Here is a 238,050-nt window from a genome sequence, read left to right as displayed (position 1 = left end):
GGCCTGCAATAGAATTTTATCCATGTAGTAGGCCCACCATTTGTAAACCAGGTAATTGCATTGGTTTATTAGTCCTGATTTCTGTGACTAATCAATTTGGCTATTTAAGCTCTGAATATCAGCTACCCAACTTTATCATGAGCCTATTTGCAATGTGTTTCACAGCAGGAAATGCAGAAGTATTTTATTTTTCATTATGATCAGCTTGTCAAAAATGTGCAGATACAAACTTGAACCCACTGATCATGACAATGGGGTGAAACTCCTGGACAACAGATGATTGTCCATTCCATATTGTCCATTTTACTTTGACCTGTCCTGCTTTTAGGATATGTTGTTTGTTAACATGACAACTCATTTTTTATTTGATTGAGTGCCATTTAGGTTAGGCTATTTGATCTGAGAAACCTGTATGTTCTTCGTCTCATTACAGTGTCATACATTGTATCTCCAGGCTGTAGGCTACAGAAAAGGCTACATACTGTCTACCATATCCTATATCAGCTACACGATTTATGTTCGCTAATTATTTGGACGGAACGTTGGTGGAGCACCGCAGAGTTGCTTCTCTCCAACAGCATCCTGGAGAGGCACGCTGGGAATGGACAAAGTGGGCACTGCTTAGGGCGACATCAGCGCTCACCTAAAAAGCCCATATGCCACTGGTTGAGAGAAATTGTCGGTGTTTTGGGGCAGAATTAAGTGAGGTTTTATGTGTTGTTGTTGGAGGTGCGGCTTGGCCAGTTTAGCTCAGAAAATGCCGCCTCGTCACTCTGCAGCCATTGTGGCCGCCTAATCCTGCCTAATAAGCGGGCCAGCCGTGCAAATAAGCAATACTTTTTTCTAGATATCAAAATACATGTGTATGAAATGTATTACTTCGTCTGTTAGACCTATAGTACACTTTCCTAACATTCAAATAATAGTAGGCCTATTAGTTGAACCAGATCAGTCAGATTTAGTTTTGAATACGAAATAATGATTGCTCTCTTAAAATATCAGATTGGCTATCTTCAAGTTCGTCATACATGTAATTGTGTGAATATAGATGATATTTTTAGGTCTTCTGAGGCAGAGGACACCCACAGTATGTTCAGTCCATCCCTCCTCCTTTATATCCATCCATCCCCTGCCTGTCACTGATTGACACAAATCCCCTGGAGAGTGAGCTGTGCCCCCTGCCGGTTGCCAGCCCCCCTTTCCTACCTCTCTCTTCCCCAGACCTCCCCTTTCTGAAAGCCCTGGTTGATCTCACAGCCCACACAGACTATTCGCACACACACAAGTACACACTCTCTCTCACACACACAGACACAGACTATTCTCACACACACAAGTACATACTCTCTCTCTCTCTCTCTCTCTCTCTCTCTCTCTCTCTCTCTCTCTCTCTCTCTCTCTCTCTCTCTCTCTCTCTCTCTCTCTCTCTCTCTCTCTCTCTCTCTCTCTCACACACACACACACACACTTTAATACAGCATCCGGAATGGGCAGAAATAGGCTAGAGAATGCAATGCACCGGGGAGTGTGTGGGTGGGTGGAGAAGGCAGACATGAGAAAATGGATGGTGTTTGACAGTAGGAAAAAGTGACTGCATGATATCCATGTTTGCATTGTTGAATAAACAATGACTCGTTTTGTTTAAATAGGGAATAAGTCAGAAAATAGTTAGCCTATTATAATTCTAGTCTTTAAATTATTATTTAATTATTAGTCCTTTATAGACTAATTTGAAGATAATTACTTAAAGATAATACAATTGCAGACCCATATCTTTTTGTTTATATAAAGAGAAACATTATGATTAACGCCACATTCATCCACATTTTCTTGCCATTTAAAGTATCATTAGAAACATTTTTGAGCGAGCGTAAACTTGTTCTTGCAAAGATTGGATTAATCTAGGGGAAACAAGGTTGTGGTTTGTGTACCGTTGGCAAAATGTCCTTTCCTATTAAAGCCGTAGGCAAAGTCATTGGTCATATTCCCCCTTGCATGTGTTGTTACTTTACTTTCATTAATCTGATGACTGTTATTTATCTAATCAGCTAACGATTAATTGAATCACGTAACAATTAACTCATTGGGATTTGGGGAACCACGAGAGCGTTCTTTAAAGAGTTACCATCTCCGGAATTATACTCTAAAGATCTAAAGATTTTGAAAATCCTTGTTTTCTCTTGGTAGACAGGGCCTTCTTACACTTGTAAGGCTCTGATTGTCCAAACGGGGTTCCTCTGTTGTTCTCCTCTGCTGGTCGTCCGGTATCCGGTGACTTGTCGTGTAGTCCTGAACAGAACTACAGAGTTTATTCTACTTACATTCCCTCTGGAAGATGCTTATTTGAAGATAGGCTAGCCAGCCATGTCGATAGTTCCCAGTGGGGTTGTTGAGAGTAGCGTACTACGGTGATTTGAAAAGAGTAGTAGAATGGTCCCACTTAAATTCACTTTCGAAGATACTTTACTTAGGACAGCCTGGCACCTTCAAGCGCTGGGTGGAGGGGAAAGGGGGGGGGGTGAGAGGGAACAGACGTGACAGACGCTCTCTGATCTCACTTAAAGGGGTGGTGACTACTTACCACTCACATCCCTCTCTTAACAAAAGCACTTTCATCATTGTTCATATACTATGCACAACGTAGAGGATGGACATTTTGTAAATGTAGTGTGTTACAGTATTTCCTTTATAACAATTTTAATGACATTACAAAATAACAACCAAACTGACATCAGTGTTATTTTAGGTTACCTCAGACCATTCCCCACGTTCTCTGTTAGAAAGATTGTTCCATTATTCACTTTAGAATGTGTTAGAGTTTCCGCAGGAAAATCTGTGAAACAAAGGCACATCCCTCAGGTGAATGTTCTTTCCTTGATTTACAACAGGGCGTGAGCTGTCAACCCCACCAGTTCCCTTCTCCCCACCTCTGCGGGTGAGAGGGGGTCTGGTTGAAGTTATTTATTTCAAAGCTTATCTGACCAATTTGGATCCTCACAGAACAGTCATGACACATGCATCAACCGATGGTTGCATGCCATGTCATCAACTGTGTCATCGATTGATATATTGCAGTTGTCCCGCTTTCAAAACAACTGGGATCTCGGAATCTCAGACTTCAAACTTCCGTGCTTTCAAAACAACTGGGAACTCTGAAAAAAATTAGCTCAGACTGAGAAAAATCGATTTGAGCGCTCATCTAACTCGGGAACTCTGGCCTCTTTCTAGAGCTCCGACCTTCTGACCTGAAGATCACTGACGTCATGATTTGAGTTCCCAGTTGTTTTGAATGTGGCATTTGCTGATACGTAAAATCCCTATCCTTTAACGCCAAACACAGGAGATGAGAAGCAGGTACAGGGACTGAACCATTTAGTATAGACAGACATACAATGGAACAAGAACAGCATCTGGAGATAAACATGACACGACAAACAATGCTACAACAGGGAACAACCCAGAGGAGCAGACATATATGCAGGGGCAATCAACAAAGTGATGGAGTCCAGGTGAGTCCAGTGAGCGCAGCTGAGCTAATGATGGTAACAGGTGCGTATGATGACGGGTAGCCTGGCACCCTCGAACACCAGGGAGGGGGAGTGGGAGCAGGCGTTACATATCCATACGTTGTGAGAATGGGCATGGGTCAGCAATGCTTGGGCAAAGGAACACGCTGCAAATATCTGTCGGATGATTGGTTGACCTTTCTTGAGTGCGTGAAATCACTCCGAGCCCAAACCAAAACATAAAACATGGTGGACAATTTCTCTCGCCTCGGATTTAAAAACAGTAGTAATCATCAACTTCAATGACAGTTATCTTAAAATTAAAAGATATATCTGATATTCTCGCACCCCAATAACATTGTCGCAGAGGAGGGATTGCAATGTGCACACACTGGCCATGCAATAGCCTACTAGTTAGTTAATAGTTAGCTAATCGTGGACACCAAACGACGACATTAGCCAGACTCGTGAGCTCATGGGCACATGGGGTATAATAACTAACTGGTTAGCAGTGGTGTAAAGTACTTAAGTAAAAATACTTTAAAGTACTACTTAAGTATTTTTTTGTGGAATCTGTACTTTACTATTTATATTGTTGACAACTTTTACTTCATTACAAGAAAATAATGTACTTTTTACTCCATAAATTTTCACTGACACCCAAAAGTACTTGTTCCATTTGAATGCTTAGCAGGACATGAAAATGGTCCAGTTCACACACTTATCAAGAGTACATCCCTACAGAATCTGATCCGGTGGACTCATTAAACACAGATACTGTGTTTGTCTGATTGTTGGAGTGTGCCCCTGGCTATGCGTAAATGAAAAATGAAAAATGACACTTGTGCCGTCTGGTTTGCTTTATATAAGAAATTTGAAATTATTTATAATTGTACTTTTACCTTTAATACTTAAGTATATATTAGCAATTACATTTACTTTTGATACTTAAGTATATTTAAAACCACATACTTTTAGACTTTACTCAAGTAGTATTTTACTGGGTGACTTTCACTTTTACTTTAGTCATTTTCTATTATGGTGTCTTTACTTTTACTCAAGTACGACAATAAGAGTACTTTTTCCACCACTGCTGGTTAGACATGATGACACCATGGGCAACACTAACTGGTGACTAGTTCTCTTTAAGACAAATATGTTCAACTCATAGTCACTCATAGTAACCACCATATTTAGGAGGATAGAAATATTACTGAAATGTAGCTAGCTAGGCAGTAGCCACTACTAGCCAACTAATTGTGGATGACCTATTATTTGATACATTTAGGTTTATTTACTCATATCAAGCAGCAGACAGTTTGTGGAAAGGTACAAATAACAATTTGTGGACTCGTTTAATGAATGATCAGACAGTGAAACTTAAATTTATTGATAGCTAGCTGGTAAAACTTTAATTTATTCCTAATTAATTAAACTGAAGCTAGGTTTCCCAAATCATATTTACTGCCCATGCAGGCGAGCAAGTAAACGGGCATCTGTGTGACGTCACATATCAAGAAGTCTCAACCTATCCTCCCGACGCAACTCATGAATATTAATCAAATCTGTAAAGTGATTGGTTGAGCCTTCTTGGGTGCGTGAAATCACTCTCATTTCTCTCATCCTTATGATATTTTTGCACTTCTTAAAATATATGCTCATTAGGAGTCAATGCATATTATAGGGATCAGCTATGTTTATTTTACTGTAATAAAATGTACAGAAATTTGTGTATGTCCAATATGAAATTATCAGTGATGATGCTAGGGGTGTAAACTCTGTGGAGTTGCTCCTGAGTAGAATGGGACACAACGTACAGGGTTTAGTCGGTGTAGGCCGCCATTGTAAATAATAAATAATAATAATAATTTCTTAACTGACTTGCCTAGTTAAATAAAGATACAAAAAACAATTGATTTGTAGATCAACCAGTCGGCATGTCAAACAAACCCAATATCTGTGGGGCTTCTCATGTCAAAATTATTTAGCTGAGTCTATCTTTAACAATATTGTCAATGTAACATTATTTGCGTTAAGGAACTATTTTCATTTTTGTTGTTTTGTTCGTTTGTTAAACTAAATTCCAAATAAAATGTTACGATTTTCGACAAGTGTATTATTTTTTACCATCGTCATTGGCTGACTTTTATTTTGAAGGGAACTGGCCGAGGTCAGGACACGGCCTTATTCTTGCTTGGTCGTGCTTATTCTTTCTCGCGTCTCACTAGTGGTTTATGTGAGGTGTCTGCTGCCCTCGGAAGTGAAAAATAGTAAGACAAACAGCAAGGACAGCGATAGCCAAGAACAAGATAATTAAAAATATATCATATCTGCATAAGCAGAACGAAAACACTCTCCTAATACAGGATAAGAATAGTTTCATACACAATTCAATAACTACATTTTCTTTCTACGACTAGAATTTCTGTTTGCCATATTTGGTCAATTTGAGGAGCAGCTACAGGGCTGGGGTTAGTTAGCCACTACGAAAGGAAGACTACATTTGATCATCTTCCCTTCCTTTACGGAAGAGAAAAGTGAGTTGTACTGGCTGTCATCTTTCCCAATGTTATTTCCGTCAGTGTAAGCATTAAAATAGCTCAAATAATATTATCAATAATCCGCCGTTAAGATGATTTAAATTGCATTAGCTACAGTAGCTAGTTAGCTAAACACGAGCAACTAATAATGTTAGCTAGCTGTTAGTCTTGAGACAGTTGGTCATTTTGCTCGCGACGTTGGCGAAATAGCTAATTTGCTAGAACCGAAGAGTTCCCACAGTATTCTCTGATATATTCCATTCCAGTCAGTTATGGTTTTAGAAATTAATTATATTTCTAGCTAGTGCAACTACTGACAACCAGAGAGCTTTAGAGTTTGGTTTATCTTTTCAAAATGTCGGCAATGTGAAGCAGCTCTTTGAGTGCTGCGGTCATGTAGCGTGCTATGGAGAATATTGATCAAGGCAAACTACAGTAGAAAACACAATTGATAATACCAATGATGCATGCAGATACTCCATATCCTATTTAATGTCATTTCTTTGTGAGCTTTGCCTTTAGATTATACCCTTTGTTCTAGTGCAAATAAAGTGAAAGTGTTAAGGCTGTTTAAACTCGCTTTCTTTTCACAGGCAATAACCAGATACAAGATGAGGCCAGTCGTGCCCAAGGATTGTAATGATTGATCCTTGATCCAATGCCTTCAAAGTTTCTGCATTGGACAGGCTACTGTGGACAATGGCGCCTGCCATTCCAGTATTATTCAGCCGTCCTTATCTGACACTTCAGCCCTGCTGAAGTGTAGTGTCAGAGAAGGTGCGGTCAGTGAGAATGGGTCAAGGTCCCTACCTGCCGTGAGATTGGATACTTTTTTTTTTTGGCACTTTAATCAAGAGACAGGGCTGAAGATGGAGAAAGGGGTGGCTGAGAGCGAGATGGAGGAAGAGACATGGACTGTAGAGGCAGCTGAGGAGAGCCCTGAAGAGCTGCCCTCATGTGTTCCTACCCTCTTGTCTTCCACCTCCATGCCTGACCAGTGGGAAGTCAGAGGAGATGAGGAAACTCATCAACCAGTTCCCAAAGAGGACATGACAGACTATCTCAAAGCTACCCCTCAGGATATCCCGACTCTAATCAACCAGGACTCAGAAGAAGCAGAGTATTGTGGGATTTCAGAGGCCAAAGAGGATGAAGTCTCTCTGAAACAGGAAGGGGCGGAGCATGTGGTCAGAGAAGGAAATGAGGAGACTGAGGGTGGAGATGAAGACGAGAATGGAGGAGGCCGAAACGAAGTCGGGAGGGAGCCTGGCATGAACGGGGAGTCTGGATGGAAGAGCTCAGGGGCCGGAGGGAGGAAAAGCCGTTTCCGGAACAGCGGAGGAGGAGTGGTGGCAGCCTCCGAGCAGAATACCCAGGCTACATCATCATCCTACCTCCCAAAAGGGTCCCTGTCATCGGGTGGTGGGAGGCACAAGCAGGCCCGGAGGCGCAACCACCACCACCACCAGGGCCGGGGCCGGCGTCAGACAGGCACCCAGCTTACCTTGGCCTTCAGGGAGCTGCTGTCAGAGTCGCTCAGCCCCTGGTGCATCTCCTGTATTCACATGGTAGTGGAGCTCATTGTCTCTGTGACCCACCGCTGCGGGGTGGCCGTGGAAGCCGCAGGGGTAGCCCTGTATGACCTCTGCTCACAGCTGCTCAACAAGGTCACAGACGTGCCGGGAATGAAGGCGGACGCCCGGCGTGTGCTGGAGAGGGTGAGTTGCACTGGAACGGTCCTGGTGGATAAGAGCATCCGGTCGGTGGAGTGGGTCTGGCAGGTCTCCCTGACCTGCTTCGGACTCCTCTGTGCTGTGGTGCTGCTGGGTTCCCAGTGGGTTCGGTTCACGCTCGTCCGGCTGGGCGGGGAGAGGGGCCAGCGGTGGTGGACAGCGGTGCAGGACTCCAAGGTCTGGAGGAGGGTGGCCTCGCTGGTGCAAAGGATCAGCGGCTGGTTCAGGAGGAGGAGAGGCACCACCACCCAGGTGCCCCCTTTCACCCCAGATTCTCCCGGTGGAGCAGTTAGGTACCAGCCTGGGCAGGAGCTGGAGAGACTGCTGGCGCTGGCTCAGGTCCCTGAAGAGGAGCTGGACCCTTTTATAGTGTTGGGGGTGGAGGCCTACGCAACTGAAGCTGAGCTAAAAAGGGCCTACAGACAGTTGGCTGTCCAGGTGAGTCTAAATGAGATGGGCATTACATTTTATGAGTACAGGTGAATGATAAAAATGAGTGGAACTGATCAACTGGCGAGTGTGTAGCCATTATGGTCAAATAATTTAAGGTTTGCCTGTCAGAACACATGCCAAAGCATTTTTGCCCTTAGCTCTGCCTGGCTGCATGTATCTTTGTTGTTTTATATCCACAATATAAAAGTAATCAGAGAATGACTAGAAGTAGCCAACCTGTTGAGCCTTCCTTAGTTGCTCCATCCAGCACATTATCTGCACTGCCCCTTATATCTGTCCATCTTTCTCTTTTCCTTCCTTTCTCAGATCCATCCAGACAAGAACAAGCACCCGCGCGCTGGGGAGGCCTTTAAGGTGCTCAGGGCTGCCTGGGACATCGTCAGTAACCCAGAGACACGGAGGGAATACGAGCTGTGAGTAGAAGACATCCTAACTACTTGATCAGTAGTTAAATCAAATGCCAGAAACTATGATAAAATGACTGCACCTTCAAGAAAAAACATCTGTTAGAACTCAGGCCTCTCACAATAGGTAATGTCTTCATCTGAAATTCCTAACTGGTCCTTAGTAGAGGTCAACCGATTATGATTTTTCAACACCGATTCCGATTATTGGAGGACCAAAAAAGCTGATACCGATTAACCGGACAATTTTTATATATTTATTTATTTGTAATAATGACAATTACAACAATACCGAATGAACACTTATTTGAACTTAATATGTTACATCAATAAAATCAATTTAGCCTGGAGTAAATAATGAAACATGTTCAATTTGGTTTAAATAATGCAAAAACAAAGTGTTGGAGAAGAAAGTAAAAGTGACATGTAAGAAAGATAAAGCTTCAGTTCCTTGCTCAGAACATGAGAACATATGAAAGCTGGTACTTCCTTTTAACATGAGTCTTCAATATTCCCAGGTAAGAAGTTTTAGGTTGTAGTTATTATAGGAATTATAGGACTATTTCCCTCTATACCATTTGTATTTCACTAACCTTTGACTATTGGATGTTCTTATAGGCACTTTAGTATTGCCAGTGTAACAGTATAGCTTCCGTCCCTCTCCTCGCTCCTCCCTAGGCTCGAACCAGCAACACAACGACAACAGCCACCATCGAAGCAGCGTTACCCATGCAGAGCAAGGGGAACAACTTGCTCGCTCAGAGCGAGTGACGTTTGAAACGCTATTAACGCGCTCTAACTAGCCAGCCATTTCACTTCGGTTACACCAGCCTCATCTCGGGAGTTGATAGGCTTGAAGTCATAAACAGCGCAATGCTTGACACACAACGAAGAGCTGCTGGCAAAACGCACGAAAGTGCTGTTTGAATGAATGTTCTTGGGCCTGCTTCTGAACTACCAATGCTCAGTCGGATACTTAGATACGTGTATGCTTGTATGCTCAGTCAGATTATATGTAACGCAGGACACGCTAGATAATATCTAGTAATATCATCAACCATGTATAGTTAACTAGTGATTATGATTGATTGTTTTTTATAAGATAAGTTTAATGCTAGCGAGCAACTTACCTTGCCTTACTGCATTTGCGTAACAGGCAGTCTCCTTGTGGAGTGCAACAAGAGAGGCAGGTTGTTATTGCGTTGGACTAGTTAACTGTAAGGTGCAAGTTTGGTTCCCCGAGCTGACTTGGTGAAAATCTGTCATTCTGTCCCTGAACAAGGCTGTAACCCACTGTTCCTAGGCCGTAATTGAAAATAAGAATGTGTTCTTAACTGACTTGCCTAGTTAAATAAAGGTATAAAAAAAATCGGCAAATCGGCGCCCAAAAATACCGATATCCGATTGTTATGAAAACTTGAAATTGGCCCTAATTAATCGGCCATTCCGATTAATCGGGCGACCTCTAGTCCTTAGCATGGTATAGTCAATCTAAAGGCCTGTGAGATGTTTGGTTTAGTTCCTCAGTAACAGGATACATAGAAAATACGTGCTGTGAGTAGATTACTTAATTAAAATGCAGGAAACCGTGATCGAATGACTGCACTGAAGGCCGATGGGATGTTTGGTGTAGTTGATATGGCGTTGACTTGTTTGCCTGGTCCTCTCAGGAAGCGCATGGCACAGACGGAACTCTCCAAGTCGATGAATGAGTTCCTCACCAAACTGCAGGATGACCTGAAGGAAGCTATGAACACCATGATGTGTACGAAGTGTGAGGGTAAACACAGGTATGTCACTCAGACTGAATTAATATCTGTAATATCTAGAAAAAATATCATACATTTACAACCAACACCCTGCAGACTTTTGTGAAAGTGAGGGATTTGAATAGTAATATAATTTACCTGCACTTCAGTCTTGTCATTTACAGTATTTACCTAAATTAATATGGTGACTACTCACAATCACTCAAATTATATTTATACATTTTGCTTGCTATGAAATCTTTATTACAGAAAGGAAACACAAGCATAGGCCAGACACAAAGAGCATCCCATTCGGCATGGTTTAGTTTATGTTGCTGACTCCTCTCCCCCTTATTACTCCCTGTGTGTGCAGGAGGTTTGAGATGGACCGGGAGCCTGCTGAGGCGCGGTTCTGTGCAGAGTGTAACAGACGCCACAGCGCCGAGGAGGGAGACCTGTGGGCCGAGTCCAGCCTGCTAGGCCTACGCATCACCTACTTCGCCTGCATGGATGGCAAAGTCTACGACATCACAGGTACTGGATTAACTATGGCTGTGTTCACGAACGTCAAAACTGTAATGCATTGTGGGTCAATTTTGAGTAGTTATTTATAATGCAAGGTGATTTGTAGATCAGTAAGTCTGCAATTGCCAACTACAATGCGGTCACTGTCGAACAAGCCAATTCCTTTGACAAGCCGTGTAATTTTATTACATTTATTTAACCAGGTAGGCAAGTTGAGAACATATTCTCATTTACAATTGCGACCTGGCCAAGATAAAGCAAAGCAGTTCGACACATACAACGACACAGAGTTACACATGTAGTAAAACAAACATACAGTCAATAATACAGTAGAAAAATAAGTCTATATACGATGTGAGCAAATGAGGTGAGATAAGGGAGGTAAAGGCCAAAAAAAGGCCATGGTGGCGAAGAAAATACAATATAACAAGTAAAACACTGGAATGGTAGATTTGCAGTGGAAGAATGTGCAAAGTAGAAATAAAAATAATGGGGTGCAAAGGAGCAAAATAAATAAATACAGTAGGGGAAGAGGTAGTTTGGGCTAAATTATAATGACACCCACATGGATAGTTTGGCTCTCATCGATGCTAATGCCATAGCCTTTTGTGTATTGACTTAAAGATGCACTATGCAGAAATAGCTCCGGCATTTCCTGGCTGCAAACATTTGAATAGTTCGGCTAATTTCAGTTTGAGACAAAATAAGCAAGTATAGTGTAGAGAAAGAAAAATTGTACCATCTAAACTGTGACATATACTTTCAATAATAGATGATGAATTTATGTGCCAGAACATTTCTGTGTGAATGTTTATTGGTCGTTAGTGGCCATGTTTTTTGAGTTGCTAGAATGGAGAAACATAATTTGTGAGAGCTTGGTGATTGGTCATTAGGTGTCAGAAGAGTAGCGTCTTAAGTGTTTTTCACAAAATTCAAAATGGCGGAAAATCCATCATGGCAGGCCCTTAAGGGTCCTTGAGGCAAATGTGTTCCTTGTGAGGGGAGGGACCTAAGTACCAAATGTCAGGAGTCTAGGACACTCGGTAAAGGGGTGTGACCTTTAAAAGTTTGCATTTTCAATCGCTTGTTATAGTGCCACCGTGTAGCCATTTGGAATGGCATTGCATGATTGGGTGTGGCGCTTGGCCCTTTACCATCTTGCAAAGTTGCACCCTCCTGGGCCTTACATCTCACAAGAATTTGCATTTTTTTCACCAAATCGCCAGAAGGAGAAAAATAATAAACGGCAACAAATACAATCGGGGTTTCACCCAGCTTCGCTGCTTGAACCTCTAACAAGCCAACTGACAGGCTCAAAAGCTCTACAACTAAATTAAATTCTAAGCTACCAAATAATGTTATGTTTCAAGTTTTTGTCACGTGCACAAGTACAGTGAAATGCCTTTTCTTGCAAGCACGTTCCTGACAATGCAGTTATAAAGACGCCTAAAGTCAGACTGTTTCTCCTCCTAGCCGCTTGCTCCAGTATTGTCACATTGATTATTTTGTCACCTTCTCCGCTCTCACCTTTCAGAGTGGGCCGGCTGCCAGAGGATAGGCATCTCTCCAGACACACACCGCGTGCCCTATCACATCTCCTTCGGCTCCAAGAACAACAGTAGCTCCACGCAGCGCCACAGGTTGGTCCCAGGTTAAGGAGGGTTGCGTTCCAATAATCTAATTTTCCTCATGAAGTCTGCACTCTTTAACTACTTCACATAATTGTAAAAGCATGGTGTAGGCATGGGCTAGAAAAATGGTCCCCAACCTTTTTTTTTTTTTTTTACATTAACATTAACCTAATAAAACAGCTATGTAGAAATTAGGTTTGTGCAGTAGGCCAAATACATTATCACAGCATATTGGATATATTCCTGTCCTGCCAGTATTGTTCTTCTCAGACCATATTATATATCAAAACTCAAGCTTTGATAACAAACTAGATCAGTTGGTGTAGCACTTGCGATACACAGCTGAGCATAAATTGAAATAATTAGCTAATAATTATCCATTTTATTTTACTGGACTGATGGTTGTGCTTTCAAGACAACTGGGAACTCTGGAAAAAAAAAGAGGTCAAAGATGCCCGAGTTTCCGAGGATGACCGTTCAAAACGATTTTTCCCAGTCGGATCTCGTTTTTCCAGAGTTTGCAGTTGTCTTGAACACACTGAAGGCAGCAGTCTGAGATTCCCGAGTTCCCAGTTGTTTTGAACATAGCACTAGTCTAAGTGGAGGGAGGGAGAGTGCAGCAGAGGGACTGCCTCTCATGGTCCCTGCTCTCTCAATTCCTTTCCTCTGGTGAGACTGACAAGAGAGGGGAGGGGACACAGTCTTCCTCCTGATGGTGAAACTCGACTCGCACTGCATCTGCCTCAGGCACAAATTCATGTTGTTCCTATGACCAGAGAAAGTGAAATACTCTTCGATATTAAAATGGATACAACAAGCTGCTAATAATAATAAAAATGCAAGGCTATCGATACACTTGGCTACTCATTCATTGCAGCTGCAGCGCTAGGGGAATTAGAGAGAAGAGCGTTTTGTAATAGTGTTGAATAAAAAGTGTTGACAGTGCTGAATAAAATATATACATTACATTTACATTTAAGTCATTTAGCAGACGCTCTTATCCAGAGCGACTTACTCACTCATAAGAAAAGCAGCTCTTTGCTGTATTCTTTGACAGCCTCTCTCTGGTCATGGTTTGTGGACGCTGTAGGTATGCACAGTGGTTTGAGCTGTCTGATTGGCTAGCACAGTAGGCGTACTTGATTTAGCCACAGATCTCCTGGTCTGCCGGGTAGACAGTTTGTCTTTTCAGATAAATGAAATGGTTAAAAATGGGAACACTTTGCCTACCTGGTGCGCAGGGCTTCTGAATAAAGTGCACCTATCGCCAACAGCGCAACACAAAAAAAACAATACTGAAAAGGAGTTTGCCTTTAATCGTTGGCTTTTCTACAGAAATGTTTGGTGATCAACTAGGAATGCCTTGAAGATCAACTAGTCGATTGCAATCGACTGGTTGGTGACCACTGGGCTGAAGAGTTTCCATATACCAGTCATTTTCTTTCAAATCCATTAAGGGAATAAGTGCATGTTTTGGGAGAAAGGAGAGATTATTGGGACTCAACCAAGGTGTTATGTGATCGACCCCTCTAAATGAGCACATGCAGTGGTCAGTGCTGTGGTCAGTGCAGGTGCAACTATCTCATTATGACTTGCATCAGGGTTAAATATAGGCTAGATTAAAAAGGAATGAAAGGCCACCCAAGGCTCTGATGAAGCCTGTTTGTCCCGTGAATAAAACTCAGATATATGTAGACGGTGAGTGCTCCTATTTCTTTATTTTCCTGGAGTCACTTGTTGAAGTGTCTTGAGGTAAAGAATGTTTTTAGAATGAATGTTACTCTGCTCCCATGCTTTCCAGGACACCTCCAGGCCCAGAGCACCCTCCTCCAGGCCCGGCCAACCCCGCTGACCTGCAGAACTTCTTCAACCGCATCTTCCAAGGGGGACCTCCCCCTGACATGGCTGCCAACGGGGGTTTCTTCCCCTCAGGACCGACCCCCCACCAGCCCTCTGGTGCTGGACCCGGACCTAGTGGACCTTTCTCCCCTCCACCACAGACTGGCTTCTTCATGCCCCCGGGAGGGCTCCGACCGGAGCCCAGTGAGACGTGGGCCGATAGCGGAGGCAAGCCTCCGCCCCGCAGGAGGCGGAAAGTCCGCAAGCCCTTCCAGAGGTGAGAGCGGCCATTGTTATGACGTGTCATCGTAGCAACACGGGGACACTCAACACACGGCCATGTCTGTCGACGAGCCTGGACCTCCCCCTACTGTACATAAATTGAAGGATCAGTCAAACTCAGGAAGATTCACACGGGTCAGGGGCTGCCTCATGTATCAAAAGACTGACAATACAGACGCAATGAGCCAGAGGTTTGAGTCTGGACCATGTAGAAGAAGACGGAACTAACTCAGAGTTGAAGTATATTTGGGGTTAGGAGGTGACCGTCTTTTTGCTTCTCCCCCTCACATTGTTTTTTTTTTTTGTCGTTTTTTTTCTCGTGAAACAGCTGTAGCAATGCCACTGATGTCACACGCCTATTGCTAACAATGCAAACACATTTCCTTAGGTCTTACTTCCCTGCACAATCCTGCATCATTACATGCCATTGGACGCTTATGTTCTTGACACGTTTGTAATTATTTTTTTAAACTAAAAAGGTAATCTATTCTTGCTTCGGGTCTTGGCGAAGACTGTGAATCTGTGTGTGTTCGTGTGAGAGGGGACAGGGCTGGAAGAAGCCAATCCGAATTTATGAATTGCTGGATCGAACGGCTCAAGCTACATCCTGGGAGAAGACGGTCTCCAGAGAGGGCTGGTCTGCCCGTTACTGCTTTGACACACCCATCCTTCCGCCCATTGCCTTCTTTGATCAATTGTTACCTGGTTAGATTATCATTCGAGCAACTGATTTTCTGCCATTTTTATTACTTTTAATGAAGTTAGAGTGAACGTTTGCATAGTTGTGACATTTGTCACTATTGGAAAGTAAGTTGGTGAGTGAAAGTTGTCTCTCTGCCAAATGTAGATATCAACTCTGTCTAGAGTACAGTGAATACTTTAATCTGTCTCTCAACAAATTGAATCCCACGTAGAAGCACTATGATGAGGCGTCAAACTTAAGCAGGTTCACATTAAAAGTAAGACTGTTATATTGTGAGAGTCAAGGACCTAGGTTATTTACTGCTTTCAGTCTCTAAGTATTGGTGTTATTGTCTGGAAGGCATCCTATGGATCAAGAAAAGGCTAGTTTCAGCTCCTAATTGCATCTCGGCACCCTTTAAAGATTGGAGGGAACAAAGTTTCCATTGAGAACACAATGACTGTGCAGTGTAAAAGATTAGTTATCAGAGGCTACTCTTTGACATTTACTTTCCAACTGTTTAAAGGTTGATTGAAAGACAGGGGAGCTGAATGTCAACAGTAACAGTTCTTTTACCACCACATTTTATTTCAAAGAAAAGCTACCACTGCCTTTGCTTTCACCCCACACTCAGACAATATACTCCAGATTGAAGAGGGATAGAGCGAACAGAATTCAGATCTCTAACAATGTCTCTACTCATTATGGCAAATCATTGTTTTTCCTGTGGAGATGGCGTATTGGAAATAAATGTGGTAAAATTGTCTAATTCCTCTTAAATGTTAAGAGGTCTGGGGCAATATGAATCAAGCTTCTCAGAGCTGATCTAGGATCATGCCTGTCCATGAAAAGGCTAAACTGATCCTAGATCAGTGCTGCTATTCTCAGACGCTTAATGAATACGGGCCCTGGTATCAGTTCCATTAGCCTCTTGTTGGTTGTACTTTTGATTTGTGTCATTCTGTGGATGTTAGGAGATTAAGTGGTACCTAGGGTCCCTTGTTGCACATGTTTATTTGCTCTCTTTACAGTGAAAAAAATAATGCAATTGTCCACATAATTGGAGGTATTATAGGAGGTTTAATTTAATCTCAGTTTTAGGCTGAATTGCTTGCGCTGTCAACTATGTTTTAGATACCCTAGTTGACTTGAGAATGTATGGCCTAAGTAGCAGCCTAAAACGGCAAGTCAACTAACGGCTCCTAGCGTGGTAGAGCTGGGGGACCTTCTAATCCCAGATTCATTTAATTTTTCCCCATTATATTTTTAAACAGTATATGCAAAACAAAGATTGCAAAAAAATCTGACAATCGGGGGTTAAATGTGCATTTAAAAAAAAATGTATTGGGGGGGTAGGAAAGTGTGCGTTTATTGCAATTGTGAAACATCACTGTTCAGTTGATTTTAGCTTTTTTCTGGATTTCATAGTAAAGTTGATTTCCTACAGATGGATGAATGGACTTTCATTGTTTTGTGAATTACGTGGATTGAATTGTGTCTTAAAGTTACAACTCACAAGACAGGAGAATGCTGTGTCATTCCAATGGAGCAGAAACCAGGGGACCTGCTAATGGCCCTTCTGGAGCACACTCAATCATTTAGAATTTACACTAGATCCCACCCATTTTTATACAAGTGGTGTGGTCCACAACACAACTTGCTGGTCCTATAGGATGGCTCTGTTTTTCTGATGGAAGACCATAGAGACACCCGGGACAGTGACATTTAGGGCTGGATTCAATCCGTATCACCGAAGTTCAGCGCAATAGCGTGCTTGAAATTGAAAGGTTAATACCGACTGAGCCAACATATGCAGAGTTTACCGTGAATGCAGTCTCTGTTAATGCGGAAACATTGCCTTTAAAATGTAAATTGGTGTACAACTTAGCTCTTCAGTGCTATGGAGTGAATCCAGCTCTTTGTAATGACTACACCTCTGGACTACTGTTTCCCACTAGTCTCTGGGGTGTGTCAATGAAGTGGTGCAGGTGATGGTGGAAAATAATCTCCTCCACAGGTTGACTTCTATTGAACAAACCTGATCCCATAACAGAGCAAAACCCTTGTGAACCTCATGACCTGGTTTACCTGTTTTCTACATTAGCTCCAGAAAGCCACTGGGCATCGCTACGTGACAGTTCTTCCCCATTCCCTCAAAGGAGTTAATCCTTAATTTACAGTAAACCAAAAATGAAACAGGCACTTCATGTCTTTTTCCTCCTCTGACCTGACTTATCCGAAGTCATACAGCTAGCGCTATGGAAACAGTGTAGAACACACCTCTCTTCCATAAAAGGCCTTTTCTGGGCTGCTGCAGATTCCAGAAGCCAGCTTATTTGAGTATTCTCCGCTATCACCTCACACACCATTAGTGCTTCTGTCAAAAGGGAGACACTGGGATATTTACTAAACACCTCCCTGTCCCACAACTTCAACTGGGTCATCAAGAGATACTCTGGTAGGTCCAGCAGAAATCCGTATCAAATTAAAAGGGTTATTACCATTAGCCATATTTTGGTATGACAGACAAAAATTATGTTTTATCTGTGCAGTGTGTGCTACTGTTTCATGAACCATGCCTGTTCCCATTCATACCTGTATCTTTCAATTCTGATTATCTTTCTTTGGGATAAATGGGATACTTAAAACAGCACTCCGGTCTTCCCTGAAGTTTGATTTGCCACCAACACACTTGACAATGAGAGAACCAGTAACTAAAAAGACCTTCCATTTAGGTATATCTTAATATTTTACAAAACACCTTTAAACATACCAAATACTGCAGTTAGTTTAATAACATGTTTATATTCCTTCATATATTTACATTTGCAAATATATAGCTGTTAAAAATAACTTGGACAGCATAGTTGATAGAAAAACACCACTGACCCTCCAAAAATAGAATATTAAGCAGCACAACCTTATAAGCAATGATACTTGTGCCCACCATCATCAGCTACTCTTCCTTTAAAACTTGCCCTTCAGTTCCCCAATAACCCTATGGAGAATTTGACAGTTGAGATAGGCCACCAGGCCTCCCTGGTTGGCCCAGTGGTCTGCCCCAGTGCTCTCTGTGTGGGGTTGGTGGTAGGTCAGTTCCCCTTGGTCCTGGTGCCCCCCCTGACAGTGGCTGGAGCCAGAGGAGTGGAGGCACTCTTTAAGGTCCACCATCCCCCCACCCAGTGCACGGAGCAGGGCATGGGGGCCACAGGAGTCCCACTTGAATGTGCTGCCCTCTGAGAGGACGTAGACGTCAGCCAGGCCCAGGATCACACACAGGATCTTGTATCCGGCCCCCGAGGCGTACATCAGCCTGTCAGGCCCGCACAGAGGGGCCAAGGCCTCTTTCACTGCCTGCTTCTCACTGGAGCTCATCACCACTGAGAGCCCTGGTCCTCCCGCTGCTGTCGTCTTTGCAGGTCTGTCTTTAGGTCTGAGCACTGAGCAGGCTTTAACGCTCCCACACGACACACCCCAGAAATGCTTCCCCTTCCAGCTGCAACAAATATGTACATCACATCAAACATGTTATTGACAAAGGCAGCTTTGTTGGTGAGAACTGAGCATTATTGAGTATGTTATTTCTGTGTCAGACAGGTTTAATTATAATTGAAAATAAAAACGTTCCAATACATAAATTGGTAACAATTAGTTATTTGAATCAACTGAACTGAAATAGCATTGACCATAACCCAGTGGCCTCATAACAATTGAGTAAATTTCACACTAAATATCTGTGTGCAACATTTCTGAAAAGACTAAGTCAAAACATATTGAGATTTATAAACTTGCCGCATGCCATACTTGCACATATTTTCCATTATAAATCAGAATTGTCGTAAACTATGCGCATCGTGAACAAGCATTATAATTCCGCCTGGAAAAAGCACATCATTTAGCTTTTATAGTGACAATAACCCCCTTATTTTCTGTTTTAATTTGTAACTTTTGAAATTAGGCCACAGCAGTTTCTAAAAGATAGAGCCATGGCAAATTAGATCAACTGTTCTCAGGAGTGTTGCTACATCCCCCCCCCCCCCAGTGATTTTGCTGTAGCAAAGGAAAGGAGTGACTATTTCTGAAATAGTTCGCTTCCCGCGAATTCTGAAACATTGTCGATGCCCACTTCAAACATTTGAAATTACAAGGTGAACTGTGAATTCTATTGTTATGTTTTAATTTTAACCGCGCTCCGGATCATATGGAGCACAATATTTGAAATACCTTATTTACTACTGTGAATTAGGTCAGATTAAATGAGAGATGGGACAAATTGTATCCTAATTTGTTGAATAGGCTTCTTTGGGAATTTGAAACCATCACAGTCAGAAAAGGTCAGGAAGATCTCCGCTCTTCTCATTAACGACAAATTATTGAATATTGTTATACTTTTCAGTTTTGGGGGTTTTATGAATAAGCTACCGTAGTCATCATATCCCCCATTTGCCTGCTTGCGATGCAAAACTTTAACCACCAAAAATTGGGTGCTTTCATAGTCTAAAGTTTGCACGAAATTAAGCACATTCTCACATCAAGTAACATTTTTATAAATACCTACTTTTGCGTTAAAACTGGCGAATGCACGTTTTGGGGTATATTTTGTACATACGCAGCGTTTATAAATGATGCCCCTGGTGTCAGAACTGATTGCTGTTCTGGTTCTATAGCAGGGATCTCCAACCTTTTCTAGCATGAGAGTTACTTTTAAAAAAAATGTAACCTGTTGTGAGCTACATTTTTTTAATGCTTTCAAATAGGCACATTCGTCTCTACCATGCAACTCATCCCTGGTTACTCTACCTAATAAAATAATGGTTGATAAACACTATTCGGCATGACAGGCCCCATTAAATTAAATTCAGTTCTCTGTTTTATTTTTCCTGGTTTGGGATTTTTTAAAATGTTTTTAGACTCTCAATATTACAATTATTCATAGAGTATCAACGAAAATGGATGTCCATATCAATGCTTAAATCACATCAGAACACCATTTCTGGAAGATTAAAAATTAACACATTTAGATTTTAGTGTAATTCCCCTTTAATTGCACATCTGGCAAAAGAGGAATGTGTCAATGTAGTAATGTTTCAATGGCCACCCAATTGATACAAACAATTATCATTTATAGTTCTGTCAGGTAGGCCGGGCGCATGCTCGCTGACATGGTCGCCAGCTGTACAGTGTTTCCTCCGACACATTGGTGCGGCTGGCTTCAGGGTTAAGCGAGCAGTGTGTCAAGAAGCAGTGCGGCTTGGCAGGGTTGTGTTTCGGAGGACGCATGGCTCTCAACCCTAGCCTCTCCCGAGCCGTACAGGAATTGCAGCGATGGGACAAGACTGTAACTACCAATTGGATATCATGAAAATGGGGTATAAAAAATAACAATAGTTCTGCCAGGTAAGCCTACTTTGCAGTTAACATCTAATTGAGATGATTTTGGGGGAAAGTCTGTCTACCCACAAAACGGTTATGATTAGCTTTGCTAACTGGCTACATATGGAGTGATTGACAAATGCACATACCATACAGACAGGGCCATATTGCTGGAAATGAATTTGCAGGTATTGTGTTATGTTTGGCTTTTTAAGCAAATAGTGGCTAACCAGAGTTGGCATAACGTCAATGTGGCTTTGATTTGATAGTAGCAGGGAGCTTTATGTTTATGACATTGCGATGGAAGGACGCATGTACTTTTAGAATTGATTGGCGAGCGACTCATTAGGTGGGCTGCGAGCTACTGGTAACTTGTGATCTACCTGTTGGAGACCCCTGTTCTAGAGTCTCACCCTGTTGGGTCTTTGTGGTTGAAGGGCTGGTTGATGACCCCCATGACGGGTTCCCCAGTAGCGCGGAGGTAAACCCCGATCAGGACCAGGGCACACTGCAAACCTGACGGACAGAGACGCCCCTCCACCGCTGCCTCCTCACGACCTTCAATGTATTGGCTGGTGGCATCTGAACGACAACCAAACCGATAGGAACAACATACATACAATGCCATGCTTATAACAGTGTTAAAGGACAAGGACAAATCTCTCCCATGGCGTAGGTGTAGTAATTACACCATACAATACAAGTGGATCTGCTCAGTGCTAGACATTATCCATAATTTCCATTCATGTATGTCTACGGAGATACAACAAATCTTGTTTTTAAATAGTGACTCTAGGTCAGGTGTTACCGATGGGGTCTATCCAGATGCCCAGGTCAGAGGGGCTGAGGGGTATGTGGAGGTCGTCTGTCCCAGTGTCAGTGAGTGTGAGCTTAGCGTCCTGGTGGATGGCACGCGCCAGGAGAGTTGCTGCCGTCTGGTCCCCATCCAGCACTGTGGCCAGCAGGGCTGCGGTCTCCTTCTCCGTCCCACACACTGTGACTATCACACTCTCCCCTGGGATGCACGCATGAATGCACACACAGTCAACATGTCATCAACAGGTCTACTGTTATTAAAAAGTACATGTTGCATTGTATTATGTTGCGCTTATACCAATGTTATAACCCTGTTATTAGTCATGTACCTGCATTGTATTAACATATTGTTACATAGTAATACGTTTTACTGAACTGTGGGTGTTATTACTAACCTAGTCCATTCTCAAACTTGTTAGACTCCTCTCCTTGTATGTGGTCAATCATTTCAGGAAACTAAGGTAAAACAGGATAAAACGAGTAGAGGGTTAATTAAGATTGCCAAAAACATTTGATTATACTAGAGAGGGATATGCCACAAATCCTCCAGAGGCTTGCCTGGAAATATTTCAAACATGAAACAATCCTCATCATGATAACATGAGAAGTGTTTTGGTTCCTGTACCTGAGCTCCAACATCATGGCGGATCATCTCTTGGATCACAACATCAGCCAGTGTCTTGAAGTCCTGGACAAACTTCTTGTTCTTATCCACTCCAGTCTTCTCCTGGACCAGCAGCTGGAAGAGAGGGGCCTCCTGCCTGCACACGCGTGCCACGTTGGCCGCCTTCTCTGCCACACGCAGCAGCAGCTTCAGCAGATCAGCCATACTTGACACCTGACCTGAAAGATATAGAGAGACAGAGAGAGATGGCCAACACCGTTAATACCTGTGCTGGCTAACAGGGCCTTAGATAGTACCTTAGATATGGGGTCAGAGATAGTGGTGGTTTGTTTCCCCCAGAAAATTATGCTGCGAGTGGCTGACCTAAGGGGTTACAAAATGTCCTTGTGACCCTCCAGATAAAAGTGACAATGATTAGCCACAGCCTTGTAGGCCATAGCTTCTCTCAATGGGGAAAGGATATTGAAGATGTCAAAGACAAACTCTGTAGAGGTTGTAAAGAAGCAATTAACTGGGTTACCTGGGGAGGTCTGATCTGATATTGATAGTTAATGAATGTATGTGGCCTGCCTCTGAGTGCATGCCTAATTATAGCCTCTGTAATAATGAAACTAGGACATCTCTACGTAAGTGAGAGCAAAGAAAAATAATGACCCCCATTCAATAGCCTGTTTTATAAAACCATGCACTCTCTATCCACATGCAAATAAGTCCCATAGCCTAAAACTGATATGTCTGTTTGCTCGTTATTATCAAAGTGGAAAATATTGGCACTTATGGAATTTGGGTAAGTTGAGTCAGCTGTGTGGTTGCCCCATTGGACTGGCAATATATTTTTTAAACTGAATACAGCCAAAGTTTTACTCTGGTTATGGTACTGCAAACACGTAATGTTTTAAGACAAAATATTAACATTAAAATATAATATTGTAATTCTGTAAGAGTTAAACTGATTACAGTCTTGTTCAAATATGACAAGAGTTCATGGTCAATAATAGGCAACTGACACAGGGAAAACAATATCTTAATGTCACTTCGATACAGAAGTTACTTTTTCGTAGCAGGATAGGAGAGCATGCAGCAGGTTAGGAAAATTGACGTAGCAGGTTAGGAAACTCAAGTTAAGGTTAGGAAAAGGGTTAGGGGAAATACTTTCCTAACCTGCTATGTAAATAAATCACATTTTATCGAAGTGGCGTGGAAAGAGTGTGTCCCATTGACACAGAGACCAGTGACGCAGAACAGAAAAGCAAGCACGACCAGGCATATAAATGCTTAATAATTTCAATTCAAATATTGCGGTCAATCCATCCAGAATATAGGCTACTCTACGTGCGCATATTTCACGCCTTTGTAGTTGATTACGTTAGTGAAAAAACCTAACCCACTCGCCACTTGAGTAGGCTATTTGAGCAACATGGACCTAGAAATAAAGTTAACGTGTTTATATAAACAAGCTATCAACAGTGAACGCTACTTTATATAAAAACATTGTAATTTATTTGACTCTTACCGGGAAATGTTCCGGCTGATTCGTATTAGGGTATTTTCTCGTCTAACGCCTTTCAAAGCTGAGCTGTCACGGTCCAATCTGCTTAATGTTTCCTGTGTCAATGCAGGCTAAGGATGTTTCTGAATGGGTGTAATGCCGTGTGCTAGTCTACAGTCGGCTACAATAAAACAAATAGGCTACGGGCGACAATTCAATCTCGGGATATAATTTCCCTACTCCAGGAACGTAGTTTCCTGTTCTTGTTTGATTACGTCGGTGCGGATGTTTTTGCGTATCGGAAGGGCGGACGGAGGTGATTTTCCACTGAGCTCGCGAAGGCTTTTCCATCGCAGCCGACGTGGGCGGAGGTTAGAATAATGTAGTACTGTAGCCTGCCTACTAGTGTGTAAAGTCGTATGATCTTGCTGCAATATGTCTACACGTGCTACGTTAGTTTAGCTACAATGTGACAACTTGAACTGCACCAGTTCTAGACCTAGACCCTACGCCCTATTAAGTAGGCCTATGAATTATTTTAAATTAAAAACGATTCTACATCCCTCAATACATTTATCTTTACATAGAAAGGTGAACGGAGAAGACAGCTATGCAACACAGCATTTAAAGTGTTGAATAAAAGCCTATTCTTCTCCACATTGGCACATCAATAATATATACTCAATCCAAGGCAGCTGTGACCTAAACAAATCTAATCATATGTGCATTTGTCATTTGATATGAACACAGCAGTAAGAGAATTCCAGTAAGTGACGCAATTGAAGAGGAAATGGCTTTAGTGGCGCCCTATTGTCTCTATTACCACCAGAAGCATCCATTATCATACTGCATACATCAATCATTACTGTAGTAGGCCTGCATGGAGAATAACAAGCTATTCCCTTTACAGTGCAATATTTTTGACCAGGACCTATATGACCAAAAGCCATACAAGTAGAGCACTATAAAGAGAATGGGGTGTCGTTTGGGACATAACCACTGTCTGGCTGACTGATAGGAGCTTTCATGGGACTGATCAATACAGTTTAGCTGTAGCACTGAGAGACAAGGCTGAAAAACAATTAGACAATGACTTATTCCCTACAGTGCCTTCAGAAAAATATTCACACCGCATGACCTCTTCCACATTTTGTTTTGTTACACAGTGGGATTAAAATGGATTTAATTGTAAATAATTGTCAACGATCTACAGCCAATACTGTGTAATGTTAAAGTGGAAGAAAAATTATAACAGTTGTAAAGCATTTTTTAAAATAAACACTAATACATACTTTGGCAGCGATTACAGCTGTGAGCATTTTTAGGCAAGTCTCTAAGAGCTTTCCACACAACATTTGCTCATTATTCTTTTAAAATTCTTCAAGCTCTGTCAATTTGGTTGTTGATCATTGCTAGACAACAATTTTCAAGTCTTGCCATAGATTTTCAAATAGATTTAAGTCAAAACTGAAACTCTGCCACTCATGAACATTCACTGTCTTCTTGGTAAGCAACTCCAGTGTAGATCTGGCCTTGTGTTTTAGGTTATTGTCCTGCTGAAAGGTGAATTAATCTCCCAGTGTCTGGTGGAAAGCAGTCTGAATCAGGTTTTCCTCTAGGATTATGCCTATGCTTAGCTCTTCCCCATTTATTTTTTATCCTGAAAAACACCCCTGGCCTTAACGATTACAAGCATACCCATAACATGATGCAGCCACCACTATGCTTGAAAATATGGAGAGTTGTACTCAGTAATGTGTTGTATTGGATTTGCCCCGAACATAATACTTTGTATTCAGGACAAAAAGTGAATTGCTTTGCCACTTTGCCACATTTGTTGCAGTTTACTTTAGTGCCTTGTTGCAAAACAGGTTGCAGGTTTTCAAATATTTATTATTCTGCACAGGCTTCCTCCTTTTCAATCTGTCAATTAGGTTAGTATTGTGGAGTAACTACAATGTTGTTGATCCATCTTCAGTTTTCTCCTATCACAGCCATTAAACTCTATAACTGCTTTAAAGTCACCTAAGCGGTTTCCTTCCTCTCTGGCAACTGAGTTAGGAAGGATGCCTGTATCTTTGTAATAACTAGGTGTATTGATACACCATCCAAAGTGTAATGAATGATTTCACCATGCTCAAAAGGATTTTCAATGTCTTATTTTATTTTTTAAATCTACCAATAGGTCCCCTTCTTTGCGAGGCATTGGACGACTTCTGTATTTGAAATTCACTGCTCGACTGAGGGACCTTACATATAATTGTATGTGTGGGTTAGAGAGATGAAGTAGTCATTCAAAAATAAAGTTAAACATTATTATTGCACACAGAATAAGTCCATACAACTTATTATATGACTTGTTAAGCAAATGTATACTCCTGAACTTATTTAGGCTTGCCATAACAAAGGAGTTGAATACTTATTGACTCAAGACATTTCAGCGTTTCATTTGTAATTAATAAAAAAAATGTCTAAAAAACATAATTCCACTTTGACATTATGGAGTATTGTGTGTAGACCTGTGACACAAAATCTCAATGTAATCCATTTTAAATTCAGGCTGTAACACAAAAAAAGTGGAACAAGTCAAGGGCTGTGAATACTTTCTGAAGGAACTGTATATAGTGCACCACTTTTGACCAGAGCCATTTGGACCGAGGTCAAAAAAGTGCACTATAAAGGGAATATGATGTCATTTGGGACGCAATCAAGGAGTGTCTCAGGCTTAGAGCATCAGTTTGTCGTTAGCCTACCAAGCCTCACAATACAGCAAAAGACGGTTGGGTTCTGTCTTCAAATGCAGGTAATATAATAAAGCAAATAATTGACCAGTACTTATTGCATTTGTGTGGAATTGTTTGTGTAGTTAGTTGAGGAAAATCATTTTGGTGTTGTATTGTCCCACGCCTCAAGTGTCTTTCTGTAGTTATCAATGTAATTTTGTATTTTACATCTTGTCAATCTATGGTCAGTTGATCTGAATGAGCTTTTTTTCCCATTTATAAGACGATAAGGCAAACACAATGTAGACCTATTTGAGCATTGAGTTTAGTTAAGGAGCGATGAGCAATATGAAAGCACGTACAATTAAATCATAGCCTATAATACTATACAGTTCTAAATATGCCTCATAAGACTGGCGATGTTACTAATCTTATAGGGAGTGTCTACGAAACTAGTAAAAAAAACTTTCCTATTAATTCCAATTTACTTAAATAATATTGACATATATATATATATATATATTTGTGTATATGGGTACCCTACAGTAATTGTATTAACCAAAACTCTGAACATACAAAGTCATTTAAAGGTCTAATGCAGCTATTTTTTATCTCAATATCAAACCATTTCTGGGTAACAACTAAGCTCCTTACTGTGTTTGTTTTCAATTAAATGGTCAAAGAGAAACAAAAATAGCAAAGAGCAATTCTCAAGCAAGAATTTATCTAGGACTGTCTGGGAGTGGTCTGAGTTGGGAGTGGAAAACTGAAAACTAGCTGTTTGGAATGCTCTTTCGTTTTGGTCTATTAACTAATTTGGTAATATCACCAGGCAGGCCAAAACTCCATCCCACCAAAAACAGGTAGAAATTTCAGGCAGTCTTTTCAAACAGCTCTTACACTAAAAGTGCATTGTCATCATTTTCACAATTTCACTTTTTTATTTCAACCTCTTAGTGTTCACTTCAATCACTGTAGATTAAGGGGTGGAGACAGGTTAAAGAAAGATTTTTAAGCCTTGAGACAATTGATACATGGATTATGCATATGTGCCATTTCAGGGTGAATGGGCAAAACAAAAGATTTAAGTGCCTTTGAATGGGGTATGGTAGTAGGTGCCAAGCGCAACGGTTTGAGTGCGTCAAGAACTGCAACGCTGCTGGGGTTTTCACGTTCAACAGTTTCCTGTGTGTATCAAGAATGGTCAACCACCCAAAGGATATACAGGCAACTTGACACAACTGCAGGAAGCATTGGAGTCAACATGAGGGCTTTCGACACCTTTGTAGAGTCCATGCCCTGACGAATTGAGGCTGTTCTGAGAGCAAAAGGGGGTGCAACTCAATATTAGGAAGGTGTTCCCATAAAACACAGAAAAATCACATTTTTGACTGCACTGGGCCTTTTAAACATAGATTTGAAAGGTGATTTATGCTTGTTGTGTCTGTTCTGTGCCTGGAATGTTCTATATGTAATTATATGGTTCTGTGTTCCTGACAGAGAACTGAGCAGAACATGTCAGAGCTAGAGAGTGCCATGATCGCCATCATCCATGTGTTCCATAAATACTCGGGCCACAAGTGCAAGCTGAAGAAGGCAGAGCTCAAAGATCTTGTCAATAATGAGATGAGTCACTTCATAATTGTGAGGCACTCTCTGTGTGTATCCCAAATGGAACCCTACACTCTTAGGAAAAAATGTGCTATCTTGAACCTAAAATAATTATTTGACTGTCACCATCTAGGTATAGGACAGCCCTTTGAAGAACCCTTTTTGGTTCCAGGGTATAAATTACCCTTTTGGGTTCCATGTAGAACCCTTTCCACTGAGGGTTCTACATGGAACCCAAAATGGTTCTTTCTAACTGGAACCAAAAAAGTTATCATATGGGGACAGCCGAATAACCTTTTTTCTAAGAGTGTATTCCCTATATAGTGCACTACTTTTGACCAGAGCAGTTCAGGCCCTGGACAAGTGTAGTGCACTATAATAGGGAATAGGATGCCATTTGGGACAGCCCATATGTCTATCCTCTGAGTATATTACTACATATGACAACACCCTCTATCATTTCAATTCAGCTGGAGTGTGTCATCATGGTGTTATACCACTGGCCTACATCCAATTAGAAAAATAGGAATCGTTTTTTAGCCTTCTGTAGGAATTAAAAAATGATACAATAATGCATTATATTAAACTGCTGATTGTAATGATTTAGATGAGTATTATATGATTACACTTTACTTAAAGCCTGCAGGTGAATGCTTTATTACTTATTATAAGCATGTATGGGCCCATAGGACATTTTCAATTCAATAACCTGACACAAGTTTTAATCAGACACAGATTACTCTTCACAGTTGACTGTTCTTGTCTCTTAAGAATATCCAAGAGAAAGAGACTCTGGATGAGCTGTTTGCAGACCTGGACCAGAATGGAGACCTGGAGATCGACTTCCAAGAGTTTATCGCTCTGATCGCCATGATGACATCAACGTGCCATGATCTCTTCAGCACGGATCACCGCCGTTAGTGACACAATGTAAAGGGAAAGATTTCAGCGAGTGTCTGTGTGTGACCAGCAAAACACACATGCATACTGTGTAACCCTCACACACAAAGATGATGTAATGATGACAAAGCAACTTTGTTTACATTACATTGATTTTATTATGGTATAATAGTTGTGTTTATAAAAATCAAACAAATCAATGACAACAATACATAGACACTCACATAAAAATCTGTATGGTGAAAATAGTGAAAGAAAACATTGAGTCCACTTGAATTTGGACAGTTGGGTGAGTTTTGAGTCTTGCATTGAGGAGTGATGCATATGAGATGGACCGTTCTATCCCAAAGTGGTCAAAAGGCTATTTGTCTTCCTTTCCCCTTAGATGGCGTTCCATAAATTCCAGGGTCCTCTTCCAGGCGTCCTCTTGGGCAGCAGCGTGGGGTGCCAGGTGCCCTCCCCAGAGAGTGATCACTATATGGAAAAACAACAGGACAGCATGTAAAATAACCTGAAAATACAAATCATAATGTAGTTCTCTCATTTCTGAGATACTGTATGTTAATTATAATGTCTATTACCATTTTGTCAAATACCCTTATTTGGAAACCCTTTAAATTTGAATACATATGTTAGTGCTTGTAAGTGGATATATAAATCAAGAATAAAGGACTGATAAATGTTCTGTGTGATTATCATACAATCATGACTATTTGTAAAAAAAAGTATCACTGAAAACAAGGTCAGAATTGCATGACAAACTAAATATGAAAGAGAGGTGAAGGTGTGTATGGGAGGAGAGGACCACCCACGTTTCTTGGGTTGTGTGGTCCACATGGAGGCTCGGGCGTTGGGTGTGTAGGGCGGCTCAATCAGGTGACCAGCACCGGGGTATGACAGGCGGGTGAACAGGTGGGATCTACCAGCATCTTTAATCTTCTTCTCAATCTGAAAACCAAGGAAATATCGGTTCATTCAACTGGTCACAGCTTTTGACTTCGACATTGAAAAAGTTATTACTCTCAGCAGCTATGACTAGCACACATTTGTGGCCAAATATATTGGCACCCTTGTACTTAAAAAAAAATATTCCCAATTTCTTCTAAAATCAGTTGAAATTTAAAAAAAACATTTGGATGTCACACCTTGTTATTGGATTTTCAACATTGCAGAACCACATTTATTGTTGTAAAGAAAATAAAAACATGGCATGGAGAAAATGATTGGCACCCAGGAGCTAGTGGTTGCTTGGTTGCATAGCCTTTGGCCAAGATAACTGCATGCAAAAAAACTAAATTCTGGGGGAAGTGTTGAATTGAAACAAAATTAGAGCGCTTTGGCCATACAAATCAGCGCTGTGTTTACTGATGACCAAATGAAGCATTCAATGAGAACACCCTCCCTACAATCAAATATGGGTCAGTTTTGATAATGCTGTGGAGTTGCTTTGCTGCCTCTAGTACTGGAGGCCTTGAACGTGCACAAGGCATCATTGAAGGTTGTGGTTCTTCCAGCAGGACAAAGACCCCAAACACACATCAAAAAGCATCCAGGAATGGTTAAGAAGGACTGTTCTGCAGAAGAGTCCAGAAAACAGCAGTTGGTGGAGGGCACCCCTCAAATATGGAAGTTTTATTCTCAAAAATGGCCCCAAATTGTCAGTAGAAAGGTGCACAAAGCTCAATGATGGCTACAAGAAGCATTTGTCTGCAGTTATCTTGGCCAAAGGCTGTGTAACCAAGTACTAGGTCTGGGTTGCCAATAATTAAGCCCATACCATTTTCCTTTATTTTCTCAATTAAAATTGCAAACTAAAGTTTACAAAAATAAAAGTGGTTCTGAAATGTTGAAAATACAATAACAATGTAATGGTGACCCACTTAATTGTTTTTTTAAATGTAAAGTTATTTTAGTAGAAATAAGGACTTATTTAAGAAATGTGTAAGGGTACCAATATATTTGGCCATAACTGTATATACTACCATAGTATGCCATATTGTAGTTTAATGGTAAGGAAATCCCATGAAGTAGGCTTACCTCATCTGCGTTCTCAATAGCTGCACAGCTCAAGTCGTCTTCACCCACAATGCACAGTAGGGGGCAGCACAGGTTTTCAACCTGCACAGATAGATGATATCTTTGTAGATGTACAGGTAGTCTTGTGTAGCAATACCTCCAAATCAAGTTGTTGTCACGGCTCCTTTCCAATTAGGGAAGCCTTGAGGCTAATGTACCGGTAACCCTCTGAATCAAATTCTACATGAATTGCCACAAAAGATGCACAAGTACTCCTCACACCGATTCTCAAAATAAAATATGTTCTGCTTGAAAAAATGTGTTTTTTTTTTACAATTCTGTGCAGCTGGCTGGAGGGGGGTTATTGACCCGATCAATATTTGAGAGGGTCACTCAGGGTCGTACATTTGCTTTGTTCTCAGGTGGAATGTTGTTGGGCGTGGTCACTTCTCTGAAACTGACGTAGCCCTCTTCATCGTAACTCCAGTGCGTCTGATTCCTATAACATAATATAACAGTGGGTGGGATAAGAAAAGAGCAGCATCCCTATTTAAGCAATAACACAATAGATTGAGAATGGCCTAATTTAGTTTCTGTCAAGTCATCTTTTCAGGCATACTCTCATTCTCAAACCTTATTTCTGTTATATGTTTGCATGGTAACTAACCCTTCAAAGCTTCCTGTCATGCCGTCGCTGTCCGAGAATTTGTTGAAACTTCCTATTGGACCATTCACTCCGATCACACACCTGGGCTGAGGGAGAAAAAATGAGTGAATGGGAATACCAGGTATTTCAAACCAGATGCAGTCCTACAAGGAGACTCATATTACTCATCATACTAATAGGCCTTTCATATTTGAATATAGCCTTTAGTCTCTACTCTCTTATTTGCCCAAATGCTGGTCATTCCACCTCAGGCTACATCAGACAAAACAGTTCTTGATCACAACACAAGAGGTATAAACATGATTTCATATTTCCAAGGCTAATAGTTGTTTGATGACTAGTAAACAATCATTCAGATGACCACTTCAGGGGGTTGTATGGCCAGACTTACATTGAAATCAATTTGAGTGGCGATTCGCAGAGCCAGGTAGACCCCGAATGAGAGGCCCATGACCCCCATCCTGTCCCCACACACCTGGGGGTGGTCCTGGAGAAACTGTAACGCAGTCTGTCAATGCCCATGGAGAAAACAAGGAGAAAATAAAGTTTTGCTCAGGTGCCAGAATGTTAGGTACATACAGGGGTGAATCACCTTGGTACTTTGAAACATAGCACTACCACCTTATTACCTTGAAGTAGGCATCTCCCACATTGATAGTGTTGAGTGGACCAGGGATGTCTTTATGGCCAAAGTAGGCAAGGGAGAAACTGGCAAAGCCTCGGGAAGCAAACAAGGCTGAACGGTACTCTATCAGCCCCCCGCCCATACCCCACAGGTCCACCATGGCTGGGAATGGACCTGGACCTATGGAGGCAACAACAGAAAACACCAAATACCCTGAGTATTGGAATAAAGTCTCAGTCATAATACTTTATGTAAAGATACTCTGTAATATATATCGTGCTATAATCAAAGATTCTAAACATGATTTGATATGTACAATTTAACACAAAAAAACCTGGGGGTAAGAACAAGGTCCCCACTACTCCGTTCTGCCGGATCTCTGTTCTCCGGACCCCTGGTGCCATGTACCAGCGTTCCACAGTCACTGCAGCCAGCTCCCGTTCCCCTCTCTGTCGCTGCTCCTTGGATGGAACCGGAACGTGACCCTCTAATAAGGACAACTGTACAGAGTACGGAGTCTCAACGTTTTTCTTCCGCAGCCTGTGGGAAAATACACAGATGAAACTGTCACTATCATGGGCTTTGCATACAAAACAAAGACTGTATCCAACCCCTCCTGGACCATTATATATATATATATATATATATATATATAATGGTCCAGGAGGGGTTGGATACAGTCTTTGTGTGTATATATATATATAAAAAAATGGTATTATCCTTTATTAACTATCCCTTTAAAAAATATATTTTGTGTTGATTGACTTTGTTGATCAAAAGCATGCGTCTCTGAATCATATTCAATGTGTCCATGGCTTTGCATTTGTTAATTATTATCCCTGTTCCCACCTCAGACCCTCTCTCTCTCCAGGTGCAGGCTGCAGGGCCCAGAATAGTCCCATGGGCTCACAGCCCACATAGGAACCCCCTACAGACTCATCCCTGCTCACTGTGAGGAGAAGAGAGTTAGGTGAGGGAGAATGAAGAGAGGGTGAGATAGTCTGAGAGGAGAGTCTGAGAGGAGAGTATGATAGTTCAAATAAAACCATTTGCTATCAAATTCCCAGTCCCTGCATACTGTAGCTCGGTCACGTGACTCACAGTTGACAACACCCCTCCCATCTGTGTTGTAGTGAGAAAATGCTTCCCACAGGTCACCGTCCTCATTATGCATCCGGGCACGCACCGTAATAGGTGAGTGAGGGGGGGAGGTGACGTCCCTCTAGGGTAATCGGCTCATCTATGAGGGCGCGGTTGGGCTTGGCTGTCAAAAAAGGGAGCTGGTCTACATGTCTTCCATCTCACTTCGCCTAAGAAGCACACCGAAACATGGGATCAAACAAGGGATTTTGCACTTCATGTAATTTAGTTACAATTTAAAAGGACAAGATATAAGGAGGTAGACTGTGGCTGCTTCATAGCCCTGGTGAGACACAGGTGTTTCAGTAAATGGAAAATGTGGGAAAGTCAAGGTAAAAGAAAGATAGTCACATAGAACATCTGTCACGCCCTGGCCTTAGTATTCTGTGTTTTCTTTATTATGTTGGTTAGGCCAGGGTGTGACATGGGTGATTTATGTGTCTTGTTTTGTCTAGGGGTTTTGTAGTCTATGGGGTTGTGTTCAGTTGAGTGTTCTAGGTAAGTCTATGGTTGCCTGGAGTGGTTCTCAATCAGAGGCAGGTGTTTATCGTCGTCTCTGATTGGGAACCATATTTCGGCAGCCATATTCTTTAGGTATTTTGTGGGTGATTGTTCCGGTCTCTGTGTTTTGCACCAGTTAGGACTGTTTCGTTTTTTTCCACGGTTTCTTATTTTGTAGTGTTCACGGTTTCATCTTTCATTAAAGAGATTTATATAAATAACCGCGCTGCATTTTGGTCCTGGATGAAAACCGTTACAACATCATCTGTATTGACAAGGACAAAAGTTTTGTCAATGTAATGTGCTTCCAGAGGGATATGACGTCTTTTAAAGTGAATAAACGGAGAAAGAAAACTACGTCAGTATTTTTTTAAACCTTCCTTTTTGGACTTGACGTGTCAATGTACGGCTCATAATACACCATCTGTAATCTTCTCCTGTCGGTGAAAGACACGCAATACTTAGTGAACGCGCATTTTCAAATTCTACATATTGGAATTCGTAACATATCATGCGAATTGGAGGACAGAACACATCATCATGCAAAATGGACGATGGATATTCACAAATTCATACATACATTCCTCTACTTATTTGGACAGAGCTAAAACGTATAATTCGGCTCAATACTCCATTTTGGATTTGTGATCAAATGTTTCCTATGAGGAGACAGTACATCTTGTCCCCCCATTTGAAGGTGTTATAAGTATTTGGACAAATGCACTTATAGTGTATTAGAGTAGTGAAAGGTATTTGGTCGCATATTGCTAGCACGCAATGCCTACATCAAGCTTGAGACTCTACAAACTTGATGTGTGCATTTGTAGTTTGTTTTGGTTGTGTTTCAGATTATGTTGTGCCCAATGATAAATTATGTATTGTGTCATTTTGGAGTCACTTATTGTAAATAAGAATAGAATATACAGGGTTTATGTAACACTTCTAAATGAATGTGGATACTCCCATGATTACGGATAATCCTGTATGAATTGTGAATAATGATGAGTGAGAAAGTTGCGGGTGGTCAAAGATCATACCCCTAAGACATGATAACCTCTCACCATTACTAATAACAGGGGAGGTTAGCATGTCTTGGGGGTATGATCTTTGACCACCTGTAACTTTCTCATCATTCAGGATTATCTGTAATCGCATGATCAAATTGACAGGTGACTCCTGCTCGCTGGAAAAACTTTGGCTTTCTCGCCCGGGGAAGGGAGCTTGTAAAACGATCAAACTGTTAATAATTTAGTCTACCATGTTTCTCATTTTGAGAATAAAAATTTAATATTAGGATATCATTCCACATATTGTACAGAGAGCATACATCACATTTCTATAGTTTCTGGATCATTTGGAACTTGCCAGAAGATGCCGTCGCTACCATTGCGCTTGTTTACACTGAGCTGCACTGAGGTCGGAATGCAATCATGGTTACATTAAGACACCATGGAGCCGACGCGAGATATGGGTCGGAAAACCTACCTCAATGCAGGGATGGGATATGCCACTGTACTCCAAATGTTACCTTTATCCACACTGCTCCATCAAGAAGACTGAAATACTGCTAGTTTTCCCATAAAACTGCCCTTTTCGTCCTCATGATAGATACCAGTAGCCACAGCAGCCATAATGGAATGGCGAGTTCCGTTGAACAACAAAGGAGCTGATATGCTGACACTGCCATTCCAAAATGGCCACGGTGGCTACTGCTTGCTAGCATGAGGGCAAAAAGGGCCGTTTTCCAGGGAAACTAGCAGTATATACATCTTCTCAATGGAGCAGTGTGGATAAAGGTCAAATTTGAGTTTTCCGACCCATATCTTGCTCCGGCACCAGATCTTAATGTAACCACGATTGCGTTCCAACCTCAGTGCAGCTCAGTGTAAACTAGCATAACAGTAGGGTCAGTATCTTCTTCCAGAAGATACCGACCCTACCGTTATGCTAGTGATGGACAATTGATTGGCAGGTGGAATGATTCCCAATGAGGTTGCAAACTAAAAGTGGGAGGTGGGATCAGGTCAGCCCAGTATTGTCCAATGAGGTTGCATGGCGGGCCCAAGTCTGCTCAGTGCACACCAAAGAGCACATGCACATAACAGTTTTGTTTTTACTCTCTTTATGCACACGTTACAGGACTCGAGAACAATGATGTGATATACATGTCCAGGTAACTGCCAAAATAAAGGAATAAAAAGTAATAATAATACAAATAAAGTTGGGGGTTTTGGGTCACCACGAGCCACCAAAGCTGTCAGAACAGCTTCAATGCGCCTTGACATAGATGCTACTAGTGTCTGGAACTCTATTGCAGGGATGCGACACCATTCTTCCATAAGAAATTCCAACATTTGGTGCTGGAAAATATGGTCTCAGACGCTGTTCCAGAATCTCCCATGAGTGTTAAATTGGGTTGAAATCTGATGACTGAGACACACACCCTTTAAACCCCCTATGCTCCTTTGAGACCCCTCTTTCAAAGTCACTGAGATCTCTTCTTCTAGCCATGGTAGCCAAAATAATAGGCAACTGGGCATTTTTACACACACACACACACACACACACACACACACACACACACACACACACACACACACACACACACACACACACACACACACACACACACACACACACACACACACACACACATACATACATACATACATACATACATACATACATACATACATACATACATACATACATACATACATACATACATACATGACCCTAAGTGTAATAGTTGTTCAAATACTTTGTGAATTTCACCAGGTTCAGATATTAATATAGCATGTTGTTTTGTTACTATGCATGCCTGTATCCTGGGAATAGGGGAACGCATATTTACGTTTTGCCCTGCTGAAATCATTTTGATGCACTAGGAGAGGTAGGTACGCTTTTTCTGTCGTCTTCAGAAAAGTTAGATTCCTTTAGGCACAAAGTCATGACACAAAGTGTTTTGTTCATGAATAATGTTGTATATTTAGAGTTTACTCATAACTGTATGGTATTGTTGATGCAATTGTAATTGTACTTTTTAGGATGATATTAAAATTCTGAATTCAACATGTGGTTACTAGCTAGCTAAGGTATTGTATGTGTGAACGATGGCTAGCTTCTCGACTGATCCCAGTCATCTGTTGTAGAAAAGAGGTGACAATTGGCAGAACATATTTGTGCTCTCCAAATGTGAGAGAGAATTCTGATATATTAAAACAACCTGATCTCCGAAGTCCATGTCTTTAGTCTCAATCGATCACACACAACGCAGAGGTACAGCACCGGTTACATAAGCATGATGGGATGTTTGAATGGCTTAATTAACTCAGGAAGCACTTGCTTTCAATATACTTTGTATCCGTCATTTACTCAAGTGTTTCCTTTGTTTCGGCAGTTACATGTATGTGACGTGTGCACAATTTTTGGAAACCTTTTTGGCTCTTGAGCGCTACTTTCAAAACTTCTGGCTTAAAAGTAAACAAAACCTTTGTAGCATCACTTTAATCGATCACTTTCTTACCCACTGCAGGTTGGACACATCCTATCTTCCTGTCGATGTTGACCCATTGAAGCACAAACTTGTCTGAGAGACGACATAGCACCGACACACACATGTGTGCTCGAAGCATGCTAGCCAGTCAGTACTCCCTATGTAGAGAAGAACATGTGCAATGATCAAACATACAGATGAGAATATAAAATATTATTAAGTGTTTGTGAGAGTTTTGGTTGTCTTACCCCGAGTAGCCTAGTATTGAAGTAATGTTTCTCTAGCTCACGGTAGTTATTTTTCTCTAACCGAGACTGAACTTCAACCTCTATCTTGTGCAGCTTGCCAACTTCCCAGCCCAATGTCACTGTTTCGGGAGTGAACTTTTTATTAGAGTACCTGGGGCCTCATTTATAACTGTTGCTTCCATTTCACACTAAATATCTGCATGCACCATTTCGTAAAAGACTGTGCACATACACATATATTGAGATTTATATTTGGAGCACACCATACATAGGCATGTTTCCTGTTATAAATCAGCCCCGTCAAATCAAATGTAATTTGTCACATGAGCCGAATACAACGAGTGTAGACCTTACTGTGAAATGCTTACTTACAAGCCCTTAAACAACAATGCAGTTAAGAAAATAGAGTGAAGTGAATATCTACTAAATAAACTAAAGTAAAAAAATAAAAAAAAAAGTTATAACAATAATGAGGCTATATACAAGGTTTACCGGTACCGAGTCGATGCGTGGGGGTACAGGTTATTCGAGGTAATTTGTACATGTAGGTAGGGGTAAAGTGACTATGCATAGATAATAAACAGCAAGTAGAGTAGCAGCAGTGTAAAAACAAAGGGAGTTGGTGTCAATGTAAATAGTCCGGGTGGCCATTTGATTAATTTTTCAGCAGTCTTATGGCTTGAGGGTAGAAGCTGTTAAGCACCAACCCCTGAAGGGCCCGTGTTGAGGATCAGCGTGGCAGATGTGTTGTTGCCTACCCTTAACACCTGGGGGGTGGCCCATCAGGAAGTCTAGGATCCAGTTGCAGAGGGAGGTGTTTAGTCTGAGGGTCCTTAGCGTAGTGATGAGCTTTGTGGGCACTACGGTGTTGAACGCTGAGCTGTAGTCAATGAACAAGCATTCTCACATAGGTGTTCCTTATTCCCAGGTGAATAAGGGTAGTGTGGAGTGCGATTGAGATTGCGTCGTCTGTGGATCTGTTGGGGCGGTAGGCGAATTGGAGTGGGTCTAGGGTTTCCGGGATGATGGTGTTGATGTGAGCCATGACCAGCCTTTCAAAGCACTTCATGGCTACCGACGTGAGTGCTGTGGGGTGGTAGTCACTTAGGCAGGTTACCTTTGCTTTTTTGGTGCACAGGGACTATGGTGGTATGCTAGAAACGTGTAGGTATTACAGACTCGGTCAGGGAAAGGTTGAACATGTACGTGAAGACACTTGCCAGGTGGTCAGCACATGCTCTGAGTACACGTCCTGGTAATCCGACTGGCCCTGCGGCCTTGTGAATGTTAACCTGTTTAAATGTCTTGCTCACATCGGCTAAGGAGACTGTGATCACACAGTCGTCTGGAACAGCTGGTGCTCTCATGCATGCTTCCTTGTTGCTTACCTCGAAGCGAGCATAAAAGGCATTTATCCTGTCTGGTAGGCTCGCGTCACTGGGAAGCTCGAAGCTGGGTTTACCTTTGTAGTCCATAATAGTTTGCAAGCCCTGCCATATCAGACGAGGGTCAGAGCCGGTGTAGTAGGATTCAATCTTAGTCCTGTATTGACGCTTTGCCTGTTTGATGGTTTGTCTGAGGGCATAGCATCTGGATTAGTGTCTCTCTCCTTGAAAGCGGCAGCTCTTGCCTTTATGACGGTGCAGATGTCGCCTGTAATCCATGGCTTCTGGTTTTGATATGTACGTACGGTCACTGTGGTGATGACGTCATCGATACACTTATTGATGAAGCCAGTGACTGAGGTGGTATACTCTTCAATGCCATTGGATGAATCCCGGCATTTTGAAACTGTGCGCGCGTGGAACGAGCATTATAGCTTCACCTGAAAAATGCCCATCATTATGGTGACAATAACACCCCTATTTGTTGTATACTTTGGAAGTATTAGTATTAGAATTAGGCCGAGGCAGTTTCTAAAGGAAATAGCAATGGCGAACTTGATAAAATGTCTTTGGAGGTTTGATGGCAGAATGTTATACTTTTGTAGTGACATTTGCTGAAGGCCTTGGCTATCTGACAAACAAAATGTTTCAGAAGGACAAAATTTATTTCAAATTGCTGAGGACCTGTAAACAGATCGTTACTCTCTGCTACTGCATGGCAAGCGGTACCGGAGCACCAAGTCTAGGTCCAAGAGGCTTCTAAACAGCTTTTACCCCCAAGCCATAAGACTCCTGAACATCTAGTCATATGGCTAACTTCCGGCGCCGACAGAGATGGCCGCCTCGCTTCGCGTTCCTAGGAAACTATGCAGTTTTTTTTTTTTTTTACGTGTTATTTCTTACATTAGTACCCCAGGTCATCTTAGGTTTCATTACATACAGTCGAGAAGAACTACTGAATATAAGATCAGCGTCAACTCACCATCAGTACGACCAAGAATATGTTTTCCGCGACGCGGATCCTGTGTTCTGCCTTACAAACAGGTCAACGGAATGGATCGCATGCAGCGACCCCCCAAAAAAATGACTTCGTAAAAGAGGGAAACGTAGCGGTCTTCTGGTCAGACTCAGGACACGGGCACATCGCGCACCACTACCTAGCATTCTACTTGCCAATCCAGTCTCTTGACAACAAGGTTGATGAAATCCGAGCAAGGGTAGCATTCCAGAGGGACATCAGAGACTGTAACGTCCTCTGCTTCACCGAAACATGGCTCACTGGGAAGACGCTATCCGGGGCGGTGCAGCCAACGGATTTCTCCACGCATCGCGCCGACAGAAACAAACATCTTTCTGGTAAGATGAGTGGTGGGGGCGTATGCCTCATGACTAACGATACATGGTGTGATGAAAGAAACATACAGGAACTCAAATCCTTCTGTTCACCTGATTTAGAATTCCTCACAATCAAATGTAGACTGCATTGTCTACCAAGAGAATTCTCTTCGATTATAATCACAGGCGTATATATCCCCCCCCAAGCAGACACATCGATGGCTCTGAACGAACTTTATTTAACTCTTTGCAAACTGGAAACCATTTATCCGGAGGCTGCATTCATTGTAGCTGGGGATTTTAACAAAGCTAATCTGAAAACAAGACTCCCTAAATTTTATCAGCATATCGATTGCGCAACCAGGGGTGGTAAAACCTTGGATCATTGTTACATTGTTACATGGATCATCTAACTTCCGCGACGCATATAAGGCCCTGCCCCGCCCCCCCTTTCGGAAAAGCTGACCACGACTCCATTTTGTTGATCCCTGCCTACAGACAGAAACTTAAACAAGAGGCTCCCACGCTGAGGTCTGTCCAACGCTGGTCCGACCAAGCTGACTCCACACTCCAAGACTGCTTCCATCACGTGGACTGGGACATGTTTCGTATTGCATTTACATTTACATTTAAGTCATTTAGCAGACGCTCTTATCCAGAGCGACTTACAAATTGGTGCATTCACCTTATGACATCCAGTGGAGCAGTCACTTTACAATAGTGCATCTAAAACTTAAGGGGGGGGGGGGTGAGAGGGATTACTTATCCTATCCTAGGTATTCCTTAAAGAGGTGGGGTTTCAGGTGTCTCCGGAAGGTGATGATTGACTCCGCTGTCCTGGCGTTGTGAGGGAGTTTGTTCCACCATTGGGGGGCCAGGACAGCGAACAGTTTTGACTGGGCTGAGCGGGAGCTGTACTTCCTCAGTGGTAGGGAGGCGAGCAGGCCAGAGGTGGATGAACGCAGTGCCCTTGTTTGGGTGTAGGGCCTGATCAGAGCCTGGAGGTACTGAGGTGCCGTTCCCCTCACAGCTCCGTAGGCAAGCACCATGGTCTTGTAGCGGATGCGAGCTTCAACTGGAAGCCAGTGGAGAGAGCGGAGGAGCGGGGTGACGTGAGAGAACTTGGGAAGGTTGAACACCAGACGGGCTGCGGCGTTCTGGATGAGTTGAAGGGGTTTAATGGCACAGGCAGGGAGCCCAGCCAACAGCGAGTTGCAGTAATCCAGACGGGAGATGACAAGTGCCTGGATTAGGACCTGCGCCGCTTCCTGTGTGAGGCAGGGTCGTACTCTGCGGATGTTGTAGAGCATGAACCTACAGGAACGGGCCACCGCCTTGATGTTGGTTGAGAACGACAGGGTGTTGTCCAGGATCACGCCAAGGTTCTTGGCGCTCTGGGAGGAGGACACAATGGAGTTGTCAACCGTGATGGCGAGATCATGGAACGGGCAGTCCTTCCCCGGGAGGAAGAGCAGCTCCGTCTTGCCGAGGTTCAGCTTGAGGTGGTGATCCGTCATCCACACTGATATGTCTGCCAGACATGCAGAGATGCGATTCGCCACCTGGTCATCAGAAGGGGGAAAGGAGAAGATTAATTGTGTGTCGTCTGCATAGCAATGATAAGAGAGACCATGTGAGGTTATGACAGAGCCAAGTGACTTGGTGTATAGCGAGAATAGGAGAGGGCCAAGAACAGAGCCCTGGGGGACACCAGTGGTGAGAGCGTGTGGTGAGGAGACAGATCTCGCAGATTCTCGCCACGCCACCTGGTAGGAGCGACCTGTCAGGTAGGACGCAATCCAAGCGTGGGCCGCGCCGGAGATGCCCAACTCGGAGAGGGTGGAGAGGAGGATCTGATGGTTCACAGTATCGAAGGCAGCCGATAGATCTAGAAGGATGAGAGCAGAGGAGAGAGAGTTAGCTTTAGCAGTGCGGAGCGCCTCCGTGATACAGAGGAGAACAGTCTCAGTTGAATGACTAATCTTGAAACCTGACTGATTTGGATCAAGAAGGTCATTCAGAGAGAGATAGCGGGAGAGCTGGCCAAGGACGGCACGTTCAAGAGTTTTGGAGAGAAAAGAAAGAAGGGATACTGGTCTGTAATTGTTGACATCGGAGGGATCGAGTGTAGGTTTTTTCAGAAGGGGTGCAACTCTCGCTCTCTTGAAGACGGAAGGGACGTAGCCAGCGGTCAGGGATGAGTTGATGAGCGAGGTGAGGTAAGGGAGGAGGTCTCCGGAAATGGTCTGGAGAAGAGAGGAGGGGATAGGGTCAAGCGGGCAGGTTGTTGGGCGGCCGGCCGTCACAAGACGCGAGATTTCATCTGGAGAGAGAGGGGAGAAAGAGGTCAGAGCACAGGGTAGGGCAGTGTGAGCAGAACCAGCGGTGTCGTTTGACTTAGCAAACGAGGATCGGATGTCGTCGACCTTCTTTTCAAAATGGTTGACGCAGTCATCTGCAGAGAGGGAGGAGGGGGGAGGGGGAGGAGGATTCAGGAGGGAGGAGAAGGTCTGCAAAGAGCTTCCTAGGGTTAGAGGCAGATGCTTGGAATTTAGCGTGGTAGAAAGTGGCTTTAGCAGCAGAGACAGAGGAGGAAAATGTAGAGAGGAGGGAGTGAAAGGATGCCAGGTCCGCAGGGAGGCGAGTTTTCCTCCATTTCCGCTCGGCTGCCCGGAGCCCTGTTCTGTGAGCTCGCAATGAGTCATCGAGCCACGGAGCGGGGGGGAGGACCGAGCCGGCCTGGAGGATAGGGGATGGCTGGACATAGAGAGTCAAAGGATGCAGAGAGGGAGGAGAGGAGGGTTGAGGAGGCAGAATCAGGAGATAGGTGGGAGAAGGTTTGAGCGGAGGGAAGAGATGATAGGATGGAAGAGGAGAGAGTAGCGGGGGAGAGAGAGCGAAGGTTGGGACGGCGCGATACCATCCGAGTAGGGGCAGTGTGGGAGGTGTTGGATGAGAGCGAGAGGGAAAAGGATACAAGGTAGTGGTCGGAGACTTGGAGGGGAGTTGCAATGAGGTTAGTGGAAGAACAGCATCTAGTAAAGATGAGGTCGAGCGTATTGCCTGCCTTGTGAGTAGGGGGAAGGTGAGAGGGTGAGGTCAAAAGAGGAGAGGAGTGGAAAGAAGGAGGCAGAGAGGAAAGAGTCAAAGGTAGACGTGGGGAGGTTAAAGTCGCCCAGAACTGTGAGAGGTGAGCCGTCCTCAGGAAAGGAGCTTATCAAGGCATCAAGCTCATTGATGAACTCTCCGAGGGAACCTGACAGGGCGATAAATGATAAGGATGTTAAGCTTGAAAGGGCTAGTAACTGTGACAGCATGGAATTCAAAGGAGGCGATAGGCAGATGGGTAAGGGGAGAAAGAGAGAATGACCACTTGGGAGAGATGAGGATCCCGGTGCCACCACCCCGCTGACCAGACGCTCTCGGGGTGTGCGAGAACACGTGGGCGGACGAAGAGAGAGCAGTAGGAGTAGCAGTGTTGTCTGTGGTGATCCATGTTTCCGTCAGTGCCAAGAAGTCGAGGGACTGGAGGGAGGCATAGGCTGAGATGAACTCTGCCTTGTTGACCGCAGATTGGCAGTTCCAGAGGCTACCGGAGACCTGGAACTCCACGTGGGTCGTGCGCGCTGGGACCACCAGAGTAGGGTGGCCGCGGCCACGCGGTGTGGAGCGTTTGTATGGTCTGTGCAGAGAGGAGAGAACAGGGATAAACAGACACATAGTTGACAGGCTACAGAAGAGGCTACGCTAATGCAAAGGAGATTGGAATGACAAGTGGACTACACGTCTCGAATGTTCAGAAAGTTAAGCTACGTAGCAAGAATCTTATTGACTAAAATGATTAAAATGATACAGTACTGCTGAAGTAGGCTAGCTGGCAGTGGGTGCGTTGTTGACACTACACTAATCAAGTCGTTCCGTTGAGTGTAATAGTTTCTACAGTGCTGCTATTCGGGGGCTAGCTGGCTAGCTAGCAGTGTTGATTACGTTACGTTACGTTAAAAGAACGACAATAGCTGGCTAGCTAACCTAGAAAATCGCTCTAGACTACACAATTATCTTTGATACACAGATGGCTATGTAGCTAGCTACGATCAAACAAATCAAACCGTTGTGCTGTAAAGAAATGAAATGAAAAATATGATACTACCTGTGGAGCGAAGCGGAATGCGACCGGGTTGTTGAGTGCGGAAGTTCTATTCAGTAGACGTTGGCTAGCTGTTGGCTAGCTAGCAGTGTCTCCTACGTTAAGGACGACAAATAGCTGGCTAGCTAACCTCAGTAAATTAAGATAATCACTCTAAGACTACACGCTCTAAACTACACAATTATCTTGGATACGAAGACAGCAAAGACAACTATGTAGCTAGCTAACACTACACTAATCAAGTCGTTCAATTGAGTGTAATAGTTTCTACAGTGCTGCTATTCGGTAGACGGTGGACGTTTGCTAGCTGGCTAGCTTCTGGGCAGATAGCAGTGTAGACTACGTTAGGACGACGAAATACGAAGTTGCAATAGAAGTGCTGACTGTTTCACTTTGTTGTCCTCTTTCTTTTCCTTTTTCTTCTGTCCTTCTTTTGTCCTTCTTTTGTCTTCCTTTCTTCTGTTAACTAGATATTTTTTGTTGTTATTCTTTGTAAGCTAGCTAGCTTCTTCCAGGAGAGTCCCTAGCAACTGCTTAGCAACAAGTAAACAATTCTGCTAGCAATTCAGCTAGCTAAGATAACTGTACAATTTTATGAAAAATAGTAAATTTTTCAAAAGCCTGTCTTTTTTGGTTTGTTCCTTGTTTTGTCTTCTATTGAGTCTTGCAGTTTTCTCTTGATTTTTTCGATGTACTTCACTCTAAAAAAACATTTAAATCTCAATATATACAGGAGCTCATTTTTCAGCAGCTGCTCAATTTAGAACTCCGGAACACATCGTGTATATGTGACAAATAAAATTGGATTTGATTTGTAGTGCCCCCCTCACCCCCTCTATACACCCGTGCTACTCTCTGTTGTCATCTATGCATAGTCACTTTAATAACTCTACCTACATGTACATACTACCTCAACTAACCGGTGCCTCCGAACATTGACTCTGTAATCGTACCCCCCTGTATATAGTGTCACTATTGTTATTTTACTGCTGCTCTTTAATTACTTGTTACTTTTATGTCTTATTCTTATCCGTATTTCTTGAAACTGCATTGTTGGTTAGGGGCTCATAAGTAAGCATTTCACTGAAATACCTTTGTATTCGGAGCATGTGACTGATACAATTTGATCTGATAATACAGCCTAGGAAATAGATGCCTGTTTCTAATTACTTTAGAATACAAACGAATCATCGTTACCCATCGCTCCACAAAAGCCGCGACCCTTGTAACAGTAGACTTTACGTCCGTCCCCTCGCCCCGACCTGGGCGCGAACCAGGGACGCTCTGCACCACTACTTCAAGGTCTCAGAGCAAGTGACGTCACAGATTGAAACGCCACTTGCGCGCACCACTGCTAACTAGCTAGCCATTTCACATCGGCTACACAAAGATAAACTAAATTGATGTTCTCTCTTTTCTCTAACGGCAAACGATTGCATCTTGTTATTAACCTTATTTATTTGTTATGAACAAACCTGTCCATGTTATCCCCATTTACACAAAATAATAGGTATAATGTAGTGAACATTATGCCATAATCCAGTCCATGTATTGGCACTGTGGGATTCCACAGTAGCCAGACGGTAGGAGTGATATGCCATGTGAACTGTAATGCCAGCATATCTCGGAGTAAAGTTAAACTAAAGTGTACGAACGCCCCAGGCCACAGTTCTTATAAACATACGCAACCTGAACAACTGTGGCTGTTACACTAGGTTGCTTGCAATTGTAACGGATGTGAAATAGCTACCGAGTTAGCGGTGGTGCGCGCTAAATAGCGTTTCAACCACTGACGTCACTTGCTCTGAGACCTTGAAGTAGTGGTTTACATTACTTGTGAGAGAGAAGTAAGCAAAGCATTTAAGCAACGGTAATTGTTTCAAAACGTTGATATGGCATTGTCTTGGAGACCTACCTAATATGTGTTGTGTTGATCGCTAGAAACTTTAATTTGTTTCCTCTTGGCCCTGCAAACTTTCAGTGTGAGAAACGGAGGAAAGAAATGTGTGTCAAAATAAAAGTCTCAGAAGAATTAAATACATTACTGCAACTTGTGAAGGCCTTAAAACAAAATCCTAACACCAGAAGTAGTAACCTCGGCAGCCAAAAGCAGTGAAAAAATAACGTTTTTATTCAACCTTTTTTTCAATCATTTTTCAAATAGCCGGATTTCCCTTCCCATTCCAGATACAACATACTTTTCTTGTGAAATAGAGGAACATCTCTTCCGGGTCGATTGTGTTGCTGTTTTCTGTTATTCGTCATCAGCTCCAGGTTATCTCGTAGCTTTATGGTGGGATTTAATGTCTGTTGTACTTTTGGATATCTCACTACCTAACACTCCGACTCGATATTGAATATCAGTAAAAGTAGGCGACGCTTTGTAAAGTCAATAATACCTACTGCTAACAAGACAGCTAAGTTATGTTAGGTAGGTAGCTAGCTAGGTTGCCAGGCAGAAGACACCGACCCTACGGTTAAGCTTGTTTACACTGAGCTCGGAAAGCCATCGTGGTAACATTAAGACACAATTGAGCCAGCGCAAGATATGGGTTCGGAAAACGTACCTCAATGCAATGATATGCCACTGTACTCCAAAGGGTACCATTATCCACACTGCTCCACGGAGAAGATTGAAATACTATTAGTGTTCCTATGTTGTTCAACACAACATGCCATTCCATAATGGCTACTGGTAGCTAGCATGATGACGAAAAGGGCTTCAATCTGGAAAAAAGGAGAAGTATTTAGATCTTCTCGATGGAGTAGTGTGAAATTCGTAACATTGAGTACATTGCATATGCCGTCCCAGTATTGAGGTACGTTTTCCAACTCGTATCTCTCGCCAGCTCCAAAGGTGTCTTAATGATGATTGCGTCCCGACCTCAGTGCAGCTCAATCAGTGTAAACAAGCGAAATGGTAGGGTCGGTATCTTCCGGAAAGCTAGCTAGGAAGCTATCAACCAGTTGTTGACGTACTGCTAGCAAGCCAGTCAGCCAATGTCGGTCAGCTATCAAGTAGCTAGATTTTTAACATGTTTTATACAAGAGGTCATGTAAAACACGCGTTTGTCACTTAGTTAGCTAATTAACAGTTAGCTAGTTCGTTGGCAAGTAAGCCTAGCAAAGTTGTTAGCCTAACTAGCCAACTAGAATAATGCTTATAACAGCTAGTTAGCTAGGTCGTCATGTACTAGTTAGCTAACTCAATTGAAATGAATATGTGAAATATCTGCCATTTCATTTCAGGTCTTGAGTCACTGACTCCCTATACATCAGAGGAGTAGCCTTGCACTAATTGTCAGCTGCTCGGGGTTCCCTGTGTCCCCTCCTTAAGCGTTGGAATGGGCAGTCATTTCCGCAGCTACATCTGGGACCCGGTCCTCATCTTGTCCCAGATTGTGTTGATGCAATGCATCTACTACAGCTTTCTGGGTCTGTGGCTGGCTGGAGTGGATAGTCTCGTACAAACCAACAGATCGCTGGACCAGATCTTCAGTTATGAGGTGTGTCCTCGTGAAATGTGTCCTAGATGATTTTCTATTTATTCTTTTGAGTTGACAGTGGACTGACTCATAACATGGCTCTATGCTTGCAGGTTCTTGGTTTTGCAACAATGCAGGGCAGACTCTCAATGATGGCATTCATCTTGAACTCGCTTACCTGGTAAGTGAATGGGCCTAAAAGTCGATTTATGCTTGTTACGGCTCCGTACATCTGATGCAAATGGGGGCCTCCGAAGGACTGCGGAGGCCAAATCAAAGTCTGCATTGCGACCATGCGAGGGCTCCATATAGAACCACATTGACATGATTAGGTGAGGGTGGTATGTCGTGCATAAACTCCTTTCCTTGACAGTAGCTCTGCTCCTCAAAGTGCAAGAAGTATGAATGCCCTAACTTCTGCAGAGGCTATGTTGTCCAACCACTCTGGGTGAAAGTGCGATTTGGTGATAATTTCACTTCCTTATGTTATAAAATGCATTTTACCAAGATAAATATGATTATAATGTTCTGAGTTGTTCAGCGGAGTCCTTCTCTAACATATCATTAACATTATATCCAAAAAGTCTGATTTCGTAAGCTAATACATTGGAGCTCTTGAGAGAGCGGTGCGCTTTCTCACAGGGACTTTTTGATGATTTTACATGTTGTGGTCATCTGCAAAGTTGTTTCCGTTGGTCGCGAAAAGCTAAATTAGCATGACGTGCTGAATAAAATGTAAAAGGCTTTGAAAATAAAGAACTTGCGGTATGCTCAGTGCTTCGTTGACATTTCAGAGATTTTGTGATAAATCTTCTTAAAAGAACAGGAATTTCACATGAATATGAAAACGTCTACTAAAGTGTAAAAATACTACATATCTCGTCTCAAAATAGATGTCTATTTTACCTTTGAATTGTTTACATCCTCCGGATTTGAGAAGAAACATGAATTCAACGGTGAGCCTGTTGCATAACGTCCAGCCTAGGTGACGCAATGCTATTTTCCAAAATGTTTGACTACTTATTTGTCTAGTCTCAATTGATTTAGTCACCCTAATGTTGGCCATCCTACAAGGGTAAAAACTCCAATAACTTTTTATGATAGAGACATGAGGTTTGGACCATTTTGTTTTCTTAGAGGAGTATCTACACCATTAACATTTATTTTGGGCTCCCTGGCCTAAATCTGAGTGCTACATGTTCACTCAACACTTCACTGGTATGAAGAAGTCTAGTCATGTACCACTGATGAAAGGCTGGCTTATTATGAGGTCAATAATTCATTATGCTCTATAATAGACTACAATCTTAAAGAGATACTTTATCTACTTCCCCAGAGTCAGATGAAGTCGTCGATACCATTTGTATGTCTCTAAATGCAGTTTGAAGGAAGTTGCTAACTAGCTCTTGACCAATTGCTAACTAGTGTTAGCGCAATGACTGGAAGCATGCTACTACATACTATAGACTTCCAGTCATTGCTAGATAGCATTTGCTTGCGAAACTACCTCTAACTTCCTTCACACTGGACACAGAGACATACAAATGGTATCCATGAGTTCATCTGACTCGGGAAGTAGCTAAAGGGCCTCATTGTCAAAATCCCAAAGTATCCCTTTAATGTTTGGTAATTTTACTAAATTATGAGCTATGAATAAAACTTTTTTTTTTACATTTACACACGCACTTCAATTGAAAGATCAACCTGTTTTGAGTCATGTTGTCCTTCATGGTGCATCTGTCTCCCTGTTCCGTCAGTGCCCTGGGCCTGTGGTTCTTCATCCGACGAGGGAAGCAGTGTCTGGACTTCACCGTCACTGTGCACTTCTTCCACATGATAGGCTGTTGGATTTACAACGCCCACTTCCCGGCGGCCCTGTCCTGGTGGCTGGTCAACGTGGCCTGCATGGCTCTGATGGCTGTGATTGGAGAGTACCTGTGCATGCGGACAGAGCTCAGGGCCATCCCAGTCAACAGTGGACCTAAGTCTAACCTCTGACCTGACCCAACTCTGTGACACTGACTTACCCCCTGTGAATTGTTCACCTACAGTTATCTGTACAGTATGATGTGGGGTATGACATTTGTGCCCAAAGACTTGGTGGGACTGGGAAGTGAGCTGCAGTAACACAGTAGTTGTATCTAGAGACAGAGATGCTCAGAGTTTGAAGATTGCACACCTCTCAATGGATTCAAGGACTTGGAGATAAACTGAATTGGTTCTGGTTGCTGTATTAATTTTTACACATGTACTACACACCTAAGAGTGAATGCTAACTTCTTCCTTGAACCACAGACTAAGATACCACTTTCTTTGAGACCGTTTGAAGCAGAGTTTAGTTACAAAGTGTTGCAAAGATCTGAATAGTTTCATAATTGTATTAAATTATGATATCACATGATGAATATAGAGAAATGGTTGTCATGGACATGCTTTTCGGTTATGTCCTATAAAGTTGAGAGAGAAAAAAGTGCAGCTTTAGTTGAGCCAGTTGAATGATAAACATTGAACATGGTACATTAACAAACTAGTCATACATGTAAAGAACAGATCACCAAATATGGAGTTCTATTTTATTCCTCATTAAAGTATGTGAGCTTGAGAGATGAACGGAATCAGCCAAGCTTAACCATACAATCAACGTTAGGAAGTTAACGTGACAAGAAAGCACATGAAAGTAGGCCTACTGAGCCATGTAATGGGAGCAGAAATTAAGAATTTAAATACAATACTTAATACAGGCTTTTTGTAAATAATGTCCTCTGTAGTTGGTGTCTCTCTGAAAGACCACATACATATTGAATTCTTACATCCTGTAGTGTTTCAGGAGCAGCAAGTATCTGATAATCATTCCTCGCTCAGCACGATGCTATTGGTTTTAAAATGTTGTGTGTATATGATGGGATGCTGTGGAGAGCAGATGGTCCCTCTGGAGATGGTCTGTCAGCCACCAGCTGTGTTATGACAGGATGCTGTCACTGTGTGTGCCTGACTGCTCGCTGGTGCCATGGCTAGTCTATGGTAAGTTTAAATGTAAACCTACTTTAGTAAGCAGCATGCTCAGTGTTAATGGTTGTCTGCTGATTTTCAACACACTTTCTCTTTCCTTCTCATAGTCTGAAAATTATTTTTACCAAAAAAAAAAACCTAGGCTATGACCTTTCACATTTTTGAATCTTAATTCGGAACTTCTGTTTAATTTGAATTGCAGTGGAAATCAGGACTATGCAGTGTAATGTTTCCACACCAACTTTCTCCTCTAGCGTTGGTGCTAAGGGGTTTTATATCACCAAGTTGTTGAACTCTTAGTAAGTTTGATTGTTTGAAGTCTCGAAGGGAAAACTCTGCCACTTTTCAACCTCATTAATGTTCTCCAGTACCATTGTCTACATATGTGAAAGCGATCTGTGGTTAAAACGATTAGAAAAAAGGTAATAAAAAATGCTTCTCTCTGACATCACATGGTAGGATTAAAAGTAACCAAGAGGGAGGGTATTTTCTTGCACCCCACTTCACCTCGAATGTCAAAGTTTAAAAATCACTGTTTAAAAAAAACCTGTTTTAACCTTTGATGATGTCATCAAAAAGACACAGTATTCACAGATTTATTTTATTTATCTTTATTTAACCAGGCAAGTCAGTTAAGAACAAATTCTTATTTTCAATGACGGCCTAGGAACAGTGGGTTAACTGCCTGTTCAGGGGCAGAACGACAGATTTGTACCATGTCAGCTCGCGGGTTTCAACTTGCAACCTTCCGGTTACTAGTCCAACACTCTAACCACTAGGCTACCCTGCCACCCCAAAAGATGTAGATACTGGATTGGTGCTGGAGATAATATGAGGTTGAAAAGTGGTGGAGTTGCCCTTCAAGACCAAATCCTTTGTTTTTGTTTTATTGTCACAGCAAAGAGTGCTTCTCTTCACATCACAGATTTTCCTGGGATGGTTTTACTCAGATTTTAAACCACAACTTGTTTTAAAAAATACATTTTAAGCCATTTATGTAATAAAGCTAATGAAACTATAATTGCCTGCAATATTGTAAATGCATTTGTTGAAAGTTTGCTCTTGTTGTGGATTTAATCTATTCAAATCAAATCGCATTTTATTTGTCACATGTGCCGAATAAAACAGGTGTAGGTAGACATTACAGTGAAATGCTTACTTACAAGCCCTTAACCAACAATGCGGTTTTAAGAAATATAAGAGTTAAGGAAATATTTACTAAATAAACTAAAGTTTAAAAAAATTAACAGTAACAATGAAATAACAATAATGAGGCTATATACAGGGGGCACTGGTACCGAGTCAATGTGGGGGGGTACAGATTAGTCGAGGACATTAATATGTACAGCACCAGTCAAAAGTTTGGACACACCTACTCATTCAAGGGTTTTTCTTTATTTGTATAAACTTTTAAATAACACATATGGAATCGTGTAGTAACTGAAAAAGTGTTAAACAAATCAAAATATATTTTATATTTGAGATTCTTCAAAAGTAGCCACCCTTTGCCTTGATGACAGCTTTGCACACTCTTGGCATTCTCCCAACCAGCTTCATAAGGCCTTCCTTTGACACTGCCTGGTAAAGAGGTCCTGGATGGCAGGAAGCTTGGCCCCAGTGATGTACTGGGCCGTACGCACTACCTGTAGAGCCTTGTGGTCGGAGGCCGAGCAGTGGCCATACCAGGCTGTGATGCAACCAGTCAGGATGCTCTCGATGGTGCAGCTGTAGAACTTTTTGAGGATCCGAGGACCCATTAGACCAGTAGACGATAAGCACCAACGAAAGTCATGGATCATCTAATTTTCTTATACTTTGAAAAATGTGTCTGTAAGTAAGTGCAATTCAATAGTTTATACTTCTTCCATCACTGGAACCAATGTTAAGATTATTTGTACTTTTCATCAATAACATAGATCTGAATATTCAGTTGTTACTCATCATCCGATTTCTATTCACCAGCACATTACATGACAGTACAGGAAGAAGATACATACTGTAACATGCAATACAAGCCTACTTTCTTATGATATCTACTAACGTTGACACACAAAAAAAGTGATTGTGTGTATTGTAATGTGGGATATTGTGGGAGATGTACACTGGATTGAAGAAATGTCAGCGATGGACGAGGCAACATAATGAGGGGCTTACACTACCACCACACATGGATGTTAGCCTCCCATGGGGGAGCCCCGGGGGTCCTGAGCCCTGCTGGACCCTCTGCCTCTTCCCCTACTCCCTCTCTGCTCTCTTTGTGGCCAGGTGGGGGAGAACAGATGGGAGCCCACTAACGAGCGGCTGATTGGCGGCTGGGCTGTTATGTACTGGATCCAGTCCTCATTAGCACCTAGCCACGAGATGACTAAAAAAAGAAATGTGTGGGGAAGCAGAGGAGTGACATCGTATCAACAAAACCTCTTGGTGCCTAGAATCTATCTGTTCTCTATGATTGTGATGGAAAATATACAGAGTATCTGAGAAGCAGCGTGTGATCTTGAATTAGTAGATCCCCTCTGTGTGGTCATGCATGTATAAACAGAATGTCATATTTCAAACTTCATACTTTATTTCAAACACATTTCTTTGCAATACAATACTTAATACAGGCTTTTTGTAAATAATGTACTCTGTAGTTGGTATCTCTGAAAGACCACATACATATTGAATTCTTACATTCTGTAGTGTTTACTGATGTATTCTTCTCTGTGGTAATTCTCTGTGGTAATTCAATAATCAGTCAGTCATACATGTATAGTAATATACTTGGTGATTATGATATCTCCCTTAAATAATGTGATATTTTTCATGCTTTCGTTAGTTGCCGATCGCACGGAAAAGGAAAGTAGTCACTCCATAAAGTGTTTACAACACATATTGCTCATGCGAAACTCATTGCTGTTCAAAAATAATGATGGACACTTGGCACCAGGCACACAGATTGGGTGACAGAATGCTACTACATTCAGGAGCACAGACTAGGTGTGGAGGACAACCAGTACAAACATGCTTACGGAGGATTATGTCTCTTGGGAATGGATTCTAAACTGAATATCTAGCCTAATATCTAGACACAACCATGCAGAGAGAGATCCATACTATAGATAATGTTGGAAAGGTACAAAAGAAAAGAAGAAGAATTATCCTGTGTGGGCTGAAGTAGTGTGTGGAGATTTTGATTGAGAGATTTGCGCAAAAGTCTGAGCACTAAGTCAGCATTCACCCCTAATTTCCCATTTGGTTAGAGCACAGTAACAGAAAACCTTTACACTAACACTACAATATATTGCTAGAAAATGACTTAATGACTTCAATTGCATATTTATATTGACTCAGTTTGATGATATATTGCAGCTGTTGACAACATCCAATACTGTATTGTACTGAGGCATTAGGGCTAACAATGCAGGGTGGTACCCTAAGAGAATCCTTAACTTAAAGATGTCCTCCAGCAATTTGTTTTAACGTTTACTGTTGAAAAGATACATCCAAAGTATAAATACAGTAAAGTACACACACTAAAGGGTAAAAAAAAATGTTTTGAGCAAACTTTGAGGAGTAGGGCATTTAAGGAGTTGGTCTGATGGGATTTCGTGATGTCATCGGCCTCCTCCTTGCTTGAGGAACAGTAGAGGAGCAATAGAGAACAAAAGAGGAAAGCCCCCCCCCCACTTGTGCTATGTCATGACAGATTTTGACCACTTATTTAGATGCGCCTTTTTTATTTTATAAATCAGGTGCTAACTGAGGTGAAAAGGAGACTGGAGTACCACTTTAAGTCCTATATATTTTAGCTTTCATAATAAAGTCTCTTGTATTTATTTCTACTCAGTAAGCTGTGTTATTGTAAAGTTGAATGTGCTTTGACGTGAACTGTGTACGGTTGTGTATAGTTGTTATGGACTCAATGATATCAAATGAATTGACAGCCATACACTTGGGCTTCCATACAGGACAGATTAAAAAAACAGCACTGAAGATTTTCACATAACCAGATACCATTTTCAGGTAGATAACTATCCACAATGACGAAACGTTAAATTAGGCATTTTACTGTAAAGTGCATAATAAAGCAAGGAACAATATTTTCAGTTAACAGCATTGCCTGACGTTAACAGCACCTACTGTAACAGGATGACCAAAGAAATTGTTTAACAGAGCAAAGATATGGAAAAATGCCTTTTTGGTGTCATTATAGCAGCCATGCAACACCAAACATTGGGCTGGTGTATAGGGGTCAAAAGGTCAAAGTTGAAAGAATTCACTTGATTGTCAACAAAATTGACCAATTGCTTTAAAATTGCTTTTTTCATAGGCGTATACTGTAATAGGTTTTCATTACAATTGCTTGGGTATTGGGTGTGTATTTTTATCCAGACTCATCAATAATGATGACATTAATATTTAAGGCCCTGATAACATAACCTTCTAAATTACCTAGTGCCATAGACATCTATGGTGGGTAACCCAGAGCTCTGTCTCTCCACAGACATCAATGGCTCTGTGATATCATAGCCTTCTAATTACCCAGTACCAGAGATGTCTATGGCGTCTCCATAGAGACATGGCTCTGTGTGCTAACCTTAATCCATATTCATTCTCTACTCACTGACCCCCCCCCCAATCCTTGGCTTCAGTTTTCAGATGTGCTCAGGATGCAGCCGGCCACCCCGGGGGAATGTGAGAGTGCATGGGGTTGGGAGCGAGGAGGAGGGAGGCATCCCCCATCTATGTGGATGGCCAGATGGGCCCTCCCAGGATCAGCAAGCCTAGGAGCAGCAGGGGTAGAGGGGATAGAAGCGAGCGCAGGCTGGGGGCCGAGCTGGGGCTGCACAGGTCGAAGAGGCTGCCCTGGAAGCGGATCTTCCTGGAGTCTTCTTTCAGGGTCTCCCAGATGGAGCCCACCTCCTCCTGACACCCGGACAGAGCCGTCAGGGCACACGTGTGGAACGCCTCCCAGTGGCTAGGGGTGAAAGATCCATCATTCAAATGTATTTGATAAAGCCTTTTTACCACCGACACATACATTGCCTCATTCATATTTGACTTGAAAACATGCTATTGGTTACAATCTATTGGATTCAAGAATGTTATTGGTTTGATTTATCTGGCACTTTAATCGGTGCACATGCAAGGCTTCAAAGCTCTCCTGTAACACATGGCTGAAGGTGTCTTAGGAGTATTGTTTGTTGTATTATTGTTTTGAATTGTTGTTTTTATACTACTGTCGAGCAACACTGTAAATTATTGCGTTTTGCAAATCAACCCTCCTTTAGCCACAGAAATTAGATTAGAAAAAAGAGCTGATGCTGCAAGGGGACATTTTTCACCCAGGAAAGGCAAGGGCTGTGTAAGCTTTAGGCAGTAATATACTGTACTATAGTAATGGAATGCACACATTAAAAATGTAAAAAAAAAAAAAAGATGGCCTCAGAATTTCATTACTGCTGCAGCAAAGTCATAAATTATTCAGTACAGTGGCTGTGTTTCAGCACCATTCATTTCTGCTATCTCCCTCGGAGGTTACAGCATCTTTTTCTTCTCTCCACTGTTCTTCCACAAGGTACACACCTCGCTGGATTTCAATACAATATCTGATATACACAAGCAGAAGGAGAATGCTTGGTAAAATACAGACACTGTTCTATATATGTTCTATCTGCCTATGGTCGTAAGAGTAATCAGGTTCCATGAGATCCTGGTGCACTGCAAACGCAGACGTACAGTAAGTGCAGATGGATAGAGGATGCTGTACATTGCACACACACATACGCACACACAGGGACAGATTGGCCATCTGGCAATTCTGGCAGAAGCCAGATGGGCTGGACCATTTTTTAGTTGGGTGGGCTAGTTGAAATTGACACACTCAAAAATATATTTTTGTTACATAAAAATAAAACCATTAAAAGGTGACATGGCCGGTAGCTCATGGGCCTGTTCTCTGTTATAGTAATCGCTAGTGAGCATTTGGCAGATCAGTGGGAAACAACCAGCCTCCCTACCAAGATAGGCCAGCCTGGTTTTCTGATAAGCTGAGCTGAGATCAAACAAACTCAAATTCAAAGTCATGAGCAAAGAGACCTGCTCGACTCTGTCATCAGTTCGACATCCAGTTCGACATCCCCGCACTGGCCATTGTGAGGGCATAGGCCTATTAAAAAATGATAATAGTAAGGTCTCATAGCCCACACCTAGTCGCTATGAGACATGTAGCTTACACATTTGTTTTAGGACTTTACATTTATTGTTAGATAAATACACAGTGACCAGCTTATTAGGTACCTGGTTGGACCCCCTTTGCCTCCAGAACAGCCTGAATTCTTCAGGGCATGGATTCTATAAGGTGTGGCGTTCAAACGTTGCTCTAATGGTATCAAGTGACCTAACGTGTGCCAGGAAAACATTTCCCACACCATTAAACCACCGACACCAGACTGTACTGTTGACCCCAGGCAGGTGTCAAGCCACGGCCACATGACTCACTGTCTGTAGGAGCAAGCCATTTTTGTGTACGGGATCGTGTACCTAATAAACTGGCCACTGAGTATACATGGCTACTAGCAGTAGGTATTATATTAAGTTAGCGATCTAGTTAATGTGTTTTGAGTTTTCACTTCCTTTGGTGTTGAACCCCAAATTAATTAGCCTCTGATAGTGCACCTAAAGATGAATGTAATTAATCTCTATTGAAAAAAATAGGAAATTCTGGAGTGCTATTCTGACAGTAAAATATAGCAACGAGCCTGTAGTCTAATTGTCACTGGATTAGGATGCACATAAAAATATATTGAATCATGCATTCCTGCTTGGACATGTTAGATGGAAAAACGTATTTCTTGAATTCTTGAGTTGGCAGGGTGATATGGGCTAGTGTGGAGAAAATGTCAGGGCCCGAATTGTCCCAATCCCTGTCCCAGTCCGCCCCTGCACACACACACACACCCCTCTCACCTGCACACAGCTTCCACTCCCATCTCGCTGGTCACATTCTCTTGGTAGTTATCCATGCTCTCCCCCAACTCCAGAACACAGTCAGAGAAGTCCCTGTAAATATTCTCACACTTCACATCTGCCGCTGAGACTCTTGCCACAGTCAGGGACACTGCAAAACACAGAAAGAAAAATACATTCAAATGCATTAAGGAAAGAATTCCCCTTTGTTCTCATAAGTTTCGTTGTACATTTCAGGCATTGCACTTACAGAGGCCAAATATAATTGTTTTATGTCATGATAGAACAACAATAGGCTCTTGTATCACCTTTATCTAGATATTTATCTACCTCCCTATTTGAAGCAAAGGGTGTCTTCTGAAACAAATGGGAGGATGCCAAAAGTAGGTCACCCTCCTTCTATGTTGTTCTTGGAGTTAAAATGGAGGAAACAGAGGAATATTAGCCCTCAGCATCTCTCCCAGGACTTTAGGAGATTTGGCAGGATACATTTTTCTTCCAGTCATTCCAAATTGCCTCTCAATGTAGTTTTAACGACGAGGGTTGCATGGGAGATATTTGGCCTGCTTGGACAGTGTGATTTAGATACAATCAGCATAGGCCACCTGTGAGAATGATTGTCATAATTCTCTCTCATCTCCCTCCTCTCTCACACTCACATATTGATTGCTTAGGGTCAGGGATAAGGTATCAAAGGTCACTGTAATAGCCACTGTCTGGGACATAAGCTTGAAATGATTGCTTTAAAAGCATAGAAAACATTGAAATGAATCAGGGATTGGGTTATATTGGGATTCTGAAGAAAGACCAACTGCTCCTAGATTTTGTTGGTTTGCCTGGATCATTTTCAAGAAATCTATTCAATTCCCAAGTCCCACTGCACTGTAGGCTGTCTCACATTCAATCCATTGCCCCCTGCCAAAAAGCAACGCCTTGCTAGATGCAAGGTAGGCAGTGGTTATATTTCTATTTGTTAAATATGAATATTGTTATAGTACACCAATATGATTCAGCTTGCACAGGTTAAAAAAGTTTAAAACCAGGAATAATTGTTTAATTTAACAGAATGGATATGGACATATGTGCATATGTGCAGACATTGCATAAAGACTTATGTTCTGAGTGAATGCATGGGATGAATTTATTAAACAAGAATGCCAGATGTAGGGTAAGTGATACTACTTAAAATATTTGTTGTCATTTGCTTTCAATTATTTGTGCATTAATACATGCTTTATACATCAACACAACTCTGCAAGTCTATTTTTGGCCAAAGATCTTTAAAGCACTCCAAAATCTATCCTACAACACACACCTGAGGGATGATGAGTTATTGATAACCTCTTCAAATATGAAAAGGGCTCGTCACTGTCAAATAATTCAACTCTATTCTCACCCTGTATGCAACATCTAAATTTAGACTACACCCTTAATTAATAAAATATTACATATTTCATCCAAGATATTATAAAACGTGCAATACGAAAAAGTATTGTTCTACCAATAAATCTAAAATGATACTTTATCCAGCCTTACCTAATGCAATAAATGCACAAAATCTTGAAATCTTCACCGACGTAAATCCCATATCCCATATCAAACCCAGCGGAGGGTGCCTTGCGCCATCTGTGGGATCCAACAGAATCGCTCATAAATTGAGATAAAATCAAAGCGAAGTAAAATGAATCAATCAAAATAAATGAATTGTTGCGGCATATATGTGTTAACAGGAGGCGATTAACATTTCCGAATCAGTTGCAGTTTATTCTCGATCAAAACGAATGGAACAACCGTGACGTTACCTGCTCCTTTCGTGCGTGCTGCCTCTCCGAGCGCTTCTCTCACTCACCTCATTGACGCTCCGCGCCAGAGATACGTTTAGTGCCATCCCATGTTTCTCATTTGCTGACAGTAAACAGACAAATAGCCCATTGGTACATATTTGGTCTCCTCAGTCGGTTCCCTGTTTATCTGACACCAGTCATCTTTTTCTTCGGAGAATAATACTGAGCAAAATCAAAAGACCAATTAATGTGCTTATTTCAGAACATCATACATTGTGGCATGAAAGAACATCACTTCAACTTTAAGAAAAGGAAAAAGGCAAATATTTCAAGAAAGTGAACACATTTCTTATCCAGATTTTTTGACCTGTTTATTTATTTATTTTTTTAAATTACAGCATTTCACCAATGTACTGTAGGTACATTTATGGTGGTATATGGTCTGGGATAAAATGTAACCTGACACTGACAGCAAGTCATGTTTGAAGTACAGTTGCATCATTCATATTTAACAATGTAACTTGGTAGCGGGTGGACTTTACTTTCTAAATTCTCTTCAATTAGCATTTCACAGCAGCTTTATGATATTTCAAAGTATGACATGAACAAGGAAACCCTTCCCTTGGAAGAACTTTGAGGTCACCATCTCAATTCCTGACTGTGTAGACGACATGAGGGAGTCGTGAGGCACAGAATGAAACAGAACAAAACCCTTCATATCGTAATACTTCAGAAATTAAAGCATTCATTACAAAAAGTACAACAACAAAAAACAAGATGATTGAAATACTTGGTGTAGCATTACTGGTTTCTTTGGCAGGTATAACACTCCACGTCTTACCCATCTTTCATGGATCTGGCATGGTGATCCATTTATTCAGTCTTTAGTCTTATATCAGCCTCAAAATGTCCAGCTGGAGTGGTGTCTAAATGGGGACACATTCATGACACCACTTTCTTCAGTCCAAGAACGTTTGGTGTAGGCCTATGTATCGGGGGCATATCGGAAAAGCTCTTGAGTAACTAACTAGGTCCACCCAGAGGTTGATGTTGGTTGGGTTGTTGGAGCTTGTGATGGCATGGGCCTTGAACATGGGCCTGGTGGACATTGATATGAAGATGGCCGCATCATGGAATGATTTATTGATCTACTCCAGCCGCTCTCTTCGTGCGTTTCCTTGGGGAGGCTTTAGGGGATGCCGATGCCTTGCCTGTAAAAGAGAGACAAAGAGAGAAACAGAGAGAGATGTAGAAATTTGAGTTGATATTCATCCCTGCACAGACAAGATGAAAAAATAGGATGCCTTTTCAACCAAAGTACGCTTCCAAAAAAGTGGTTGCATAAGCAGAGTATGGATTTGTCTCCCCGCACTCAGGAGGAAAAGCTATGGCAGAGTATCCAAGCTCATGACAAAGCTCAACTTACTCATGATGTTGAGGGTCTCCTGGGGAATCCAGCTGATGTCCACATCGTTCATCCCACCGGTGCCCGTCTCCACCTTCACTGGGAGCCTCTTCCTCTGCACAACATAGGTCATCACTTAATTTACCCAGGTGCTATTTATTTATGTAACATTCACCACCCCATGTAACGAGCTGGAGATATTTTAGAATATCACAATTTAGATGAAAATGTTGAGAAGACTCGTACCGTCCTAGACTCCAGCACCTGGTACATGCCAAAGATCACCAAGACAACTAATCCAGTCAGGAATATGTACATGAACATTCTGGAGGAGAAACAAAGCAAAATGTGTAATATCGACAAAATAATAATATCGACAATATAACATTTGTTACCATATTTAAACAAATGTACCTGACATAATTTAATTGAACCAAATACGAGTATAAAAATATAATTGATGTATGCAAAGAAATGGTTACGTCTCTCCATCCAGTCCCTCCTCCAGCTCAACGATAGTGACGGTCTGGTTGTAAATGGCCATCTGGAAACCGTTGCCCTGCGTAACAGTCAAAACCCAAGATCAGCGCCTCAGCCCTCCGTAAGGCTATCAAACAAGCTAAGCGTCAGTACAGAGACAAAGTGGAATCTCAATTCAATGGCTCAGACACAAGAGGCATGTGGCAGGGTCTACAGTCAATCACGGACTACAAGATGAAATCCAGCCCAGTCACGGACCAGGATGTCTTGCTCCCAGGCAGACTAAATAACTTTTTTGCCCGCTTTGAGGACAATACAGTGCCACTGACACGGCCTGCAACGGAAACATGCAGTCTCTCCTTCACTGCAGCCGAGGTGAGTAAGACATTTAAACGTGTTAACCCTCGCAAGGCTGCAGGCCCAGACGGCATCCCCAGCCGCGCCCTCCGAGCATGCGCAGACCAGCTGGCCGGTGTGTTTACGGACATATTCAATCAATCCCTATACCAGTCTGCTGTTCCCACATGCTTCAAGAGGGCCACCATTGTTCCTGTTCCCAAGAAAGCTAAGGTAACTGAGCTAAACGACTACCGCCCCGTAGCACTCACTTCCGTCATCATGAAGTGCTTTGAGAGACTAGTCAAGGACCATATCACCTCCACCCTACCTGACACCCTAGACCCACTCCAATTTGCTTACCGCCCAAATAGGTCCACAGACGATGCAATCTCAACCACACTGCACACTGCCCTAACCCACCTGGACAAGAGGAATACCTATGTGAGAATGCTGTTCATCGACTACAGCTCGGCATTCAACACCATAGTACCCTCCAAGCTCGTCATCAAGCTCGAGACCCTGGGTCTCGACCCCGCCCTGTGCAACTGGGTACTGGACTTCCTGACGGGCCGCCCCCAGGTGGTGAGGGTAGGCAACAACATCTCCTCCCCGCTGATCCTCAACACGGGGCCCCACAAGGGTGCGTTCTGAGCCCTCTCCTGTACTCCCTGTTCACCCACGACTGCGTGGCCACGCACGCCTCCAACTCAATCATCAAGTTTGCGGACGACACAACAGTGGTAGGCTTGATTACCAACAACGACGAGACGGCCTACAGGGAGGAGGTGAGGGCCCTTGGAGTGTGGTGTCAGGAAAATAACCTCACACTCAACGTCAACAAAACTAAGGAGATGATTGTGGACTTCAGGAAACAGCAGAGGGAACACCCCCTATCCACATCGATGGAACAGTAGTGGAGAGGGTAGCTAGTTTTAAGTTCCTCGGCATACACATCACAGACAAACTGAATTGGTCCACTCACACTGACAGCGTCGTGAAGAAGGCGCAGCAGCGCCTATTCAACCTCAGGAGGCTGAAGAAATCCGGCTTGTCACCAAAAGCACTCACAAACTTCTACAGATGCACAATCGAGAGCATCCTGGCGGGCTGTATCACCGCCTGGTACGGCAACTGCTCCGCCCTCAACCGTAAGGCTCTCCAGAGGGTAGTGAGGACTGCACAACGCATCACCGGGGGCAAACTACCTGCCCTCCAGGACACCTACACCACCCGTTGTTACAGGAAGGCCATAAAGATCATCAAGGACATCAACCACCCGAACCACTGCCTGTTCACCCCGCTATCATCCAGAAGGCGAGGTCAGTACAGGTGCATCAAAGCTGGGACCGAGAGACTGAAAAACAGCTTCTATCTCAAGGCCATCAGACTGTTAAATAGCCACCACTAACATTGAGTGGCTGCTGCCAACACACTGTCATTGACACTGACCCAACTCCAGCCATTTTAATAATGGGAATTGATGGGAAATGATGTAAATATATCACTAGCCACTTTAAACAATGCTACCTTATATAATGTTACTTACCCTACATTATTCATCTCATATGCATATGTATATACTGTACTCTACAACATCGACTGCATCCTTATGTAATACATGTATCACTAGCCACTTTAACTATGCCACTTTGTTTACTTTGTCTACACACTCATCTCATATGTATATACTGTACTCGATACCATCTACTGTATGCTGCTCTGTACCATCACTCATTCATATATCCTTATGTACATGTTCCTTATCCCCTTACACTGTGTATAAGACAGTAGTTTTGGAATTGTTAGTTAGATTACTTGTTGGTTATCACTGCATTGTCGGAACTAGAAGCACAAGCATTTCGCTACACTCGCATTAACATCTGCTAACCATGTGTATGTGACAAATAAAATTTGATTTGATTTGATTTGATTTTGATTTACATTCCAAGGGATTTCTGAACATCTAGTCAAGAACCCTGGGCTGGGTATCTTGAAGATGCAAGACACTCTAATAATAATGTATCAATCAATCAACCAATCAATCTAGTCTCACCTCACTGTCCTGGTAGTTGAGTAGGATGACCAGGCCAAAGGGACGACCAGCCATGGACTGAGCAGGTACAGGACCACAGTGCTCAGGGGCAAGGCTGTGAACTAGATACCAAAAACATGTACTTTTCTGATCAACAATAGCAGAAAGTTCCCAAAACTGCATTACAGGGTATTCCATGTACACTGAGTATACAAAACTTTAACATGACCCTCTATTTCCATGACAGACTGAACAGGTGAATCCAGGTGATGTCACTTGTTAAATCCACTTCAATAAATATAGATACAGGGGAGGAGACAGGTTAAATAATAATTTTTAAGCCTTGAGACAATTGATACATGGATTGTGTATGTGGTATGGTAGTAGGTGCGAGGCACACAAGTTTGTGTCAAGAACTGCAATGCTGTTGGGTTTTTCACACTCAACAGTTTCCGGTGTGTATCAAGCATGCTCCACCACCCAAAGAACATCCAGGCAACTTGACACAACTGTGGGTATCATTGGAGTTAACATGAGCCAGCATCCCTGCGGAATGCTTTCGACATATTGGAGAGTCTATGCCCCGACGAATTGAGGTTGTTCTGAGGGAGGAGGGGTTCCAACTCAAGGTATTTATTTTCTATATTTGTTAACATATGGAATTCTTTAAGATGGTCACACCAAGGATCATTTAGTTATTTGATTTTTAATTCTAAGACCCCTTCAGGTAACAAAAAAAAGTCTACAAAAATGATTGGATGAAACATTGAATTTGGCATACTGCCATTAGCCAATAGAAACACAATGAATAATAGATTCACTATATGGAACAACAGATAGTAAAAAAACAAACATCTAAAGGAAGTTTGTTCTGCTGCGTCTGTCCTACATCTGAGCGATAAGGAAAATCAGGAAACAATTTATGTACAGTATTTATCCCCTTATGTTAGGCAGTAAACCATCTCCATACTGTAGTTCCATTCATTTTTTAAACTGGTACCAGGGACCTTAAGACAAGTCTTATAAGGCTTGTGGGCGTCCTAGAGCAAAACGGGAAACACCACTGTGTTCGTGAGCGTCTCATCACCATAAAGGGGTCATAATACTTTATAGGTCAAACTGTTCAGTCGTTCTTCTGAGAAGACCAATTTTCGGGATGTCTCATGGTCTAACAGACACCGCTCTAGCTCTGCCACCCTTCACCGCAGATTCGGAAGGGCGATATCGGCGGATGTGGTGAATTGAGACGCAGCCCATGTAATGAAAAAAAAACAGATATCTCTAGCTTAAACAGACGGATTTGAAGGGGATTTTTTAAAATGTTAATTCGATTTCAGCTGGGGCACAGAAATTGTAGGCTAAGGGTTAACATGACCTTTATGAATTATGAAGCCTTTTGTGCTTTTTTTTATTACATAAATGCTTCAAAATTCACAAAAAATGACATTAGCTGATGAAGATGATTTCATAGAACAAAACGTATAAGATCTCTTAAGCCTGTGTTTACAACAGACCTTATTTTTGGTGTTTAGCCAAAAACCCTACAAATTTAAATTTTACCATAGGCTTTGTCCAACGAATCATTGTGGAGTTAGTACCAACAAAAAGACAACATTACTATTGCTCTCTGTTATGGGTAACATATGTTATTGGGTTTGTAAAGGCTTTATAAGAAGTTTATATTCTAGTAATTGTTAGATAATAGATTGGAAGTAAACAGACTACAAACCCCATTATAATGTATAACGTGTTAGATAATGATGTGTGTTTTCAAGGGGACTTTCTATTTCTCAGATGAGGCATGCAAGCATCATGTGTCCCAGAACCCAGACTCACATTCTGGATGTAGAACTGGAAGTCCTGAGGGTAACGGAAGGAGGCCTCCAGGGAATGGACAGTGAAATCCTGGCTTCCCTTATTGGTGAAACCCACCAGGAACTTCGCAATCTCATTGGCTGGGTACTCTGGATGGAGGGCACAATGATATACAAATTAAACCGTTGATGTGAATAATTCCATTCCATGCTGTCTTGCATATTTCCCTTTAACTTACACAGAATGACTGAGTAAAACGATATGAGTATCCATAAAGGAAGATAAGACTAACCTTCCGCTGTCACAAAGATGATGGTGGTGTCAGCATCAGGGTGAGAGGTTACATCTCCAACTGCAGCATCTTCATCTAAGTCATCTTCTGATTCCTGAGAGATTTCAAAATGCAATGGAAAGAAACTAGATTAAATGCACTGAATTGAGAAAATAGTACTTACATTCATTTGGCAGGGACAATAGAAGCCGCTTTCATCCCAGTTCACATACTGAGCCTGGGACCTGATGTTCCTCCACCAGCAACTCATCCTCCTCTTCCTCATCGACTGTTGCATGTGGGGCGATGTCTTCCGTAGACTCTTCTGCAGATACCTGGCCTGTCCCAACACAGAGAAGAATCCATTAGCGATTAATCCATTTTAACACAGCCTCTGTCTGAGAACGAAGCCGCTTAACCTGTGTGCCTGAGGGTACTATAATAGTTGATGACAGTTTTCATGAAAAACTCTGGTTGCACTTGCACCAAAAACAAACATTGGATCGAATGAATGTAAAATAGCGACAGCAGTAAATTGATACAAATGGTCACGAGAAGAACTTTATCCGTTCATTGTGTAATAAAATGATGGTGTATTACAATAGTCTGTTCACAATGAATGTGTAGGTTAAAGGCTAAAAGTGGGTCATGTTATGATTGATGATTTGGTCATTATTCGAAAATGCTGTATACAACTTTGGATAGCAAAGTGTAAAGTCGGTCATCATTCAGCAGTAGGCCCTTTGAATGAATTGGAACACTATGTAACAGACAAAGATACAACGTAACAGTCAGAGGCCTCATCACCGGTGTTAACATGTATCAACACTAACGGAAAGGCGATCCTGGGACACGTCACCATAGAAGATAGGGAAACCCAGCGTAGAGCAACAATATTGCCTGTCAGAGACATTTCGTATTGGAAATTAATATAATAAGGTTTTCTTATTATCTTAAAAAACAAAACTGCATCTATGGCAATTATGCATTTGCATGAGCATGCGAGGTATCGATTTGTGTTAAATGCATTTGTTTACTTAATTTATCAGACAAGGATATTGAGCATGAAGCTTTCTGACAAAGCAGTATTTTTTAAAAATATCACTGAATGAAAAACTGCATTATGCCACGTCAATGTTAACTTTGCTAAGTTTTCAATATTGCAATGAACTCTCTCTGGACTGCTAGTGAAGAATGCAAATTCGAAATAGTAAATTACTTACCGAACGACATCTGGCCACATGGGAAAGTCACGAGGAAAAGTACAAGTATTTTTGATACGAAATTAAACATTCTGCTGCCGTCAAGTTTGTAGCTTGCTACACATCAGCAGTCAGAGAAAGGTTAGCGAAGGGGTGGGATAAGAGAGTTTTTGAGACGCACCATACTATGCACATATTGGTGATGTCACCATTTTTTTGGGGGGGGGGATTGATTGAATCAACCTTATTTTACTAGGCTAATGGCAAGGCCCACACATTTGTGAGACACCCTAACCCTTCCCATTTATGAAATGGATGGTTGTGTAAAAATATTTGACGGCAAGAGTGGTTAGATTGAAAGATATTGTGACACACCCCATAAACCACTGCAGGGTGGTGTGATGGGCCCCCGACTTTTCTGAGCAAAAAAATAAATACAAATGTTGGTATAATTTTCGTTGTTGGACATAAAAGACTGTAAAAACCCCGGGAAATCAGCTGCAAGTTATTTTAATATAAGAAATCTGTTCTCAAGTATTCCCATGCACAATAGAGAGACACGTGATCGTATACAAACGTAAGCAAGTTTTGAAATGATTATGTTTAAGTCAAACATTATAACTGTTTGGGCTTCTTGCGGTCAATTTGCGGTCTACAAATTATTTGTAATTATGTTCCGGCCCCCAGACCATCCGCTCAAGAACAAATCAACCCCTGGCTGAATCTAGTTGATGATCCCTGCCCTAAACTCAAAAAGTGCAGAATAATGCCTGGCTGAATGGATGATGGATCGCATACACTCATGTAACCCAATATTGCAATTTTTTGTAATACAACTAGTCAATTGTCTTTCCTACACACACAAACAAACATCATTAGGATGTCTTAATGAATCTGGGAAATATAGAGCTGTAAATACGAAATACAACAGGCAGAAATGTAAACTTGAATATTTATGATGATTATAAGCTTTACTTTTTGGTAGCTGACTAATAGACAACTTTCCAAGTCAAATTTGCTCTCATTCCTGCCTAATGAAAATACATACAGTTACATGTTTTTTAAAATGTTGTGGCTATTGTCACCGGCTCTAAGGAAAACAAGTGGGCTCAGACATTGGAATTGGGTTCCTTGAAGGATTGTGTTTGAATAGTTGAAGCCAAATAGTGTTTAATATGTGTTCATGTTTAACATGTCATTCACAGATTTACAGCATATCCACAGTGGACAATTCTGCAAAATATATCAACAAGCCTTTCACGACGCGAGCACACAGAAGCGTAACCAAGTTACAGGAAAGCAAACTGTAATACAACAGTCATCTACTCTAGAAGCGTATATGTACAACTCTGAATGTTTCCTTATTTTACCCAATGAAACTAAGTGTGCAAGATTGATTAAAAGTGTTTGAGGTGACCAGAACATGAGAGTATCCTAACAGGGTGAGGAGACAAAGTAGCCAGTGGTGGTTGTAGTTCTGGCAGGGCCTGACGAACTTGCAAAGCTAACTGGTCATTTTGGGCAAGCTGCAGCGACAAGGACAGTATCCTTCCTGTTTGACAGTTTCCAATTCTAAAACAGTTGGGTGCAGGCACTCAACAGATGCAGCTTGCATGTCAACGAGGCCCATTGACTAACTGGAATCTTATCCCAGCCTGAAGGATGCAGGGGATACTCCAGTAGTGGAATGATTGGTTGTCTTGTTGTGAAGGAGAGTCTGTGAAAGGGCTGTCACCAACAGACCTGCAATTAGATCTTTTTAACACCGAATTGAGTTTTTTAAATATTAAATGTGGCAAAAAGTCCTGTAGGTCACGTCCTACTTATTCCTTTATATTCCTTTGGAAGCTGGGTAGAATGATCATTTGGTCAATATTAACTGTGGGTGGTTGGCTGTTATTATGGTCTGGGGCAGGCCCAGCAGGAGATAAGGAGAGTGACAACTGGTGAGGGAGACTAGAAGTTACTTGGACCTGAGAAGTGTTATGAGGGACGTAGCATATCTCCACACACACATGTCTTCAGAAAGTATTCATATTCCTTTGCTTATTCCACATTTTGTTGTGTTAGATTTGTTTTCTCACCCATGTTTTTTGACATTTTTGCAAATGTATTTGAAAATTAAATGCAGAAATATCTCATTTACATAAATATTCACACCTCTAAGTCAATATATATTAGAATCCCCTTTGGCAGCGATTACAGCTGTGAGTCTTTCTGTGTAAGTGTCACGATCGTCGTATGGAATGGACCAAGGTGCAGCGTGGTGAGCATGCATTTTCTTTTATTTATAAATGTCGCCAACAAAACAATGATATAACAAAAACGACTGTGAAGCTCCGTAAGGCTATACATGCACAAATGAAGAACTACCCACAACTACCAAAAGGAAAAAAGGCTGCCTAAGTATGATTCCCAATCAGAGACAACGATAGACAACTGTCCCTGATTGAGAACCATACCCGGCCAAAACATAGAAACAAACAACAGAGAATACCCACCCCAAATCACACCCTGACCTAACCAAATAGAGAAACATTCAATGTTGTCTTGGTAAGAAACTCCAGTGCATATTTGTCCTTGTGTTTTAGGTTATTGTCCTGCTGAAAGATGAATTCATCTCCCAGTGTCTGGTGGAAAGCAGACTGAATCAGGTTTTCCTCTAGGATTTTGCATGTGCTTAGCTCCATTCCGTAATTTTTTGTCCTGAAAACTACTCAGTCCTTAACGATTACAAGCATACCCATACCATGATGCAGTCACCACTATGCTTGGAATAAGGAGAGTGGTACTCAGTAATGTGTTGTGTCACGGCCGTTAAAAGAAGAGGACCAAGGTGCAGCGTTGTGAGCGTACATATTCTTTTATTTAGAAAAGACGCTGAACAAAACAATAAACACTACAAAAAAAACGTGAAGCTAAAGGCTATGTGCCATGAACAAAGACAACTTCCCACAAAGAAAGGAGGTTCCCAATCAGAGACAACGATAGACAGCTGTCCCTGATTGAGAACCATACCCGGCCAAAACATAGAAATACAAAATCATAGATAACAAAACATAGAAAGTCGACCCCAAATCACACCCTGACCAAACCAAATAGAGACATTAAAAGGCTCTCTAAGGTCAGGGCGTGACAGTTGTATTGGATTTGCTCCAAACATTACACTATTCAGGAGATCTGGAAATAGGAGACAAGGGGCTGTAAGACATAGGTTTAATCCTAGACACATGAAAAGTGGGATGTATACAGAGGGTACGGGGCAACAGAAGATGAACAGCAGAGGGGCTAATAATCTTGGAGATGGGGAAAGGGCCGATAAAACGGGGGGATGTTTGCAGGACTCCACCCGGAGGGGCAGATCATGAGTGGACAGCCATACCCTCTGCCCAAGACAATAGCAGGGTCCGGTGGCGGTCCGCTTGTTTGCGATACCTGGAGGTCGTCCTGAGAAGAGCCGACCGGGCTCTCTTCTAGGTACGGTGAAAGCGGCGGACAAACACCTGCCAACCTCTTCCTCCGGGAAGAACGGGGGGTGATAACCCAGGGAACACTCGAAAGGTGAGAGCCCGGTGACAGAGCAGGGGAGGGTGTTGCGGGCATTTTCAACCCACACAAGTTGCTGGCTCCAGGTAGTGGGGTAGGCGGAGACAAGGCAGCGAAGAGTCATCTCCAGGTCTTGATTGGTCTTGACTGGCCATTGGAATGAGGGTGGAACCCGGAGGACAGGCTGGCTGATGACCCAATGAGTGTGCAGAACACCTTCCAGAACCGGGACGAGAACTGAGTTTTCCAGTCAGAGACCATGTCCACTGGGAGTCCATGGATCTGGAAGACTTGCTACACCATGAGCTGGGCCATCCTTTTGGCAGAGGTTAGCTTCAGGAGAGGAATGAAATGGGAGGCTTTGGAAAACCGGTCCACCACTGTCAGGATGGCGGTGTTGCCATCAGATGGGAGGAGACCCGTGACGAAGTCCAGGGATATGTGAGACCAGGGACGGTGAGGGACAGGCAGTGGTTGAAGGAGACCAGCCAGAGCTTGCCGAGTAGTCCCGGGGTTCGGCTGGGAACGCTGCGCCTCACGGACCTGCTTCCCTATTCCCCAGCTGAGTGCTATCGTCAGGCACGAGGTGGGAAGGATGGTCTCTATAGCGACGTGACAGCGCATCCGACTTGATATTCTTGGATCCTGGTCGGTAGGAGAGAGACAAGTTAAACCGGGTGAAAAGCAGGGTCCATCTAGCTTCCCTGGAATTGAGATGCTTGGCGGTGCAGAGATATTCCAGGTTCTTGTGATCCGTCCACACAATGAATGGATGTTCCACCCCCTCCAACCAGTGTCTCCACTCCTCCAACACCATCTTCACCGCGAGAAGCTCACAATTCCCCTTGGGGATTTTGGCAATGAAACCCTTTATCTACTTCCTCAGAGTCAGATGAAGTCATGGGTACCATTTGTATGTCCACTCCTCAGTAAAAGGCACATGACAGGCCACTTGGAGTTTGCCAAAAGGAACCTAAAGTCTCTCAGACCATGAGAAACAAGATTCTCTGGTCTGATGAAACCAAGATTAAACTCTTTGGCCTGAATGTCAAGCGTCTGTCAGAAACCTGGCACCATCCCTACAGTGAAAACTGGTGGTGGCAGCAGCATGCTGTGGGGATGTTTTTCAGCGGCAGGGACTGGGAGAGTCAGGATTTTTCAAGCAGAAATTTACTGGGACACTGTAAAGTCCATGGAGAATAAGAGAACCTTCTCCCAGCTGCTTACTGCACTGAGGCTAGGAAACACTGTCACCACCGATAAATTCACTATAATTGAGAATTTCAATGAGCATTTTTCTACAGCTGGCCATGCTTTTTACCTGGCTACCCCTACCCCGATCAACAGCCCTCCACCCCCCACAGCAACTTACCCAAACCTCCCCCATTTCTCCTTCACCTAAATCCAGATAGCTGATATTCTGAAAGGGCTGCAAAATTTCGATCCCTAAAGATCAGCCAGGCTAGACAATCTGGACCCTCTCTTTCTAAAATTATATGCCGAAATTGTTGCAACCCCTATTACTAGCCTGTTCAACCTCTTTTTCGTATCATCTGAGATTCCCAAAGATTGGAAAGCTGCCGCAGTCATCCCCCTCTTCAAAGGGGGAGACACTCTAGACCCAAACTACAACAGACCTAATGGTGTTTTACAGCTCTGTTAGGGATATAGACCAGCATGCTTTTTATAATGTTATGCAAATGCTATATATAATGTACAAAATTATAAAGGCAATATGCAGCAATTTCTATCATACCCTGCCTTCGAAAGCCAAGTTAACAAACAGATTACCAACCATTTTGAATCCTACCGTACCTTCTCCGCTATGCAATCTGGTTTCAGAGCTGGTCATGGGTGCACCTCAGCCACGCTCAAGGTCCTAAACGATATCAGAACCGCCATCGATAAGAGACATTACTGTGCAGCCGTATTCATCAACCTGGCCAAGACTTGACTCTGTCAATCACCATATTTTTAATCGGTAGACTCAACAGCCTTGGTTTCTCAAATGATTGCCTCACCTGGTTCACCAACTACTTCTCTGATAGAGTTCAGTGTGTCAAATCGGAGGGCCTGTTGTCCAGACCTCTGGCAGTCTCTATGGGGGTGCCACAGGGTTCAATTCTCAAGCTGACTCTCTTCTCTGTATACATCAATGATGTCGCTCTTGCTGCTGGTGATTCTCTGATCCACCTCTAAGCAGACGACACCATTCTGTATACCTCTGGCCCTTCTTTGGACACTGTGTTAACTAACTTCCAGACGAGCTTCAATGCCATACAACTCTCCTTCCATGGCCTCCAACTGCTCTTAAATGCAAGTAAAAATGAATGCATGCTCTTCAACCGATCGCTGCCCGCACCTGCCCGCCCGTCCAGCATCACTACTCTGGACGGTTCTGACTTAGAATATGTGGACAACAACAAATACCTAGGTGTCTGGTTAGACTGTAAACTCTCCTTCCAGACTCACATTAAGCATCTCCAATCCAAAATTAAATTTAGAATTTGCTTCCTATATCGCAACAAAGCATTCTTCACTCATGCGGCCAAACATACCCTCGTAAAACTGACCATCCTACCGATCCTCGACTTTGGCGATGTCATTTACAAAATAGCCTCCAACACTCTACTCAACAAATTGGATGCAGTCTATCACAGTGCCATCCGTTTTGTAACCAAAGCCCCATATACTACTCACCACTGTAACCTGTACTGTATTTATTTATTGATCATGCTCCTTTGCACCCTAGTATCGCTACTTGCACATTAATCTTCCGCACATCTACCATTCCAGTGTTTAATTGCTATATTGTAATTACTTTGCCACCACGGCCTATTTACTGCCTCACCTACCTTATCCCACCTCATTTGCACATACTGTATATAGACTTTTTCTACTGTATTATTGACTGTATGTTTGTTTTACTCCATGCGTAACTCTGTCTTGTTGTATGTGTCGAACTGCTTTTCTTTATCTTGGCCAGGTCGCAGTTGCAAATGAGAACTTGTTCTCAACTAGCCTACCTGGTTAAATAAAGGTAAGATAAAAAATTTATTTAAAAAAAGGATCGAGGCAAAGATGATCGGAGCAAAGTACAGAGAGATCCTTGATGAAAACCTGCTCCAGAGTGCTTATGACCTCTGACTGGGGCGATGGTTCACCTTCCAACAGGATAACGACCCTAAGCACACAGCCAAGACAACGCGGGACTGGCTTCGGGATAAGTCTCTGAATGTCCTTGAGTGGCCCAGCCAGAGCCCGGACTTGAACCCGATCGAACATCTCTTGAGAGACCTGAAAATAGCTGGTCAGAAATGCTCCCCATCCAACCTGATAGATATTGAGAGGACTTGCAGAAAAGAATGGGAGAAACTCCCGAAGTACAGGTGTGGCAAGCTCGTAGCATCATACCAAAGATGACTCGAGGCTGTAATTGCTGCCAAAGGTTCTTCAACTAAGTACAGATTAAAGGGTCTGAATACTTATGTAAATGTTATATTTCTGTTTATTTATTTTTTCATAAATTAGCAATGATGCAAAAAAAAACGTTTTTACTTTGTCATTATGCGATATTGTGTGTAGATTAATGAGAAAAAATATTTAATACATTTTAGAATAAGGTTGTAACCTAACAAAATGTGGAAAACGTCAAGGGGTCTGAATACTTTCCGAAGTTACTGTAAGACTCATAATATTCTCTCTGTCTTTTGCTCATTAACAAAATGTGGCTCTGCATGAGTTGTTTTCATAGGAAGGATTGTGGTTTTCTGCAGATTGCCCTGCTTATGCACAAGAGAACATGTCAGGCTAACATCCTGCAGCAACACACCCAGAAAGAACCCTAGTTGAACCTGCCTCACTCGAAAACCAATACCCTAAAATACAAATATAATAGACTTAGAAATATAATACTACAGAATTACTAATTACGCTTCAATATAATTACACCTTGGATCAATCTTTTAAAATAACAGTGAGGGATTTAATTGATCTTTTTCCTTTTCTCAGGGTAGTCTATGACTTTTCTAGGCTTATAAACTCTAAATCATGGCAGGCAGCTGCAACAAAAGCACTCAAACAACAGGTAAGTCGGATATATTTTAACTCACACTATTGTGGTCTCTTTTTTAAAAGGAGACCAAATATACATGCCATTGAAAATGATAAAACACAGGCTCAAAGATTGATGTCCGCGTTAAAAGGTTAAATGTATTACATAGCGTAACCAAAATGAACCCACACACTGTTGTAGGCTCCCAAAAAAGCATGTGTGAACCTCTACAGCAGTGTGGGGGAACATTCAGTTGACTTTCACCTATTTATTCAACTTAGAGTCATCTTGAGGTAGAGACACATCTTGTTTTTGTTCTCCCCATAGTTTTTTATATTTTCTGCAGGTCTTATGAGCTGTGGATCCTACTGGCAGTTGTCAGCACAATGTTGGTATTTTCAGTGTGCTGGATTATTTTTTGCTGTATCACAACACATTGTACAGGTAAGGCTAAAGTCAAGAGGCTAATAAGGTAAGGCTAAAGTCAAAATATCGATGTAACTGACAGAGAACACTCTTTTGTTGTACAGATAAAGGGAATATATTTCTACCCCGCTTCAGAAGGAGGTGTGTAATCGAATTAATTACTTACAGACAGAGAGACAAAAAGGTTGATTGACTGATTCATTTTACGCTAAAAGTATTTGGACACCTGCCTGTCGAACATCTCATTCCAAAATCATGGGCATTAATAAGGTCCCCCCTTTGCTGTTATAACAGCCTCCACTCGTCTGGTAAGGCTTTCCACTAGATGTTGGAACATTGCTACGGGGACTTGCTTCCATTCAGCCACAAAAGCATTAGTAAGGTCGGGCACTGATGTTGGGCGATCAGGCCTGGGTCGCAGTCGGCGTTCCAATTCATCCCAAAAGTGTTCGATGGGATTGAGGTGAAAAACAGCCCCCAGCCATTATTTCTCCTCCACCACACTTTATAGTTGGCACTATGTATTGGGGCAGGTAGTGTTCTCCTGGCATCCGCTAAACCCAGATTCATCCGACGGACTGCCAGATGGTGAAGAGTGATTCATCACTCCAGAGAACACGTTTCCACTGCTCCAGAGTCCAATGACGGTGAGCTTTACACAACTCCAGCCGACGCTTGGTATTGCACTTTGTGATCTTAGGCTTGTGTGCAGCTGCTCAGCCATGGAAATCCATTTTATGAAGCTCCCGACAAACAGTTCTTGTGCAGACACTGCTTCCAAAGGCATTTTTAAACTCGGTAGTGAGTGTTGCAACTGAGGACAGACGATTTTTAAGCGATACGCACTTCAGCACACGGCGGTCCCGTTCTGTGAGCTTGTGTGGCCTACCACATCGCAGCTGAGCCATTGTTGCTCGCAGACGTTTCCACTTCACAATAACAGCACTTACAGTTGACTGGGGCAGCACTAGCAGGGCAGAAATTTGACAAACTGACTTGTTGGAAAGGTGGGCTCTTCAGTATGGGCCATTCTATTGCCACTGTTCATTTATGGAGATTGCATGGCTGTGTGCTCGATTTTATACAATGGGTGTGGCTGACATAGCTGAATCCAATCATTTGAAGGGGTGTCCACATACTTTTGCGAATCTAATATATATCTGATGGACTGCAGTGAATGATGCAGAGACAAATATATAGACATACAGTGGGGCAAAAAAGTATTTAGTCAGCCACCAATTGTGCAAGTTATCCCACTTAAAAAGATGAGAGAAAAATCTTGCTTGTTTGTAGGTGACCAAATACTTATTTTCCACCATAATTTGCAAATAAATTCATTAAAAATCCTACAATGTGATTTTCTGGATTTTTTTTCTCATTTTGTCTGTCATAGTTGAAGTGTACCTATGATGAAAATTTACAGGCCTCTCTCATCTTTTTAAGTGGGAGAACTTGCACAATTGGTGGCTGACTAAATACATTTTTTGCCCAACTGTATATAGAGATTTTCCTAAATCAAATCAAATTTTATTCTTCACATGCTTTGTAAACAACAGGTGAATAGGAACAGTGAAATGCTTACCTAAAGGGCCCTTTCTAAACATGCAGAGAGAAATAAAATAGAGACATTTATATTGAAAAATATATGGCTTTGGATTGATTGTTTATTGTCTTTACTCATCTTCAGATTCATTTATCTGGTTTAATCATAAGCGCCTATTGCATGCTAATATCTGCTTTACTAATGACCCCACTGTTTCCTCTCTCCTCAACCTCGATGGGAATCAACCAGTCTTAGTCTGAGAGTGAGGGACATGGAGGACAACCCTATCTATGGGAACATCACCTACACCCAGACTAGTGAGAAGAAGTTCCTACAAACTACTTGTTTACAGATTTTAAGTTTTTAATTTTGAATGTCAAGGTTTCAATGTTGTCAGTGTAATGTTGAATGGTAATGAAATGAAACAGGTCATTTTTTGTTTCAAATTAGTTTCTGGTATACACTCTTAGGAGATAGGAGATAACCCTTTTTGGTTTCAGGTAGAACATTTTTGGGTTACACGTAGAACCCTCTGTTGAAAGGTTTCATGGAACCAAAAAGGGTTCTTCAAAGGGTTCTCCTATGGGACAGTCAAATAACCCTTTTAGGTTCTAGATAGCACTTCGTTTTCTAAGAGAGTAGTTATTGTACAGTTACATGTAATTACACCAATCCTCTTAAGGATCCGCCCCTTTTTTCAATTTTCTTCTAAAACGACATACCCAAATCTAACTGCTTGTAGCTCAGCTGCTGAAGCAGGGATATGCATATTCTTGGTGCATTTGAAAGGAAATACTTTGAAGTTTGCAGAAATGTGAAAGGAATGTAGGAGAATATAACACAAAAGATCTGGTAAAAGATAATACAAAGAAGAAAAAAACCATTCTTTTGTATTTTTTTTGTAAAATCATCTTTGAAATACTAGAGAAAGGCCAAAATGTATTATTCCAGCCCAAGTGCAATTTAGATTTTGGCCACTAGATGGCCGCAGTGTATGTGCAAAGTTTTAGACGGATCCAATGAATCATTTCATTTCTGTTCCAAATGTTGTATCAAGACTGTATCAAGAAGTAATTAAAGAGCAGCAGTATAATAAAAATAGTGAGACTATATACAGGGGGGTACCAGTACAGAGTCAATGTGTCGGGGCACCGGTTAGTTGAGGTAATATGTACATGAAGGTGGAGTTATTAAAGTGAGTAGCAGTGGTGTAAAAAAAGAGGGGGGGCAATGCAAATAGTCTGGGTATCCATTTGACTAGGTGTTCAGGAGTCTTATGGCTTGGGGGTAGAAGCTGTTTAGAAGCCTCTTGGACCTAGATTTGCCGCTCCGGTACCGCTTGCCATGCAGAAGCAGAGAGAACAGTGTATGACTAGGGTGGCTGGAGTCTTTGACAATTTTTAGGCCTTTCCTCTGACACCGCCTGGTATAGAGGTCCTGGATGGCAGGAAGCTTGGCCCCAGTGATGTACTGGGCAGTTAGCCCTACCCTCTGTAGTGCCTTGTGGTCAAAGGCCGGAGCAGTTGCCATAACAGGCAGTGATGCAATCAGTCAGGATGCTCTCGATGGTGCAGCTATAGAACCTTTTGAGGATCTGAGGACCCATGCCAAATCTTTTCAGTCTCCTGAGGTTTTGTAGTGCCCTCTTCACGACTATCTTGGTGTGCTTGGACCATGTTAGTTTGTTGGTGATGTGGACACCAAGGAACTTGAAGCTCTCAACCTGCTCCACTGGAGCCCCATCGATGAGACTGGGGGTGTGCTCGGTCCTCTTTTTCCTGTAGTCCACAATCACCTCCTTTGTCTTGATCATGTTAAGGGAGAGGTTGTTGTCCTGGCACCGCATGGTCAGGTCTCTGACTGTAGTCCACAATCACCTCCTTTGTCTTGATCACGTTAAGGGAGAGGTTGTTGTCCTGGCACCGCATGGTCAGGTCTCTGACCTCCTCACTATAGGCTGTCTTTTCATTGTCGGTGATCAACCCTACCACTGTTGTGTCATCAGCAAATGTAATGATAGTGTTGGAGTCGTGCCTGGCAGTGCAGTCATTTATGAACAGGGAGTACAGGAGGGGACTAAGCACGCACCCCCGAGGAGCCCCTGTGTTGAGGATCAGTGTGGTGGATGAGTTGTTACCTACCCTTACTACCTGGGGGCGGCCCATCAGGAAGTCCAGGATCCATTTGCAGAGGGATATGTTTAGTCCCAGGGTCCTTAGCTCAGTGATGAGCTTCGAGGGCATGAATAGCATTCTCACATAGTTGTTCCTTATGTCCAGGTAGGAAAGGGAAGTATTGAGTTTAATAGAGATGGCATCATCTGTGGATCTGTTGAGGTGGTATGCAAATTGGAGTGGGTCTAGGGTTTCTGGGATAATGGTGTTGATGTGAGCCATGACCAGCCTTTCAAAGCACGTCATGGCTACAGACGTGAGTGCTTCAGGTCGGTAGTCATTTAGGTAGGTTACCTTAGTGTTCTTGGGCACAGCCATTATGATGGTCTGCTTAAAACATGTTGGTATTACGGACGCGGACAGAGCGAGTTTGAAAATGTCAGTGAAGACACTTGCCTGTTGGCCAGCATATGCTCGCAGTACACGTCCTGGTAATCCGTCTGGCCCTGCGGCCTTGTGAATGCTGACCTCACATTGGTTACGGAAAGCGTGATCACACAGTCTTCCGGTGCTTCTGGTGCTCTCATGCATGTTTCAATGTTATTTGCCTCGAAGCGAGCATAGAAGTAGTTTAGCTCATCTGGTAGGCTCGTGTCACTGGGCAGCTCTCGACGGTGCTTCCCTTTGTAATGGTTTGTAATGGTTTGCAAGTCCTGCCACATCCGACGAGCGTCAGAGCCGGTGTAGTACGATTCAATCTTAGTCCTGTATTGATGCTTTGCCTGTTTGATGGTTTGTCTGAGAGCATAGCGGGATTTCTTATATGCTTCCGGGTTAGAGTCCTGCTCCTTGAAAGTGGCAGCTCTACCATTTATCTCAGTCCGGACGCTGTCTGTAATCCATGGCTTCTGGTTGGGGTATGTACGTACGGTCCCTGTGGGGATGACGTCATCAATGCACTTATTGATGAAGCCCATGACTGATGTGGTGTACTCCTCAATGCCATCGGAGGAATCCCAGAACATTTTCCAGTCTGTGCTAGCAAAACAGTACTGTAGCTTAGCATCTGCTTCATCTGACCACTTTTTTATTGATCTAGTCACTGGTACTTCCTGCTTTAATTTTAGCTAGTAAGCAGGAATCAGGAGGATAGAATTATGGTTAGATTTGCAAAATGGAGGGCGAGGGAGAGCTTTGTTTGCATCTCTGTGTGTGGAGTAAAGGTGGTCCAGAGATTTTTTCCCTCTGGTTGCACATTTAACATGCTGATAGAAATTTGGCAAAACGGATTTAAGTTTCCCTGCATTAAAGTCCCTGGCTACTTGGAGCGCCGCCTCTGGGTGAGCATTTTCTTTTTTGCTTATGGCGGAATACAGCTCATTCAGTGATGTCTTAGTGCCAGCCTCTGACTGTTGTGGTATGTAAACAGCTACGAAAAATACAGATGAAAACTCTCTAGGTAGATAGTGTGGTCTACAGCTTATCATGAGATACTTTACCTCAGGCGAGCAATCGCTCAAGACTTCCTTTGATATCGTGCACCAGCTGTTATCTACAAAATACATAGTCCACCGCCGCTTGTCTCAACAGACGCCGCTGTTCTATCCTGCCAGTACAGCGTATAACCAGCCAGCTGTATGTTGATAGTGTCGGCGTTCAGCCACGACTCCGTGAAGCATAAGATATCACAGTTTTGAATGTCATGTTGGTAGTTTAATCTTCCTTGTAGGTCATCTATTTTATTGTCCAAAGATTGCACGTTTGCTAGCAGAATGCAAGGAAGTGGGGGTTTATTCGATCGCCTACGAATTCTCAGAAAGCAGCCTACCATCCGGACCCTTTTTCTCCGCCTCCTCTTCCAGCAAATCACTGGGATCTGGGCCTGTTCCCGAGAAAGCAGTATATCGTTTGCGTAGGGCTCGTCAGACTCGTTAAAGGAAAAAAAGGATTCTGCCAGTCCATGGTGAGTAATCACAGTCCTGATGTCCAGAAGTTATTTTCGGTCATAAGAGATGGTAGTGGCAACATTATGTACAAAGTAAGTAACAAAATAAGTTAAAATCATTGCAAATAAGATTTTAAAAAAGACAATCGGTTGGGGGCACATAAAACGTCTGCCTTCTTCTTCGACGCCATTTTACCCTGTGCATTACAATGTAATGTGATGGGTGATGCAGAATGTAATGATCCTTTTTATCACAACATTTGTCTCTTTGTTGACAGGAGTAGACCTCCCACTCCGTTCCTCATCTCTCAGAGATGGCCAAGTCAAAAGTGCCTCTCAGGTGCTACATTTTCTACACCATCTCCTTGTGAAGCAGAATGTGTCTCGCTATTGTTCATTATTTTCCCTAGTCTTTATGTCACATAGAAGCCCATACCAAAAACCTATACAGTATATTAAATATAACCACTTCTCCACGCTCAATTGCTAGAGAGAGCCGGCTGGTGGACAAGATTGTACTGAACATACTTTTACCATGTTTCTTCCTTATGTCAAGGCGCCCTCCAAAGGTCAGGACTGTTATGCCAACCTGACTCTGAAGGCCCCTAAACTGGTGTCTGGCCGCAGCTCCCCACAGCCCCAGATGAAGTACTCTGATGTAGTGAAACTACAGGGGCCACAGGAAGCGGAGAAGGGGACCATGGCCAACAACAACACTGACTCAGTCTCTGTGCTCTCGGACCTGTATGCCTCAGTGCAAATAGACCGCACCAAAACCCTGGACACAGTGGATGGCAATGACGGCTATGCCAACCATGTCTGAGAGACAAAATGTTGGTGACATGCTTTTCAATCTGTTATAGATTTATTTCTGTGTTTTTGGTTGGCAAGATTTGGAGATGATGACGCTGGTTGTCTAGCTGTTTCACCTCATAACCACAGAGTGTCGCTAATTGGCAGCTTTAGAAAAATATTTTTCCTTCCTAATATAAAATTCTGCAGAGCAGTGTGTGTGACAACAGTGTGGTTTAACTTCAGTCCCTGCAGACTTTATTACAACTTGTTGAGGCCCAGACTTACTTATCTAATTCCCTTAAACCAACAAGAAGCCAGTAGGAGGTAAGAGGCTACATGCAAGCAGTGGTGTAAAGTACTTTGAAGTACTGCTTAAGTCATTTTTGGGGGTATATGTACGTTACTTTACTATTTATATTTTTGACAACTTTTACTTTTACTTCACTACATTCCTATAGAAAAGAATGTACTTTTTACTCCATACAAGAGTACATCCCTACAGACTGATCCGGTGGACTCACTAAACACAGATACTTCATGTGTAAATTATGTCTGAGTGTTGGAGTGTGCCCCTGGCTACCCGTAAAAAAAAAAAACATATTTACAAAAACATTTTGGTGCCGTTCTGGTTTGAGTAATATAAGGAATTTGAAATGATTTATACTTGAACTTTTACCTTCAATACTTAAGTATATGTTAGTGTTTACATTTACTTTTGATACTTAAGTATATTTAAAACCACATACTTTTAAACTTCTACTCAAGTAGTATTTTACTTGGTGACTTTCACTTTTACTTGAGTCATTTTCTATTATGGTATCTTTACTTTTACTCAAGTACAGTATGACAATTGAGTACTTTTCCACCACTGCATGCAAGGTATTTGGAGGTGGATTATTTCCTCTATTTCCATCACACATTTTCAGATGCCAATTAGGGCAGAGTGTCTACCATGTTGTTTGCTGTTTTATAATCTCCAGATCCTGTCAAACATTAAGGTTAAACTGAACATGACATTTAAGGAGATAAAATTGTGAAGGGCAATACATTTCTATATTTCTGAGATATTAATTCATGTGGTTTATGTCTAAATTGTTGATACCTCCTTTTGTCATAAATAAACAAACTGTATTTTTTATTTATTTAAGTTCTTTGCACATGTATTTTGTCAGTTCATTTGATGGTCGGATTCTCATGCAAGGGTAATAATGCATCATAGACCTTTTGATATGTTCATGTTTAAACCCATAGAATACTCCAACAGTGATTGTGAGTGACTAGGCTTTGAGATACAGGCATGAGGCTTTGCAAGTTGTAATCACTATCTTAACAAAGTATTTGTTATCATCACTATAATAAAAACTTGATCAGTTTGTCTAAAATGTATTTTCTATCTAGGGTTAATTACTGTACTACTTAAACCATTCTCAAGCTTTTAATTTAGAGGGTACCAGGGAATTAAATCCCTTGTTTTTTGAAGTAGGTTTTTTAGTTTTGTTGAAACTTTTATGAAAATGTTAACGATGTAATTGATTTCAAATTATTAACACATTTGGGTTATGAAGTGTTTCTAAGGAAAAATTATTGGGATATTTGCAACCAACATTGGCAGCAAGATCATCTAGGTCAGTGAATTCAGTAGGTGAATTGAATATCCTCATTTAAAATAATCATAATTTTCAATTGTTGAATTGGAAATCCAATGAACTTCCTTAAACGGAATGAACTGAAATTAATATCACTATAGGTTCACAAAATATTCACCCAGTATTTATTAGACCAGATGTATTATGTGCATAGATAACTGTTCATAGATATAGATGTACTATAATGTTCTGCTTTCTTGCAGATGTTGTTGTCACTCCCTGACCTTAGAGAGCCTTTATTTCTCTTTTTGGGGTGGGAATTGGGTGGGATTTGTGTGGGAATTCTAGTTTTCTATTTCTTTGCTGGCCGGGTATGGTTCCCAATCAGAGGCAGCTGTCTATAGTTGTCTCTGATTGGGAATCATACTTAGGCAGCCTGTTTTCCAACCTTGTTTGTGGGATCTTGTCTTTGTATAGTTGCCGTTTAGCGCTACAGAGCTTTACGTTCGTATCGTGTTTTTTTTGGTGTCATTTGAAAATAAAGTCAAATGTACGCCTGCCACGCTGCACCTTGATCTCCTAACGACGAATGTAACAGAAGATCCCACCACAAAAGGACCAAGCAGTATGGTTAGGAGGAGAGCACACGACGGAAACCCGAGAAGAAACCCCAGATGACGTGGGCGTCAGTGCTGAGGGGTGAGTCCGAGACCGAGGAGGAATTCTTGGACCGTTTGAGCGAGGAGTGGTTGGCAGTGGAAAGGGACGAAAGAGTTTGGAGGGGTTGGAGTTGGGAGCAAGACAGTCGCTTTGAGGAGCGTGTGACCCTTCAGGCACCATGCTTTGCGGTTACATATACTGTGTCTCCGGTATGCATCCACAGCCCGGTGCGCTCTGTGCCAGCTCCCCACATTTGCCATGCTAGAGTGGGCATTAAGCCAGGACGGATTGTGCTGGCTCAGCGCTCCTGGTCTCCGGTGCGTCTCTTAGGACCAGGATATCCTGCGCCGGCTCTGCGCAATGTGTCTCCCTGTGCGCCTTCACAGCTCAGTGTGTCCTGTGCCAGCGCCCCACAGTTGCTGGGCTAAAGTGAGTATCCAGCCAGGACGGGTTGTGCCAGCTCTGCGCTACAGACATCCGGTGCGTCTCCACGGCCCAGTATATCCTGTGCAGGCTCCACGCACCAGGCCTCCAGTACGTCTCTCCAGCCCGGTGCATCCTGTGCCAGCTCTACGCACCCGGCCTCCAGTGATGATCCATGGCACGAAGCCTCCGGTGATGATCCATGGCCCGAAGCCTCCAGTGATGATCCATGGCCCGAAGCCTCCAGTGATGATCCATGGCCCGAAGCCTCCAGTGATGATCCATGGCCTGAAGAAGCCTCCATTGATGATCCATGGCACGAAGCCTCCATTGATGATCCATGGCACGAAGCCTCCATTGATGATCCATGGCACGAAGCATCCAGTGTTGATCCATCTGCAGTCCAGAGCCTCCAGTGACGGTCTGCAGTCCAGAGCCCCCAGCGACGGTCTGCAGTCCAGGGCCTCCAGCGACGGTCGGCAGTTCGGAGCCTCCAGCGACGGTCGGAAGTCCGGAGCCTCGGGCGATGATCCACGGTCCGGTTCCACGGAAGCGGAGGGATCAGCAAGCGGAGTGGGGTCTATGCCCCAAACCGTAGCCGCCACCAAGGCTAGATGCCCACCTGGACCCTCCCTCATAGAGTCAGGTTTTGCGGCCGGGGGGGGGAGACTGTCACGCCCTGACCTTAGAGCCTTTTTATTTCTCTATTTGGTTAGGTCAGGGTATGATTTGGGTGGGAATTCTAGTTTTCTATTTCTTTGCTGGCCGGGTATGGTTCCCAATCAGCCTTCAGCGGAAATAATCGGAACCAACCTGATAAGACAGTCTGTGCCCAAAGGATGCAGATCCCTCCGGGATAAACGTGAGCGGAGGGAACGCTCTCAGAACAAGGCGGAGGAGAACATGAAAAGAGCACTTCTCAGCACCAATCTGAAGCTAGTCTATCGTTGTCTCTGATTGGGAATCTTACTTAGGCAGCCTGTTTTCCACCCTAGTTTGTGGGATCTTGTCTTTGTATAGTTGCTGTTTTACGCTACAGTGCTTTAGTTTCTAACGACGGACGTAGCAGTTGTGCTGTCCAGCATTTTTTCTCATTAAGGATGTCAGAGGAGTAATAATCCAGCAATAATTGTTCATGAGAAAATACTTTATGGTCAAAATGGTAAATGAATAAACAAGAGATAACGATAATCGATTATACCATATTAAGGAATTATTAACATGGTAAAACAATTTGCAGATTATGCAACTAATTTATATGTGAAAGCTGAAATGGTCTATTCATTCCTTTTTCAGTAGACACACTTATCCAAGACAACTTACAGTAGTGATTGCATACTTTTTCATACGGCTCCCCCTTGGGAAATGAACCCACAACCCTAGCAATTCAAACACCATGCGCTACCAACTGAGCCACATCATCACAAACCACTTGATGTCTCCATGTACTCAATTACTGTATTGTCCATTGTTTTTCTTCATGGTGATGGAATGTCTACAGGTACAATCATAGATGACCAGCCAATGTATAATACAGTAATGCATATTTACATTAAGTGGTTTGTTAGGATGGTAAAGTAATACTGCACATATAGTCGTTGTTTTCCATGTTATTTGATCAAGAACAATATTTCATTTGTAGATGTTTGGTGTCTTTGCATATAACTTTCCACCTTTTGATTTAAATGTTTGAGGACAGGGTTTTGTTCTTTCTGAATACATTAGAATGACAATCACACCAAAATGGACAGGGCAACAACTCGTACAATTACAACAGTTGAATCCTGCAAGATACTGTTCTTAGTTGTACAACTACCTTTTTTTGCCAAAGCAGAGATGCTGCAAAAATATTTTTTCCTGCGCTAAAGACAATATCGGTCCGCTAATACTAGTAAAGGCCCAGTACACTACTTTTGTGAAAAAATATATATTTCAAAAAAATATTTTAAAATGTATTGTTTTTCTTATTAATTCAGATTTTTCAGGGGGTGCTGCAGCATCCTCAGCACCCATACTTCCCGCGGCTGTGGTAAGTCCACAAAAATGAAAGTGGACAGAGAGTTCAAAGTAGTTTGAAGTGATCCTGCTCTGTACTCTCTACCAAAAGATAATGTGTAACGTGGATGGTATTGTGTCGAAGCTCTGGCTGAAATCAACATTGTGGACATAGTACAATGTTTTGACCACTTTGACCCTGTGTATCAGGAAACCTGTGCCCAGAGCTCCTGTAAGAGAGGACCAGCAGCATAGGGCTTCACACACTAGACTGCTTTATCAAGTGCAAAAGAAACACCACCGACTTGCTAATAAAAATAGTTTATTCCTAATGTCTGGGGCCAGGGGGGTTTCCTGACCAAGTAGCCTGACCAGGAACAACTCTGGACCTTGTAATGGAAATTAAAAGATTCAACACGTGATCCCACGACCTTGAACAGAATTGAAAAACAAATGTGTAGTTAATAGCGGCAATTTACTTATGAGGGCAATTATTATTTTATTATTCAACCAAGACAGTCCACTCAGCAACAATAGTCCCTAACTATTGGTGATAGGTAGCCTGTGTTGTGAAATGTGTTGTTTTACAGGGTCAGCCAAGTACACTATATATATATTTTTTTTTTCTCACAAAAGCCTTTACTAGTACACTATGGATATAGTACACTATGGAGTTTTCCAACAGAACATCTTGAGCCGGTCAGCAATTAGGCAATAGGTACAGATGTAGGATCTTAATTTGAGCCAGTTTTATACAGCAGGAAAATAAGCCTGCAGAAACAGGAAATGTTAATTATTATGTGGAATTAAAATTAACAGACATTTTTGTAGGGGTTGACACATTTTTTTGTGAGGGAAAATCAACTTTGAAATTTCCAAGTTGAAATGACATTTCCTGCATTGCAGGGATGATCTCCTGCCACAGGGTGATCAAATTAAGATCCTACATTTATATCACAATGCCGGTCATAAATTGCTGCTAATCATCCATTATAAACCAACCTTTCCTTGATCCTTCAACCTGTTGCATTCTTAACATAAGCTGTTGGTGCTGATATAGAATTGTATGATTATCGAGGTGCTGATAAAATAGTAAACCCTAGATTAAGATTGCAAACAGGAGATTAAGACTGTAAAAGAGCCAACACAAAGTTGAATGATTGTTACTACCTAACAAAGCTTTAGTCTCTCCCTCTTATAATGGATGTTTCTTCGTATCCCTTTTATAGGGTTGTTCATTAAGCATAAAATGTTTATGTCTTTTTATAATTCATCATGAGATGAACTTGATAGATAGGTCTTATTTAAAGCCAGACTGAGTTCCACTACATTGAGATGTTAATGGTGTATGATCTCTTGTCAGTAATTGAAATCAAGTATTACCCTATGTGACCTCTGGTATTTCATTTGAGAACAAAATGTCTGCAGCGTACACTGTAAATTGAGTCAACTTAAAAAATCTAGGCAACCAGCTAACGTACATTCCTGAGTTGTCTCAACACATTTGCCAAAGTTGAGTTAGCTAGAAATCGTAATGCAGCTGGTTGCCTTGATTTTTCAAATTGACACTTTGGATTTCAAGTCCTCTCAATTTAACGATGCAAGCCAACCCGCTCAGCTGAACTATTTAAGATCAATGGGAAAAGATTGCAAATTCTGTGGGTAGCCCCAACCGGGACTCGGACCCACAGCCAGTGACTACAACACCTTACCATTGCTCTATAGAATTACCACTATGGAAATGATTTGGTTATTGATGGCTGTAATATATTTTTTATTTTGGATGGAACAAGTATGTTAACGTTGCATGAAGGCTGCGTTTACACAGGCAGCTAAATTCTGGAAATGTTTCCACAAATAGGTATTTTGACCAATAACATCAGATATTTTCACATCAGACTAGTTCTGAGCGATTTAGTGTTTTTAGGGCTCGGTTTGGTTTTGGTTCTGCTGTAAAAAAAAAAAATCATGGTTGTTATAAATCATCTTTTGTTATATATATTTTTTACATTAAATGCATTATGAAATATGACGTTGAAATGATTTTAGAGCTTTTTCATTGAAATTCCAAGCCAAATATTGAGAACATTCAATTGACAAAAGACTGAAAACATTACACTGTCTCTAACACAGAATAAAGCAATTAATAAGAGCCCCATGATCGTAGAGACTGCCCATTAAGTCTTATCACTTATTAACCACCATCATTTATTCACATTACTTTACTTAAATACAATATTTCAGTTGTGTATATATATATATATATTTTTAAATGTATGACTTTATTATTTAATTTCTTAATGTCATCCTGTTATCTCTTCTCAGACAGCAGACGGACAGTGAAAATGGTATCCCGTGATCATTGGGTTACCACAGTTGCCCATGCTGCAGAGCTGTCTGACGAAATCACTATTTTAGTAGTTCTTCAAAGTAGATAAGGCATACTTTCAAGTTTGCTACAACTATCAATCGGATCTCGTCACTGTGTTGGACATTCCTCTCTTGTATGGTCTGTGTACAGGCCTGAAAGGTACATTGGGTAATATGTTAATGAAACACATGTTTTTAAGCCAATACAGTATTTTACATTACGGGTCTCAGCAAACTAAACTCTCTTGTGTGATCAGCTCAACTCAGCTTAAATATTTCAGTTCACGCAACATTGTCTTACAAATTCAGCTCACTTTAAGCAAAAATCATTAGGTTAGTGGAGTATTCCATGTCAGCTGACCAATTTCCCAATATGAAGTCCAGCCAACTTGGATATTTAAGCTCCATGGACATTTTTCTAAGTTGTATTTTTTTTTTACAGTGAGAAGAATCATGGTGTTAGATATCTGTCCTGGAGAGTTTGATTAGATGCATAGCGTTAAGCTACTCCAAATTCCTAAACTAATTACACATTTTTAACATGCAGATTTCCTCAAGATCTGTCAATGGACCTGAAACACATAAAACATTTTCAGGTAACACCAACTGTCCCTTGTATAACCTCATAAATATATGGACCTCTCTTTCTTGGGAATCATAACAAAAAAGGTTTTCCGATAATGCCAACCTTTGAGACATAAAAAGTGTTTCCTGTCTAACCTTATAACTAATAATGGATGTACATAAAACATACCGTAACGTAGACAAAAAAGGTATACAAAGCTTATTGAAAAGCTCATATCTGAAAGGTTATAGTGCAAGACCATGAACATCACAAGTGAACATGAGTAGGGCTAACTGTGTTCTTGATGTGAGGATCAACAACGCATGTTTCCTTGTTCACTAAAGCTTTCATAGAAGTTGTCATGATGTCTAATAACAAATAACAAAAAGTTGAATAACAAACATAAATTTAATATAATTCATGTTTTATTTCCAATAAAGTCAAAAATATGATTTTAAAACATCAATAAACAATTTACAAAAAAAGCATCAATTGTATTGTCAAATCTTTGATCATTTTTGTACAAATTCAGCCCATTATGAATATTTCAATATCATCCAATAGTTGTGTAAATTCCTGACAGTATAACACTTTATTTCTCACTCTTACATTCACTCTGTAAAAAAGTGCACATCTGAAATTTTCATCTTGCAAAATTAACAAAACAAATAATTGTATAACAATTGTCAATAACAATAACAGGCCAAAATGAACAGCAGCTATTCCTTCTGTACACAACAAACATTCAAATAATAATTTTTTAATTGATCAAAATGCCAAAGAACTTGAAAGCTGGCAAGAATGTATAAGATGTCAATCCCATCTTCTCATGTCATATAAGAGAGAGTGGAAAGCTAACACTATGTGCAACATTTTGCTGCGTCACACCTTCACATTCATTCCTCAGTATTGCTAACCCAGTGTCCCCATACAGGGCTGGAAGCCTGAAATGTGAGTTCAGACCTTGGTATTGTCCTAAATTTCCTTTATGCTGGGGGGGGCCTTGTGCACCCCCATGCTGGCAAAATCAGAGGGCACGTCGAAGAACAGCTCGTCATCAAAGCAGAACTCGTCAGACGGCGTAGCGAGACAGGGCAACTTCAGTGCAAAGCCGGTCAGCACCCCACCGACAGCGGCTGCCCCGATGGTAGAGAAGATAGCTGCCACCTGGTAGATGGCTTGCTCCTTGGCGGTGCGCCCCAGCCCGGGCTTCAGCCCTGGGATCAGCTGCTGTAGCTCTAGGAGCTTTGGGTCTCCCTCCATGGGTGCACGGTGGGAGAAGATCTGGTACATGCTGGGGCCATAGGTTTCTTCGTTGGCCATGAGGATGGCACAAATGCCAGCCGTGCAGGATATGAGGCCGGTGAGGCCGTGGAGATTGTGGATGCCACACTGGTCTTGGATCCTGAAGTGGCGGGCCATGAACGGGGTGAGGTACCTGTATCCCATGAAGCAGGCGGTGCAGCCCATGATCCCAAGGGCGTAGGCGGCTGCAGGGGAGATCATCATGTCCACAGAGGCCCCAACAGTCACACCACCCGCCAGAGTCACATTTTGAATGTCGGCCATTGTGAGCTTGCCTCTCTTGTTGAATACGGCAGATAAGGCGAAAGCGGTCATCGTTGAGGAGCTGAGGCCTATGAAGGTGTGCAGGACGGCCCTGTGCTGGTCATCACCCTTTAAGGTCAGAGCAGAGTTGAACGAGGGCCAGAACACCCAGAGAAACAGGGTGCCCATCAACGACAGGATGTCTGACTGGTAACTGGTAACCTCCTTGACGTGGCCGTCATTCAGGCTAGGCCGATACAGCACAAACGTGACCCCCAACCCAAAGTAACAGGCAAACAGGTGGATGAGGATGGAGCCACCTGCGTCATTGATCTTTAGGTACTTCAGCACAGCCCACTCTGTCAAGGCAAAGATAGGGACCTCTAGCAGGGCCATGACCAGCAGCTGCACCGGACTGGTCTTTCCCAGCACCGCCCCGAAGGAGATGAGCACCACGGCACAGGCAAACTCAGCATTGAGCAGGTTGATGACCCCAAGGTGGATCTTTCCATCAGAGTAGAATTGGAAGTAGCCCTGCATCAAGATGGCCCACTGGATGGTAAAGGTGGCTGTTAAGAAGTTGAAGACCATCCCGCTGAAGCCATAGAGCCGTAGGAAGGCCAGCAGGCAGCCGAAGCCAACGAAGATCATCACCTGCACATCCGCGAAGAAGGGATAGTCCCGATACAGGGAGTTGTCCATAGGGTTGGTCTCATTGTTCTGAAACTTGGCATTGGCATTGTCATCGTAGGTGACAAAGCCGGCAAAGAGACCAAGGAAAACCACTTCCATCAACAGTACCAGTACTGGCAACCGCACCCTGAGGCTAGTAGAGTTATTCATTGTGGAATGGACACCTCGCATAGGCCAATTACTCCTGCAGCCGCACGCTTTATAGCTCTGCTGCCAGATAAAGATTGGCATTTGGCAGAGAGCAGAAACGCACACTGTACAGCTACACAGGACTCCACATCTCTTCCGCTGAAGACAGGGTTGTACTTTGGTCCCTCAAATTACCCACAGTAACATTTTTACAATCCAGCACATTCTACAGTTTCACAGAACAATGTGTACTGATGAAATGATTAGGGATTCAGATAAAATACATTTTTAGGTTAGTAGCCATGCAGGGTCTATTTTGAATAAGTAAGGGAAATGGTTTTTCAGAAGTTCATGTATTTTTTAAACTTCCCGACTGTTTGTTTCTGTATGCCTCAAATTAGTTTATATTGTACTGGAAAAAGAACTGAGCTAATGAGCTAATGCCTCAAAGGTATTATAGTATTGAACACGTTTTTCAAAACAAAAGATGCCCAAACAATTGACTTTGCATTAAAAAAAAATAAATAAATAATGTTTCAGTAATTCTATATCTTTACAATTCCCTTTACAAAAAAAGATTGCAGTTTTGAAACTGCAGTAAAAGTGCAGTAACTGCAGTCGACTGTGGCATTATGGAGGCAATAATTGCAGAATAACTATACTGCACTTTAACTGCAGTTACACTGCAAAATTACTGCAGTAAAAAAACAGTGTTATTTTGGACGCAGTATACTGCAGTTATATTGCAATCTAACTGCAATCTTTTTTAGTGAAGTACAGCACCATATATTCAACAAAACATTCCAAATCAAATGGAAAAAGGGTTCTACCTCTTCAAGAAAGTGTGTATTATTGCAGTGGATGAGAATATACCTTTGCTTTAGCCCCTATCAGTGAAATTGTGCTGGGTTGGTTGGCAAGTGGTTTTACAAACTTCTACAAACGTGCTGTTTCCAAGTTGTGTCCTTCATTTGTATGAATATGTTGATATCTAGTGGGCATATAAAGACATTACAGGCACTCGATCTTTACAACAGTCGTCCTGTGGCCTCATTTATAACAGTTGAGTACATTTCACACTACATTTCTGAATGAGCATTAAATGAGCAAGACACAAATCCACTCACCTTTTTATGGTGATAAAAACACCCCTTTGTTTGCTGAATCATTTGGAACTCTTGGCATGTCGTGGCACAGCATACAAAAGACTAATTGTTGTTCAATAGTGTATATATTCTACTAGGTCCAATTAAATGATAGTTGCACATGGTAATTTGTTGCATGGGAGATCTGTGGCTAAATCGAGGGTGCCTAAAGCGCTGGCTAATCGGATAGCTACAACCACAGTGCCTATAGCTTCCATGACCCCGGCCACAGCAGAGTTTGATATTAGCCTATATGATATATGATTATTGTCTGAGAATAACAATAGTCAGGCCAGGCTTATAGCCAATATGCTGTTATAATGTATTAAGCCTACGGCACAAACCTCATTCCTATAGAATTGTTTTTACAGGTTTAGGTTAATGTTACAATTTTTAAGTCGTGTTTCAAATAATTCTGAGAGGTAGATTTTGACTGCGAAAGTGATCTTCACGCCAAAAAGGTTGGTGACCACTGGTCTAAAGTTCAGGGAGGTGAGCACATTCTCCCCTCAAGTTCATTAAAAACAAAAATCTAACTTTGCGTGAAAACTGGGCTGGCACATTTTCGGGTATATTTTTTACTATGCATGGTTTATAAATGAGGCCACAGGGGCCTTGTCTGGCCCGCCACAACTAAGTGTTCAGGAACTTTACTCAGTACTTTGTTGAAGCACCTTTGGCAGTGATTACAGCCTCAAGTCTTCTTGGGTATGACACTATAAGCTTGGCACACCTGTATTTGGGGAGTTTCTCCCATTCTTCTCTGCAGATCCTCTCAAGCTCTGTCAGGTTGGACAGGGAATGTCGCTACACAGCTATTTTCAAGTCTCTCCAGAGATGTTTGATTGGGTTCAAGTCCGGGCTCTAGCTGGGCCACTCAAGAACATTCAGAGACTTGTCCCGAAGCCACTCCTGTGTTGTCTTGGCTGTGTGCTTAGGGTCGTTGTCCTGTTGGAAGGTTAACCTTTGCCCCTGTCTGAGGTCCTGAGCGCTCTGGAGCATGTTTTCATCAAGGATCTCTCTGTACTTTGCTCCGTTCATCTTTCCCTCGATCTTGTCGAGTCTCCCAGTCCCTGCCTCTGAAAAACATCCGCACAGCATGATGCGGCCACCACCATGCTTCACCGTAGGGATGGTGTCAGGTTTCCTCCAGACGTGACGCTTGGCATTCAGGCCAAAGAGTTCAATCTGGATTTCATCAGACCAGAGAATGTTGTTTCTCATGATCTGTCCTTTAGGTGCCTTTTGGCAAACTCCATGCGGGCTGTCATGTGCCTTTTACTGAGGAGTGGCTTCCATCTGGCCACTTTACCATAAAGGCCTGATTGGTGGAGTGCTGCAGAGATTATTGTCTGGACCTTCTGGAAGGTTTTCCCATCTCCACAGAGGAACTCTGGAGCTCTGCCAGAGTGACCATTGGGTTAGGGTTAGGGTTAGTGTCACCTCCCTGACCAAGGCCTTCTCCCCCGATTGCTCAGTTTGGCCGGGCGGCCAGCACTATGAAGAGTGCCTCGACACAATCCTGTCTCAGAGATCTACGAACAATTCCCTCAACCTCATGGCTTGGTTTTTACTCTGACATGCACAGTCAACTACGGGACCTTATATAGACAGGTGTGTGCCTTTCCAAATCATGTCCAATCAATAGAATTTACCACAGGTGGACTCCAATCAAGTTGTAGAAACATCTCAAGGATGATCAATGGAAACAGGATGCACCTGAGCTCAATTTCAAGTCTCATAGCAAAGGGTCTGAATACTTATGTAAATGTGTTCTCAGTTCTTTATTTTTAATACATTTGCAAACCTTTCTAAAAACCTTTTTTTTGCTTTGTCATTATGGGGTATTCTGTATAGATTGATGATGGAAAAACGCCAAATTTAATCAATTTTAGAATAAGGCTATAATGTAACAAAATATGGAAAAGGTCAAGGGATCTGAATACTTTCTGAATGCACTGTATAGTTATATATACTGAACAAAAATACAAACACAACATGTAAAGTGTTAGTCCCATGTTTCAAGAGCTGAAATAAAATATCCCAGAATTGTTCCACACACACAAAAACCTTATTTCTTTCAAATATTGTGCACAAATGTGTTTACATCCCTGTTAGTCAGCATTTTATCCATCCACCTGACAGGTGTGGCATATCTAGAAGCTGATTAAACAGCATGATCATTACACAGGTGCACCTTGTGCTGGGGACAATAAAAGGCCACTCTAAAATGTGCAGTTTTGCCATACAACAATGCCACAAATGTCTAAACTTTTGAGGAATTATGCAATTGGCTTGCTGATTGCACGAATGTCCACCAGAGCTGTTGCCAGAGAATTGAATGTTAAAATCGTTGAAATTGTTGCATGTTGCGTCTATATATTTTTTCAGTATATATAAAAGGTTATTTTACTTAGTTCTTTACAGCAAGGCTACCCCAGGAGTGTGAGTGGGCTGAGGTTGCACTGAACTCGCCACTGATGAACCTCCAACCACTTTGTATTGGATCATGCACGGTCTGTTCTTTGGCTCGTGGGGAGAGGTTGGTATGGAGAAATAGGCCTACCGGCATGTTGCTTGTTAGATCCAAATGGCTCATACGCCTCATATTTAGTTGCCTAGATTTCTCCACGACTATGAAAGCTTATTTTGAAGTGTTGCGTAATTTCCAATCGTTGAAGCAAAATAAAATATAGGATTCGCACCCCTGTAGATGATTAGATATGGGTGATATTCTGATGATGTAAACCAATGTCTCTGATAAAGTTGTGGCTTTCTTTGATCTAACCTTATAAAAATGTTTAGGCTTAGTTAGCTATTTCATTTGGGATGAAATGTAGGCTACATTGAATGTTAATTTGAAATGAGCTAGCAGTATTGACATAAATAAATACAATAAAAAACGACCTATGCATAATTTGCCTAAACTTGTTATTAATAGAGCTTGCCAACTTGTAGTCCTAAAAACCGCAAATGACTTACCTCTGGTTCGTTCAGCCATTCCTATGGGGCAAATGAATGGGGGAAAAAAACATGGTTTGGGGATAAAAACTCAAAATAAGGTCTGAGGTTAACACAGGCTTAGTAGATCTAATGCGTTTTGTTCTATGAGATAATATCAGTCAGTTAACATGACCTTTATGAATTAAGAAGCCTTTTATGTGCTTTAAAAAAAAGTTCATACATGCTTCAAAATTCACAAAAAGTTACGTTAGCTAATGAATATTATCTAAACGTATGATATCTCCTAAGCCTGTGTTTACCACAGACCTTATTTTCGGAGTTTTTCCCAAATCTCTCCATAAACTACATTGATTTTCCCATAGGCTTCGTCCAGCAAACCATGTGCCTACAAAAATATGCCATTACTATTGTAGAGATGAAAGCCTCATGACGCTAACATTTTGGCTTTGTAAGTGACATTTTTTGTAGCTGGCTATGTATGCATCCCGAATTTTAATAGGTACAATTACTCAGGCAAATGGAATAATGCTCCACATAACAGTGTTTGAATGTCGGCGTCACAGTCCTATATATATATACCCATAATGCATTGCAATGCCAACGTAGACAAATCTGCCACTGGCTAGTTGTCAACATGGCCACCAGTGTTTGCAATCCGCTATCATAGCTCTTCTCAATGGGATGTCATTTAACTCCACGTATTTAGCAAAAAGCCTTATCGAACTAGCTAAGCAAGAGAGACGCTTTCAACACCGCGTTCTTTAGGTTCTACAATACCCAACCTGGTAAGAGACTACGAGCTAGCAGTAGCATAGTAGTAGTTAACATCAGTTAGCTACAGTAACTATTAGATCTCTTCAGATACACTATCATACATAGTATAGACTATTGAATGACGTTCAGCTTTCTAGTTGCAGTCAGTTCGAATATTGTTTATTTAACAAGGTATGGCTTTCAAAGTCTGTCAACGGTGTCCTACGTTAGCCGCTTGGTAGTTACATTTAAGTCATTTAGCTAAACTATACACGTTATTGCTTTGATGCCGGCTTGGTTGGTGATAATAGAAGAAGCTAGGACATGATTTATGTGTAAGATTGCTAATAATTACTCTCTTCAGTGTCAGTCAAAATGGCAAGCCCAAGGACCAGAAGAGTTTTGAAGGAAGTGAGGACCCAGGAGGAAAACAACGTGAGTAGCTAGCTAACGTTAGCTTGCTGTTTGACCAGCAACGTTGTAGCTGGTTTAGTCACGACGTGATTGCCCAAAGGGCCAAGGCTGAACTAAGGTTTAATATGAACACTGACGTTAGGACCTTGTGGGTGAACAATTTCTGTTGATATTCAATGTGATAGTGTCCACATCCATGTTTTCAATATCGACATCAAATAGTGAGCCAACATTTCCCCTCTTTTCTCAGCTTTGCTTTGAGTGTGGGGGCTTCAATCCTCAGTGGGTGAGTGTGACCTATGGGATCTGGATTTGTTTGGAATGTTCTGGCAAACACAGAGGCTTGGGAGTACACCTTAGGTGAGTAAATTCCAAAGGCCAATTTTTCTGAATGTTGGTATTTATGCTTGCCTGCAGAGGCTCGTCTGTGCATGAATGTCAATCCTCTACTGTTGAATCTCTTATCCTGAATAAGTAATTGTTCAAGCCTTCAGCCAGGCCCTTCTAAGATGGTGATTACCACTTATATTCTTTAACCCACCATACTCACCTAGTCATCCAAATGTCTTCCTATATAAGGTCCCATGCCTAATTAAATAAAAAATGAAGTAACATTTCCTGTCAAGTCGGTTTGGAAGTATTTAACCCCTATTGTGATCTCTGTACTGTAGCTTTGTGCGCTCTGTTACAATGGACAAGTGGAAGGACATTGAGTTGGAGAAGATGAAAGCGGGAGGGAACGGAAAGTTTCGTATGTTTCTGGAACTCCAAGATGATTACGATGCCACCTGGACCATGCAGGACAAATATAACAGTAGACCTGCTGCACTTTTCAGAGACAAGGTAAGGAAGCGTCCCTTTTGAGTCATTATTTTAATGGTCATGTACATAGTAAAGTTGCCAGGGACACTCCAAATCAACATTTCTGAATTTCCAATGCTAACAGTACACCTGTAATGGTCTCACTCACTGAAATGCATGCCTCTTTATTCGATTGACAGGTTGCAACCATTGCAGAGGGGAAAGAGTGGTCTATTGAAACTTCCTCTGCCAAGGACTGGACTCCGCCTCAGGCTAAGACCGGACTTTCGACGTCTCATCGGTAAGGGTGAAAAGTGTTATTTCATATAGCTAAAGTATTCAATGACTTGAATATTTTCAAAATACTAATTTCCAATATTATCACATCCCAAAATAATCTGTGGCTGTTTTTCCAATGTAGCTCAGGGGGCCCTGGCCAGAACTCGGGAAACCCTTCAGACAAGGTGTTTGAGGACTGGTTGAGTGATGATGTGAACTCTTATCAGAGGTGAGACCATTGTATCCATGACTTGCTTGTCTCTGAAGCAGATGTACAGCCCCCCCCTCCCATCCCCTCTCAAAACAGCCTCAATTTGTCAGGCATGGACTTCACAAGGCGTTCCACCGGGATGCTGGCTCATGTTGACTCCATTGCTTCCCACAGTTGTCAAGTTGACTGGATTCCCTTAGGGTGGTGGACCATTCTTGACACACTGGAAATAGTTGAGCATGAAAAACCAGGCATCTTTGCAGTTTTTGACACAAACTGGTGTGCCTGGCACCTACTACCATACCCCATTCAAAGGCACTTAAATCATTTGTTGCCCATTCACCCTCTGAATGGCACACATAGTCTGTCTCAAGGCTTGAAAATCCTTCTTTAACCTCACTTCTCCCCTTCATTTACACTGATTGAAGTAGATTTAACAAGTGACATCAAATAAGGGATCATAGGGGTCAGTCTGTCATGGAAAGAGCAGGTGTCCTTAATGTTTTGTGTGTGTATACAGTGCATTTGGAAAGTATTCAGACACCTTGACTTTTTCCACATTTTGTTACGTTACAGACGTATTCTAAAATTGATTAAATAAAAAATGTGTAATCTACACACAATATCATTTTTTTGAATTTTTTAAAATTATTTACCTGAGTATTCAAACCCTTTGCTATGAGACCCGAAATTGAGCTTAGGTTCATCCTGTTTCCATTGATCATCCTTGAGATGTTTCTACAACTTGAATGGAGTCCACCTGTGGTAAATTATATTGATTGGACATGATCCTGTCCCCTGGGGAAGGGATGCCTGGTTATTCTTTAAGCGTTTTCCTCACCATCTTAAATAAGCATGCCCCATTCAAAAATGCAGAACCAGGGACAGATATAGCCCTTGGTTCACTCCAGACCTGACTGCCCTTGACCAGCACAAAAACATCTTTGGCGTTCTGCATTAGCATCGAACAGCCTCCGCGATATGCAACTTTTCAGGGAAGTTAGGAACCAATATGCACAGGCAGTTAGGAAAGCAAAGGCTCGCTCTTTCAAACAGAAATTTGCATTCTGTAGCAAAAACTCAAAAGTTCTGGGACACTGTAAAGTCCACGGAGAATAAGAGCACCTCTTCCCACTGCACCGAGACTAGGAAACACTGTCACCACCGATAAATCAATGATAATTGAGAATTTCAATAAGCATTTTTCTACTGCTGGCCATGCTTTCCACTTGGCTACCCCTATCCCCGGTCAACAGCTCTGCACCCCGCACAGCAACTTGCCCAAGCCTCCCCGATTTCTCCTTCACCCAAATCCAGATAGCTGATGTTCGGAAAGAGTTGCAAAATCTGGACCCCTACAAATCAGCTGGGCTAGACAACCTGGACCCTCTCTTTCGAAAATTATCCACCGCAATTGTTGCAACCCCTATTACTAGCCTGTTTAACCTCTTTCGTATCATGAGATCCCCCTCTTCAGAGGGGGAGACACCCTAGACCTAAACTGTTACAGACCTATATCTAGCCTACCCTGTCTTTCTAAGGTCTTCGAAAGCCAAGTTAACAAACCGATCACTGACCATTTCGAATTCCACCGTACCTTCTCCGCTATGCAATCTGGTTTCAGAGCTTGTCATGGGGTGCACCTCAGCCTCGCTCAAGGTCCTAAATTATATCAGAACCGCCATCGATAAAAGACAATACTGTGCAGCCGTATTCATTGACCTGGCTAAGGCTTTCAACTCTGTCAATCATCACATTCTTATCGGCAGACTCAACAGCCATGGTTTCTCAAATAATTGCCTCGCCTGGATCACCAACTACTTCCCTGAGAGTTCAGTGTGTCAAATTGGAGGGCCTGTTGTCCGGACCTCTGGCAGTCTCTATGTGGGTGCCACAGGGTTCAATTCTCGGACCGACTCTTTTTTTTTTCTATACATCAATGATGTCGCTCTTGCTGCTGCTGATTCTCTGATCCACCTCTACACAGACGACACCATTTTCTATACTTCTGGCCATTCTTTGGACACTGTGTTAACTAACCTGCAGACGAGCTTCAATGCCACACAACACTCCTTCCATGGCCTCCAACTGCTCTTAAATGCAAGTTAAACTAAATGTGTGCTCTTCAACCGACCGCTGCTCATCCCCATATTGTTTTTTTTTTTTTTTTGCTCCTTTGCACCCCAGTATCTCTACTTGCATATTCATCTTCTGCATATCTATCACTCCAGTGTTTAATTGCTAAATTGTAATTATTTCACCACCATGGCCTATTTATTGCCTTATCTCCCTAATCTTACTTCATTTGCACACACTGTATATAAACTTTTCTATTGTGTTATTGACTGTACGTTTGTTTATTCCATGTGTAACACTGTGTTTGTGTCGCACTGCTTTGCTTAATCTTGGCCAGGTAGCAGCTGTAAATGAGAACTTGTTCTCAACTGGCCTACCTGGTTAAATAAAGGTGAAATAAATAAAGTAAAACAACGGTCTATACAAGGTCCCATAGCTGACAGTGCATGTCAGAGTAAAAGCAATGAGGTTGAAGGAATTGTTCCGAGGCACAATCCTGTCCCCTAGGGAAGAGTAGCAATTTAAAAAAATAAAATATTCTGCAGGATTGAAGGTCCCCAAGAACAGTGGCCTCCATCATTCTTAAATGGAAGAGTTTGAATCCACAAAGACTCTTCCTAGAGCTGGCCACCCAACCAAACTGAGCAATCGGGGGAGAAGGGCCTTGGTCAGGGTGGTGACCAAGAACCCGATGGTCACTCCGACAGAGCTCCTCTGTGGAAATGAGAGAACCTTCCAGAAGGACAACCATCTCTGCAGCACTCCACCAATCAGGCCTTTGTGGTAGAGTGGCCAGACAGAAGCCACTCTTCAGTAAAAGGCACATGACAGCCTGTTTGGAATTTGCTTAAATGAACCTAAAGGACTCTCTAATCTGAGGAAATCAAGATTGAACTCTTTGGCCTGAATGCCAAGCGTCTCGTCTGGAGGAAACCAGGCACCGCTCATCACATGGACAATACCATCCCTACGGTGAAGCATGTTGGTTGCAACATCATGCTGTGGGAATGTTTTTCTTCGGCAGGCACTGGGAGACTAGTCAGGATCAAGGGAAAGATGAACAGAGCAAAGTACAGAGAGATCCGCTCAGGACTGGGGCGAAGTTCACCTTCCAACAGTACAACGACCCTAAGCACACAGCCAAGACAATCCAGGAGTGGCTTCTTGACAAGTCTCTGAATGTTCTTCAGTGGCCCAGCCAGAGCCTGGACTCTGGAGAGACTTGAAAATAGCTGTGCAGCAACACTCCACATCCAACCTGACAGAGCTTGAGAGGATCTGCAGAGAAGAATGGAGAAACTCCATAAATACACATTTTTTTCACCTTTATTTCACCAGGTATGTTGTTGAGAACAAGTTCTCATTTACAACTGTGACCTGGCCAAGATAAAGCAAAGCAGTGCGACACAGAGTTACACATGGAATAAACAAACATACAGCCAATAGCACAATAGAAAAAAGTCTATATACAGTGTGTGCAAATGGTGTGAGGTAAGGCAATAATAATATATATAATAATAATATATGCCATTTAGCAGACGCTTTTATCCAAAGCGACTTACAGTCATGTGTGCATACAGGCCATAGTAGCGAAGTAATTACAATTTAGCAAATTAGCACTGGAGTGATAGATGAGCAGATGGTGATGTGCAAGTAGAAATACTGGTGTGCGAAAGAGCAGAAAAGTAAATAAAAAAATGGGGATGAGGTAGGTAGATTGGGTGGGCTATTTACAGATGGGCTATTTACGGATTGGCTATGTACAGCTGCAGCGATCGGTTAGCTGCTCAGATAGCTGATGTTTAAAGTTAGTGAGGGAAATATAAGTCTCCAGGTTTAGCGATTTTTGCATTTCGTTCTAGTCATTGGCAGCAGAGAACTGGAAGGAAAGGAGGCCAAAGTAGGTGTTGGCTTTGGGGATGACCAGTGAGATATACCTGCTGGAGCGCGTGCTACGGGTGGGTGTTATTGTGACCAGTGAGCTGAGATAAGGTGGAGCTTTACCTAGCATAGATGACCTGGAGCCAGTGGGTCTGGCGATGAATATGTAGAAAGGGCCAGCTGACTAGAGCATACAGGTCGCGGTGGTGGGTGGTATAAGGGGCTTTGGTGACAAAACGGATGGCACTGTGGTAGACTGCATCCAGGTTGCTGAGTAGAGTATTGGAAGCTATTTTGTAAATGACATCATCGAGGATCGGTAGGATAGTCCGTTTTACGAGGGTATGTTTGGCTGCGTGAATGAAGGAGGCTTTGTTGCGAAATAGGAAGCCGATTCTAGATTTAATTTTGGATTGGAGATGTTTACTATGAGTCTGAATGGACAGTTTAGTGCCAAGCTTGTGTCATCATACCCAAGAAGACTCGAGGCTGTAATTGCTGCCAAAGGTGCCTCAACAAAGTACTTAGTGAAGGGTCTAAATACTGTTTTTTCTTTGTCATTATGGGGTATTGTGTGTATGTGGAAAAAGTCAAGGATTCTGAATTCTTTCCGAATGCACTGTTAACATATTGTACCCAGAAAGCACAGTCTAAATCCAAAAGTAAGATACCACAGAGCACATTTGACTATTGTTTAAAGATAACTTGAATCTGATTTTCTCTTTATGTTCTTAACCATCATTTTAACTAACAACTTTCAAGACTTTATCTGTAAATGCTCAACCAATGTATAGCACAGGGTCTTAATCCAACAGTAAGATACCACAAAGTACACATTTGTACTTTTGCTTTAAGATCAATTTCATCCATATTTGTCATTTTTGTCCTTTCCCACTGGGACCACCCATATGCGTACGCATGATTGTAAGTCACGTTACATACAAGCATTTCCTAAATGTAATTTATTATGTTTTTGCTCACCTTTTTATGAAGACTTATAATTTATGCAAACATACCATTTCCCCTGTAGTGGTGGCGGTTATAGTGGGAATCAGGAGAACCGCTATGTTGGCTTTGGGAATACACCGACCCCAGAGAAGAAGGAGGATGATGTCCTGAACAACGCTCTATCTTCCATTTACTCGGTACGGCAGTAATATGGCACAGCATCTGGGAATCTGCGTGGCCCTGAAGTAAAGGGGGGGTTCCCAAATGGCACCATATTCCCTATATTTGGGACACAGACATGGAGTTTGAGGTATCTGTCATGGTGACTCGTGTGTCTATTTGGGACGCAGAGTTTAAGATATCTGCCGTGGTGAATTGTGTGTGACATGTTTTGTTTGATAGGGCTGGAGCAATTTCACAATCGGAGCAAGCAAAATTGCAGCAGTCGCCAAAGATAATGTAAGTATCTCCAAGGAAAGCTGTTATCCTGTCACAGAACTTAATTTCACTGTTTATTAATAGCTTTTTTCCTGTCTTTTCACTGGAACAGACTGCAAAACTTGCAACCTCAGCAACTCTAAAGGTATGACTTTCTTTTATTAAACAGTTCATTAGTACCCGATTGATTAGCACCAAGTTTTTAAAACTTTTAGATACTATTAAGATATCGTTAATGTTTGTTTTACTAGCATCATTTTGCAACTATTTATATGAATGTGTAGGTACAAACTCTTAACCTTACAGGTCTGAGATGCCATTTAACAAAGTTGATAAAGAAGTGATTGTGTGAATCCCTTTTTGATGAAAAAGCAAACTATTATTATGCTCATGCTTGCATGACACAAGTAATTAATAGGTTTCAAAGTTTATTCGCCACATGCACAGGATACAATAGGTCTAAAGCAGTACAGGGAAATTCTTACCTTCAGAGCTCTTTCCAACAATGCAGTGATAATAACAATAATAATAATAATAACTACGATGAGTTTTTTTATTTTTTTAACACGAGAATGCAAGAGTATGTTTAGGTCAGTGCCGGTACCTTTATTCAATGTGCAGGTTTACTGGAGTGGTTGAGGTGGGTTTATGCATAAATAAATAAACTATTTCCTGAACTGCATTGTTGATTTAAGGGCTTGTAAGTAAGCATTTCACAGTAAGGTCTACTACACCTGTTGTATTCGGCGCATGTGACAAATAAAACATCATTCGATTTAGTATGATACACAGTACCAGTTAAAAGTTTGGACACGTACTCATTCAAGGGTTTTTATTCTTAATATTTTCTAAATTCTAGCATTATAGTGAAGACATCAAAACTATGAAATAACACATGGAATCATGTAGTAACCCAAAGTGTTAAACAAATCTAAATATATTTTAGATTCTTCAAAGTAGCCACCCTTTGCCTTGATGACAGCTTTGAACACTCTTGGCATTCTCTCAACCAGCTTCACCTGGAATGCTTTTCCAACAGTCTTGAAGGAGTTCAGTACTCTTTGGCTGCTTTTCTTTCACTCTGCGTTCCAACTCATCCCAAACCTCAATTGAGTTGAGGTCGGGTGATTGTGGAGGCCAAGTCATCTGATGCAGAACTCCATCACTCTCTTTTTTGGTCAAATAGCCCTTACACAGCCTGGAGGAGTGTTGGGTCATTTTCCAATTGAAAAACAAATAGTCCCACATTAGCGCAAACCAGATGGGATTGGGTATTGCTGCAGAATGCTGTGGTCGCCATGCTGGTTAAGTGTTCCTTGAATTCTTAATAAATCACTGACAGTGTCACCAGCAAATCACCATCACACCACCACCTCCTTGCTTCACGGTGGGAACCACACATGCGGAGGTCATCCGTTCACCTACGCTGCGTCTCACAAAGACATGGCGGTTGGGAGCAAAAATGTCAAATTTAGACAACAGATTTCCACTGGTCTAGTGTCCATTGCTCGTATCTCTTGGCCCAAGCAAGTCTCTTCTTCTTATTGGTGTCCTTTAGTAGTGGTTTCTTTGCAGCAATTCAACCATGAAGGCCTGCTTCACACAGTCTCCTCTGAACAGTTGATGTTGATGAGTCTGTTACTTGAACTCTGAAGCATTTATTTGGGCTGCAATATCTGAGGCTGGTAACTCTAATGAACTTATCCTCTGCGGCAGAGGTAACTCTGGGTCTTTCTTTCCTGTGGTGATCCTCATGAGAGCCAGTTGTTGTGGCTGCACGTTTTTGCGACTGAAATTTTACGCATTGACTGACCTTGATGTCTTAAAGTTATGATGGACTGTCGTTTCTCTTAGCTTATTTAAGCTGTTCTTTCCTGCATTCCTGCTTCATGACGTGAATACGGGTGTATAAGGGTGGCTACTTTTGAAGAATCTCAAATATAAAATATATTTTGATTTTAATACTTTTGGGGGGGGGTTACTACATAATTCCATATGTGCTATTTCATGGCACATATGAAAATGTAGAAAATAGTAAAAATAAAGAACCCTGGAATGAGTGGGCGTGTCAACTTTTGACTGCTACTGTACATGTAAACAGGGCTGAAAAGTGACTTATATATATAAATAAATAAAATAAAATGCACACATACTGAGTTTACAAAACATTAGGTACACCTTCCTAATATTGAGTTGGACTTCGAAAGTGTTCCACAGGTATGCTGGCCCATACTGAATTCAATGCTTCCCACAGTTGTGTCAAGTTGCCTGGATGTCCTTTGGGTGGTGGACCATTTTTAAAAATTTTATTCTTTCAAATTTTACCCCTTTTTCTCCCCAATTTCGTGGTATCCAATTGTTTTTAGTACTGACCAAGCCCTCCCTAACCCGGACGACGCTAGGCCAATTGTGCGTAGCCCCACGGACCTCCCGGTCACGGCCGGTTACGACAGAGCCTGGGCGCGAACCCAGAATCTCTGATGGCACAGCTGGCGCTGCAGTACAGCGCCCTTAACTACTGCGCCACCCGGGAGGCTGGTGGACCATTCTTGATACACACAGGAAACGGTTGAGCGTGAAAAACCCAGCAGCGCTGCAGGTCTTGTCACAAACCGGTGCGCCTGGCACCAACTGCCATACCCTGTTCAAAGTCAATTAAATATTTTGTCTTGCCCTCTGAATGGCACACATACACAATCCATGTCTCAAGGCTCTGTAACCTGTTTCCTCCCCTTCATCTAGCTACACTGATTTAACAAGTGACATCAAATAAGGGATCATAGCTTTTACCTGGTCAGTCTGTAATTGAAGGAGCAATTTGTATACTCAGTATAAATACTTATGGTAATATACTAATGGTAAAATATACTGTACATGTAATAGTGACCAGTAGCAGGACAAATAGGTAAATACTAATGGTAATCGCGATCAATAATCAATGGACAGCAGCATAATGGAGTAATAAATCTAATCCAATAATAATTTTAACATTTGTCTGAGTAGGTAGAGACCCGTGGATGGGCATATAGTCAGTGTGGATAGTCATGATGATCTGCTAAAGATAAACAGTTCAAGCCCCCTCTCTCAGGAAATACCAAGCTTGAGTCATTTATTTGAGTAAGACATTTTCATGTATTGGTTAAGAGGTTCAATCTCCTAATTCCATATGATGTACCCACAGAAAAATCATTATTCCAGATATAACTTATTTCTATGGATGCACCACTGTATGTGATTTCCTCTGCAGCAGAAACAGCAGTGCAAATGTTTAGCCTTTAGAGCTCATGGAACATAGATTTTCTTCCACGGGTTTCCCTGTTTTATTTTTGCTCATAAATTAACTGGACATAAATAACTGTGAACTGTAGTTTGAACTGTTTGTCGCTTCTTTAACTTCCTTGCTTTCTCTGGACGTAGTTAAGGGGCTATAAGCCGCCCCCAGAGCCGGTAAAATCAATAACAAATGCATGCTCTTTGTCCATATTCCTGCATCCCATTTTATTCATTGTTTTCATGAATGTATTCATTCCCACCCAAAGCTTGTCGGCTGGTCATCGGTGTCCTGTCTGAAAATGTATGTGAAAATGACCAGACCCACCACTGCAAAATGGTGGATAAGTACAGTCTAACCAGTAGTGTTACATTGAGCTTTTCTTGGCTGCAGACAGAAAAACATATTTAGCAGTTGATGGATAATCTTAATGTCAAGGGTTGTCGTAGTTTAAATTATTATTATTAAATTAATTATTATGAAGTTCTTGGTCACGTGCGCTTTAGTGGCCCATTTAAGACAATGGTTGAGAAACCATTCAAGGAGTGTGAACATTCCTGTCATTTACAAAGAAAGAAATCTTGGCATAATAATCATGATGACCACTTGTTTTGTACTCGCCAACCATAGTTATTTATCCCTGCATGACCGTTCCATTGCTCAGTTCCCTTTTGAGGGTCAGCCCTCGCTGTGCTGACTGCTTGTTTAATGTCCTAGTGAATGGAATGACAGTTCCCTCGCCTGCCTCAGCTTCCTGCTTCTCAGAAATTCAGTCAGTCTGTCTTGCATTGTCGTGAATGTCGAACTGTTCTGTTTAATTCACACATCTTCTCCCTGTCACTCCCAACTAGGCCACAGAGTTAGGACAGACCTTAAATGAGAATGTTATCAAACCTACCCACGAAAAGGTAACTGTTTAAAGTTGAGTTAATAGGCTAAATGCTTCATAAAACCAGCTCTACATTTGATTTGCATTGTCTCCTTTGGAATGTGTCTGCTCTAGTGACCGACTATAGTGTGCACTGTGCATGTGCAATAGCTAATTGCTTGATGTAGAAAAATTCCACACAGCTTCTTAAAATGGGTGTTTTCAAATCTATCTTGACTGAGACTTAACAGAAATCACCTACTGTCTCATAAGTAGGCTAATCATCACATTATTGTCCTCTCAGTAAGAATACAATCTAAGACTAATTCCTTTGCGCACAATAAAATGTGCAACTGTTCACAATTAGAATCACTGCCTGAGCTAGCCTGTGTGGTGATGTCCTGATTTACACACCCACCTCTTGATGCTGTGAGTTGTCTCCATTTCCATTAACGGTGATTTGGCTTGTCCAGGTTAAAGATGGCAAGTTGCTAGATGAAATGTCCGTCGGCATTACTGGGCTGGCATCCAAGGTAGGAGAAGGCAGACCTCTGCCACACTGCACACCTACAACCAGTCTCCTGAGCAAGGGTCGTGGGAAGCTATGCATTCATCAGGAATTAGCCTAAGTTTAGCAGGGCAAAATACGTTGGTGCTGTCATCGCACTACTTACTCTGAAAAGGAGACTAGTTTGGGTGTGTTGATGTACATTTTGAAGATATTCATGCAATTTGTATCTCCCTTTTCTCTTGCTGCTATTGTTATTCTGGTGGTGAGTACTGTGTAGATTGAATTGTACTCATATTAACTTGTACAACCTTTTACTTTGGTCAATGAACTATTGTGAATCTGATAAACATGATTTGTAAACTTGTTTTGGTGAGTGTAGACTTTTTATCAACATTTCATGTCTATTGTTGTTTTCTCAATTTTGTTTGACATGTGTTCCATTTTCTCAGGTTCAGGATGCTGGTGCAAAAGGCTGGAAAGACATGACTGACTTCTTTGCTGGAAAGCCAGAGGACGGGTAAATCAAAATGATTAAATCTGGAATTTGGCATAGTGATGTGTCAGTTGAGGGTCTTTATTTCTGAGATAAGTTTCCCCTCTTTGTGACGAACCCTCTCCCACAGGTCAGAAGGAGAGAGCTACCAGAACATGGACGCCACTGAAGGTTACCAGTTCAACTCCTCAGGCCCAGAACTAGGCCAGGCCCCTGCGCAGGACTTCTGGACGTCCTTTGGCAGCGCCAGCTCCTCCAAGCCCAAGAAGTCCCCAAGCAGCGACAGTTGGACCAACGTCGACAACCCTGCCGCTGAGAAGAAGAGCTCCGACAGCTGGGACAACTGGGGCTCGAAGGCGGCATCCAACAACAAACACAGCACTGGAGACAGCTGGGAGGCCTGGGACAACAACTGGGACAACGCTGCTGGGGGAGAGGCCAAGGGCAAGAAAAGCCCCGCAGCCGCCCCCACCAAACCTGCTGAGGAAACCTGGGACAATGCAGACTGGTAGAGGCCTCACTCACAATCCTCCCCAGCTCTATTTCTCCCTTTTCCTCTACCTTCACCGCCATTCTCTCTTTCCTTCCTTCTCACAGGCACTTTTAATAATAATAATAATATATGCCATTTAGCAGACGCTTTTATCCAAAGCGACTTACAGTCATGTGTGCATACATTCTACGTACAGTTGCACAGTTCTGTCTCTAACCTGGGTTGAGTTCAATGCCAGTTCAGTATGTATTTATCACTCAATAAGAACTAATTGAAATGGAATTGATCTCAACGCACACTGAGTATTCCTGAATATTTACACATTTTAAAGGAAGGTTGCAGTCTATTTAATTTTGCCTGGATGTGTATACATTTCTTTAATTCATTACAGGAGTTAAATCTAAATGTAAGCAGAGTCATCATCATCTTATGTCACATTTAAATTTCTCTCCATATTAGAAGGCAAGGTGCCATCTTGGTTTAATAATTCTATAGTCTGACATTTTAATACATCATCCTCAACTAAAGATGGCGGCAGTCACCTACTCAAACAGTGTTTTTAGAGTGAGAGGAGCCCAGTCTGTCAGTGGTTATCCCTTGAAAAACGGGGATTTCAACTTTCTGAGTTTCCACACTCAATTTATACATGAAATTGACAAGGAACTGGAATCCAATTTAGTGTGCTGTCGTGTAAAGCTTGCATCCCAACAGTGCGGTCTGTGTTGACTAAAACTTACGGTCAAAATGTTCTTTTGTGTGTCAATTTACGACTGCAGCTAACCTTGGTATGATGATGCTTAACATTGTGCAATGGCGTTATATGTATAAAATGTAGCTGCTGGATTCATGTGATGCAAGTATAGTATTTTACCAATATTTTTTTCTTTCCATTCTCAGCCGTCTTCATTGAAACCTGAAGAGAAAGCTCTTATGAGTCTGTACAACTTGGTTATTTTGATGAGGAACAGGGGATAAGTACATTTAGGTTTTAATACAACCTAGTCTCAAAAGCAGTTGACAGTGTTAAAGTACTATTGCACCACCCAATCAGTGGTTGTCGATCGCATGGCATTAATCTCAGCAGCTACCTGTAATATAAATGATGTGGTAAGCTGTACAATTATTGTGTGTGTGTGTGTTGAGAACTGGACACATTTGTTTTTGGAGCAGGGACTGTAACTTATGGTTCATTGCATGTAATCCTGACGAACCTGTGGGACCACCACAGCAACCTTCGGTGACCTCAGTGGGATCTAGTATAGTCTAATTGCGTCTATTGTCCTCAACCCACACACACCAAAAAAAAAAGCTTTCTCATTAAGCTGATCTTTTCAGTCTCCATGTTTGTGTTGTGTTGTATCCAAGTTTTCATGACTTCATGTTAAAGCAGACAATGGGAAAAGAACACGTCTCAGGCCAGTCATGTAAGAATCTTTGATACGAATTTCAGTTTGATACGGACAGTCACTTCTCAAGGAGTGAGGTTGAATACTGCAAATTTTGAAAGAGCTTTTCGCTGGACTTCTAAGATGAGTCCGATGTTTTACATTGACGTGCAAACTTCAGCCATGTAATCCCTTGCCCCTGTTCGATTTGACATGTTTTTGTGTTCGAAGGCAGGGGTTAAATGGGCTTTTCCATAGTCATTTTTCACAGATTAGCCTAGTTCCTACTGTTTACTATCTCCCCTTGTAATGTCTCACGTTGGAACTCTCAATTTCACCCATGTATATATGTGAGAGAGTGGCGTTGCCTAGATTATTTTTTTCACTCATGAAAAAGAGAACAAGGCAAGGCTACTATTTCTTAATTGTACCAGATTTTTGGCATTTCCTTCCCCTGGCTGTTTTCCTGGTGGAACCACAGCAATATGGGCTGATGTGGCTTGCATTGTCTTGTGTGAATGACAAATGCTTCTGCTAAATGAGAAACAAAGACTGTCTGAGTTGATTTCTACACATCAGGATAACTTTAATGACTAACTGCAACGCTTGTGTAGTAGTGCATGTTTTGCGGTATTGCACTCTCCCCACCCTCTATTTTAATGTTGTGTTACAAGCCTTAAAGAGCTGTCCTCATAGTCTATCTATTGATAAACCGGTGTCCATTTGGTTTTAAGTGTGTGTTTGGGTGTGTGCTTTCTGTTATTGGATGGACAGCATGTATGATAAAATATGATCGTAAAACGAGGTGCTGCTGTTTACAGTTTGCCTCCATATTTCTGATGCTTTTACTTTTTTTGTACTATATTAAGTTTTATGATGACGCACACAGCCTGGATGGTGAACCAGCCTGATGGTGAACGTAGCGATTGGGCTGTCTCCACCAAGCTAAAATACACATTCTTAGTCCCAATTTTGTTATTTAAAAAAAGAAGATTATTCTTCAATGAATTCCAGTGTTTTAATCTAAAGGATGTTAAATGTTAGATATTGTGTTTTATAGATCTACAAGTCTCAGTAGATAATTAGGTATAAATGTGTTATGTAACACTTGCAAATTAAAGAATCTTCTCATATTTTTTTACCATTGATGGTAATGAAGATCTTTCAGCAGTGTGGTTTAGTGAAATATAGGCCTAAATGCAGAAAAGTACAGTAAACCATGTGCTTTTATGTCTATTCATGTTTTGACTGCCACATTGGAGATTGCCACCCACAATCTTTGTAGTCAAGTCAGTCAACAAATACTATTTTTTGATATTGTACTTGGTTTCTTAATGTGTAACTATGGTTTGGAGATAACAAAAAAAGGTAATTTTTTATTTTGAAAAACATAGTATTTCTAAGTACAGTGGGCGTTGGTAAGTTGAGTTCCACTAACTTATCTAAACAAGCATTCCATATTGGTGATTGATTAAAGGGAATTTCCTCCAATGCTCTTGAATCTCATGTGAACCATAATTACTTTAGCCTTATCGCTTATAGTACTGTAATATGAATGTGTAAAATGTACAGTTATGGGTGTATGTACAGTGGCTTCAGTATGTATTCATACCCCTTGACTTATTCCAAATTTTATCTTACAGCCTGAATTGAAAATGGATTAAATAGCTTTTTTCTCTCACCCATCTACACACAATACCCCATAATGACCAATTGAAAACATGTTTTTAGAATTTTTTTCAAATGTATTGAAAATGAAATTCAGAAATACACTGTGACCAAAAGCGTGATTCGTCACTCCAGAGAACGCCTTCCCACAGACGATTATCACCATTCTGTGAGCTTGTGTGGCCTACCACTTCGCGGGTGAGCCGTTGTTGCTCCCAGACCTTTCCACTTCACAATAACAGCACTTACAGTTGACCGGGGCAGATCTTGCAGGGCAGAAAATTTGATGAACTGACTTGTTGAAAAGGTGGCATCCTTGGACAGTGCAACGTTGAAAGTCTCTAAGCTGTTCAGTAAGGCCAATGTTTTGCTATGGAGATTGCATGGCTGTGTTAAATCTTACACTTCAACAACCGGTGTGGCTAAAATAGCTGAATCCACTCATTTGAATGGGGTGTCCACATATTTTTGTGTATATGTAGTACATGTGATATCCATAAGTATTCACACCCCTGAGTCAATACTTTGTAGAAGCAACTTTGGCAGTGATTACATCCAAGTCTTTCTGGGTAATTCTATAATCTTTGAACACTTGGAGTGTTTGAAATTTGCTCAATATTCTTTTCAAAATTCTTCAAGCTCTGTCAATTTGGTTGTTGATCATTGATAGACAACCATTTTCAGGTCTTGCCATGGATTTTCAACTAGATTTAAGTCAAAACTGTAACTCCGCCATATTCAGTGTCTTCTTGGTAAGCAACTCCCATGTAGATTTGACCTTGTGTTTTGTGTTATTGTCCTACTGAAAGGGAAATTCATCTCCCAGTGTCTGTTGGGAAGCAGACTGAACTAGTTTTCCTCTAGGATTTTGCCCTTTGTTTTGCCTCCATTCCATGTATTTTTGTTTTATCCTAAAAAAAAAACTTGCCACTTAACAAAAACAAGCAGCCACTTAACAAAAACAAGCATTCCCATAACATGATGCAGCCACCATTATGCTTGAAAATATGGAGAGGTACTCTGTTGTATGGGATTTGCCCCAAACACAACAAAGGTGAATTGCTTTGCCACATTTTTTGCTGTATTACTTTAGTGTCTTGTTCAAAACAGGATGCATGTTTTGGAATATTTTTATTCTGTATAAGCTTCCTTTTCACTCTGAATTAGGTTTAATATTGTGGATGTTGTTGATCCATCCTCAATTTTCTCCCATCACAGCGATAAACTCTCAACATTTTTCATTTTTTGCCAATTTCGTGATATCCAATTGTTAGTCTTGTCCCAACGCTGGAATTCCCGTATGGACTCGGGAGAGGCGAAGGTCGAGAGCCATGCGTCATCCAAAAAACGACCCCGCCAAGCCGCACTGCTTCTTGACACACTGCTCACCTTACCCAGAAGCCAGCCACACCATTGTGTCGGAGGAATCACCGTACACTAGGCGACTGTGTCAGTGTGCATGCACCCGGCCCACCACAGCAGTCACTACAGCACGATGGGACAAGGATATCCTGGCCGGCCAAACCCTCCCCAAGCCTGGACGACGTTGGGCAAATTGTGTGCCGCCTCATGGGTCTTCTGGTCGTGGCCGGCTGCAACACAGCCTGGTATCGAACCCTGATCTGTAGTGACGCCGCTAGTACTGCAATGTCACTTGGGAGGCCTCTATAACTTTAAAAAAAATCACCATTGGCCTCATGGGGAAATCCCTGAGTAGTTTCCTTCCTCTCTGGCAACTGAGTTAGGAAGGATTCCTGTGTCTTTGTAATGACTGGTTGTATTGATACACCATCCAGTTTTTATTTTATTTTTTACACCCATCTAACAATAGCTGCCGTTTGCGAGGCAACCTCCCTGGTCTTGGTGGTTTCATTTGTTTGAAATTCAGTGCTTGACAGAAATGAGGTAGTCATGAAAAACTTATGTAAAACACTATTATTCCACACAGAGGGAGTTCATGCAATTTGTGTGCCTTGTTAAGTATATTTTTACTCGTGAACTTATTTAGGCTTGCCATAACAAATGGGCTGAATACTTATTGGCTCAAGATACTTCAGCCTTTTTTAATTTGCAATTTTTTTAAATCTAAAAACCTAATTCCACTTTGACATATGTGGTATTGTATCTAGGCCAGTGACACAACATCGCTATTGTATCCATTTTAACTCCAGGCTGTAAAACAACAATGTGGATAAAGTAAAGGGCTGTGATTACTTTCTGAGGCACTGTGTGTGCACTACCTGTTGTCTGAATGGAAAATATGCTGTTTTAGATCTCCCCCCCCTTCCTTGGTAGATATTTTTTTTATATGGTGTCATGAGATCAATTATAACATGTACATCTCACATTATGATATGTATTAAATGTTCATGTGTGCACATGAACATGCACTGATTAAAATCAAAATGTTGAATTTATGTGAAAGACAGGATTCTTGTGCAGTAGCCATGGACATATACTCTATGTCCCGCCTACGAGGCGTGGTGATGTATCGTCTTACCACAGATGCTGCATTGGTGGAAGTATCAAACGGCGGCGATCCGGTCCAGGCCATGGGGTAGGTAACCGCAGTTACATGGAACTATTTACTATCAGTAAATTAACAATTTTGAGTAATTATAGAAATTTGTCGTTCTATTGTTGTCACTGTTGCGCGTCTGCAGACCAAAAAGCATATCGGCAGTAGCCTAGTGAAAAATAGATGTTTGCGAATGAACAAATCGCTCTCCTATGGAATATCGTGTGTAGGCTTTTTTTCTTAGTGTGGTGATTCGAGACGAATACGTTCTATAAATTCATACAGTTAGGATTTTATTCACTTGGAGGGGATTTAGTTGTTGAAATATGAATGCCCAGAAGTTATGTTGAGCGCTGGCTACAATTTAATTCAAGTTAGCTGTGTTTGTCAAATTAGTAAATGGATTTACATGCTTTGCCGTCCGATGTGGCTCATTTACAGCCCCACTGTCTTCGGTAAATTATCAACGCTCACTACGCTACATGTGCGGTTATCATGGTTTATAAAATGATTATTAATTTCCGTTTCACAATTTGGCCAGGTTTCTGAAAATACAGCGTTAAGAGCAGGAATGTCATTTTAAAGCTATGCATTGTGGCTGCAGCCCATTCTGTCTTAATTACACTGGCCTTACAAGGTGGTGGTGGTCAGCAGTAATTGATACATTGTTACAAATGTATCCAGCTGCCTTGTGTGACACACTGAAACCACCCTCATCTGTCTGAGGGGGACTCTGTCCCCATCATTCTACAGAAGGTCGATATTTGTCCTCCTGCAAGCTGGGGACGTGTCACTCATGACCTACCTGTCATACTAGGTGAAGAGTTAGGATCATGCATGAGTCCTGAAAACAGGATTAACTCATTTTCCTGTAACATAAGATAACTGTAACATTGCCACTCAGGATTTGTAGTTAGGGCCAGTACATGGTAGGCTATGGGGTCTTTAGGATCAGTTATCTGAAGTCTCTCCTAACTTTTACAGATTAGGTACGTCAGTGGTTGCTTGAGTAGCTGAGCTCCTCAGCAGACAGTATTATCTTTTTTTTTAGTCAGGATGCCTTTGAAAATGTGTATTTTGTCTTGCAGTTTTTACATTACCACATCAATAAGAATTGCAAGACAGAATCCCTCTGTCTATAAAATAAGAAATTCAATACACTCAAATAATGTCAGTTAAAAGCGTTCTGCAAGATTGAAATCAATCTGAGATGCAATTAAAACAGTTTTAGAAGGAATGTCTGCATGAAAGCAGGTTGTCAGTATTTGACTGGTTATTAACATCAAGAAAAGGATAAAGGGAACTTCTCAAGGAAGGCATTTTATAGGGGTGGAGAAGCATTAAAGGTGGAATGTTTGACTATATTTTACAGTTCCTCTAATGATACTTTCCCACTGTTGGGCTTTGCACCAGTGTTTGACCCAAAGATGCCTTGACAGTTTCTGTCTTTACAGGGGAACTGATGCCATGGTCTGAAACGTGAGATTGAGAGAGTGAGTGAGGTGCCCACTCAACGCTCCAACAGGTGAGGATGGTCGCCATATCTTGTTAAAATGAGACCCAGGATGAGAGGAGAACATAAACGATGGCACCCACTTAACCTCTGGGATATTCGGGACTGTAGCGTCCCTCCTCAACAACAGCCAGTGAAAGTGCAGGGCGCCAAATTCAAAACAACAGAAATTTCATAATTTAAATTTCCTCAAGCATACAGGTATTTTACACCATTTTAAAGAAACTTCTCGTTAATCCAGCCACTGTGTCTGATTTCAAAGAAGCTTTATAGTGAAAGCACACCAAACGATTATGTTATGTAAGCAGCTACGTTACAGAAAAACACAGCTATTTTTTCCAGCCAAAGAGAGGAGTCACAAAAAGCAGAAATGGAGAAAATTCATCACTAACCTTTGATGATCTTCATCAGATGACACTCATATGACTTCATGTTACACAATACATGTATGTTTTGTTCGATAAAGTTCATATTTATATCTAAAAATCTGAGTTTACATTGGCGTGTTATGTTCAGTAGTTCCAAAACATCCAGTGATTTTGTAGAGAGCCACATCAATTTACAGAAATGCTCATCATGAATGTTGATGAAAACACAAGTGTTAACCATGGAACTTTAGATTACACCTCTCCTTAATGCAACCGCTGTGTCAGATGTAAAAAAATATTTTCTGAAAAAGCACACCATGCAATAATCTGAGTACAGCGCTCAGACAACAAAACAGCCTAACAGATATCCACCATGTTGTGCAGTCAACAGAAGTCAGAAATAGCATTCTAAATATTCACTTACCGTTGATCTTCATCAGAATGGAATCCCAGTTCCACAATAAATGTTAGATTTGTTTGATAAAGTTAATCATTTATGGCCAAATACCTCCTTTTTGTTTGCGTATTTAGTACACAATCCAAACTCACGACGCACAGGCAAGTCCATGCGAAAGTTCAGACAAAGTTATATTACAGTTTGTATAAACATGTCAAACGAAGTATAGAATCAATCTTCATAAATCTTTATTGTTCCAACTAGAGAATTCCTTTGTCTGTGGAATTGTAATGGAACGCAAGCTAACTCTCACGTGAACGCGTGTGGTAAGCTCATGGCACTCTGCCAGACTTCTGACTCAATCCCCTCTCATTCGCCCCCACCTCACAGTAGAAGTATCTAACAAGGTTCTAATGACTGTTTACATCTAGTGGAAGCCTTAGGAAGTGCAATATGACCCCATAGACACGGTGTATTCGATAGGCAATGAGTTGAAAAACTACAAACCTCCTGGTTGGATTTCTTTCTCAGGATTTTGCCTGCCATAAGAGTTCTGTTATACTCACAGACATCATTCAAACAGTTTTAGAAACGTCAGTGTGTTTTATATCCAAATCTACTAATGCTATGCATATATTAACAACTGGGCCTGAGTAGCAGGCAGTTAACTCTGGGCACCGTATTCATCCAAGCTACTCAATACTGCCCCCCAGTCCCAAAGAAGTTAACAGTTAATGAGATTAGCATTGCCGACTTGAGAGATTTGCCTTTTGGCATTAGGGAAGAGCCCTGGCTGAGATTCTTCTTCAAATGTGTGGGGGAAAGTTGTGCTAGGATGGAAAAGGAGTAGGGCTTTTTGTTTTGAATTCACATTGAACACGATGGCTGTCTAGACTGCATAGTCCTCGTTATGGGCAGAGGGAGAAGCCTACTAAATTAAGAATGTCTCTCTCAGGCTTTACTGGGCATCTGTTTTCAATTCCCTCCTTATTGCCCAGGCACATAGGTCCTGACATGTACTGACTGTCTGATTCTCCTCCTCCAACCTAGACACACACACACATACTGTTTCTCTTAATAACCTCTTAACCTTGTCCTTCATGTACTCTGGTTTCTTATTGGTGCTTTGTGGTTTCCTCCACCATTGTGGCTGTAAGCACATGGCCCTCTGTCAACTACTGGAATTCTGAGTTAGTATTCAGACGGTATCCTTACTATGCTGGACTTAGTGGTTCATGCCATGCATATGGTTCCCCATGTAGAATATTGACTCAGCTCTTAATTATTTCCTTAGTTTAAAATTAAATGATAGATATCAGTCATGTTTGCTTGCTTTGGTTCAAGAATTTAATTGATACCCTAATTTTTAAAGATTTTTGTAGGGCTAGTCAGTGAACTGAGAAAATTAACACCATTCTTGCCAGCTCTAGGTACACTCTGTGTGTGTGTGTGTGTGTGTGTGTGTGTACACACACACACAAATTATGTGGACCCCTTCAAATGAGGGGATTTGGCTATTTCAGCCACACCCGTTGTTGACCGGTGTATAAAATTGAGCACACAGTGATGCAATCTTCATAGACAAATATTGGCAGCAGAATGGTCTTACTGAAGAGCTCAGTTACTTTGCCACCTTATGCCACCTTTAAAAGTTAGTTAGTTAAATTTCTTCCCTGCTAGAGCTGCCCGGTCAACTGTAAGTGCTGTTCTTGTGAAGTGGAAACGTCTAGAAGCAACGACGACACAATCGCAAAGTGGTAGGCCGCACAAGCTCGCAGAAAGGGACAGAGACTGTCCGCAATAGGCTGAGAGAGGCTGGACTGAGGGTTTGTAGGCCTGTTCTAAGGCAGGTCCTCACCAGACATCACCGGCAACAACGTTGCCTACAGGCACAAACCCACCGTCGCTGGACAAGACAGAACTGGAAAAAGTGCTTTTCATTGACGAGTCGTGGTTTTGTTTCACCAGGGGTGATGGTCGGATTTGCGTTTGTCATCGAAGGAATGTGCGTTACACCGAGGCCTGTACTCTGGAGTGGGATCGATTTGGAGGTGGAGGGTCCTTTATGGTCTGGGGCGGTGTGTCACAGCATCATCGGACTGAACTTGTTATCATTGCAGCCAAGCTCAACTCTGTGCGTTACAGGGAAGACATCCTCCTCCCTCATGTGGTACCCTTCCTGCAGGCTCATCCTGACATGACCCTCCAGCATGACAATTCCACCAGCCATACTGCTCATTCTGTGTGTGATTTCCTGCAAGACGGGAATGTCAGTGTTCTGCCATGGCCAGCGAAGAGCCCGGATCTGAATCACAATGAACACGCCTGGGACCTGTTGAATCGGAGGGCTAGGGCCATTCCCCATAGAAATGTCCGGGAACGTGCAGGTGCCTTGGTGAAAGAGTGGGGTAACATCTCACAGAAAGAACTGCCAAATCTGGTGCAGTCCATAAAGAGGAGATGCACTTGTTGTTCAGTTGTTGAATCTTATGTTCATACAAATATTTACACATGTTTGTTTGAAAATTTGAAAGTTTGAAAATAAACACAGTTGACAGTGAGGGGACATTTCTTTCTTTGCTGTGTTCAGATGATTCTGTGCTTCCAACTTTGTGGCAACAGTTTGGGGAAGACACTTATCTGTTTCAGCATGACAATGCCCCCGTGCACAAAGCGAGGTCCATACAGAAATGGTTTGTCGAGACCAGTTTGGAAGAACTTGACTGGCCTGCACAGAGCCCTGACCTCAACCCCATCGAACACCTTTGGGATGAATTGGAACGCTAAATGCGAGCCAGGCCTAATCGCCCAACATCAGTGCCTGACCTCACTAATAGGGGGGGACTCCATATTAATGCCCATGATCCTGGAATGAGATGTTAAGTAGGTGTCCACATACTTATGGCCATGCAGCGTATCAGAAGTCCATTCACAAAGTGGAGCTGACCGCTGCAGTACCATTTGTACTGGACATGACTAGTGCTGTGGCTCAAACTGTTATCGTAGAGGTTCCTTTGTGGAGACTAAAGTCAGCGGTAGAGGTCTTCACAGGTCCAACTTCCGAAATGGACCTGGGGTTTTCCCGCCCTGACCAGATATAAATAAATGTTTTGAATATAGACCTGTTCCGAACGGACACGGGGACAACTAGACCCGTTCCGTATAGACCGGGTTGGATCCATACCCAGTCCGATCTGAGTGAGGGAAGCAGCAGAATTTTTATTTTTTTGAGCTACTGATAACCAGACCTGAAAGCGCAAGAGGGAGAGCGAGGTGCCGCTCTAGGAGGCAGGGGAGCTGTCGTTCTGTGAACGTACTGTGAGCGAGTGGCACAGGAGCAGGAAGGGAGAGACTAGAGACCGCAACCAATCAAGCGGACTCACGCTATAGTAGACTAATAGCTCCTGTGACTTGGTTATTTATCATCCAATATGATTGCTCAGTACCTGTCTTCACTGCTTCAAACCGGGAAATGCTAGTTAAGCTAGGTAACGTTTGCTAGTTAGGCTAGTTGAGGCTGCAGTGCATGTGCTTTCTCATCCTACAGTTACACAACAACTCCATTCAGAATATTAAGTAGCCTGTAGCCTCTCCTTCTCTTTGAACTTTTAATTCCTTCATTGTAATTCCATCTTCCATTGATTAGATACAGTGGGGCAAAAAATGTATTTAGTCAGCCACCAATTGCAAGTTCTCCCACTTAAAAAGATGAGGCCTGTAATTGTCATCATAGGTACACTTCCAACTATGACAGACAAAATGAGGGAAAAAATCCAGAAAATCACACTGTAGGATTTTTAATGAATTTATTTGCAAATTATGGTGGAAAATAAGTATTTGGTCAATAACAAAAGTTTCACAATACTTTGTTATATACCCTTTTGTTGGCAATGACAGAGGTCAAACATTTTCTGTAAGTCTTCAAGGTTTTCACACACTGTTGCTGGTATTTTGGCCCATTCCTCCATGCAGATCTCCTCTAGAGCAGGGATGTTTTGGGGCTGTTGCTGGGCAACACGGACTTTCAACTCCCTCCAAAGATTTATGGGGCTGAGATCTGGAGACTGGCTAGGCCACTCCAGGACCTTAATGCTTATTACGAAGCCACTCCTTCATTGCCCGGGCGGTGTGTTTGGGATCATTGTCATGCTGAAATACCCAGTCACGTTCTTCTTCAATGCCCTTGCTGATGGAAGGAGGTTTTCACACAAAATCTCACGATACATGGCCCCATTCATTCTTTCCTTTACAAGGATCAGTCGTCCTGGTCCCTTTGCAGAAAAACAGCCCCAAACATGATGTTTCCACCCCCATGCTTCACAGTAGGTATTGTGTTCTTTGGATGCAACTCAGCATTCTTTGTCCTCCAAACACAACGAGTTGAGTTTTTACCAAAAAGTTATATTTTGGTTTAATCTGACTATATGACATTCTCCCAATCTTCTTCTGGATCATCCAAATGCTTTCTAGCAAACTTCATACGGGCCTGGACATGTACTGGCTTAAGCATGGGGACACGTCTGGCACTGCAGGATTTGAGTCCCTGGCGGCGTAGTGTGTTACTGATGGTAGGCTTTGTTACTTTGGTCCCAGCTCTCTGCAGGTCATTCACTAGGTCCCCCCGTGTGGTTCTGGGAGTTTTGCTCACCGTTCTTGTGATCATTTTGACCCCACGGGGTGTGATCTTGCGTGGAGCCCCAGATCGAGGGCAATTATCAGTGGTCTTGTATGTCTTCCATTTCCTAATAATTGCTCCCACAGTTGATTTCTTCAAACCATGCTGCTTACCCATTGCAGATTCAGTCTTCCCAGCTTGGTGCAGGTCTACAATTTTGTTTCTGGTGTCCTTTGACAGCTCTTTGGTCTTGGCCATAGTGGAGTTTGGAGTGTGACTGTTTGAGGTTGTGGACAGGTCTTTTTATACTGATAACAAGTTCAAACAGGTGCCATTAATACAGGTAATGAGTGGAGGACAGAGGAGCCTCTTAAAGAAGTTACAGGTCTGTGAGAGACAGAAATCTTGCTTGTTTGTAGGTGACCAAATGCTTATTTTCCACCATAATTTGCAAATAAATTCATTAAAATTCCTACAATATGATTTTCTGGATTTTTTTTCCTTCTCATTTTGTCTGTCATAGTTGAAGTGTACCTATGATGAAAATTACAGGCCTCATCTTTTTAAGTGGGAGAACTTGCACAATTGGTGGCTGACTAAATATTTTTTTGCCCCACTGTATCTCCTAACTTTTGCCACACATGGAGACTCTGACTGTAGCCTATTGCCACTTTGACTTATGATTGGCCAACAATAAAGCTACACAGGTCACACTCCACACTCATGAAAAAGCAAGAGCAGCAGCATAAATAATACAATTTCTCTTTCTACTGCAGCGGTCTCGTTCGAATCTGTACGAATTCTGGATCCGGTCCTGCATTGGGTCTTGAGTGTTCGGGTACAGGTGGATGGATCTGTGAAGACCTCTAGTCAGTGACTTTCGGACTGGGAATGGACGATTGTGTCTGAAATGGCACCCTGTTCCCGATGTAGTGCACTACTTTTTACCAGAGCTCTAATAGGCCCTAGTTATTCCCATTTGGGACTGGGAATGGACTTCTCTTATTTCTACCCCCAGACAATGGCAGCATTGTGGCCCAGATGATGTGTCATGGCAGGAGTTCCTGTCTGGCAAGGTTAAGTTAGCCATTACATGTGCCTTGTCTTCCGGCATCTATTTTCATGTTGTTGTTGTTGATGTTTGGCCACAAATGCACTGACGGTGGGGTAGTGTGTCAAGAAAAACATGTCTGTGAAATGAAAAAAATAGAAATTACTTTGAGAATTAAACCCTCACAAAGAATCCCCAATGCTTTTGATGTGTTCTTATAAACCGTTTGTATAATTGTATGCAGCAGTGAAACATGGTTCATTAGCATATGCTTTTGTGTGCAACAGTGTGGTTAACTTTACATGTCTGTTTTTCTTGTTCTTTCATTTGTGGATGTGGTGGGTTATAGTGAAGTCAGAGTATCTGAATGTGCTCTGATGAACTGTCCTGCACTTGCCAGTCTTGGACTAAACTCTTCAAAGTATTTTTCTGCAGCTTTTTCACAGCCTGTTTAGGCAGCCTGTTGCACAATGCCCCATTCATCATTCCAAGCCAAGTCTCATCACTGGTTGTTTGACTTGGTGTTCTCATTTAGCTAAATCTTCCTATCCCCTATCCTTCCTACCAGGCAAGTCTCCTCATGTATGGATATTATTGCCTGATTTAAGAGTTGATCATTAGGTTACTACTGCACATTATGAATTTAACTTTGTCTTTGCAGTACAGGATATATTCAGTAGAATCAATTGATCATCAACTGAAATGCTTGAATTTATTAGTTCATGGTCCCTGAAATTGTTTGCTGTGAAAATATCCGTATTGAAACTCTGGTGTTCTCAGAGAACCAAGGCAAGCAAACAGACACTTTTAAACCATGTCCACACACCATCTGATCTCCAGCCAGAGTCGGGGCCGGATTACTGAACAGGCACGCAAAGAAAACAATTCTGAAGTTTTGGGGGGCCGAGATAGCATATGATGGCAAAATGTGTACAATTGCAGGAAATTAACTTTATAACTGCAATGTATTTCATGCCAAATGTGAAAAAACAGCATGAACTGAGCTGTATAACAGCCCCCGGAGACAGGAGAGGGAAACCCCCCCCCCTCCTCCAAAAAGCCCCCTACCCTTCTCTTCTCCCCCTACTGCCCAATACTCAACAAAAAATGTTGGTTACAGCTATTTGGCATCTGCCCAGTGCAGTGACAAGCACTGCTTGATTGTGTTGTGTGGTTCCCCAAGTAAAATGCCCGCTCTTGGCACTGATTTTTACTGCTTTGACGCGCAGTCTCATCTGTCGTCACACGACGCCAGCCGAGTGCGGAGCAAAGAATCCCTGTGGATTTAGAATAGGGAGGCTAGCAGGGGTATACCTGATGCTGGTGCTGTTGTATCTGCAGTAGATCGGGGAGCTGTGCTAAACCAACCCCAGCCCACGTACAGGTTCTAGGGCTCCTGAGTGGGAGGACTGAGCCTGCCAGAGATGTGGATGTATGAAACTTGCTGTTTCTCACTACCCCAGATTGTGTGTGTGTGACTGGATTCACATTTTCTGTAAAGAAATGCGCAGAAAGATTCTCAGTCCGTAGGCATCTGAATACAATGTCGATGAATGAGAATGTTTTGATTTTTCTGGCAGTAACACCAGAGAATACCACCCTATAGTGGAGTTTCCCATATATTAATTTAGCTGCAGCTTTTAAACGAGTAGTGCAATGTTTTGGCAATTTAAGTTCTGTTTAAAAAAAAAATGTTTTACTCATGGATACCATTATGTCTTTGCATGCAGTTTGAAGGAAGTGCTAACTAGCATTAGCACAATAACTGGACCTCTATGTGAACAGCTAGCATGCTGGATGTCTACAGATGTGGTCAGCAACAGGCGAGGGGGGAATTACATTTACATTTAAGTCATTTAGCAGACGCTCTTATCCAGAGCGACTTACAAATTGGTGCATTCACCTTATGACATCCAGTGGAACAGTCACTTTACAATAGTGCATCTAAATCTTCCACCATTGTGGGGCCAGAGCAGCGAACAGTTTTGACTGGGCTGAGCGGGAGCTGTACTTCCTCAGTGGTAGGGAGGCGAGCAGGCCAGAGGTGGATGAACGCAGTGCCCTTGTTTGGGTGTAGGGCCTGATCAGAGCCTGGAGGTACTGAGGTGACGTTCCCCTCACAGCTCCGTAGGCAAGCACCATGGTCTTGTAGCGGGTGCGAGCTTCAACTGGAAGCCAGTGGAGAGAACTGAGGAGCGGGGTGACGTGAGAGAACTTGGGAAGGTTGAACACCAGACGGGCTGCGGCGTTCTGGATGAGTTGAAGGGGTTGAATGGCACAGGCAGGGAGTCCAGCCAACAGCGAGTTGCAGTAATCCAGACGGGAGATGACAAGTGCCTGGATTAGGACCTGCGCCGCTTCCTGTGTGAGGCAGGGTCGTACTCTGCGGATGTTGTAGAGCATGAACCTACAGGAACGGGCCACCGCCTTGATGTTGGTTGAGAACGACAGGGTGTTGTCCAGGATCACGCCAAGGTTCTTAGCGCTCTGGGAGGAGGACACAATGGAGTTGTCAACCGTGATGGCGAGATCATGGAACGGGCAGTCCTTCCCCGGGAGGAAGAGCAGCTCTGTCTTGCCGAGGTTCAGCTTGAGGTGGTGATCCGTCATCCACACTGATATGTCTGCCAGACATGCAGAGATGCGATTCGCCACCTGGTCATCAGAAGGGGGAAAGGAGAAGATTAATTGTGTGTCGTCTGCATAGCAATGATAGGAGAGACCATGTGAGGTTATAACAGAGCCAAGTGACTTGGTGTATAGCGAGAATAGGAGAGGGCCTAGAACAGAGCCCTGGGGGACACCAGTGGTGAGAGCGCGTGGTGAGGAGACAGATTCTCGCCACGCCACCTGGTAGGAGCGACCTGTCAGGTAGGACGCAATCCAAGCGTGGGCCGCGCCGGAGATGCCCAACTCGGAGAGGGTGGAGAGGAGGATCTGATGGTTCACAGTATCGAAGGCAGCAGATAGATCTAGAAGGATGAGAGCAGAGGAGAGAGTTAGCTTTAGCAGTGTGGAGCGCCTCCGTGATACAGAGGAGAGCAGTCTCAGTTGAATGACTAGTCTTGAAACCTGACTGATTTGGATCAAGAAGGTCATTCAGAGAGAGATAGCGGGAGAGCTGGCCAAGGACGGCACGTTCAAGAGTTTTGGAGAGAAAAGAAAGAAGGGATACTGGTCTGTAATAGTTGACATCGGAGGGATCGAGTGTAGGTTTTTTCAGAAGGGGTGCAACTCTCGCTCTCTTGAAGACGGAAGGGACGTAGCCAGCGGTCAGGGATGAGTTGATGAGCGAGGTGAGGTAAGGAATTTTTGGTAAACATATTAAAATCACCAGAAATTTAGCTAAAACTTTGTTTAATTTAGTTAATCTGTTCACCTACTATTCAAACGAATAAAAGAGCCATGTGATTGTGTCTCAATGCAATCGAGGTGTAAAATGATTACTTTTTTTGAGTTCGGTGGTGGTCAGTTTGCAGTGTACAAATTATAACTGTTACGGACCCCCGACCTTCCCTCCATCAAAAATTGTCCTGTGGCTGAATCAGTTGCCTACCGCTGGACTACAGGAACAGCTAGCATGCTAGCTTTTCCCATAAACTTCGTCATTGCGCGAACACTAGTTAGCAATGGCTCGCGAAACTACCTTCAACTTCCTTCAAATTGCACGTAGACAAAAATGGTATCCATGAGTTAGTGACTCATTGTTAGTAGAAAAAATGCTTAACTTCCCAAATCTTGTACTATCCTTTGAAGATCAGTGACAAGTCACAATGTATATTTGTAGCAAACCGAGCGACCAGTGTGGTGAATGAGAGCCACAAGCAAACAGCCATTGCTTTCTCATCTCCCTATAGTGTAGTGGTGCTCATCTGTTATACACTGGTCAAAAAAATAAAGGGAACACTAAAATAACACATCCTAGATCTGAATGAATGAAATATTCTTATAGAATACTTTTTTCTTTACATAGTTGAATGTGCTGACAACAAAATCACACAAATGATCAATGGAAATCAAATGTATCAACCCATGGAGTTTTGGATTTGGAGTCACACTCAAAATTAAAGTGGAAAACCACACTACAGGCTGATCCAACTGTGATGTAATGTCCTTAAAACAAGTCAAAATGAGGCTCAGTAGTGTGTGTGGCCTCCACGTGCCTGCATGACCTCCCTACAACGCCTGAGCATGCTCCTGATGAGGTGGCGGATGGTCTCCTGAGGGATCTCCTCCCAGACCTGGACTAAAGCATCCGCCAACTCCTGGACAGTCTGTGGGACATGATGTCCCAGATGTGCTCAATTGGATTCAGGTCTGGGGAACGGGCGGGCCAGTCCATAGCATCAATGCCTTCCTCTTGCAGGAACTGCTGACACACTCCAGCCACATGAGGTCTAGCATTGTCTTGCATTAGGAGGAACCCAGGGCCAACCGCACCAGCATATGGTCTCACAAGGGGTCTGAGGATCTCATCTCGGTACCTAATGGCAGTCAGGCTAGGCTACCTCTGGCGAGCACATGGAGGGCTGTGCGGCCCCCCCAAAGAAATGCCACCCCACACCATGACTGACCCACCGCCAAACCGGTCATGTTGGAGGATGTTGCAGGAAGCAGAACGTTCTCCACGGCGTCTCCAGACTCTGTCACGTCTGTCACATGTGCTCAGTGTGAACCTGCTTTCATCTGTGAAGAGCACAGGGTGCCAGTGGTGAATTTGCCAATCTTTGTGTTCTCTGGCAAATGCCAAACATCCTGCACGGTGTTGGGCTGTAAGCACAACCCCCACCTGTGGACGTCGGGCCCTCATACCACCCTCATGGAGTCTGTTTCTGACCGTTTGAGCAGACACATGCACATTTGTGGCCTGCTGGAGGTCATTTTGCAGGGCTTTGGCAGTGCTCCTCCTGCTCCTCCTTGCACAAAGGCGGAGGTAGCGGTCCTGCTGCTGGGTTGTTGCCCTCCTACGGCCTCCTCCACGTCTCCTGATGTACTGGCCTGTCTCCTGGTAGCGCCTCCATGCTCTGGACACTACGCTTGTACAGACACAGCAAACCTTCTTGCCACATCTCGTATTGATGTGCCATCCTGGATGAGCTGCACTACCTGAGCCACTTGTGTGGGTTGTAAGACTCCGTCTCATGCTACCACTAGAGTGAAAGCACCGCCAGCATTCAAAAGCGACCAAAACATCAGCCAGGAAGCATAGGAACTGAGAAATGGTCTGTGGTCACCACCTGCAGAACCACTCCTTTATTGGGGGTGTCTTGCTAATTGCCTATAATTTCCACCTGTTGTCAATTCCATTTGCACAAGAGCATGTGAAATTTATTGTCAATCAGTGTTGCTTCCTAAGTGGACAGTTTGATTTCACAGAAGTGTGATTGACCTAGAGTTACATTGTTGTTTAAGTGTTCCCTTTATTTTTTTGAGCAGTGTATTTCAGATGGTGTCAACATAGTTGCATTTTGGAGTAGAATGTATTTTTCAAAAGTCACCAGAATGTATTTTTCAAAAGTCACCAGAAGTGACCTTCTCTGTCATTCTACAACAACAAAAAATCTCCCAGGATGCATGTGCCCTGACCCCCGCAGGAAAGAGCACAAACCTCACCCCCCTCCCCTGCTGTCTTTGCCACCGCTGCTGAAAAAAATCAGAGAGAGAACTGCATCGAAAGACAGACAAAACAACGTGTGTTTTAACAAGACACGGGATGTTTTTCTTTGTCAAATCTGGTTGGTTTTAGTGCGTGTCTATTTCTGGCAGCGACAGAGCTGGAGTCTAGTTCAGGCTACAAGATGCATAATATCAGCCTGTTTTCTACTCTGTGGTGCAGGGCTTTGATGTTGAAAACCCCTGGGCACTCATATTTAGAAGACTTTTTCTCCCCATCGTTGGAATTGTCCATCAGGCTGTTGAAATGCCCCTTTTGAAGTGGAGGTAGGTAATAGCTAAACAAAGTGTGGTGCTACCTACCACGGGTAATACATCTGAGGATTTAATGGCATTGATAGCTGATACCATAAGCCACTGCAGCTGTAAAAGCTGTCCTGGGCCCATCTTTTTACAATAACATGTCCTCTTAAAAACAACATTTTGTCAGGTGGGGAAAGCTTTACCAAAGATGGGCTATGACAAACTGGACTGTAATGAGACAAAATTGAGTGATGTTGTTGCTAAAATGTACATTTAAGAGGAGTGTACTTGTCTGACCTTGTGCCAATGATAAGGATCAGGCTTTCTAGAATACCTTTCGACAGGCGTCATGGTGTTTTTAAGCCACAATTGGCTTTAACTATGAAATGTAAAAATTGCTGTCAAACCTTCATACCAACATAATGTGATCATGGTGACATATGTAATAATGTAACATGTGGCAGACATGGGATCCCTATATCTAACAGTGTAACAGTAATAAAGGGCTCTCATCTTCTCTGTGATGTCTGTCCTCCAGGGGCGTGTGAGGACAGCAGCCATGCCACCCCACTCTGACATCGTCAAGGTGGCCATCGAGTGGCCCGGCGCCAACGCCCAGCTCATCGAGATTGACCAGGTCAGTGCCCGTCTAACCCCCCCCTAAAGGACAAGACATACCAACATGAATGTCGGTCATGCGCAGTAGAATACCTGCTTGGTATCGGCGAACAGTGTCGATTCAACGTGTAGAATCACCGGGAAATTAACAGAAAAATGAGGCGATAGGACGGCCACTGTGCTCGGCTGCTGATTGTGTTGGTTGGTCTTGTCCTTAACAGCATCAATCATCCACTCTGTCTACTCAACCAAACATTTTATATTTTCCCGGTGCCGGAGACTTTAAACTCCAGAGACTCCATGTTAAGTAATTGTAGGGAAAAGACATCTACAGTATGTTTCTGCTCAGACCAGCATAAACTACTGAGATTTTGTTGGTAAGTCTAGCACATCTTTCGACTCTCAGCATGAACTGTAATGTATGTTGCCGGCAATGACATGAAAGCAAATCCAGCAACGTTTGTTTTCCACTGAATGCCAAGCTAGGCAAGGAATGAGAACCATTGTTGAAGTTACTTTAAGGCAGCGTTTCCCAAACTCTGTCCTGGGGACCAAGGGGTGCATGTTTTGGTTTTTGGCCTCGCACTACACAGCTGATTCAAATAGTCAAAGCTTGATGAGTTCATTATTTGAATCAGCTGTGTAGTGCTAAGACAACCAAAACGTGCAACCCTTGGGGTCCACAGGATTGCCTTTGTAAAGCTCTGCTATAGGGCCTTTTTATGACCAATCGGCAACTTTCCTGTGATTCCAGTGGCTTTGCAGACTTTGACTGTTTTTTTTGTTTGTGTGTTTGCAGAAGAAGCCTCTGTCCTCTATCATACGGGAGGTGTGTGATGGGTAAGCACCAGGTCCACACCCAGCTGTTTCTGCTCACGCTGGAGATAATGGCCGCACTAGGTTTACGACTGATTTATATATGTGTGTGATATGAGCACAAAACAGACACACACACCCTGCGTTCACTTATGTAAGATTAGTACTAGCTAGACAGACTTAGTTAGGGCCAAATGTATAGCAGGTCCATATTGAGAACACACAAAGGAACATTAGTAAGAGCCATTACACATGGACTGGATCACACATGAGTTTCATTACAATGACTGAATTCTTATTATAAAATTACTTCTTTAAGGGTCTATATATATATTATAATATATTACCCTGTGTAGAAATGGAACATTTTGTGCCTGTTGGAATACTGCAGACCGTTCTGCTCAAAATACAAAAAATGTCATTTGAATGCTTTCTACATTCTTGCTCCATCATACCCATTGATTCACTATGCTATATTATCACACAAGTTTAGAATGCTATTGCATTCAAAGATGTTGGATATCATTCTTCACTTTTGAGGTGCAGATATTTCTACAATAACATACGAGGCACTTCAGTGTTATCTCCAGATACACATAAATGCTGTTGTACTCCACCTTCTGCTTGGCTCCCGAGTGGCGCTGCGGTCTAAGGCACTGCAAGAGGTGTCACTGCAGTCCCTGGTTCGAACCCAGGCTGCATCACATCTGGCTGTGATTGGGAGTGCCCCATTGGGTGGCTCACAATTAGCCCTGCATTGTTTGGGTTTGCCCTGGGTAGTCCGTCATTGTAAATAAGAATTTGTTCTTAACTGACTTGCCTAGTTTTTATTGCGCTTACTCACATACCACTGCCAATAAACACACACCTCTAGCCAATACACTAAAGGAGGTCTAAAGGCTCAGATGTGGGCCAGACTTTAACTTTTAATGTGTTTATATACTTATGTCCCATTGCCTTTCCGTTTCCTCTCTCTTGTCTCCTGGTCCACCTTGTCTGTCTATGATTACTGAGACTTTTCCTAACTCGCTACTTCTCCTTATCCCTCTCTCTCCAGTGCTTCCTCCTACTCTCTTGCTCTCCCTCTCGCATCTGAATGTATTTTTTTCGCCCACTGAATATCAACCTGTACAATCTTCTCCATCTGCTCCTCTTGCAAATAGAAATGCTCGAGGCTCCGATAATGACTTTTATTAACCTTATGCACATGGTACGTATTTTCTGTAGGGTGGAAAAACAAATGCACAGCATTACAGTAGGTCTTATTGAGATACGTGTGGGTTTAGCTTCTGCCTGCCTCATGTTTAGGGAGGTCAGTGCACTCTGGTATTGAGTGGAAAATTGGTGAATTCATTCACCGACTTTTCAATTGATTTTGTGCGTGTGTCCACAGCTGGTCTCTGTCTGGCTCTGAGCAGTTTGCCCTGCGTTACGCTGACGGTCCTCAGCTCTACATCACTGAACAGGTGAGCCACAACACCTTGGCAGAATTCATTACTATAATACACTACGTGGTTCCTTAGTTAATATGTTACTGTTAGTACACTACCAGAAGTATGTGGACACCTGTTCGTCGAACATCTCATTACAAAATCATGGGCATTAATATGGAGTTGGTCCCCTCCTTTGCTGCTATAGCAGCCTCCACTCTTCTGGAAATGCTTTCCATCAGATATTGGAACATGCTGCAGGGACTTGCTTCCATTCAGTCACGAACATTAGCGATTAGGGCTGGCTCGCAGTCGGCATTCAAATTCGTCCCAAAAGTGTTTGATGGGGTTGAGGTCAGCGCTTTGTTCAGGCCAGTCAAGTTCTTCCACACTGATCTCGACAAACCATTTCTGTATGGACCTCTCTTTGTGCACAGGGGCCATTGTCATGTGAAAACATGAAAGGGCCTTCCCCAAACTGTTTGCACAGAATTGTCTAGAATGTCATTGTAACCTGTAGCGCTAAGATTTCACTTCACTGGAACTAAGGGGGCTAGCCCGAAACATGAAAAACATCCTACTCCACCAAACTATACAGTTGGCACTATGCATTGGGGCAGGTAGCATTCTGGCATCTGCCAAACGCAGATTGAGGCTTGGTGATCTTAGGCCTGTGTGTGGGTGCAACAAAGTTATTGTGCTGACTTTGCTTCCAGAGGCATTTTGGAAATCGGTCATGTGTGTTGCATCCGAGGACAGAGGATTTTTACGCACTTCAGCACTCGGCGGTCATTTTCTGTGAGCTTGTGTGGCCTACCACTTTGCGTCTGAGCCGTTGTTGCTCCTAGACGTTTCCACTTCACAGTTGACCAGGGCAGAAATTGACTTGTTGAAAAGGTGGCATCCTATGACAGTGCCACGTTGAAAGTCTCTGATGTAACGCTCAATGAGTGAATAGGTGTGGAGTCTAACACATACAGATAAACAAGCCCGCACAAACAGAAGCAGGCTGAACGAACTTAAATAACCCCACCCTAACAACCAAACAAGGAACAGGTGAAACCAATTACACAAAACCAAACAAACACCGATCAAAGGATCGGTGGCAGCTAGTAGACCGGCGACAACGAGCGCCACCCGAACAAGAAGGGGAGTCACCTTCGGTAATATTCGTGACAACTGAGCTCTTCAATAAGGCCATTCTACAGGCAATGTTTGTCTATGGAGATTGCATGGCGGTGTGCTCGATTTTTATACACCTGTCAGCACGAGTGTGGCTGAAAATAGCCGAATCCACTCATTTTAAGAGGTGCCCACATACTTTTGTGTATATATAGTGTATGTCATATCACCAATATAAAGTTGTTGTTGTTGTTGCTATGGTAGTAGCAATGTTCACCATCTTTGTTTCCAGAGCCGTAGTGAAATGAAGAATGGGACCATCCTTCGATTAGCCATATCTCCCGTGAGACACTTTCTCTTCTTGTACATGCAGTTATTTTCATTTTTTTCAAGTAAATTACCAGTATTTCTTAGGTATATTTTATTAACTCTATATAGTGACTGCAATGCTCATAGTTTCACCAATGATAAACAGGGAGAGGCTATACAGACATGCCTGGTGCCCAAAATTGATAACCTATGTCGCGCAGTGAGAGTTGAGTGTGGACTAATGGATTCGGTTCAGTCAGTCATCCTGATGAGCCCTCCTCAGCTAGCTAGTTTATGCTTGTGGCTAGAAACTTCAGTGAGAATGTGAAACATGTTTGCCGAAGTTGGGACTTGAGAGTGTTCAGAATTATTCAGTTTTTATTGGACTACAAAATCAACAAATGTGCTTTAGCTGCCTGTTACCCTTGGCTGATATTAGCTACAATATAGCTACTTCCCTAAAAATGAGTTACTGCAGGACAGCCAGAAAGTACCGACCCTACCTTTATGCTTGTTTACACTGAGCTGCACTGGGGTCGGAATGCAATCATGCTTACATTAAGACACAGAGGAGCCGGCATGAGATATGGGTCGAAAAATGTACCTCAATTCAGGGATGGGATATCAAATAAAAAATGTATTTGCCACTGTACTCCACACTGCCGCATAGAGAAGATTGAAATACTGCTGCTTTTCCCGGAAAACTTCCCTTTTTGTCCTCATGCTAGCTAGCAGTAGCCACCGCTGCCAATTTTGGAATGGCAGTGTCAGCCAATCAGCTCCTTTGTTGTTTGTGACATATCATTCCATAATGGCTACTGGTAGCTAGCATGAGGATACAAAGGGCAGTTTTCGGGAAAAACTTGCAGTATTTCAATCTTAGCAATGGAGCAGTGTAGGTAATTGCGTCGGCTCCACGGTGTCTTAATGTAACCATGAATGCGTTCTGACCCCAGTGCAGCTCAGTTTAAACGAGCGTAAGGGTAGGGTCGGTATCTTCTGGTAGGCTTGGGTGGTATATCATATATCTGGTTATTTGGAAAAAAACATGGGATGGTTTTTCAATACCTTCAAAATGATTTATTAGAGATTTTTGAATAAATCTGAATATTTGTAGCTACTTTTTAACTTAATACCTGCAGTCAACTTGTGCAATACTTTAGGAGATAAAGCAGGTTGTGTTCTTCATTTCACCTGTCACATTATTTTACATTATGAAGCTTACCGTAGTTTCTCAGAACAGTTGAGCCAGTCTTTGTAAATAGCGCAACGGGAGACGGCGGGAGCTTGTGAGTCTATAGTGTTTTATATCGGCGAGGCTCTGTTGTGCAGTGTTCATGGGGTGATGAAGTTACACTTGTATTCAATTCACTACTAAATGTGTGCCATCAGATCTTATAATGGCTTTCTGCCAGAAGTCAAAGAGCTCTGGATGAGTTATCTGTACAGCTTACATTTTTCCTTATGCTTCCTACTAGTGTTTTTTAAAAGTCCGTTCTTCTCCTCTGTGCTCCGTGTACACATTCTGCTCTTCCTTATGACATTCGGTAGCTACTAGCTATGCTTGTATAATTTATGAGCTGTTTTTTCCTGTCTTTGGGATTAGTTTATGTTCGTTTTAGCTAACAGCGTCTTTGTGATTTCGCTATTAGTTTGTGCTCATTTTGTTAGCATTCTGGTAAGAGGCCCAATGGTCATCCTGATAGTTACAGCAAGTTATTTCTCGTGTAGGCTGCTATCCTACTCAAAAATATAATAGAGTATTGAACAAATTTGGCTAATGCCAGCGACGTTATACAGCTGCCCGGTGACTAAACTATTGCCTAGTGGGAAGCAACAGTGGGAAGCAGTGAAGCGCCTCGGTACAACATGCAACACCGTTGCATTGGTCATTCACACCGGCTTACGTTAGCTAATTGGCATGTCACGGTGACATCCAGATTCCAGATGGTGACCCAATACTAAGTTATTTATCCCTCGCCCATCAAAAATAAACACAACTTTCTTTTACAAGTTTTAACTAGTGCAGTGCGGTTGTTGCCAGATGGCCAGCATAAACTAGCTAGCTGGAAAGGGCTTATCAGAACGACTGACTGAACTGAATCCATTAGTTTCCACTCTGCTCTCAGCTGAGTGACATGTCATCAAGTTGGGCACCCGACGTATCCGTATAGCTTCTCCCTAATAAACAGATCAAAAACATGGCAGCTGCTTTAGACTAACCCTATTGCTGACTTACACGTTTCGGTTGCTGCAGACATGTATCAAGCTAATGTAGTCGTTGAGGTAAACCAGTTTTAAAAAACTGTCAATAATGGCCAACATTGCCTTGCCTGACCCCCCCCCCCCCCACCCACCCACAATAGGCCCGTGCAGCACGGCAGCTCCTGGACAGGATCCAGTCTCATGGCATAGATGCCCGCTTGGAGGCCCTGAAGGAGCTGGCCAAGCTGTCAGCTGACCCCACCTTTGCCACCGAGTTCATCAACATGGAGGGCATTGGGACCCTGGCGCGCCTGGTGGAGAGCGGCACCCAGTGAGTCTCATGCAGTGTATGGTGAACTGCCACTAGACGTTGATCCTGGGTCAGTTTTGCATTTTCCCCACTAATGATTAAGGTAAGAATTGGGTGAGGAGAAGCTGATCCTAGATCTGTACCTACTGGGAAACTTCACTCCGGAGCGAGTCTCATTATGGTCTCGTACAGACAGACAAACCATGTTGTAGGGTACATACCACACCACAACCCTTGGGCTACTTCTACTGGCTACTAGAAGTCTTTCTGGATATGGTTGCCGTAGGCTAACACTGATTTCCCTATACTGATACCTTGCTGTTTGTGGCTGCAGTTGTCTTGCTTCTTTTCCCCATCAGTTGGTGAGTGTTGTCCTCTGACTCTGGTCTCCTCTCATCAGCTTTGGAGAGATGCTGGCCTTCACTCTCACTGCCTTCCTGGAGCTGATGGACCATGGAATAGTGTCCTGGGACCTCATCTCTCTGTCTTTCATCAAACAGGTCAGAATCTATACCTGCCTCAACTAAACAGTTCAGGCTGCATATATCGGAAATGCTATTCCCTATACAGTGCACAACTTTTGACCAGGGTGCATAGAGCTCTGGTTAAAAGTGCACTTCATAGGGAATACGGTGCCATTTCGTACGCAGACACTCAATGTAACACTTGTCATATAAGGAAGCCACTGTCAGATTCCTACACCATCCACAATGGAAGTAAGACTCAATGTATTTCTGACTTATTTTGATGGAACTTGGCCCTATACAGTATGTGAACTATCTTTCTCAGTTTGAACACTGGTAAATGAGTTTGGGTGGGTTCAGTAGTTTGAGGCCTATCTCGAAGTCCTCCCCCATGTTTTTTTTTCTCTTTTCTTTAATTACTTGACCTTCAACACCTCACTGGTTGCCAGAACTGAGTGGGTTGCGGTTACCTAGCAACCCCCCATGTTATTTGGAGCTCTTTCAGTTGAATTGTCTGTGAAGTTTTCATCCTGATGAAGTCCTCTGAAGTGCTGCACAGCAACAAGCACTAGAATTTAGATACATCATTTTCTATAGGCTGTGCATTTATGCACAAGTATGGATATTATTCATTTTTTTGTCCACTGTATGTCATTTGATAGACCTACTTTTCAAGTCCTAGTCTTGAGTTTTCATATCTACTTCCATAAACCAAGTTGTAATCAAGAAGACCCTAGATTTCTGTGTCCATTTTAATGGAGTATTTCCCTCCTATCCTGTCTGGTCAGATTGCGGGCTATGTGAACCAGCCGATGGTGGATGTGTCAATCCTGCAGCGCTCTCTGGCCATCCTGGAGAGCATGGTCCTCAACAGCCACAGCCTCTACCACCGGGTGGCGCAGGATATCACTGTTGGACAGCTCATCGGACACCTGCAAGTGTGAGCACACACACACGCACTGGGGCCTCCCACATACAGCTATGTGGGGGATGTAGTCGAAGTTAGTGTGTAGAAATGTAGTGGCGTAACTTACTAATGTCGGTGGAATCAAACGTAAATGACGAGCCTTACTACGCAACCTTATGACTAAGCTTAGAAGTGTAGAACCCCAGACTAATACTATCTGAGTACTGTATTAATACATTTAACCAGCTGCTACTTTAATTTTTGTAACCATGTGAGAATTCCTAGAACCAGATGCTTCTAACTGGTGTTGCTGTGTCTGATATGCCTTTTTAGATCCAATCAGGAGATCCAGACGTATGCCATCGCACTCATCAACGCCCTCTTCCTCAAGGCACCGGAGGATAGACGGCAGGTCAGTACAGTACCTGCTCAACAATACACCGAAAGGGTACCCTTGCAATATACACTACATGACCAAAAGTATGTGGACAATAGGGCTCTTACGGTGAACGTATTCCCGCCACACTGGCCGTCACGAGTCATGACGGCAGTCAAATTCCACTTGACCATTTAGTCATGGTGATTAGGCTTCTCCAAGCTCTGATGCTGCTGATGGCTATTAGTAGCCTACCAAACATGGTACCTGCCTGGTACTCAGCTCTCCTATAGTCCCTCTAATCACTCTGACATCAATGCAAATGTAATTGAAAATCTAATTTAACACTTCATGAGAGCCCATGAGCTCATGTTGCGCAACATTTCAATAGGCTATGCAATTGCATGAGAAAACAGAGTGATGGCCTCTACTAAAAAGAGGATCCCACCAGATTTCTATAGACTAGACCTACTATATTTATTTCTCAACTTTTCTAATATTAAGCACATTGCTTCTCTTTACAACAGGAGTATAGCCAACCTGCCTGGCATGAAAATTAACCACGGAAAAAGCATCCTCCATTCGCTATTTAGTTGCATAGATGGCACATTTTTCTTCCACTGACCCAGTTTCGAGACATAATAATGGTCCATTCTAAATTTAAAACAAATTTCACACACATATTATTTAGTACATGTAAAGACGATATTGAATCAAGAATATTGTGATGGGTGACAATATTAGCCTATCACTTTGTGAATGATATATTATCACTTGTGAATCATGCCCAACTGTTGCTTATGCTTTTTTTTGAGACTTTTTCCAAATGAAAGTCACACACCTCATATAGCCTAGACCATAGGCCTACAGTGCCTTCGGAAAGTATTCAGACCCCTTGACTTCTTCAACATTTTGTTTAGTTACAGCATTATTTTAAAATGGATAAAAAATAATCCTAAGCAATCTACACACAATACCCCATAATAACAGCGAAACAGGTTTTTAGAATTTTAGCAAATTTATTAAAAATAAAAAGTGGAAACCTTATTTGCATAAGTATTCAGACCCTTTGCTATGAGACTCGAAATTGAACTCCGGAGCATCCCGGTTCCATTGATCATCCTTGAGCTGTTTCTACAACTTGATTGGAGTCCACCTGTGGTAAATTCAATTGATTGGACATGATTTGGAAAAGTACACAACTGTCCATATAAGGTCACACAGTTGACAGTGCATGTCAGAGCAAAAAGCAAGCCATGAGGTCAAAGGAATTGTCCGTATAGCTCCGAGACGGGATTGTGTCGAGGCACAGATCTGGGGGAGAGTACAAAAACATTTCTGCAGCATTGAAGGTCCCCAAGAACACAGTGGCCTTCATCATTCTTAAATGGAAGAAGTTTGGAACCACCAAGACTCTTCCTAGAGCTGGCCGCCCGGCCAAACTGCGCAATCGGGGGAGAACGGCTTTGGTCAGGGAGGTGACCAAGAACCCGATGGTCACTCTGACATAGATCTAGAGTTCCTCTGTGGAGATGGGAGAAACTTCCAGAAGGACAACCATCTCTGCAGCACTCCACCAATCAGGTCTTTATGGTAGAGTGGCCTGACGGAGTTGGAGTTTGCCAAAAGGCCTCTCAGACCATGAGAAACAAGATGCTCTGGTCTGATGAAACCAAGATGGAACTATTTGGCCTGAATGCCAAGCGTTACTTCTGGAGGAAACCTGCCACCATTCCTACGGTGAAGCGTGGTGGTGATGGCATCATGCTGTTGGAATGTTTTTCAGAGGCTGGTACTTCCAATATCTGAATCAAAAGCATTAGTGAGTTCGGAACACACTATCTCACTAACTGTGAGCTAGTGTGGCCTACCACTTCGCGGCTGAGCCATAGTTGCTCCAATACGTTTACATTTCACAATAACAGCACTTACAGTTGACAGGGACAGTCACCACCACATTGACAACCGTGTTAAAATGAGGCTTTACACAACAGACTAGAGCTTTGTTCAATAAATCCTGTAGTACAGTGTTTCCCAACCCTGCTCATCGAGTACCCCCAACAGTACACCTTTTTATTATAACCCTTGACAAGCACACCTGATTAAACTTGTCAACAAGCCCTTAATGAGCTGAATGAGGTATGTTTGTCCAGGGCTACAACACAAATGTGTACTACTGCTGTAGTAGATGGCTTCCTCTCCAATACAATGTAGAGGAGTCATGCAATAAACGTGGTTGCATGAAGATAATGTAAACGTGTGGAAAGTAATTTCTATACCCTCTTTTCCAGGACAAACATACCACAATATATACAGACAATGATTTTATATATGAATACCATATGTACAGTTGAAGTGGGAAGTTTACATACACCTTAGCCAACTACATTTAAACTCAGTTTTTCAGAATTCCTGACATTTAATCCTAGTTAATATTTCCTGTTTTAGGTCAGTTAGGATCACCACCATTTTAAGATTGTGAAATGTCAGAATAATAGTAGAGAGAATGATTTATTACAGCTTTTATTTCTTTCATCACATTCCCAGTGGGTCAGAAGTTTACATACACTCAATTAGTATTTGGTAGCATTGCCTTTAAATTGTTTAACTTGGGTCAAACGTTTCAGGTAGCCTTCCACAATGCATGGCTGTGTGCTCGATTTTATATACCTGTCAGTAACGGGTGTGGCTGAAGTAGCCAAATCCACTCATTTGAAAGGGTGTTCACATACTTGTGTGTGTGTGTGTGTATATATATATATATATATATATGAGTGTATTTACACTGAACCATGGTCACTCATACATGCATAACACCTACAGTGCCTTCAGAAAGTATTCACACCCCTGAACTTTTTCCACATTTTGTTAAATTGATTTTTTTTGTCACTGGCCTACACACAATACCCCATCATGTCTAAATGTGTACAAATCAATGAATGAAAATGAAAAGCTGAAATGTCTTGAGTCAAGTATTTCATCCCTTTGTTTATGGCAAGCCTGGGTAAGTTCAGGAGTAAAAATGTGCATAATACGTTGCATGGACTCTGTGATATTAGTGTTCAACATGATTTTTGAAAGACTACCTCATCTATGTACCCCACACATACAATATATAACGTCAAGCAGTGAATTTCAACCACAAAGACCAGGGAGGTTTTCCAATGCCTTGCTAAGAAGGGAATATATTGGTAGATGAGTAAAAAACAAAACAAATGCAGACAGTGAATTACCCCTTTGAGAATGATGAAGTTATTAATTACTCTTTGGATGGTGTATCAATACACCCAGTCACTATAAAGATACAGGAATCCTACCTAACTCAGTTTGCCAGAGAGGAAGGAAACATCTCACCGATTTCACCATGAGGCTAATGGTGACTTTAAAACAGAGTTTAATGGCTGTGATTGGAGAACTGATGATGGATCAACAACATTGTAGTTAATCCCCCACACTAACCTAATTGACAGAGTGAAAATAAGGAAGCCTGTACAGAATACAAATATTCCAAAACATTCATCCTGTTGGCAACAAGTCACCGAAAGTAATTACATTTTTGTCCTGTATACAATATGTTATGTTTGGGCCAAATCCAACACATTACTGAGTACCACTCCATATTTTCAAGCGTAGGTGGCTGCATTATGTTATGGGTATGTTTGTAATTGTTAAGGACTGGGGGGGGGGGATAAAAAAATTAACTATGGTGCTAAGCACAGGCTAAATCCTAGCGGAAAACCTGGATCAGTCTGCTTTCCACCAGACACTGGGGGATAAATGTACTTTTCAGCAGGACAATAACCTAAAACAAGGTTTCCCAAAGTCGTTCCTGTGCAGTCCCTGAGACGACCAGCCCTGAGAGGGTGGAGGGGAGGATTTCATGCTTCATGGTGTCAGCCTGAGCTCTCTCAATTAGCCTCTAGAGCAGGGTTCCAGCCCGCTGGCCCAATTTTATTTGACCCCCAAATTTTGTGAGCAAAAACAAAGTATTATAAAAAAAAGTATATATTTTTTATTCTAGTTTTCGCTAAAATCATCAAGAAATCTAGGAAATCTGTTCCCAAGTATTCCCATTAATAGAGAGAGGCAAAGGCCTATGTGATTGTATCCAAATGTTATCAAGGTTTGAAATTATTCTGTTTTTGTCATGCTATATCTGTTTGGGATTCTTGAGGTCAATTTGCAGTGTACGAATTATTTATGACCATGATCCGGCTCCCCCGCAATCCGCTCAAGGACATCGCTGTGTCATGTCACGTACTGTACTGTGCTCCGTGTTGCCATGCCATATCGTGCTGTACCATGCTGTTACTGTGCATGCTGTATCTTGTGATGTATGCCTGTATCTTGTGAACCATGTATAAGTGTGCACTATTTGATTCCATTGCCATTGCCATCACCGGGAACCCCTCCCAATCCACCCCCTCTCAGGAAGAGCATAATAACCCCCTGGACCAGCGGCTCACTGTGAGTACACTTCATCCCACAATCCTTCGCTCCATCCTCTCCGCCCCCTCTTCCCTCTGATCCATAGAGAACCATGGGCTGCCACCCTCATAGTTCAATCCACTCAGATGAAGTCAGTGGGGAAGAATACAGTATGCAATCTTGTCATAGTAACTCTGGGTCCCTATAGTGGTAGCAGCTGCATTCTGCACTATTAGACGTCTCACTGATGATGACATCTGATGATGTGACCCCCCCCCCCCCACACACACACACAGACACAATAAATATGGAATTGTAACAGTTATGAACCCATCCAGGGCCTAGTGATTTGACTGTGAGCCTTTCCTCAAATGAGCCTTTTGATATTGTTGTCTGGTAGTAAGATTATTGACTAGCTGTTCCATACTGGCCTTGCTTTTGAGGCTCACTGTATTTGTCTATTTCCCTCTCAGGAGATGGCGAGCACCCTGGCCCAGAAACACCTACGGTCCATCATCCTCAATGTGAGTTTCGGGGAAAGCCTGAGTGTACTTGTCTTAGATAACCAGTCACAACCAAACAGCCCTTCATAATAACATGATGATTTCTAAACAGTACAGATGGAGAGGTGCTGCTGCTCCTAATATGTGTGTCATCTCTCGCAGCACGTTATCAGAGGCAACAGACCAATCAAAGCCGAGATGGCGCACCAGCTCTACGTGCTGCAGGTACTGACCTTTAACCTTCTGGAGGAACGCATGATGACTAAGATGGATCCCAGCGACCAGGTAAAACAACCAGAAGCAGTTTTTCTTTTTGCATTCCCTGAGTCTTTCACCTCAACCCTTTTCACCCTCATACCGTTTGATGTTTTTAAGTTCTGCGCTCATCCATTTCCAGGCCCAGAGGGACATCATTTTCGAGTTGCGCAGGATTGCTTTTGACGGGGAAAACGACCCCAGTGGCACGGAGAAGAGAAAGGCCATGTACACCAAGGACTACAAGATGTTGGGCTTCACTGTGAGTCCAGCTAGTGGGTTGCTTTCATCTGTGTAACTGCTCTCTAGATGGGTTGTTTGGGTCGGAGTGTGAGTGGATGTGTTAAAACGGATTGCTATGGGTCTGTCCTTGTCATTGACTCACCTGTCGGTTGTTTCTCCAGAACCATGTGAACCCTGCCATGGACTTCACGCAGACCCCTCCAGGGATGCTGGCCCTGGACAACATGCTCTACCTGGCCAAGCTGCACCAGGACACCTACATCAGGGTGTGTGTGACATTTTAAGACAGAGCCTGTACCACACTCTCCAGTGAAGGTTTTCTGTGACAAAGTTCTGAACAAATACATTTTATATTTCAAATGGTAGCACTTGAGTTTTCCCGAGTGTGACCATATATATGTGTGTGTCACCCACATCAGATTGTTCTGGAGAACAGCAGCCGCGAGGACAAACACGAGTGTCCTTTTGGTCGCTGTGCCATCGAGCTCACTCGTATGCTGTGTGAGATACTACAAGTGGGAGAATTGCGTGAGTACACTTCTCGCCGATGGACACCACACATTACGATGGCTGTAAGGCTGACGTGGCATTCAAGGAAGCCTCAATCTTTTTGGGTCTTGTCCAAGTTAATCAGAGTGGCCAACCTCATTCATTTTTTAATGTACTTGTATCCTCAGAGGGATAACTGATGTATAATTTTTCAGGACAACCTCATGCATTATAATAAGTATTCGATGGTGTGTGTGTGTGTGTGTGTGTGTTCCTTCTCTCCAGCCAACGAGGGCTGCAACGACTACCACCCCATGTTCTTTACTCACGACCGGGCGTGGGAGGAGTTCTTCTGCGTCTGCATCCAACTGCTCAACAAGACCTGGAAGGAGATGAGGGCCACGGCTGAGGACTTCAACAAGGTCAGAGTTCATCTACCGGAGTCAGTTGATCACTTGGTTACTTAGGACTTAGGCCATTAATGACTCCGATCCATCTCACTTTGTTTATCTGGTTGACTCTGGTTGGTAAAGGAAAAGCTGATAACTCGCATGGCTTCAATGTAATGTAACAAGTGCCAATGTTTTGACAGCTAAGCTGCCTTAATGTATCAGGGTTTTCACTAAATGTTTGACTCTGGTTGTTAACCCATTGGTTGGCCAGGTGATGCAGGTGGTTCGGGAGCAGATCACCCGGGCTCTGGCCATGAAGCCCTCGTCCCTGGACCATCTGAAGGGTAAACTGCGAGGCCTCAGCTACTCTGAGATCCTGCGTCTGCGCCAGTCTGAGAGGATGAGCCAGGACGACTTCCAGTCACCACCCATTATGTCAGTCCCACATCCACGTTAACTTTTTGACTTTGTCCATCAGATTAGTCTGCCTTTGTGTTTGGGTTTAACCCCTCGTGTCAGTATTTTAGCCTCTCTTCAGACTTTGTTTTCATTTCAAAAGTTTCATGGTACTGTATGACAGGATTAGGGTCAATTCCATTTAAATTCAGGAAGGAAACTATGGAGCCCCTTAGGGGTCAAGGTGGAGAAAAAAACTGCCAGGCTAATCCATTCCCTTGTTTTTTAAAATCAATTTCTTCTGATTCTTTATTCGTTCCCTCAGTTTATTCCTGATTTGTGTAGCTCTAAGCCTAAAAACAGCATTCTCCTCATGTAGGCTACCATGACAGCCCCACATGGCCGATAACATATTGCAGCCTAACTATAATTCTATTTAGTCAATTACATGCTTCAAATGGTGATGATCACTGACCATTCAATAGCTTATTTCCAGTTTCAGTGTTTTCATATGCCTCCGAGTCATATGGGCAAATAGGTAATGGGTGTGCAAAACCCATGAAGTAGGCTAGGTCATTTCAGTAGCCTGAAAAGCCAGGAGCCTCACTAGCAGTCAACTGGATGATGCATGTTTACGATGCAAACCAGGTAGCTAAAGAACTCTTCCAGAATACAGATATAGAACAGCGAAGGACATGAAGCATAGCCAGATGGAATTCTTGCCTAGGGATGCGAAGGACATGAAGCATAGCCAGATGGAATTCTTGCCTAGGGATGAGAGCTCATCACTGCACCGTATTTGCACCCTGAGGGGTTTTGTACGCCCGTTACCTATTATTTGCCCATATGACTCGGAGGCATATGGAAACACTGAAACTGGAAATAAGCTATTGAATGGTCAGTGATCATCACCATTTGAAGCATGTAATTGACTAAATTTAACATATTGCAGCCTAAATATAATTATTGGCCATGTGGGGCTGTCATGGTAGCCTACATAAGGCGATGAAAAAAATTAATCTGTGAACGGAAGGGAACAAATACAAAATCTAGAGGGAATGGATAAAAAACAATTGGACCGGATTAGCCTGGCTGTTTTTTTTCTTTCTCCACCATGACCACTAAAGGGGCTCTGTGGAACACTGAAATTTCAATTACACTTTTTTTTCTCATTGAAAAGCATTCAGGAAAATTGGAATTTCAGTTTACGTTCTGAATTGACTGAATTGAAATGGAGTTGATTCCCACCCTGCTCAAAATTTTTTTTTTTTTAACTTTTATTTTACTAGGCAAGTCAGTTAAGAACAAATTCTTATTTTCAATAACGGCCTAGGAACAGTGGGTTAACTGCCTGTTCAGGGGCAGAATGACAGATTTGTACCTTGTCAGCTCGGGGATTTGAACTTGCAACCTTTCGGTTACTAGTCCAACACTCTAACCACTAGGCTACTCTGCCGCCCCATGAACAATATAGGTTAGTTAGCGCGTGTGTGTTTTGGTTGCTGTTCAATGCTACCAGACCTATGTGAGTGTTGTGTTGCAGTGAGCTACGCGAGAGGATTCAGCCAGAGATCCTGGAGCTGATCAAGCAGCAGAGGCTCAACCGCCTGTGTGAGGGAAGCTGCTTCCGCAAGCTGGGCAACCGCCGCAGACAAGGTGGGTACACACACTTAAATAAACAAAGTGATAGGAGCAAGAGCAGTGTGCGGGTTTTCTTTTTAAAAAGCATTATTCCTACGCACCTGCAACAAGATACGCTTTTGAATATTTGCTGAGCACTACGTTTCTGTGTTTTTTTTTTCACTGCCGTCATCTTTTGTCCTCCTCAGAGAAGTTCTGGTTCTGCCGTCTGTCTCTGAACCACAAGGTGCTGCACTATGGAGATCTGGACGAGTCTCCGCAGGGGGAAGTGCCCCTTGAGCTGCTCACCGACAAGAGTGAGTCTCCTGGTTGCAACTCTGTGTCTCCCCCCACTCACTCTCAGTGATGGGGTCACCGTGACCTGTGCAATCGTGACTATTTGAGATTCGAGTGAGGTTGCCTATCAAAAGGCAAGCTAATCAGGTGAAGTCTCAATGAACATGGAGAGGCATTAGCTCTGAGCTGATGTTGCACAGATTCACTTGTCGTCTGGAGGGCAGACGATCCAGTCAAGTGTTACGACTGACACTGACTGATCCACATCACACCTAGGTCAGTGGAACTGTGCAGTGGTTGACTTCGATAAATGCCTGTTCATCTCGTCTTAATTTCCTGCTCTTTGTCGTCTTCCCCTTCAGTCCCCGTGTCTGATATCAAGTCTGTGGTGACGGGGAAGGACTGCCCCCACATGAAGGAGAAGAGTGCACTGAAACAAAACAAGGTAGGCTACTGTGGCCTCTTATCAGCAGAGTGCATCTCAAATGGTAACCTATTCCCTATATACTGCACTACTTGGATATAGGGTGCAATTTGGGACATAGACCTGTTGGTGTGATGTCTGTTAGCATGACTTCTTCAGCTCAATGTTTATGGAGTATCTAGGGAGTTTCTCACTCCTCCGTCCTCTCCTACGTGACCTGGAAACCAATAAGTGGTCTCCATATGTATGAGTGTCAGTTCGTTAATATGCCAACGGAGGACTTTGCTCCTCTTCTCGATTGCCATCTCCAGCGGAGGGTACTCCGGTGTATCCTACTGCGGGAAGACTTTTGAGTTCTGCCACATCCCCTTTAAAACAGCTGTTTTCCCAGATGAGAAAAGCATGTACACATTTAAAAGCTATATGTAACCGTGTTGCTTCTGTCCCTCTCCTTGCCCCGGCCTGGGCTTGAACCAGGAACCCTCTGAACACATCAACTGCCTTCCATGAAGCATCGGTACTATTCACTCCACTAAAAGCCGCGGCACTTGCAGAGCAAGTGAAACAACTACTCCAAGGTCTCAGAGCAAGTGACGTCGCTGATTGAAACACTACTAGCGCACTCTGCTAACTAGCGAGCCATTTCACACCGGTTACATACACTTATCCTTTTATCTATAAAATAGCACAACTAGCTACATTTATTTTTATCTCTTTACACATGTTTTGGGATTCCACCTCCTGTAAACGTCATTTGTCTGATAATGTGCCAATGGACGAGTCTCATTTCATACAAGCCCATTTGTTTTCACGTTTCCTTATCTCCTCTCCTCGATTACCTTTTTCAAAAAGGAGGCGAGGAGAGGACCGAGGAGAGGATGCGAGGAAATCCATCCTAGTGCACTGTATGATGTTTATATTAGAGGTTTGAACATGAGGTGTGCTCTCTTGTTTGGGTAGGAGGTTTTAGAGCTGGCCTTCTCCGTCCTGTACGATCCTGATGAGAACCTCAACTTTGTGGCCCCCAACAAATATGAGGTGAACGGCATGTTTAACCCCTCAGAATTAATAACTCTGAAGACATGATCTGCGTTGTATGTGAGGGCATACCGCAAATGTACTGTCTGTTATTTGACCCGTGCTCTCTATTTGCTTTGTGTGTTGTGTGCGTGCATGTGCTTGCCTGCACTGAGCAGTACTGTGTCTGGACTGATGGGCTGTGTGCGTTGCTGGGCCGAGAGATGGGCAGTGACCTCACCCACAGCGACCTGGACACGCTCATCTCCATGGAGATGAAGCTCCGCCTCCTGGACCTGGAGAACATCGCCATACCCGAAGCCCCTCCCCCTGTTCCAAAAGAGCCCAGCACTTACAACTTCACCTACAACTACGGCTGAGGGGTGTGTGTAAGGCCGGTTTGTGTGAGAGAGCTGGGCCGTATTTGTGTCGGTGTGTGTGTGGGGCACGGTTGCGTGTGTGTATTTGTGTGTAATAAGACGAAGGAAACCACTCATCCCCTAGCCACTTAATCTTGAAATCAACATCACTTGTCTGATACTCTAAAATCCAACTGCCCACAAATAATCCAGGCAGGCTACGTAACACCAGACAACAAAATGTTCCATTGTATTTAAAAATAGAAAAAATCACCGTTATGGTACATGCTTGATACGAACCTGAAAGTTAATATTTTGTTTCATAATTCATCACTTCATGGCCATACCAACTGTTTTTGTTAAATAAGCTCTGTGTGTTTTGAACAATTACAGCTGAGCCCCAATATTGCTTCATGCATCGTCATAACAATAGAACCAGATCTGTTTGAACTAACACATCACGACCCAGGGTCTATTCAAGCCACTCCCGTGTCTGCTCATCCTCTAATTCACTACTAATCAATATTATTGATGTTTGTTATGCAGAATCTGATTATATTTTTGTAAATGACTGTGAACTCAGACTCAGCTTTGAAGAGAAGGAACATTAACGTTCTAGCAACCTACTAATTTGACTTTAAAATATGGTGGTTTAGGGCACAAAAGATTGAGCTAGGTATTAAACTGACAGAGGTATCAGAGAAAGCAGTAAGCCATTTGATGGCTTATCACATGTTTGTCTTCTATAATTATTATACTTTGCACAGTCAAACTCAGTTGCCAAATGGTGATCTGTATGTGGAGACATTTAACACTAAACAAAATGGACCTTTCACCACGCAAACACTCTGAAGTCACATATCCTCTGGAATTATTAGGTTAGGAGATGGCCAAAATGCCTCGTAACATGAATCCTCAATGGTCAAGGTGTCAAATATTGAATAATGTGTTTTTGTTGTATCTTGCACTGCTGATGAAAGTAACAAGAAATGTGCTCAGTATATGCTATTGGAGTTTGGTTACACTGTACGTAAATTAATAGGATTCAGTGGTCTTGTATTGCAAGTTATTTGTAAAAGGGTTCTGATATTTGATGTCCCATTGTTCATAGTACACAATCTAAAAGGGATGTTATGTCAAAGACATCACTGTCAAAAGCTTGTAGCTGCTTAAAGAATTCTACAAAATGCCACATTGAACAAAAGTCATCTTGCTAATGGACACCCCAACAGTATGGAGACTTCTGAAGAGGCTTAAGCATTAGGTACTCTTTAACATGACATGCTAAACCATGACCGTGTTCAGGCTAGTGCTGTTAGTGAATGACATGTTAGTCATGAAATACATTTACAGTTGAAGTCGGCAGTTTACATACACTTAGGTTGGAATCATTAAAACTCGTTTTTCAACCACACCACAAATTTCTTGTTAACAAACTATAGTTTTGGAAAGTCAGTTAGGACATCTACTTTATGCATGACACAGGTCATTTTTCCAACAATTGTTTACAGACAGATTATTTCACTTGTAATTCACTGTATCACAAATCCAGTGGGTCAGAAGTCTACATACACTAAGTTGACTGTGCCTTTGAACAGCTTGGAAAATTCCAGAAAATGATGTCATGGCTTTAGAAGCTTCTGATAGGCTAATTGACATCATTTGAGTCAATTGGAGGTGTATCTGTGGGTGTATTTCAAGGTCTACCTTCAAACTCAGTGCCTCTCTGCTTGACATCATGGGGAAATCAAAACAATTCAGCCAAGACCTCAGAAAAGAAATGGTAGACAATTTCCAAACGCCTGAAGGTACCACATTCATCTGCACAAACAATAGTACACAAGTATAAACACCATGGGACCATGCAGCCGTCATACCGCTCAGGAGGGAGACTTGTTCGATCTCTTAGAGATGAACGTACTTTAGTGCAAGAAGTGCAAATCAATCCCAGAACAACAGCAAAGGACCTTGTGAAGATGCTGGAGGAAACCAGTACAAAAGTATCTACATCCATAGTAAAACGAGTCCTATATTGACATAACCTGAAAGGCCGCTCAGCAAGGAAGAAGCCACTGCTCCAAAACCTCCATAAAACAGCCAGACTACGGTTTGCAACTGCACATGGGGACAAAGATTGTACTTTTTGGAGAAATGTCCTCTGGTCTGATGAAACAAAAATGGAGCTGTTGGCAATAATGACCATCGTTATGTTTGGAAGAAAAAGGGGGATGCTTGCAAGCCGAAGAACACCATCCCAACCGTGAAGCGCGGGGGTGGGAGCATCATGTTGTGGGGGTGCTTTGCTGCAAGAGGGACTGGTGCACTTCACAAAATAGATGGCATCATGAGGAAGGACAATTATGTGGATATATTGAAGCATTAGTTAGACATCAGTTAGGAAGTTAAAGCTTGGTCGCAAATGGGTCTTCCAAATGGACAATGACCCCAAGCATACTTCCAAAGTTGTGGCAAAATGGCTTAAGGACAACAGAGTCATGGTATTGGAGTAGCCATTACAAAGCCATGACCTCAATCCTATAGAAAATGTGTGGGCAGAACTGAAAAAGCATGTGCGAGCAAGGAGGCCTTACAAACCTGACTCCATTACACCAGCTCTGTCAGGTGAATTTTGGCCCATTCCTGCAAACTTGTTGTGGGAAGCTACCTGAAATGTTTGACCCAAGTTAAACAATTTAAAGGCAATGCTACCAAATACTAATTGAGTGTATGTAAACTTCTGACCCACTGGGAATGTGATGAAAAAAATAAAAGCTTAAATAAATCATTCTCTCTACTATTATTATGACATTTCACAATCTTAAAATAAAGTGGTGATCCTAACTGACCTAAGACAGGGAATTTTTACTAGGATTAAATGTCAGGAATTTGGAAAAAATTGAGTTTAAATGTATTTGGCTAAGGTGTATGTAAACTTCCGACTTCAACTGTACGTATGGTATTCATATATAAATCATTGTCTGTATATATTGTTGCCTTACTAAAAAAAATGTGTTTTGTGTGAATAAATATGTTAGACTCGTATGGTATGTTTGTCCTGGAAAAGAGGGTATTGGAAATGACTTTTCACACGTTTACATTATCTTCATGCAACCACGTTTATTTCATGACTCGTAGGCCACACAAGCTCATAGAAACTGGACTGCTGAGTTCTAAATCGTGTAGCGTGTAATAATTGTCTGTTCTCGGTTGCAACACTCTAGTGAATTCCAAACTGCCTTTGGAAGCAATGTCAGCACAATAACTGTTCGTTGGGAGCTTTATGAAATGGGTTTCTATGGCCGAGCACACACGCTTAAGATGACCATGTGCATTGCCATGGGGTTGGCTAGAATGGTGTAAAGCTCACCGCCAATGGACTCTGGAGCAATGGAAACGCGCTGTCTGGAGTAATGAATCACACTTCACTATCTGACAGTCCGAAGGATGAATCTGAGTTTGGCGGATGCCAGGAGAACAGTACCTGCCCGAATGCATAGTACCATCAGTAAAGTTTGGTGGAGGAGGATAATGGTCTGGGGCTTTTTTTCATTGTTCGTTCCAGTGATGGAAAATCTTAAAACTACAGTATGCAATGACCTTTTAGATGATTCTGTTCTTCCGACCTTGTGGAACAGTTTGGGGAAGGCCCTTTCCTGTTTCAGCATGATAATAACCCTGTGCACAAAACAAGTTCTATACAGAAATGGTTTGTTGAGATCAGTGTGGATAACTTAACTGGCCTGCACAGAGCCCTGACCTCAACCCGATCTAACACCTTTTGGGATGAATTGGAAAGCCGTCTATGAGCCAGGCTTAATCGCCCAACATCGGTGTCTGACCTCACTAATGCTCTTGTGGCTGAACGGCAGCAAGTCCCCACAACAAAGTTCCAACATTTTGTGGAAAGCCTTCCCAGAAGAGTGGAGGCTTTATAGCAGCAGGGTTGGGACCAACTCCATATTATTACCAATGACTTTGTAATGAGATGTTCGACGAGCAGGAGTCCACATACTTTTGGTAATGTAATGTAGGGACGGCAGGCCAGGAAGATAGGTCCAGCCAGCAATGTAGGTTGGTCCAGCCAGGTAGATGGGTAAGGCCAGCCAGTCGGCCAGGTAGATAGGTCCGGCTGGCCAGGAGGTTGTAGGTCCGGCTGGCCAGGAGGTTGTAGGTCCGGCCGGCCAGGTAGGTAGGTCCTGCCGGGCCAGGAGGTTGTAGGTCCGCCGACCTAGGTCCGGCCGGCCTAGGTCCGGCCGGCCTAGGTCCGGCCGGCCGGACCTGCCGGCCAGCTGTAGGTGACCAGCTGGCCGGACCTAACTATATCGCTGACCGGACGGACTTAGCTATCTGACCATCTGGACCTACCTACCAGCCGGACCTAGCTACAGTGAATTTAGAAAGTATTCAGACCCCTTTATCCAAATTTTGTTACGTTACAGCCTTATTTTTAAATGTATTAAATTGTTTTCCCCCTCATCAATCTACACACAATATCCCATAATGTTTTTAGGACATTTTTGCAAATATATTAATAAAAGATTAACTGATATCACATTTATGTAAGTATTCAGACCCTTTACTCAGTACTTTGTTAAAGCACCTTTGGTAGCGATTACAGCCTCAAGTCTTCTTGGGTATGATGCTACAAGCTTGCCACACCTGTATTTAGGGAGTTTCTCCCATTCTTCTCTGCAGATCCTCTCATGTTCTGTCAGATTGGATGGGGAGCATTGCTGCACAGCTATTTTCAGGTCTCTCCAGAGATGTTCGATCGAGTTCAAGTCCGGGCCCTGGCTGGGCCACTCAAGGACATTCGGAGACTTGTCCCGAAGCCACTTCTGGATCGTCTTGGCTGTGTGCTTAGGGTCATTGTCCTGTTGGAAGATGAACCTTTGCCCCAGTCTGAGGTCCTGATCGCTCTTGAACAGGTTTTCATCAAGGATCTCGCTGTCCTTTGCGCCATTAATCTGTCCCTCTATCCTTTTCCTGTGATTTGGAAAGGTGTGTGCCTTTCCAAATCATGTCCAATCAACTGAATCTACCATAGGTGGACACAATCAAGTTGTAGACACATGTCAAGGATGATCAATGGAAATTTTGAGTCTTATAGCATATGTTATTTCCTTACATAAATAAGGTATTTATGTTTTTAATTTTTAATACATTTGCAAATATTTATAAAAACCTGTTTTTCAATTTGTCATTATGGAGAATTGTGTGTAGTTTAATGAGGGACAAAATGGTGTAATCAATTTTAGAAAAAGGCTGTAATGTGACAAAATGTGGAAAAAAATCAAGGGGTCTGAATACTTCACGAATGCACTGTATCTGGCTGGCTGTCCTGGACCTACCTACAGTTGAAGTCGGAAGTTAACATACAATTCCTGACATTTAATCCTAGTAAAATTCCCTGTCTTAGGACAGTTAGGATCACCACTTTTTATTTTAAGAATGTGAAATGTCAGAATAATAGTAGTGATTTTATTTAAGATTTTATTTTTTTCATTACATTCCCAGTGGGTCAGAAGTTTACATACATTTACATTTAAGTCATTTAGCAGACCTTACTACATACACTCAATATTTGGTATCATTGCCTATAAATTGTTTAACTTGGGTCAAATGTTTTGGGTAGCCTTCCACAAGCTCCCACAATAAATTGGGTGGATTTTGGCTCATTCCTCCTGACAGAGCTGGTGTATCTGAATCGGGTTTGTAGGCGTCCTTGCTTTTTCAGTTCTGCCCATAAATGTTCTATAGGATTGAGGTCGGGGCTTTGTGATGGCCACTCCAATACCTTGACTTTGTTGTCCTTAAGCCATTTTTGCCACAACTTGGGGTCATTGTCCATTTGGAAGACCCATTTGCGATCAAGCTTTAACTTCCTGACTGATGTCTTGAGATGTTGCTTCAATATATCCACATAATATTCCTCCCTCATGATGCCATCTATTTTGTGAAGTGCACCAGTCCCTCCTGCAGCAAAGCACCCCCACAACATGATGCTGCCACCCCCGTGCTTCACAGTTGGGATGGTGTTCTTTGGCTTGCAAGCATCCCCCCCTTTTCATCCAAACATAACGATGGTCATTATGGCCAAGAGTTCTATTTTTGTTTTTCATCAGACCAGAGGACTTCTCCAAAAAGTATGATCTTTGTCCCCATGTGCAGTTGCATACCGTAGTTTGGCTTTTTTATGGCGGGTTTGGAGCAGTGGTTTCTTCCATGCTGAGCAGCCTTTCAGGTTATGTCGATATAGAACTCGTTTTACTGTGGATATAGATACTTTTGTACCTGTTTCTTCCAGCATCTTCACAAGGTCCTTTGCTGCTGTTCTGGGATTGATTTTCACTTTTCACACTAAAGTATGTTCATCTCTAGGAGACAGAATGCGTCTCTTTCCTGAGCGGTACGACGGCTGTGTGGTCCCATGATGTTTATACAGTGGGGCAAAAAAAGTATTTAGTCAGCCACCAATTGTGCAAGTTCTCCCACTTAACAAGATGAGGCCTGTAATTTTCATCATAGGTTCACTTCAACTATGACAGACAAATTGAGAAAAAAAATCCTGAAAATCACTGTAGGATTTTTAATGAATTTATTTGCAAATTATGGTGGAAAATAAGTATTTGGTCACCTACAAACGAAAGATTTCTGGCTCTCGCAGACCAGTAACTTCTCCTTTGAGGCTCCTCTGTCCTCCACTCGTTACCTGTATTAAATGGCACCTGTTTGAACTTGTTATCAGTATAAAAGACACCTGTCCACAACCTCAAACAGTCACACTCCAAACTCCACTATGGCCAAGACCAAAGAGCTGTCAAAGGACACCAGAAACAGAATTGTAGACCTGCACCAGGCTGGGAAGACTGAATCTGCAATGGGTAAGCAGCATGGTTTGAAGAAATCAACTGTGGGAGCAATTATTAGGAAATGGAAGCCATACAAGACCACTGATAATCTCCCTTGATCTGAGGCTCCATGCAAGAGCTCACCCCGTGGGGTCAAAATGATCACAAGAACGGTGAGCAAAAGTCCCAGAACCACACGGGGGGACCTAGTGAATGACCTGCAGAGAACTGGGACCAAAGTAACAAAGCCTACCATCAGCAAGGGCATTGAAGACAAAACGTGGCTGGGTCTTTCAGCATGACAATGATTCCAAACACACCGCCCGGGCAACGAAGGAGTAGCTTCGTAAGAAGCATTTGAAGGTCCTGGAGTGGCCTAGCATGTCATATGGTCAGATGAAACCAAAATATAACTTTTTGGTAAAAACTCAACTCGTTGTGTTTGGAGGACAAAGAATGCTGAGTTGCATCCAAAGAACACCATACCTACTGTGAAGCATGGGGGTGGAAACATCATGCTTTGGGGCTGTTTTTCTGCAAAGGGAGCAGGACGACTGATACTTGTAGAGGAAAGAATGAATGGGGCCATGTATCGTGAGATTTTGAGTGAAAACCTTCCATCAGCAAGGGCATTGAAGATGAAACGTGGCTGGGTCTTTCAGCATGACAATGATCCCAAACACACCGCCCGGGCAATGAAGGAGTGGCTTCGTAATAAGCATTAAGGTCCTGGAGTGGCCTAGCCAGTCTCCAGATCTCAACCCCATAAATCTTTGGACGGAGTTGAAAGTCCGTGTTGCCCAGCAACAGCACCAAAACATCACTAGAGGAGATCTGCATGGAGGAATGGGCCAAAATACCAGCAACAGTGTGTGAAAACCTTGTGACGACTTACAGAAAATGTTTGACCTCTGTCATTGCCAACAAAGGGTATATAACAAAGTATTGTGCAACTTGTTATTGACCAAATCTTATTTTCAACCATAATTTGCAAATAAATTCATTAAAATTCCTACAATGTGATTTTCTGGATTTTTTTCCCTCATTTTGTCTGTCATAGTTGAAGTGTACCTATGATGAAAATGACAGGCCTTATCTTTTTAAGTGGGAGAACTTGCACAATTGGTGGCTAACTAAATACTATTCTGCCCCACTGTACTTGCGTACTATTGTTTGTACATATGAATGTGGTACCTTCAGGCGTTTGGAAATTGCTCCCAAGGATGAAGCAGACTCCTGAGGTCTTGGCTGATTTTCTTTTGATTTTCCCATGATGTCAAGCAAAGTGGCAAGATTTTGAAGGTAGGCCTTGAAATACATCCACAGGTACACCTCCAATTGACTCAAATTATGTCAAGAAGCGCAGAAGCTTCTATAGCCATGACATCATTTTCTGGAAATTTCCAAGCTGTTTAAAGGCACAGTCAACTTAGTGTATTTAACTTCTGACCCATTGGAGTTGTGATACAGTGTAATAGTCTGTCTGTAAACAATTTTTTTTTCACTTGTGTCATGCACGAAGTAGATTTCCTAACCGATTTACCCAAACTATAGTTTGTTAACCAGAAATTTGTGGAGTGGTTGAAAAACAAGTTTTAATGACAACATAAGTGTATGTAAACTTCCGACTTCAACTGGATCTGCCCGGCTTGCTGTACCTACCTATCTGGCTGGCCAGCCTTACTGCTATATCTGGCCCGGACAGACCTACATATCTGGCTGGTCTGGACGCCCGGACCTACCCATCTGGCTGGACCTAGCTATGTGGTAGGACTGCAGGCCGGGCCTACCTATCATTCTGGCAGGCCGTCAATACATACAGTACCAGTCAAAAGTTCGGACACACCTACTCATTCAAGTTTTTTATTTTTAATTTTTAAACTATTTTCTGCATTGTAGAGTAATAGTGAAGACATCAAAACTATGAAAACACACATGGAATCATGTAGTAGCCAAAAAAGTGCAAAACAAATCTAAATATATTTTACATTTGAGATTCTTCAAAGTAGCCACCACCTATCTGACTGGCCAGCCGCACCTATATATCTGGCCGGCAAGACTTAGTTATCTTACCTGCTGAAGGGACCTAGCTATTTGACAGACCAGACCTAACTATCTGGCTGGCCAGCAGGACCGAGCTATATGGCTGGCCCGCAGGCCACACATATATATCCGGCAGGACCTAAACTAGGTATATATATATATATATATTTTACCCTCTTTTTTTTCTCCGCAATTTCGTGGTATCCAATTGGTAGTTAGTTAGTCTTGTCTCATCGCTGCAACTCCCGTACGGACTCGAGAGGCAAAGGCCTCTGAAACACAAGCCGCACTGCTTCTTGACACACTGCCCATCCAACCTGGAAGTCAGCCTCACCAATGTGTCGGAGGAAACATTGTACACCTGGCAACCTGGTCAGTGTGCACTGCGCCCGGCCCGCAACTGTAGTCATTAGTGCGCGATGAGACAAGGATATCCCTGCCGGCCTAACTCGGACGACGCTGGGCCAATTATGTGCCGCCCCATGAGCCTCCCGGCTGTGACGGAGCCTGGACTCGAACCCAGAATCTCTAGTGGAACAGCTAGCACAGCGATACAGTGCCTTAGACCACTGCGCCACCCGAGAGGCGACCTACATGTCTTGCCGGCCAACCGGACCTACCTATCTGACTGGCAGGCCGACCTGACCCAACTGTCTGGCCGGACCTAGTTATCTGGCTGCACCCACCTATCTGACTGGCAGGCCGACTGGACCCAGCTATCTGACTGGCAGGCCGACTGGACCCAGCTATCTGACTGGCAGGCCGACTGGACCCAACTATCTGACTGGCAGGCCGACTGGACCCGACTGGACCCAACTATCTGACTGGCAGGCCGACCGGACCCAACTATCTATCTGGCCGGTTGGCCGGAATTAGCTATCTGGCCGGCTGGACGGACCTATATATGTGGCCGACAGACACAATGCCACAGATGTCTCAAACTTTGAGGGAGTGTGTAATTGGCATGCTGACTGCAGCAATGTCCACCAGAGCTGTTGCCAGAGAATATGTTTTCGAGATATTGGCAATATGTCCAACCGGCCTCACAACCGCGGACCACGTGTTTGGTGTTGTGTGGGCGAGTGGTTTGCTGATGTCAATGTTGTGAACAGAGTGCCCCATGGTGGCAGTGGGGTTATGACATGGGCAGGCATAAGCTACGGACAATGAACACAACTGCATTTTATCGGTGGCAATTTGAATGCACAGCGACACCGTGTTGAAATCCTGAGGTCCATTGTCGTACCATTCATCCGCCACCATCACCTCATGTTTCAGCATGATAATACACAACCCCATGTCGCAAGGATCTGTAAACAATTCCTTAAAGCTGAAAATGTCTGCATACTCACAATTCCTGAAAACTGGCCTGCATAACTCACCAGACATGTAACCCATTGAGCATGTTTGGAATGCTCTGGATCAACCTGTAAAACAGCTTTTTCCAGTTCCCGCCAATATCCAGCAACTTCGCACAGCCATTAAAAATGAATGGGGCAACATTCCACAGGACACTATCAACAGCCTGATCAACTCTATGCGAAGGAGATGTGTTATGCTACACTCCAGATACTGACAGGTTCTGATCTACACCCTACTTTTTTAAAAGGTATATGTGACCAACAGATGCACAACTGTATTCCCAGTCGTGAAATCCATTGATTATGGCCGAATTAATTTATTACTCATTACCCCCACCAATTTATGCTGGGTGTAATAACTGCCGTGGTTGATGATTTTTGCCCACTCGGAAATTACGATATGAAACGTTGATTTGAACCGATTTGAACCGTCTAACTTACTTGTGGGTCAGGCGGCGCCCCTCTGATTCATATCCCGTGATTTCTGATGATAGTTCCCCATTATATCGACTGATTGGGTCTGTATGTGGTAGGAATTACAACCCTTGTTGAAAAGGACAGTGGCTTCGGCTAACCTCGTATAATATATATATATATATGAAAAAAGATGGGTTCCAGCAGCATCCTTGCTCTGTACGTCAACATCACCTGAAGCGTATTCATTTAAAAAAAAAAATATTTCACCTTTATTTAACCAGGTAGGCTAGTTGAGAACATGTTCTCATTTGCAACTGCGACCTGGCCAAGATAAAGCATAGCAGTGTGAACAGACAACACAGCGTTACACATGAAGTAAACAATTAACAAGTCAATAACACAGTAGAAAAAAAGGGGTCTATATACATTGTGTGAATTACGCCGATTCTGTTGAAATGTTTTTTTAAACGGAAGCAAACTGAACGAAACCAAAAACTGTCGTTTTGCTATGTTTGCTTCCGTTTGGTTCTTAAACGCTAAACCATATACAGTACTCTTTAAGTAAATGGTTTCCGTAATGAATATGCCCCTGCTCGACAGCAATCAGCGCAGGCACCTTCACCAAAGCATCGAATCACAGAGTTTCTAAACCCAGATGAATATGCCCCTGCTCGACAGCAATCAGCGCGGGCACCTTCAACCAAAGCATCCAATCACAGTTTCTAAACCCAGAGGTGCAACATTACGAGACTTCCGGGAATGCTGGCTAAACAGACGAGGCAGGAAGTCAATGAGAGAAGTGAACTATTATTTAGTTTTAAATGTTCTCTAAATCTAAAGGCACAACTTAGATTCGAGCCAATGTTTTAAGTAATCGAACATGGTATTACCCCAACCTTGTGAAAGTAACAAACTGACATGTTTTCATTTTCGTCAAAAACGGCTTGATATCGAAAGACTTCCGTTGATTTGACGGCCTGCACATGCGGAGTTTGGCGCTAGACGACCGTTAGTCCCGATTACAAGTTTATACGCATGAGCCTTGCTATACAACGTCGCCATGACATCGCCTACAAGTGTGATCGGGGAATTCTATTGGATAAGCAGTTTTAGCCTATCTTCATACTGTACAGTCTTTGATCAAATTAATTGTCCGGCAAAAGCCTAACGTAGCTAGCTGCCTAGCTAAATTGTATCTCTCTAAATTATTACGTTGTTAATTATGTGAGTAATCAAATGTTTGCAATTGGCTATACTTTGCAATAAAATAACCAATAGCTGAATGACGTAGATAACTGATCTATTTAGCTAGCTAGGCTAGCTTGGTATTGGTAACATTTGTCATGTACAGCTAATCAGGTTGTTGGAGAAAGAAAATTATATCTATCCAATAGTATAATCTACGATGACGAGAAGATTGTAGTGTGGAAACCATGAAAAGATCTAGAAGTGTTGGTGCGTCTTCACCTTTGAATGGGATTGGAAAACAAGGTAACGTTATTCTAACGTCATGGACATTCATTGTTTTGTTTAGCTAGCTAGTTAACGTTAGCTAGCTGTTAGCTAGTTACCCAATTAGTTGAGAGGATGTGACGAATGTGTCTGGCTAGCTAACTAGTTGTCTTGCCATAACGCATGTTTGCAAACTTGTTTTAACTAGATTAGCTGGCTAACGTTTACGTTAACAGCTGGAAAACGAAATGCATTAACGTTAGCTAACAACACACTATTGACTGGTAGTTACCCAGGCATTAGTTGACATGGTCTCCTTAACTCTTTCACCAATCACCGGAACAGTACCAGGAACGTATAAGAGAACGGGGTTATACTACAGGCTTCCTTAAAATACATAGCTAAATTAACTATAATAAATATTTAATACTCCTGAAAGCACACAAGTATTGCCAGTTTGTGTGGCACAGTGACATCAATATCCAGCAAAGGCACAGTGCAGGGGGACTGTCAAAAGGTCATGAATTGGGCTAGCCAGGTACTAACGTTACATTACATGATGGTTGTAACTCCCTAATTTACTGAAGTACTCCCTCACACTTCAGTCAGCTGGGTGTCTGCAGTTCAGTTTTGTCAGGTATGTACTTGCTTGTCTGATGCAGTGTTTCCTAAACAAAATGTTTTATTTTAGGAACTCAGTCCAGCTTTCAATTTATTCTTGAAAGTTTTAATAGTAGAATGCACAAGGTGCAATTTCGAAATTGCGTAGTGCATCATCAGCTTTCCTCTTGTCATGTTAGTCATTGCCAGTGGTGGAAAAAGTACCCAATTATCAAGTGAAAGTCACCCAGAAAAATAATACTTTAGTAAAAGTCAAGAAGTATTTGGTTTTAAATCTTCTTGAGTATCAAAAGTAAAAGTATAAATCATTTCAAATTCCTGATATTAAACAAACCACACAGCACCATTTTCTTGTTTTTATGTATTGTTTTACAGATAGCCCCTGGCTATCTCCAACACTGACATAGTTAAGCATTTGTGTTTAGTGAGTGTCTTATGTATGTTATAATAAGCACATCAGACTGTTTTTTACTTTTTTTACAGATAGCCAGGGGCACACAACACGCAGACATGATTTACAAACAAAACATTTGTGTTTAGTGGGACCTACAGATCAGAGGCAGTAGACATGACCAGGGATGTTGTCTTGATAAGTGAGTGAATTGGACCGATTCCTGTCCTGCTAAGCATTGAAAATGCAAGTACTTTTAGGTGTCAGGGAAAATGTATGGAGTAAAAAGCACATTCTTTTCTTTAAGAATGTAGTGGAGAAAAAGTAAAAGTTGTCAAATGTAAATAGTAAAGTACAGATACCTAAATAAACTATGTAAGTTAAAATACTTTAAAGTACTACTTAAGTACTTTACACCACTGGTCATTGCATACCTTAGAGAGCTATTTATAACTTGTCAGAAAAGTCCAGATCACCTAGCCCGTGTCAGCTAATGTTTTTTAGCCCATACATTTTGTTGTAATGTTTGAGTCATTCAAATATCACATAAACAATAAATATGACAAAATGTGTAGAATTGCACAAAAATGTGCTTTTAACCTACAAAATGTTCTGTGTCAACAAGAGGGGTGTGAACAGTGCTTGTGCCTATAGAAATAGACATGTGCGTGGGGGGGTTCAGGATGTTCCCCACTGCTGGAAGGGGGGCCTGAGTAAAAACGTTTAGGAACCCCAGGTCTGATGGATACTTTGCCTGTCCGCTTCCAAGTTTAGCTATCTCAGGAGGATGTTCTGGCTAATGGCCACTATGCTACTGTAACTGCTGTGAGTTAAGACCTCACCTGAACCGTTGTCATGTGGACAGATGGGGACCCCCGGAGGAAGAGGAAGTTGGCGGAGATCTCTCAGGCCCTGAACGTGACGCCAGTTGATGTGGCAGTGCTGAGGAGGATGGCCATCAGCGAGGGGGGGCTGCTCACTGATGAGATCCGCTGTAAAGTGTGGCCACGGCTGCTCAACGTGCCCACCGACATCCTGCCTGAGAAATCAGGTGAGCTGCCTTGCCACTGACAGACCAGGGATGCCACTAAGGCTAAAAAGGGTAATAGTGCTGTATCAAGCGTAGGGGCATGCATTGGAGTTATTTTTAAGGGGGATTTAGGGTTTGGCAGGGGTCTGAGCTTAATTGACAGCAGATTTTGTCACTTGAGTTAGTCTACTAATTGCTGAACCTGAGAGTTTCATAAATTACAGTAGAGTCCACATCCCCACTGCAATTGCCTATATATCTTCCATGCGCCCAACAACCGTTGTTGGTTAACAGTAGTAATGCACCGATATGACATTTTTGGCCAATACAGATATCCAATATTTTCCTTGCCAAAAAACGATACCAATATTTCGAATTTTAGTGTCCTTTTAAGCATTCTTTTACAGTTAAATAGTTAACACACACATGGATGCAGCAGTCTAAGGCACGGCATCTCTGTGCAAGAGGCTCCACTACAGTCCCTGGTTCGAATCCAGGCTGTATCACATCCGGCTGTGATTGGGAGTCCCATAGGGTGGTGCACAATTGGCCCAGCGTCGTCCGGGTTTGGCTGGTGTAGGCTGGTGTAGGTCATTGTAAATAAGAATTTGTTCTTAACTGACTTGCCTAGTTAAATAAAGGTTACACACACCACACTGACTAAAAAAGTTATTTTGTTGGCATTTACATATGTCCCCATTACCAGTAAAACATATTCATTATTCACTTGCTGCGCTGTTTCGTTATTCAGTCGTTTGATTCTCAAACAGGATTTCTATGGAACGATGTTTGGGTCTTTTCGTGTCTTAAAATATACTATTTAACACGATTTGACGTGTCGATTAAGCTTGTTGACCAACCAGGACCTGAATATGACTGCACATCATATAGTAATTTAACGCGTTGGTAATTTTTTTCAACGTAGTTATTACACATTTACGTCATGTACCACTCACTCGTATTTCATATGTCATAACAATTCATTAATGTATGCTATGATGCTGGTAAAGTTGTCTCGCGCACCTAAAGAGCTGGTCATTTAAAAAAAAGCTAGCTCATGCATTCAAACAATGTTCTTTCCCAAAAACATAGCAAAACGACATGTGTTTCAGTAGCTATAGTTTGCTCGCTAACTATATAGCTAGGTGTCATCTAAAATAACCCTAATTTATAAGACAGTTCTTATTTGATTAATGGTGTTCGGACCCATCTATGTGAAGCTAGTCACAATAAGGATTATTGCGGTTAGCCTTCAGAATAAAAGTATGGCATAATTATACTAATTGTACTTATTTTCATCACTGTCATGACATACTTTTATTTAGAAGGCAAACTGCAAATTCCTTTTTTGTGCCTAATCCTTAATGTGGCTAGCTTCACAACCCGTCTGGTCGAGCCTCACTAGCCAGATGAAGCTAGCTGGCTGCATATAACGTTAGCTTTGGGCAACAAGGTTAAGTAGCTGGCTAGCTATTTATTTTCATTTACTTAAGTTACATTTCAATAGAGCAACAAGTGGCAACCTAGCTAATACTTACTCACACGGATTCCTAAATCATTGCTAAGAATAATGAAAATGACCGCAGTTTCTACTGGTCATTGTTTTCAGGCTGGTTGTATTGGTGCTAGCTACGCCAGATGTTGTGGTCAAACAAATTACGCTTTATTACCAACGCGGTATTGTAAACACATCGTGCGTGACCGGTGTTTTCTTGTTTTCAGAATTTTCTTTGTCAATTTTTTGACAGTGCTACTGTATCTATTTTGACACGCAAAGACCCAAACGGTGTTCCATAGTATGTACTTCTTAAAGCTAATAGCAGTGACGCCATTACTGTGTAACTCCAGTAGGGCAACATCTGAAAAATAGCGCACTTGGTAGTGTTTACCGGTGCACGACCAGTCGGCGACAGCCAACATCACCCACGACAGAGAACGATTGATTGTCAAGGGCAATGAATTCCATTATCTTGGCTTTAATGGATTACGCATTTGAGTTGTCTGCCTGAAACTGTCTTACTCTTTCAAATGACTGCTCGACTTGTTGACTGCTCGAGCCACACAGCAGACATTGTGGGCTAAGTTAGGAATGCTGTGTTGCACATTTAGCAGCAAATTTTACGTGGCGTCATTACGTAATGTACCTACTTTTTATATACAGTGCAGTGCGAAAGTATTCGGCCCCCTTGAACTTTGCAACCTTTTGCCACATTTCAGGCTTCAAACATAAAGATATAAAACTGTATTTTTTTGTGCAGAATCAACAACAAGTGGGACACAATCATGAAGTGGAACTACATTTATTGGATATTGCAAACTTTTTTAACAAATCAAAAACTGAAAATTGGGCGTGCAAAATTATTCAGCCCCCTTAAGTTAATACTTTGTAGCGCCACCTTTTGCTGCGATTACAGCTGTAAGTCGTTTGGGGTATGTCTCTATCAGTTTTGCACATCGAGAGACTGAATTTTTTTCCCCATTCCTCCTTGCAAAACAGCCAGAGCTCAGTGAGGTTGGATGGAGAGCATTTGTGAACAGCAGTTTTCAGTTCTTTCCACAGATTCTCGATTGGATTCAGGTCTGGACTTTGACTTGGCCATTCTAACACCTGGATATGTTTATTTTTGAACCATTCCATTGTAGATTTTGCTTTATGTTTTGGATCATTATGTTTTGGATGTTTATAAAGCTTGGGAAATCTTTTTGTATCCAAATCCAGCTTTAAACTTCTTCACGACAGTATCTCGGACCTGCCTGGTGTGTTCCTTGTTCTTCATGATGCTCTCTGCACTTTTAACGGACCTCTGAGACTATCACAGTGCAGGTGCATTTATACGGAGACATGATTACACACAGGTGGATTGTATTTATCATCATTAGTCATTTAGGTCAACATTGGATCATTCAGAGATCCTCACTGAACTTCTGGAGAGAGTTTGCTGCACTGAAAGTAAAGGGGCTGAACAATTTTGCACGCCCAATTTTTCAGTTTTTGATTTTTTTTTAAAGTTTGAAATATCCAATAAATGTTGTTCCACTTCAGGATTGTGTCCCACTTGTTGTTGATTCTTCACAAAAAAATACAGTTGTATATCTTTATGTTTGAAGCCTGAAATGTGGCAAAAGGTCGCAAATTTCAAGGGGGGTATGAACATCGCAAGACATCAGTAGGTTTAGCAAGACAAGGTTTATAACTGTATGAAGAATTGAACATGCAAGACATCAGTAGGTTTAGCAAGACATCAGTAGGTTTATAATTGAACACATTTATGAAGAATTTACACTATTGTGGAGAGATGTACTGTTTGGATTCTTTACATACAATAGAAATAAGCGGAATCATTTTTATGTAATTAATTTCATTATTCTTTTGGCCAAATTTCATATACACAAATGTAAATTTACAAACAGAAAACCACATTTTCGTACCCTACAAAAAGAAATTGAACTGTATTTTAAGACGGTTAAATGCTCTACTAACAAAAAAGCTGTTAGAATTGTAAGTATATGCATGTCCCTTAAGGTCCTTGTGTAATTGTAATGTGATATTGTACCCCCAGCTCGATTGTCTATTGTTTGTAATCTATGTATGCTTGTGTTCCCTCATGTGCTTTATGTATTGATTTGATATAAAAAAAAAATTAAAAAAGGTATGAACATCAGCTTTGACATCGGTTTTGCACATCGGTGTTAAACTAGACATCGGCCGATACCGATGTTGGCATTTTTGAGCTAATATCGGCGGATTCCGATATGTTCACCCGACTATATCGTGCATTCCTAGTTAAGTGTGACCTGATCTCTCTCTTCTCCAGAGGAAGTAGAGCGGGAGAATAATAAGGACTATAACCAGGTGCTGTTGGATGTCCAGCGTTCCCTGCGAAGATTCCCTCCTGGTGAGTGACACTGGTCTTAGAATAGCACTAAATCATGTGAGGCAGTGGGGTGGTTTGTCATCATTGTCTGATCTGCCTGCGTCCCGCTTGAATTTGACTTGGGTGATGTAGGCCTACAGACTACGCAACCCTGTCAGTTTGTATTTGTTTCTTTTGGGGAGTGTCCTAGATGTCTGTATGTTACTGCTTTTATTTATTAAAGCAGCAGAAAGTCCCAAAATGATTACTGGGAATTCTTTGGAATTCTGCCATGCTTGTGTTTCACTGGCCAAGAATTCAGGACAACCTTTTTGTAATGTGAAAGTTTGGTCATTTTGTCAGGAAGGGTGTGACGTCTTCTTTTTCAGTTGTGTACTACAGAAGCCTAATTTGGGAGCTGCCTGCATAACTTGGTCTCCTGTTGACATCCGTGCATAAGATATACACAAAGGCCAAGTTATACATGCTTTTCCCTAGTTAGGATTTGGCCCATAATGAGGAAATCAGCTGGCCTTTTGACTTGTGACCTTTTGACATTTGACTCATCTCCCTGTGTAGGCATGCCAGACGAGCAGCGTGAGGGCCTCCAGGAGGAGCTGATTGACATCATCCTGCGGGTGCTCGGAAGGAACACTCAGCTGCACTACTACCAGGGCTACCATGACATCGTGGTCACCTTCCTGCTGGTGCTGGGCGAGCGGCTTGCTACCGCTCTGGTGGAGAAACTCTCCACGCACCACCTCAGGTGGGTCTCTGTCTCTCTAGGTGCTTCCCTCCCATAGGAGCTTGGCTTTCAAAGGGGTTTTAAGTAGAAGGGAAGCCATGTAGAAAATGGAACGTAGCCAGTTACAATAACAGCACCCCCTGTTAGTTTCTAACACTGCGCACAGCTGGCTAGATGAGTCATCCTATACAGTTGCTGCTGGAGACGAGGCAAGTCTCGACGCATTTAATTTAACAATACGCAGTGCTACTTCATATTTTTATGACTTGACAAACTGTCTTGTTGATTGTCTGATTCTGGTTCAGTTTGTCAAGTGTCCAGTTTCTCTCTCCTGTTTCTTTACTGCAGGGACTTTATGGATCCCACCATGGACAACACTAAACACATCCTTAACTATCTGATGCCAATCATCGAGAGGGTCAATCCAGAGGTGCATGACTTCATGCAGCAGTAAGCATCTTTTCTCTTGTTCTGTTAGTACAATCAGTCATTTGTTCAAATAACTAATGAGCACAACTAATGTAGCTATAATACCAATTATTTGACTTATTGCTAAATGTCACTACGTTTTGTGTCCTCAGGGCGGAGGTGGGCACCATCTTTGCCCTTAGCTGGCTCATCACCTGGTTTGGCCATGTCCTGTCAGATTTCCGACACGTTGTGCGGTTGTATGACTTCTTCCTGGCCTGCCATCCCCTGATGCCAATCTACTTTGCTGCTGTGGTGAGTGTTCCTTTTTGGGAGTAAAGTGGAGCATTTTTCTAAGTGACTCCAAACATAACCCTATTTTTTTCCTTTTGTCAGTTTACATGGATCTGATATTTGGAAATGTGGCTTTAGCCATCCTTAGAGTTCAAATGTGCCTCACAACTAGTGTTTTATAAAAAATAAAAATGTTTTTTTCCAGCAGCTAAGAGCTTAGCTGACCACTTATGCTGTGTTCTTGTCTTCGGACAATGTCTTCTAAGTTGCCGTAGAAGTTTGATAACATTTTATTGAATTCAATAGATGTTAACTGCTTGTTGTACTGTGGGTGTGTGCGCGTTCACACGCCGTTTGGTCTGTGTCTGTTACAGATTGTGCAATACCGGGAGGATGAGGTGTTGGACTGTGAGTGTGACATGGCGTCGGTACACCATCTCCTGTCCCAGATCCCCCAGGACCTGCCCTACGAAACGCTCATCAGCCGCGCAGGAGACCTTTTTGTCCAGTTCCCCCCCTCCGAGCTGGCCAGGGAGGCTGCCCAGCAGTACAGTCAACAGTAAGCCTGCCTGCCTGCCTCTCTCGCTTGTCTCTGTCACGTAGTCTCTCCCATGGATTCTCTCACCCTCCCCCACTAGATCCTCTACCTCCTCCTACGTCTCCTTTCTCCAAGCCTCTTTTCCTTTTTCTGCCTTTCCCCCTTTTTCTCTTTCTTTCCCCCCTCTTTTTACCTGCTGTTGCGAGTCGAATTCCCTCATTAACACTCTGAGATTAGAGTGTAATCTGACAGAATAACCATCTCCCCTGACAGGTGAACTGTGCGCTAATAACCTGACACTGAGCTAATTCTGTCTACTCCTTCATACTAGCCTGTACCAATTATCATGTACTTATTTCCAGCGTATTTAAACAATGACACAGGAATTTGAACATGTACGTGTGTCTTTCTATAAATAATGTGGCCAATGTGTGAAATTGGGATAAACATTTCTAAATAGTTTGAAACTAAAATACATTTTATGCAGTTACAAATGTGTACTTTGAGGAATAAATGTGAATATATGCAAATTGGCCCATAACCCCAGCTATACAACAACATGCGTCTCGGACTATACATCCTTTAAGCAGGGTTCATTTATATAATTGTACATATAGGGCCTAATATAGAACCCTCCCTCCCCCAAAAGTAGGCCATAACCACTTTAGAAAGAATGAATTCTTTAGGCCTGGCTTAGGCATTGATATTCAATTATTACATTCTAAAATATGAGAATAATGTGGACGTTGCATGACTACATAGATTGGGGTAAGTCTGGCGACTTTTCTGTTTCCTGTGTGGCAGACGCACATAAAGCCATGAATAGCGGTAGCATTAATCTCACCGTCACTGTTTTTAGAATTAGATTTTTTTTAACGGAAGGATTTGTATGGAAAGCCAAGTTGAAGCCAACATTAGATGTTGTCATAATAACCGCACAAGGTTTTACCTCAACAGAGTAGAGTAACACCCTTCAATTGAAGTAGCGGGAAACATACAAAAGTGGCCACATCTCACAGAAACGGCTAAAAATGTAATCACAGATAATTATAAGGGAGCATGGGAATTTATCAATTGACTACAATAATTACAAGGACTTTTCAACCACCACATGTTTAAGGTAGGCCTATACCAGTACTTGAATTTCTGAGCTCCAAGTTCAAGTAGGCTACTTCAAGCTCCTTGTATTGTTTAACATTGCAGTTGTAACATGGAAGCCAAAATGTATTTATCATGTTGTTTTAATTGAAAAACAGAAAGGAAAACGCAACACACTGCTGCTCATGCTCCCAGGTGATATTTATCTACAACAACGTTTCCACCCTTAGGTCTTCATCAGGCGTTGTTGTAGATAAATATCACCTGGGAGCATGAGCAGCAGTGTGCTGCGTTTTTCAATTAAACAACATGATAAATACATTTTGGCTCCAGCAACTGCAGAAAGTACCTGGATGTGCTTATGTTCTTCAGCTTTTGTTCATGTTATTTCATTACCAGATCATATTGTCCAATAAGCCCACTAGGCTATGCCATTTGTTGCCATATAAATGCAGAATAATTATTAGGAATAGCGTTGGGTGTTGCGCTATAGCCTATCCTACACAATTGCACACAGTAGACTGTCCAATCATGAACTCGTTACCTTGATGCATTCTCTGTTAAATCTAACGAGATCCTGTTGTAAACCAAACCGACAACAACCGATGATCAACAACAATTCACTAGGGATATTCGATCCAACGTGGATCCAGGCACAACTGTCTTCACCAGCGTAACGAATGAGAGACAAATATTCTTGACATTCCTTGCGAACACTTGGGGTGTTTTAATCGCATGCGCGATCACAACAGCTTTTTGTCACTTGACTATCATTCTGAAAATTCCTTCCTGGATCAGATGATGTGTGAAAATACGCATCCAACAAGTATTGTGCATAATTATTGAAGAACCACAGTGTCAATTTAGGTTTTAAGTATAAAGTTAAGGTGACTCGGTTAGAAGCATTCATTTTTTGCAATCACATACATTATTTTGGATTTGTGTGCCCATAAAAACTGTTTTCACGCCGTAACCTAAGGAGACACAAAATGTTACACTGTGGCGTGGTAGGAAGGCCCGGAAAATCGCTAAGACTCCAACCACCCAAGCCATAGACTAATCTCTCTGCTTCCGTATGGCAAAAGGCATCAAGTCTGGCAACAACAGGCTCTTGAACAGATTATACAAGCATTAAGATTGATAAATAGCTACATGGACTAATTAATTGAACTTTTTATTTGTGCACTGTGTCCATGCACACTCACTGGGCCCTACACACTTCCACACACACTTCATCTGTTCACTCACACATAATATGCACAATATAATTTCTACTGACCCTACAGACATGCACACTCACTCACATACAAACTGCTGCTACTCTGTTTCATATATCCTGTTGTCTAGTCATCTTACCCCTATACATATCTGCCTCCATCACTCCAGTGTCCCTGCACATTGTAAATATGGTATTGAAACTGACCCTGTATATAGTATGCTTGCTTACTTATTGTGTTCTTCCTATTTCTTGTTTTTTTTTCTAGTATAACATTGTTATTGATTATTGCATTGTTGGGTTTTGAATTTGCAAGAAGGGTATTTCACTGTACTTATGCATGTGACATTAACTTGAAATGTAAAATTCTGAGATCTCCATACAAAACAATCCAGGATTCTTACAGGGTTCAAGTTCAATGTCTAATTTAACTGATTCATGTGTAATATTATTATATAATGACAACTTACATAGCCATAAATGCAAGGACAGACAAGTTATGTTTTATGTCATACAATTTGAGAAATCCGTCAACACAAACCATGAGAGAGGGTTAAAACAGGTTTTAAATCAACTCTTGAATTTAGTTATGTTCCCCCCTTATATCTTAGTATAATGACATGGAAATAAATTGGCAGATTATTATCAATTACTTCTCAACAGCTGTAACAAATTGTCCAGCTTAGGAAATCCTCACGGGTATCCTAGTTTATAGAAATACACACATACCCCAAGCGAAGGTTCTATATATTTAGGAAAATACATGTCCTTTTGATGTTTGTTCTCCTAAGCTAGACCAATAGAACTAGTTTGTACTAGAACAAGTAACACGGTTAGCCCCAAATAGCCATGAAATCATGCAAATTGCTCTGCGCTATCCCAGCAGTAGCTGCCTGGTGTTAATAACATTGTCCTCTGTCTCCTCCTTCATATTAGCCTGTAGGTCTGTTATCATGTACTTATCAGCATATTAAGCAATGACTCTTGAATTTGAACATGGCTGTAGCCCTCCTGGTGTTAAAACCATTGCCATCTGTCCCTCAGGATGGCAGCCTCCACCTTTAAAGACTTTGATCTGACCCCGGAGCAGCAGCGGCCGGACACGGTGCTGCGGAGGCGGCGGAGAGAGAGGCAGGCACTGAAGGGAGCTGCTGCAGGTGTTATGGTGGCGACCGCCCAACCCAGCACGGCTCGGCGCTTCGTCCGACTGGCCGTCATGGGGCTCACTGTGGCGCTGGGGGCAGCCGCCCTAACCCTGGTCAACACGGCCCTAGAGTGGGCGCCCAAACTGGACCTACACCTCTTCCCCTGAGAGAGAGTGAAGGGGACTTGTAGGCGAGTGAAGGGGACTTGTAGGCGAGTGAAGGGGACTTGTAGGCGAGTGAAGGGGACTTGTAGGCGAGTGAAGGGGCCTTGTAGGCGAGTGAAGGGGCCTTGTAGGCGAGTGAAGGGGCCTTGTAGGCGAGTGAAGGGGCCTTGTAGGCGAGTGAAGGGGCCTTGTAGGCAAGTGAAGGGGCCTTGTAGGCGAGTGAAGGGGCCTTGTAGGCGAGTGAAGGGGCCTTGTAGGCGAGTGAAGGGGCCTTGTAGGCGAGTGAAGGGGGCTGACGGCCATTACAGCAGAAGACATCCACGGGAAGGAGAGAGAATAGAGATCTTTGTAAAGAGAATATGAAGTTATTTTCCACATTTAATATGAAGGACGTGAATGGAACAGAGACTTGACTGTCAACGTTGTATTTAATTTATATTTGTTAATAAAACCAAATGGTGATAAATGTTGTGCTGAGCGATATTAAACTATTAGGGGTGATGGCAAGTGACAACTTATAGCAAAGACTTAGGTTTCCTAGGTTGAAGAGTTGTCACTGGGGTCGAAACTGTTGCCAATGAAGAGCATGTGTGAGAGTGTGGATGTGTCTGAAATGGCCCCCTATCTAGTGCACTGCATAGGGTTTCATTTAGACGGTCTGTGCTGTCAGGTTCAGGGGTGAGTTAAATGTCCCTCTGAACCTCACATGGGCCATATTGGCACAAGGACAGAGATCCCTCTAGCCCACCACTGGTATGGTCCCCCCCCCCGCAGATCATCAAGTTGAATCCTCTGCCTTCAGCACATCATGTCCCTCTTCCTTTCCTTTCATTCTGTACCGAGACCAAATACACACGTCTTAGTCCCATCTTTGTATGTTTAGCACTTAATTTTCTAAAGCATTATTATTTTTAAGTAAGTTATAGGAAATCTAATTTTTGTACAAGCACACCCATATTTAACATTTATATCAAATTAAATTAACAGAATCCACTTGGGTCTTCTGACCTTATGGATGACAATTTGCAATAGCTCTTTTCCACAGCATGCCTGAATTAGGTTAGGTTTGGAATAGGTTAGCTTTGTGATCTGCGACAAAGCACCGATAGCACTCCCAGACAATCCCATGAGCCTTGGCTTGATCCCATGCTTTTATTGCACAATAATGAAGTCCTATTACATTGTTTGCACACCCTATCCTCACATTTCAACCAAACTCACCAAATGGCCTGGTTGTAGAAATGACAAGTTTTTTTGCACATTTAATTTTAAGAAATGTCACTTGAGCTTAAAGACTACAGTTGACACAATTTGAATGTGTCGCATTGGACCTACTGAAATTGGTTCAACAGAGATGCATGAGTAGAATCGACTCGATTGTGACACGCAGATACTCAGCGGTGCCTATTGACTCCATCAGTGTTAGCCATGGATGGTTTTCATTGCACTGAAATAGCCTCATTCTGTATCATTGCAATGGTTTTTATCTGCCTTTTATGTTGAATTGTTATATTTGTCATGAGAACAATAAAGAATAAAAAACAAGATCAATGCAAACTGCATAGGTTGAGTGGACATATCTGTTTGCTACATAGACAATTTCATCAAGGTGGATGCAGTAGTGAAAAAATGAAGGAAACGTTGAAAATCACCGGAGTCTAAGGTTTCTACCATCTTTGTTTACGCTAAGGGCTACAAATTACTCAAAGCAGCAGACAGACAACACAATAAAACCCTTTATTCAGGATCATTCATGAAGAAAAGTTCTTTTCCCTAAAGTAATTAATGCTTTACATTCGCCAAACAAAATAGTAATTGTGCCCTGCAATGGTATCATCCTTCAAAAAAGTAGCTAATGAACATAGCTAAGACTTGCATTATACTGCACTGTATGCAGTGTTAAAACAATTGGCTACGCTGAACAGATCGGTTTAGTTGTAGTCATCAATAACGAGTATGGATGGCTTCTGCTGGAGTGTTAAAAAAACAACACTTCCAATAAGGCTGGAGGAGTGGTCAAACCAAACTACAGAAGAATTGTGATTGTCCATTACCACCTTTGATAACTTACAAAATCTAACAGAACCAATGAATGTTAAATATCCCTTAATTACAGTTGTACACGGTCAGTCCAAAGAAAAGTAAATAGTTATCCCCATTACAAGGTTACAATATGTATCTGTTTTAGTATCTCTAGTGTTAATTCTTTTAAGGTCATGACTAGAACCTTGCTGATGAGAAGTTAAACAATTAGCCAACATTTATTTTCTACATGAAGGACAATATACAATATTCTTCCAGTGTAAGACTCTTGCCATTTAACAAACCAGAAGCGTGCATCTCAAAGAAAACAAGCATCTTGAATTTATTTCACAACCCTGTTTTGTTTAAATGGAGTGTCCCCTGTCAGATATAGGTCTTTATACACCTCTAACATATTTAACAATTGTGCTACATGTATAGAGCAAAACATTTATATTATTCCTCTAACTAGGCAAGACAATGTGTGATACACCAACGTCAATTGAACCATCAATTAAACACCACCCAGGGATAATTGGTGTTCAAAGTAATATAAACGCCTTTGGAAGTAAGACCAGCCAGTGTCTTCACAAAAGGACTGAATAACTTGAGATCCATGTGCAGAACTAAAGTTTTTACCCAAACCATCCCTTAACAACCGTGCATGATTTTTTCAGGTTCGTCCAGGTTTGGATTACCGAGGAGTGAAAAATAGTCCCCTTGCCTCACAGGACACTGAGTGTGTCCCGATATGGACTACCCATCCAGCACCATGTTGAGATGGAGTGGGGCCCCTCAGTGGCAATTCTGGCAGTTAGGGTGGCAACGCGCCCCATCGAATCGACATCCACAGCCTCCTGAGTTGTCCCCAGAACCCTGCAGAGAGGCATCAGATACGTAAGGAATAATCAACAAGTTCAAGATGCACTAGCGGAGTGGAACTGACCAACACGAGTTTAATTATTTTCCAAAGAACGCATTGAGCCCCGAGTTGATTATCCCTCATACCATGGCTATAATTTAACACATTAGCCACTAGAAATGAATGTATTTAGCAAGTTTACAAGATTGTGACAGTAGTTGCCTTAGTGACAAAACAAACAGACTTGCTAGTTTAGCTAACTAAACCATCAAATGTATTTATAAATCCCTTTTTAAATCCCATCAGCGGATGTCAGTGCTGTACAGAAACCCAGCTTAAAACCCCAAATAGCAAGCAATGCAGGTGTCCTAGCTTGCTATTATGAAAATTGAACAACAATGCCAATAATGTTTTCAATTATACTTTTGCATTCAAAAGCAGCTCAAACATAGAACATGTAGGAACGAACTATAGCCATTGAATTCTACTGCGAAAATATACCATGCATTATGGGGAAATAATGCACACACTAGAATGCCCTTCAAGCCAATCAGAAATGAGTATTAAACAATGCCATGGTACAAACTTTTTAATACTCAGTTCTACAGGATATGCAAAGCCTTATAGTACTGTACCATGTATTTAACACCAAAGCAGTACTGGATTGGGGTAGATCAGCTAATAATATAGATTTTTTTGTGTTTTCACTATAGAATCCATCAGATTTTAATATCTGAATGACTTAATAGAGTATAGCATTCAAACTGGGCATGGTAACTTTCAAATCTTTTGGTGACCATAGTGATATACTGCAGTGCTTTCAGAAAGTGTTCAGACCCCTTGACTTTAAAAATGTTGTTATGCCTTATTCTAAAATGGATTAAAGAAAAAAAAAAATCAGCAATCTACACAGAATACACCATAAGTTTTAGACATTTTTGCAAATGTAATACAAATTATTTTTTGACTGGTACTGTAAGTATTCAGACCTTTTGCTATAAAAGTTTAAATTGAGCTCAGGTGCACCCTGTTTCCATTGATCATCCTTGAGATGTTTCTACAACTTGATTGGAGTACACCTGTGGTAAATTAAATTGATTGGACATGATTTGGAAAGGTACACACCAGTCTGTATAAGGTCCAACAGTTGACAGTGCATGTCAGAGTAGAAACCAAGCCATGAGGTCGAAGGAATTGTCCATAGAGCTCCAAGACAGGATTGAGTAGAGGCACAGATCTAGTGAAGGGTACCAAAACATTTCTGCAGCATTGAAGGTCCCCAAGAACACAGTGGGTGGCCTCCATCATTATTAAATGGAAACAGTTTGGAACCACCAAGACCTTGAGCTGGCTGCCCGGCCAAACTGAGCAATCGGGGGAAGAAGAACCCAATGGTCACTCTGACAAACCTCTAGAGTATCTCAGTGGAGATGGTTGTTCTTCTGGAAGGTTCCCCCATCTCTGTAGCATTCTGCCAATCAGGCCTTTATGCAATGGTGTAAAGTACTTAAGTAAAAATACTTTCGAGTACTATTTAAGTTGTTTTTTTGGGGTATCTGTACTTTATTTATGTTTACAACTTCTACTTCACTACATTCCTAAAGAAAATAATTTACTCCATACATTTTCCCTGAAGAACTTTTTATGTTTTGAACGCTTAGCAGGACAGAAGAATAGTCCAATCCACACACTTCTCAAGAGAACATCCCCAGTCATCCATCTTGCCTCTGATCTGGTGGACTCACTAAACACATGCTTAATTATGTCTGAGTGTTGGAGATAGCCCCTGGCTATCTGTAAAAAAATAATAATACCGGTACATAAAAACAGGAAAATGGTGCTGTGTGGTTTGCTTAATATCAGGAATTTGTAATTATTTATACTTTTACTTTTGATACTTAAGTAGAGTATGTTACTGGGTGACTTTCACTTTTTGAGTTATTTTCTATTAAGGTATTGTTCCTTTAGCTCAAGTATAACAATTGGGTACTTTTTCCACCACTGCCTTTATGGTAGAGTGGTCATACGGTAGCCACTCCTCAGTAAAAGGCACATGACAGCCCGCTTGGAGTTTGCCAAAAGGCACCTAAAGACTCTCGGAACAGGAGAAACAAGATTCTCTGGTCTGATGAAACCATGATTGAACTCTTTGGTATGAATGCCAAGCACCACGTCTGGAGAAAACCTGGCACCATCCCTATGGTGAAGCATGGTGGTGGAAGCATCATGCTGTGGGGATGTTTTTCAGCAGCAGGGACTGGGAGACTAGTCAGGATAGGGTAGTAATGACTGCTAGATGGCTGCTATTTAATGGGATCTTAACCAACCGTGCTATTTTGTTAGTTTTTTTCTCATTGTTTGTAACTTATTTTGTACATAATGTTGCTGCTACCATCTCTTATGACTGAAAAGAGCTTCTGGACATCAGAACAGCGATTACTCACCTTGAACTGGACAAATCATTTGTCTTTAATGAGTCGGACGAGAGGGATTTACTCCAGACACCTGATGAGGCCCTCATCCCCGTCATTCGCGGGTGAAAAAGATGTAGATATCACGGAAGGAGATTGGGGTGCCTTGTAAGGATCCAGCGACGAGTGGCTAATCTGCCTTTGCCAACGTACAATCGCTGGATAATAAAGTTGATGAACTACAAGCACGTGTATTCTACCAACAAGACATTAAAAATGGTTATATCTTATGTTTCACCGAGTCGCGGCTGAACGACGACATGAATAACATACAGCTGGTGGGTTACACACTGTATCGGCAGGATAGAACTGCAGCCTCTGGCGAGACAAGGGGTGATGGTCTATGTATATTTGTAAACAACAGCTGGTAAACTATATCTAAGGAAGTATTGAGGTTTTGCACACCTGAGGTAGAGTATCTCATGATAACCTGTAGACCATGCCATCTACAAAGAGAGTTTATCTATATTCTTCGTAGCTGTCTATTTACCACCACAAACCGATGCTGGCACTAAGACTGCACTCAATGAGCTGTATACAGCCAAAAGCAAACAGGAAAATGCTCATCCAGGGAAACTTACCAGCATGTTAAATGTGCAACCAGAGGGGGAAAAAAAAAAAAACTCTAGAACACCTTTACTCCACACACAGAGACGTGTACAAAGCTCTCCATCGCCCTCCATTTTGAAAATCTGACCATAATTCTATCCTCCTGATTCCTGCTTACAAGCAAAAACTAAAGCAGGAAGCACCAGGGACTTGGTCAATAAAAGTGGTCAGATGAAGCAGATGCTAAGCTACAGGACTGTTTTGCTAGCACAGACTGGAACATGTAATGGGATTCTTCCGATGGCATTGAGGAGTACACCACATCAGTCAATGGCTTCATCAATAAGTGCATTGATGATGTCGAACCCCCACAGCGACTGTATGTACATACCCCAACCAGAAGCCATGGATTACAGGAAACATCCGCACTGAGCAAAAGGGTAGAATTGTCGCTTTCAAGGAGTGGGACTCTAACCCGGAAGCTTATAAGAAATCTTGCTACGCCCTCCGACGAACCATCAAACAGGCAAAGCATATATACAGGACAAAAATCGAATTGTCCTACACCGGCTCCGACGCTCGTCGGATGTGGCAGGGCTTGCAAACTATTACAGACTACAAAGGGAAGCACAGCCGCGAGCTGCCCAGTGACACAAGCCTACCAGACGAGCTAAGTTCTCTATGCACGCTTCGAGGCAATTAACACTGAAACCTGTATGAGAGCATCAGCTGTTCCAGACGACTGTGTGATCACGCTTTCCGTAGCCGATATGAGTAAGAACTAAACAGGTCAACATTCACAAGGCCGCAGGGCCAGACGCATTACAGGACATGTACAACGAGCATGCGCTGACCAACTGGCAAGTGTCTTCACTGACATTTTCAACCTCTCCCTGTCTGAGTCTGTAATACCAACATGTTTCAAGCAGACCACCATAGTCCCTGTGCCCAAGAACACTAAGGTAACCTACCTAAATGACTACCGACCCATAGCACTCACGTCTGTAGCCTTTAAGTTCTTTGAAAGGCTGGTCATGGCTCACATCAACACCATTAACCCAGAAACTCTAGACCCAATCCAATTTGCATACCGCGCCAACAGATCCACAACTGATGCAATCTCTATTGCACTTCACACTGGCCTTTCCCACCTGGACAAAAGGAACATCTATGTGAGAATTATATTCAAAGATGACAGCTCAGCGTTCAACACTATAGTGCCATCTAAGCTCATCATTCAGCTGAAGACCCTGGATATAAACACCTCCCTCTGCAACTGGATCCTGGACTTCCTGACGGGCTGCCCCCAGGTGGCAAGGGTAGGTAAACAACACATCTGCCACGCTGGTCTTCACCACAAGGGCCCCTCAGGGGTGCGTGTACTCCCTGTTCACTCATGACTGCATGGCCAGGTACAACTCCAACACCATCATTAAGTTTGCCGATTACACAACAGTGGTAGGCCTGATCACCGACAACCACAAGACATTGTATAGGGAGGAGGTCAGAGACCTGGCCGTGTGGTGCCAGGACAACAACCTCTCCCTCAACGTGATCAAGACAAAGGAGATGATTGTGGACTACAGGAAAAGGAGGGCCGAGCACGCCCCCATTCTCATCCACCGAACTGTAGTGGAACAGATTGAGAGTTTCAAGTTCCTTGGCGTCCACATCAACAAACTAACATGGTCCAAGCACACCAAGACAGTCGATGAAGAGGGCACGACAAAACCTATTCCCCCTCAGTAGTCTGAAAATATTTGGCATGGGTCCTCAGAGATTCAAAAGGTTATACAGCTGCACCATCAAGCATTTGGTTGCATCACTGCCTGGTATGGCAACTGCTCGGCCTGGGACCGCAAGGCACTACAAAGGGTAGTGCGAACGGCCCAGTATACCACTGGGGCCAAGCTTCCTGCCATCCAGGACCTCTATAACAGGCTGTGACAAAGGAAGGCCCTACAAATTGTCAAAGACTCCAGCCACCCAAGTCATAGACTGTTCTCTCCGCTACCGCACGGCAAGCAGTACCAGAGCTTCAAGTCTAGGTCCAAGAGGCTTCTAAACAGCTTCTACCCCCAAGCCAACAAATGGCTACCCAGACTATTTGGATTGACCCCCCCCCCCTTCTTTTACGCTGCTGCTACTCTGTTTATTACCTATGAATAGTCACTTTAATAACTACCTACATGTACATATTACCTCAATTACCTCGACTAACCGGTTCCCCCGCACATTGACTCTGTACCGGTACCCCCTGTATATAGCCTCGCTATTGTTATTTTACTGCTGCTCTTTAATGATGTTACTTTTATTTCTTTTTTTTAGGTACTTTTCTTAACTGGTTAAGTTGTAAGGTCTGCCAAACCTGTTGTATTCAGCGCATGTGACAAATACAATCCGATTTTAATTTGAACAAGGGAAAGATGAACGAAACAAAGTACAGATATTCTTGATGAAAACTGGCTCCAGAGCACTCAGGATCTCATACTGGGGCAAATGTTCATCTTCCAACAGGACAACGACCCTAAGCACACAGCCAAGACAACTCAGGAGTGACTTCGGGACAAGTCTCTGAATGTCTTTTGAGTGGCCCAGACAGAGTGGCCCGGACTTGAACCTGATCGAACATCTCTGGAGAGACCTGAAAATAGCTGTGCAGTGACGCTCCCGATCCAACCTGACAGAGCTTGAGAGGATCTGCAGAGAAGAATGGGAGAAACTCTCCAAATACAGGTTTGCCAAACTTGTAGCGTCATACGCAAGAAGACTCAAGGCTGTAATCGCTACCAAAGATGCTTCCACAAAGTACTGAGTAAAGGGTCTGAATACTTATGTAAATGTGATATTTCCATTTTTTAATTTTTTAAATAAATTAGCAAAAGTGTCTAACATCCTGTTTTTGCTTTGTCATTATGGGGTAATGTGTGTAGATTGATGAAGGGGAAAAAACATTTAATCAATTTTAGAATAAGGCTGTAACCTAACAAAATGTGAAAAAAAGTCAAGGGGTCTGAATGCTTTTAGAAGGCACATCCCTCAAATTAGTGGTTTTGGCTATTTCAGTCACACCCGTTGCTGACAGGTGTATAAAAATCGAGCACACAGCCATGCAATACACAAACAATGGCAGTAGAATGACCTTACATGCTGACCACACCGGTCTTGTCGCATGAGCGAGTGTTGCAAAATAAATTCACACATGCATGTTATTCAATCATTGCACCCACACTGCTCGCGCGCGCCAACGCGTGTCTGCGTTGCCAGACGCTAAAATAGAAGTTGATTCTATTTGTGATGCAGAACGCGTTGCAAGTTCTGCCTCTCCCAACTCCTCATTGGTCTTTAGAAGCATAAACCCACGTGCCATCTTCTCATTGGTTTTTTGGAACATATATCCACGTGGGTGATTGAAAGATAAAATGTTTAATGCTTTTTGACCTGTCCCCAAAATATAATTGGTTCAGAGTTTGTTTTGATATTTCAACCTGCATGTCGTGATCACATTTGATGTGGGGGGACAAAATCAATTTGCGCACGATGGCGCACGCACGCAAGCATGCGTCCGGTTTGGGCATGGTGTAACTGAAGAGCTCAGTGACCTTCAACGTGGCACCGTCATTGGATGCCACATTTCCAACAAGTCAGTTCATTAAATTTCTGCCCCGCTAGAGCACTATAAATGCTGTTATTAGTTTCCATGGCTAAGCAGCTGCACACATGCCTAAGATCACTATGCGCAATGCCAAGCATCGGCAGGAGTGGTGTCTAGCTCACCGCCATTGGACTCTGGAGCAGTGGAAACACGTTCTCTGGAGTGAAGAAACACACTTCATCATCAGTCCGACAGACGAATCTGGGTTTGGCGGATGCCAGGAGAACGCAACCTGCCTGAATGCATAGTGCTAACTGTAAAGTTTGGTTGAGGAGGAACAATGGTCTGGGGCTGTTTTTCATAGTCCGGGCTAGGTCCATTAGTTCCAGTGAAGGGAAATTAATACTATAGCATACAATGGCAATCTAAACGATTCTGTGCTTCTAACATGTAGAACAGTTTGGGGAAGGCCCTTTTTTGTTTCAGCATGACAAAGCGAGGTCCATACAGAAATGGTTTGTTGAGCTCGGTGTGGAAGAACTTGACTGGCCTGCACAGAGACCTGACTTCAAGCCCATCAAACACCTTTGGGATGAATTAGAACGCAGACTGCGAGCCAGGCCTAATCGCCCAACATCCGTGCCCGACCTCACTAATGCGCTCGTGGTTGAATGGAAGCAAGTCCCCGCAACAATGTTCCAACATCTAGTGGAAAGCCTTCCCATAAGAGTGGAGGCTGTTATGGAAGCAAAGGGGCGACCAACTCCACATTAACACCCATGATTTTGGAGTGAGATGCTCGACGAGCAGGTATCCACATACACTACATGACCAAAAGTATGTTTGAAATTGTGCCATAGGGTAGGTCTAAGAAGAATGGTCTAGCACGGTGAGGTATTAAGAGTGGGGAGGAAGTAGCTGTAAGAGTACAGTTTGTTGTAACTGAAGGGCAAATCAAACGAAACGGTAGTGAATGACAGAAATCAGACGGGCCGCGAGCGTCGATGCCATCAAAAATCGCCATGCGCTTCAAATTAGACAGCAAATATATTTTTCTTGCGTCGAACGAGCAACGCTCATTCATGTTTCGTTTCATTTGGCCTTAACTGTCTTACGTTTGGTCCCCAGCGAGCCTGCTTGGTGACCCAGCAGATCTCCGTCTTACACATCAGGCAGCAGATCCAATCACAGCCGTCCTTCTTCTGAACTATGACCTTACACTTAGGACAGTGCATGGCCTCCCCGTTCTGCAGTAAGGACTATCGAAGAAGACAACAGGAGCTCCAGGTTAGGTTTACCCATAGATATCATATCACAGTACAGTCGTATAATAACCCAATAGTGGGTTTAATCAAGATTGGGTATACCAGTAGACTTCACATATGGGTTCGGTAGTGTAATAGGCTGACAGTATGTGTAATCTAAACCCATAAGCTTCATATTTCAGTTCAAAACTATAAGATGCCGATAGTATGTTTCACCCCCCCCAAAAACAGACTTCAAATAGCAGTTCAGTAGTGTAGTATGTCATGTTCAATCCAAGACAGTGCTATATCACTGAAAGGGAATACTATCTGCCTGTTACCACATTACCTCCAGCATCTGTGTGGTCTGTTTTGCAGCCACGTCATTCTCAGCTCTGATCCGGAGATCATCTTGATACTCCTTGCAGTTCATGTCTTTATGGATGGCCTTAAAAAGAGGTTGACAGAAATGTTGTTGGCCAAGCACCTATTGTTATCTTCATAATTTAGTTTAGCATTCAAGGGGGGACAAAGGAGGAAGAGTGAGAGAAAGTTGACACACCTTGCAGAGGAGGCAGTTGGTCTCTTTGCAGAGCTCACAAATAAACTCATTGACTTCGTCCTCAAAGATACACCAGCCAGCGCAGTCGGGGGTTTTGCAGTGGTAGCTGTTCTCACTCCGCGTCTCAGCAATACTGAGCCTCAGCTCTAGAAGCTTCTGGTGCTCCTCCTGAGAGAGAAGCTAAAGAGACAAAGAACAGGACACTGTAGAGTACAATGGAATGGATTAATTATATGTTATGGTGATGAATATCTTTCACAAAAATCATCTTTGGGTCTTTGAAAAGCACTATATAAATGCCATGTATTATTATTTATTATTATTATTAGCACCCTACATAAATGATACAAGGCATTATCATCACTTGATACAGAGAGCTATAGTGAGAGAGCCTGGGTACAGTTCTGTTTTTTTCTTTAGCCAACCAAGCATAAACTGACTGGCTGCCAGGCTAATGGCGAGAGCACCAGCAGGACTCACAGATTGGATCTCCCTGTCCTGCAGCTTTCTATCACAGCTGTAGTCTTCATCCCCATAAGGGCAGGTCACCTCTGGATCCATGCTATTCACTATGGTTCCTTTAAGACACTCCCTGTTTAAAGAAAACACGCAAATAAGAAGGCATTTAACCTGTATACGTCTCAAATTATTTTATTATTTAGATGGTTGTTTTTTTATTTATTACAGATAAATGTTTTATGGGAACATCTCTAAAATTGATACAAGGTCAGTAAGTATTTAATTTCAATATTATTGATAGCAGTGGAGCGACAGTGATCTACTCCAGAGAGTACCAGCCAGGGCTGTGTCTCAATAGTTGTAGCTTTGTTTCCTTGTGCATGAGACAAGTAATGGAAGTCATTTTATAATATTAAGGATTGATCTAAATGTACAGAATGGTTACCTGGAGGGAAATTGCGTAGGGTCCTCCTTTTTCAATCTCAGTCGAGGGGAGGGTTTAGTACATTTTCAATCTAATCCAGGGGAGGGTCATGTAATTTGTAATTGACGAAATTTCAATATTTCTCAGGATTTAGAATTAGTTGCTTATTAGGCTATATATCAATGTGTGCTCGATGCCGCTCCTCATCTCTGATTTGCCGCTGGGCGTGCAATATCAAGTGTGCCTATAGGAAATTTAGTCTGGTCTCAATCCAATGATCCATAGCCTATAGGCCATAGGCTATGAAGTGCATGCTCGGAGAGGCACAGAACAAAGTTATATTTCTAAGATGGCCGCAGTGAAAATAAAACTAGGCTGCATTACACACGGCAATGGATATTCCAACCCTGAACCCCGGCCTGCTCTGCTCTTGCTGATCCAAAACTGTTTGTCTGCTGCCAATGGCTGTGCTGTGTAGGCTTACAGTGGCAGTTCAGGAGGAGAGTCAAAGGCTGCTTCCAAATGTTTTTATTTATTAGGCCAAGTCCACAAAATGCACTATCTTGCGCGCGGACTAGCCTATATCCTATGTTCTGATCAGTTTGAAGAGAGCGCGAAAATGAGAACTTTGATAGCTTGCTAATACTTTAATTAATTTTATTAAAAACAATATGTTTCTTGTCCATGATGTAGTTATCATATTTATTGACATCACAATAAGCCAAATTTGAGTAGTTTACATCGTGGGGCTAAAACCTGAAGCAGCAGCCGCGTCACAATCAATCGGAAATGGACACCTCATGGTGCTGAAAGTAGGCAAATTCAAGTAGACATAATTCATTTCAACCATATATATTTTTTAAAATTAGACTTAACTAACAACAAGAAGGCTTTATATTTGAGTCTATTTCTTCCTATTTAAGAAATAAGAGGTAGGCCTACCTGTTTGACAGACGAAATTAGGCTATAGCCATACATTTTGTCTGTCAATTCCTCCACCCACAACCTCCTGGCCTGCAGCCCTCTGCGCTATCACTCTTCCTGCATTGCCATGTAATGCTTACAGGATGAAGAACCGTTTCTAAAACTGTATCTCAGGCTCTAATCTGTCCAGGAAGTGAGGGTAAACGGTATACATATTCTCTGCCATCTTTTTTATTTTAATTATTATTTTGGGTATAGGGGATGGTCACTTGTTTTTTTTTCAAGCGTTCAGAGGGTTTAAGTAAAATATATTTTGCTGAAGGGAGGGCAGTCCATTTTCATTTCAGAGAGGTCCGATTTTCTCCATGTAACCCCTATTATAAATAACATTTACCCTCTTACTGAGATGTAAATGTGAGATGTAGCCAAGATGTGTTATACCTGCAGAAAACATGCAGGCACTCCCGCAGTGTGGCTCCCTCCCCTGGCGGAATGGAGCAGAGGCAAATAGGACAGTCCAGCTCCTCTGTGTTGGGGACGAGGCTGTGGGCGTCTGTTTCCACCAGACTCAAGAAATTCCTCTCCCGCTCTTCATCCAATGCCTTCATCGTCCCACAGCAACAGAGCGGTAAAATTAAGGGAACGCTGTCTTTCTCATTTAATAAGGTGGCTACACACATTAAAAAACAGTCATACCAAGTGTCTTTTTAGATATATGTAATTATGACATGATTGTCACGAAAATCTGAGTAACACGTGTATATCTCATATCTTGCAAATCATATCTTGTTTAAAGCATACCTGCTGGTACTGTAGATTGGCCATCTCCTCTAGCTGGAGTCTCTGGATCTCCTGCTCATCAGGCTGGTAAACCTCAGGTACTTTATAATCTTCTGGTCTTTCAGACCCACACATCTCACAGCCCGGCCTCGTTGGCTTGTTAGCATAGGTGCACACAGAGCATGACCAACCCACCTAGTTGTCCCCACACACATATGCAAGCACACATTATTGTAGAAACGGTCATGGTTATCGCATATGTATACAATGAGTCATTGCACAGTTTGCATTATAATCTTACCGGAGGCTTTGGTTGCAAAGGAGGTGGTGCTGGTTGTTTAGTTTTGGGAGGTGGGGTTGGTCCAGTTGCTCCTCTGGCCAGGAGAGGACTCAATGACTCAATGATACCTATACCATGATGGCAACAAGTCAAAATACAAACATGGCTGTCTATAATGGGGGGAAATATTTTAAGGTATAGGTTGGTGTTATTTGTGCATGTGTGTGTCACAAGCTGATACGTTGACAACCTGTGCCTTGCTCAGTATACTAGGTTCTTATTGGAAGACTAAACAGTGCTGTATGACAGAGTATCCTTACTGTCTAGCCGACGGTGCTCCTCCTCCTGGTTCACTTGCTCCCGGCTGAGGTTGGCAGCCTGGGCAGACTTGATGTACAGGTAGGCTTGGTCTCCATTCTTCCTTACCCCATGGCTGTACAGAGTTTTAGAGTCCCGTGCCAGACGCTTACCGATCACCCAGCTTTGCAGAGATGGATGAAATCCATAGTCAGTATTGATCTGTAGAGAGAAATTCAAGAATGCAAGGGGTCTCGGTCTCCACTTTTTTTTCACTGCAAATATGTGTGTTCAAGATAAAGAGTAAATATCAGAGCTGTTGTTGAAAATGGGTTGCAACAATTATTTATTTTACCTTTTCTTTCAGATCTGAAATGGTCATGTCAAGTGTTACCAACAAAGTAACCGGAATATAGTTCTCTGACTGTGCATCCCCGACTCCCACCTTCAACCTGCAGCAAAGTAACCAATAGAGTTAACTGGGTCTGAATGTCTCAGCACTAAAACAACACAGTTACAAAGGTGTTACAATTTATTAAAGCTGCAATATGTCACTTTGTGGGGCAACCAACCAAATTCACATACACATTGGTGTTATAGATGTGCCATTCTCATTGAAAGCAAGCATAAGAAGTTCTATGTGCACTATTTCTATGCTTCACGTGCTTAAATTTACAGCCTAATTACATGTTGATTATTCCACTTGCGTTTATTCTGTTAAAGGCTAATCCTATGTAACTAATGTAAAGTATGACCCAAAAGAATACTACTAAATGATTCCACCTACCGAATAGAGTCTTGGGAGTAAGCCTTGCGGGAGATCATGACAGATACTGGTACACACAACTCTGCCAGCTGCTCTGAACACCTTTTGGCTTCCTCTTTGTCACCACAGCTGATGGCCTCACTCAACAACTGGGCTAGCTCCTCCGCTGCAATAGAAAAATGACATTTTCATCAATGCACAGAACACTCGATACTCAATTAAACTTGGTCAAAAATAGACCAGCTATTGTATGTTTCAAGTTCATATGATGTCATACTATCGTTGCTCTTTGGCCGTTTATTGACCTACCCATTTAGACATGATCAGGACATCAGATAGGAGACTATTATGAAACTCTCTATTCTTACCCTCCTCTAAGTTGCTTGTGAAGACCTCAGGGGAAGTCATAGTTGGACCTATTTTAAGAAATGACAAGAATAAGAAAGTAATGATGCAGAGAAGAATAACACACAGTGAAAAACAACATCATGTGAAACGGAAACGTTCACTTTGACAGTACTCTATCCCATAAGTAAGACCATTACTATTAATATTGTATTGTATGCTAAACGACATGTGATACTTTACCCATAAGTATCCAGAGACGACCAAAATTGAGAGAAATTTACATAGAATGGGTCACACAGCAGAGTGAAGGTGGTAAAGGCGCTCGAGCTTCAAGTTGATAAAACTGCAAATGGGTTTCTCACCTGATCAGCGCGCAGTTACGTAATAGGGCTATCAGGCTTCTTCATAGAGTTTCCTCATCTGTTGACAATTAACTAACTTTTCTCTTGCCAAAGATTTGTACGTAATTATAGAACTTGAAACCACTTCTCTTTACGTGTAGCTACTTCATTATCAAGATTATAAGGCTAGCTGAATGAAAAGTGAAACGAAACTTAGCTAGCTATATTCAGGAAGTACGTTTTTAAAGGATTAATTTGCATATTGCAATTTATGACATATCAGTACTGTACATAGATAGTGATGAGAGACTGCCGTTTCATAACATCCAGATAGACCAATATGTATTTTAATAATTTATTACATGATATTTGTTTTTTGTGTGTTAACTTCTAATGCAAGTGCAAGGATACTACAAATGGACGAAGAGGGGGTGGGTGTTATGATAATACGTCATTGCATGTTTATATGGCCCCATGGCGCCCCCTCGAGGCAAAATGCGCTGAAAGAGGAAGGGCTTGTAGGGAAGAAGGAAGTGCAGTTACACTGAGGAAGGATCAAAACAACAAAATTGCTTTGCTGTTTTATTAGACAAATTCAGGTGCATATCGAATGCGAAAGGCTTCGAGAAGCCTGGGATTTCTCTTTAAGTTCTGATACAAAAGCTGGGATGAAGATTTTTGTATCTAATTTCAGTTTATTTAATGGCAGGTATTGGAAATTTCACAGTAAAAAGGAAGATATTTTTATCAGAAATATAAGTGCCTTAAGCCATCGACAAAGGTATTTACATCATCCGTAAATGAATCGTGCAATATTGAATTTGAAGTGTGTTATTGAAATTGGTTACTTTGGTGTTGAGTTAATCGAGCGCAAAATACACCGAACTGTTTTGTGCGCGCGAGCTGAGGATCTTTCTTCTCCACGGCCCGTTGTCTCGGAGGTATTAAATGCAAGGCAAGCTTTGTTGCAGGATTAGCTAAATGGCTAGCTCCATTAGCTACGCAGCTTGATAAGGCCTGAAAAGTTTAAGCGTTCGCTGTTTTTTTGAACGAGACATTTGACCGTGTTTGTTGTGGGCCAGTGCATAGCTAATTGTTAGCCTACCTAAATTAGTACGACCATTATTGAATATCTAACTAAAGTGTACAAAGCAAGACAGGGGTGTAAAGACAAGTGTAATTTTGTTTATCAGAATTGATGACCTGACCTCCTGGTGGTGACAAATAGCAGTGTAGTATTCAAACCTAGGTGCTAAACAGGGGATGAGTGCATTTTAAACAATTTATATTTTGCATAAGAAAACACACTCAAGATGAAACTCCTGGAAAATTCAAGTTTTGAAGCCATAAACACCAGACTCACCATTGAAATGGGGGACTGTCAGATAATAGGAAGGTAAGTTTTCAACACTTCAATGTGCCACCAACCCATTTGGTATGTAGACCTAGAAATGGGAAAACATTTTCACAGAATTTAACAGACCTAACACAACTTAACGTTGTTACACAGGAAGTTGATTTTCACAATCACATAATTTGCTTAAGTAGATGCATGATGTGAAGAACCATTTTTTGTTTTGCACTGTGTCTTTCCTCAGGATCGAAAGCTACTCTTGCAAGATGGCAGGCGAGGACAAGCAGATGTTCAAACAGTTCTGCCAGGAGGGACTGCCTCATGTCCTGGAAGCCCTGTCCCCTCCACAGTCCTCAGGAATCAGCCCCAACAAGTAAGGCTACAGATCTGCAGAAAAACATTGTTTTGAGCTCAAGAAGCAGTAATAGCAGTATGCAAATCAGAGAGCTAAATGAACAGCTCTTTCACTGAGGTGATTCGGTTCCAGACATTCACCGAAAAGATCCCTTCAAAAAGAGCTGTTCGTTCGCGAACGACCCGTCACTAGTTGGTATCAGACCTCATGCTCCGATACCGCCTGCCTGACGGTAAGGGAGAGAACAGCACGTGTATGGGGTCCTAGATGATGTTGCGTGCCTTCCTCAGGCACCGTTTCGAGTAGATGTCCTGGAATGGTGGGAGCACGGTCCCAGTGATTTACTGGGCCGTCTTCACCACCCGGGATGCTCTCGGTGGTGCAGCGGTAGTATTTGGAGAGGACCCGGGGCAGCATGTCAATTTTCTTCAGCCGCCTTAGGAAGTAGAGATCTATTCAGTACTTGGGAGAAATGGTCAGTGTTTTTCAAATAAATGTAACTAATGCATGTAGTGTTCACACACATTTTATAGTAGATGTATAATATAGTGATAGTGAATTGAATGTGTTCTAGTCATTACACTTCTATCTGTATTCTGTAATGATCATGGCCTGGTCACTTGGAAGACCTAGAAGAATCCTTTAGTTCCTGTCAAGCAGACAGTGTGAATGACAAGTATTCACAAGTGTGCACTGAACATATAACACTAACTAGGGTGTGGTTTTGTGCTGTGGTGTAGGTTGAGCCAGAGTCAGAGTGGAGATGAGGGAGAGGGGCCTCTCTCTGACAAGTGCAGCAGGAAGACCCTCTTCTACCTGATTGCCACCCTCAACGAATCCTTCCGCCCCGACTATGACTTCAGCCGCACCAAGAGCCACGACTTCAGCAGAGAGCCCAGCATAAACTGGGTGAGGATTTAATATCTCCTACCTACACAACTGTGCCTGTACCTGCCTCACGTTGCTGGTAGGAATTGCTTGCACCAGAACCAGCGTATTCTGCTGGTTTTGCGTCGTGGCTTTCACTACACAGTAGCTGGAGTTGATTGGGCTTGACGTGCCGAGGCAGCTTGTACACGACCCAAAGCTTGTCTGGTCTCATGTGGTGTGAGACTGTAATCCATTACCTGGAGGACAAAAGGCTTGGGAAGGGGACTAACAGATCAACTCCAAAATGAAGTTTTGGACACTGCTTGAATCTATTAGTTGATGTCTAGACATGGTCAGTGTTGGCTAAATCCTAACAGGGCCTGATAAATACGAACGTTCTGTGTTTGTGTGGCATTATTAACGCAGTGTATGATGTTAGGTGTTCAACGCGGTGAACAGCAGTCTGTCGGCGGCGGCTGGGGAGGATTACAGTCGGCTACAGCCCCAGCTGTGGGAGGCCATTGACACAGAGATCTGCCTGTCGGAGTGTGACATCTACAGGTGAGCAATTACATTTCTTCTTAAAGGTAGAGAGGGTATGTGTGGTCTGGAGTTGGCAGCGCTATCACTACACCAGGCTCCGGCATGAGCACCGCCACATTTAAACATGTGCGAGGAGACATACCGGTAACTGACTAAATAAAAGAGACACCAACGTAGTGTCTTAATAGGGCATTGTGCCACCACGAGCCAGAACAGCTTCAAAACACCGTGGCATAGATTCTACAAGTGTCTGGAACTCTATTGGAGGGATGCGACATCATTCTTCCACAAGAAATTCCATAATTTGTTGTTTTGTTGATGGTGGTAGAAAACACTGTCTCAAGCGCCGCTCCAGAGTCTCCCATAAGTGTTCAATTGGGTTGAGATCTGGTGACTGAGACTCACACCCTGTAAACCCCCTATGCTCCTTTGAGACCCCTCTTTCAAAGTCACTGAGGTATTTTCTTCTAACAATGGTAAGCAAAATAATGGGCAACTGGGCATTTTTATACATCAACTTAAGCATGATGGGATGTTAATTCCTTAATTAACCCAGGAAACACACCTGTGTGGAAGCACCTGCTTTCAAAATGCTTTGTATAGTCATTTACTCAAGGGTTTGCTTTATTTTGGTAGTTACCTGTACATGTCATTTGTAAACCAGAATGTAAAGGCCATTTTGTTTTGGATGTTGCAGCTACAACCCAGACCTGGACTCTGACCCGTACGGAGAGGAGGGCAACATGTGGTCCTTCAACTACTTCTTCTACAACACGAGGCTGAAAAGGATCGTCTTCTTCACATGCCGCTCAGTCAGGTAAGACTGAGACTGTAAAAACACATCATTATTACAGTTTTGTGCTCTGTATTGAAAGTGCTCAATTTTAATAATCTTGATTGATGTGCACAGTTCTTTGTGGTTTTATTAAAAATTGACTAATTAACCAAATATGAATGTATTCTTTTTGAGTGACCTATACCTTTTTTTTAACTTCTCATGTCCATTTGAAGTGACAGTTGTCTGGGTATGGTATTCTTTTATCTTGAGTGGAAATCATCTGTTTACGATCTGAACATGGTTGGTCAAAGACAATATAACTGCATACTGGCAATACGATCAACAAAATAAGTACTTAACTTTTGCTCAAAGCTCAATGCATGGATAAATATCCTTGGCTGTCAGTCAACATAGCCAAAGAACCAGGGAAGGGATAGAAATTAAGCTAGCCCGTTAGCCTGAGGCTAGTACTTTTCAGACTGGGCTGTTAGAAACTAACCCGGCAGTGATATTTGTCTTTTCAAACATCGCATGGCACCGATTTTGGACCCGACTGTTACCTGGGCCAGTAGAAATCTGTCTACTACTCCGACTGGCGAATGCCCAAAATACTTATATGCCATCCCTGAACGAATTTCTTATACATTAAAATGGTCTGTGGTGAGCAACATTTGCCTTTGTTTCCGCATGTTAGTTTATTCATGGCCCCACGGGACTCTGGCATTGGCAACGAACTGGACCTGGAGCTGGATGAAGATTGTTATGATGAGAACATGGATGAAGAGAGGTGAGGAGAACACACTGCCTGTATTCTTCACAGAAATGTTTCCCCAAATAGAAAAACTGAAAATGTGATTGGTATGGAAAACATGGAGAATGAAACTGTTTTACAGTCTTTATGTTGAATTAGTACTGTTTGTGGATGCATCGTTTGGGGCGGTCTAATCTTCTAATCTGAACCATGTATTTCTTCTCTCAGTAGGTATGGTGCCCTGTGTGCCCAGTGACGCGCCAGTCTCATTCTCATGCAGGAGCAGACAGTATACTTGGATGTCTGTCTGTACCCACGTCGCCACCATTTCTCTTACAATCTTAAACTCGTTCGGGTTGGGATTTTATTTAAAAAAGAATCTTATTAATTTGTTTGGTGGACCTCATGTTTTACTGAAGTCAGACTGTGAGCTTGGAGCTCTGTTACTCTGTTACTTTATTTGTGTCTCATTTTAGTTTTCCATTGCTATGTTCTCCATACCTTGTTTATCAGAAGCAAAAGCATTTATGTTTGGTGTGTGTTGTTTGACCTGGTATTGGAGCAAGTTCTGGCACTCATTAATTTGCAACATATTTCACATTGTCTATGCTAGTGTTGGTAAGCACAGTTTGGGATTTTTATGATCATGTTCTGTTTTTCAAGCTTTACCATTCCAAAGTGTAGGATGTCGTCGTACCAAATTGACTCAACTTAGGTTTAGGACCATTCTCAGACTGCATGCTTGAGGGCATGTTTGAACACAAGGGGGCATACTCAATTTAGCTGATGGAAAACTCACATACCAGCTTGAATCAGTCTGCCTCTTGGATATGTTATGCCTTCCATACCAACGCTACTCAAACCTACAATTTTTTATTTATTTAGCGACAGGACTTGATGCAGTCTATAGTTTTATGGGTCAAGCCAGCAAATACAATTCTGCTGCATTGCTGTTCCAAAAGTACAGCAGAATCTAGTTCTGATTCTCAATCCTATGATGTGTTTTAAGGACGAGTGTGACGTGCATTCTCACACCAAATACAAACTCTGCCTGTAGAGTGTACTGTTTGAACCTAATTTACATATCTTGTGTTTTAATAACTTTTAAAAGTCTTTTTAGGTATTGCTTTAGTTGTACAGTTTTTAGTTTGTATGAAGAGTTTATGACCGCAGAAGTCTAGCTATAGAGCAGTTTCCGTTTAGTCCAACTGTCGCTCTCTCACCATGTGTGGTGTTTTGAAATGTAATTTTAGACTTCTAGTTTCAAAACAAATCTAGTCTTGAGTTTCCTTTCACTAAAAAACTGCCAGTAGAGATCCGTGATGCCTATCGTCCAACTTTCCTTATCAAATGACACGATGGAAATGTACTTAATGTAGAATACCGCATTTGTGATTAATGGGAGGACTGAAGGCTAACTATTTAGGGCTAGTAGTGTGAGTGGTTGGTTAGCTGGATATCGATCCTCACAGCCACTGTATCAGCATTGTGTTTGTCCTACTGAATACCAGCTGGACAGTGTTACTCTAACAGATGTAGGATATTAATTTGATCGCCCTGTTGCAGGTGAACTTTCCTGCAATGCAGGACATTTTAAACGTGTAGTGTACTTAAGGTTTAAAAAGTGATTTCCACTTTGAAATTTTAGACCGGATTTTCCCTTACAAAACATGTCTTAATTATAATTCACATTTCCTGTTGCTGCAGAATTATTTTCCTGCTGGAGCAAACAGGTTCAAATTAAGATCCTATATCTGTATGTGGCTTAAGTCTTGCTCTTGGCTGTTTTTGTTCAAGTAAAATGTGACAAAGACACGTACTTTGGGTACAAAATTGTAGGAAAATACAGGTGGGTATTCTAAAGTTGCATCCAGTCCCTTCTATGTGATGTATATCTATCTGCCTCTAGTGTAGAACATGCTCCCTAGAGATGTTAACGCAAACCTGTCCTGAATTTACTCAGATATTGATTTCAAATGTCAACAACATCCAAAGTGATCAGCGTATTATCTTTAGACATACATACTTTGTGCAGGTAGATATGGCTACAGTACATATTTCCTTGTTGATTGTCTTATTCTTTGTCTACTTAACAAGACGTTTTAGACGTGCGTGGACACACCTGCACATTCAAGGGTTTTTCTTTATTTTTACTATTTTCTAAAATTGTAGAATAATAGTGAAGACATTAAAACTATGAAATAACACATGGAATCATGGAGATACCAAGAAAGTGATAAACAAATCAAAATATGAGATTCTTCAAAGTAGCTACCCATTCTGTAGCTCAGTTGGTAGAGCATGGCGCTTGTAACGCCAGGGTAGTGGGTTCGATTCCTGGGACCAACCATACGTAGAATGTATGCACACATGACTAAGTCGCTTTGGATAAAAGCGTCTGCTAAATGGCATATTTCATTTCATTATTTCATTGCCTTGATGCCGCTTGGCCATCGCTCATCCATATATTTATATGTGCATATTCTTATTCCATCCCTTTACATTTGTGTGTATGAGGTAGTCTTTGTGGAATTGTTAGATTACTTGTTAGATGTTACTGTGCACTAGAAGCACAAGCATTTCGCTACACTCACATTAACATCTGCTAGCCATGTGTATGCGACCAATAAAATGTTATTTGAATTTGAAGACTGCACACTCTTGGCATTCTCTCAACCTCTTCATGAGGTAGTCACCTGGAATGCATTTGAATTAACAGGTGTGCCTTGTTAAAAGTACATTTGTGGAGTTGATTTCCTTATTGCGTTTGAGCCAATCAGTTGTGTTGTGACAAGGTAGGGGCAGTATACAGAAGATAGCCCTATTTGGTAAAAGACCAAGTCCATGTGATGGGAAGAACGACTAAAATAAGCAAAGAGAAACAACAGTCCATCACTACTTTAAGCATGAAGGTCAGTCAATCCGGAACATTTCAAGAAAGTTTCTTCGAGTGCAGTTGCAAAAACCATCAAGCGCTATGATGATGAAACTGGCTCTCGTGAGGACCGCCACAGGAAAGGAAGACCCAGAGTTACCTCTGCTGCACCTCAGATTGCAGCCCAAATAAATGCTTCACAGTAACAGACACATCTCAACATCAACTGTTCAGAGCAGACTGGGTGAATCAGGCCTTCATGGTTGAATTGCTGCAAAGAAACCACTACTAAAGGACATTAAATAAGAGACTTGCTTGGGCCAAGAGACACAAGCAATGGACATTAGACTGGTGGAAATCTGTCCTTTGGTCTGATGAGTCCACATTCAAGATTTTTGGTTCCAACTGCTGTGTCTTTGTGAGATGCAGAATAGGTGAACAGATGGTCTCCGCATGTGTGGTTCCCCCATGAAACATGGAGAAGGTGTGGGGTGCTTTGCTGGTGACACTGTTGGTGATTTATTTAGAATTCAAGGCACACTTAACCAGCATGGCTACCACAACATTCTGCAGCGATACCCAATCCCACCTGGTTTGCGCTTAGTCCCCACTATCATTTGTTTTTCAACAGGACAATGGCCCAACACACCTCCAGGCTGTGTAAGGGCTATTTGACCAAGGAGTGTGATGGTGCTGCATCAGATGACCTAGCCTCCACAATCACCTGACCTCAATCCAATTGAGATGGTTTGGGATGAGTTGGACCGCAGAGTGAAGGAAAAGCAACCAACAAGTGCTCAGCATATGTGGGAACTTGTTTAAGACTGTTGGAAAAGCCTTCCTCAGGAAGCTAGTTGAGAGACTGCCAAGAGTGTGCAAGGCTTTCATCAAGGTAAAGGGTGGCTACTTTTGAAGAATCTCAAATATATTTTGATATGTTTAACACTTTTTTTGGTTACTACATGATACCATATGTTATTTCATATTTTTATGACTTCACTATTCTACATTGTAGAAAATAGTAAAAATAAAGAAAAACCCTCGTAGCTGTGTCAATGTTTGACTGGTACTGTAGATGTCACTGTTGATTTGTTGTGATCAATTTGGCCCATGTGTGATGACCAGGTGGTTGTCATGGTAGGGACAGGCAAGCTTTTTGTCTGACTTCCTGATGATATGGTCCAATTACATACTAAGAAGCAAGATAATATTGCTAAAGAAGGCTAATGCTTTTGTATCAGAGCCACATTTATTTTAGTCTGTGTTAAAGACCAGGATATATTATCTGTCAAAACATTTGGTTTTAAATTCCTATCGCAAGGTTGACCTATTTATTTAATACATTGCAGAAGAGTTTAATTTTCTTTCTGGCACCTTTTAAAGACCTCATACATGTTGTTTTTCTCCATTTGTCACCAACTCACCATGTACAACAAAGGTCTTGACTAAAACATGTTTTTATAACACTGATTTAAATCATGTAGATGTGTTATTTTCTTGACAAACTCAGGTGAGTTTTCTTTCAAATCGGTGTAATCCAAACCAGTACAGGACTTGGAATGAGGCTAGGTAGTGCATCATTACTATTGTCAGCTGTAGCAGAAACCCGACAGAATCTTTACTATTAAGTATGAATTGGCCATAACCTCGGTCCTTGCACGTTACATCCTGATATTAGTCCAAACTGAATCAAGGCGTGCTTATAGTTAAATAATTTCTTGATTCCTGCAATTATTTTTCTGACCCTGAAAATAGAGATTGGGTAATGAAGTGTTACAACCATCTGACAACACAGTTTGGTCTTATCGCAAAAAAAGCTCATTTGCAGTCAGTTCAAGGGTTTATTTTTACTGGCAACAAATACTTGTTCACAAAAGTACATCCACCAAACAAACATCAGAAAAAGTGTGTACTTTTCTTACAAAAAATTATTTACAAAGTCACAATAAGAGCTGTGGCTTAGTGTAGGATCTTAGATCTATTTCGGGTCAGCGAACTGCATGCAGGCATCACGACTAACACACAGTACTGTGTAATGTATGTGATGCCTTTGTTTCTTCAGGTCAACAGATACTAACACAGTTTCACCATTACATGGGTTTAAGATGTTTAAAGTACACTACAGCACTATTCTTCAGGATCTAACCCACTGCACTATATACTTCTACAGACATTAACTCACACCTGAGGTAATGACTACACTTGTCTAGGGATCTAGGACACCATGCTAACTCTGACATCATACGTTTGTCAGAAAACATACAAACCCTGTGACCGAGGCGAACGATCACTGAATCACAGATGACAAACTATCAGCACACCACAAGTGATGATTGAGGCTAGCCTAGTGCTGCATTCATAACCAAGTGGGAAGATGGTAATTAACAGTTGTCAAGTCGTAAATACAATGTGTTCAAAAACCATATTAATAGATGGCTTTTTATAAATGTTTTGTTGCATTTAACTGCTGAAATTACCTTAGTAGGTGACCTCAGATCAGCATGTAAGAGAAGTCAGGGATGATAGACGAGTTTCCCACTAGTAATTACCAGTTGGAGGGGCGTTCAAGTGGACTTTCCCAGTCGTATGTGGTAAATACCACCTTCCCACTTGGTTATGAATGCAGCATTAGTCTTTGGTAAAGCAAAACTCAACTTCTGATAGGGATATAGGGAGGGGGACTAAACATAAACTGTGGTTATGATAAACAAGGCACTTCAACGGTTGGTAGGATCCATCGGTCACTGAAATATATAAACAGTAGGCCTACATAAAAAGGCACAAAACGTGCATCAAGTATTCCAGGATTTTGTCAAGTTCGGAGGTATCAGGTATCAATCCGGTCAGATATAGATCTTTGATTTAGTGTTCCCAACGGAGTTGCTCAACAAAAAAATAGTAAAATTACTGCTTTTTGTGAAGGGGAATACAGCTCGACAGACTGCTTCTATATAGGGCATGTGATCTGAAGACTTTTCACCTGTTCTTCCCATTGAGTCAACAAAACATTTTCATTGGTTAAAGCACAATAGTTGGGTAGCTTTTGAAAAACACCTCTTTTGATGTTTCACAGCAGTGTGGGACTTACTGCATTGGACCCTAGACCAGCAAGTGTACAACTACCTCGACGGAGGTAGGTGTACACGTGGCCAGGAGATACAGTATTTGGTAGTTACTGCTTTGTTGTCTGCAATGCCAACGGATGCTTTGACACAGAACTGTGTTATACATTTGGTAACACTTCAGATTGACAGCCATGCATAACATGTTCAGAACTTCTTCAAAAGCACAACTTCAACATATATACATGCTAATGTCTAACAGCAGGTTAACAACACTGCAGTTATAGACATTTGCAATGCCTTACGACTATGATATGTTTCTTAAATGTCACCAAAAATTTCAGGTAGGGAGAAAAAAAAACTGCATTACCAGTATTTCCTATATGGAGATTATGCCACTGTACTTGCATCAGTAGGACAAAGTGGACGATGAAGGACAGAGGATATTTAACATTTTTATTCTAGAAACACGTGTCGTCGGTGTAGCTGGGGACCACTTGGTCAGTGCAGTTCCTGGGGTTGAGGTGCGTGTTGGGAGGTGTTGTGTTGTTGGAACAGTTCAGCCACGGGTGGAACAACAGCTCCGAGGCCTCCAGTCTCTCTGAGGGAGCTTTTCGCAGCATGCAGCACACCAGCGACTTGGCCTGCACTGACAGCGACTCTGGCACTGTGAATGCCCCCCGGCGGATCTTACTGAAGAGCGCAGCAGGCTCCACGTCTTGGAAAGGGTAACGTCCCACCACCATGGTGTACAGCACCACACCCAGGCTCCACACGTCGGCAGCCTTCCCTGAGTAGGAGTGGCGCGAGTTGAGGATCTCCGGGCCCACGTAGGCCGGGCAGCCGTGCTTGTCCGTCAGAGAGTCATCGTCCCCATGGAGCAGACATGAGTCTTCCAGGTTCTGAAGAACAAGCTTGGTCCTAAGGAAAACCAGAGAGAGAGATTGAGTCATCATAGTAATCAAACCCCCATGGTGGGACATCATGTTTTCTGCTTTGTGTGATTTGCAGGTGGTGCACTGGGTCATATGCATGCATAATACAGTGGCTTACATAACTGTCTGGAATAACACCGGAGTTTACAGGGTTAGAGAAATTGCAGTCCTATATGACAGTTATGATGTCATGATTCATTTTAACAGTTACACAACTAAAGGGCTTTCTTTAGCAGTGACATAATGCAAGTTAACATAGTCCACATATGCCTGGCCGTCTAAACATTCAGATGATGAATTTGGGACAGGTCTTAGTCACTACTGTAAGGCAATCTAACCTGGAAGCAGATGATCATGTTCCTCAGCTAAAACTCAATTTAAGTTTAAGAAAAGTGTCCACTACTAACCTCTGCTTGTCCACGAAGACAAACTTGCGCAGCTTGAGGTCACGCAGGACAACGCCGTGCTCGTGACAGTGGGCCACCGCCGCTGCCATCTGGCCGAAGAGACGGACCGCCTCCTCCTCCTGGAGCCGCTTGCACGTGCGCACGTAAGAGTGCATGTCACCGTAGTTATGCTGAAAGAAGACGTAGACGCTGCGCTCACCCATCACCACCTCTGCGATGCGGCAGATGTTGTCGTGGGGCAGCAGGCGGGTGTAGGGGGCGATGAGCTCCTGGTACCGCCTCATAGAAAACACCTGGTAGAGGACATGGGGTAGAGTTGGGTTACAATTCATAAGTTCATGGTCAAATTACAGACCGGACTACAGTACGGCTATGCATATTCATTATTGCCTGAGGATAACGTACCCATTCGAGTGTCAAAGAACACCGTGTGTTCCTGTGCATATGACAAATAAGCTGAACTTGAATGGCACAAAAGGGGTGTGTGTGCAAAGGTCGATTTCACAGGCACAGTATCAAGTAAGTACTGACAGACAGTTGGGCGACTTGATTAAGCAAACAGTCACACCACTGTCTGGTCATGTAGCTACAATACATACCTTGCAGGTGTACTCCTGCTCGGTGACCCTATGGACGGCCCTGTAAGTCTCTGTTCCCTCTGTGGGTTCAAGGAGGACGTAGGGCCCGATGCAGGACACACAGTGGTGGTCAGCGCCCACAGGACCCGGACTGTGTCTCAGGGGCCTCAGGCATGGGGCCAGGCCAGGGGATGAGGGTGGCAGGCTCAGTCGAGGACGCTTGCATTTCAGGGCCTCTGTGTAGTCCTGGGGGTCATCCAGCTCCAGCCGCTTCAGCCGCAGGGGACGAGTAGGCGCAGGGGCGGGAAAGATGTTCACACTCATCTGAAAGAGTCACATGGATTGTTTTAGTGGGTTTCATTGCAATATGTGTAGGACGTGACTGAACCACATGGTAACCTGTAGGGTTATCCTAGTGGGTTGTATGATTCGTGTTTGATTGGATAGGCTGATAACTACCTATAAAAACTTACGGTGTGCAAATACTGTATATTTTGTATTGCACATACAAAGCATAATTTACAACTTGGGGAACTTGGAGGAGATGTGAATCATATCCACCATTAAACAGTGCTAAATAACAGGCTAAAAGTTTTTGGATGACGCCACGGAGCCTTGACTGATGAGCAATGTTGTATGTCATATGCATTACTCAAATTACTGACTGTTTATTTCGAAATGTGGCTTGTGAGTCAGTCACTCTCAGCCAGACAAATGGGGGAAAAAAAGTTAAATACATGGACGGACGTCATGATAAAAGTGACGTCAGGCTTCCCTTAGCTTGCGCCAAGGCCTGAAGTTTTACAAGTAAAATAAACATGATACATTTACATTATAACTAGAAGAGGTCACATGGGGGTCATGTTATTAGTCGAAATAAATATTTGTTGAACCGGGTAAAACTGGTCAGACAAGCGAGCAATTCTGAGAAATAGAGCGACCTCGGGATACTTCACCGAGCGCGAAGAGTGGAAGGGAGAGTTGCACCATCACTTTCTAAAAGTTTTAACATTGTTGTTTCACGACAACATACAACTAAAAAAGGTATGAATTTTCAATACATGTCGGGCCTGCAAGCAACCCCTTCAACTGTATGATAAAAATAGGATACTGAGAAAGGGTGAAAATTGTGAACAAGTTCTTACCTTGGCAGTGGTAGACAAAGGGGTCAGCTCTCCAGAACAGAACAATGGTATGGGAACTCCAGCTTTTGGTGTAGTGCTTTGCTTGTCAAGAAACTCGAAATGTGCAGTAAACGTAGCAAACCCTTGCTGTGTAGAGGAAACCAAATAATTTGGATCGCTTCAGACAAAATGTTTTTCTTCCTTCTAGAAGAAAGTGGTTAAAAGGGAGTCTAACGTATTTACAGTTGCATGTGCAAATTATGTAACCATAACATTCGAGTTCAAATTAGCTTTCGTCGTTTGTTGTGCGGGATGTCTGTTCACATATCCAAAGCAAAATATGTTTTAAAGTCCTTGACAAATTGAATATGTTATTTCGCTTTGAAGAGAGGCGGCAACACTGGTGTCTCTACTGTTGTTGGTACAGATGCCTTTGTTCCATTCCCGGTGTGTAGCGACTTGTGTATCCAGTGTTTTCCTTGCGAAAAAGCCAGCGACTTTTAGTAGAAAACCAGCAAAACCTTCTATAAATAGTGAAAATAAACGTTTAAAGAGTCTTGCACAATAATGAAGAAAGAGCGCCTACTTGTCCAAAGTAGTTATGGAAACTCGTGGACGCGTCCAGATAAATAATTGGTCATAGGGAAGAGTAAGCTACACGTCCCCTATTTGGTCAATTGCATAGTAAACCTTTAATTTCCAAATGCAGTCCCTAAAAAGTAGATTTCTAATCAGACGTGCCCCCACCGACTGATTGAGAATGGACTGGACAGCACATTGGCTTCAAATATCCTTTCTGTTACAGCAGTGAAGTTGGTGATGCGCGACTGAGCATGATTGCAACATCGTAGCTCCACCCCCTGGTCTGACGACATCAGCCGGGGAACGTCGCAATAGTCACCCAGGCAGTTTACATCTATTGAATGGAACAATAATAATCTTGAAATTTAAATCTGAAATTGCAAGGTGTGGTCATAAAGTAATCATGTGAAAAATCCAGTTGAGGTGGAATACATCCAAATGTGCACTGACCAAATTAATTCAAAACTATTTACTCTACATGCAAGAGTTGCATATATAAAAAAACATATTTTTTTCTCCAAAGGACATTGGGCATGTTATTTAATAAGATAAAACACATTGTCACTATAAACCCAACCATATGTTGGACAGGGTTTGCCACACCCCTGCTATGACTCAATAGCAATGATTGTATTGCACCATTCTTCACAATGCATGCTCTCTGGATGGCATGCACATGGGGATGGGTTAATATTAATCATGTATATAAACCATGGATTACTGATGCTATGTATTGACCAAGGACAGGCTTTGAAGCCACTGGTTGGCCATATTGACACTCCTCAGGAAAGCAGACCTAAATAGAAATGAATGGAATACTACAGTATTTCAATGAAATGTTTCAAGGACAAAATGTATTGAAATATGCTTTGTTGTAGTGGGGACAGTAACATTAGTACATAAAAAACTATATACTTGAAGGACAATCTCTCTATATTTTTTAATTATTATATATATTGTTTTATGTTTAGCTCACATAATATAATTTAAAAGTATCCATTAAGGTGTCTGTAATATCATAAAAGTGGCAAAAACAAATGTAGAAATGAAATAAATGCATTTCTATATCTTCCAAAATATTTTTAACACCTGCCAAGATGGAGGCGCGGTGGCTTCAAAACAGGCCCCTGTCAAGTCATCTTGTGTATATGTAAATCATTGGTTATTTTGGGTTAGCAAATATCTGTTTGATTGTTGTAACTATGGAAAAGTAGAGAAATTGTCTTTGAAAGTAGAAGTGTGTTGTCCTCACCATCTATGTTCAACACATTTTGCAAGTATCAGAAAAAAGTGCCTAACATTGATTACAAAGCTAAACAAATTCAGTAGCCTGGAAATAAAGTGGGCAAGGATCAAATACATTTTACCCGGCTATTGATACAACTTACACCTTACACGTATGTATGCCTCAATAACACTCACTAACACACACGTGGAGGACAGTTTCACATTATTAATGTCAATGAAACACATGGATCTTTCGTACTGCATAGGTAGCTTTTAATGGCCTGAGCTTGTGCTTGAGTTGCACAACGTTCACTTCAAAGTCATGTCTTTGTGTGACCAAAGATAGGATGTAATGCTTCATTACTGGTGCGGTCTTGAGCTGAGTCAGAGGGTGTGTGTTTGTGTGTGTTCTCATTTTACTAATTTTACTGCTTTTGGGTTCCAACAGTCCTCACAAGGATAGTAATTCAAGGAAAATTTGTGGGGACATTTTGCTGGCAACCTAAAGAAAAAATTACATTTTAGGGTTAGGGTTACAATTAAGGTTGCGATTAGGGTTAGGGGTTAAGATTAGGGTTAGGTTCATTTAAGGTTTAGGAAATATATGATTTTGAATGGGAATAAATTATTTTGAATGGGAATAAAGTTTTGGTCCCTACTTGGGTAGTAAAACCACCGCGTGTGTGGGTGAGGGAAGCGTCCTGTGCCTGTGCCGGGATGACTCCTAGTCAGACCTATGAGTGGGAGATCATCCTTGCCTTAATATTGAAACATTTCAGTCGCACACACAGCGTTGCATGACTGGTAGAGACATTGCCTGAGGCTACAGCCATGAAATTGTCACTCGTCGCCATGTAACTTGGCAGCACTAAATATCCTAAAATATTCTCTGGGAGCCTTTCTCTCCCTGCCTGCCTGCTGCCTCAATCTCCCTTCATTAACTCTGTGAGTCACAGTTTGATGATGAATGAATCACCCTCTGTATTAACATTTACATGGAAGGATTATGAAACTGAATAATTTGTGTTGGCACCATAGCAGTCTGCAAATAGTGCAATGATAAACCAATAACTATCTCAGTACAATAGATGGCAATCAGAGGAAATTGATTAGTGGGGAAAATTACTAGATTTCTCTGAAACTCTCAGCTGTGTTGAAGTCATACTTCCTGGGTTGAGCAACAGTAGGCCTATCGCAATGGGAGCATAAGTCGCTGTTCTCACAGTGGCGTGCCTTGATGCTGGAGTCATGTAGACTTGGCTGTTCTGGTAACCCATGATACAAAATGTCCTGGTAACCCCAACACAATGTTCTGTGGTGACAGACTCTCAGCCTGGGGAACATGGATCGGAGAGGGCTAGCTCAATGAGAGGGATAGCTCAATTAGCCTAGCTAACAAAGAGGTTATAGCTTTTATTTCTGTGGGTAATTGGATTATCAGTACTTCTAGGGGTTTCAATGGCTCTTTTGGAGTTTGGGTCTTCAGCTATCAGACCACAGAGTTCCTGGCATTCACAACAGACAGACACTACCATGAATTGGCCTCTTCCCACTACTGTAATAATTCAGTCAGGGGAAAGGAAAGGGCAAGTTTGGAGTATTGCATCATAATGCTGCTTTTGTGGTGGATGGTTCTGTTAGGGAAAATATCTGCAGGACTTTTTAACTGTGACCAGGAAGATAAATAACAGCAGAGCCAACCATACTCAGCTTGGCCTCGTTCTGGCACGGCCACAGCAATGCAAGAGATTACGAAAGCAGAAATTCCATTGCAGCGACAGGTCTTTTTGCATAAACAAGTTAGACAGTGGTGTTCTTCTCAGACAAATGGTACCTGCTCCTCTGTCCGTGCTCCTGAAAAAAGCTGCTCATGCTCCCCAATGACATTTGACAAAACTTCTATTTCAGTTGTAGCTCATTGTTCTTCAAGATATTTAATGAAGACAATAATTTGTGACATCAGCTGATGTAAAAAAGGCTTTATAAATACATTTGATTGATTGATTAGACAGATTAAAAGAACTGAGCCTGATTTTTCCATTAACTAAACAGAACAGTTATAATACAGCTTCATAATTGTGTTAATTTATCCACTTAACCTGATGATGCCATCTGGTTTGCTCTTTTATTAATCACATTAAAGATTTGTCCTTTGAAGCAGAAGCTACAAAGTACCTGTCACCTTCCTCTAGCCTTTCAATGGAGAGGAGATTCAATTAGCTGGCATCTGTCAATGTATGCTTCTTTCTAGAATTGAATTATAAGAGGCCACACTGCTGCCACCGTCCCTTATGGCCTGTCCTAAGGCCTTCATCCAGACATTGTATTGGAACCTATCGTGACCTATTTAGCCCTGTTGACTGTAACTAGTTGTGCACTGACAGACCTCCCCCTCATTAGACACTGAGCGCTAATCTCTTTACAGATCAAAAGTCGCAGGCGTCAGGTTCCATTATGACTGGCCTTTAACGCTTCTTACTGCTGGCTGTGGTGGAGCAGCTCCACCACACATAACTGGGCTGTGGGTGTTTGTGTATTGCGTAGGGAGGCACAGTTTGTGTATTGTTTCTAATGGCTCATTAATGTCTAATGCCCTTTGAGGAAGCAGTAAATCCCCATGGCCTTCCCCTCCCCCCCCCATCACCAGTCCCTATTTATTTATTTATTTTAGCTCAGTGACGACAGAGTTTTGCTTTCAGTCCTTTGTGCCTACTGCATTATCTGCACATTACTTTTAATGGCAGTTCAAACCATTTCTAAAGAGTGATGCATCCAAAATGCTGTTGTGCAAACAAGTTCCAGAGACTATACAGTTTTAAATAGATTCCATGACCTACCCCAAATATTTATATTATCCCCTAAACAAATCATCAGAGACATTTGATCCTTTTAAACCAACGCCCTTAAGAAAGTAACATGTACACTGAACAAAAAATATAAACGCAACATGTAAAGTGTTGGTCCCATGTTTCATGACCTGATTAAACATCATAATCATTACACAGGTGCACCTTGTGCTGGGGACAATATAAAGCCACTTTAAAATGTGCAGTTTTATCACACAGAACAATGCCACAGGTGTCTCAAGTAGAGGTCGGCCGATTAATCGGAATGGCCGATTATTTTAGGGACGATTTCAAGTTTTCATAACAATCGGAAATCAGTATTTTTTCGGCTCCGGTTTGCCGATTTAAAAATATATATATTTTTAAATACCTTTATTTAACTAGGCAAGTCAGTTAAGAACACATTCTTATTTTCAATGACGGCTTACTGACGGTTAACTGCCTCGTTCAGGGGCAGAACGACAGATTTTCACCTTGTCAGCTCGGGGGATCCAATCTTGCAACCTTACAGTTAACTAGTCCAACGCAATAACGACCTGCCTCTCTCTCGTTGCACTCCACAAGGAGACAGCCTGTTACGCGAATGCAGTAAGCCAAGGTAAGTTGCTAGCTAGCATTAAACTTATCTTGTAAAAAACAATCAATCATAATCACTAGTTAACTACACATGGTTGATGATATTACTAGATATTATCTAGCGTGTCCTGCGTTGCATATAATCTGACTGAGCATACAAGCATACAAGTATCTAAGTATCTGACTGAGCGGTGGTAGGCAGAAGCAGGTGCGTAAACATTCATTCAAACAGCACTTTCGTGCGTTTTGCCAGCAGCTCTTCCTTGTGCGTCAAGCATTGCGCTGTTTATGACTTCAAGTCTATCAACTCCCGAGATGAGGCTGGTATAGCCGAAGTGAAATGGCTAGCTAGTTAGCACGCGCTAATAGCGTTTCAAATGTTACTCGCTCTGAGCCTTCTAGTAGTTGTTCCCCTTGCTCTGCATGGGTAACGTTTCTTCGATGGCGGCTGTTGTCGTTGTGTTGCTCGTTCGAGCCCAGGGAGGAGCATTACTTAAACCAAATTGAACATGTTTCATTATTTACATGAGGCTAAATTGATTTTATTGATGTATTATATTAAGTTAAAATAAGTGTTCATTCAGTATTGTTGTAATTGTCATTATTACAAATAAATAAATAAAAATTGTCCGATTTAATCGGTATCAGGTTTTTTTTTTGGTTCTCCAATAATCGGTATTGGCATTGAAAAATCATAATCGGTCGACCTCTAGTCTCAGGTTTTGAGGGAGCTTGCATCTGGCATGCTGACTGCAGGAATGTCCTTCAGAGCTGTTGCCATATCATTTAATGTTCATTTATCTACCATAAACTGCCTCCAACATAATTTCAGAGATTTTGGCAGTACGTACAACCAGCCTCACAACCGCAGACAACTTGTATGGTGTCGTGTGGGTGAGCGGTTTGCTAATGTCAATGTTATGAACAGAGTGCCCCATGGTGGGGTTATGGTATGGGCAGGCATTTCTACGGACAATGAAGACAATTGCATTTTATTGATGACAATTTGAATGCACAGAGATACCGTGACGAGATCCTGAAGCCCATTGTCGTGCCATTCATCCGCCGCCATCACCTCATGTTTCAGCATGATAATGCACGGCCCCATGTCGCAAGGATCTGTACACAATTCCTGGAAGCTGAAAATGTCCCAGTTCTTCCATGGCCTACATACTGATCAGACAAGTCACCAATTGAGCATGTTTGGGATGCCCTGATTTTACATGTACGACAGCATGTTCCAGTTCCCGCCAATATCCAGCAAATTAGTGTGACAACATTCTACAGGCCACAATTAACAGCCTGATCAACTCTATGCAAAGGAAATGTATTGTGCTTCATGAGGCAAATGGTGGTCACACCAGAAACTGACTGGTTTTCTGATCCACGACCCTACTTTTTTTTATTTTTAGGTATTTGTAACCAACAGATGCATATCTGTATTCCCAGTCATGTGAAATCCATAGATTAGGGCCTAATCAATGTGTTTCAATTGACTGCTTTCCTTATATGAAATGTAACGCAGTAAAATCTTTGAAATTGTTGCGTGTTGCATTTATATTTTTGTTCAGTATAGTAGATGTTCTGTGTATTGACCGAATTGAATGCTTCTGTGTGGTTGGAATGGAGGAATGTTTAAGGGCACTGCCGCCTCTGGCTAATCCACAATCAATTATATACTGTGGTCATGTTTCTCTTGACCTGTTATTTTTGAAAAAGTTAACCAGAGGTGGGTAGAGTACTGAAAATCTGTACTTAAGTAAAAGTACTGTTACTTAGATTGTAATTTACTGAAGTAAAATTAAAAGTAGCTATCCAAAGAAACTACTCGAGTACTGTGAGAGTAAAAAAGTATCCAGCCAGAAAACTACTTTAAGTACTAGTTACACATTTTGGGGGGTAATTTTTTACACCTCATAATAAACTGTGACAGCAAACAAAAATAACAACAACTTGACATTCATTTATTATTTAAGCCTGCCAGCACCAATTTGCAGATGTCCACCAGCACAGATAGTCTCCAATGAAGAATGATATCAAACAAAGTCCGTAGGCTGTACAGTTTCAATTACGGTCTTATTCAAAGTTGACTTAATATCTATCAATGTGCTCAATTTAATCAAAAAGGTAAATGGTACTCGATGCATTGGAATAATTTCACAATTTCAATAGCATTAATAAATATCTATCATATACATTTATTTCACAATAACATTTCAAGTACATGTGATGGTGAATGCGTGCTTTTTACTCCGAATGAAATATGGAGGATCAGGTAAGTAAAGACTTGGTGGAAGCACCAGCCTCCTCAGTCTTCTGAAAATTACACACATTTTTAGGCCAAATACACACCTGAATGACTTTCCAAGAGGTGTTGCATGTTCCTGAGTGGTCTAGTCTCAGTCCTGACTTAAATTAGCTTGAAAATCAGAGACAAGGTTTGAGTATTGCTGTCCATCAATGATTCCAAACTAAATGTACCTAAACCTGAGCAATTGTGACAAAAACAATGGACATATATTGCCCTAAGAGTTGTGAAAAGTTTGTATAATATTTTTTTCTAAATGATCACAGCTGTAATGGCTGCCAAATGTGCTTCCAACTCTGGGGTGTGAAGACATGCAATCAAGACATCTTTGTTTATTTTTGGATTAATAAGGAACATTTCTATAAGCAGGTTGTAGGTTGTGTAGATCTGTAGAAAAGTAATATAATTTGTTCCCTTTTTAGATTAAATTTTGAGGCAGCAAAATGTGAATACTCAAATAGGTGTGTAGACTTTCACTAGGCACTGTAACACATTATTTAAATGAGTTATTTTATACAGTCATTATTGCACATCTTTATCATGGTTGACATTTTCGGACCCCACTATATATCATTCATTTATAAGTCCACAAATGGATTTAGCAACTAAGGAATCTAGCTTTTAAATGATTGTGAATGCACTCCATAGAGTGTGTACTACATGATGAAATATTTAAGAAATGATTGGGAGGAAAGATGGGAATGCTAATTTAAGTGGTGTATGATTATAGACTTGAGGGGGAGAAAAGTTCAACTCAATCGTTCACATTGATAGCATAGCATGACACCCAATAACCTATTAGGGACTTCCCTGTTCATTCCCCTTATTTGTTTATTTCAGATGAAATGTGTGGCATAACTTAACACAGAAACAAATCGGAAAATGCTGAGTTAAGCAGTTCTTGTGAAAGATTTCACAATTATAAGTCACGTCCCTAACGATGCAATAATTATTCGGAAGTGATGACCATGAAGGAAACCGAAAGTCTCCAAGCAGTTGGCAAGTTTTTTTGGGGGGGGGGGGTTGGCTGGATATTTTCCGGTTAATAATAATGACAAATTAACACAGACTTTCTTCTATTGGAACTTATTTTGGTACATTTTGGTAAATTAAGAAAAAAAAATCTATGAACATTGAACAGCTGTTTGAACCAGTTCATTCTCCTGCTGTAGGCTATTGCCTAACGTTAGCCAATGGAAAGGTGCAGACAATCTATCTTTGATCCCCTCCCTAACGTTAGTTCAGCTGTTTTGTGCCCTTTTCTATCAAAACAATAAAAAAGCCTGTCTCCACAATGAACTTCTGCCTTTGTGTTTATGTGAGTCATGCAAAACACATATCTTCGAGTCTTGTGTAAACATAGAATGGGGCCTCTGAAACCGAAATGACCTTTCACAAGCGAACAGAGCCGGTAGCCGAGGGCAACCAATACAATCTCACGAGAGCCTTATGACTCTAATGAAATCATAATGTGGGCTAAGTAAAATCATACCGACCTGGCATAGAAGCCGAGGAGTCTACATGAACAGAGCCAGTGGATGCCCAGGTCAAAAGAGAATGAATAACTAAGACCCTGTGTTGAGCATGCAGTGAAATACTGAGAAATGTATTTTGTTTTTTGCTGACAAGGCCACACACAATGAGTCCATTCTCTTCCCTATAGTCTACAGTATGTGTGTCTCTACCATTACGGCAAATCACTAACAAATACACAAGAGATTTACACATGACACATCAGCAATTTCCTATTTTCAACAGAACACTACATTAACATGGGATTTTCACTGGTACAGTACAAGGCAGGATTTGGGTCAACCAAATGCTTCATTTTGTGTCCAATGCGGAATTACCATGTAAAAAGGAAAATAAATGAGGAAAAGGATTTATACATTTGTAAAGAGTAATGCTGTATGTGTTGCCGAGTGTTGCCATGGCTCACTGTAGCCTTCAGTCCAAGCTAGATGTAAACCACTAGGGCTGGCACCCTATTCACTACATAGTGCATGACTCCTGACTAGGACCCCCTTGGAGGCCTGATTTTTAAAGGCCTCCAAGCCACTGTGTTTCATCTCGTTCCATCGCTGCTAGCTGGTGCAACGGATCTATCTCTATATTGAGATTGACATTTCAAATGCATTTCCACACCCAGCCACAAAAGTGGCCTTTTCGAGTCAGCTGCGTTTTCTCTCTGAATCACATGCCTTTCATAACAAAATGTGATGAAATCAGAGGCCAAGTGCTCTGACTCAACGGTGGTCTGCCATTAGCACCAGGCTATGCCCAGAGACAGAGCACAGCCTGGTCTGGTCTGGCTACACTTAACACATACATATGGACCAAAACAGCAGGGTTCTCCTTGGCTTATTGTTAAACTCTGTTTTCCCATCCAAAATGAAGGTCTGATCATCAAAACAGAGTGTTATTTGCTCTCTCTCACTAACTTTAACTTCCTCACAGTATCACCTTTTAGGCTTGTTTTGTCAGACTATATTTCCCAAAATATCTATTTATTGGGTGAGGGATGTGCAATCAATCCATGTCGAAAGCTAAAGCAAAAGTAGGAAAGGCTATACAGAGACACTTGGCTTGACAAGCACCTTGACACAATTGACAGACGTCCACCACATAGACATCAATCAAAATCAGATTCAATGGTCTTAACCTGGGGTTTCCTTCTGTTTGATTTGGAAGAGTCTACTGTATATTGAGTGGCTAGTAGTGAGCTATTGAGTTCACAGATGTGTTCAGCTGTCAAAGGTATAAATGACTCAGTCTTTCTGTGACTGTGGTACAGATTATACGGTCTCTAGTGTGGGTAGTAGGGTTTGGTGTTGACTCCATAGTGACTGTTTCTGTGTTTTCTCACTGACTTGGCGTGTCACAACCTGTGGGATTCCCCAATAAGAATGTTGCCTTAAAGTAGATTGTTCTGTAGTTTTACTGATCATTTTACACCTGGTATCTTGCTCTCTGCTGGCTCCTCTCTATCACACCCTTATACATGTGTTACTAACAGGTAACATCTTAGTTGCTTTCCAAGCTGTATTTAGGAGAGAGAGGACTATTGTGACTGAACTGATCTCTGTCATTCTGATGAACTAAGACAGTGGGTAGCTATATATAGATGTAAAGGGGTTCCATGTTATTGATTCTCCACCAGACAGCTTTTTGAAGTTTTGGAGTCTAAAATAGTTCTCTGTGATCAAGGGATTTCACTAAGGACCCTGGAGACAGGGCTGGGACAGTAGTCAGGAATCAGGATGCAATTATCTGGGACACTTCCCATTGGATTCTCTGAGAGGATTTCCCATCTCAGCCCCCATCAAAGTCCCACACAGGTCCATTGGCAACAACAAGGCCCATTCCAGCAGGAAAGAGTGAAACTACTGTAGTGAAGTGGTGTGGCTGAGGTCTGTGGTTTAGCCAGCGTTTCCGCTCCCCACTCATATGACTCCTGTGAGTAACCAGACCCCCTAGACCATGCAGCTGCGGGTAGAACAGACCCCAGAACTGCATGTAAGAGGGTTGTGAAATCCATGTCGAAAAGCACTTGACTTGACTAGCACCTTGACACATTTGACAGACTGATGAGTCTAGCACATTGAGACCGGCGAAAATACCATTTGATATCTCTCATGACAAGGTCATTCAAATGTAGATAAAATAATACTGCCGTTCATTAGAAAATAACTCTTATCAGCAGTTGCCAACTCATCTCAGTGTTGGGAGCTTCATCCTGCTAGGAGCAAGAAACTGATGGGACTGTCTGTGCTTTATCTGAGCTTTGATTGATTTCCTCATATCCTCCTTTGTACTAGTGCTTTCCCCTCAGCCACCACAGCATCCGTCTCCCTGTCGTCCCCATGCACCCGAGACGCACACCAGGAAGGAAAGGGAAGTGGACACGTCGTTTGCATAGCTGGGTGGGTACATGAGAAATGTCCTGGAACTGAAGTTCATCCTGTGTGCAACTTTAATGAGGACTAGTCAGCGTGGTTGTACAGTATTCATACCCAGTCAAGAATGAAATATGGATTGATAGAGGGGATTTGATATGCACTAGATACTAATTAATGCAGTGGTATGAATAGGTTACGAAATACTTCCGAGATTACAGTTCATAAAATAGCAATAGCACTGTACTGTAGTTCTCATATACGGTGCATTCGTAAAGTTTTCAGACCCCCCCACATTTTAAGTTACAAACTTATTCTACAATTGATTAAATAGTATTTTTTTCCTCATCAATCTACACACAATACCCCATAGTGACAAAGCAAAAATGTTTTTTTTTTCAATGTAAATTTAGCAAGTTTATTAAAGATAAAAAACTGAAATATCACATTTACTTAAGTAGTCAGTACTTTGTTGAAGCAACTTTGGCAGCGATTACAGCCTCGAGTCTTCTTGGGTATGATGCTACAAGCTTGACACACCTGTATTTGTGGAGTTTTTCCCATTCGTCTCTGCAGATCCTCTCAAACTCTGTCAGGTTGGATGGGGAGCGTCACTGTACAAACTATTTTCAGGTCTCTCCAGAGATGTTCGATCGGGTTCAAGCTGGGCTCTGGCTGGGCCACTCAAGGCTATTTAGAGACTTGTCCCGAAGCCACTCCTGCGTTGTCTTGGCTGTGTGCTTAGGGTCATTGTCCTGTTGGAATGTGAACCTTCGCCCCAGTCTGAGGTCCTGAGCACTATGGAGCAAGGATTTCTTTGTACTTCTTTGTACTTTGCTCCGTTCATCTTTACCTCGATCCGGAGTAGTCTCACAGTCTCTGCCGCTGAAAAACATCCCCACAGCATGATGCGGCCACCAACATGCTTCACCGTAGGGATGTTGCCAGGTTTCCTCCAGATGTGACGCTTGGTATTCAGGCAGAAGAATTAAATCTCAATCGCAATTGAGACGGCTCAGACACGAGACCTATGTGGCAGAGTCTACAGGCAATCACAGAATACAAAAAGCTTGACATTCAGGCCAGAAAGTGCAAGTCTGGTTTCATTAGACCAGAGAATCTTGTTTCTCATGGTCTGAGAGTCTTTAGGTGCCTTTTGGCAAACTCCAAGCGGGCTGTCATATATTTTACTGAGGAGTGCCTTCCATCTGGCCACTCTACCATAAAGGCCTAGTTGGTGGAGTGCTGCATAGATGGTTGTCCTTCTGGAATGTTCTCTCATCTCCACAGAGGAACTCTGGAGCTCTGTCAGAGTGACCATCAAGTTCCCTGACCAAGACCCTTCACCCCTGAATGCTCAGTTTGGCCAGGAGTCCATCTCTAGGGAGATTCTTGATGGCTCCAAACTTCTTCCATTTAAGAATGATGGAGGCCACTGTGTTCTTGGGGACCTTCAACACTGCAGACATTTTTAGGTACCCTTCCTCAGATCTGTGCCTCGACACAATCCTGTCTCGGAGTGCTACGGACAACTCCTTTGACTTCATGGCTTGGTTTTTGCTCCGAAATGCACTGTCAACTGTGGGACCTTATATAGACAGGTGTGTGCCATTCTAAATCATGTCCAATCAATTAAATTTACCACAGGTGGACTCCAATCAAGTTGTAGAAACATCTCAAGGATGATCAACGGAAACAAGATGCACCTGAGCTCAATTTCGAGTCTCATAGCAAAGGGTCTGAATACTTATGTAAATCGGGTGTTTGTGTTTTGTATTTTTTATAAATTTGCAAAATGTTCAAAAAACCTGTTTTCAGTTCATCATTATAGTATATTGTGTGTAGATTGATGAGAAAAAAAACATTTATTTAATACATTTTAGAATAAGGCTGTAACGTATCAAAATGTGGAAAAAGTCAAGGGGTCTGAATACTTTCTGAATTAACTGTAAATCTGCAGATTTATACAGGAATTCACTTATAACCCCAACCCCATTCTTCTTATTACTTCAGGCTTATATCACCCACATTCCTAATACAACACCTAACTCCCCTTGCCCAGATGACTGCTAGGGTAGTGGCAGCCATTTCAGTGCACGCAGGCTTGGGATTGGAACTCTGATGAAACACTCTGTAATGCCGCATGTCGGCATGACAATTCAATAGAGGGTCATACACCAGGGTCAAAATAATCTTCCTCTACCATCGGCACTCTGTTTGGTTCAAATTGCAGGCATTGTTCGCTTTTGACAGTTGAATAAAAATAACTTTAAATAGTTTTTATTTTTCTTGCGAACTCCCACTGGGGAGAGTGTGTACAGCGCTGCATGATGCAATTCAGACATAATCACATGCACTTAATGAAAACGACACAGAGTCTTGTGAGAACTCTGGAGAAGTAGGATTCTGAAAGGTAGGGTTTCTGTCACGAGTTAAAGCCTGTGATAATATGAGCCTGCCTTCTTCCTGATAAATTAAGTAGACGTTTTTGCAATCGGCGGTAGGAATCAATTCTGTGGAACATCCCTATTTCAAAGAGCATGCTATGAGGAAAAAGCAACCTTCCTATTACCTCAGTCTCAACATAGTTCCACTGAACTTCTGGGTTTAAACAAAGAGGCAGTGTGTAACTGTGTTAATGTCATACTTCTAACAACAGAGTAGGATCAGATGGGTTTGGGTGTCCTCAAGGTGGCCTCTGCCTCAGACCACTGTCATGTGGTGTATTCTTATAACTCAGTGTGACTCTCCTGAAATCTTTGCTTGTCTGAGATTATAATTAGCCTCATAAATTCTGTGAGATCAGGATGGTTGTACGAGGCTAGATGATGATGGTGATGATGAGTATTTCTCACACCACACACTCAGATGTTCCATACAGATGCACCACAAATGAGCACAGACAGTGAAACCTGTATTTAATTAACTACAGTAACATGCCTCGGGCTAATCTGGGAGTGCAGCAACCTCTCTCAACGATTTGTTTTGGGAAGAGAGGAGGAGGGCCACATTTTTGAATATGTAATTGCTGGTAGCATGTGTTGATAGTTACTATAGTGATTTCTTTGCGCTGACTTTTGTTTTCGCTCCTGGTGTGTCGACACAGTTCCTGTTGGCGGTGAGGGAGAGGTTGAGCAATCCCCTGGGCCATTGCGTAAGCTGGGCCCCCTTCACTTTCAGGTACGAGCTAGTGAATCTGTCTCTGTGGCTGAAAGTCAAGCCTCTTCTAGGAATGTGATACGTGTCAGAGGAGCGGGATTGAGGTAATGCCATGCAAATACTGCTCCTGCTCCACTGACTGCACAGCTACACAGACTGACAACACAGCACACAGGGGAGGTTGTGCAAGACCTGACACCTGCTGAACAGTGGCAGGCAGAAACACATGAGGGGGTGAGCGAGAGAGAGGAAGAAATAGAGAGACCGAGGGAGAGAGAGGAAGAGTGGAGAAGACAAAAACCAAGAGGTAGATATAAAGAAAGGTTGAGAGAAAAGGTTAAGGGAGGAAGAGTAAAGAAGAGGAGAAAGATTCAAAGGGAAGACGAGCATTGATAAGAAGTGAAAGAGAAACCAAGAGATTGACAGGTATTGAGTCAGACAGTGTGTGAATGAGAAGTAGCTAGGGACATAATAGAAAAGTGAGTGAGAGACTAGATGGGCTAAGAAATTGGCAAGGAGCATGATTGACCGGTAGAAAGGAGAGAGCAGAGAGAGAGAGAGAGAAAGTAAAAAGAAACAGAAACAGACAAGCCACAGGTTGAGAAAGACGTAGAGGCACAGAAAGTGAGTAAAGGAGACTGACTGAGAGGGAGAGAATGGGAAGCAAAGAAAGTGAGGAAAAAGTGGAAGAGAAAGAGAGAAACATTGTTTAGACCAGTACTACACACCAGGCAACTTTATAATTGTCAGTCTGATCACTGTACCTTGAGGTGAACTTTTTCACTCAGTAATGATTTTTCTTCACATCTCCGTGTTAGAGCCCTTCTTCTGACCTCAGAGCGCCACGGCTAAGGCTTGTGTGTGTGTGTGTGTGTGTGTGTGTGTGTGTGTGTGTGTGTGTGTGTGTGTGTGTGTGTGTGTGTGTGTGTGTGTGTGTGTGTGTGTGTGTGTGTGTGTGTGTGTGTGTGTGTGTGTGTGTGTGTGTATAAGCTCTTAGGGATGACACAACTGCCCAGACAGGGCCGTGTACATACTGTAGTGTACACCGTCAAATGCAATGCCAGGCAATAACAGTGTCTCCATTGCAACAGATGGAGCAGAGCGGGACTGACTGCTATCATGCCGTAACGGGTTGCAATCAGTGTGCAATGATGACCAACACTTAGGCATCACCTCTCCACACACATAGTCTGCTTGCGTGTTTCAAGCGGCACCACAGGAGTCAACAGCAATGGAAAATGCAGTTCTATTCATAGATTGCATGAGAGTTGCAGGAGGTGAGAGTGTATGTTGGATCATGAGTTTTCAGTGCCAGGTGCTGAAGAGGAAAAGGATTGACTGGAAACGTTATGCTTTTTTTTGACTGGAAACGCATAACATATTCATGAACTATGTGTAATATATTCATAAATGCTACATAGTGTAAATGCATATAGTAGTTATGCATCCATCAGTAGGGATGTCACTGTCATTGTCTGTTAACCTGTGGTTGTTGAAATAACATGACCTAAAATGAGCATTTATTAATGTTTAGTACCAACAGACACAATAAAATACATTGACATCTGTCATCCATATATTGACTCAATTAATTATGGAGATCTAGTTTGTAGACTCCCAAGTTTAACAGGTTTGATTGGGCGCCAACCGTACAGTAACACCCACAGGAAAAAACAACAACACCCCTCCTCCCCCCAGAAATTCACCCCCTGCGAAAGGGAAGTGCTTATCTGGTGTTCACAGCCTCGTTGGGAACTCTTTGGTTTGGTTTGCACTAAAAACAATTTAAAAAAGGAAGTGCTGAGAGGTAAATCTTTTTCTGTGAAGGGAGTGTCTGATAACATTGGTATTCCCCTACATACACACACACACGCACGAGCAACACACACACGCACACACTCTCTCTCTGAGAGAGCTAATTGTGGAAGGGCAATGTCGTAGCAAGTTCTTCTTGCTGGAAAAAGTGACAGGCCCGGGAAAGGGGGGCGTAGGTACGCTACAAACGGCTGAGAAGTGGTCAGAAAGCATTACTCATTACCAGAAACAGAAAGTCATATTGGGCGAACAGATAGCCCAGCATTTTTCCCTCTCAAGGGCATTTCCATGTTTTTTTGCTGACCTTTATGTCTTTACGTAGACATAATATATGATATTGGTGTACTTTTAGAGACATTTGAATCTACTCTTTTAATACAGTCATAATATCCTATAATTGCTATATGCATCCAGATGTATTTCAATACCAACGACATGTAACTTTTGTTGCTCTTGTTTTGACTCCAAGCTTTTGTTGGCATGGTTGTGTTCTGCTGTGGATCTGGTTGTAAGATGACTGTCTGCAAATATTTTTGTGTATGTGAGTCTTTCTGTGAACTAGGGTGCCAGTGATTTCCTACACTGGACAACTTGTTGCATCTGTTGATATGTCATTGATAGTAATCTGCCATTTTCTTTATGTCATTAAACTAAGATGTAAGGGGGATCATAGCTATATTCAATCAAATGTACAAGTTGATGTAAAACCTGTGTTTAACACTTTATCATGGTTGGTGTCTTGACAGATTTGTCTAAAATCGTGTGGCATAAACAAATTCTGTCCATGCATTTATGGCAATGTAAGTTGTCGTTGTGTAATATATTAAGCATTAATCAGTTAAAATAGACATTGAACTTGAACCCTATAAGAATCCTGTATCTAGCTGTCGGACAGTTTTTGGTATAGAGCTCAGTGTCACGCCCTGACCTGAGATATCTCTGTTTTCTTTATATTTTGGTTAGGTCAGGGTGTGACTAGGGTGGGTATGCTAGTTTTGAATTGTCTAGGATTTTTGTATTGTCTAGGTTTCTTTTTTATGTCTAGGGTTTTCTAGGTCTAGGGGTTTTTGTAATTCTATGTTGGCCTGATATGGTTCCCAATCAGAGACAGCTGTTTATCGTTGTCTCTGATTGGGGATCATATTTAGGTAGCCATTTCCCCTTGGTGTTTGTGGGATCTTGTCTATGTGTAGTTGCCTGTCAGCACTCGTTTGTATAGCGTCATGTTTCGGTTTGTTAGTTTGGTCAGTGTTCATTCTTTTAATAAATAAGAATGTACGCATACCACGCTGCGCCTTGGTCCGATCTTTATAACGAACGTGACACTCAGAAATACATTTTAGCTATGTAACATATTGTGTCTCCTTATATTACATGGTGAAAACCGTTTTTATGCGCACACAAATCCAAATAATAAATGCAATTAAGAAATCAAATATTTCTAACCAAAAAAGTCACCTTACCTTGATACATAAAACCTAAATCGATACTATGAGTAACGTGGTTCTTTAATAATTATGCATAATACTTGTTGGATGCGTGTTTGGTGTCCAGCTGATTAGTTACGCCGTGATATTTTCACACATTATCATCTGATCCAAGAAGGAATTTTCCGGATGACAGCCAAGTGAGGAACAGCTGTTGTGATGGCGTATGCAATGCAACAACAGCCCAAAAGGTATTCGCAAGGAATGTCCAAAATATTTGTGTTTCATTTGTTACACCGGTGAAGACAGTTGTGCCTGGATGTGTTTTTATTTAACCTTTATTTAACTAGGCAAGTCAGTTCAGAAAAAAATCTTATTTAAAATGACGGCCTACCTCGGCAAAACGATGACAACGCTGGGCAAAGTGTGTGCCGCCCTATGGAACTCACAATCACGGCCAGATGTGATTCAGCCTGGATTCGAACCAGGGACTGGAGATGCAGTGTCTTAGACCCCTGCGCAACTTGGGAGCCCCTCCCCAGACCTCGATCCAGTGGCGATTTTAGCTTGTGAATGTTGCTGGGGCAAACTCAACCAATGATGGTGCCAGAAAAGCCACTACATAACAGAACACTAAACAATTAATTAATTGCACGATGATGGTGACAAACGGTGCCTACAAACTGTTAGAACTTTCCTTTCAGCACCACGGAGTGAATCCTTACCACCGCTACACCTGGCTATCAGCGGAGCCTTGTCTGGCAGCGAAACAGTTAATTCAGCCTTATAGCTGATACGACTGACTTCCTTAAATAAATATGGTTTCTACTGACTCCTTGTGGATTTGTGTAACTCGATAAGAACTGCATTCTCCTTCAATATTAATGCTGGAATGAGTTTGTCAGGACCCGGTTGCGAACCCGGGTCTCCGGAGTGAGAAACAGTCACTTAACCAACTGAGCCACGAATAGTCGGCAGAACCCAGAAGATGAGGCAGACACAGCAGTACTTGAGACGGTGTATTTAATGAAGTAAAAAGTGAAGTTCTTCAGGAAAAAAATGTAACTCCACAACCTCAAAAGGAATCCTACAAGAACAAAGGTAATCCTCCAAGACACAAAAGGTAAATCCACAAGGTGGAAGGTAAAGCACAATAAGCCTCAAAAGATACTCAAAAAACAAACAAACAAGAACAAAAAACAGAATTCCGCAAGAGAGTCCACCGGGATCAACAAGAGTTCTCAGAGTACTAGGGCTGGGTGCTAACATACAAACACAGAGCAAAGAACAGAGGAAAACAAAGGGTTTAAATACAATCAGGGGAAACGAGGCACAGGTGCAAATAATAATGGGGATCAAGGGAAAACAAAAGGTCAAAAGGCACAATGGGGGCATCTAGTGACCAAAAACCGGAACAACCCTGGCCAAATCCTGACAGAATCCCCCCCCTAGGAACGGCTCCTGACGTTCCTACCAGCTCTCTCAGGGTGGAGGGCCCTGAACTGACGAATGAGATCAGGGTCCAGTATGTCTTTGGCAGGAACCCAGGAGCGCTCCTCGGGATGGTAGCCTTCCCAGTCCACCAGATACTGCCAGGACCGCTGCACCCGGCGGGAATCCAGTATCCGATGGACGGTATAAGCCGGCTGACCTCCAATGACACGAGGCGGAGGGGGAGGTCTGTCTGCCGGGACAAGGGGAGAAAAAACAACAGGTTTTAATAAGGAAATGTGAAACGTGGGATTAATCTTAAGGGATCTGGGTAAGTGTAGGCGATAAGAAACTGGGTTAACTCTCCTGGCAACCTTAAAGGGGCCGATGTATTTTTGGGACAGCTTGCGAGACTCCACCCATAGTGGTAAGTCTCTTGTGGAGAGCCAGACTCTCTGGCCGGGGCGCAGGGTAGGCCCGGGACGGCGACGTCTGTTGGCTTGTTGTTGGTACCTCTGTGAGGAACGCATAAGATTAAGACGGGTCTTCCTCCACATAAGCCGACAGCGTCTGACGAACTTCAAGGCTGAAGGCACTCTGACTTCTGCCTCCTGGTCCGGGAACAATGGAGGGGCATAGCCAAACTGACACTCGTGCGGGGACATACCAGTGGAGGAGGAGCGCAAGGTGTTGTGCGCGTATTCGGCCCAAACAATGAAGGACGAGTTGTTACGAGTCATACATCGAAGGGTGGTTTCCAGCTCTTGATTCATCCTCTCAGTTTGGCCGTTGGACTCCGGATGGTACCCTGAAGATAGACTGGCAGAAGCCCCCATGAGTTGGCAGAAGGCCTTCCAAAACCTAGAGGCGAACTGGGGACCTCTGCCAGAAACCATATCTTGAGGAATGCCGAACACTTGGAACACATGATTAATTACCAACTCAGCCGAAGGTAACTTGGCAGAAGGTAACTTAGTCAGAGGGACGAACCTGGCCGCCTTTGAAAACCTGTCGATAATGACTAGGATAGTAGTATTGCCATGGGATGGAGGAAGGCCAGTAATGAAGTCCAACGAGATATGGGACCAGGGTCTGTGGGGAACAGGTAAAGGGTGAAGGAGTCCTTGCGGGCGGAGGTGAGAAGATTTGCCCTGGCAGCACACGGGGCAGGCATTGACGAAAGTGGCAACGTCTTCTCTTATGGTAGGCCACCAGAACTTACGCTGGATGAACTCCAAGGTGCGACCTACGCCCGGGTGACAGGTGTGGCGAGAGGAGTGCCCCCACAGAAGGACCTGAGTCCTCACTGCCTTTGGGACAAACAACCGATTGGCAGGACCTCCTTTCGGGTCCGGTTCAATAGCTTGAGCTCGTCTCACGGTATCCTCAACTTGCCACGAGATCGGAGCCACGATCTTAGCAGCAGGAAGGACAGGCATGTCCGTGTCATCTCGAATGGCAGGAGCGTAGACTCGGGACAGGGCATCCGGTTTGAGATTCTTCGACCCGGGCCGATAGGTGAGGATAAACTGGAATCGATTGAAGAAAAGAGACCATCTAGCTTGTCTAGAGTTCAACCGCGTCGCCTGCTGGATATACTCCAGTTTTTTGTGGTCCGTAAGCACTTGAAACGGGTGAGAAGCCCCCTCGAGCCAGTGTCTCCATTCCTTCAATGCCATCTTAACCGCTAGGAGTTCACGATCCCCCACATCGTAGTTCCTCTCAGCCGGGGTAAGCCGGTGTGAGAAGAAAGCGCACGGATGAAGCTTCTTGTCTTCACCCCTCTGAGACAGGACAGCTCCAACACCAACCTCTGAGGCGTCTACCTCCACCACAAACGGTTCATCCGTAGTCGGTAGTATCAGGATGGGAGCAGAGAGGACGCGCTGCTTGAGTCCTTGGAAGGCCGTCTCAGCTTCTCTTCCCCACAAAAACCTTGCATTGCCACCCTTGGTTAAAGCTGAGAGAGGGGCTGCCACCAAGCTGAAGTTCTTGATGAACTTGCGGTAAAAGTTAGTGAAGCCCAGGAAACGCTGAACTTCCTTAACGGATTTGGGGGTGGGCCAATCCGCTACCGCCCCTACCTTCCTGGGGTCCATTTGGACTCGACCGGGTTCCACTACAAATCCCAGGAATTGTACTCGGGATGAATGGAATTCACATTTGTCCGGCTTAACGTACAGATGGCTGTCTAGGAGGCGTTTGAGTACTTGTCTGACATGCTTAGTGTGTTCTTGAAGAGAGCTCGAAAAGATGAGGATGTCATCCAAGTAAACGAACACAAATATGTTAAGCATATCCCTAAGCACATCGTTTATGAGCACTTGGAACACCGCTGGGGCGTTGGTCAGGCCGAAGGGCATCACCAAGTATTCATAGTAACCAGTAGGCGTGTTGAAAGCGGTCTTCCACTCGTCACCAGGTCTGATCCGCACAAGATGGTATGCGTTCCGCAGGTCAAGCTTAGTGAAAACAACTGCTTCCTGGAGCAGCTCGAAGGCTGTGGCCATAAGGGGTAGCGGGTAACGGTTACGGACGGTTATGGCATTGAGTCCCCGGCAGTCGATGCAAGGACGTAATCCACCGTCTTTCTTGGCCACAAAGAAAAACCCTGCTCCCGCCGGGGGAGGTGGATGGACGCATGAGGCCTGCTTCCAGAGCGTCCTTGATGTAGGTATCCATAGCAGCTCGTTCGGGTGGAGATAGGGAAAAGATCCGACCCCTGGGAGGGCAAGTGCCCGGAAACAGTTCGATGGGGCAATCATAAGGTCTATGGGGTGGTAGCATGGTGGCCCTCTGTTTGCTAAATACCAGTTTGAGGTCATGGTAACACTCGGGAACTCGGGTCAGGTCGATGGATTCTAAAGACTCGGGAGTAGAACTCGGGGAATTCGTGAAAATACAAGTAGCTTGGCACGTAGGACCCCACTGCTTGATAGTGCCCACAGACCAGTCGATGTGAGGGTTATGGCTGTGAAGCCAGGGGTATCCAAGGACGAGAGGGAACTCGGAACAGGAGATCAAATGAAAGTTCATCAATTCCTGGTGTTGTGAAACTGAAAGTCGCAAGGAGGTAGTGACATGAGTGACAAGTCCAGATCCCAAAGGGCTTCCATCCAATGTAGTAACCCTCATGGGGTCACTTAGAGGTTCAGAGGGAACGCCATTCTCCTTCGCCCAGACACCATCCATGAAGTTACCTGCGTCTCCAGAGTCTACCAAGGCTTGAAGGTGAAGCTTGTGGTTGTCCCAGGAAAGGGTGACTGGAATGAGCAGACGGGAGTTGGACGGATGGGAGGAGGTTATGTTTCCCGTTACAGTTCCCCCCGGTCTGTACGGGACAGAGCGTTTCCCTGGAGCCCGGGACACGTGGAACGGAAATGGCCCGGTTTGCCGCAATATAGACATCGTCGCTCCCTCATCCGGCGGTCTCTCTCAGCCTGGGAGATGTGTCCAATCTGCATGGGTTCCGGTGGAGCCAGCGAGGATAAAGGTGGGGACTCGGAGCTGGGACTGATAGGGGCTAGAGGTCTACGGTTGAGTTCTCTCTCTCACAGCCGCTGGTCAATGCGTGAGGCCAACTTGATCAGGGACTCGAGATTGTCCGGTGGTTCCCGAGTGGCCAGTTCATCTTGGATAGTGTCGGAAAGGCCTTTCAGAAAGCACACCGTGAGCGCCTCGTTGTTCCAGCCACTCGCTGCTGCCACCGTGCGGAACTGGATGGCATAGTCCGTCACTCTGCGCCGACCTTGGTGGAGAGTCAGGAGCTGTTTGGCTGAGTCAGGACCACTGCTTGGGCCTTGAAACTCTCGTTTGAATTCCTCAGCAAAGGCAGAGTAGCTGGCACAGCAGGAACTATGGGCATCCCACACAGCAGTAGCCCAGGCCAGGGCTTTTTCCGACAGCAGGGTGATGATATATGCGATCTTAGACCAGTCGGTGGGGAACGACGAGGGTTGCAGCTCGAAGGAGAGAGAACATTGGGTGAGAAACCCTTTACAAGAACTTGGATCACCTGAGAACCGTTGGGGAGGTGGAAGACGAGGTTCAGCCAGAGGGTTAACTGCCATGGGTACGTGAATCTGGGGTACTGGGACGGGAACTATTGCCGGGGTAAGTCAATCAGATATCTGCTTTATGGAAGTCAGCATCTCCGACAGAAGATGAGAATGTCTAGCCATTAAGGCCTCTTGCTGAACCAGGGCGGCTTCGTGGCGTTGGACAGTCTCCTGGTGGTGGGACAGCATGGCAACAAGGTCCTGGGAACTTGCTGCCTCTGGGTTCATCTTTGGCTCTGTGTTTCTGTCAGGACCCGGTTACGAACCGGAACAACCCTGGCCAAATCCTGACAGAGTTTTGACTTTTGAACCATACACAAACATTATTACATTTATGTTCAGTAATTTCATAATGTTTGTTATTATTTCATGAACACTTATCTCTAAGTACAGTGCATTTACTTTTTCCACATTTTGTTACGTTACAGCCTTATTGCAAAAACCACTGACGCTGATTTTTATCTCCCTCACTAACTTTAAGCACGAGTTGTCAGAGCAGCTCACAGATCACTACCTGTACGTAGCCCATCTGTAAATAGCCCATCCAACTACCTCATCCCCATACTGTTATTTATTTATTTCATTTTGCTCCTTTGAACCCCAGTAATCTCTACTTGCAGATTCATCTTCTGCACATCTATCACTCCACTGTTTAATTGGTAAACTGTAATTATTTTTGTCACTATGGCCTGTTTATTGCCTTACCTCCCTTATCTTACCTCATTTGCACACATTGTATATAAACTTTGTATATTGTGTTATTGACTGTATGTTTGTTTATTCCATGTGTAACTCTGTGTTGTTGTTTGTGTCGCAATGTTTTGCTTTATCTTGGCTAAGTTGCAGATGTAAATGAGAACTTGTTCTAAACTGGCCTAACTGGTTAAATAAAGGTGAAATAAATACATAAATAAACAAATAAAATCTATCAATCTACACACAATACCCCATAATGACGAAACAGAAACAGACTTTTAGACATTTTTGCAAATTTATTACAAATAAAAATAAATCACATTTATATAAGTATTCAGGCCTTTTACTCTAGTACTTTGTTGAAGCACCTTTGGCATCGATTACGGTGCAGGCCAGGCAGCAGGCTGTTAGCCAGCCTGCCAGCTTAGTGGAGTCTGCCACTAGCACAGTCAGTGTAGTCAGCTCAGCTATCCCCATTGAGACTGTGTCTGTGTGTCGATCTAGGTTGGGCAAAACTAAACATGGCAGTGTTCTCTTTAGCAATCTCACTGGAATGAAGACCTCCTCCATTTCTGTCATTATTGAAAGAGATTGTGCTATTTCACATCTCAGAATAGGGCTACTTAATGTTAGATCCCTCACTTCCAAGGCAGTTATAGTCAATTAACTAATCAATGATCGTAATCTTGATGTGATTGGCCTGACTGAAACATGGCTTAAGCCTGATGAATTTATTGTGTTAAATGAGGCCTCTCCTCCTGGTTACACTAGTGACCATATCCCCCACGCATCCTGCAAAGGTGGAGGTGTTGCTAACATTTACCGTAGCAAAATTCAATTTACAAAAACAAAAGACTGCTTTTTTGTCTTTTGAGCTTCTAGTCATGAAATCTATGCAGCTTACTCAGTTTTTATAACTACTGTTTACAGGCCTCCTGGGCCGTATACAGGGTTCCTCACGAAGTTCCCTGGATTCCTATTGGATCTTATAGTCATGGCAGATAATATTCTAATTTTGGTTGACTTTAATACTCATATGGAAAAGTCCACAGACCCACTTCAAAAGGCTTTCGGAGCCATCATCGACTCAGTGGGTTTTGTCCAACATGTCTCCGGACATACTCACTGTCACAGTCATACTCTGGACCTAGTTTTGTCCCGTGGAATAAATGTTGTGGATCTTAATGTTTTTCCTCATAATCCTGAACTATTGGACCACCATTTTATTACGTTTGAAATCGCAACAAATAATCTGCTCAGACCCCAACCAAGGATCACCAAAAGCCGTGCAATAATGTCTCAAACCCAAAGATTCCTAGATGCCCTTCCAGAATCCCTCCACCTACCCAAAGACGTCAGAGTACAAAAATCAGTTAACCACCTAACTGAGGAACTCAGTTTAACCTTGCGTAATACTCTAGATGCAGTCACACCCCTAAAAACAAAAAACATTTGTCATAAGAAACTAGTTCCCTGGTATACAAAAAATACCCAAGCCCTGAAGCAGGCTTCCAGAAAATTGGAACGGAAATGGTGCTACACCAAACTGAAAGTCTTCCGACTAGCTTGGAAAGACAGTACTGTGTAGTATTGAAGAGCCCTCGCTGCTGCTCGATCATCCTATTTTTCCAACTTAATTGTGGAAAATAAGAACAATCTATAATAATCTGTATATAATAAGAAAGTATTTTTGATACTGTCGCAAAGCTAACTAAAAAGCAGCATTCCCCAAGAGAGGATGGCTTTCACTTCAGCAGTGATATATTCATGAACTTCTTTGACGAAAAGATCATGATCATTAAAAAGCTAATTACGGACTCCTCTTTAAATCTGCGTATTTCTCCAAAGCTCAGTTGTCCTGAGTGCACAACTCTGTCAGGACCTAGGATCAAGGGAGACACTCAAGATTTTTAATACTATATATTTTGACACATTGATGAAAATAGTCATGGCCTCTAAACCTTCAAGCTGCATACTGGACCCTATTCCAACTAAACTACTGAAAGAGCTGCTTCCTGTGCTTGGCCCTCCTATGCTGAACATAATAAACGGCTCTCTATCCACCGGATGTGTACCAAACTCACTAAAAGTTGCAGTAATAAAGCCTCTCTTGAAAAAGCCAACCTTGACCCAGAAAATATTTAAAAAACTATCGGCCCATATCAAATCTCCCATTCATCTCAAAAATGTTGGGGAAAGCTGTTGCACAGCAACTCACTGCCTTCCCAAAGACAAACAATGTATACGAAACGCTTCAGTCTGGTTTTAGACCCCATCATAGCACAGAGACTGTGCTTGTGAATGTGGTAAATGACCTTTTAATGGCGTCAGACCAAGGCTCTGCATCTGTCCTCGTGCTCCTAGGCCTTAGTGCTGCTTTTGATACCATCGATCACCACATTCTTTTGGAGAGATTGGAAACCCAAATTGGTCTAGAGATAAAGTTCTGGCCTGGTTTAGATCTTATCTGTTGGAAAGATATCAGTTTGTCTCTATAGATGGTTTGTCCTCTGACAAATCAACTGTAAATGTAGATGTTCCTCTAGGCTCCATTTTAGGACCACTATTGTTTTCACTATATATTTTACCTCTTGGTGATGTCATTCGGAAACATAATGTTAACTTTCATTGCTGTGCGGACGACACACAGCTGTACATCTCGATGAAACATGGTAGAGCCCCAAAATTGCCCTCCCTGTAAGCTTGTGTTTCAGACATAAGGAAGTGGGATGGCGGCAAATGTTCTACTTTTAAACTCAGACAAAACAGAGATAGTTCTAGGTCCCAAGAAAGAAAGAGATCTTCTGATGAATCTGACAATTAATCTTGATGGTTGAGCAGTCATCTCAAATAAAACTGTGAAGGACCTCAGCGTTACTCTGGACCCTGATCTCTCTTTTCACAAACATATCAAGACTGTTTCAAGGACAGTTTTTTTTCCATCTACGTAACATTGCAAAAATCTGAAACTTTCTGTCCAAAAATGATGCAGAAAAATGAATCCATGCTTTTGTCACTTCTAGGTTAGACTACTACAATTCGTTACTTTCTGGCTACCCGGATAAAGCACTAAATAAACTTTAGTTAGTGCTAAACACAGCTGCTAGAATATTGACTAGAACCAAAAGAATTATCCAGTGCTAGCCTCTCTACACTGGCTTCCTGTTGAGGCTAGGGCTGATTTCAAGGTTTTACTGCTAAACTACAAATCACTACATGGGCTTGCTCCTACCTATCTTTCTGATTTGGTCCTGCCATACATACCTACACATACACTACGGTCACAAGACGCAGGCCTCCTTACTGTCCCTAGAATTTCTAAGCAAACAGCTGTAGGCAGGGCTTTCTCATGTAGAGCTCCATTTTTATGGAATGGTCTGCCTATCCATGTGAGAGACACAGACTTGGTCTCAACCTTTAAGTCTTTATTGAAGACTCATCTCCGTCCCTAGGAGGGGTGTGTCACTTGAGTGGGTTGAGTCACTGACATGATCTTCCTGTCCAGGTTGGCGCACCTCCACCCGGGTTCGTGCCGTGGGGATCTTTGTGGGCTATACTCGGCCTTCTTAGGATAGTAAGTTGGTGGTTGAAGATAACCCCGTGGGGGGCTGTGCTTTGACAAAGTGTGTGGGGTTATATCCTGCCTGTTTGACCTTGTCCGGGGGTATCGGACGGGGCCACAGTGTCTCCTGACCCCTCCTGTCTCAGCCTCCAGTATTTGTGCTGCAATAGTTTGTGTCGGGGGGCTATGGTCAGTCTGTTATATCTGGAGTATTTCTCCTGTCTTATCCGGTGTCCTGTGTGAATTTAAGTATGCTCTCTCTAATTCTCTCTTTCTTTCTTTCTCTTGGAGGACCTGAGCCCTTGGACCATGCCTCAGGACTACCTGGCCTGATGACTCCTTGCTGTCCCCAGTCCACCTGGTCATGCTACTGCTCCAGTTTCAACTGTTCTTCTATATATATATATATATATATATATATATATATATATATATATATATATTCTTATTCCATCCCTTTACTTAGACTTGTGTGTATTAGGTAGGTGCTGCGGAATTGTAAGATTACGGTTAGACATTACTGCACTGTCAGAACTAGAAGCACAAGCATTTCGCAACACTTGCATTAACATCTGCTAACCATGTGTATGTGACCAATAAAATTTGATTTGAATCTTGGTTTCATCAGACCAGAGAATCTTGATTCCAAGCAGGCTTGATTCCAAGCAGGCTGTCATGCCTTTTAGTGAGGAGTGGATTCCGTCATACCACTCTACCATAAAGGCCTGATTGGTGGAGTGCTGCAGAGATGGTTGTCCTTCTGGAATGTTCTTCCATCTCAACAGAGGAACTCTGGAGCTCTAGACAGGTGTTTGCCTTTCCAAATCATGTCCAATCAATTGAATTTACCCAGATGGACTCCAATCAAGTTGTAGAAACATCTCAAGGATGATCAATGGAAACAGGATGCACCTGACTTCCATTTCGAGTCTCATAGCAAAGGGTCTGAACACTTATGTAAATAAGGTATTTCTGTTTTTTATTTTTTTGCTAAAATTTCTAAAAAGCTGTTTTCGCTTCGTCATTATGGGGTATTGAGTGTAGATTGATGAGGATTTTTTTTTAGATTAAGGCTGTAATGTAAGAAAATGTGGAACAAGTCAAGGGGTCTGAATACTTTTACTAATGCAAGTGCAAGCAAACAAGCTGCAACAAGGTAGGCGTTCGTTCAGCACTTTCAAAATGGACACCTATATGGTCTAAAAGGGAAAAAGGAAAAATACAATCACACGGATCAACTTTTATAGACAGTACATAAATGCATAGACAGCGCATTGGGCAAACAAAACAACCCTTGCAATATCAACTAGAATTACATGGGTCTATTACTTTTGAAATCTCCAGCGACAGAATTCAGAACATGGGCAGTTCTTAAAGTACTCTAGAACGAGGCCCGAGTTCCCGACTTGGAATTCCGAGTTGGATGACCATTCAAAATGTATTTTCCCAGTTGGAGTTCATTTTTTTGCGAGTTCCCAATTGTCTTGAATGTACTGAAGTTGGAGATTTCGGAGTTCCCAGTTGTTTTGAATGCAACGAAAGTCATCCTGAATTGACAGCATGGACAATGTATTAAATATTTTCTGGCCGATGGTGCTTTGTGTGAATGTTTAACCCTTTAAGCTTTTAAAAGAGACCCTTTTAGACATGTTTTAAATCCTTAAACCCGGACTTGGAACACACACACTTTCAACCAAATAGCTGGCAGGGGAAGCAAAATAGTGATTGCTTGCTTGCAGTTAGCCACTGATTCCTTCCAAACCACTCATTGTTGAATTTTCGAATTCCGTCTTGTTGTGTGATGTTTATGTCCAATGGCTGATGAGCACAAATACATTTATTTGTAATTTCTCTTCATATGACAAGGATAAAAAATAATTTTCCAGTATATTGTTGACGTGATTCATGATGATGACCGCTTGCCTCGCTATCTAATCTAGCTTGATAGCTAATATTTTGAAAGTAGCCTATGATGTCGAGATGATCAGTCCAATCAAAGTTACGGTAGGTGTAACTTTATTTGACGGAATTATATCTGTGATCAATGTCCTTGAGCGTTTTTGGACAGGAACTTTTAATGTTAATATATGGCAGCTCCCAATGGGGCTTGAAATGCCTAGCCCCCCCTTTATATTCTACGGTGATGTCGTGTCCCCATGAGTGACAGAACACTGAGCCAATCACGGCGCAGCTAGAGAAGATGTCCTTTCCTGGCTGCCCCTTCGTCACAGAAACATCTGCATTTTGGAGCTGCCTTACTCTATTGTCTGCTTGCCTGGAACCATGTTAAATCTAATATCCATTGCCAATTGAGGTTGATTGTCTGTTGTCTGCTTGATTTACAGCAGGGTCTTATTAGATTTAACAGAGAAAGCATCAAGGTAATGAGTACATGTTTTCATATGTTTTTGTGCCTTGGATTGGACACTAAGTCTACTGTGCGCAATTGTGTAGGATAGACTATTGCGCAACACCCAACACTCTTCCCATACATGCTTCTGGGTATAATGACAACAAATGACATAGTCTAGTGGGCTTATTGACAATATGATCTGGTAATGAAATAACATGACAAATGCATTTTGTTTTCCATGTCACACCTGCAATGTTAAACAATACAAGTTGCTTGAAGTAGCCTTCTTGAATTTGGAGATTTGGAGCACAGAAATTAAAATACTGTAAAAGGCCTAGCTTGAAAATCAGAAATTTTCTCAATTTGGTTCTTGAAACGTCCTTGTAATTACTGTAGCCAATTTATAAGTTATCCTGCTCCCTTATAATTATCTGTGATTTTATTTTTGATCCGTTTTTGTGAGAGTGGCCACTTTCGTTTGTTTCCCGCAGTTTCAATAGTAGGGTGTTGAGCTACTTTGATGCGGTAAAACCACATGCTGCTATATGAGGATGACAACTTCTAATGTTAGCTTCAACTTGGATTTCCATGCAAATCCTTCCATTAAAAAGGAAACTGTTTTTTGTCACTTTCTCATTATAAAAATGGCGATGGTGAGATTAATGCAACTCTATTCATGGCTTTATTATGTGTGCCTGCGTAAGCCACATAGGCTACAGAAAAATGGCCATGCATGCAACATTCCTGCAGTCAGCATGTCAATTGCACGCTCCCTCAAAACTTGAAACATCTGTGGCATTGTGTTGTCTGACAAAACTGCACATTTTAGAATGGCCTTTGATTGTCCCCAGCACAATGTGCACCTGGGTAATGATCATGCTGTTTAATCAGCTTCTTGATATGCCACATCTGTCAGGTGGATGGATTATCTTGGCAAATGAGAAATGCTCACTAACAGGGATGTAAACATTTCTTTTGCAAAATATTTGAGAGAAATCCACATTTTGTGTGTATGAAAAGTTTCTGGGATCTTATATTTATGAAAAATGGGACGAACACTTTGTATTTTGAAAAGAAGGTCGACGACATCCGATCCTCCTTTGCTAAGTCAAACGACACCGCTGGTTCTGCTCACACTGCCCTACCCTGTGCTCTGACCTCTTTCTCCCCTCTCTCTCCAGATGAAATCTCGCGTCTTGTGACGGCCGGCCGCCCAACAACCTGCCCGCTCGACCCTATCCCCTCCTCTCTTCTCCAGACCATTTCCGGAGACCTTCTCCCTTACCTCACCTCGCTCATCAACTTATCCCTGACCACTGGCTACGTCCCTTCCGTCTTCAAGAGAGCGAGAGTTGCACCCCTTCTGAAAAAACCTACACTCGATCCCTCTGATGTTAAATCAAATCAAATCAAATCAAATCAAATTTTATTTGTCACATACACATGGTTAGCAGATGTTAATGCGAGTGTAGCGAAATGCTTGTGCTTCTAGTTCCGACAATGCAGTGATAACCAACAAGTAATCTAACTAACAATTCCAAAACTACTGTCTTATACACAGTGTAAGGGGATAAGGAACATGTACATAAGGATATATGAATGAGTGATGGTACAGAGCAGCATACAGTAGATGGTATCGAGTACAGTATATACATATGAGATGAGTGTGTAGACAAAGTAAACAAAGTGGCATAGTTAAAGTGGCTAGTGATACATGTGTTACATAAGGATGCAGTCGATGTTGTAGAGTACAGTATATACATATGCATATGAGATGAATAATGTAGGGTAAGTAACATTATATAAGGTAGCATTGTTTAAAGTGGCTAGTGATATACTACAGACCAGTATCCCTTCTTTCTTTTCTCTCCAAAACTCTTGAACGTGCCGTCCTTGGTCAGCTCTCCCGCTATCTCTCTCAGAATGACCTTCTTGATCCAAATCAGTCAGGTTTCAAGACTAGTCATTCAACTGAGACTGCTCTTCTCTGTATCACGGAGGCGCTCCGCACCGCTAAAGCTAACTCTCTCTCCTCTGCTCTCATCCTTCTAGACCTATCGGCTGCCTTCGATACTGTGAACCATCAGATCCTCCTCTCCACCCTCTCCGAGTTGGGCATCTCCGGCGCGGCCCACGCTTGGATTGCGTCCTACCTGACAGGTCGCTCCTACCAGGTGGCGTGGCGAGAATCTGTCTCCTCACCACGCGCTCTCACCACTGGTGTCCCCCAGGGCTCTGTTCTAGGCCCTCTCCTATTCTCGCTATACACCAAGTCACTTGGCTCTGTCATAACCTCACATGGTCTCTCCTATCATTGCTATGCAGACGACACACAATTAATCTTCTCCTTTCCCCCTTCTGATGACCAGGTGGGGAATCGCATCTCTGCATGTCTGGCAGACATATCAGTGTGGATGACGGATCACCACCTCAAGCTGAACTTCGGCAAGACGGAGCTGCTTTTCCTCCCGGGGAAGGACTGCCCGTTCCATGATCTCGCCATCACGGTTGACAACTCCATTGTGTCCTCCTCCCAGAGCGCTAAGAACCTTGGCGTGATCCTGGACAACACCCTGTCGTTCTCAACTAACATCAAGGCAGTGGCCCGTTCCTGTAGGTTCATGCTCTACAACATCCGCAGAGTACGACCCTGCCTCACACAGGAAGCGGCGCAGGTCCTAATCCAGGCACTTGTCATCTCCCGTCTGGATTACTGCAACTCGCTGTTGGCTGGGCTCCCTGCCTGTGCCATTAAACCCCTACAACTCATCCAGAACGCCGCAGCCCGTCTAGTGTTCAACCTTCCCAAGTTCTCTCACGTCACCCCGCTCCTCCGCTCTCTCCACTGGCTTCCAGTTGAAGCTCGCATCCGCTACAAGACCATGGTGCTTGCCTACGGAGCTGTGAGGGGAACGGCACCTCAGTACCTCCAGGCTCTGATCAGGCCCTACACCCAAATAAGGGCACTGCGTTCATCCACCTCTGGCCTGCTCGCCTCCCTACCACTGAGGAAGTACAGTTCCCGCTCAGCCCAGTCAAAACTGTTCGCTGCTCTGGCTCCCCAATGGTGGAACAAACTCCCTCACGACGCCAGGACAGCGGAGTCAATCACCACCTTCCGGAGACACCTGAAACCCCACCTCTTTAAGGAATACTTAGGATAGGATAAAGTAATCCTTCTCCCCCCCTCTCCCCCCCTTAAAATATTTAGATGCACTATTGTAAAGTGGCTGTTCCACTGGATGTCATAAGGTGAATGCACCAATTTGTAAGTCGCTCTGGATAAGAGCGTCTGCTAAATGACTTAAATGTAAATATATAATGTAAATGTATGTTGTGTTTATATTTTTCTTTAGTAGGCTATATATAAATTCTACAATTGCAATACATTGAGGTCTGTGAAAATGATGATTAAATGCTTGAAAAAGTCCCTGAAAGCCCTTGTCTGTATGAACCCTGCTTAAAGGATGTATAGTCCTAGGCCTATGTTGTTGTATAGCTGGAGTTATGGGCCAATTTGCATATATTCACTTTTATTCCTCTATGTACACACAAACTGCATAATTATTATTTTTTGGGTTTCAAACCATTTAGAATGTTTTATTCCAATGTCACACATTTGCCCCATTATTTATAGAAATACCCATGTTTTTGTGTGTGTGTGTGTATAATAATAATAATAATATCGTTCGAGTGAATTTGGTATTATACGCATGTGTGAAATGGAAATGTGTTTTTTTGCATATCCCAACTCCTCCTCCACCCTCGGAGAGTAGGGTCACGGCCAGGGTCATATACGTGAGTCATACAGAAAGCATGTGGGGGGGACCTGGCTGTAGTCATGACTACGGTGTGAAGCCAAAGGTTTCACAGTGCCGTGTATATGTGTATGCCAGTAGCGGCCCATGGTTTCATAATGGCATGGTTGTGTTGAATTTTACACAGCCATGTTCTCAACGTACAACTAACCCTCCAGTCAGACAAGTTTACTGGATACTATTCACCATAGGGTTGAGTCTAACACTTTTGTAGAGAAATTATGATAACGCTTTATTTTGATAATCCATCTGTAGATGCTCTAGAGACCATCAGTAACATTTCAACTAACCCTAAACTTAACTCTTACCCTAACCTTCATTTTTTTAAACTAGGCAAGTCAGTTGAGAACTCATTTTTATTTACAATGACGGCCTACCCCGGCCTAACCCGGACGACGCTGGGCCAATTGTGTGCCGCCCTATGTGACTCCCAATCACGGCCGGATGTGATACAGCCTGGAATCGAACCAGGGGTCTGTAGTGACACCTCTAGCACTGAGATGCAGTGCCTTAAACCTCTGCACCACTCGGGAGCCCCAACCTTTAACAAGCACTTGCTTGTCAACAGATAGTTTGTTGATAGTATGACCATCTGTAGAGCACCGACAGATGGAAAATCCTGACTATCCAAATAAAGTGTGAACAAAATGATGAATAGTATTGAATGTAACATTTTGAGGCATGTGCATTTCTTGTGTTTGTGTGTATGTTTACATATTCTTGCTGCTCTCTTTCTTTCTGTTCCTATTGGAGAATCTGTGGATGCAGTTGAGACACATTTCATTGGAGTCTGTTTTCTTGTTCGATCTCTCCATGCAGGTACCAAATATTCAAATCCATCCAGACACAAGTGGTGTCATCCTTGACTTCACACGCAACGCCAGAGTGAAACCGGTTGCATACAATCAAAGCAAAAATAATGGATTAGATTTTCATTCAAGATATGAGATGGAAGGAAAGGAAATACATCTTACTGTACATCCATATACAGTGCTTCCGGAAAGTATTCAGACCCCTTGACCTTTTCCACATTCTGTTACGTTACAGCCTTATTCTAAAATGTATAAACATTTTTTTTTCCTGTTTTCGCTTTGTCATTATGGGGTATTGATGAGAACATAACAAGGCTGTAACATAACAAAATGTGCAAAAAAGGGAAGGGGTCTGAATATTTTCCAAAAGCACTGTATAGCTACCTATTTATAAAACATGTGCTACTACAGTACAGTATAGATGTCAATCTGAAAACGATGAAGCCCTCAGAATGGATTTCTGAGACCTACAGTCATGTCATGTATCCAGTTACCCATTCAGCTCCTGAATGCTCAGCTGAGAGTGGTCTCACTGATGCTCATTGAGATAGGGAGAGAGAGAGAGACATTGTTAAATGTCATAACCTTTAGCCATGTAGAGTGAATTGGCATGACACCCTATACTCGTGTAGAGAGCGGTGCTCAATTTGACAGCCTGTGTGTTTGTATAAATACAGAGACTGTGTTACTGACGCCATTTTCAGTGAGAACCTGCGTCCCAAATGTCACCCGTGCACTACTTTTGACCCTATTGGTCCTGGTTCCAATGTAATTCCACTATATAGGGAATTGGGTGCCATTTGAGACGTTGCCTTACAGATTGAGAGATGGTGTTTGATAACCCTCATTGCATATCCTGCAGTGTGATTGACCTTAAATTGTACTCCTGTCTGTGCTGAGGAAGTCAGTGTTCACACATTCTTGGACCGGCTATTAATACAAGGAATTTGTGTTTCCCGTGAAGGAGAGAGCTGTGGCTCTGTGGTGTGTGTGTGTGCGTGTGTGTGTGTGTGTGTTTGCGCACATTCTAATGTGTGTGTGTGTGTGTGTGTCACTTTATGCAGCCTTGACCTCTCACTTCCTAACACATCTGACATTTAAGTGGAGTCGTTCCCAGAGCAGAGCATGTCAAAGACTTCCCGGGTGAGATGGGGTAAAAATGTTTTTCTAGCTAGGTCTGTGATCCTGTAACTATCAATCCCTGAGCTCAGACAACAAAAAACAACAACATAGATTTTCTGGTTAGGCCTGCTCTGCTGTGCGGGCTTGAGGTAATGGTTTGGTGTTATTCAACAGTTTCATTTCCCCCTTCATTCAAAAAAGGAGAATAGTTCATAATGAGAAGGGGGGAGGTTGGTTCTTTCCTTAGGGTGGCTAAATTCTGGTAATTCTTTCCCCCAAATCCTTGGTTTGACAGAAATTCTGGTTAGAGTATTACAGATTTTCTGCTTATTCCCTTCTTATTCTGGGAAATTTTCCAACTCGTAATTCTTCAAAACCTGGGTATTTGGGGAAAGTTATGAGATTTTTGCAACCCTAATCCTTCTGCTTTGTAACATGAGGACGGTCCCATTCCCTGTGGGCCACACCACAGAGCCTCCAACATCCTCCCAGTCACACACAATGAGGCTGCTTCATCATCACAAAAGCATCTTTGTCACATGCTATTGGTTAGCGCTCGGCTAAGATATCTTCCTTCCACTTGTGTCTCATCCCTGACGATTAGGGCGACACAAAGAGAGAGCCTGTCTGAAAAGCATCATGCCACATTTCCCTGTTCCAGCCCTGAAGTAGTGTAGTGTGCTCTGCGGACGAGACAAGGGTGGTGTGACCACAATCCAGTCATTACATGACATAGCCTCTAGCCAGTTTAAACAGGTTTGTGTTTCTGTACTTAATGTGGTACTAGCGTTGACTCCAGCTGTTGATGTCCCCTAGGGTCTGATATCGCAAGACTACTGGTACATTTAGCTCTCTTCCATCCAAGTGTACGTTCAACTCCTCATTAATGAGTAATGACATTGCTTGGGACTGTTTTGAGGGTAAACCGGAGCACGCATGTCCAGAGCAATTAAGACAGAAATGCACCTTTGACTGTGCATAGAAATGACACATTATCAACAGCTACACAATTAGGAAACACTGTAAAGTACTTGCAGGCATCAGAAGGACGTAAAACAATACTCATTCTCAGCAGCACTGGTTCCAGACACACTAGGCTATGTTTCATATCCCCCAGGCAAAATAAACCTGCTACTTTTCATTTGAACGACTACATTTAGATATCTCCACATCGACAGTAAGCACAACAGAAGCCTCGGGTACGTTAGATAGACTGTAGTCCTTCAAATAAAAAGTGGCAGGTTTATTTCGCCTGGGGGATATGAAACGTAGCCTAGTGTGTTCGATAGACTCCAAGTATAGAGACATTTTCAAAGGATGATGTCATTCTTTGTAATTCACACCTCAGTACCGGCGGTGATACACTAGCATTGAGCTTCTCCGGCTGAGGAAAGATCCCCTAGATGAGCGCTCCTCCTCGATCCAACACGCACACATACACATTGCCTTTTGTCGGGATTGAGTTCACAAACAGAAACACAGTAACTTCGACATATTATGGCATCATGTCAGGCCTGGGAGTCAGCGAATTCAAAACCATATACCCTGTCAGAGAGAATGGACTGTTTGGAGCCAATTGTAATTTTCCAATTATTTCTATTGCCACATTGCTA

The 238,050-nt window shown here is 42.5% G+C and overlaps 13 protein-coding genes, 1 long non-coding RNA gene and 1 pseudogene across 34 annotated transcripts; 8 read left to right on the top strand and 7 right to left on the bottom strand.

Annotated features, from left to right (window-relative positions):
- Positions 1–5,729: 5,729 nt before the first annotated feature.
- Positions 5,730–16,795, top strand: LOC124003937 (dnaJ homolog subfamily C member 14-like). Of its 2 annotated transcripts, none has more exons than XM_046312590.1 (7): positions 5,730–6,043; positions 6,640–8,217; positions 8,539–8,645; positions 10,307–10,426; positions 10,758–10,918; positions 12,444–12,549; positions 14,342–16,795. In XM_046312590.1, the coding sequence occupies exons 2-7, from the start codon at positions 6,916–6,918 to the stop codon at positions 14,658–14,660; spliced, it is 2,115 nt and encodes a 704-aa protein (XP_046168546.1). In that variant the 5' UTR covers positions 5,730–6,043; positions 6,640–6,915; the 3' UTR covers positions 14,661–16,795. The 2 variants fall into 2 exon arrangements, with proteins under 2 accessions (XP_046168546.1, XP_046168547.1); XM_046312591.1 differs by having other exon boundaries at positions 5,730–6,089.
- A 1,325-nt stretch (positions 16,796–18,120) lies between these two features.
- Positions 18,121–23,957, bottom strand: inpp1 (inositol polyphosphate-1-phosphatase). Its single transcript, XM_046312598.1, has 6 exons — positions 23,671–23,957; positions 22,158–22,375; positions 21,928–21,988; positions 21,525–21,731; positions 21,130–21,298; positions 18,121–18,839 (listed from the first exon to the last, which is right to left on the bottom strand). The coding sequence occupies exons 2-6, from the start codon at positions 22,359–22,361 to the stop codon at positions 18,311–18,313; spliced, it is 1,170 nt and encodes a 389-aa protein (XP_046168554.1). The 5' UTR covers positions 22,362–22,375; positions 23,671–23,957; the 3' UTR covers positions 18,121–18,310.
- Positions 23,958–26,340: 2,383 nt separating this feature from the next.
- Positions 26,341–29,565, top strand: LOC124003940 (protein S100-B-like). Its single transcript, XM_046312599.1, has 4 exons — positions 26,341–26,449; positions 27,870–28,013; positions 28,752–28,910; positions 29,266–29,565. The coding sequence occupies exons 1-3, from the start codon at positions 26,444–26,446 to the stop codon at positions 28,899–28,901; spliced, it is 300 nt and encodes a 99-aa protein (XP_046168555.1). The 5' UTR covers positions 26,341–26,443; the 3' UTR covers positions 28,902–28,910; positions 29,266–29,565.
- On the bottom strand, positions 29,019–46,478 carry LOC124003938 (acyl-coenzyme A thioesterase 1-like). 5 transcript variants are annotated; one of them, XM_046312593.1, is made up of 12 exons: positions 46,356–46,478; positions 37,356–37,483; positions 33,290–33,498; positions 33,038–33,137; positions 32,523–32,728; positions 32,193–32,368; positions 31,955–32,071; positions 31,564–31,649; positions 31,302–31,395; positions 30,918–30,998; positions 29,693–29,828; positions 29,019–29,354 (listed from the first exon to the last, which is right to left on the bottom strand). In XM_046312593.1, the coding sequence occupies exons 3-12, from the start codon at positions 33,360–33,362 to the stop codon at positions 29,242–29,244; spliced, it is 1,182 nt and encodes a 393-aa protein (XP_046168549.1). In that variant the 5' UTR covers positions 33,363–33,498; positions 37,356–37,483; positions 46,356–46,478; the 3' UTR covers positions 29,019–29,241. The 5 variants fall into 5 exon arrangements, with proteins under 5 accessions (XP_046168549.1, XP_046168548.1, XP_046168551.1 ...); XM_046312592.1 differs by lacking the exon at positions 46,356–46,478 and adding an exon at positions 37,574–37,882; XM_046312595.1 differs by lacking the exon at positions 46,356–46,478 and adding an exon at positions 37,574–37,882 and having other exon boundaries at positions 33,375–33,498.
- Positions 46,479–46,633: 155 nt separating this feature from the next.
- Positions 46,634–51,955, top strand: LOC124003977 (protein SYS1 homolog). Of its 4 annotated transcripts, none has more exons than XM_046312682.1 (4): positions 46,634–46,733; positions 47,690–47,946; positions 48,039–48,106; positions 49,683–51,955. In XM_046312682.1, the coding sequence occupies exons 2-4, from the start codon at positions 47,785–47,787 to the stop codon at positions 49,921–49,923; spliced, it is 471 nt and encodes a 156-aa protein (XP_046168638.1). In that variant the 5' UTR covers positions 46,634–46,733; positions 47,690–47,784; the 3' UTR covers positions 49,924–51,955. The 4 variants fall into 4 exon arrangements, with proteins under 4 accessions (XP_046168638.1, XP_046168639.1, XP_046168637.1 ...); XM_046312683.1 differs by having other exon boundaries at positions 46,663–46,714; XM_046312681.1 differs by having other exon boundaries at positions 46,672–46,809.
- A 1,530-nt stretch (positions 51,956–53,485) lies between these two features.
- LOC124003930 (neuritin-like) lies at positions 53,486–59,729 on the bottom strand. Its single transcript, XM_046312582.1, has 4 exons — positions 59,691–59,729; positions 59,425–59,514; positions 57,889–58,039; positions 53,486–55,897 (listed from the first exon to the last, which is right to left on the bottom strand). Exons 2-4 carry the CDS (start codon positions 59,474–59,476, stop codon positions 55,663–55,665), a joined length of 438 nt encoding a protein of 145 aa, XP_046168538.1. The 5' UTR covers positions 59,477–59,514; positions 59,691–59,729; the 3' UTR covers positions 53,486–55,662.
- Positions 59,730–60,043: 314 nt separating this feature from the next.
- On the bottom strand, positions 60,044–67,529 carry LOC124003870 (annotated as a pseudogene).
- A 22,112-nt stretch (positions 67,530–89,641) lies between these two features.
- Positions 89,642–91,742, bottom strand: LOC124003611 (ammonium transporter Rh type B-like). Its single transcript, XM_046312014.1, has one exon. It carries the CDS (start codon positions 91,708–91,710, stop codon positions 90,214–90,216), a length of 1,497 nt encoding a protein of 498 aa, XP_046167970.1. The 5' UTR covers positions 91,711–91,742; the 3' UTR covers positions 89,642–90,213.
- A 4,582-nt stretch (positions 91,743–96,324) lies between these two features.
- LOC124003804 (ADP-ribosylation factor GTPase-activating protein 1-like) lies at positions 96,325–112,040 on the top strand. Of its 5 annotated transcripts, XM_046312384.1 has the most exons (15): positions 96,325–96,502; positions 96,835–96,905; positions 97,135–97,244; positions 97,556–97,727; positions 97,886–97,986; positions 98,107–98,193; positions 103,163–103,277; positions 103,483–103,539; positions 103,631–103,663; positions 106,936–106,965; positions 107,641–107,697; positions 108,131–108,190; positions 108,618–108,685; positions 108,792–109,265; positions 109,346–112,040. In XM_046312384.1, the coding sequence occupies exons 2-14, from the start codon at positions 96,846–96,848 to the stop codon at positions 109,171–109,173; spliced, it is 1,332 nt and encodes a 443-aa protein (XP_046168340.1). In that variant the 5' UTR covers positions 96,325–96,502; positions 96,835–96,845; the 3' UTR covers positions 109,174–109,265; positions 109,346–112,040. The 5 variants fall into 5 exon arrangements, with proteins under 5 accessions (XP_046168340.1, XP_046168341.1, XP_046168342.1 ...); XM_046312385.1 differs by lacking the exon at positions 106,936–106,965; XM_046312386.1 differs by lacking the exon at positions 108,131–108,190 and having other exon boundaries at positions 108,624–108,685.
- A 913-nt stretch (positions 112,041–112,953) lies between these two features.
- LOC124003803 (engulfment and cell motility protein 2-like) lies at positions 112,954–149,035 on the top strand. Of its 6 annotated transcripts, none has more exons than XM_046312380.1 (24): positions 112,954–114,764; positions 116,180–116,250; positions 128,506–128,609; positions 129,124–129,222; positions 130,003–130,043; positions 131,413–131,485; positions 132,864–132,914; positions 135,247–135,416; positions 135,796–135,895; positions 136,648–136,793; positions 137,100–137,178; positions 141,574–141,609; positions 142,044–142,094; positions 142,236–142,358; positions 142,471–142,590; positions 142,733–142,837; positions 142,991–143,099; positions 143,346–143,482; positions 143,724–143,887; positions 145,392–145,504; positions 145,678–145,785; positions 146,128–146,210; positions 147,150–147,227; positions 147,386–149,035. In XM_046312380.1, the coding sequence occupies exons 4-24, from the start codon at positions 129,145–129,147 to the stop codon at positions 147,584–147,586; spliced, it is 2,166 nt and encodes a 721-aa protein (XP_046168336.1). In that variant the 5' UTR covers positions 112,954–114,764; positions 116,180–116,250; positions 128,506–128,609; positions 129,124–129,144; the 3' UTR covers positions 147,587–149,035. The 6 variants fall into 6 exon arrangements, with proteins under 6 accessions (XP_046168336.1, XP_046168333.1, XP_046168335.1 ...); XM_046312377.1 differs by having other exon boundaries at positions 136,648–136,799; XM_046312378.1 differs by lacking the exon at positions 112,954–114,764 and adding an exon at positions 115,162–115,180 and having other exon boundaries at positions 136,648–136,799.
- Positions 149,036–159,017: 9,982 nt separating this feature from the next.
- On the top strand, positions 159,018–172,755 carry LOC124002559 (TBC1 domain family member 20-like). 2 transcript variants are annotated; one of them, XM_046310039.1, is made up of 9 exons: positions 159,018–159,728; positions 161,567–161,752; positions 165,547–165,627; positions 166,165–166,351; positions 166,679–166,780; positions 166,912–167,053; positions 167,407–167,591; positions 170,929–171,219; positions 171,262–172,755. In XM_046310039.1, exons 1-8 carry the CDS (start codon positions 159,671–159,673, stop codon positions 171,194–171,196), a joined length of 1,209 nt encoding a protein of 402 aa, XP_046165995.1. In that variant the 5' UTR covers positions 159,018–159,670; the 3' UTR covers positions 171,197–171,219; positions 171,262–172,755. The 2 variants fall into 2 exon arrangements, with proteins under 2 accessions (XP_046165995.1, XP_046165993.1); XM_046310037.1 differs by having other exon boundaries at positions 159,019–159,728; positions 170,929–172,755.
- Positions 172,756–172,911: 156 nt separating this feature from the next.
- Positions 172,912–187,358, bottom strand: rbck1 (RanBP-type and C3HC4-type zinc finger containing 1). 2 transcript variants are annotated; one of them, XM_046310036.1, is made up of 13 exons: positions 187,139–187,358; positions 186,797–186,844; positions 186,450–186,594; positions 186,018–186,114; positions 185,686–185,884; positions 185,387–185,493; positions 185,107–185,280; positions 184,747–184,907; positions 182,979–183,090; positions 182,499–182,678; positions 182,286–182,384; positions 181,808–181,951; positions 172,912–174,091 (listed from the first exon to the last, which is right to left on the bottom strand). In XM_046310036.1, exons 2-13 carry the CDS (start codon positions 186,834–186,836, stop codon positions 174,011–174,013), a joined length of 1,539 nt encoding a protein of 512 aa, XP_046165992.1. In that variant the 5' UTR covers positions 186,837–186,844; positions 187,139–187,358; the 3' UTR covers positions 172,912–174,010. The 2 variants fall into 2 exon arrangements, with proteins under 2 accessions (XP_046165992.1, XP_046165991.1); XM_046310035.1 differs by having other exon boundaries at positions 187,017–187,141.
- A 263-nt stretch (positions 187,359–187,621) lies between these two features.
- On the top strand, positions 187,622–193,982 carry maf1a (MAF1 homolog, negative regulator of RNA polymerase III a). 2 transcript variants are annotated; one of them, XM_046311942.1, is made up of 7 exons: positions 187,622–188,513; positions 188,716–188,844; positions 189,567–189,735; positions 190,136–190,257; positions 190,937–191,056; positions 191,712–191,804; positions 192,000–193,982. In XM_046311942.1, the coding sequence occupies exons 1-7, from the start codon at positions 188,431–188,433 to the stop codon at positions 192,022–192,024; spliced, it is 741 nt and encodes a 246-aa protein (XP_046167898.1). In that variant the 5' UTR covers positions 187,622–188,430; the 3' UTR covers positions 192,025–193,982. The 2 variants fall into 2 exon arrangements, with proteins under 2 accessions (XP_046167898.1, XP_046167896.1); XM_046311940.1 differs by having other exon boundaries at positions 187,623–188,513; positions 191,997–193,982.
- Positions 193,983–196,470: 2,488 nt separating this feature from the next.
- On the bottom strand, positions 196,471–201,618 carry LOC124003904 (tribbles homolog 2-like). Its single transcript, XM_046312546.1, has 4 exons — positions 200,771–201,618; positions 199,647–199,949; positions 199,048–199,340; positions 196,471–198,626 (listed from the first exon to the last, which is right to left on the bottom strand). The coding sequence occupies exons 2-4, from the start codon at positions 199,947–199,949 to the stop codon at positions 198,167–198,169; spliced, it is 1,056 nt and encodes a 351-aa protein (XP_046168502.1). The 5' UTR covers positions 200,771–201,618; the 3' UTR covers positions 196,471–198,166.
- Positions 201,619–205,956: 4,338 nt separating this feature from the next.
- On the top strand, positions 205,957–218,478 carry LOC124004243. Its single transcript, XR_006833322.1, has 4 exons — positions 205,957–206,002; positions 212,107–212,211; positions 215,291–215,364; positions 216,435–218,478. It is a non-coding gene; the product is annotated as an uncharacterized LOC124004243 (long non-coding RNA).
- Positions 218,479–238,050: the final 19,572 nt, after the last annotated feature.

The sequence above is a fragment of the Oncorhynchus gorbuscha genome, linkage group LG18 (assembly GCF_021184085.1).
Source record: "Oncorhynchus gorbuscha isolate QuinsamMale2020 ecotype Even-year linkage group LG18, OgorEven_v1.0, whole genome shotgun sequence".
In the NCBI taxonomy this organism is placed as follows: domain Eukaryota; kingdom Metazoa; phylum Chordata; class Actinopteri; order Salmoniformes; family Salmonidae; genus Oncorhynchus; species Oncorhynchus gorbuscha.
Note: the sequence above shows the minus strand (reverse complement) of the source record. Positions and strands in the feature narration are given on the sequence as shown.

Coding starts and splice junctions, on each gene's coding strand:
- LOC124003937 (XM_046312590.1), top strand. CDS start 6,916: ATGGAGAAAGGGGTGGCTGAGAGCGAGATGGAGGAAGAGACATGGACT. Junction 10,427..10,757: donor AAGTGTGAGGGTAAACACAG/GTATGTCACTCA, acceptor CTGTGTGTGCAG/GAGGTTTGAGATGGACCGGG. Junction 10,919..12,443: donor CAAAGTCTACGACATCACAG/GTACTGGATTAA, acceptor CTCACCTTTCAG/AGTGGGCCGGCTGCCAGAGG.
- inpp1 (XM_046312598.1), bottom strand. CDS start 22,361: ATGGCTGATCTGCTGAAGCTGCTGCTGCGTGTGGCAGAGAAGGCGGCC. Junction 21,299..21,524: donor CATCTGGATAGACCCCATCG/GTAACACCTGAC, acceptor GTTGTCGTTCAG/ATGCCACCAGCCAATACATT. Junction 18,840..21,129: donor AACCACAAAGACCCAACAGG/GTGAGACTCTAG, acceptor TATTTGTTGCAG/CTGGAAGGGGAAGCATTTCT.
- LOC124003940 (XM_046312599.1), top strand. Junction 28,014..28,751: donor AGATGAGTCACTTCATAATT/GTGAGGCACTCT, acceptor TTGTCTCTTAAG/AATATCCAAGAGAAAGAGAC.
- LOC124003938 (XM_046312593.1), bottom strand. CDS start 33,362: ATGCATAATGAGGACGGTGACCTGTGGGAAGCATTTTCTCACTACAAC. Junction 32,369..32,522: donor GACCTTGTTCTTACCCCCAG/GTTTTTTTGTGT, acceptor TTGCCTCCATAG/GTCCAGGTCCATTCCCAGCC. Junction 31,650..31,954: donor CCACTCAAATTGATTTCAAT/GTAAGTCTGGCC, acceptor TTTCTCCCTCAG/CCCAGGTGTGTGATCGGAGT.
- LOC124003977 (XM_046312682.1), top strand. CDS start 47,785: ATGGGCAGTCATTTCCGCAGCTACATCTGGGACCCGGTCCTCATCTTG. Junction 47,947..48,038: donor ACCAGATCTTCAGTTATGAG/GTGTGTCCTCGT, acceptor CTATGCTTGCAG/GTTCTTGGTTTTGCAACAAT. Junction 48,107..49,682: donor ATCTTGAACTCGCTTACCTG/GTAAGTGAATGG, acceptor CTGTTCCGTCAG/TGCCCTGGGCCTGTGGTTCT.
- LOC124003930 (XM_046312582.1), bottom strand. CDS start 59,476: ATGGGATTTACGTCGGTGAAGATTTCAAGATTTTGTGCATTTATTGCA. Junction 58,040..59,424: donor TTGTGCATTTATTGCATTAG/GTAAGGCTGGAT, acceptor TGTGTTTTGCAG/TGTCCCTGACTGTGGCAAGA. Junction 55,898..57,888: donor GGAGTGGAAGCTGTGTGCAG/GTGAGAGGGGTG, acceptor TTTCACCCCTAG/CCACTGGGAGGCGTTCCACA.
- LOC124003611 (XM_046312014.1), bottom strand. CDS start 91,710: ATGCCAATCTTTATCTGGCAGCAGAGCTATAAAGCGTGCGGCTGCAGG.
- LOC124003804 (XM_046312384.1), top strand. CDS start 96,846: ATGGCAAGCCCAAGGACCAGAAGAGTTTTGAAGGAAGTGAGGACCCAG. Junction 97,245..97,555: donor GGCTTGGGAGTACACCTTAG/GTGAGTAAATTC, acceptor TCTGTACTGTAG/CTTTGTGCGCTCTGTTACAA. Junction 97,728..97,885: donor CTGCACTTTTCAGAGACAAG/GTAAGGAAGCGT, acceptor TTCGATTGACAG/GTTGCAACCATTGCAGAGGG.
- LOC124003803 (XM_046312379.1), top strand. CDS start 129,145: ATGCCACCCCACTCTGACATCGTCAAGGTGGCCATCGAGTGGCCCGGC. Junction 136,800..137,099: donor CTCATCGGACACCTGCAAGT/GTGAGCACACAC, acceptor ATGCCTTTTTAG/ATCCAATCAGGAGATCCAGA. Junction 142,359..142,470: donor AGATGGATCCCAGCGACCAG/GTAAAACAACCA, acceptor ATCCATTTCCAG/GCCCAGAGGGACATCATTTT.
- LOC124002559 (XM_046310039.1), top strand. CDS start 159,671: ATGAAAAGATCTAGAAGTGTTGGTGCGTCTTCACCTTTGAATGGGATT. Junction 161,753..165,546: donor CATCCTGCCTGAGAAATCAG/GTGAGCTGCCTT, acceptor TCTCTTCTCCAG/AGGAAGTAGAGCGGGAGAAT. Junction 165,628..166,164: donor CCTGCGAAGATTCCCTCCTG/GTGAGTGACACT, acceptor CTCCCTGTGTAG/GCATGCCAGACGAGCAGCGT.
- rbck1 (XM_046310035.1), bottom strand. Junction 182,385..182,498: donor CCAACTGCCTCCTCTGCAAG/GTGTGTCAACTT, acceptor CCTCTTTTTAAG/GCCATCCATAAAGACATGAA. Junction 174,092..181,807: donor AGGCTCGCTGGGGACCAAAC/GTAAGACAGTTA, acceptor GCCTCTCTGCAG/GGTTCTGGGGACAACTCAGG.
- maf1a (XM_046311940.1), top strand. CDS start 188,431: ATGAAACTCCTGGAAAATTCAAGTTTTGAAGCCATAAACACCAGACTC. Junction 188,514..188,715: donor GACTGTCAGATAATAGGAAG/GTAAGTTTTCAA, acceptor GTCTTTCCTCAG/GATCGAAAGCTACTCTTGCA. Junction 189,736..190,135: donor GAGAGCCCAGCATAAACTGG/GTGAGGATTTAA, acceptor GTATGATGTTAG/GTGTTCAACGCGGTGAACAG.
- LOC124003904 (XM_046312546.1), bottom strand. CDS start 199,949: ATGAGTGTGAACATCTTTCCCGCCCCTGCGCCTACTCGTCCCCTGCGG. Junction 199,341..199,646: donor AGCAGGAGTACACCTGCAAG/GTATGTATTGTA, acceptor GTCCTCTACCAG/GTGTTTTCTATGAGGCGGTA. Junction 198,627..199,047: donor GTCTTCGTGGACAAGCAGAG/GTTAGTAGTGGA, acceptor GGTTTTCCTTAG/GACCAAGCTTGTTCTTCAGA.